Source organism: Drosophila melanogaster, chromosome 3R (assembly GCF_000001215.4).
Source record: "Drosophila melanogaster chromosome 3R".
NCBI lineage: Eukaryota > Metazoa > Arthropoda > Insecta > Diptera > Drosophilidae > Drosophila > Drosophila melanogaster.
In genome coordinates, this window is record NT_033777.3 from 10,496,503 (window position 1) to 10,780,123 (window position 283,621).

General features: G+C 42.0%; 25 protein-coding genes, 1 long non-coding RNA gene and 4 other non-coding genes across 52 annotated transcripts in view, besides 1 other annotated feature; 11 read left to right on the forward strand and 19 right to left on the reverse strand.

The window, feature by feature from the left end:
- Nucleotides 1–11,058: 11,058 nt before the first annotated feature.
- Nucleotides 11,059–143,066, reverse strand: hth (homothorax). Of its 5 annotated transcripts, none has more exons than NM_057228.5 (14): nt 116,483–117,774; nt 108,586–108,866; nt 106,290–106,431; nt 97,049–97,099; nt 94,907–94,957; nt 89,241–89,426; nt 65,407–65,530; nt 52,105–52,152; nt 37,409–37,504; nt 32,937–32,960; nt 24,570–24,718; nt 17,766–17,842; nt 15,257–15,315; nt 11,059–15,035 (listed from the first exon to the last, which is right to left on the reverse strand). In NM_057228.5, exons 1-14 carry the CDS (start codon nt 116,495–116,497, stop codon nt 14,875–14,877), a joined length of 1,464 nt encoding a protein of 487 aa, NP_476576.1. In that variant the 5' UTR covers nt 116,498–117,774; the 3' UTR covers nt 11,059–14,874. The 5 variants fall into 5 exon arrangements, with proteins under 5 accessions (NP_476576.1, NP_476578.3, NP_476577.3 ...); NM_057230.6 differs by having other exon boundaries at nt 13,345–15,035; nt 52,150–52,152; NM_001014613.3 differs by lacking the exons at nt 11,059–15,035; nt 15,257–15,315; nt 17,766–17,842; ... (3 more) ...; nt 52,105–52,152; nt 65,407–65,530 and adding exons at nt 85,976–87,371; nt 142,122–143,066 and having other exon boundaries at nt 116,483–117,298.
- On the reverse strand, nt 16,503–16,631 carry mir-4944 (mir-4944 stem loop). The gene has a single exon (NR_048368.1). It is a non-coding gene; the product is annotated as a mir-4944 precursor RNA (primary transcript).
- asRNA:CR44018 (antisense RNA:CR44018) lies at nt 142,777–149,271 on the forward strand. The gene is made up of 2 exons (NR_073995.1): nt 142,777–142,926; nt 143,010–149,271.
- Nucleotides 149,272–178,577: 29,306 nt separating this feature from the next.
- Nucleotides 178,578–178,615: a mobile genetic element.
- Nucleotides 178,616–179,057: 442 nt separating this feature from the next.
- CG6465 (uncharacterized protein) lies at nt 179,058–180,749 on the reverse strand. The gene is made up of 6 exons (NM_141747.3): nt 180,568–180,749; nt 180,148–180,492; nt 179,940–180,086; nt 179,592–179,875; nt 179,401–179,534; nt 179,058–179,342 (listed from the first exon to the last, which is right to left on the reverse strand). Exons 1-6 carry the CDS (start codon nt 180,656–180,658, stop codon nt 179,138–179,140), a joined length of 1,206 nt encoding a protein of 401 aa, NP_650004.1. The 5' UTR covers nt 180,659–180,749; the 3' UTR covers nt 179,058–179,137.
- Nucleotides 180,750–181,234: 485 nt separating this feature from the next.
- On the reverse strand, nt 181,235–184,423 carry Phyhd1 (Phytanoyl-CoA dioxygenase domain containing 1). Its single transcript, NM_001104270.2, has 3 exons — nt 184,252–184,423; nt 181,845–182,502; nt 181,235–181,569 (listed from the first exon to the last, which is right to left on the reverse strand). The coding sequence occupies exons 1-3, from the start codon at nt 184,273–184,275 to the stop codon at nt 181,385–181,387; spliced, it is 867 nt and encodes a 288-aa protein (NP_001097740.1). The 5' UTR covers nt 184,276–184,423; the 3' UTR covers nt 181,235–181,384.
- Nucleotides 184,424–186,129: 1,706 nt separating this feature from the next.
- On the forward strand, nt 186,130–187,922 carry lncRNA:CR44230 (long non-coding RNA:CR44230). The gene is made up of 2 exons (NR_073996.1): nt 186,130–186,370; nt 187,188–187,922. It is a non-coding gene; the product is annotated as a long non-coding RNA:CR44230 (long non-coding RNA).
- A 2,518-nt stretch (nt 187,923–190,440) lies between these two features.
- Skel (Skeletor) lies at nt 190,441–199,768 on the forward strand. Of its 4 annotated transcripts, NM_001032000.2 has the most exons (8): nt 190,441–190,800; nt 192,759–193,262; nt 193,741–194,000; nt 194,848–194,947; nt 195,844–196,620; nt 196,679–196,872; nt 196,929–197,345; nt 197,476–199,768. In NM_001032000.2, exons 1-8 carry the CDS (start codon nt 190,740–190,742, stop codon nt 197,515–197,517), a joined length of 2,355 nt encoding a protein of 784 aa, NP_001027171.1. In that variant the 5' UTR covers nt 190,441–190,739; the 3' UTR covers nt 197,518–199,768. The 4 variants fall into 3 exon arrangements, with proteins under 4 accessions (NP_001027171.1, NP_001027173.2, NP_001247027.1 ...); NM_001032002.2 differs by having other exon boundaries at nt 196,929–199,768; NM_001032001.2 differs by lacking the exons at nt 194,848–194,947; nt 195,844–196,620; nt 196,679–196,872; nt 196,929–197,345; nt 197,476–199,768 and having other exon boundaries at nt 193,741–194,335.
- A 263-nt stretch (nt 199,769–200,031) lies between these two features.
- Nucleotides 200,032–206,814, forward strand: pug (pugilist). Of its 5 annotated transcripts, none has more exons than NM_169350.3 (6): nt 200,032–200,300; nt 203,249–203,320; nt 203,383–203,593; nt 203,717–204,188; nt 204,500–206,337; nt 206,404–206,814. In NM_169350.3, exons 1-6 carry the CDS (start codon nt 200,230–200,232, stop codon nt 206,644–206,646), a joined length of 2,907 nt encoding a protein of 968 aa, NP_731489.2. In that variant the 5' UTR covers nt 200,032–200,229; the 3' UTR covers nt 206,647–206,814. The 5 variants fall into 5 exon arrangements, with proteins under 5 accessions (NP_731489.2, NP_001014614.1, NP_001247028.1 ...); NM_001014614.2 differs by having other exon boundaries at nt 200,145–200,300; NM_001260099.1 differs by lacking the exon at nt 200,032–200,300 and adding an exon at nt 200,653–200,766.
- CG14683 (uncharacterized protein) lies at nt 200,145–202,474 on the forward strand. Its single transcript, NM_176455.2, has 2 exons — nt 200,145–200,300; nt 201,124–202,474. The coding sequence occupies exon 2, from the start codon at nt 201,372–201,374 to the stop codon at nt 202,440–202,442; it is 1,071 nt and encodes a 356-aa protein (NP_788632.1). The 5' UTR covers nt 200,145–200,300; nt 201,124–201,371; the 3' UTR covers nt 202,443–202,474.
- On the forward strand, nt 200,145–202,474 carry CG46459 (uncharacterized protein). Its single transcript, NM_001382164.1, has 2 exons — nt 200,145–200,300; nt 201,124–202,474. Exons 1-2 carry the CDS (start codon nt 200,230–200,232, stop codon nt 201,365–201,367), a joined length of 315 nt encoding a protein of 104 aa, NP_001369010.1. The 5' UTR covers nt 200,145–200,229; the 3' UTR covers nt 201,368–202,474.
- Nucleotides 206,815–206,869: 55 nt separating the features above from the next.
- Nucleotides 206,870–208,573, reverse strand: CG31391 (uncharacterized protein). Its single transcript, NM_169352.3, has one exon. The coding sequence runs from the start codon at nt 208,485–208,487 to the stop codon at nt 207,045–207,047; it is 1,443 nt and encodes a 480-aa protein (NP_731491.2). The 5' UTR covers nt 208,488–208,573; the 3' UTR covers nt 206,870–207,044.
- A 94-nt stretch (nt 208,574–208,667) lies between these two features.
- On the reverse strand, nt 208,668–210,361 carry CG31467 (uncharacterized protein). Its single transcript, NM_169353.3, has one exon. It carries the CDS (start codon nt 210,230–210,232, stop codon nt 208,790–208,792), a length of 1,443 nt encoding a protein of 480 aa, NP_731492.1. The 5' UTR covers nt 210,233–210,361; the 3' UTR covers nt 208,668–208,789.
- Nucleotides 210,362–210,471: 110 nt separating this feature from the next.
- On the forward strand, nt 210,472–210,958 carry CG14684 (uncharacterized protein). Its single transcript, NM_141750.2, has one exon. The coding sequence runs from the start codon at nt 210,501–210,503 to the stop codon at nt 210,879–210,881; it is 381 nt and encodes a 126-aa protein (NP_650007.1). The 5' UTR covers nt 210,472–210,500; the 3' UTR covers nt 210,882–210,958.
- On the reverse strand, nt 210,896–211,838 carry CG31278 (uncharacterized protein). 2 transcript variants are annotated; one of them, NM_169354.3, is made up of 2 exons: nt 211,356–211,838; nt 210,896–211,284 (listed from the first exon to the last, which is right to left on the reverse strand). In NM_169354.3, exons 1-2 carry the CDS (start codon nt 211,758–211,760, stop codon nt 210,973–210,975), a joined length of 717 nt encoding a protein of 238 aa, NP_731494.1. In that variant the 5' UTR covers nt 211,761–211,838; the 3' UTR covers nt 210,896–210,972. The 2 variants fall into 2 exon arrangements, with proteins under 2 accessions (NP_731494.1, NP_001287273.1); NM_001300344.1 differs by having other exon boundaries at nt 211,345–211,838.
- Nucleotides 211,839–211,984: 146 nt separating this feature from the next.
- On the reverse strand, nt 211,985–212,862 carry CG31373 (uncharacterized protein). The gene is made up of 2 exons (NM_169355.3): nt 212,554–212,862; nt 211,985–212,396 (listed from the first exon to the last, which is right to left on the reverse strand). Exons 1-2 carry the CDS (start codon nt 212,830–212,832, stop codon nt 212,085–212,087), a joined length of 591 nt encoding a protein of 196 aa, NP_731495.1. The 5' UTR covers nt 212,833–212,862; the 3' UTR covers nt 211,985–212,084.
- Nucleotides 212,863–213,085: 223 nt separating this feature from the next.
- CG14689 (uncharacterized protein) lies at nt 213,086–214,746 on the reverse strand. The gene has a single exon (NM_141752.3). The coding sequence runs from the start codon at nt 214,635–214,637 to the stop codon at nt 213,174–213,176; it is 1,464 nt and encodes a 487-aa protein (NP_650009.1). The 5' UTR covers nt 214,638–214,746; the 3' UTR covers nt 213,086–213,173.
- A 3,549-nt stretch (nt 214,747–218,295) lies between these two features.
- CG4073 (uncharacterized protein) lies at nt 218,296–219,399 on the forward strand. Its single transcript, NM_141753.3, has one exon. The coding sequence runs from the start codon at nt 218,429–218,431 to the stop codon at nt 219,308–219,310; it is 882 nt and encodes a 293-aa protein (NP_650010.1). The 5' UTR covers nt 218,296–218,428; the 3' UTR covers nt 219,311–219,399.
- A 19,375-nt stretch (nt 219,400–238,774) lies between these two features.
- tomboy20 lies at nt 238,775–239,455 on the reverse strand. Its single transcript, NM_141754.3, has one exon. The coding sequence runs from the start codon at nt 239,348–239,350 to the stop codon at nt 238,907–238,909; it is 444 nt and encodes a 147-aa protein (NP_650011.1). The 5' UTR covers nt 239,351–239,455; the 3' UTR covers nt 238,775–238,906.
- A 1,634-nt stretch (nt 239,456–241,089) lies between these two features.
- Nucleotides 241,090–254,726, reverse strand: TkR86C (Tachykinin-like receptor at 86C). Of its 2 annotated transcripts, NM_079580.3 has the most exons (8): nt 253,596–254,315; nt 245,329–245,474; nt 244,914–245,127; nt 244,687–244,821; nt 242,926–243,006; nt 242,437–242,784; nt 242,139–242,257; nt 241,090–241,985 (listed from the first exon to the last, which is right to left on the reverse strand). In NM_079580.3, exons 1-8 carry the CDS (start codon nt 253,775–253,777, stop codon nt 241,696–241,698), a joined length of 1,515 nt encoding a protein of 504 aa, NP_524304.2. In that variant the 5' UTR covers nt 253,778–254,315; the 3' UTR covers nt 241,090–241,695. The 2 variants fall into 2 exon arrangements, with proteins under 2 accessions (NP_524304.2, NP_001097741.1); NM_001104271.1 differs by having other exon boundaries at nt 241,090–242,257; nt 253,596–254,726.
- A 2,102-nt stretch (nt 254,727–256,828) lies between these two features.
- On the reverse strand, nt 256,829–259,132 carry CG14691 (uncharacterized protein). Of its 3 annotated transcripts, none has more exons than NM_141755.3 (9): nt 258,669–259,132; nt 258,426–258,604; nt 258,186–258,367; nt 257,918–258,117; nt 257,708–257,864; nt 257,531–257,645; nt 257,197–257,356; nt 257,016–257,143; nt 256,829–256,951 (listed from the first exon to the last, which is right to left on the reverse strand). In NM_141755.3, exons 1-9 carry the CDS (start codon nt 259,058–259,060, stop codon nt 256,896–256,898), a joined length of 1,569 nt encoding a protein of 522 aa, NP_650012.2. In that variant the 5' UTR covers nt 259,061–259,132; the 3' UTR covers nt 256,829–256,895. The 3 variants fall into 3 exon arrangements, with proteins under 3 accessions (NP_650012.2, NP_001262466.1, NP_788633.1); NM_001275537.1 differs by having other exon boundaries at nt 257,197–257,319; nt 257,704–257,864; NM_176456.2 differs by having other exon boundaries at nt 257,197–257,319; nt 257,531–257,605; nt 257,667–257,864.
- A 661-nt stretch (nt 259,133–259,793) lies between these two features.
- Nucleotides 259,794–262,896, reverse strand: CG31272 (uncharacterized protein). The gene is made up of 9 exons (NM_141756.5): nt 262,642–262,896; nt 261,878–262,313; nt 261,643–261,821; nt 261,399–261,580; nt 260,948–261,334; nt 260,524–260,641; nt 260,301–260,460; nt 260,116–260,243; nt 259,794–260,050 (listed from the first exon to the last, which is right to left on the reverse strand). Exons 1-9 carry the CDS (start codon nt 262,685–262,687, stop codon nt 259,995–259,997), a joined length of 1,692 nt encoding a protein of 563 aa, NP_650013.3. The 5' UTR covers nt 262,688–262,896; the 3' UTR covers nt 259,794–259,994.
- On the forward strand, nt 260,171–261,778 carry asRNA:CR45015 (antisense RNA:CR45015). Its single transcript, NR_125132.1, has 3 exons — nt 260,171–260,620; nt 260,958–261,336; nt 261,406–261,778.
- A 672-nt stretch (nt 262,897–263,568) lies between the features above and the next one.
- MED7 (Mediator complex subunit 7) lies at nt 263,569–264,530 on the reverse strand. Its single transcript, NM_169357.2, has 2 exons — nt 264,102–264,530; nt 263,569–264,040 (listed from the first exon to the last, which is right to left on the reverse strand). Exons 1-2 carry the CDS (start codon nt 264,429–264,431, stop codon nt 263,708–263,710), a joined length of 663 nt encoding a protein of 220 aa, NP_731500.1. The 5' UTR covers nt 264,432–264,530; the 3' UTR covers nt 263,569–263,707.
- Nucleotides 264,531–264,645: 115 nt separating this feature from the next.
- On the reverse strand, nt 264,646–265,295 carry asRNA:CR45016 (antisense RNA:CR45016). 2 transcript variants are annotated; one of them, NR_125133.1, is made up of 2 exons: nt 264,948–265,295; nt 264,646–264,887 (listed from the first exon to the last, which is right to left on the reverse strand). The 2 variants fall into 2 exon arrangements; NR_125134.1 differs by having other exon boundaries at nt 264,646–265,295.
- On the forward strand, nt 264,808–270,254 carry Cap-H2 (Chromosome associated protein H2). 4 transcript variants are annotated; one of them, NM_206471.2, is made up of 10 exons: nt 265,270–265,523; nt 265,745–265,947; nt 266,527–267,449; nt 267,648–267,871; nt 267,941–268,076; nt 268,134–268,696; nt 268,748–268,942; nt 269,012–269,057; nt 269,526–269,626; nt 269,967–270,254. In NM_206471.2, the coding sequence occupies exons 3-10, from the start codon at nt 266,642–266,644 to the stop codon at nt 269,991–269,993; spliced, it is 2,100 nt and encodes a 699-aa protein (NP_996193.1). In that variant the 5' UTR covers nt 265,270–265,523; nt 265,745–265,947; nt 266,527–266,641; the 3' UTR covers nt 269,994–270,254. The 4 variants fall into 4 exon arrangements, with proteins under 4 accessions (NP_650014.2, NP_731503.2, NP_731502.2 ...); NM_141757.2 differs by adding an exon at nt 264,808–265,114 and having other exon boundaries at nt 265,342–265,523; nt 267,609–267,871; nt 269,012–270,254; NM_169359.2 differs by adding an exon at nt 264,808–265,114 and having other exon boundaries at nt 265,342–265,523; nt 267,612–267,871; nt 269,012–270,254.
- TfIIFbeta (Transcription factor TFIIFbeta) lies at nt 270,120–271,302 on the reverse strand. The gene is made up of 2 exons (NM_079581.4): nt 270,661–271,302; nt 270,120–270,595 (listed from the first exon to the last, which is right to left on the reverse strand). The coding sequence occupies exons 1-2, from the start codon at nt 271,195–271,197 to the stop codon at nt 270,299–270,301; spliced, it is 834 nt and encodes a 277-aa protein (NP_524305.2). The 5' UTR covers nt 271,198–271,302; the 3' UTR covers nt 270,120–270,298.
- Nucleotides 271,303–271,498: 196 nt separating this feature from the next.
- On the reverse strand, nt 271,499–280,872 carry CG45076 (uncharacterized protein). Of its 4 annotated transcripts, none has more exons than NM_001300346.1 (7): nt 280,675–280,872; nt 276,633–276,659; nt 275,611–276,102; nt 275,358–275,470; nt 274,835–274,965; nt 272,600–272,801; nt 271,499–272,534 (listed from the first exon to the last, which is right to left on the reverse strand). In NM_001300346.1, the coding sequence occupies exons 1-7, from the start codon at nt 280,747–280,749 to the stop codon at nt 271,715–271,717; spliced, it is 1,860 nt and encodes a 619-aa protein (NP_001287275.1). In that variant the 5' UTR covers nt 280,750–280,872; the 3' UTR covers nt 271,499–271,714. The 4 variants fall into 4 exon arrangements, with proteins under 4 accessions (NP_001287275.1, NP_650015.3, NP_001287276.1 ...); NM_141758.5 differs by having other exon boundaries at nt 271,664–272,534; NM_001300347.1 differs by lacking the exons at nt 271,499–272,534; nt 272,600–272,801 and adding exons at nt 272,951–273,930; nt 274,536–274,703.
- fau lies at nt 276,695–280,872 on the reverse strand. The gene is made up of 2 exons (NM_169361.3): nt 280,675–280,872; nt 276,695–277,516 (listed from the first exon to the last, which is right to left on the reverse strand). Exons 1-2 carry the CDS (start codon nt 280,747–280,749, stop codon nt 277,196–277,198), a joined length of 396 nt encoding a protein of 131 aa, NP_731505.1. The 5' UTR covers nt 280,750–280,872; the 3' UTR covers nt 276,695–277,195.
- CG45078 (uncharacterized protein) lies at nt 276,837–280,872 on the reverse strand. Its single transcript, NM_169362.4, has 2 exons — nt 280,675–280,872; nt 276,837–278,563 (listed from the first exon to the last, which is right to left on the reverse strand). The coding sequence occupies exons 1-2, from the start codon at nt 280,747–280,749 to the stop codon at nt 278,147–278,149; spliced, it is 492 nt and encodes a 163-aa protein (NP_731506.1). The 5' UTR covers nt 280,750–280,872; the 3' UTR covers nt 276,837–278,146.
- A 2,194-nt stretch (nt 280,873–283,066) lies between these two features.
- The window catches only part of Desi (Desiccate), a 1,257-nt gene continuing 702 nt past the window's right edge, over nt 283,067–283,621 (forward strand). The window contains exons 1-3 of the mRNA NM_141759.4: nt 283,067–283,284; nt 283,336–283,471; nt 283,547–283,621. The exon at nt 283,547–283,621 is cut by the window's right edge and continues 79 nt beyond it. Coding sequence (NP_650016.1) covers nt 283,190–283,284; nt 283,336–283,471; nt 283,547–283,621 — 306 coding nt within the window. The 5' untranslated portion in view covers nt 283,067–283,189. The remainder of the gene's footprint in view (nt 283,285–283,335; nt 283,472–283,546) is intronic.

Below are 283,621 nucleotides of genomic sequence, written 5' to 3' on the forward strand. Positions count from 1 at the left end.
ATTTTCCCTCTCCCCTCGCCTGTTAAAAGGAAAAGACGGAAAATTACGAAAAAAATGGGAAAATAGAAAAGCTGCTTTCCCCGCCTTCGTTAGCATCGCTTCGAAGATTCTTGGCTTTCGGCCTGGCCTTCTCCACCATAATAAGAAATTCAAATAAACCGCGCGCGCTGTCATCTTAAGCTATGCCACGCCTCCGACGAAAGCACGCCCCCAAGTGCCAACCCCTGGCCAAAACGCCCCCTCCCAGTCGGCCCCACCCCCGCGCCAACATAGTTGGTTTGGCTAAACTCGAGCTTAGCTGCTACGGCATGGCCACAGTGAGCGAAATACTCAATCTAATGATTTCATGTTGTGATTATTATTATTTGATAAGAGAATATGCCTTTTTTTCTTTTTATAGTTCATCCTTAGTTTAGAGTTTATATCCGTGAAACTTTAAATGATATTTTAAGTCTGAGTAATTAGTTTCTATTCAGTCTTTTATCCTATTTATCAGTTTGCTTATTACCACTTTTCTCTTAGTGCAGCCCGCATTGGTCCTGTCTCCTGGCTCCGTTCTCGTTTTCGTCCTGGTTGTGCTAGAGCTTCAGCTTTAGCCTCAGCTTCTGGTCCTGCTCTCGTCGTCCTTGCGCACTTTCCAGTCGACAGGATTTCTCAAAGATAAGGGAATTGCTCTGTCAAGTAAAGTGATATATGGTCCGAAAGGACTTCAATTTATACAATTTCTCTTATTTTTTCGCTACTTTTTGCGTTTGCTTTTTTTCCCAAGCCCCCCATCCCGTACCCCAACGGCCATACCCCTGTTTGTTGCCCTTTTCCCGCAGTGTTGATATTGGGTTCAGCTCGAGGATGGAATGGTAAGCATTGGTAAGCTGGATTCTGGGGCCGCAGCAGAACTTCCCCCCACAGCTCCTCAGTTTTTGGGGTTCGCTGCGTGCTCGACAAAAATGCGAATTTGCGAGTTTAGTTTATTTTTCTGCTTTTAAACAATTTTCATTTATTTGTTGTTGGTTTCGGGGATTGAGGGGCAAAAAGGAAAAGCAATACGTAAAATGGGAAAATAGGAATTCATGACCTTCGGTGTGTGCTATAATTTAATACACTGCGTCCAGCCCAGCCAAAGGATATTTTTTGCTATTTTCAGCCTCATAGGATGCATGAGAGTGGATAATGTCTCGATCTTAAAGATTAACTGTGGAAAGACCACGATAAAACAGAGGCTGAAAAAGTAATTTACTAAAGAGTTACTAGAGAGTTATTAGAGACAGAAGAAATTATCAATTGCTTTGCACAAGAATTTATGGTTGAAGGTAGAATTTTCATCATAGAACTTTATGTACCTGCTTTAAAATATAGCAATAATAGAGAATTTGTTTGCTAAATCATTTTATTTGCGCAATTTAACCTACATATGCTATCAGGCCAAATGGCCAAATAAAAAAAAAATACACCAGTTATCCATTAGCTTCTAGCTTCGAAATGGATGTTTACAAAATCTTCAAAATGATAAAGAAGCAAGGCAGCAGAAGAAACCGCTGCCATCAAAGCCAATAGAATAGAAAGTGCTCAAAATATATATATTTTAATTTTAATAAATAAGCAAAATGGCGACTAACAGATTTATGTGACTCAGCCGACGACGCCAATAAATGGAGTAGACGGCCATAAAGACTTTCAGCTTTCGAGGGTATGGGATATGGAACCAATTTATGAAACGGAGCGTTCACAACCAATGTTGGGGGAAAAAATAGCGGAAAAAGTCGCGTCTCGTCTGCGAATATGAACTTCAAATCGGGCGCAAAACTGAAAAGCTCGGTGGCTGAGTGAATGGAAGTGAATCCGGGTATCTGAGGCACCCTGGACTTTTGGCACATCCTCGCCGGTTGCGGTGGAAAGGAAAGGATCTGTCAGCTGCAGGACAACGAGATGCGAGCCTGCAATTGACGGACGCATTGTGCGGCGGACTGTTTTAGGACTCAGCCAACAAAGGCGCCAGTGCTTGCGCAACAGGGGACGCTCTGGCACCCCGGCCCTCACCCACCCACCACCCACTCACAAGCCTCCGCACCCATATCCCAAGAACCAGCTAGCATTTCGGGGTGGCTCTTGCAAAATTTCGGCCAAACCTCAAAAGCATTCGATTGCCTTAAACGCAAAAATAAACCAGTCAGCCATAAGGACGTGCACTGACAAAAAAGAAATGCGTTAAATATGCTTAAGGAGTGCATCTGCATTTATCCTTTACCTTCGAAATGACTAATATTATTATACATTTAAGTATATATTTCACAATCACTCTCAATTTCATCTTAAAGAACTTACAATTTTCTTGCAGTGCACAAGTGTTTCAGCATCTATATATATGATGCAAAGGATATTGTCGATGGCGCAGACAACGAATTTGCGTTAAATTATAATTAGAATTTCTTTTTTATAGGCAATCATCTCCTCTTTGAGCGAGTGTGTGTGCGTGTGTGTATGTGAGCCTGTTGTGTGCCTTTGTTGTTGCTGCTGCTGTAATGTGTCCTTGGGGCGTCGTTTAATTGCTTTTACCAATTTGATTTTCAAGTGCCATTAAGCCGGGCACGCCCCACATGCCACGCCCGCCGTTCCTGCCACAATTTCACCGCCTCCGCATGTGGCAGGAAAATGAAAGCGAATCCAGCGCGGTGCATGAGAAGTGAAAGTATCGCGCGTGCCTCAATTAATTGGAAAATGAATGAAGCTCGCCACTGGCGAACTCATTGTCTATTTTTCGGCTGGGGGGGAATCTCGAAAATCGGAAAAACTGCGAACTGAAAACCAAACAGAATGACAGTTGCACTGCCTGCCGCCGCCGCCGCTTGCCATTTGCCGTGGAAATTCCTCTAGCCGGCATAATTAATGGCGCATGTTGAGGGCCCAGGGCGGGAAAAATTATTAATTGCCACAACTGGCAACTGTCGCCATGTTTGCCGAACCGCCAACTTTGGCAACCTGACGCTGTCGTCGCGTTGTATTTTCAACTGAAATCCGACAGCCGTCTGGTTCCTATATTCCGAATTCGAGATTCCGATGCCCCAATCCGTAGTGCCCAATCTGCAATCCCCAATCCTCATGCCATGTCATAAGTCGTATGCAACACAGCGGCTAATTGTTAGCAGCTTCCTTTGCCGCTTATTAATAGAAAATTAAAGCAATTATCAGGAGCAGGGAAATAAGTATGGCAAAGGGATCGACTGGTATGAGTAATTCCGCAGCCACATGGGCAACGCACAGCGTGCAACACATACTCACAACATGCAACACACAAATGACAAAAACACAAGCAGCAGCAACATCGAGGGGCTGGCATCGCTCTGTTGCATTTCGCATGAAATTAATTACTTTTGGCACTTTTCATTGAGCAAACACATTCTTTTTTGCCTGCTCCTTCGAATGAGGCATTCGCTGCTCTTGTTTCATTCAGCGTCCCGAAATGAAAAATTGTTGTAAGAATTAATTACGCGCCAAACGCAGCAGCAGAAGCACAAAAAAAAAACAAAAGGACAACAAAAATTAAGTAAAAGAAAAGAAATGCAACCCGAAGTAAGAGCACTGCCATCAGAAGTCGGGGAACGAATCATCATTGGTCCGCTTCAAATGCTCGCCGAGCACTCAGGAATTCATTCATTTATCCAGTGGCACATCCATCGATATCCACGTTCACCCAGCTCTCTTTCTACACAGAAAAAAAAAAAAAAAACAAGGTTTACAACTACAACACATACATGTTTATCTTTAGCTTATATTAATTAATGAAAGAAATTGTTGTAGTTTATTGTGAGTTTATTCAACTTCGTCGCTTATATTTTCTTATTTCTGAGAAGCTCTACTTTCTTAGCATGGTATTATTTTTCCATGTGCATCTGGCCTCCGATTCTGACCATCTATCCTATCCATCTCAGTGCTCTGGTCGGCACTTTCAATGCCATCTCGAACGCAGGCTAATTAAAGTGGTGTCCACCCACCGAAAGCTCCATCTCCAACAACTTGGTCAAGAGTCCAGCTCGGCGAAGGTCTGTCCATCCGTCTGTCAGCGCCTGACACTAACTCTGGCCATCGCATATTGGCAATGGATCTGGCTGGATGCAACCGCTGATGGAAGTGGAGATGCAGATGGATGTGGCACTGGATGTGGATGTGGATGCGGATGAGCACTGGGAGACGGTACTGGGAGGGAAGCCTTTCGAGGCGGCACTTTTGTTGCGACTGCTTTCAATTTGCGATTTTTATGCGATTTTTGTTGCTCTTTCGGACATAACAATGCCGATAGGTTTCGAGGTGCCCTACACTTCCTGGAGTCTTTGAAGTTCAGTTCAGTGACTCATTCAGCTTGGGTTTCCGTCATTAGGTGCTGCGTATTGTTTTCTTAAATGTATTACGAAAAATATTCTTTAATAAATAAGTGAGCATACATGTGTGTGAAGGCGTTCGTACACCAATATAAATCAAATTCACATATGAAGAGATTACTAAATAGTTGATTGAATATCAATGATAGCGCTAACTTTAAAGTAGCGGATTTAAGGAGCCTGAACAACCCGATAAGAATAACCCAGTATCGTACTATCCCTCTTATGAGGGATATATAGCTATCCCATTTTACGACTCTGCGGCTGACGCTTCACATATATTTATTAAGACTTAAGGCCGCACTTGAAGACTTTCTACCCCTTCTTGGTCATCCTCCATTGGGCGAGTGCAAACCCTCGTCATAATTATATTTTTGTTTTACGGCCTGCAAAAGTGACCAGCCCACCGAAAAGTCTTGAGCCGTGTGCCATAAAACAGAAACTGTTGCATAAATGACACCTAGGCAGGATGATGACTGGTCTCCACCTGGCGGGGGAGAAGGGTACTTCGGTACTCCGGCATTTGGGCATTTGGGCACTAAAAGCGTTTTCCGTTTTGCCGACTTTGGACACTCGGGCGGTGGGTGTGTCCAGCGAAAAGGGTGGCATATTGGGGGCTTGGGTTCGGAAATAATTCAAATAAATTGACAGCCGCACATTACGCAATGGCCACGTTGCAGCAAGAGCAGCAGCCGAATTGCAACGTTGCACTTTTGCGAATGACCACAAAAACACGAAAAGCCAATGGCAGCAGCAGGACAACAAACATTTTTGGGGGAACGAGAGCAACAACATGCACTGAGAATGCAGAGACAAATCTAATTGCCGAATGCAGTCGATGCGAAAGTGCAAAATCATGTCAACAGCAATTTTCCATTGTTAACTGTGTTGGCGACACCGAGATGGCCAAGAGAAAGGGAGTCCCGGAACAGGGGGTGTGCATACATATATCGGATATGTACTCACACACACATACATTGGGAGAAAGAGAGTTGAGCGAGATCCCATCCCTGGCTAAGTGCAATGTACGCATACTTGATTATGGTTTTATTATCATCATCAGGCAGCGTGGAGTGCCAGCTCCTCTTAGCCATTTCTTTGGCTAATTTCGTTGCGAATCCCTGGCACTTAAATTTGAAAACTAAACCCAATCCCCAAGGCGCCCATCCCACGGATCCTTGCCATCCTGTCGCACTTTCTTCGTATCGCTGGCAACCAGAATGGAGCACAGATTGCCACGTACAACTTAATGCGGTCTAAGTGCAATAATATTACTTTACTTCATTTATTTTGCGCAAAAATATAACAAAGATGTGACAGCGCCGAAGAGGTAGAATGGATTCTATACCAACGAGAATGCCACGGAGGACCAAGAAAATAAGAAGACGTTGGCAAACAAGGAAGTTGCTGATGTTGTAGAAGATGTTGCCGCTTTTGCTGCCACTACTGCTACTGCTGCTGCTGGAAACTGGAAGCTGAGTACGCCATAATGATGATGTCATTGTCAATGGTATAGCAGCCAGAGCAACAACAACAATGTCACTCTGCCAACCAGAACCAGAGCAACAACAATGTCAAAGCAGAGCAGCTGTAACTGAATTAAGCATTAAGTGCGGATATATAAACAACCCCACCGAAAAATCCATCCATGTGTGTCCCTCTCATCTCATTGTGTGGGTTGAATCTTCAGACAACAAGCCAGTACATACATTTATAACTCGATGGTGGAAGGGGTTGTGCAACGGAAGGAAGCATAAAATAAAATGCATGCCACAACAGCAGCATGCAGCAGCAGCAGCAGCAGCAGCAACAGCCACATCATCATCATCGTCTTCGGATGCAGCCAAAAATATGCAAAGATTTTAAGAAATTATTATTGTGACTTTTATAATATGGCTCACACACATCCAAAAACGAAATTTTGGTGAATTTGTTGACATGCGCACAGTTTTGGCCACAGACATTTGCAATTGTTGTAAAATGTCTTGTTCTTCAACGACTGCAACATTTTCCTTAGTTTTCAATATAAATTCTATTGTTGCTACATCTGCAGTACGAAACTTTACCAAAGCCATCCTCATGTTTTAATTTTCAACGCTGTAAAACCATTCTCGGCCCCAAGGACACACTGTAAAAAATGAATATTGAATTGATATTAGCAAGAAATACTTCGAATAGAATTATTTGCATTCATATTCATCATTAATTTATTTATATATTTTAGATACTTCAACGAAAGTTATGATTGTATAAAAGTGCAATAATTATTTGAAAAATTTGCTTACTAGTGAATCAATCACCAACGAACTTTCCTCTCTGCACTTTCATTCAAATGTATTTTTCGCTTTGGCTGGCAAAACCGACAGTGGGCGTGGGAGTGGGCGTGGCAGGCCGTTATGCATTGACAGCATTTATATAAATTCTGTTGAAAGACTTTTGCCAGAGAGATGGTGAATGTGTATGCGAATTGGAAATGCTTAGAACAGTCATTTTTGATTGCAGTTAAATGCATTAAGCTTGATTGTATATTGCACATAGGAATACATATGTGGCACATACATATGTAAAGTTATGTATTGGCACATAAGTAGACTGTCTTAGCGACTAATTCAAAATTAAATTGCTTTTCGTTTGCGACAATTTAAAATCGACAGGATGAGGTAGTTTCTAAATAATTGAATTGCCCGTAAGCAACATGAAATGTGACTAAATTAACAATGACGATAATTGGCAAACGCATTTCGAAAGATTTCCCAAAGCGTCATCATTTAAAGTCATTGAAGGAATCAACCCGATCGGGTTGGACCAAAATCGCACCCGCAGGCACACTCCACTACAGAGATCTCTTGAGCAGAAGCTCGAGTGCCCCATAATCTGATCATTTAATCTGCATTGGAAATCATTATACGCATTAAAGTCAAGCATCCCGAAATCGGAATCGCAGACGCAGCCAGCAGATGGATGCCACCAGAAAACCGGGGGCAACCGCAGAAGCCACCGCATCGCACCACTGAGCAGCGGATCAGGGCAGCAGTACAGCAGTACAGCAGAACAGCACCACCAGCACCACCAGCACCACATATATGGACCATAATTTATGCCCGCCGATTGTTTCGAGCACATTCGCACACTTCACAATCTGTTCGTTCGAGTTACATTTTTATTGACAAATTGCGTTGATTTTTGCGCCGGCGGATGAGGGCCCTTTTCCCAGTTTCAGTGCCTATGTATATGCGAGGAGTATATCTCCCGAGTCCCCGTATCTGTATCTGCAGGCCGGCATCGATGGCACTTCAAACTGCAAACGACCGGAACTAGCAATTGTCAATTTGATGATGCCTCCCGCACCGCGGAAAACATCCAAACGAACGAAGCATCGACAGCTCGACAATCAAGCAAACAAATTCAATTATGTAAATGCAGACATCAGCACGGAGAGGTACAGATACAGCAACAGCAACAGCTACAGCTACAGAGATATAGATACTACCCAGAGATACGGGGAAATTATGCCACAGTAAGTGGGACAAGTACACGCGACATGCCGCGATGAAAGTGCAAAGGCAATCGAGACAAAAGTCAGCCCCATGACATATTGAAGCTGTCCGATTGTCCACATGTCCGTTTGTCCGTGGTTCGCGTGGGCGGACAGCGGACAACGGTCAACGGACATCCAGCATCCAACAGGCAGTATTCAGTATCCAGAGAATATCCAACTGGCAGTGCACTAAATTTTTCATTGAATCAATTGTCAAAACAAAGTTTTGGATTGTCGCCACATGGATCTCAGAACGGCCGGAATGCCCAGCCGCCGTTCGTGGTGTTACTTTCAATTGAGCTTAATTAAATTTGTAAGTGAATCTAGTGCGGGCCGCACGATACCGTCTGGCTTTCAGTTTTCAGGCATTCCCCATTCCCCATTCCCATTCCCCAATACTCCTCCAAGTGCATTGTCTGGGGCGACAATTTACATAATTCAAGTCATTTAAATTATCCGAAAACATTTCAATTCCAGCTCTTGCTCCACTTGACACCAACGCCCCCGCAAAAACACATCGCATCGCCCATTGTCTGCCGTCTGAATGATTTTGCGATTATGCAAAGTGCATTAATGAGCCTCGGACTTGGTAGTTCTCCAGATCCTAGCTCCAGGCAATATAGAGCTATCGAGTGAATGGAGCCATGAATGAATGAATGAATGAATGAAAGAGTGAGTGAGTCAGTGAGCCAGTGGGGAATAAATGGCTTGACAAACGCGTGTCTTGAATGGATGGCTCTCGCTGCGATATCAAATTACAGACCAAAGACAATGGCTAATGCTGCTAAATAGATTTGGCCCGAGGAACGAGAGAACGGAGTCCAATGAATGCCAAAATTAGTGGAGCCGGGCAGGCATAATGGGAATCTATATCCATTGTATTCCAATGGCCTGGGCTAACCCACTGCAATAAAACAAAACATAAAATACAAATAGCTCACAATACTCCTATTTCTAAAAGGAGATGTATCTAATCGGAATTCACTTAACAATAGAATGTCTTAGAATACTTTTTAATTTATTTTAAAATTTACTTTTAGAAATATATAGTAACTATTAAACCATTGTTATTTGCATATATAGAGGAATCTAGAACACACATTTCTAACTTTTTGACCGCTTAAACCAGGCATCTATGCAACCCCTTCTGGCGGAACTCCCCTCGACAAAAGCCAAATCGAAGTCGAAACGCACATTCACCCTGTAGACAGAAATTGCTCATAATATGCTCGCACCTGCTTTGATCTGGCCGGGCATTTAACCCAATGCCGGTGCTGATCCCACTTAAGACCCCGGCTGAGCTGGCTGAACCCGGTGAACCTGGTGAACCCCTGGGCTCGAAACGGGACGCACTTTCGTGGCGGAGATGCGACGACGATGATGCCATAAAGGAGATAAACCCGTCGCATAAAATGGTGTCACATATGCGCAACATTAATCTGTTTTGAAATTATAAGAGTGGCGAGAGATGGCAACAAAGTCGGGCGGGTGAAAGATACAAAAAAAAAAAAAAAGATTCGAAATTAAAATAGCAACCACTGGGGGAATGGGTCGACGATCTAAGGGCTGTGCGGTGGTGTAAGCGCAGTTTACAATGTTTCGCTCCCAAATCATATTCATATGCAAAGCGGGGCCAGCACAATGGCAGAAGTAATGATGCCAACACCGAGCGTGACATTATAACACTCGGTGGGAAAAAGGGGAGGAATCCGGGGAACCGGGCAACCGGGCAACAGGAGGCAACAATAACGAGGGAATTACGAGCATCAAAATGCGCAATGAAAATAAATTAAAGTTTCAAAAACAAGAGCCGCAGGGCGGGAATCCCGGGATGTCGTCCTCTGCAATTGTGCAGGCAATTTGAAGAACTTTCCGTGTAGGTGGACTGGACGGAAGTGAAACTTTTTACTTTCGGACGGAGAAATAAGAAATTTGCATAAATTGACAGCAGAAATTTTTATAAGCCACCACATAATGACCACTCGCAGCAGCTGTAAACAGCTCGTAAAAGTAATTACAGCCGCCGACGGACAATGCGGGGGGTGCCTCCTAGAAAAAGGGGGGGGGGGGCGTTCTGCCACCACTGCCCACTAATTATAGGCAACTTAAACGCAACTAATTTTCACACTTGGAAAATGATTAAAACTCCATTTATCTATGTGGCGTGCGAGTCCGTCCGGTTCTCGTTTGTGTTCGTTCGGTGCTCCGCTGTTTGGTGTTTTTGTGGCCGAAATAATGCGTGTGTGTTTTGGCCAAGGAGCAACAGCGTGAGATGCATGGATCCAGCGGGAGAGCCACCAGCTCGACACCTTGGCTAATTAATATTAATTGAATTTCTTTGGCCATTTCAGCCACTAGGGGCGAGTGCGTGGAAATCCACGCAGCTGTTGTCGGGTGCCACTCGATTGGCATTAGCAGTGCCTGCCAAAAAATAACAACCCAATGAAGTAGAGAATGCCATGGTATTTGGAGCAGCACTGTTAAAAACAAGGATTTTGTAATATTTAATTTATAAAAAATAGAGCTAATAAAATGGTGTAAAAGAAATGATTTTTTAAAGAACATAAAGCATGATCTAATGTGGCCGAATGTTATTCAAATGAACATTTTGGAACATTTTACTTACATGAGTTCGTTTTTCGCAGTGCACTGACCAGAAGAAGTGCATTCGGTTCACACCAACTCGGAACGCCGGCTAATGCCGGGTCTAAACGATCACGAAAGCCTGGGCGGATGTCGGAGCAGATGAAGCGTGCTCCGCACGAACATTTCGGGGCAATTATAGTTCAATTATATTGGTCGAGAAGCGCCGAAGAAATATGTATGTATGTAGCATATATAGTATATTGGCCAGAGCAAATTGAAGGGGCACGCAACGGTCAAGAGCGGGTCGAAAGCAGGGTCAGTTGGCGCTGGTCTAAGGGTTCCGCAGTGTGTTAAAGTTGGGCTTGAGTTCGAGGGCCAGCCAACTGACAGCTGGCAAATTGCGAACGGACCCACGTCAGTTGTCAGGACGCAGGACGGCCAGGATTTCCCATTCCCAGGCTGGTCAGAGGTCAAGCCGTGAACCCGTTTACTGGCACACACACACACACACACACACACACACGAACACATGCAAGACAATTCAAAAAGACTTTCACGATTGGTTTTCATAATCTTTTATTTCATAATTTATTACAGTTGAAAATTATGTTCAATATTTCCCCATATTCTGTTTCGGCCTTGTTGTTCCTACGCCATTTACCTGGCGATTTGTGGCGCCAACAGGTTCAGGAATTCGTTAATTGGTTTTTAGTTCTTTACATAGAAGCTTCAATTAGTTAATTAATTTAATGATACTGTTTCCTTTCAATATATTTATATTTAATTCATTCTGGCTTTTAAGTCTAGCAATTTAGTTAAAGTTAATTTTTACACGCACAAACATTTATTTAATTCAATTCTCCATATAAATATATTTATAGTTTTTACTTCTTAGAGTTTTCTTTTGTTTTATTGATTTAATTTCTGGATTTCGCACTACTAAGTTAGCTCTCCCTTTCTAACTCTAGTGCTCTGTGTCGCTCGCTCGCTCGCTCGCCAACTCTCTCTTTCTCGCAAGTGTGTTGATTTTATCTATTTCTAGCTCTTTCATTCTTTTGGATTTACGTGATGTTGTCGCGTGGGTAAGTTGTATAAATTGTTCTTCCATTTTAACAAGTCCTTTGTTAATTTTTTTCTGGTGCATTTTAGTCTATGCTCAGGGTTGCATTTCTGCTCCCTATCCGTCTCTTACCATTTATCGCTAGGATCTAGCTTTAGATTAGATTTAAACTTAACTCTACAATTAGTGTAATGTACTTAAGTGTGGGTGATGTATGCAAATGTTGCGATATATTTACAGTGTAGTCTACGGGGAAGTTATCAAAAATGTACAATATTTATTACATACATTACACTTGAATATGTAAATTTATAATCGATTTATCAATCGTAATAATCATAATGGTAATAATAATGTTGCTGCAGCACTTTATAATCATATTCATAATATTTACGGCGTATACATTAAAGTTTCGAGAAAAATCACATTTTAATTTAAATTCTGACACGAAAATGATTTCAAACAAAAAAGCCTTCGAGTTCGTCTTTTCCATATACAATGCGTATTATTTATCGTATAGCTCATTATCTGGATTATTGTGGGTGCTTATCCACATCGATCCGATACGCACAAATATTGCCATATACCCTCATAATCAATCGCACTGATTTAATTTACAAGCTTTTGTCGGTTCGGCGCAGCGAGCATATCCCCCAGATACAATAGTCTGGATCAGATACTGAACATCCCCACGATCGAAAGTTGAGGGGGCATATAAAAGAAGCTCATACAAAATACTAAGAAACTCTCGGGAATTCTCGGATCCAACAAATGTGGGATATCACTCACTGCCTTCCGACTCGACTGCATTTGGTTCCCGTTTCTTAAGCCATAAGTTGTGTATGATATATAGTAATATATATACTATTCGAGATTCATTAAAATTTAGTTAGGTATAACTAGGTATAGTTTATGTTCTGTATATAGACTCGTATACATCATTCATTCATTCAATGCTTCCACTTTGGTTTCTCATTTAAGGCGTTCTGTACAATTTGCGTTTAAACGTTTCTCAAGTCAATTGTTGGGTCGATTATTTAACTACTTTATATATATATAGTCTAATAAATTACTAGCGATGCGTACTCGTACTCGTATATCGTATAGATTTGATGTATAATTGTGAAAATGTTCGATTTACCTTCAATTCAATTACAATTTCTATTCGCAAATACAGCATTTGCAATTAGGCAAAATTTTGTAAATAAATTTATCGCTTCGCTTGTTAGGTGCAAAAAATTCGCATAAGGTTTTCATCCTTGGGGATTCTTAGAGAAGTTCGTATACATTTGAGTGATTGTTTCGAGTGTAGTCGGTAAGAAGTAAGATGAGTTTGCCTAAGTGTGTCTGCCAATATAATGTTGGGTTCCCATGCAAAAGAAGCTCAAGTTTCAAGTTTCAAAGAGCAGGCTAAGTAATCCATCTTATTTCGCGTTTGTATTTTCAAAATAGGTACTCGCTTTCCACACCTTCAATCTATTCATAGTTAATAAGTTTCAAACTAAATACTTAAATTTCGATTTCCTGCCCTCTGCATTTACGTATATCGTTTCCATTTAAGATTAATCAGATTCACAAGCAATGTAAATTCAATTCAGTTCCTTAGCATGTGACGTGTCTGCCAAAAGATCCAACACGAATTAAAATAAAGATATCCTGGGTGGAGAGGATATAAGGCTCTTGGAGTCTATATCCCCCAAAAATAATAGGGTTTGCCCGCGCTGAAAAGAAATCATAACCAATCAGAACCAAAATTGAAATAAAAACACTAAGAAAGATTATTTTTTCAAATATTTTCTCATATATGCATTTTGTTTTCATCAATAAATCATCTCTCGTACAATTCTATCCTCTTGAATTAGTTAAATTTAAATCATTAATTAAGTAAATGTAATAATAATAATAATAGTTAACTAAGGATTAACGCATACAAATTAGAATACATAAATAAAAGTACAGTTTAAACGTAAGCATAATTTATTATTAATATTACGTATACATATTCAGAGTTATGTATATGCCTATGCCATTATTTGTATCGTATTGTTTGTATCTCGCATAAAATCCATACATATACATATTAATATATATATTCAATCGGTCCATGTGCTTCAGTTGGAAAATAATACTACAAGATCCGCACACAATGAAAACTCTAAAACAAATTCAAATCATATGATGTTCCTCCTCTAGTTATCATCTTTCCCTTTTGTAAAAATTAAATTCCATTTCGTTTTTACTTAAGTGTTGCAAGGCATAAAATTAGAAAACAATTCAATTTATTTAAATTAATCGTCTAAACGTAGGATATAGTAGGGTGCTATCGCCTAAGCATAGATGTACGTATGTATCTATAGTTTGTTACCGATTTGTTTTGTATGTACATATACATATGCGTAAAGGTAAAGAAAACAAAGCGTTACTACAACTGACTTGTTACATAACTAAAATGAAACTAAGAACTAGCAAAGAATTCTCCTCTCGTCCTTCCATTGCGCAAATTATATTCAAACTTGATCGAATTTCGCTGCTGCTATTGGTTTGGTTTTCCCTTGATTTTCTGGTGGGGCGGGGCATTTCCTAAATTCAAACTAAAATCTATAACAAATCCGAACGAAATGTCGCTTAAATTTTGTATATCCTTTTCAATTTTGTATCCTTTCTGGACTACGCCTAAATTCATGCTTTAAAATGTTGTGTTTTGCACTCTGCAGCTTTGAACATAAAAATTTGCATTTCAAATTGTTGTGTTGCGTCTCGGTGTGTCTGTGTGTGTGTGAGTTCTGGTTTTGTTTTGTTTATTTAACTTATAGCTAAGCGTTTCATTTTTGTTTATGCATAAATATTTCTTTTTTCTTGCTTTTATTTTCCCTTTTTTTTCTGCTTTTGTTATTTACGTTTAGGGTATACACAAATAGTTTCTTTTAAAATTTCTGGGTTTCTTTTTGATGTGGTTTGTTGTTGCTGGTGCTTTTTGTTGTTCTGGATTCTGCTGTTTCTTTTGTTGTTATTGTTGTTTTTGTCGCTGTTGCTTAGCTAATATCATTTTGTATAGATTTTACTACGATTGTTGTTCTTTGCTTGTTGTTTTTTGTTTGCTATTACTTGACTGATATTGCCACGCGGTATGCTTTAGTTTTGGGATCGGATCCATGTGTATTCAGCTCCTTCGTACTTCTTCCTTCGTCGTTCGTCTCCAGTGTTGGGTGGTGGTAAAATTTAAGCTATGATTTTGGCTTGATCGCTTCCGGCGGAGAGCTCTCTGGTTCCAGTTCCAGTTTCATTTCCGGTTCCGGGTCGGGGCCGGATTACGAGGATTACAAGTGCTGGCCGTAGTACTCGGCGGGCGGGTAATGCGGATAGCCCTGGTGGAAGCCCGGATCTCCGGGCGGACGGTGCATCATATGCGCCTGGCTGTCCATCATGTAGCCCATGGCGTCGTGGCCATATCCGGAGGGACCTGGATGCGGTGTATAGACTGTTGGTGAGTCGCCAAGTGGAAAAAGGCGGATTCCGCGGATGAACGGAAAAAGAGAAAAAATGCACATAATTAGAAATTGCGTTCGAATGGATGGCAAAATTAAGGGAGGCGATCCTTACGGCTCACCGCACTTAGTTCTTAACTAGATAAGCGCTATTTCATAGTTATGGAGATTTTTTTTTTTTTTTGATTTAATTTTGAATAAGAGCGATAGTTACCTGCACGATTCGATTGATCGATCATTGGCTGGACAATTCTCCGCCGCGCATTGATGAACCTGTAAGCAGACAGAAGATATCGTTTTAGTGGCATTCCCTAATTAAACACACCGAACCGAACCGAAAAGGAACGATGAATTATGCATGAATTGGCCCGGATTTGCCGGGACCTCGGTGCTTTATGTGCCCAACTTAGCCATAAACCAAACCAAATCTCCGCCAGAGTCACACTTTTTGCTGCCCTGCCACGGCCAGATCAATGGGCCTCGCCGACTTTGGTTATGATTGTCGTTTAATAAATGCAATAAGAAATAATAAGCAGTTGCCCGTTGATCCGCAGGATCAGTGGCGACACAAAAAGCGCAAAAAGAGCGAAATGATTAAAGCAGAAAGCCGCCGGCGGGCCGAGTGACAGTCACTTGGCCAAGACGATGTTACCCGCAAGCTTTGACACGGCCTCAAAAAAAAAAAAATAAATAAATAAATAAACACAAAAAACCTATATATAATGCCAAACAACGAAACCACACAGCAAAAAGCCCAAATGGGGAAAAGGAAAAACATCAGAAGCATCAGTTACAGTTGCACCGGGAAAAACTAATGCCCCAAGTGGGAACGATGTCCCTAAAATATTGGTGAATATGAATGACAATCTACATTTGGATTTATATATATTTCGATTTTAGAATTGATTTAGCGAAAACATGATAATTTCGGCTCGGAGCAATACTTAAAGAAGTAAAAAGGCAAATTTCTTGCAGTGTATAGCTACAGCTACAAGGACGGCAATGGATACAGCTACTCGCATTAGCCAAAAACCAAGTTAGCCGAGGTTAATGCACTTGCCAACTGGGAACTCCTCCTTCAAACGGATTGAAAAAGGGAACATTTCACCGCTCGCCCCTTTGACTTTTCAATTTGCAGTTCAGTTCGTTTGCGATCTGCCCCTGATTTTTGCTCATTTTGGGGCGGAAATTGTTGCAACGCCCTGAAATCGTTTATCAAAACGACAAAATGGAATTGAGTTCCGTTCTGCCATATAGATATTCGCTGCCTCGCTTTTCTCGCATTTCAAGATGCAGCAAATGATTCGAGGCTTGTAAGCTGCAAATCGATTTGCCCGCTGGCCTCGCACTTGATTGGAATGATTGCAGAATGGTAGAGGAATACATATTTATGCGCATATTCTTATATAGGTCCAGATAAGTACAATAACTCAGAGCAGTAAGCAAACACTTGCCAAGATATTTATGTACGTAGTCCATAATTATAACTTTTCTTCCTGCAGCTGTAACTAAGCGGTAATATTTAAAACTTGCTCAGCGGCAGAAGCAGAAAAAAAAGCGAAACTTTTTCGATTACGAAAGTTACTTTTGCTGTCTGGGCATCTTATTGGGTGTTAATGGACTTCTCCAGAATCTCCTGGTCATTTGAATGGCTTCTTATGCTCAGTTCCTGCCGGCTCAAATTGCGCAAAATAAATACACATTTAGAGAGCTATAGTCCTGGGGGCGATGCGATATTCCCCCAGGATTAGTGTCCTGCTCGCTCGGACCGACTTGCTCGGCAAAAGGTGTCCTGCCCGCCTGCCCATAAATAACCAAAAGTGTCAACATTTTATTTTGCTATTTTCTGCCAAGGTTCCCCCGTCCATTCCATTCCCATCCACTCCACTCCTCCCCAGTTCGGCTTTCCTTTTTCCGCAGGACCTTTCTACGCAGTGTTGCGTGCCTAAGCGAATCGGATGGGCAGGGTCCTTCGGATACCATAGTATTTGTTAATTTGGAGTGTGCTTCGGTGAGCGCGAAATTCAATTTAATTGAGCTGAGTGCCTGCCAGGCGGCACAGCTCTCACACATTTCTCGCCGGATTTTATTGTGGCCTGTCTTAGCTTAAAAGCATTCCACGCCAAGCCAACCCAAGTGAACCCAGGCCACGTCGGAGCAAACTGCATAAAAGATTCAGCAGCGCTTTTAACTTGCTTGAAAAGCTTTTCCATCTCCATTCCTATTTGCGCATCTTGTAGTTTGGCTGCATTTTGCAGTTTTCAGCTTGCCGAGTGTCAAGTTCTGCCTGCTGTCGCATAATGTGCAAAATTTGATGAAGTTACAGTCTCCAGGAGACGTTTCTTTGCCACGTATCCCAAGCTTAATGCACTCCGGGATCTCTAGGATTTCCAGTTTTCAGTTTCCCCCACCTTATGAGCAGGGCCCATAATTTTGTTTGCCACATTCTTTTCACCTTTTTTGCCTGTCGACCTGTGGCAGGTTCTATTTCCTTGGCGTGGGCTGGCTTATAAATTTGTTTTCGGCCAGATAGTATTATTTTCTCATACGGTGTGCTTGGTGTGTGTGCTCTGGTTTTGGTTGCGAGTGGAATCTTACGGTCAAGTCAGGGAATAAAGCGTGTGAGTAATGGACAGCCCAGGGCGTCGTTTACCACATTATGATGTTGTGTGTTTGAAAGGATATCTGATCCGATACGATCGGATCTCTGACGGCATACTCACCAATTATTCACTTGCAGTATCGTTAGGCCGGTGTCCTGGGCCAATTGTTTCTTCTGGTCCTCGGATGGGTAGGGATGCTGAAAGGAAATGTCAAAATGATATGATTACAATATTATATTTGCGTGTTTGAAGTTTTCTCTTTAGTACTGTACATATATTAAATGGAAGTTGTTTACATGGAATAAATATGGAAAACCCTGTCCTGACAAATTTCGGAGCTGGGCAAACTGTTGCAGTGCCCAATTTATTTACAATCTATCTAGCCAACCGGCCAAACAATCGATCAATCATGGCCGCAATAAAACCGAATGGGAACCTGTCAGCCCGCGTGGATGGCTGCACTTGAAACGCAGCATTTTCGGGTGTTTTTGGTGTTATCAGGGGACCGGTTGCAGTGCGTCCTCCTTATCAGCAGTGCCACTCAAAGTGTCCTCAATTGCCGCTACCTTAGGGGGTTAAGCACGGGGAATCGGACCGCATGGTGTGGGTTAAGGGAGGTGGGGCGGTGCAATTGGAGCGCGTGTCTAGCGCCAAATGGGCAAACAAATGCCAACGAGTAGTCCACTTCCCATAAATCTTGCAGTCGAACCGCCGACACAGTGGCGTCAGTGGGTAAATAGTTTGGCTAAAGTGAAAGTGCCACTCCCCCTGGACAGGCGACCCGCCCCCTTAACCCCTATGGCTGCCCAGCAGCTAATCTAATCGGCTGGCTGCCCTGGCGCTTATTACAATTTCTTTTATTTGCCTAGTTGTTGTGCACTTATTGTTGATTCAATGATTCCGATCGCAGCACAATTTCACTCCATTAATGCTGCTTCGACTGTTACAGGGGAAAGAAAATATCCGAACATTTTTGAATGGCTCAAGAAGTTAATTTTGTGTATACGTCTACTCATAGAGCAGCTTTTTAGCATACTTCAATTTTTTCAGTGCATTAAAGGCAAGGGTTTAACCAGTCACCTGGCGGCTGTCAAAAAATTATTTCTAAGGATCTCCGCTCAGCGGAAGTTGCCGTCAAATGATTTTGGCTTTGTTTCGCCCTCGAAAAATCGGGATATGCTTGTGCGCGTGCTCGAAGGACGAAGGAGCCTTTGTGTTTTAACCCTCGACTGGCCGCAATCGTTTCCGGCAGCTGTGGGCGGTTCCTGCAGCTTTTGGGCCACTCGTCACCAGTCGATAATTGTGATTCAAGGGGATCCCATTCCGCAGTCTGCAAATGCAATTTTGTCGTTGCACTGGTCTAAGAAAATGTCTGGCAATTTACGGTCGGCCCCGAAAAATGTATGAACTGTCACCCATACACAGACACAGAGAGGTTATACATATAAGGCGGGGCCATTCCAATCGAAATGTGCAACGCTGCACATCCTTGTCTTCGTCTGTGTCCTTGTATTTGTGTGTCTATCTGTGTGCTGGCATGTCCTGGCCGGCTGTAATGCAATTTAGTTGCCGCTGTTGCTGCTGTTGTCCTGCAGCAGCGAGGGCTTGGCCTGTGTAGCTGTGTAGCTGTGGGCTCCTTAAATGCATTTGCCTTATTGTTTGTGTTTAATAAATTTTACGTGTTGTCTTGCTGCTGTCCAAAGTCCAAGTTGTAGTCCTGCCCGGCGGCAATAGTTGTTTGCTGTCCTGTCGAGGCCAGGACTTTCAGCCTGACACGCCCGCACTTTCGGCCAGCAACAACAAAACTGCCAGATACGAAATACTATATGAAATTTGCGTATTGACAAATAAACGTAGGAGCCATGTAAATACAATGGACATGCCATTGGCAATGTTGCCTCATTCCATCGCAACTGCTGCTGCACCTCGTTTTCTCATCCATATAAAATGTTCAAGAAGTCAGAAGGCATAAATTACATGCAGGTAAATTAAAATGGAATTTATAGCATACTTTGTGGCGCACATCTATTTGCAGAGATGGCTTTCTCACAAGAAAAGCAGGCAGTGGGTGGGTGGCTTTGGCTTTGGCTGATTCTAGATGCAGGTGGAGCCTGGTTATTGATTTGATGTTGTGGCCAACACGAGCCGAGACATCTGGCAGTAGCAGGAACAACTTTGTGGTTGTCAATGGGGAAAAGGAATGGTCTACGAACTCCGAATAATTGAGAGTCCAACTTCGGGAATAACATATATTTTGAAATTTAATGCCTGCAGAGGGAAGGTTATATAAGCCAAAATATAAATCAGCCGTATACGGCAACCTTACAAATAGTATTCTAATATCAAATAAATATTTTATTTCCAAAGCCCAAAAGTTTTCGTTTTCATTAATCACCAGTGCCAAGAATAAGATCATAACTAAATCCATTACCTTTGTTACCCAGAACATCACAGCACAAGACATAGATTTCTTTAGCAACTATAAATACGACAGACTTGTCCCAACTGAGTATAATCCTTTATACATATATCTGGCAGGTCAAGTTCGTTGACTTGCCCGACTCTTGGGGATCACAAGTGCATATATATCATTTGCAAAAGCTTTTCTTTCAACGCCTACTCTCCGTCATGAGTGTACTCCCAAGAGCTTAGCAGCCCGTCTCCCTCTGCCCCGGACGTGCTGTCTCTGTCTGCTTAAGCGTTTTTCTTTCAACTGCACTTTGTTGCACCAATTAGACTAATGAAAGCAATTATGCATTTCGCACTCACACACATGTGGGTAAATGCATGCATGTGGATATGCAGAGAGTGCATAACATGTCAAGTAGAAACAAAGTCCATTTGGTTTATTAATTTACCATACGACAAAATAATTAATTACTGTCACGCCTTTAAGTTGTCGCCCCATCCCCGGCCCCTAGTCACTCGCTCCGTCTCTTTCTATCGCTGGGCTGGCCGTCTCTTTCTTTTTTGTGATTCCTGCCTTCTGTCTGCTGTCTTCCGTCCCTGTGGCAACTTGACTCGCTCCACTTTTTTGCCAGCATATTTTCACTTTGTTGTGTGTTTATTTAAACTTGGCAAATGAATTTAAAACAATCATCGCACACTGATGTGTGTGGAGTGTGTTGGGCGGGGGGCTTGGGGTTTACTTACTCCTTTTCTCCCCCTGCTGACAAGTGGAAGGCCCACGGGCCCGGGCCCCAAAGAGAGAGGGAGAGAGAGAGAGAGACCCCCATTTAATTGGACCTGGGCCCAATGATGTCAACATGACTGCAACGCCGTGACACATGGCACAACAAGCCCAAGAAGTCAGGTCCCGCTTTGCACTCACCGTCTCTGTACCCCACATTCAACATACACATGAGGCACCAACAACGGGCAACCAAGCGATGCCAGCGATGCCGACGCCATTAACAACGCCAAATGCGACGCCATTTGTGAAACAAGCCAACGGCAACAGCAACAACAGCAACATCGCCAACTGCAGCAACACCAACTACACTTGCAACAGCGACGGCAGCAACAACAACCACGTTGGCAGCAAATTGCAGCGGTGAAAATTGCATTGCCACAGCGAAGAAAAGGCGACTGCTGGCCATTATACAGATTTTTTCCAGTCTAAGCAAAGCCAAATGAGTGTTTCTCCGTCTCTACCCTCTCTTGACAGCCCACACTGATAAGGTGAGCTAGAAGGCCCAGCAATAATCGCAATGCTGCCCCATCCGCCAAGTGTTGTGGCGGAAAATCATAATAATATGCAGCGTGGCCGGAAAGAAGATGCCCTACGTTTTAGTGGGACGGTAAATAAGTAGCACAAGATATTTAAGTCTTTTCAAAATACCTTGTTCAAAGATATAAATATTTTTAAAAATAGTTATCTAACGAGTACCACATGTACTGAGTGCATTCTTTAATCTGAATGCTTAAATCGTTGTGCAGCGCATTGCAGATTCGTCTTGAGCCGGCACCTTGAACCATGCCACACACTAAGCGCCGTTGCAACATGACTCGCTGACAACAATGCAACTCTTTCATCGCGACTGCACCTAATGCCCCTGCCCCACCCTTCCCGCCAGTCTTCTTCGACCGCCCTCTATGGCTTCCTTTTGGCCATTTTGCCACGGCTTAACATTTCGCGCTCTCCGCACTTTTTTTCGGGGGTTGCAAGTTGCCCGTTGCAACGGCAACGCCAAAATGTAGGCCCAAAAGCAGAACAGTACAGAACGGCAATAGCAGACAGCCGGAAGAAAATTGCTGGTGAGGGAGGGTTTTTCGCTGGTCAGAAGAGGGGGGGGGGGCAGCTTTAAATGGAGAATGGAAGCGGACCTGGGGCATATGGGCAAACTGAGAACAGCAAACTGCACACACATGTGGCTAACAGCTCGAGTAGGCGGAGCACGCGAAATGAGGCCTTTTTTCTTGTTTTTTTTTGTGTTTTTGCTGGTGTTGGTGTTGCTGCCGTTGCCTTGGCTGCTGTTGTTGCTGCCTGTCTGCAGTGCGCGCCAAATGTAAACAAAATATTCGCGCGCCCGCCATAATTATGGCAACCAGCAACAACAACATGCATTTCTGCAGCAACGGCAATCAGCCCCGAAAGCAACAACAAGCCAGCCATGCAATGCCCTCAATGTACGCTGTTGCCGTTGTTGTTGCAGCCGACGTCTGCGTCTGCCTTTTGTTTTTTGGTTGGCCAGTCAGTTAACCCGGCCCCAAGCACCCCGCCCCCTTTTTTTTCCAGAATGCACTTCATTAGCACCATCATTGCGGTCTTATTTGGGGCCTGTCTTACGAGTATTCGATGGTTATTATGCGACATCTCTGTTACTGATTTTATTTGGTTTTATGTATATTTTCGTATTATGATTGTTAACTTATTTCGGTCTTGAATTGCAGCTGGCTATGTCAAAGTGTATTTGATTGATCTACCGGAAAGGGTAGGGCTGCATTTTACATGTTAATCACTCGAAGCGTTGCATTTCGATTATTCAATTCGCTCTATTTTCCATTCGATACTTTCCGAATATAATCACTCATAGGTTCGCTGGTCCTTAAGTTAATTATTTGGCAGGCCTATAAATCAAATTGGCAATCATTGTATTATGCGAAAATCGAAGGGCTTTTGAATACGAAATTAAAGTTTCAAACGCATTTCGGCGTGGAAGAAAAACAATTTCCCTAATGCGCTGAAAAACTGTTAATGGCATTAAGCCGGGGCGACGGAGTCAGTCAAGGATGTGGATGTGGATGTCGATGTGAATGTGGATGAAGATCTGCGTGTTGAGGATGTGCAGGCTGTGAAAGTCGAGACGCTGCCGCTGGGCAAACATGAGTGATGCGCTGATTTAAACGGCAATTCATCAATGTCACCGAGGGTTTGGGGGAAATGGGGGTGGTTGGGCTAATGCTTCTTCCGTTTACTTTACTTTTCGACCAAGGGGGTGGTTGGGGTGGTATTTTAAAACGTTTGGATGTTTTTTTTCTTTTTTTTTTTTTTTTTTGGGCCAGAAACGCAGCCTCAACTTTAATTTCCGATTCGCTGGCTTATCGCACTGGTCAGCTTTTGGTCGTTAGCTTTGGTCGCACACACTCGCTTACCAAAATTCCATTAAGATTTCTATCATTTTACATACGCAGTTACGACGCCAGCAGACTCACAAAAAATCCCCAAAACTAATGGCCAAAAAACGTAGTTGGAACTTCCTTGACCCGTCCAGCATAAAATCTTATAGTTTTGTTTGCCGGCCACTTGGCTCAACCGCATATTCAACCCTTGGCCACCTTGGCTTTTCCCCTTTTTCCCTTGACGTAGCTTTTCTTGTTGCTTAACATAAAGTGGCGCATAACAAATCTGTTTATTTGTATTACACATCCGGCGGATTGGACTGGACTTCCGTTTGGCATCGCCGAAGTATCCGAAAAAGGAACTTTGAACTGCAGTTTCTGGCTTTGAATAGTTATTGCCATTGGCAATTTGTTTTTAGTGCCGCATTTGGAGGCCGTTTAGCCGAGCTCTTTGATGGCCCCAAAATGGAAATCTAATTGGACGCGATGACCGGGCAAAGAAGCTGCCGAGGTCCGAAAGGGTATATTTTCAAATGGATAAATGGCCAAACGGATGCTTAGGCCTTAGACTGAGTGCTCTGCGATTGGATTAGGCAGTTGAAAGCGATGGCAGGGGATATACCGACTCTTCAGTCTGATCGAGTACAGCACACAATCTTGTTTGCATTTCCCACCCTAATGGCCATATAATCAAGGTTCCGAATGGCGCCTTCCCTGGCTGCTATCGTTTACATCATCGTGCAGGCTTTTCCCCGGCCCCTCGACTGTGTTTTCCTTTTCCCCGCCCACTGTACCGCCCATTGACGCAGGCCATTCATTGGAGCCCATGCGGTAATCTTATCAACCTGCCACACGTTGGAAAAAACAATGAAAATAAAACAATAGCTGCACTGAGAGATTACACTGTTAGGTATACATAATTTATACTTTTGCAGTTTACAAATATTTTCTTTTGATGAATGAACACTACTTCCCTTTGTATTATTTATACTCCCATTTTAATTCTCTGCTTATACCTATAGTTTCTGACTACTTTAATAAATAATCTTCTTGGAGGTTCTTATTTTTCGGAACTGTTATCACAACATGAATAATAACTTTTTTAAACAATTCCGATTAGTACACATGATTTTCGCGCTATGCATCTAGACCGAATTCTTATCAGAGTTGGGGCTGGCTTAGCTGCTAGTTTGTAGTGGGTGGGGCCAGCCCCCAGCCAGTCAGGGATTCCCACCGAGATCGCGATAACATCTCTGACGTGCCGGAAAGCCATTGGCCAGAAGTCGGAGGTGGAAATGATGGTAGTGCGGTACTTTGGTACTTTAGCACTCTGGTACTTGGGCACTACTGTTTGCTACTCACCGTTAAATGCTGAAACAGCCACGCTCTCAATATGTTGGTTGCTACTTTTGGGAAAATGCCACGTTTCTTTTGGTTCTTTTTGCCGCTCGCATCGTCGTCCTCCTCGCCGGTGCCCTCTCCACTTCCTATGCTGGCATTGCTGGCATCACCTGGAAAATTGTGGAAAATGAGAGAAAAGTGAGTGGTGTGTTGTAGCTACATAGTTGGGGGAATCTTCCGAGGCCTATGTCAATATTGTCAGAGTTCTACATGCTACGAGACTATGCCATAACCCCCAAAAATGAGAAAATGAGCAGACTACTACTGCTCCAAGACAACTTCTGTGTTTGCTGTTCTGGTTTATGGCTGTTTGTCAAGTGGGCATAAAATTACTCCACTCGGTCGTAACGATAATCATATGGATGACATTGTTTGTGACTGCAGGTCAGTAGACTGGGCTCTGCTTTTCGGCTTCCAAGACTTGTTTATAAACAAAATTAATATTTGTCAGGCCTGCTGCTTGGGCTGTGGCTTTGGCTTTTGGTAATGTTCCTGCATAATTTTTGGTTAATTTAAACTCCCCGGGCTTTTATCTTTTGTTTGCCTCGTAGGCCCAAAAATCTCGTTGGCCAGGCGTTTCCTGTGTGCTTTCCTTTTCATCATCATCATCACTGGATCTCCCCAGACTATGTATATTTTTGTTTAATATTAAGTATATTATTTGTGTGTTTACTTAAAGTTTTAGTTACACTTAAGTAACTCAAATGCCAGCAAACAGGAAGCCCGAATCGCTGCGCACATGCAAACAAAATAAACCAGACCGAAACCAACTCCCCCTCGAACCACAGAAACCATCCATGGATTGCATAATTTCACGCTCCTTCCTCGACGATGATGATGATGATGATGATGATGATGATGACGATGAGGATGACGACGAAGACGACCATGATCATCAGATTTCGGGGGCCCAAAACAAATATTGCCCAACCGGCAAATGTCTAACTTGGTAGCCTTCGCTTAATTCCTTCATAAATTTTCCATACTTTATCTTTGGCACAACACCTTTGGCATTTGCTTTCGCTCCACCTTCACTCTGGCCGCTTTTTATTAATTTTTCAGTTAACTCATTCATTAATTTTCACACACAGTAGCCACACCTAGATACAAACAACACTCAGGCATTCAATGGTGGTGGCAGACTTCACGCCATTTTGCGTAAACCGGAAGTTCGTTTTGATTAATTTAGTCGCCGATGGAGACGTTCGCTTGGCGAGTGGTCAGAAAAGTCAGAAAGCGAAGGGGGAAGGGGATTTTCCAAATAGGCCATAAAACAAAACCTGATGGCAGCAGACCAAATAAAAAATACGAAAATCCAAACAGAACCAGAGGAATTTCGATTGAAGAAAGGCAGACCACTCTATGCTCTCGATTTTGATAAAGAAAATTAAGAAGATCTCAAGTCCACATTTCTGTAATGGGAATAGCTGGTAAAATATACATAGTTTCCTCTTAAATTCAAATAAATATATATTAGTATAATTTTATCACTTAATATTCAATGAGGAACCCAAGGGAAACTACGGGCTCTCAGGTAAAAATACAGTCACTAACCAAATCACTGGAACACCAAACCGGAAAAGTTATAAAATTAATTTACCAGAAAGAGGGAAGAAAAAACCGAAAAACGTAAACAAAAGAAGTTCCCAAAACAATCACTTGTTGGAACCTTTCTAGCGCCTTTCGCCCCCAACTTCCCGCCATTGTTTGCATAATTTAGCAATTATGGAAATGCGTTGGCCTATAGTGTATGTGTACATATAGTACATTCCGAGCTGGCCAACGGAATCTGGCCAAATGAAAGCCAAGAAGTTGGCGTCCATTACACACAAAGCTTATCATCGAGCACTGTGAGCTGCACTTTAGTTGCTAAGAGCGGAGAAGAAACTAGCTGCTGGCACTTAACAACTTCATTAAAAGTTGTTTATGATCCTCGAAATTGATTATTCCACTCAGGGGGGGGGGACGGGCAGGGGGATCTCAACCCGTTGCACCCCCGAACACCCCGACTGCCCCAAGAGGCACTCAAATCGCGACGGGCGCGCGCTTAAGAAAACATGAAATTGATTAATGCATTTGCCTGCAACATGGATGGTCAGGATGGTCGGAGCTGGAGATGCAGATGGGTCGTCTTCGTCTCGGGATCTGGAGGCATGGCCCGGGTATCTGGTATCTGCTGGTGATATGTAAATTCCTTCAAGTGGATTGCACTTTACGCCGACTCCAAGTTCGGTTTGCGGTGTTTTTGGTGTGTGTGCTCCCATTTCCATTTTCTTTACTTTATTTTTGTTCGTTTTCGAGACCCAACCACAATTAATCTTTGGCCAGAGCCGCATCTTCTGGCTCGCTTATTATTGTTATAATAACGATGTGCAAAAGCACTTGTGCCACTTGAAAGGGCACTCGTGTTGCACAAGGAAAGTGGGGCCAGAAAGGGGCAAAAGGGGGGAAAACCGATTAGGACGGTGCGTTTTCGTAGCTTTTTCCCAAAGTGCTTTTCGCTGTACGCGATAAAGGCGCTTGCATTTTTGCTTTTAATTGAATTGTTAAGCGCAGCGCAAAACTTAATTAATTTTCACTATAACTTTGTGCACTTTATGGTGCCCGCTCGATTCCCAATAAGTGTGCTTTTTGGGGCGTGGGGAGGTGGAAATAAATTTGATGCCAGGGCAATTTTCGTGGGTGGCTCACACAAACACAAATACTCATTCCAACTGGCATTTTTATTTATTATTGGCTTAAAGGACGAAGGATGCAGGAGCCAAAGACGCAAACGCAGACAGACATATAAATACATATACACTTATATATATATACTATATACGCTGTGTGTGTTGTTATTTTTGCAAGGAGCTCCAAAAAAAAAGAACTACAGTTGGTCTGCCTTGCTTGCCACATTTTCATGTTTGTTTTTGGAGCACTCTTTTTGCTCTCATTTTTTTCTGCCTTCTACAATTGCGCAAAATTCCAATTTGCAGTAAATTTTGCGATTTTTCCTTTATACGGACATACAAAACATTTTTAGTTTCCTGCTGGCTTTTCCTTTTCCTTCCGCCTGCCGACTTCTTCCCCCAGAATGCAATTATAGAGTAAAGCTGACAAAACCCCAAATGCTTCGAGATGCTTGTGGAAAGTTGCCCGATTGATTAAGATTTTTGCAGAGCCAGCAGCCCCAAAGAATCCGACTAAATTCAAGTTTAGTAACTTCAATTAGTCCGGTTTTTTGTGCTGCACACCGAAGGACAAGCTATTTTGAAAGATAGAAAACAGAAGCTTGAAGCCTATTTTTTACATCAATAAATATCTATCCTTATTTTCTGTGTACAATTTCTATTTATATAATGCCAAAACTAAAACCGTTTCTTGTACCGTCTGCATAAAATTCAATAACAAAATGCACTTTTCCACCCGTCAAGTTGCAGCAGCAAAAACAAACAAAATTGCTTTTCCAGCAGACGAGAAGCGAATGGAGATAGACAGTGAGGGCTATAGATATTTTCCCTCTCTGGCTGGCAAAATATTTCCAAACTACTTGACTGTGTGGGGTTGGAGGAGCAGAAGGAGCTTGGGGAGGGGGAAAATCGTAGCAGTTTTCAATTAGTTTTTAAATAAACTTTTGCCCGCACCAACTGAGAAACGCCAAATGCTACCCCGCACGGAGAAAACTTTCCATTTTCCACTAGGTGGGTGGAGATGGGCGGCAGCAGAGTTTTCCGTTTGTTTACACAAATCCATGCCAATCGTCTGTCAATCATTTTCCAATGGGAACGAGTAGTAGCATGGCGGAAGTCTGCTTAAGCTCATTGGCTCGACGAGTATTTTTCGCTTTTTCAGGCTGCCTAACTAATTGAGTTTTGGACCGATATGATAATAAACAGCGTCGGCGGTCTAGGCCGGTTAATTGAATTCAAAACATGTCAAAAGAAATCAGCCATCACCCTGGGTGGCCGAAAACGCCCTCAAGCAGCATTTGTCGTCAGCTGCAGCTTGGCACACACTCGAGAAAACCGTGGCTCAAGTGTTGGCCAAGAAGCTGCGCTTGAGCCAGCCACTTCAGAGAAGAAAACACACAAAAAAAAAAAAAAAAAAAAAAATACAGAGAAAACAGGAGGAATACATGGAAATACAAAACAGAAGCGCCTGACAAAAGCTCTGGAAAGGGCGTCATCGTCGTCATGATCATCATCACGTTCATCACACGCTTGTCAAGTGGGTGGCTGTACAGTAAACACTCGAGTTGTGGACCCCCAAGGTGTTAGCCCGCTTATTAGCCATCATGTGCGAGCGGCCTTAAGCCCGACTTGGCTGATTTATGGCCCGGCATTTATTGTTTATAAAACGCTTTATTGAATCTCCGCGGCGCAGTGATAAACACGAGCAATTCATTTCGGTTTAGATGGCGACCAGTTAAGTGATATGCATACGATCGGCAAATTAATAAGGCTTAAGTGCCACTCGCAAATGGCTTAATTAAACATGGAATAATCAGCGTAGTTTGACTTTGCTCGGTTTGACAATCGCCTGTGAGTTATAGATGCACAGCGGAAAAACGAAAACAGTCCAATAATTCACGAGCTTATAGAACGTATAATAGGTACTTCTAAACATAATTCATGTAAAGACAAGATATGTTAAAATATCAAACATATATTAAAAAATATTTCCAACGCGTATTTACAGCATTTTAAACGCCCAGGGTTTTCCAATCGGCCCATTCGAATTCCCTGGCAATTTTCATGTGCGAATCGAAAAGGGAAAAACATGAATAAACTGCAAATTATCGGAGGCCGCAAAATGATGATGGATCACCCAATCGCGCAACGCCATAAAACGGCAACAAGTCAATAAGAACAACTACAAGAGCTCAGGCATATGGCAAACCAGACTCCAAAGTCAATAGCAATTTTTGTGGCCATTTTTTGTGATTTTTTCGATTTCGTGTTTGTTGTTCCCAGGCAGGCACAAAAAACAGTTTGAACAGTTTGAAGTATTAACACAAAAGCCGCTTTAGCTTTCGGCTTTGCCATCCCCACACGAATATATATACACACATATAAATATATATACTTATATATATCTATAGAGAGGAGGCTTTTTATGGAGGATTTGTGTGATCCGCTGCAATATTTTGAGCCGGCCAGGAACAAGCAACAACCAACAGCCATCATCATTGTCGGCTCGTTGCATTGTTTTTGGCCGGCAACTTTTGTTGCTGGGAGGGGGAAGGGGAATAATAATAAAAATAATAATAATAATGTTGCAAAGGAAAAAAGTCTGGCGATGCTGCAACATGTTCATGCCTCATTATTTTCGTACAGATTCTTGCGGTTCGCCTTGGACTCTTTGGATTTGGGTTCTCAGGCTGATGCTGATGCTGGAGTTCATTCAATAGGCTTATAGAACAGAAAAAAAGAATCGGAAAAGAGGAGAAAACCCAAATACTGGCTGGCGAAAAAGTTTATTAAAATTCCACGCCAGGCCGAGCCAGTAAAAAAACAAAATGAGGAACAGACCAAAAGCCAACACATGTTTTCACGCCTACGAGGAAAAAGCGGTTGAAGAAAGATGGAAAAAAGCTGACGGAGCACCGCCTTAAATGCAGATTAGCCATATGGAGTTGCCGTCTCTGTTTTCGACTCGAACACTCCATCCCATATGCAAAATCAAATTATTCAAATTCAATTATTGTCAATTTTATTTATTATTAATGCGCATAATTGTCAAATTTGGCAAATTTATGAACCCCTCTGTGTTTCTTTTTTTTTTGTATTCTGTTTTTTTAAGCCGTATGCAAATGGCGGCAAGACAAGATTTCTGTGCACTCAATCCGCTCGAATTCATGAGACATGTTAAAATGCATCTCACCTTGCCTTTGGTGGATCGTATCCAGGTTTTCGAGTCCCAGAATAAACCGGGACAGGAACTGCCTGAAAACCGAGCTCTGGAGTCGATCTGCCACCAAGGGAGTTGGCCGGGAAGATTAATGGCAGCGGGTTTAATTTGTTTTTGGCTTTTCAGGTATTCATTACTCTTTATGCACTCGCATTGACACCTTTTCGAATGGAAAAAAAAAACACTCGGATATCAGATGTGGGACCCACAGGTGAGTGACTCGTATTTGATTGCTCCGTTTTTTTTTTTTTTTGGCTTATTACCCACACATTTTTTATTCTATGCCTGGTGCTACACGATATTAAGCAATTCATAAGCGTGTAATTTCGTTTAGCACACGAACCAAACCAAATAAAAATACAAGCCCGGCAAAAAGAAAAAGGCAAAAATTAAACGTCTGCAGTTCAGTTTTTCTGACATCAAAATTGCAGTTGTGGCGCAGACAACGCGCCAAATTCAAGGCGGTCCCAGACATTGGGGCTGTTGTGCTTCCTCTTCTTCAGCTTCCTCCCGCTGCTTTTTGCATACATTTTTTGTTAATAACACACAGAAAATGTTTTTTTAACAGCCTGAAAATTATAACGCATCAGTCACGAAAACATGAAGACAAGAAAACATTTGCTGCATTTTTTCCCCGATTTCGCTTCGTTTTTTTTTTATTTTGCTGGTAATTTCCTGTAGTTTTCCCTTACTCTCCGCCGCCTGTGTGTGAAAATCTTTTTTCTCTCTGTATGTTGGTGTTACCCCATTTTGTGCAGCTTTGTCGGCCATATTGGAGGGGAAAAGTCTGGCCAGAAAGAGAGGGACCGAGGGAAAGAGAGCGAGAGGGCGTGCAATAAAGAAAGAGAAAACGGGAAGCAAAGTGCAAAAACTCAAAGTGAGGGTGAGCAAAAAATTCGCATTTATTCAGCCGCTGTACTTAGCAACAAAATGGTTTATTAGATTGAAAAACGAGAAGCAAAAAAAAACAAAAAAAAAAACGACTATACAAGTCGATTTTATTCTACCCTCCAGCTTGAGAATATGCAAATCAAGTTAAGTAACAGACAGCATAAATTAAAATATAAGAAAAGACCTAAGAACCCAGATGCGATGGGAGATCAGATGAAATGAATCTCTGAGCCGCTCGGCAACTGTCCAATAATAATGAAATATTTCCAACTCGAAACCAACTCAAGAAATAGACAAAAAACACACTTTTCTAAGGCGGGGAGTGCGGTATTTGTTGTTCGCCGTTATTTATGTTCTCCCTACTAATTTCGAATTTGAATCTTTTTGGCTGTGACCTTTGGGGCCTACCCGGCCATATCGATTTGGTATTTGGTAGATGTGTGTATTTTTCTTAATTTTGAAAGCGTATTAAATTACGAACCAAGAGGCCCCCATCCGCCGGAGCCGAAATTGAAACAAGAATTTCAAGTATGTTTAACCCAAAACACAGAAAAAAAAACAAAACAAGCCGAAGCCGAAACAGAATCAGAATCGGAATCAGAATCAAAACCAGAGAACCAAAAACCGAAACCGAATGGAGTGGAGTTGGAGATGGAGGCTCTGGGCTTAAAGTATTTCACAGGAAATCTTCGGAAACGCAACCCAACAGCAACAATATGTTCTACACATTTCTTGCGACCCCGCTCCCTGTGTGAGAAATCGAAATCCCAAAAACTAAATCCTATAATGCCTGCGAGGGGCGCACACACATACCCATACCCATATCCATACCCATGCCCATCGAAAATCGAAAAATCCGACCCGCACTCACGCACGGCTACATTTTGAAATATCTCATCGTGTGTGAGTGTTTGGCTTGGTATTTCTTCTTCCCCACACACATATAAATCTATATACAGATATGTATATATATATATATATATATATAAATGTATACAGATGTACACTCTTTTTTTCAGCCTTTTTGTTTCACATCCCCACCCAGGTTCCCAGTGCCTTTTTGGCCCCATCTCAAGAGTCACAACCCGAACCGAGCGTGCGCTCACTCTATAATAATGATAAGATGGCTCTTAATCACAAAATTTATATGTGCCCTGGCATTTAGTTGTTCCTTCTCCCCAAAGCCAAAGCCAGAACCAAAGACCAGAAATCAAGGGATCTGGAAACTGAACACTGAACACTGAGCACTGAAAACTAAAGACTGAAGACTAAAGACTGAAAAGCCCGAACCGAACTGAACCGAACTGATGATGGGTTATGCGCGATTATAATTATGGGTCCTGTCATTCCGCATCTCAAAGTCTACAATTTTCAGTTTAGTGCGGAACAGAGATGGGCAGACATTCCTCAGTCATTCCTCTCGTTCAGTTTCTCCATTTTGCCAAAACTCTGGGCAAGAACTCTGATCTCGGGGCGTGGCATTTTTGGGGGCTTGCCCCACTTCATTGGTAATAATAATTATACAATTATAAAGAGAAAGCTTACCGCTTGCACTCGTTCCGAAATTGTCTGCAAGTAGAGATAAAATGCAAAAATTAGTTAATTATTTGTTTAACATTTTTTTTTTGTTTCGGGTGCAACATTAACCTGCCCGAGACCCAAATATCTCGGAAACTTGACTACAATAAATCTTCTCATAACCCAAACCCAAGATTTCAAGTCCAAAAACAGAAAAAAAAATTGAAAAATTTCGTGCAGACTTCTGACCGCAAATCGTTGTTTTTTTATGTCGGATTTCACTGGCTATAAAATATGAAATATATATTCACACGCAGAAGGGAACAGAAGGGGTGGCAATCAATCAAAACTATGTGAAGCCTGTGGAATCAGCACCAAGTGTGAGTCCAAAATATTTGGAGCACATCAAATGCAGCCCCAAAGAAAACAAAAGATGAAGCCCGTTTCGGTTTCAACATTTTATTTTATTACCTCTTTTTTTCGAGCTCGCCAATAATTTTGTTTCTCAGTTTTATTTTTGGCTTTTTCGCACGCAAATCATTTTATTTTTTGTTAGGCGAAGGGGGTTTTGTTTTCGAAGCGTTTTATGATTTCGCTGGGGGCATTATGCAAATCTCGTTTCGCGGGCTAAGGTATCCATAAACAAAATATTCAATCTGTGAGATAATTTTGCATGAGCCTGCTAAACTTAATACTTTTGGGATTGGGACCAGTTGAATATTATCTTTTATCCATCAAAATGTTGGTCTTAATATCGCTAACAAAAATAACTCAAAAGTAATCGCAATACGTAAGTATTTCTGATTTCTGTCTTCTTCCTCTCATCTCTCCGAAGTCATTTAGTCAGTTTGTAATGACATGGCTGAGAGTATTTTGTGAACTCGGCTTTTGAGGTTGGCCAGCTCAATTGCAGCCTTGGCATCTCGCAATGAACGCGTTCTTCTTGTCATTTAAGTCATCGAACACGCATTGGTACATTGTACAGAGTGTCGGTGTCGGGTTTGTTGTCGTTGCCCGTCTCTTTCCTTTGGGCCAGCTCCTTCTCTCTCTACTCGCTGGATGTCAGTGTCCTGGAACGGCCATCACCAGACCAACTTCCCAACTTCCCAGGTTCCAGTCTCGGTCTCGGTCTCAGCCTTAGTCTCAGTTCGATTCCAGAGTAGGATCCCCAACCCCCCGAGCAGTTCATAAATAATCGTCTTAAGTTGATGCGGTGACTGTCGACGATTGCTGGGTGGCACTCGCTGCAGTTGATGGCACACCGAAAGAAATAATAGCACCCAAGAATTAGCCATCAGTTTGACACTTCTTTGTACCTCGTTACTGTATTTTAAGCATTTAATAGTCACATGATTCTCACAAAGCAGAGCGTATAGCTTATAAAATTAGAGATCCATCGTTGGGCGCTATTTATTCGTAAGTAGCTTGTAATTTCTCTCAACTTTAAAGTTTACTTTTTTTTCTGTGCAGCTTTTCGGCTTGGCTTTTTGGGTTTAAGCCCGAGTGCTTAACATTGCAGTTCGAAAATGAAAAGGCTCGGGAATTTATCAGCACTGCAACAGAAAGAAAGCAAAGGCGGCTGGGAATCGTTCAGATATTCCGAAAACGTTTCAATGAATGTCAGCAACGCATTGCTTCAATTTTTTCAGTTCTGTTCTGTACTGTGTTTTTGCCCCCCTCTGTTAGCCAGCATACGAAGTTGTGTCGTGTCTGATCCCATTTTAATATTCTAGATACTTAAATAAAATACGTGTCTGGCCTGGCCAACAAACGTTTATTGTTTGTTAATTGATTTCGCAGCCAAAGTTCTGGTTAAAATGCAAAGTGCAGCTTTTCAGTTGCCGGAGAGGAAAACAAAACGAAAACAAAACTTTGCACACAGCTCTGCTTGGCATTTGGTATGCAAAATTTGTTTGCCTTTCGGCCGGGCCAAGATCGCTGCTCCCCTTCTTCTGGTCTCTGGTGTTTCATGAGTTTCTTTCGTCTTCTCGGCTTTTGGGCGCAATTAATTTGCAGACAGCGAATCAGCCTTGAGGCTTTAAGCAGTTGACAATTGTCAAGGACTGCGACAACTTGGCGGCTGAACGCAAAGTTGTTCGTCTCTACGCGGTCGGTTGTCCGTTGTTGCTTGTCTCTGGGATGGTTGTTGTTTTCCACTTGCCACCTGACAGCTGACAGTTGAGAGACTCTGTCTCTATGCCTCGGACTTGGGTCATTTAACGGTAATTACCAAAATGCTGGCCGCACAAAAAGCTTTCCGCGAACGATGGCTGGAAAATGCTTTGCCCCTTTTTGTTTTTGTTTTGGGTTTTTTTTCCTAGTTTTAGCCGACTTTCCGAAGAGCAGAAAGAGCTGGCTGAAAGAGCAGCTCAAGTGCCGACAAAGCCAAAGCGGCCAAGTGAAGCATAAAAATGAAGCACCCAAAACGAAGAAAACCTCAAAAATTGCAGAGCCACAAATAGAAGTAGAAGTCGGTGTACACTGGAATCTTTTTGGTTGAAAATAGGGGCTACACCCAAAAATACAACTTATTTGTGTACCAAAAATGCTTCCGACGTGAGCATAGGATTTAAAGACCCCACATTGGGCGCCACTTTTGTTTTATTGGTTTCTATCAATCTGATCAATCTAATCAAATTTCTTTATTTCCATTGCTTTAGGTAACATATTTTTAAAGTGTAGGAACCCAGGCACACGATTTTCCATTTGGCCAGAGCCGAGCTGCGCGAGACTCTCGAGCGCGACTCACAGTCTATTTATGTGACTATTGAAGTGGGCTTTCTGTTCACTTTCTGGGGCCTCCTCTTCAGCGGAGTCGGAGTCCATGCTCCGCACTCCACAATACTCCAGACCTGAAGAGACTGCGGCGGCTCGGGCTTTGATTTTTGCTTGATTTCTTTCAAAATCGGCTGCAGCTAAAATAGAGATGCAGAGCAGGGCTCCTCCGGACCAGAGAACCTTGGGCCTCCGAAGAAGAAATGTGGCTCGAGTGGAGTCTGCTTTTATTATTTTTTTTTTGAATTATTTTTTTTTGCTTTTTGTGTTGCATGTGCAGTGACTGTGACGCCATTTTCAGGCGAAGCGTATGCAAAAGAGAGAGAAGCCGAGAAGACCGAGGCTGGAGAACATGTCCAAAGGCAAACCGCCAAAAGGATAATCAGCAACAATTTAGTATTATTACACCACGTTTCGAAGCCATCGAAAAAGGGTTGGGGCTGGGGAAAGGGGAACAGGCGAGGAAGGGGGCGGAACGGGGCAAAAGGTGGAGCACACAAAGTTGTCTGTCAGAGGCTGTGGGCCCTCTTTTAAGCCTGGCTGAGCTCTCGAGTATGCATTTCAAAGAAAATCATTATTATCGATGCGGCAAGAGGATGAAAAAGAGGCTGTGGCGGCAGGAGGATGAAGGCCCCGGGTCTTGCCTTTCGGTATTTTCACGTAGTTCGTAGATTGAGTTTCAATGGAAAAATGATTTGCAAATTGACTTTAACGAATTGCCAGCCAGCAACGAGCAGGTTGGCTTTTGGGCATGTTATGGAATTTTGATTACAGCATTTGCTATTAGAAGAAAGCTACGGCCGCATGTAATTGGCACGCATTTTGGCCGGACTCTTTGGATCTATGGATCCATAAAGAGGCACCTCTGGGACCTGCACCTCTAACCACTCTGCAGACCATTCAGAAGACAATCGAAGGCGTTCGCCAGAGCCATGTCGATGCCATTTTGATGGCCGTTTCATTGGCATTGGCCCGGCCGAAAGTCTGAAAGTCTGGCTGGGACTGAGACTAAGAAACTCAAGATACTTGGGGCCGCAGGCGGGACGTCTGATCTGATCCATGGCCGCCGATCAGGCGCACTCTCAAAAAGGGATCACTGGGAGAAATGTCTTTAAATTAAGGCCTTTTTAGTTTATGTAAGGTGCTTAAAGGAATCCCATTGTAATGAGATCGGCATACAAATCCATTACATTTAATGGATCATTTTCAAAACTAGAATTTCATTTAATGATATCATCTAGATCCTTTTCTCTCCGTGTTGGATTGAAACTCCAACTGAAACTCCACTGCGGAGGAGCCTTTGCCCGTTGGGCGATGCCAGTTCGTATATCATTATAGAAATTACCTACTCTCGGCAGCAGCCATTGTTAGTATTTTGCCATTAACGTTAACTCTCTGGCACAATCTGTGCCGCTTGATCTCTCGCTGTTGCCTTTGCAGCATCAGAAGCAGCCTCATCGATGGCCCAGCAGAAATTAAAAGAAAACTAACCAACCAACTAGCCAGCAAAAAAAAAACCAGCACGAGGAAACGAGGGGCTGGGCAGAAAAAAAAGCACAAAAAATGGATGTTGTAAATTACTGAAATCTAATGGAAACGTTGACGTCAGTTGGTCTCGTGATGATAGCTCTAGTCCGCTGATAAGCCGCACTATCAACTGATAGTTCCCCAGACAGATAGCTGTGGCATGGAGTTGGGTAACTAGTGGAGAACTGATTACTTACCAGGACTACCGAGGAAGACTGAGGAATACAATCGCCGGGAAGCGTCTGCATTGCGAGCATCGGCAGGTGAGGACCATTCTCTTCGACACCATCGTCCTGCAAAAGATAGAAAAGCCGATCGTTAGAAATCTATCAATAACTATATATGTACCAAAATGCATAAGTGAAAATAGCGAGCAAGTGAATATACAAACAAATAAGTTAAGAATCTGTTACAAAGCCCAGTATTCATTTCTAGTTATAAGCTTTGCACAACAAGTCCATTAAACTAGCAACATTATTTTGTGTAAACCTAACTAAACTCTATTAAAATACAAATAATAAAATTGGCTGACCATAAGACCCTCTGTAAATTATCGCTTCACTACTTAGTTATCACAGCGGGAAAACCGCGTATAATTATTAATTCAATTTTCCGCGTTCCTAAGCCTTTCGGCAAACGAACTGAAACTCATTTCCAGTTAAGGCATCCGCAGCAGTATTAAGATCTTGAGCCACTCTAAGCCACCGACTGACTGACACAATTCGCAACACTTGTCAACTTAATGCTTTTCAACCGATATTGACAGCACACTGAATATGTTAAGCCAACGCATATATCTTATGATATCTGTTGAAGGCTCAGAGATAGTTGTCTCTGGGTTTTCGTCAAAAATTCGGAGAATGACAGGTGCCTTGGCCCCCACACCTGAAATTCCCCCAGTAATCTCTGAATGAAAAGAAACCCTCAAGGAAAACGGGCCACAAAATGTATAAACATAAGAACCTCAATGGACACTTTAAGCTGATAAAACTTTAAATGAAATACGTAGTGTAAGGAAATGAGCGGGGAAAATGGCGCTAATAATAATTTGGTTTATTGGCTTTAAAGCACAATGAAGGCGGTTGGAAAAAAAATGAAGTGTGGGGGCGTGCCGCGTCGTACAACAACAATAGCAACCCTCGACCAATCTCCCGGGCAATTTCTATTATTTTTTTAAGCACTTTCTTGAGCTCAACGACGCGGGCAGACAAGCAGCAACGCACCTTTATTTAAATTTTCCATTTTTTTCCTTTTACCTTCCTTCTATTCTGGTCAGAAAAGCGGGGGGAAAAGTCGGGGGCCAGACTACGCTTCGTTTTCTTCTTAATGGGCAATTTTCTTGGTAGTAAATGGGCACGTTTTATGAACGCTTTTGTGGGGTGTTTATGGGGTGGTCCTGATGCCCAGCCTTACATTCACCCGCCCTCGAAGAGCCACCCCCGAATGCCACGCCCCTTTTGGCAAGAGCGAATGCAAGTGTCTACTGTTTTTTTTTTTTTTTTTAACTTAAATGGAATATTAAATTGCCAGCGAAACTGCACCTGCCCAATTAAAATGTAACGTAATAGGGCCAAAAATAAAATCGGCAAAAATAACAAACAGTGGAAAAATATCTATTTAATTGGTTATCAATTCCAAATGTTTTTACGTGATAATAATAATAATAATATGTTAAACTATAATAATAAAACTATAAAACTAAAATAATAAAATGTTAAACTATTTTAGCTATTTTTCTGCTCGATTGCTGCATAAATATTCTTTATTTTGTGGCATTTTATATGGCTTAAATAATTTCGGATTTTTTAAATGTTATTATTTTTGTGTTATTAAATTGTTAGCCCAAATAGTTACCCAACATTTTTCAGCTAATAAAAATTGACCTGACAACGTGTTGTTTCTATGCACTCAACCGAAATCAATATCAAAATTAATAGAGATTTTTGGGGCCAACAAGACCAACAACATAGGTAAAATGAGTGGCCGAAAAAAATTGTTCGCACATAAATCTTTGCACTAAAAAATTTTATTGTCGTTTTTATTGTAAGGAAATAAAATAAAAAAGCCGCAGCAAAACAAAACAAAGTCACAACAATAACAACAACACAAAGAGACAGAGCCAAACAGTCTGCTGATTTTTGCTCTCCCAAACACAAACACACATGGAAAAAAAACACAAGCACAAACACTCGTGCATCCACAGATTCTCCCTCTCTCTTTCGCTCTTTGATGGCCGCGTATATTTTCCCCGCCTCGCAGCGGCTCTGCTCTCTCTTGGTGCGCCAGAGCGAGACGAAGCTAGTGAAGACATAAAACTGCGGCGAATTGAGCGTTTTTTTTTTTTTTTTTGGTTTCTGCCAAGTTAATGATTTTCAATTTTTGTGACTTGACTAATTCGATTTTTGAGTCCCTCAGCTCTTCTTCTTCACGTCTATTGCCTTATGCAATGCAAAATCAATAAGGCCAACAAAGCTAATTCGCTTCGCTTTAACTGGCCACAAGCAAAAAACAAAAACTTGAAAATGCCACAAGTTATATATTATTTTAAACCAAAATGCTTTTTCAGATTCCTTTGTTTATGGGGCTTTTAAATGTCACAACTCTCGATTCTGAGAATGTGCTAAAACATTTATGGTTAGCTTGTCTCAAAATGTATTTTAAATTATTCTAGCTTTTTGTGTTGTTCAATTTGCTTCAAAAATGTATTTTAAATTATCTTGATCGGCTTTTCGTTTCTTCTATTTTATTTTTGCATGTTTTGCCACTTTAATGTTTCGAAATGTTTTTGAAATTAATTTTGGTTTTGTTAATTATGTTTGCTCTTGTGCGAATTTTGTTGTATTTTTAGTAACCTATTTTTGGTTTGTTCTTTTTTGACCTTTGAATATATCGCTTTCTTTTAGTTGAATTTTAAATTGCCTTAAGTTAGACGCGACTTTTTTTATATTCCCGTTTTTATATATTTATTTTTAATTTCGTTTGTTGCTTTGCTTGATTTGCTTTTCGGCCTTTTGTCGGTGAAACGCATCGAACGATTTTCTATTTTTAGTGGCACTATTTCGGTGGCGACCCCATTTGCTTTTCAGCCTCTAGCTAAGTGTATTCCTTCTCCCCACTTTCAGCGCCCGAATTTTCCCCGCTTTTCCCCGAGTTTCCCCAAAACTTTGTGAAGTGCCCATGGGCTTGATAAATGGCGCTTAGGCATTGATTAGATGCCTCAGAGCTACGAAATGCATTTGCCTTATCACCCATGCACTTCTCACACACACTGGCACACATTATAACTAACACCCATTATACCCCCACCTTCAGCCAAAAGTGTTCCCCCCCCCCTCACAACCGAGAACAGCCGAAAAAAGAAAAACAACAGACGCAACGAAACGAATTTTCCATTTTCCATAGAGTTCACTTCACCCCAATGCCAAAGTCGCTTCAAATTCGTTGAAAGCAGTGAGAAAAAGGGAGCTAAATTATTTAATGTCTATATTTGATTAAATAAATCATTTGATATACTTAAAATTTAAACTATTTTTATTTTATATTTTCATTGCCATTTTAATACTTTGAATCATTTTCGTTCACTTCAATCATTTTAAGAATGTGAATCTGAATAAAGTAATTGATTTCAAGTAAACGCAGATGTTTTTGATACCATATAAAAATCGGATAGTTAACGCCTTTGAAAACACTATCAAGCATTTGTTTTCAGTGCACTTGTGTCTGTCGCTTTTCGTCTGTGTGCGGGTCGCTTTCTGTGTGTCTGTGTTTAGATAAAATTGTGTTTCGAAAGTGACAGTTGAAATGATTTATCACTTGCCAGCGACTGCAAGGCGCAAACGCCAACGCTGCCCCGCCCCTGCCACCGCCGCCCCCTTTTTAGCCCAACTTGGCTGTCGTCAAAGTTTTTAGCACAAGTTCCCTTCGGCCCCCTCGCCAACCCTGAGGCTCACTCTTTCGCTTTTCTCAGCCCCAGCATGTTTGGCATTTTTGTGTAGAAAAATTGAAAATTGCTTTTTTCGTCAGCAGCCCCCCTTTCGAAGCCCCCTTCACCCAGCCACCACCCCTCCCTTTGTCCTGCTATCTGAGGCAACTTCATCTTTCCAATTTTCTACTATTTGGCTTTGTTCCCCATCCCCAGCCCCTTGTTGTTATTGTTGTTATTTGTGAGTTTTTCATATGAAAATTTAATTCCGCTCAAACCCCACCACCCACTCAACTCGGCGTCCCTCCACCACCCCCTCCGCACTCAGGCATTTCCCATGCGAGCTAATTTAAAAATTGTTGTAATTTTTTCGCTTTGCTCTTTTGGAATTTTTGCAATGCGCGACAAAATGATTTATGTCGCTGCCTGGGCGAAATTAAAAATATTACAAAAAGCCACAGCAGCAACAACAATGTGAACACATTTAAATAACATAAAAAAAAATATATAGATATATATTTGTGTATCTGTACATTTGTGTATATGGTGTCACTTGAAGCTTTAAAATGAAATTGTTGCCGTGTGGAAATTTACGCTGGCTTTTCTCAATTTTTATGCCCAGCAATTTCGAGCAACTGCAGCGGTGGCTGGAAAAAATTTAAAATAAAATACATAAACCGCAACAATTTTTCAACATTTTGCACGTGTAAATTTTCCAATTGGTTGAACGCGCCAAATGAACGAAGGGGAAAAAGTTGCAAAAATGGGTAGGGAAAAACGAAGGGGCCAAAAAAAAGGGGGTGGTTCGAGGGGCGTGTCTCTCGTATTAAAGGTCTATCTGATGGATTCATTTAGGCGATTCTTGAGGCAGGTGAGCAAGTTTCTCCTTTTCGCCTGGCAAAATAATGGTTGAAAATTATGGCGGAATATGAAATTTGCATAGGCTGTGGGAAACCCTTTGGGGTGGCCCTAAGAACTGGAAAACAAGTTGGGAAAACAGGTATTCTATCTGTCTCAGTATTTCTCTTCCATCGCTCATCATATTTTTGCATTGCCGTCGGCAATTTATAATCCATTTTTTAAAACTTAGAGATAGAAACCATTTCTTTAAGAGCTTGTATTTGCTTTCCATTCATTTATTTCAATTGTATTTGTAAAATTAAAGCCAAACTGCTAGGAAAACAAAAAATAAAAAAAAGCGCAAAAAAATGTTGTTAACCCAAATTGCATTGGCATTTCATCTCTGCAATCTTTCATTTGGTTTTTCCCCTCACTCTTTTTTCTTGGCTTTTTGTGTAATTATTCACATGCACCGAATGAATTTTTCTGTTTTGTTTTTTTTGTTTGCAGCTTGCCACGATGGCCGGAAGGTGGCGCTGCTGCAGCTGCTTTACGAGCACAGAGCAAAAAACAACAGAGCAGTTATCTATTTTGTTGCACTGTTTTTGTAGTTTTGTTGGCATTTTCCGCTGCCGTTTTCAGAGCATTTTCCAGTTCTTTTTTTTCGCAGAGGAATTTTGTTGTTTGCTTTTGTTTTAATTTAAATGAAAAAGCTTTTCGCGCATAGTTATGAAAATAATGGCTGCCAAAAAAGGGGAATATTCCATATACATATATGTGTGTATAGAGCATGAAGCCAGTTCTAATGCATTAAAGCACACTAAGTGGTTTTAGTTGGGGCTTCGGAAAGCAAGGCCTTAAAGTGTTTCGCTCGTTTTTCAATAAAAATCCAGAGCCACACCTCGAACATGACTTGTAACTTAAGCTATGGAACTCGGTTCCTTCAGTCCTGTGTCATCAGTTTTGGCGACATCCTTTGGGATCCGCATATCGCTTTACACTTGAAGCGAATTTGAAAGTCTGGATCGGTCCGCTCGTAACTCTTCTGGCTCTCGCCTCTTTACCCCTTTAGCCAGCCCACACACACAAGCTCTTCTCATTGGACTTTATATTTTTTTTTCGTATTCTGTTCTTTTTTTTTATCCGGCCCGCGACTAATATAAACGTACAATGGACCAACTTAAGCTGAAATGACAGTTGCGACATGTTTGCGTAGGCGTGTGCGATCTCCCATACGGACAGACATACGGACACGCAGACGGACGGACAACGACCCAAGACATCCAGACATACTATACAGGCCAGCAAATGTTTTGGTATTAATTTTTCTTGTTGTTCCTTTGAGCATCTGGCCCCTCAATCTCTGGACTTCATGCTCCCCTTGGCCGCTCCTGCAAAAAAAAAAAAAAAAAAAAACACCAAGCCAACTGACAATAAACTTTATCGCATTCATGTGAATGCACTTTATGACACCTAACCAGGCAACAGAACAGGCAGTCGAAGGTGGAGAAACTTGTTTACCTGCCCGCAATTTCCACGGGCCGAACAAAGAATTTCGTTGCGGATTTCGAAGGCAATTTTTGCACGACTGATTTGAATTGAAAGACTTTGATGAGCTCTACATGTGGGTAAGAATATAATATGTAAGTGCAGAGAGAGAAAAGAAGAAATAGATTTTAACGGACAGTTATGTATATTTCTGATATTTCTGTTCGCCTACACTCCAATATTGATTTCTGGCATATTTATCGTTCTGTGCCTTGTTTGACCAGTCCTTTTAATACATTATGACTGCAAAAATATTAAAAGGTCTAACAAGCTAGTACAGAGATATCAAGTTTACTTTCCAAAGACAATAACGATATTGTTATGCATTTTTTCGCCGTGTGGCAATGGGCATTTTGTGGTCGTCTGGCTGACTCGTGACTCGTGCAATTTCAGTCGTCCGTTTGACGGTCACGTGACCCTAATAAATCACAGAATTAATGTTACGTAAAATGGAGTTGGCGTTAGCCTGAGTCCTGCGGAGTCCTGGATCGCAGAAGTACAGAGCTCAGGACGAGGTCCTTTCGCTGCGAAAGCCACCACCGTTGAGTGGTTAAACTATGCCGGCCGGAAATTGAAAAACGTTTGCGGCATTTCTGATAAGCCGAAGAAGAGGGAAAACTACATTTCCCGGAGAAATGTAACTTAAAGATCAACTGGTTAATTTTGGAAATTTAAAAATGTTCATACGCCATGTTAACCAGCACTTGCACACAGAGAAAGGAAGAGAGATAGCTGCGTCGACATTACGGCCATTAAAAATACCCAAAACGACAACGACAATTTCCTCATTATCGTAAAATTTATTCAAGCAAAATAAATTCATTGGTCGTTAACCTTGACACTGGTTTTCTTTTATTTTTCCCCGACTTTCTGGGTGTGTGTGTGTGCGCATAAAACTCATGCTATGACGCGTGTTAAATAGTCGCCTGTCAACTGGGGAAAACTTTGGCCCGCCAGCTGTAAAATGATTTTCCCAGACGGCACAGCTCCATATCGCCTCAAGTTCGACTACATTAAGTGTAGGCACAGACAAACAAATTGTGATTACGAGCAGAAAGGAGGAAAAGCCAAAGCTGTGCAGAAAAAAAAACAGAGGCTCAAGGAATCTGTAAACCAAGCATGACTTTCATTATTTTCTTTGTCTGGTTACTAAACTACCAAAAATAAATAAAATGGAATGACGCCAGTAAGTATGCTACAATAATCGATACGAGTGTGTGTGTGAGCTCTTGTTGTTTTAACTGCTCGACTGCGTTTTTCCGCACACAAACGCACAAGCGTACAACGCACACACACACAGACACAGGCTTAAAAGAGAGCGATTTGTCATGGGGCTGCCACGAGTTTTCGGGGGTTTTGCATTTTCCCCAGACATTTTGCCCGCGGCTGTTTTCGGTGGCTTAAAGTGTTAATGTATCAGTTTGGCATTGTTTTCCACAATTTATGCACTGAGAACTTGTTGAATACCTTCGCCGACTTATGGCCAAATACTTTAGGACAAATATGGCGCCCAACTTAATTTAATTTTATACCCAATTCACATGTAAAATAGTAACACCCAGAGTTAATATAACCCCCGTATATATCTAAGTTATGGCTGTGACAAAGGAAGGCCAGAAATAGCAGCTGAAGGAATAAATAAGCGGAAAAAACTAGAATAAAGAAAAGCTTTTTTCATCCCAAAAGCTAGCTGTATACGTTTGTGTGGCAGCTGTCTGTGTGCGTATTGGCGAAAACTCCGACCAACTCCGACTGCCTTTCCATTCATTTCCATTCCTCTCCCTACATTTTCCTCTCAAGCTGTCGTCGTCATTTCGTTCTTTATATAAAGCCCGAGTGGAGCCAAGGAAAATGCTCCGGCACACACACATAGATTTTATATTTTTTCTTTTTCCCTTTTTTTTTGCTCCTCGCTTTTTTCTAGTATTTTTCTACATTTCTTTTATTTCCACTCAGCAGAAAAAATTCTTATACACAAGCGTTGCGTTTTCTACAAGTGCACAAGTGTGTGTGTGTGTGTGCTGGGAAAAGCTTTGCTCTCATGTGTGTGTGTGTGAGTGTACGAGAGCTGGAGCAGTCAGCTCAGTTTTCTTTTGAATGATTCGATGATTTTAAGCGCCTGCGTTATATGAAAACCAATCGCATCAAAGCACCCCATTAAATTTCATCGTCAGGCATATATCCTTGCCGCACACACACACAATGGGGCCACAGGACACAGCTGCTGCTAGCTGATATCCTTGGCTCCTGGCTGGCTCCTGGCCACGTCTGCATCTATTCCATGGACGTATTCGTCTGTCTAAGCCCAAGGCAACCGTTGTATGCTGTGTGTTTTCTATGTGCCGGGGAAATCCGTCAGAAAAGCGCAGCCGCTGCAGCTGCTCCTTCAGACTTCCATCTAGATCCCCCACCGCCCACCGCATACACACACCCCCCCCCTCCCATCACGACGGCTTTTCCATTTCCCATCCATTTCCACCAGCCCCTCCCACTCCATCATTATGTGCTGACGGCGTAAATGGCTCTATCAGCACATTGTGCCTTTGGTGCCTCTGACATGTGAGCCTTCGAACTCTCAGCCTTTTGCGAATCGGGCTTAAAGCTTAGAGCGCAAATTTCGAGGCAATTTAAAGTGCTGCTAATGGCTTTATAGGAGCCACAAAAGGTTGAAGAAGAAAACGTATAAATTGCAAGTCATACTGGGGAGTGGAAGTTACAGGCGAAGCTGTCTAACTTGAATACTTTAAGCTGACATTAAAACTGTTTTGTTTAAATAATTCAAAACGAGCCAGAATTGACTAAACATTTGATAGGTTTTTGGGTGATAATATTGCTTTGGATATTATTGATAATCATATATTTTAATATCTGAAGTGCTCAACTGACACCTGTTAGGGTGTTTGCCAAATGATGCCTGACTGTAGTTCGTACGTAACGAGGGACGCCTGTAGTTTTTGGACATGTACAATATAGCAGCTATATGCACATAGTCGCACAGTCTATCACTGGCAAACGCCGCCATCTTCCAGCGCTCGTCGTTTGCTTTATTTGCAGTTGGTTCCACTCCATCTCTTATTTCGCCTGCTGGCCCCATCTTCTTCTGGCTTTTCTTTATTCCCCTCCGCCTCCACCACTCTTTATATATATATGTTTTTTTTTTTTCTTTGATGGCAAACATTTAATGGGTTTTTCAGAAAATTGCATTTTCTTCTTTGGCACTCTTTAGCCTTTTTGTTTAGCTGCTACTTTGCAGTGGAAAGTGGTAGGGGGTGGTGGGTGAATTGTGGGTGGTGGTGGAGCTTCGCTCCCAGTCGCTGCTGTTGTTGTTGCTGCTGCTCATGACCATGGCTGCCATATTAGATTTTGAATGCATTTCCGCTTTTTGCCGCAGCGAGCAAAACTTTTGTTCGCCATGTTGGCTCTGCCTTGCCAGCATTCAATGCTTCTCTTTCGCTCTCGAGCACCCGTCTCTCTTTCACCCGAGCTGGGAAATATTTTCCACTGACTGACAGCTGTGCAAATGGGCGGCAACAAGGACGAGGAGGCGTACTGCAAGTTTGTCTATCTTCGGCTTGTTTTTGCTGTTGTTTTCGTTTGTGTGTGGGCAGAGTGGGAGTTTTTGGGTGGGTTGCATTAAAAGTTTGTTTCATTTCCCTCTTATTTTTCCTTTTGCTTTTGTTTGATGGAAAAGTCCAAGTTGTTGCGCAAAAGTTTTTATGCAAGTTTTGCTATTTTGGCAAATGGATATCCTTCTGCTACTCCAACTTCTCAGCTCCGCATTTCCCCCTTCGATTATGCTGTGGGCGCGCTATCTATGTTACTTATATGAAAGTTGGTCAGACATATAGCACGCCATATATACGTATATATGTATGTATGAACGCTCTATATACATGCATATACATGCTGAGCTTGCTATTGGCAAGAAGTTTAATCAAAGTTTTCCCTTGCAATACGGAGGCAAAAATAAATTAAATAGGGAATTAATGCAGAGAAAGAAACGCACATGGCACAGTGCTGTTTATTTCTACGTAAATTATGTTTTATACAAATCTGCTTTAAAAGCGCAGTAAAATGGTACTCATACATTTTCGTAGTGTTAAAATTTAAAATTGGTAACCAACATTACACGGGTGAAAATTCCCAGTGTTTTTGTGTGCACGGAATTCCCAGCAGAACACACCTTCAAGCTATGCTGGTAAAACAAAAACCACTGCATATTTCAGGGCGCAGGCTGCATATGCAAATGAAACATTCCACACATTCCCCCAGAAGGCAAAAGGCCATTAAATGTCAAACCCGCAGACACAAAAAACAAACAACGCTTCGGCAAACATTTTCCAACCCGTTTTCGTTGACCAAATTAAAAAGCCATTTGGGCTCAGCGAAGCCAACCGACTTTTGTGCCAAGTTACCTTTTTGGCTGGCGGCAATTTATAATATGCTATTATGCTATTACTATTTGGAGAAAAACACAACCGGTTGATGGGTTTTATGGGTGCCAATCAAAGTTCATCGATTATGCGACATCAGTTCGTCTGCTTTTCAGTTTTCGATTCGGTTTTGGATTTCGTTGCGGATTCCGATCCGAAATGTGAGGCATATCTTTAACGATTCTCAACGGCACTAAATCTTCAAGGACAGGGAGCTGAAGTGAGTTAATCATGAATGATTTAACGAGTCGTAGACCATTTAATTGCCATTCAACTCGGACATGACAGCAATCGGTGATTAAAGCCAAACGAGACACAAAATACAAAAATAAAGAGCGACACCAAATTGTGTTCGCTTTTAACGACTTGACAAAGTCATTTAAGGAATTTCTTTTGACAATTTTGATCCGAGCTTCCGAGCCTCATAGTCGATGCGAAATGTATCCGGCACCTGTAAGTTTGTTGGTTTTTCGGGGGCAACAGCACGCGCCATTTGGCTGGAAATTGAAAACGTGTCCAACATCGAGCCATCAATTTTTAAACAGAAGTAATCACTTTGTAAACGCCGAGCGGAGAGGAACAAAAATAAATATTCGAGCATATCCTCTGGGGGTTGACTTGGGCTAAGCCGGAAAAACCAGCGACCAGGGACTAGAGTCCTGCAAGTCCTTTGGTCCTTTTCGGTCTTTGCCTCTGCTACGTATGGTATGTATTAACCCTCGACAAGTGCTCCTCAAATTTCTGGGGTTCGCTTCGCTTGATTTCCAAATTTCTGCACGTAACAACGTAAAGTTGCAGAAATTTTTATACAATTTGTTGCATGCATAATTCACGAGGACAACAAAGTTGGGAGGGACCTCTGGATTTATGTGGGTTGCGTCTGGCTAAAGAACTTTCGGTGACTGTCGAGGAATTATGATGAGCCAGAGCATCAAAGAAAGTGACTTAAACGGCTTGGGTATTCAATAGGGGGAAAGAAATGGTCCAAGTGAGTTGTACACAGAGAAAATAATGCTTATCCAAATTCAAATACTTTCAAATAAGCAAAACTCATTGCTTGACAGTCAATTTACCATAAATATTCATTATATTGATTTAAAGCTTAAGCCCTAAGTCGAAGCTACTATGGCTAATTGATGGCACAGCAAATAAGATCGGAAATAAAGAATTTCGAATCCCAGGCGATACAGAAAACTGAGACCCCATCAAACAACATTAAACCCCGTTAATCTATCGAAACGAGCGCCACCATTTGTCTGCCGGCTCACGTTTTAATTGCCGTCCGCGCTAAAATTGAAAGAAAAAAAATCATAAAAATTAAAAAATCCAAATAAGCTAAAAATTTATTAAATTCTCATTTATCAAATGCCATAAATCACGACGCGTCTGCGTCGTATTTTGTGTTTTATTCCAAATGATCTATCAACAGTTGCCATTTCGATGGCTATTCGCTCACTTCAGACGCTTTTATGACTAGCTAATTTGGTTTCTTTTTGATTTTGATTTGTCAGTTTATTGTGGCTGGCTGTCAATGATTCGCTCTCGCTTCTCTGCTGGCTCAATGAACTATAAAAAACTAATGTTTCAGAGCTTCGCTAACTGTTCTCCTGACAAGTGAATGAAAGGCCGAATGATGATGTCAATCTATCAAATACACACACACCCCTTTATTTTTTCTGACCACACCATCAACTCAAACACACACACACACACACACACACCTCTGGGCCTGTCAACTTTTACTTTCCGCATGACCTTTGCTAAACTGTCAAAATTTGTTGTCAAAACGTGCGATGTTGCTGCTGTTGCTGTTGTTGCTGCTGTTGCCGCCGTGATGCGATGTTGCTGCTGCGTTGTATTTGCATTTGACAGCTGCTGTCGGACGTCCGCTGCCCTCACATATATTTTCGCACTTTTGCAGCAGACGCAAAACGCGGCTTTGAACTACTAAATCATTTTTGACAGTTGGCAGCGAAGCCGGGGAAAGCCCCCAGTTGCTGTCTCTTTCGCCCATGACCTTGAGAACCGTTACACTCGCGCAGACTTACACACACACACACAGCCAGACATTTTTATTCCGATGGTGTAGCCTTTGTTTATGCAATAAATTAAAAGCAATAATTTTTCATCTTGAGCCAACAGCAGCAGCAGCAGCAGCAGCAACAGTTGAAAGTTCGCCCGCTGCGGCGCAACAACATTAATTTTACACACAAACACATGCCGAAAGAGAGGGCTATACCTATGTAGTGGGAGCGGGAAAGAGACGGGCCCACGGGAAAAAGGGAAAGAGACGGGGCATTTGATAAAGTACCGCCATGGCAATGGCATTGTTTTTAACTCGCTGCGACTGCGCTAAAAGCGAAAAAAAAGTGCAGAAACAATAATTCAACTTGTGCTCCACATACACAGCCATACACCGGGGGTACGAATATGCCCGGATTGCAGGTTCAACGGACGCTTTGCGCCTGCGCAGGGTTAAACAAATTGCAGCTGTCTCCCTCTACGGCGGACGGCCCCTCTCCCTCGCACTGCCTGTATGCCATTAATTCTAGCGCTTGCCGGCTTGTTTGACAGTTCTGACAGACGATTATTTAAAGTTGTGCTTAAACGCCCGCTCGTTGTCTCTGTCCCATGCTCTCGCTGTCTCTTTCTGCTCTTGGCCATGGCCCACGGCTGTCTGCCATCCGCCCGCCCTCGGCGGCACGCCCCCCGCCTGTGCCGCCCAAGGAAATAATACAAATTACACTTTTGGCATATTGCTCGGCTGCTCTCCTTTTGGCCAGCCTAAAATAAAAGCCCTGTTTTGTAGGTTAGTGGGTCTTTCGAACATTGGTTCACACAGGCGAAAAGGTGATGCATAAATCGGACATCGATGAGGTTTTCTTTCTAGTACGATATATGGAACATGGATATCATGGATATGGTCATGGAATAAGGATAACTCGTTTAAGGGAACTAAATAATGTATAAATCAAGTAATGAAAAAATTTAATAAGAATTCTAAAAATATATATTATATTTTGTTTTAGTGATTAAATTTTGATGGCACTAAAACCAAAAATACACCGCTTTTCTCAGAGTGCAGGAAAAACAATCGAATGTGAGTTACATTTGACCGGCCCTACACTTGCCTTTTAACGATTTAAATGCTCTGGCACGCCATTCCTCAATTTAACGCATCATAAAGAGGGGAAAACTGCATCCTGGGCTGGCATTTTACGACCCAGAGGAGGCTGCTTAGCCAGCAAAGAAAAAAAAAAAAACCAAGAGTGCAGAGCACAGAGTACAGAAAGAAAAGCCCCACATGGAGGGCCGCTCGCCGATCATAAATCAAATTTCAATTCACGTGCCGGTCGCTCGACCATTCGTTTTTGCCTCATGTTCATTAATGAAAGCGAAATGCGCTTATATAATGCCATAATGCCGCGACTATCGGCCCTCGGACATCAGACATCGGACATCGGACATCATCGAAACTGCCACTGATTTTCGCAGCGCAAAAATTGGGACAAGTTCATCATCATCATCTGTCGGTTGTTGTATTTTTTAAGCTTTAAGTTTTCAGTTTTCGTTTTTTTTTTTTCTTTCAGTGGGCGTGGCCCACATGCACGTTGAAAGCTGAGGAGACCGCCGATGTTCAATTTATGAGCCGCAGACAGTATTTCGTCCCCAACCGCAACCCTCGAGCTCGCCCTCGCCCCCTTAATCGATTGTAGTTTTTAATTAAAATTTAACTTTATAATGATTTTTTATCAGCTGTCCGGTGCGCAGTCTGTTTAAGTCTAAATTAAAAAGAAATTTCTCATTTTAAAAGATCGCAGAAACAGGAAGCCGCAGCCGTGAGCAAAGTGGGCGTGGACCGGGCAGGAACGTGATCGCGAACAGGATTAGTGACAGACATCAAAGAGCCCATCAAGCCCAAGAGACCCAGGAACTGAGGAACTGAAGCACTAAGGAACTAAGGAACCGATCTATATCGATGCCCTTGGCCATCGGCCAAATTTTGATTGATGTGCGAACCGAAGGGCAGCACGTGTTTCGCTTCAGATCTACAACTGACTATATACATATCTTAAGCTTACGACTAGCAATCTACTCTATACGTACTGATATACAAGTGTTAAATGACTTAATGTGGAATGCGACTTACCATCATATGTTAGTTCTGAAGGATTGAGTGATGATAAGAACTTACCATCTGCAACGAGAAGAGAGAGTGGGAAGGTAAATTAATTTCAATTATAGCTGTCCGCATGCATTACAATAATTATCAATAAATTGCAGTTTGTGATTAACCAGCTCAGCTAATTTATGGATGTTTTGAAAAAATGTATACTATTAGATCATTTTGTTTGTCTTTGAATGCAAGCCAAATCAGTACACACATTCAAAGCAGGTAAACCATTTTTATGTGGGGTATTAAAAACTCAGATATGTTTTCTTGTTTCATGTTTACCCCACCCCCCGCACCAACTTATCCATAAATGAAGCATTAAAACGCTTAATTACGTGTGTTCTATTGTTGCTGCCATTTAACAATATAGTTTTTGTGCAGGTTTTTGTTTGGCTTTTGCTTGCAATTTTTGGTTTTCCTGCCGCGTTTCATTCTACACGCATGTGTATATAGTATAATTTTTTTTTTTTTTGGTTTGGTGCTTGATTAATTTTATTATTGTGCAGCATTTAATTTAATACGCATTGCGGCGCATAATGTACAATGATTATTTTAAATTCACTTTGACAAGCGCACACAAGCGCAGTTACATACATATCTCACCCACGCTAACCGCTTTCATTTCCCTGTTAATGTTAATTTAATATTTTTACATTGTGCTCGTGTTTTAATTTTGCCTGCGGTTTGCCATGTTTGTTCCTGCTGAAATTGTTGAACTTTTTCGCTTATTTTTACGCTTTTGTTATCACAAAACAAAAATGCAAATTAACGCAGAATCCTCTTCTGCTGCTTCATCTCTTTTTGTATTGTTAATTATTTATGGCTGTCATGGTAAACTTTTTTCTTTATTTTTTTTTTGCCCTTAATTTAGCCGTGTTTTATCGTTTTTGCCGCATTTTATTTGAACGCATTTTATTTCAATAAATTATTAATTCTTTTTTAATTTCTTTAAAGTGATTTTTTTTTTGACATTTTATGGCAATTTTAAGGCCGTAAGCATTTGCAGTCAGTTCGATTTTATTTGTTTCCCATAACAAATTAATCCCTAAATGCTGAATATCCCATCGAATCTTTCCCTATTTCCGTTTTACTTTTTTTATTTGTGTGACCCAGCTGGAGTTTGTTTTTAGTTTTTTTTTTTTTTTAGTTTGTTGTAAATAAATCAACGATAATTAACCTTCTGCAGCGCGTAGAAATAATTTTACTGTCAATGTTGTCACCACTGACAGTCGAACATCTTAAATCATTTGTGTTGTTGTTGTGGCTCTGTTTTTCTCGTTTTTTGTACTTTTTCTTTAGGTTTTTTCCCGCTGATCAGAAAACGAAATTAAAAAGCGCAACAGCGACGGACACTAAACACGGCTAAATGATCAACGCGCCCCGAAAATGCCAAATGCGCCAAATGAAATGCCAATTCGCACTCAATTGGAGGTAGCATTGGCGGACTGGCGACAAAACACCTTTGCGAAAAAGTCTTCTTGGGTCTCCTCTGCCTCCGTCCCTGTCTCTTGCTCTGTTTCCGTCTCTTTTGTTGTCCGATCAGAGAGAGGGAAAGAAACTATACAACAAATATTTGGTGATGTTAAATTATAGTTATAGAAGACCCTTCGAAATATCAAACAGTTATTTAAAATAAACATGTTAGGAATATTGCACTCTGTTTTTTAGTAGTGCGTCTATTTTTTATCATTTTCATCAAGAGTTGCTACTGATTTTCTCTCTGTGCATCCCTTCTCCCTGATGCGTAGACGTCAAAATGCCGCGGTGGCAATTAAATGCCTTCGACGCTCATTGCCAACGCCTCAGTCTCGAATTGGACTTTGACTTGGAGTCGGCGGAGCTCCGGGAGGAGTCTTCTCTGTGGATTGAAGTAGAATGGAGTGGAATGGTGTGGAGTTCTGCCCCGTTTGGGCTGGTTTACTGCCCAGTCCGTCCTGGTGCCCACTGCACCACTCCACCCTTTTCCACCTGGAGATTCTGGAAAGTCGGAGCACCGCTCGGCCACAAATAACGCCCAAATATGGCGCAATTTCATTCGCAACGCAACGAATCGATTGCCGATGCCACCGCTGCTGCTGCTGCTGCTGCTTTCAATTCGATGCGTTTCGATTTATTTATCACCTGTCGTTGAAAATTGAAATTGCATTCGCCTCGAGACTCGAGGGTTTTTGCCTTAGTTTCATTTCAATGCGATTCGATTCGATTCGTTTCGTCTTCGTCTCTTTTTCAGCTTCTTCTGTGTTGGCCAGGTAATCATTGTCAACAATTAATGAACAGCCCCATTGGTGGGCGTGGCAGTCGTTTAATGAACAAACCACCGAAGAGGCAGTAGTGCTTTCCTTTTTTTCCGTATTTTTTTTCTTCTGTTTTTCATATTTTTTTTATTTCGCTGTCCAGATATTTATAAATTAGCCCAGGCCTTTTCCTATTAGAATGGCCAAAAAACTCATCAGCATAATGTAAGATGTTGTGTTGCTCGGGGCGATAATGAGCCATAATGGCGCTGGCCAAGGAGTTCGGGGAGTTGGCCAAGAAAAAAGGGCAATGGCAAGGGCAAGGGCAAGGGCAGGGGAAAGGGGCAGCGGTAGGATGAGGGTCCAAAACTGGTTCGAGCCCGCTGCTCTTAAGAGCTCTTAATGCCGCCGCATGTATATGCTGTTTCCACCTCTGCTTTTTGCATATTTAAAAGCTTGATGCCGTTCAAACCGAACATTGATCGACTAATCAGCAAAAGGCTAAGATCCGCTGGTGGGGGGTGGTGCGACGGCATCGGGGTGCACTTCTTATCAATGCACTTTGCCGTGCTACACGTAAACTTACTTTAAACGCGCCAAACTTTTCATTGGCGATAAGAAGGGTAACCTCAGACGAAACCCTGCCTCTAGAATGATTGTACTACATTGAGAGAAAACATAATAAAATATGGTATACTAGCCAATTTCATTAGCAATTTGCTTATGCTTTCGTATAAGTGCAGCAACTCTATTCAACATAATTTTAAAAATGTTTAAATACGAATTTTGTATAATACTCTTGTCTGAGTGCAGCCATTGATTTGCATCATTGTTTATGTACTTTGCATGCGCCTGGAAAGTTGCACTTGATTGGCAGGGAATCGAGCTCGACAGGCAGCACTTGGGCACTTGGGCACTCAGGAGCGGAGTCATTAGAGCGGCAATTGGCCAGGGCCAAAAGGCTGAGCGTGTTCGTGCCGGCGGCGTGCGCTTCAACGCTTTAGTCTTGGCCACATCGCTCCATGGTCGCCGATTTTCCTCTCGATTCGATGGCTGGGAGTCTTTGGCGTATAGACCACGGTCTGGTCTTGTGGCATGCGGACTTTTGTAGCAGACAAAATTGTCGACAAATAGTTTACACAGGCATGAAATTTTGCTGCCCCAGCGAGCAACAAAAGAATGTTGTTGCTCGTGGCGCAGTTGTTGTTGCAGTTGCCGCAGTTGTTGCAGGAATGTTGCAGCAGCAACATGCAACACAAAGCTATTGGCAAACGAAAGGCGAGTGGAATGGGTGCGGATCTTGCGGATAGAGACAAGTGCAACATGATAGCCCACCTATAGCACCCACACCCACAACCACCCACCAGCCACAAAATGTTTAATTAAATTATGTGAGCAGAGAGCGGAGTGCGCGATAGCTGCCCCAGGATTATGCATTGTATGCGGTCATTAATTCATATCAAAAGGGTAATTGAAAACCGCATAAATTAAACAACAACATGCAAAAAACAAAAAAATATGCCTATATAAAACAGAGCAATCAGTTTTTTATTCAAATTTCTTTCTCTGTTATCCGCTGGGGAATGTTCAGCGCGCTACTTTGACATTTGGCTGCATAGTTTAATCTTATTAAAATATTTATTTTATTAAAATATGCATGCAATTTGTTAATTTAACTGCTGCGTTTGCTGTTATCCACCGCCACTCCCACACGCCGCCTACTATTTTATTTATGCAGCACTTTTCTCTTTGATACCCTGCAATGCCATAAAGTATTTGAATGTTGAATGCTAAGAGAAAGTTATGTTTGAAACATATGTTACTTTTTCATTTAGATGACTTTTAAACTAATTTTCTAATCTAGCTTACTATTATATTATAAGGAAATTAGTTTACATAAAACCAATCTATCTAATGAGGGTATTCCCACTATCGACAGATCTTCGAATGGCGCTCTCCATTTTTTTAGTTGGCCATCACTGATTTCGTGCTTTTATTGTGGCAGCCACTGCGCTTAATTGCATTTTGTATATGAATTAATGAATTTTTTATCAGCAACAATGCACCTACACACACAGAGAGACAGATGTGCTATATAAGCCTCTGCTCATGCATGTTTTATTTATTTGCTGCCTTTTTTCGTGTATTTTTTCTTGTCACGGCGCCTGATAATGCAATGAAAACAACAAATGCGCCAACCGCAGAGCTCCACATTTTTTTCGCATTTGTTTTAATGCATTTTTTGCACCGCTGCGAATATTTTATTTCATTTGTGGTAGTCCGACCAATAAAAGCCAACCAACCAACCAACCAGGTATAGACATAGTGCCATTTCGGAGGTCGGTTAATCTTTTCAATACTACGCCAGGGCAGAAGTGAAATTCTCCAAGGAGTCCGGCATTTACCATATCATTAACAACTAGGCTCGTATCGGGCCGTTAGGATCGTATTATAGATCTAGATTCCCTAGAATAAAAAAAAGGGTTGTGCCCCGAGGCCGCAAAGTTTCCTTATTGTGTTTCATTAAAATGCAATTAATATAGGCTTTCAGCACATTCTGACGACTTTGGGGACTCGAAATGATACCCACACTAGCAGCAAATTAGGGTGCGCCTATAATTAATAACAGTTTCAATGAAGATAAGCGGGGAACGTGGCGGGGAATCGTGAAGCATTTCATTAACTTTACATTACATATTATACGAGACGAAGACCAGAGGCCGCTGCAATTGTCCCAAAAACTCGGCCAACGGACACGTGTAAGCCCTATGCACACAGAAGTGCACACAAGAAAGATTACACTGCGAAAAATGACATTAACAGCCCAATAGTTCATGAAATGCTGATAGAGTTAAGGCACAGTTTTCCCTATTGACCCTTGCCAGATCATTTTTTTTTTACCGTGCAGAAAGGGATAGATAGTGTTTTGTATGAGTCAATCCATTAACGTTTTGATAAAAGATCTTTATGACGACACTCGAAGCCACGCCGGCAATCATCATCATCAGCCGAAGAGCTGAGGCCACTGAAATGGCTTTGGTACGTGTTGTTGGCCTGGCCAGCAGAGAAAAGACAACAAACGCACACACGTTGGGTGAAAAGTAATTGCGTTTAAATGCGTTTACATTAGGGCCCGAAACAAAGATACAAACATATGTATGTACCATATGTGGATATAGAAGGCACATAATGCAATGGAAGTCAGAGCGACCTAATTGCTCTGAGGCCTGCCGTGATGACCAAGGACAATTATTACATTACACTTGTAATGGCATTATTAATGCCGTTCGGTGCGATTGTTTTTACGCCATTTCCCAGGCGATAAGCCAGAAATAAATCTCTATTGGCGACTTTACGAGCGCCAAAGGCCAACACTCACCCACCAAACGTAAGCCCCATCCCGTTCATAGTTTCTTTTTACGACTTTTTAATAGTTCTCACATAGATTTTATAGATCTCAGCCCCGAAGCTTTGATGGGCCCCCATCCCCCGGCTATTCCTCGGCTATTTGTTGTTCTTACTTCTGGCCAGAGCGCATAAAATTGATTTCCTTTTCCCGGTTTCCCGACTCGGGCGTTTACTACTTTCTGGGCTGTCATAAAATTTATGTTTATGTCGTAAAATTTAGTTCGATTTTTTTGCCCTTTGAGCAATCGATGTGCGTGTTTTCACTACCCCTCCTCGCTGTATTCTGTTTTCCTGTTTTTCTGGACCACACCAGGTGTTTGCAAAGGGTTTTCCCTCACAGACTCAGAGACAACGCCAAAATAAAAAGAGGAGTAATACGCAACTTTTCCGGCCAAGAAATTGCCGCCTGCTTGATATAAACAAACGACAGACATTTATTTTTATTACACACCTTTTTGGGGGTCTTTTTTTCCTTCGCCTCTGCGAAGGGTGACACTTTGGTAGTAGATTCTAGTTATTCTAATGCACATTTCATAGGCAATTCCAAATTAGGCAATGTTTGGCAATGTACTCGCACCCCAACCACCCACCCTCAACATCAAGGTGTGGCCTTGGGTGGCTGGCCAGTGGTTTGGGTGGGTGGTTACTTTCCCTTTTCTTGGTGGAAAACGGGGCTGTTCTGTGGGTTGCCTCCTTATAAAAAAGTAATTTTCTCATTCGAGGCTTTTTGTATATTAGAAGAAATGGCTTTATTTATTTCTTATTTCTGGGCGTACAAGTGCGAAATGAGGAAAACTTTTTGCCGCCAGCTTTCACTTCAGTTTGCTCTACTCTACTCGCTTTTCGTTTATTTCACTTGAGTATTTTCTTTTTCTGGTTGGGCGCCCGTTAAATTGGCAAGTTTGTTGTGCTAAGTTTTTGGGGTCTCTCGCTTCCACTCGAAGCCCATAAATTAGACGCACAAATTAGAAATTATGTGCGCATTTAAATGTGAAGAGGAGCTCCGGTTCGCTCCCCCATTCATTTCTCCGGCTCTGTCACTGCTCCATATGTTTTTGGGCCAACTTCGGCGAGCTAATGAAATGGCAGTGGGTTGCCCTGGCCTTTTAGTCAAACTCAATGAATATTTAAAGAGCCTGCAAACGAATGGTTTCGCCAAAAAAAAAAAAATAATAATAAACCAGGGAAAAGAAATGAAAGGAACAAAAGTATAAGTACGAAATGGAACTTTTGTGCCACGGCGCCATTTGGCGCTACAAAAGATATTTTTCCATTGAAAGCGTTATATGGCCGGGCGAAAAAGTTGTTTAAATTTAGCACAAGACACATGTGTGTATACATCTCCTCCGTTCAGTGGGTGTGTTTTTGCGGGTGAAGATGTGGCTTACAAGCCCCAGAAATTCCGCATTTCGCATTTCTTTGTGCTGATTCTTACTTTATTTCGCGGACCGGAGACAATTGCCTCTGAGATGACTCAAAATTGCAGACAGTTCAATGATCATCTCTGGTTCCTTGCCCTCGTGATCAACACTTTTATCAGACCATTTGCATCGCCCAGAAGTCCATTTCATCGACCCCCTTGAGTTTCCCTCTCATTTTCCACGCTCGCTAATGTCGTTTATCATTAGGGCAGGCTAACCTACAATTTCCATACTGCTGGGCCAGAAAACGTATTTATGTATAAACATACCTATATTTACCACAATTTTCTACACAATTTTCCCTAACCATTTTCTGGCACAATTTTCCTCCTGTTGACGCTAGATAATTTCCTTTTTTCGAGGGCAACGGAGGAACGCATTACAAAATGTCAAAATTTCCTCACAAAACGCCCTCGACACGCTCCAACCAAGGTGGGCGGTTTCTTCTTCTTGGCAGGGGAAGGGTGGGTGCTTCGTTAGTTAAGTTAAGTTAGTAGGTGGCATAACGAAACAAAACACAACAAAACCGAGAGGCAGAGTTGGTCAGGTGAGCACAGAACCGCCGACCGACCACGCCCATCATTCAGCCACAAGGCGCATAATTTGTCATTGAATGTTTGCCCAGGCAAACTGGGCAACTGGGTGATTTGGGGGAGGGGCTGCTGCCACGCCCATTGCGGTCAGTGGGCGCAGGGCGAAGACTACACTTAAAATATGCCGAGGTATTAACAGAGACAATATCCAGTTTAATATAATTCATATTCTGATAGACATCCAAAGATCCTAAAAATGTATTAAATAATCATTTTTTAAGTTATGAAATTCATTCACTATTCATTGTACTATTTGGTATTTTATTTATTCTCTCTCTGTAATCTTCGGTGTTTCGGTGGTTTTTGTTTTCCAAACGAACAAACCGAAAACAAGGCCTCTTCAAGGGGGCCGTGGATAATGCCGGTAGTGGGCGTGGCCGGTCGAGAGGTTGTTGGCTAGCCTGCCCAAAACATGAGCGGCTTAATTTGCCTGGCTGGGCATTTAAAAAGCATTTAGCATACAGTGGAGTCGTTACGAATAGGTCCACTGCACCACTATGCGAATATTTATGAAGTTTAAAAGATATTAAATATATGAACTGAAGTATTATTATATTATTATTATTGTTTTCGGAATATAGATGATCTGATTTCCCAGAGCGTTCCCTCCGGATTTCGTTGCCATCTCCGGCGTATCTCATTGATTCTGGTTTCAGCGAAAATGAGAGGTCGTCAGGGCTCACAGCACACTCGTACACACACTCGAGCTCCAAGAGAGAGAGCCGTATAATTATAATTGCTGATAAATGCCTCGTACTAATAAACACTTGGCACCACGATGGGGCATTTAGAGGATGGAGCGGAGGGGCATGTGTCAGATCGGGATTGGGATCGGGACGTGTGACGCTAATGACACTTGGCTTCGTCGGGCAAAAATGAAATGATTTGTGTGAGAGATTGCATGCCGCGCAGTGATTTGTGATTTGTGTGTTGAGAAATGCAGTTTTAAACTGCAAAACTGGCAGCTTGATAAGCTCCGCCACTGTCATCAGCAGCATACGGCACTTGATAGCTCTATTAATGGCACGCCACCATCGTGCCATCTCTTTCGCTTACCGTATGACCCTCTCTCTTTCTCGGATGCAGTTCAAAGAGACAGCGAGACACCGAAATGAATGCGAAAATAATGAATAATAAAAGTCGGGAGTACATGGTTTTTAATGTTTCCTTGAGAATGAATAGCATTGAGGTTAATGCGGGGGGACAGAAATTAAGAAGAAAAAAAATACTTATCTCTAGCTGACTGCCTCTCTGTCCGTTTGTCTGTCTGTCTGTCTGTCTGTCTCTGTCTCAAGCGGTATGGCCATCTCTCTCGCCGACTTATCACTTGATGGCTTGAGTGTTCGTCCGGTTGTTACTAATTTATGCAACCGCCAGTGTGGCAGATCCATAACTATATTACGACGATAAGTGTAAAGCTAGACAAATTTCAAGTCAAAAGCGACCACCCATGAAACGCGATTCCCAACGAAAGAGATGGGTATACGAGTGCTGCGTGCGAAAGAGACGGCACGGAAGTTTGCATTTTGTTCGGCAATCGGGAGTTCTTTGAGCAACCCTCAAAGTCTTTTTTGGTGTTGCTTGTTTGTCAACTCCCGGCGACCTTCCGCCTCATCCTGCCGAAATTTTCAGCAACTCCCAATGCTGGTGTTGATGATTCCGTTGATGTGAGGGTTACCCGGGAAGATTCCGGCCTGACTGCCGGGAAATTCGATGCGCATTCTATTCATTGGCGTGTCGGCCCAGAAATATGATAATGCGCTGCGCCGCACCACACCGCATCGGAGGAAAAAAAAGCAACAGTCAGTTCGTAAATTTTCATTGTAAAATAAGAACAAGTCCCGTCACTCGTTGAGTTTGCTTTTTTAGGGGATGAAGATGTATTGCCCTTTGTGCCGTTTGACGTAATGTTACATAAGCTCTCCTTGGTCCTGGTCCCCCGACCAGATTGCCATATTTCCCCCACCTCACCGGAGTCCTCATTATGAAACATCGCATTGCTGTTTCAATTTTTACGAGTGCGATTGCGAATCAACCCGAGCGGAATCCCAAACGTGCAGCAGCTGGTCCGGCACGTTTTGCCGGATTCTAGGGGTTAGGGATTCCTATTCCGATTCGGAAATATGAATATGCCTAGTCCTATGCCAAAAGGATAACCCCGAACAGATATGGGCAATTTCTGCCAGCACAGCACAAAAGGTTTTTTCTTCGTTTTCGTTAATGCGTAAAATTTTAATTTCAGTTTTTGTCGATCGCTGTCTGGGTTATGGTTTGGGAAATTCGTGTCAGCATTTTGACAAAAGAGTTAATAAGTTGTGGGAACGCTAGAAAGATGGATCAGCAGATAATATGGGGTGTGAATTATGATTGGATGTCATACGTCAGTTGTACAGCTGTGAGTTCTAGAGTCCATTTAAAATATTCAAATTATTTAATTAGAATTTTAGAACCTTTTACGATGTTAGAGCAAACTAACCAACGATTTGTACGAAATAAAATGATCTAAATTATTTAGAAGAGCCTCAAAGCGTGTTTACTTCCTTTCCCAAAACAAAACGGAGAATACAATTAAAAGTGGGTGGGGTGAGCGAACGAGTAGTGAGGAAAATGCTTTCACATCACAAAAGACAGAGAAAACTCCCAGAGCGAAATGCCTGAGAAAAACTGTCAACGCCGCCGAGGGAAAGACCCAAATGGAAATTGTCTAATTGTGCGTGGTAAGATAACAAAGCAGAGTTAGAGCTTCCTGTTATTGTTATGCCTCTTGTTGCTGTGCAAAACTCATGCCATCAATGTAAATAAGCTAGAACAACAGGGCATCGGCCAAAGATAATCGCCTTAGTTGGGGTACAAAAAACAAAAACTGGGAAAAAAGAAACTAAGTGCACTTCACACAAGGTCGGGTAGGATTTAAATGCCGCATTGACAAAAACAAGCTGCCATCCCTCCCCTCCTGATTTGGTTTTGTGAGAGAAGGATATGTTTTAAAATTGTAACAATTGGCAATTGTGTGGGTCTTGCGGCTTGACGAAACTTCCCGAGCGGAAAGGATAACACGCACTTTTCGACCCAACCCCCATGAAAGTTAATTTACGTCACGCAGCATTTTCAATCAATGTCAGTGTGGTGGAGGGAGAGGTGTTCCTTTTTTTTTTGTCGGTGCAAAACCAAGGGGTTGCTAAAGGACCACCCGTTGGTTTTGTTTATTTTCATTTCCAATTTTATTTCCCTGACCCCACGGCTGATCTCGTTTTGATTTGCATTTAAGCACGACACTTGACGACTCGTCAATTTCGCCGTGTAAATAAACAGATTGGGCTTTAAATTTGAGTATCGCTTGGCTCTTTAACGCCGCATTAGCTCGTCACTTTGAAATATATTTTTTAATTGAACTCAGACCGAAGTTGATGAGGGTGTTGTATGGTGTAATTACAGGCTCTGCGGCTGTCAGTTAAAATATTTTTGGTTTTATAGGGAAATCTATCTACCAGCTTGGAGATTCCAAGTACACCTATAATTAAAGACGAAAGGTATCTTAAAGTTCTGAAAGGGGCATGCCCCTTTTTCCCTGACCTCTGCTCCGCGCACAATTCATGGAAATTTTCAGGATGCGCATCCTTGTGCACTGAGCTCTCTTCTGGCTCTTTTTTTGCCCTGCCTTACTTTTCTTTGTGCTCTCGGCTGGGCATGAAATTCCTGTCAAAATTGATAAAAATCACATTTTCCATTTGAATAACATTTTACGAATTCGTGCATAAAATTACGACAGAAAAATATTCCCTTTCCCTTGCCGCAGCGCCTTTTCTTCTGCAGTGGAATTTCTGCAGCTCGGTGAATATATACTTATTCTTGGCAACCGCATTCCACCGCCCTCGGTTGCCTTGTCTACTTAAAATGTGGAAAATATCTATTTGCTACGCCCGAAATACGCGACGCAAATTTCCCACAGACACCGAGTGGCAGTAGGGAAATGGAAAAGCGGGGAGGGGCGTGCCATTTTCTTATCGCTCGGAAAACAAGATGGGGAGCGGAGCGGAGACTGCGCCCCGAAAATTAACATGGAAATTTTGCGCGCTGCTAGAAATTATTCAACTGTAGATAATTTCTATTGAGTGCTCGGGAGTGCACAACTCGAACTATGCCGAAATTTAATTTGTCTACAAAGTCAAGCGACGTGTAGATAAATCAATCAAAATGGCGCGCACACACGACCACACAAAAAAAAATATATATATATATATTCTCGATGTACGAGTATATACATATATACTCGCATATCGGTGGAACTCGCACACAATCGTTAAAGTTGCTGTTCGGCGCGCTTTAAAGTTTTTTTTCGAATTTGACGTCAACGTCAATGGATTGGCTGCGGAACGCCTCCAACTCTGTGGAGCACTCTTCAAACCCCTCCCTCGTAATGCACGTGAAAAAATAGTTTAAACTTGAGCTAATTTGGTTTTACTAAACTTATTCTAGCCAGCTGTCTTTAAAATACTTTCTTTTGTTAGGCAAACCATTTGGTAATTTGGCATCTACATTTTTTTCAGTGTCCCAATTCATTTAGCAGTGAAACTGCATTATCACCTTGGGGCCCCCCCACTCAATATTCGTTTTTTCCATATATATATTTATTTTTTTCATTTTCTTGAGAGCAAACGACGAGTGGCCTAGAGTGTCTTTTTCGAGAGCTGTTTTGGCCAGGTCTTTTGTTTTTTTCGTTGCCGCCATACAAACAAAGGGGAAAACAACGCACTTGCGCTCTCCGAGGAAATAAAAATACAGAAACAAAATATTATTTTTGCCTATCACCATAAATAATTCACCTGACTTCCCCCCCTGACCGACCCACGACGGCATACGAGATCTTCAAAAAGAAGCGCCAAGTGCAAAGTCAGTCGCACTCGAAAAAATATTGAAAAAGCAACAACCAGGTGAGGAGGGAGTGTGGGGAAAATACTAAAAAAATACACATAAAACTCTTTGCAGGCTGAAGTGGAGTTTGGAGTGGTGGGTCTACTGGGCTCCAGGTTCGGAACTCCAAGACAGGCAGTCTAGGGCCTCAAAGGCCGAAGATCCGAGGGCTGTCCCTAGGAAAAGTTGTTGTTTCTTCTCCACGCAGTTGGCAGTTGGTTGTTGGTAAGCGTAGTTGTTGTTACTCTTTTGTTAAGTTGTTGTACGATTACGCTGCGAACTTGTTCGAAAAGCTTTGGCGGCACTTGAAACAGAGGCAAACAACATAATCAAAAGTGGGAGACAGCCGCCTCAAGAGGTGTGAAGTGTGTAACACATTCAATAGGGATTAAGCAGATCGAAACTGGCTAGAATCAGCTTCAATTTTGCCGCATAAGCTTTAATGGAGCTTAATATAAAGTCTTTGGTGAGATTGTTTTAATTATGAGAAAGTTCTATTATAATGGAAAATCCACATATTTAATCGAAACTAAAAAAGGGCCCTATCCCAAGTTTCATATCAATCAGATTGGTTTTTATATCACTCAGCTGACTTTAACTATGGTACCATACCATGTACTAGCCTCAGTATTGCCGGGAGTTCCAATCTTGTTTCTAATCTTTTACTCTCCTAATAGAACTAACTTGTTTTAGATTTAAGTGTGCACTTACCAGGGTCTGATGTATCTAGGGCAGGTGGCTGCTGTGACAGTGGACCGGGAGTACTACCAGCGCCCGGCGATCGGGCGTCATCGTTCATTGCGCCGCCGTAGGACAGCGATGAGCTCGGCGGCCGCTGCAAGTAAAGAATAAATCACACAATATGAATAAGTAAATTCATTCCGGAATAGAAAAGGGTATGGCTGGGGTTGGTGGGGTGATGCGTTAGCTGATTGTTAGAATTGATTACAAATTGGTTATAAATGTCGCTTTAAATTGACACGCCTGGCCATTAAATGCGCCAGACGATACAGCCATGGCCAATGCCAAAGGCAGACATTGTCAGCCCCCGTCTTGTCCGGATTCTTCCGCCTCCTGGCCCGGCTATAACTCCCCCCTTCCACCGCGGACTGTCTGCACGACTGTCAAGTTGTCAAAAGTGCCACGGCCTGGCCATATTGTGAACAAACAAATGTTCAAGATTGTCGTGGCCTAGGCCTAGAGCAAAATACAAAACCAAACCAAACTGAACCAAAACGAAACGAAACGAAACGAAACGAAACGACAAGAGGGCAGACAACGTCGTGTGCAGAAATAAATATAGCTAGATATACACGTATATTGTATATATAAGTTATCAAATTAATATGCAGCGACTGGCTCTGGCGATCTGACCGTCTTCTAACTAGGAGTAGAATCAACTCGTCTCCATCTCCATCTCCATCATCATCAACATCGTCATCGGCAATGGACAACAGGCCAGCGACAACGATGGCATATTAAACGCGGCTAAAACAAAATAAGCAGGCAAGGAAAGGAAAGAAATAAAATAACAGCGGGGAAAAACTTATGCAGAAACCAAAAATGTCAACGTACCAGGTATTCAGCGATCGAAATCGATCGAAGAGCAATTTAAATTCTGCTAATAACGAAAATACACAAAGCGGTGTTCGCATTAATTTCATGCACGTGCAAGCTACAATTTTTAGCCATAAAATTATTATTTTCCCAAGCTCGTAAAAATTCTTGACTTTCGAATACAATGAAATATACGCATTTTGTCGCATTTGTGATTCATTTCGAATTCGGGGCGCATATTGCTTGTGTTTTCGCTAAATATTTGTTAAATCGCATATTAATAGCGCCCTGCTATAGACAATTTGTGGCTTGTTTGCTTTGTATAATTGTTATTGCCGAATATTTGATTTAATAGATAGAGCCCCGGAGAGCAATGAACTTTTGGGGTATTAGCTTTAACCATAGGTTTGAGGAAAATAATATATAGCCTACGTTAGATTAGGCGACTTGGCCAAGTTCCAGGGGACGGCTGGTTCCTGCTTTTTTGCCTACTTTCCATTTCAAACACACTCGCAGCCGCAAATCTATTAATAATTAGACAACGCCGTCTGCATTTTAAACACTCCTAGCCAATCCAATCCAATCCAATCCGATCCGATCCAAACCCATCCCTCCACTTTATGAGCCATAAGGTGTCTCTTGATAGTCGCATAAACAATTTCCACCATAAACGGACGCGATAATGCCGCTGGAACCGCCTGCAATTGTAGCAATTGTCGTTGCTTTTATGGCTTATAAACAAAGACAAAGCACAACAACTTTGGACTGACCGCCGGCCAAAATGGAACTATTTAATTAGCCAGCCGAAATCAAATGAAATGGCCATAAAAAACAGAGCCTCGGCTAAGAGAGCAAAACAACAACTTTCCCATGCAGAGAGGCGGTGAAATTTGATAGGCTTGATGGTCTGGGCCAAGTCTTCTGGACTGGCTCGCATCTTTCACACTTGCCGCACACTTTGCCAGGGTTCTGTTTCATTTTTTCAATATTATTTTTTTGGCGGCCTGGGTCCTGTGAAGGTGGCTCCAATTACTGGGAGCTGAGAGCTTCGGAACACCGCCGAGTGTTGGCCAAAATGCCTGGCGTGCTCCTTGAAGAGGATCCGGCCAATCGATGCGTGCTTTAATTACATTTTCAATTAGCCGAAGGCCCGCTCCACAAATTAAGCTATCGAATTCCTTTCGCATGTCCTGCGACAATTATTAACAAATATCGGTTTTTATTCAAATGATGAGCGTCCATGCTGGGGACTGCTTTTAATATTAATGAAAGCGAAACGAGGGGGTTCACCCATCTAACCCCAAACCCAATTCCATTTCCACGTCACGTAATGCTCCCTCATCGTGAAAAGTTTTTTTTTTCTTTCGGGGCGGAGCGGCCCTTTGGGTGCATTAAAATGATCAAGAAACAATTTTCGTTTACCTGCCGGAGCTAAATTATTTATTTAATGCCCTCTCCGACCGCTCTGCTTGCTAAATTTTTGATGATATCTGGAGTGGAGTAGCGACAATTGGGCGAGCGCAAGTGTAGATGGGCAACCGAGACAACAACCGCAAATTTCTAGGGCCAAGTGAGTCATAAAAAAAGTTACGACCAGAGCCATCAAAGTTTACACTGAGAATAGGGCGATGTTGAATTGGTTTTCTTTTGCTTGATATTCTATCATGGGCACACTGTTAAGTGCGAAAAAGCCCAGTGTGACCATGTAGTCTACCAAAAACTTAATTGCTGTTTTGAGAAATAGCTTAGTGTACGATTTGACACGAACCTTCTTCGATTGTTCACAGTGCACCACACAAATTGCTGAAGTATAGAATAACTTTGCTCAATTGTTTTGGGCTTCGCTCACTTCATTACGCTGGCGAGAAGTTTGACTTGCGGTCAGTCTGAGAACTTTCCAAGTGACTTGGCTAAGTCGGCTCAGCTGCGGCAGATAATTGCTGTCGGAATGGGAAATGGGGGAATGGGCAGGCGTCGAACAAATATCGACGCGTGTCGAGCTGCGTTCCACCCAAAAGTCAAAACATGCAATTTCCATAGAGCCCTGTAATTTGGTAAAAATCTCTGTCACAGCTCCTGGCCGGTTGGTTAATCACTACAATCAACAGTTTCGGGACGCTGCCCTCTCGAATTCGAGTCCCATCGAAAACTGAAGCAAAACAATCAAATTACGGTTCGTAACTCAGTTTTCGGTGCGTGGGAAGTTTTCCCTTTCGCAGTGGGCGTGGCACACGCAGAGATTTTCCTCCCTTCTTCATCACTGGCCGTAATTGCCCGACGGCGTATATACTGCAATTGACATACGGGAGTGGGTTCTCGGGGGTAAGTCTAAGCCTAACCCGCGGCTGAAATCCCAATCCCAGTCTGAGTTTGGGTCTGGGATTAGGCCATTGCCTCGGGCTCATTTCACAATTTAAAATACAAACTGCAGCTAAGCTGGGAAGGGAAGAGGTATGAGTTTAAAAAAAAAACTGCAATAATCATACACAGAGAACGAACTCCGATTTAAAGATGATAATTATTTTTGCACTGCACAATTTTGATTGCTTTTGGTAATAATTTTCCTCTGTGCAGATAGTCCTGTAATTGTGTTTGATTTTGTTTCCCGAACACCCAGCCAAGTGGACGTGAAACATATTTTTTCTATTTGTTGGCAAACACGCAGGAAAAAATTTTCTCCCCCATCGGATGAGCATATCCTTAGAGCAAATAATTAAATCCTTTTTACACGGCCGCTGCGAATGAAAGTTTTTCCGTGCGGTTTCTGGTTTCGCAGGATTTTCGGGGAGATGGGAAGTGCTCGATGTGGAAAAGTGAGTGGCAGCGAGTGGAAGTTGAGCCCAAACCCCAAGCCCAGTCGCAGTCCCAATCCTCGGAACAATCCCTCCTGGCTGTTTGTTTTGATGGATTTGCCGTTGTTGTTCTGGGGCAACAAAAGCTTTTGTTTGTCTGTTTGTGTCATGTTTGTTGTTTTGGTTTAGGTTTTGGTTTTAGCCACAAGGCCCTCCAGCCCGGAATTCTCTCGGTCTGAAGAGTCTTTGGCGTTGGGTTTCTGTTAGCAGGCTGCTTAATTAACGGTATATAACCACCCCAACCCTTTGCCTAAGTGTGTGTGAGCGAGTGTGTGCCACTTGAGCAGCAGCTGCTCCACCCTTTTCCACTTTTCCCCCCGTTATCACCGCCCCTTTTCGCCGGTTTTTCCCTGTTTTCAGGCCACCCACCCACTACTCCCCTTTTGCGCTGTTGCCACCTTTTGTGTATTTAATTGCGCGCATGGCATTTAATTGTTTTTCAAATTTGCTCAAGCTGTAAAATGTGTGTTCATGTGTGTGAGCCATTTTGTTTGGGGGGTTGAATTTTTAATTAAAGCCAGTGGAGGTGCAAAACTCCTTGGAACAGCCCGAACAATTCAATATGGCTGACTGAAATCGTTCGCCCCCTTTGGCAGCCATCACTTTTGGCAGGCAAATTGCTTTACTAAGAATTTTCCACAAATGAATGAATGGATGTGCGAGTGTGAGTGTGTGTGCGGGGTATAATTTCAATCAAATGGCAAGTTAATTACACACAATTATTGTGTACACTCAGACAGACAAAAGGCTTAAAGTTTGTTCAAGTTTGCTTTAAGTTTATTGAAATTAAAGGCGCTAAGCTCTCGGGAAAAGTGTTCACCTCACCATCACATTTATTTATTTCTTTATTCACACAATAATTCCATATTAATCAGCGTCTAAGTCATCGGCTATCAGTATTTTAATTAAACACCAATAATTACGCACATTTCAGGCCGACTGCTATCATATCTTCAGAATTCGAACATACATCCACAGGCAATGACAAATTAATTTTCCAGTTAAATTCCAGCTCGAGTGGCAACATTTTAATTTCATGTCGAAACACTTGACATAATTAAACTAAACCGGAGAACAGCAAGTCGACTATTTTAGATCCAAGCACGGCAAATTACTCATACGCCGTGTTGCAGCTCCCTTGTGACCATTATCTAACCAAGAATCTTGACTTCCCATGCTGTCCGCTATCAGCAGCCAACGAAAGCCAAACCCAAACCCGAACCCAAAATAACAATAAAACATGAGCGAGAATGGAGAATGGAGAATGAATGCCTAAAGTACAGGTCTGTGATTAAATATTTATAGGCTGATAACAGCCAAATTGAAGCACTGGCTGCCGTAGCTCAAAAAAAAAAAAAAAGAAATTTGGAAATCTTGTGCAAACAATGAAATTAGTATTTTGATAATAAAAATTCAGAAGCTACCTGAAAAAACTACTCGGCTTCCCGAAGAAGTCAGGAATATAAGTAAGGTAAAATAATAAATAGATAAGGCAGCGGTGGCGCGCAATTGTGACTCTATCAAACTTATCATTTGTTTGCCTTTGCTATTATGTTACACAAACAGTGGAAACGTTGAGACTGCAGGCCCGAAAAAAAGGTACAAAAACACTATAAATAAATAGGAAAATACATAGAGGTATCCATCCATCCCAAGGAGGAAAGGCTCGGCGGAAATGGAGCAAATGGAGCTGCACGCGATTTTACATTTCGCACAGATCGGATTTATCTGCTCCACAAATCTCGCAGCTATCAATTTGAACTTTTCGCTCACACAGCCCCAGATTAACCAGTCGGAGAAAAAGAAAAAAATGGGAAAAAATGTCGGAGAGATGGGGTCTCCAGAACTTTGGACTCTAGTTTTCCTTATTTTTTCCTCTTTTAATTTGCACCTGAGTGCATTTCTCGCTGCGGCTGCCATGCAAATAAGATAATTATTCAAATGGCATGTTTCACACAATTCCAACACAAATTCCTGGGGATGCAAACGGGAGGGAGGGAAATCACGAAAGCCAATGGAATCATTTTCTTGCCGGCAAAAGATATCAAGATAGCGACATGCAAATGCTGCAATGATCGCGAGAAATAGATTTGCATAAGAGGCTTGCAGACTGGCTTGCATGTGAGAACATTAATCGTGTAATTAATTTAATGCATGTGTATGCAAAGTAATTTCATGTAAACTGTCACGCCCCCTCTCCCCTTTGCCCATTCTGTTTTTCCCCATTTTTACCCGACTCCCCACCTTTTTTTTTTTTTTTTTTTTTTTGTAGCGTGCTAAAAAGTCTCCCGGGACAAACGAAAATCCAGCGGAAAGACAACGACATCGGTCCCCAAACCAATACCCAAAACCCAAAAGCCAAGACCCCAGACAGTGTCAAATAGATTCCGCTGGCCGATAGAGACGACAACCTGGCCCAGAGATTAGCCAAGACATCGGACCGGGCCAGCAGGATCCCGATTCCGATTCGCAGTACGATTCCGATCCCAAATCGGACACTTCGTGGACGTTTCCCTGTCAGCAGACTAACGCAAATCCCAGCTACAACGACGCTCGCATTCGAGAGACCCAAACATTTTCATTTCGCAAGCGGGGAGATTTCATAGATTGCATTTTGCAAGTGCCCCAAGGTGTTGGCCAACTTATCGCCTCGCCGGCTTGTTCCTTTTGGCCCGGCCGATAAGCTGACAGCTGAAATTAGCCCGACTAGAGGAAACATGCCCAGAGACGAGGCATTACAAGGATTTGTCGCTGTCTGGCGAGTCATGCCTCAAAAAAATGCCATTGCCAGTGGTTGTGGTGCTGGTGGAATGGGCGGGGTTGTATGGTACGGTATGTCATGCCCTCTGGAAGCCCAAAAGTGTCGAGTCACCTCGACGGGCAGCATAATACGAAATTCATACAGTATTATTGATATGAACACACTGATAAATGGCCCAGAGTGACTCAAATGTAGATCAAAGATTCGCGCGAGCTACGCATTCCAAATAAACTCCCCAGTTCCCTGTTAGCCCCTTTCAAATAGGAGAGTGTTACACTGAGAAAAGCGAAAATATTCTTTAAGTTGAGAGATAATACGCAAGGTAAAATTATGGTGCATATTCAATATATCTATGAATAAAACTGTTTAATCAAACAGAATGATAGGTTTGTTGACAATCAATAATCATATAACTTTTTTATTGATTTGGCTTATTGATCAATTTAATACACCAATTTCCCTCAGTGCCATGAAATTTCTCATCTGAATGCGATCTGAACACTCTTGTTTTGAATTTTAGCCCAGTCATCTTTGCCGCGAACTTCAGCACGGCGCTTTTGAGTTCTGTGTATTATTTCATTCTTCTTTTTTTCCCCTTTTTAGAGACAGTCTTTTGAATAGAGGGGCGGTCGAGTCTTTAAAAGCCTGGCCTGGCCAAAAGTGTCGCATCATGGCCAGTGCGAGCAGCAGACTGGAAGACGACGTCGCCATGGCCATGACGAGGCACAAGTTCCGCCCCTCGACTCCCAGAGCCAACATTACCATTCCCAGTCCCACTCCCATATTTCCCCCGAAAAGCCACTGCCTGTGCCTCTCCAGAAATAAGTAAGAGTACTTAAGGTTGAATCATGCCGGCCACTGCCAAATCAATTAGACCTGGTCGTGAGCCTCACTTTTTGGCCATTACTCGCCGCTTTGTCAGCCCCGCAGAGGGCCATAAAAATTAGAAAATTTGATTATTGCAACACGAAGCGTTGCCCGAGATTGAGTTTGGTTCAAGTCAGAGTAGCAGGAGTAGCATTTCGGAAGTGAATTGGAATGGCGACCTGGTAGGCAGGACGTCCCACTGGGCCGGGCCATTTGCATATTATCATTTGGGGGGGGCAAAAGATGCTCTGGTTAAAAATTTCATTACCCAAACCCTCGAATCCGGACAACCGAAAAAAGCACAGTCTAACGGTAGCGATGAGTTTAAATGAGTTTATTACATCTTTTGGCGCCTTTTACAGCATTTAGCCGGGCATGTTTGGTAAAAACTTTTCCCGACCGACCAAAAGGGGTGTGCGATAATGAAATTTCCATAGATTTGCATAAACCGAGAGCCCCCAAGCGACTCGAGTCAGTCAGCAGAGTCAGCAGTCAGCCAGTCAGCCAGTCAGGCAGTGAGGCAGTCAGGAGGAGATGCCCTAAATTAGATAATGTCTAAATTGGATTTAAAACACGCATTTTGCGGGTTTCCAACCAACACCCATTGAAGACCCATCGAGACAACATCAAAATATCATTAGAAGCCAGTGCTTTTTTCTGCTTTTCTGCTGTCTGGGCATTTGAAGGGTTGCTCTCTCTGATTTGTATGCAAATGTTTTGGCTGGCTGGAATGAAATTTGATTTTCCATTTGGTGGAAAAACAGGTGCCAGACACTCGCTCTCTCACTCTTTCTCTCACTGTGCCACTAAGCCGATTATAAAGCGTAATTAAATTACGCTGGAAAATCATATGGCGGTGATGAAGTAAAGTACAGAAATGTTTCAATTATAAAAAAGGGGTACATTTTTAGTAAGCTAAGCTAAAATGTGTTAAGAGTTTAAATAGTTATATCTCGACAAATTGCTACAAATTTTTTTTTTTTTGGTTTTAAAACCCCTTTCTAAACACTATATTAGTTGGGTGACATTTCTTGAGTTCTCTGGTTGAACGTGGTTTTTTTATCGCTGAACTTTGGCCAGGTTAATAAATCCTGGTGCTACCCACATTGTCATTACGTCATTTGCATGCACATATACGCAAAGTCATTGGGGCAGCCATTATACAAAAAAAAAAAACAAAACAAAACAAAAAAAAGGACACTAATATACACTTGGACAAGTTCATAAACTTTCGTTTCATTCTGCCCCAAAGGTCTGGCCGTATTATTGTTGTTTTTACCTTTGTTTTTAGTGTGGAGATTGCGTGGCATTTTTCGCATATTTCTGCTGCACATTTCGTGCAAAACTTAATTATATTAACTGAGTTATTTGCGGCATTTGGCGCGCTCTGCGACTCCAGCTCTTGGCCCTCTAGAGTACGGTGTATGTAGTATACATATGTATGTATATGGGTGTGTATATGTACGTGCTGCAGGTGTTGTTGAACGACAAAAATTATGACAACTTAACTTGACTAACTGGTGTGGCTGTGCAACCGAGAGGGAGCTAGTTGTTCGCACCTAAATGGCCAGAATGACGGGCCAAGAAGGACGGACGGACGGACGGACTGACAAACTGACGGACTGACCAACTGACGGGCAATCAACAACATAATTAAAGACAACAAATGCTCATGTCTCCGGATCTTTTCCTCTCCTTTCAGTTGTTTTTCTTTTCGTTTGCGATCCTCCAGACGCTGCTGGTATCTTTTGGTATGCAACGAGTTGCAATTAAAAATCAATAAAATGCGTGATTTTTGCAATTTCTGCGCTTGCCATTGCAATTTGTAATTGCCATAATTAAAATGTTGACCAGACCGAAGAGCCCCTTTCTCTGCCTCTTTCTCTTTCTCTTAATCAAATTTTCACCTACCAAAACGTGATCGTAACTGGCAGGAGTCAGATGGCAATGAGATGCAATTAAATGCGTTTTCAAACAATTTCACTTTGGACTCGGGCCGGGCACTGTTGTTGGACTGACTGCTTTTGGACGGAACGAGGGTTGTGTGTAAGGAAACCACCCCGAAAACCCTGACAAAATCAGGCAATCAATCACAGGACCGCCGCATAACTCACCCTCGTCTACGGACTTTTCGGTTAGGGGGCGCAACAAATCGGATTAACTCCGCCAGACTGTACCGAAATCCACGCAGGCGCATTCTCGAAGGATGTTCAGGATGAGTTTCGAGTTCTGATTCTGATTCCGAGTCCTCAGCTCTATATCTATTGCTGTCCCTCTCCCACCGACGACTCTACCTCGCAGGGGGTAGCTTATACATATATCTCTAACAATTAACTTCTTTGGTTGAGGTTTTTTCGCCGTTCTGCGGGGCGTGTCCGGCCATCCCTAAAAAACTAGATTTCTAAAGAATCGAAAAAACGAGCAATCAACTGTGAGATCGAAAAGATCTCGCATCCAGCTGCGTTTGTTGATCGTTAGCCAACACTGGGCACATCAAAGGGGAGAAAAGCGAGTGGCAAGGGGATCACGTGGTCGTGTCAGTTGCCTGTCAAAATAATCATTATCGATGGTCCACCGCCGATAAGGAAGAGATCACGATGCGAGGATCACTGTGGGCCGTAGATTGGCGAATGCAGCAGGGAGATTGAGGTGGTAAAGGTTGTCAGACAGCGATTTGACTTTGGACGGGCTCTAACTAACCCTGACCTTAATGAGGAAAGGTTTAGATTATTAATCTTTAAGTTTAATTGCTCGAAAGGAGAAAGTAAGTCGGCACTAACATATCTATCAATAATATGTAAAGTGAATATTTGTACGAGCTTTTTTTCTAATTCATTTCGAAATTTCAGCGAGATAAGACTTAAGTTTGAAGCTTAGTGTAAGTGGGTTCTTTCTATTGCCTACATCCCTCTCGCTCGCACTCGCTCGGCCCACAGTCAATTGAAATTCTACGCATTCCAACAAACAACAAACAAATGCAGGCACACAGATAGACACACAGACACATGCACAGACAGTTGCATATATAGAATTCTCAATTGCTTTCGCATCATTACGTCTGCGAACAATTTATTTTTATAAAAGCGAAGCGACCGCGCCGCCAGTCCGAAGTTGGCGTCATCATCACGATGATCACCATGCATTTTCCCCGTGCTGCATTTTCCCTGTACCGCATTTTCCCGCTTGCCGCTTGCCGCTTGCCGCTTACCAGCGCTCTCAGCGAAGCGTTCACGTTCGAAAGTGCAGAGGCGCTGGGGAAGGAAAAGCGGGAAAATTGAAGGAAAATACTGAGGCATGAAAGCGGCGTAAAGAAATCAAATAAATTTTATTGTATAAAAGCAGCAACAAACCCAAGCAAAACAATCATTGAGCCAGCTAGGCTGTAAATAGTTTACAGTTCTCTCTGCGGTTCCTCACACTTTTCCTTTTCCTTTGCCCGCGCTGCAATCGATCGCAAAATTTCCCCCACTTTTCCGCGCTCTTTCGGTTTGCATTCCCTTTTTTTCCTATGCTTTTCTTTTTTGTATTGTAAACAATTCTGTTGGCGGCTGGCGGCCACATCATCATCATCATCATCATCAGCCAGGCGGCCTAGCTAAATGGGTGTTGAGTGCAAAGTGTTTGTATTGCCACAGATTGCCCCCGCTAGAGCCCCTCTATATGCCCCGATATATATCGCCCCATCGATCCCCATTCTGTGGCAAATGCAATATGGTCGATCGCGATCCCGATTCTGCATCTGCATTTGCACCAGCATCTGTATCTGTATCTGAATCCGTATCGGAATCTTTGCCTCGACCGTGTTAAGTGCTCGATAATTTTCGAGTGCATACTTCTTCAACTCGGGCGATTTGTCTCCTCAATTTAACGCTATTTTCTTGAGGTTAGTAAAAATGATTTATTTTTGGGATATTACCGTTCTCTGGCAAATTGGCTTCCTAATTATCACTTTCCAACTTGATCATTAAAAACTGTGTTGGTTTGATAAATAATGTATTTTTTGCATACTTTTGTTTCTGTTTAATTAGCGCTTAATTTGTGTTTTTTTTTTCGTGTGGCTTGCTAGACTGTTTTTCTGTTTGAATTCCGTGAGTTTTGTTTGTTGCAAGCTTTGGATCGATCGCCTGGCGTTCGGTTCCTTATTTTATTATTATTATTTATCGATTCTTTTCGGGTCGCAGCGGGAGATGCATCTTTTGTGCCGATGTGGCTGCTGCTTCTTGATCGCTTTGTGTGTCTTTTTAATTTTATGTCTGGCCTTGTGCCTTTCGGGGGAGGGGCGGGGCAAGCGGAGTTTTTGGAGCTGACACTAAAAATACAATTTTAAAATACGAAATACGAAAATTCGAAATCGATGTGAAGCCAGAAAGAAATCATACAAAGGCCATGGCCAAAAGCCTGAAGTAAGAAAAAAAGCAGTCAGCTCTTTTTGAGATTTTTCATAATTTTTGCGCTGACCACAAAAAGGCTGCAACAACATATACCATACGGCAACGACCACCATGTTAACGACTTTGGGCTCAGACTCCGGCCTCATCATCATCATCATCATCATCATCTCGGTTGGGCTGGGCACCCTGCAGCCCCTCTGCGTCCACCTCCCACCCCTCTCTACATTGTTTGCCGGATCGTTTCCTTAACGTAATGTTAAAGTTTCATTTTCGTTGCCTGCGCAGTGATACCAAAACCAAAGGGCAGGAACCGAAATGAGACTTTGTCCAGGAAACCGGCGAACCTCGGCGAGCTGCAACAAATGAGTTTCTTTTTTTGGCCTGTTTTTTTTTTGTTTTTGCATTTGTATTTCACTTTTTGCTGCACCCCTCTGATGATTTTTGAATTGATTTGTGTTGTTAAATATTAAATTCTTATAAGTCATTTGCACTCGGCGCGGGTCTGAGAGCTTGGAGCCCCGGAGCCCACGGGCCTGGGATCTTTGTGTGGCTCCAAAATGACAGACAAGACGGTACGGTCCGCTCCCCTTTGTACCGCCCGATTCCCCCCGATGTGCCCACATATATCATTTACACTCGGCCAAGTTGGCGAGCGAGCTGGCAATTGGAAACGGAATCGAATTCGAATCCAAGACCCGACTCAGTCAGACATTCAGTCAGTTCACAGCGGTCGGTCGGCCAAAAATGGCAACGGGGCAGCCTCTCAGATATATAGTCGTACGTACGAACGTATATATATATATATATATGTGGGTTCGTATGATTCCCCAACCGATGCCCCCACTTCTTGCTGTTGTTTCTTTTGGGGAGGGGCCGCTAGGTGGGGAGCCTGCTGGCTCAAACAGAAATTATATTTTCAAGGTGTTCTCCTGCACATTGCTGGGTGCCTTAATTTTCTCGTATTTTTATAATTTTAATTAACATTGCTGGGGCGCCTAAAGATTGCAATTCGATTTTAACACAGTCGAAGCGTTGAGCACAGTCATGCTTCGTTATGAGGAACAATTTAGATGTGTATATGATGGAATATTGCTGATAATAGGTACAAGTTTTTTCTCTTTTCTTGTCTCAATATGTGTGAAATAAATAAATTGTTCAATTTTAAAACATTGCAAATCAAGGAATGAGTACTGTGGCAATTATACCCTTTGTGTCTCTAAATTCATATGTATGAAACTGGCGTTTTATTGCCATTTTATAGCATTTTATTAATTTTTCTCGCAAAACGGAGACAGACTTTCTTCGACTTTCTTGGCAAAGGGAAGGGGAAATGTTGGGGTCTGAGCCTCGAAAAAAAGAGACATTCAATAAACACTCACGCAGTGCACAAAATGGACTTTAAACAAGTGCCACATGAAGTCGGGAAATTTATATGGAGAGCTTTAAGTAAGTCTCTTCAGCTGCTGTTGTTGTTGTAGCCTGCTTCGTTCTTCCGCAGCCTGCGTCTTTCTTCTGGTTCCTCGGCAGCTCGTTTCGGTTGCATTCATTACAAGCGAGCCAAAGGTTAACATGCAACGAGCGAACGAACGGCAAGCTGCAACAACTGCAGCAGCAGCAACACTGCAACAACATCGGCAACAACACAACAGCAACAACTGCTAAAAAGCTTAAATTTCACAACACGCTTCGGGAGACAGACAAACAAACACACAGCATCAACGTTCATCGTCGTCGTCTCTCAACTTTTGCGTTTGAGCATTTAAGTGCCAATTAATAACAATTTTTATGAACCGAAGAAATAGTTGACAACACGGCATGGCTTCTCTTCTCATCCCCTCTCCGCTCGTCAGTAGTCTTCAGTCGTCTCTTCTCGTCTCGCGTCTGCGATGAGCGTTGCATGCAACAAGCAACATGCAACATGCAGCGTCTTCGTCTGCCCGACCAGCCAAACCTCATTTGAAAACACATAATATTGTACACTTTATGAACAATTATTATATAAGTTTTATTAGCTGTGCGAGAGACGAAGCAGCAGAACCGCGCGAGACTCTTTAATTAATTTGTGATTTTTCTGCATCAGAAGCTAAAGTTGCAGCAGCAACAACTAAGCTGACAGCAAGTTATGATACTTTATAAGTTGCAGCATTAGCAGCATCTTGAATACCAGCAGAACTAGAATTATTAAAGACAGACGATTGCAAGACAAGTTGCACTTAAAGCTGCTTTTACAGGAAATATGGCCTAAACTGTATCGGAAATTGATGTTGATGTAGACACAAGATAGAAAGAAAGTAGAAAGTATAAGTATATTGCCTTAAAATGAGACTAGATAGATACTTAGTAGGAAAGTTTGGCTTCAAAGCCATTTATTTAAATAGCAAAAACCTATAAATAACTCTCTACTAATGCTCTTACACTAAAGTATGCTCACGAATATAATTAAAATACAAAAACAGTAGCATTAAATCGGCCATTACCACCAGCTACTTCTGATGGTGCAACAGCAACATTGGGAGTGTAGGAAAACCCACCCGAATCGACCATTGCATTAGAGGGCATTTATGCCGGCTTATTGACAGGACCAAAAGTCCTTCGAAGGAAACCCAATAAGCATACGAAGGCAGAGCGGGACAGGCTGACTTTGAAACATTTGGCGACATTAATATGATTTAATGCGTTAATTAGCGCCCGGCAAACAGAAGGAACAACAACATCGCCGAGGGTGCGAAACCAGCAACTTGAGAGCATCTGACGCAAAGTGTTGCCCGCGCTTTTTTCCACCCAGAAAAGTATGCTATGCGCCCCGCTTCGAGAATTCCCCAAATCCCCGAAGCGGATTAGTGAGAGCGCAGGCATCCAAGCAGGAAAAGCAGGGGAAAGGCGGCAAAAGCGGGGAAAAGCTGGTGTCTGACTGGTAAAAACGGGGAGTGAATATTCAGCGCCCCGTGTGCATTGCGTAATTGACGTCAATTTTGTTTTCGCACCGCGCATACCAAAGAAAAGCAACAGCCCACATCCCAGTAGCCCACAGAAAAAAAAAACAACAACAAGAAGGAAGAACACCTAAGAGGGTTTTCGAGTGGGTGGTTTTCCCTGCTCGGCAGCCGTCCAAAGGGAAATCCAATACGCGACCGAGAAAATAATTTGCCAAAATATAGAAATTGTGTCGCCGTGCAGAAATATGCAGCGATATTGAAAACTTGAGGCCGGGCCAATAAACAGGAGCTACGACAATTTCCCATTTCCATTGAGGGTGGCGGTTGGCATCATATTTCATTTATTAGCAGCGAGCGTGGCAGGCATTTTTATTTATGCCCCCATAATGCCGGGCATATGTGGCCCAAATGGGAATTGCCTTGCCGGATAAGCAGCCTGAGCACTCAGAGAACGGAGAGCTGGAGACAAGGGCAGAGAATTCGAATTCTCAGTTCTGAGTACTTGGCAAGTAAAAGTAGCTTAGAGATTTACGCGGCATTGGTTCCATTGAAATTTCTGTTAAGCTCCACTTAGCAGCCCTCCAAATCTTTTGGCTAATTAAAAGTTTTAGTTAAATGTGAATACTACTATAGTACTTTAAAATAGTTGTAGTATGAATAAGGCAATTTATCATAGTACTGTCTAAGTATAAAAAATCGAGAAAATAGGCCAGGGCAAAAAAATAAACAAAGGAGTCGGGTTTCATGGCACGTGCGCTATTATATATGCAATAAATTATTTCTGGCTAGTTCTTTGCTGCCCCCCGGACCACTGAACCCACTGCGGAATTTGCTAAGCTGCCTGCAAATTATAGAAAATCCCCCCCAAAGTCGCCGAGATGTGGGGATAAAGAAAAATCCAATGTAAGCAATAAGCAGGAACACCATTATCTAATGCTCGGCGCGCCATTCAGGCATAAAGCCGAACCCCCACTCCCACACTCCTCGTGGATTTCCTGGTGGAAAACTTCTTAGGCCCGAAAATAGTGCGCAGGAAATAAAGCACAAAAAGGCAATAAAAATTTGCTGCCCCCACGAAAATAAGTTTGGGCTGACTATTTTGTAGATGTTGGCCGCACAGCTTCCGGGCCAATAGAAATGCCAGCAGAACAACAAAGGCCAAAGGACACCCTTCCGAAAATAAGCCAAAATCCAGGACTGGGCCTAATGGCCAAGGCAAACAGACAATCAGACAGACAGACAGATAGACGGGAAAATACAGATAGAAACGAAGACGTCGCCAGCAGCGGGTTTAAGTGCAAGTGATTTATGTCCTCGAAGATGTGGGCGAAAATCAGTGGACCAAGTCGGATTCAGAGCCAAAAATTAGCTAAGAGGAAAATCGGCCGAAAGCCAGAGCAAAATAGCAATTTTCAATCAAAAGTTCAATGACAAATAGAATGCATTCAATATGCAAGGAGAACACGTTTAGCAAATATCGATCCACATCAAATTGGAAGCCTTTCGAAACCACATTGATCAATCAGCAGCAAATGTTTAAGGACCTTGCGAAAAGGGTTAAGAGACTCGAGCTAAATTCAATTAGCAGCGGTCAAAGTGGCTGCTCTTTTTGATATTTGAATCATAGGAAATAGATGCCCTTCAAGCTGGATTCGATTACACATTACAAGTGGTCAATACGGGCTAAGCGGACTTAAGGTCCCCCGTTCTTATATTTTCTCTGTGGTCAGTTGCGTGTTGGTAATTGAAAAGCACTCAATGGGGTCAAAAGGGATCAACGGTGAGGGAAGGGAGTGCTGATCCGATGATAGGATCAACTGCTGACTAATCGAGTTTAAAACAAGCGTAAATTGTCCTGCTCTTTCCTTTTGATATTCGAGTGGACTTCAGTGGCGTTATTTGCGGTGCCAAGTGCAGCGAATACGCCGGGTAATTAATGGTAATTGTTCAGAGCTGAGCTGAGCTCCCACATAGGGCTTCCCTCAGGTGGGCATGGCAAAAAAAAAAATACAAAAAAAAAGAAGGTAAAAGCCTGGGAGAGGTGCTGCATTTGCCTAATGACACAAAAGTAAACCGTCCAACGGACTTTGTATAATTTCCCTCGCCTTTTCGCTAAGCTCTTAAACCGATTTGCAGCTTAGTTGAATGTCCAAGAGATAGAGGAGCTTCGGTGCAAAAATATTTCACAAAGCCAAAAACGCAAAAAATGAAACCGAAACTGTGTGTTCATTGGAAAAAATGTTTTGGTCCAAGACAAAGAGTGTGTGTTTTTTGTTGCTGGCTTGTCTTGTGGCATTTTTACGGCATAAATTTCCATTGAATTGATACTTTTTGGCCGGCACCACCACCACCACCACCACCATCGCCCCTCCCGCAATCATGGCAAAAACGTAAGCAGCAGGGCCAACAAAAAAAAAGGGTTGACACAATCAGGTAGAGTATTCCTCCTGTCGGCCGCCGTCCTTTGAAGGCAACAACACTTGAGCAGCGAAATTTCATTAAGATTTCAAAAATGTTTTTTGGCCAGTTTCTAAGATTTCCTGGAATTGAGTAAAACAGTTAAATGGACAAAAGATATATTCCATAAAATGTTTACGACTAGGAGTTAACATTGTGTGGCAAAAGTTTTCATTAGGATTAAGCCTTTTTTTCATTTCAGATATGTAGTTATAAAACAGGAGAGCCGTCAGTTTGGCATGTCTTTTCACGCCGCCCAAGGATTTTGGTGACCCAAAAGGTATCGCATTCAACGCTTTCAGTACGTGTAATTCCCCTGGCAAAACCAATCCAAATTCTGGTCAAAAAACTTGCCGTTGAAAGCTAACAAAAAACGAACATCAGATCAGCCGCAGACGAAATCTTGTGGCAACTGCATTGAAACATTAGCAGTGATGACATTTTTGCGGTCACCACCCCTCTGTCCACCACCCAAAAAACCGTCTGTGGATCGTCTGCCTTTGTTGCTTTTGTTGGTTGTGCGATGGAGAAATTCCTGCCAACGCGACACTTCATACATAATAACAAAAGATCGACGGATCACAAAATCGTGAAGCGCTCATGACTTTGGGTTTCGCTGAGTACCCTGTATTTGTGTGGAGTGTATTAGCACGGCAATCAGCTTGAAGTTGTGTCGAAGAACTGTTGTCCGCCAACGTAATTCATCATATATAATTTGATTTTAATTTAACCAATTTGTCTTAATAAACTCATTTGGGCACATGCATTTTAAATGTAACACAGGGGTATTTCTGAACCGTTTCCCCCTGCAAAAAGGCGATCAAACCTTGTGGATTTTTTTCGGGCATTTGTAGGGCTTTTGCGGCCTGTTGGTTTATTAATTGTAGCCTTGGACTTGGCGATGGTCCCTCTTTGTTTCACAAATGAATGCACAAATTTCGGGACAAGTCTGCTCTGCGGTTTCGTTTGTGCCACAAAACGCAGACAGTATGACGACGCCGAAAGCCGCAAGAGTGAAAAACAAACAGAAAAAAAAACCGCATAAAAGCAAATTATAAGAAAGAAATCCTTTTGGCTAACTCGTATTTCGGCTCAAAAGTCTTCAGGTGAGAGTGCCGCTAATGAGCCAAAGCCAAAAACCCCAAAATCTTCGATCCTTTGCTACGTATTTCTCGTACTTTTTTGTCCGAGTTTGGTTTTTATTTTAGCCTCGGACCAGGCCTGGTCTTCGATTTCAAAACCAGTTGGTCAGTTTTGGGAAAGGGAATGGATTGTCTTAATGCCTCTAAAATTATAGGTTACTTCGCGCGCTGCTTGGAAAATTGTTTGCTTTTGTTTTGGGGCGTTGCTCGAGAAATTAATACAAAACCCAAGCCACACGAAAGAGCATTTTCTTCGGTGGAAATTCCTTTTGAATTGGTTTGACTTTCAAGAGCCCAGAAACACGCCCAGGGCAATCACGCAAAATGCCAAATTACATGTAGCCACCATTAAGCGAACGAACTCATCTAACACGCACCCAAAAAAAAGCCGGGGAAAATAAGCCCAGCCGAAAAAAAACAGAGTCATTTAAGGTGTTTCACACACGTTCTTTCCCCGCGTGGCAGCTGTCTCATACGATTCGATACGATACGATCGGGTTGGGCTGGGTTCACTGCTCGAATTTCAGAGTTTCTGAGATCTGGCGCACTTATCCAGTGATCCCTGGCAGCACCCCCAATTTTCTGGATCGAAAACCTCCCTCTGCACTTTAAGCGGCTTACACGTGCCGCCTGGTTTCGTCCTTCGACTGGGTTTCAAGTAATACGAGCCGAGCTCCTCTCAATTTACACCCGCTGCTAATGGAACAGGAGCCAGGATTGTGTCCAGTTTCCAGTTCCTCAACAGGGTGAAACTATCTGAGGAGTTCAGTTGCAGTTTTAGAGAATGTAAGTAATATAGAGTGTCTCAAAAAGTCAATGCTAATAGAGTTGTAGAGTTCATTATAATGGAAGTTATGTAGTAAATTATACATATATATCAATATTAAGGAGATTTAGAAAATATGTTCTATAAGTATAAGTGCCCTAAGCTGCGTTGAAAGTCACAAAATCTTTAGTATGTTAGGTACCTATTTATAGAAGTTACAAGATCATTGAGAGCAATGTAGTAAAGCTCTCTTAAGGTAATTTCGAAAATCTATAATCGATAAATCCGATTTTACTGAACACCTAAAGAAAGATATTACTACACTACCATCCTAAGATCTGTTAAACGAATAAGACGTATCCAAACGCGGCTGAAAAGTAGAAGTCCCTAAGCAGTAGACATAAATCCATCTTGAGATCCATCCGCAATTAGGTGATCTGAAAATCCAGCTGAAAGAATGGAAAAATGTCGTATCCTTTAATTAATAGTCATCCTTCTTTGGTTTCGTCTGTGGTATATCCATTAATGGTGATCTTCAATTGCATCGTAATGCTCCCAGTTCGATGCTGGGAAGAGTCCTAAAATCCATGCTTGCTTATAAACTAGGGTAGCCAGAAAAAAATCGATTTCATTTTGTTTTATACTTTTCAAATATATTTTGGTTTTTTTTTTGTTGTTTTTGTTTCTTCGTTTGTTTCATATATTTATTGGCTAACTCTTTAAACTTTACTCTGTAGTTTTTTGTTTTTACTTAATTCTTCTGTGTTTTTGTTTTTCCTTGTTTTAATTATATTATTAGTATACATATAAATAATTAAAAATATTACATTAAAATGTATTCGTATATCGTATAGAAGTTGCTGTTTGTTTTGTGTTGGATTTTCATTTTACTTTTCTCTTTTCTCTCAATTTTTGATTGCGTTTTCTCTCCTCCATTTCCTTTAACATTTACGTTCATTTTACAATTTTGCTAAAAACTAAATAAAACATTTTATTTGTAAAAACAATAATAATAATTATTAAAAAATGTATGCTCAAATTATGGTTAATTTCTTTATTTTTTTTTATATTTTAAAAATAGTAAAAAGCAAAAAAGCGCCTTCTTTCGATTTTTAAAACATATTACGTATATATTTTGCATCATTTTTTAATTTTAGTTCTTTATTATTATTTTTACTTGTGTTATATTTTTATAAAATATCACCTAAAGCAATTACGTATTTCAGTTTCAGTATTTGTGTTTGTATTTTTAGTTTATTTTTACAATGCAACAATAAAAATTTTGCTTCTTTTTTTCATTTTTGTATTTTTTTGGTAGCAAAACATTTAATACAAAAATCATTAAAAATAATATATAACGAAATGCAAAAAGCTCACACTAAACTCATAGGAAACAAAGTGTTCATCTTCGTATTTTCTCTCCTTTTTTGCAACAGTGTTTTGTTTTTAACTAAAGCGGCGAATTATGCTAACAGAAAAATTATTACATAATTACAGCAATTTTTCAAGTTTAATTTTAGTTTCTTACATACAAGTTTTTGTTTTTTTTCTGGGTTTGAGACAAAGTACAACAACTATTTTAATTTTTTTGTTGCAAATTTTTTTTATAGTTTTGCAAGAAGTTTTCGTTTTGTAGTTTTGAAAAAATAGTACAAAAGCTTTTCACGTTGTTGTTGTTTTTTAGTTAGTTGGCTATAATAAACCGCTGGGAATCGGTTCGACTATAGTCTAAGTATACAAATGACTGCCCATATAGCTGAAGAACTGCGATCGACTGTTCGCAGTTCGATTTAAGTACATTTTTTTTGTAGTTTTGTTGGTTTAGTAGGTCTACAACTCAAAATAGTAGTAGAAATTAGCAGTAGAAAGTGTTCTGTTGGTTGGTTTTGGTAGCTAGAAGAGGGGTTTGCTGCTTACGATTTTCGTATCTTTGAGTTTCGCTTGCAAGCTTAGGGGTTCGCCTAGCATACAACTCCAAAGGGGGGGGGGGGGGTTGGTAAATTGGGGATTTTGGGGCCTGACTAAGAACTATATAACGTACGCTATAGTATACAATTGGGGGAGGAGAGCGTGGGATCTCTAAGTTTCTCCACGGCTCCCTAATTCAATTAAATTACATTAGCTTTCTCCTTTTATGTTTATTTTATAATAGTAGTATCGCGTAGTTTTCGATTTGCTTTAGTAAATGCTAAAAGTTTGTTTAGTTTTTAGTTGTTGCTGTTGATTTACGTATATCATTGTTCTTGAAGGGTATCGGCTCATTTAAAATGTCGTTCGTATAGGCGCATTGCAATCCTCAATTAATTAAATTAACTTTAAGTTTTTGTTTCGATTTCCATTTTCATTATTTAATAAACAATAAAGTTTTATTCGTATACTTTGCATTTGAACTCAGGTTGGGGTTTCTTTTCTGGTATCTCTTTTACGTATATGCGTTGCATGTTCAGAGTTAAACAAAAAAGATTAACGAAAATAGTTAATATTCTCATTTAGCGTTTTTTTTTGCGATTATTGATTATTAATTATTTGGCAAGTTCGCTCCAGTGTTGTAAAACACGAGGAGGGAAAAAGGACGTTTTGTTTTTGAAAAATCGTATACACGTTTGCTAAAGTGAAAAATTCCCGAAAACATATAGGAAAAAAAAAATTGAAAACTAAGCATAGAAAATATGTTTAGAAAGTTTCTAGGAATTAACTATACTTTTAGCGTTTGCTCCTCTCTCTTTTACTTGCGAGTGAATTCTTTTAAGCGCAGCCTAGACTTGACTTTAGTTACAAACTACATGGCTAAGCGTTATCTCTATATTAGATCGATTTTCAGTATATTCATAGAGAACTGCTGAGGGGGTCGAAGGGGAAAAGTCGGGCCGGACTAAAAGTCCGCCTCGTGTTTGATGCGATAGCTGGCATAGGTCTCCTCCAGCGGTGAAAAGTCTTGGGTGCTGGGCTGTGATCATTTTCCAAGTAATTGGCACAGATTTACGTAAGAATTTTCGTAATATAGATAGAGAGAGATTTTAGAAATGTTGGGGTATACTCGTATACTCTGTGTGTCTGGTATTTGTATTTTTCTGTTTTCTGTATTATGTAGTTAAGCTTTTGTTTTTGGCTATGTCAGTGTCTGCTTGTTGTTGCTGTTATTGTTCAGAGAGGAGGGACGGGGGATGTCACGTATTTACAAGTTTACAAACTCAAAAACCGATGAGCGAGCCCATCGATCCCACTGTCTAACTGACTGTACCCGATAAGGATCAGGGCAGAAAAGTCAGGCCAGCTCTCGTATATCATATCATATCAGTATACATATATAATATATGCGTATTTGTGGGTATTTATATATAGTTTCTATATAGAACTCTATATAGAGTTATGTGCATATGTAAAATTGTTAAAAATTGGTTAGTTTTGGGGTTAGTAAACTTTCTCATAATATAAGTTCATTACTTCAATTCTTGTTGGTTGGTAGTTTGTTTTTTTTTTTGTTTTTAGGGTGTTCAGTGTGGGTTAAGTAAAGAAAAATAATCAAAAATAGTTGGTTAATGGTGTGTGTGAGTGTTGGGTTTTTGTTAATAATAATTAATAATATATTGGCGAGCTATATGGGCCTCTTGCAAAAACGAAGTTCTGGAACATGGTTCATTGTAATTTAGTTCTCAATTACTTTATGCTTTTCTTATCTGGCTTTCTTGTTTCATTAGTTGTTGGTACTTTTTACAAATTAAGCGAAATTGTTTGTTGCTCTAATTATTGTTGCTCAGTTGCTTTTGTTTCGTATTGTTTATCTTTATCATTTACAATCTGCTTGAGATATATAAACTGATGTTTGTTGTGTTTACGTGTTTTCTGTTTTTTGAGAGGGCGTGAGATGAACTGGGAAGGCGCGTGGGGCAGGCAAAAGTGTACTCACTTCGGCCCTAGCCACGGCTGTCCTCAGTGCTTTTCGGAACTTATATTTATGGCATTTACTGTACACAGAGGAGAGCAAACAAATTCTGGCCGTGGCAGCTATAGCAACATTAATGGGTATCCGCATCCGCAAGATACACTCGTGATTCGTGGTTCGCAGTTCGGTTTGGTCGTTCGTGGAGTCGGTTCGTTGTGTTTTTCGGTTCGGATTGTGGCCGAAGCCTCTTGGAAGCTCGTTTGTCGCTGGTTAGTCACTCATGTCGGTTACTGTCCTCGGCTGCTGCTGCTGGCCGGCGATGTTGCTGCCGCATGTTGCATGTAGCTGCCGTTGATGTTGCTGCTGCTGCTCCGGCTAGGAAATTCCTCTGCTCTCCTTTTCGCTTGATTCTGTATATTTCTGAATTTATTAATATATTTTTGTGTTTTGTGTGGGTATTTTTTTTTTTGTTTTGGGCTTTCTTCGCTTTTTGTATGTTTTTTTTTTTTTTGTTTTCATTTACTGATTCTGACTAATTTACAATGTGTGTGTGGGTGTTTTGTGTGTGTTCATAATGACGTACAACTTCTTCTGCGTTCGGATTTGGATTTGAATTCATCAATATTAATATTATGTTTGTTTTCGCACAAAGTGAATTAATTTTACTTAATTTGCTTGAACAGTGTGCAGCAACATTCATTTCTTTACTTTCTTTTCTTTCTTTTTTTTGTGGTTATCGCTCGGTTATTCGCTCGATTGGCATTTCGTATTGATTGATCGCAATTATTATTATTGATTCATTTAATCCCAGGGCATTGTGAGCACCCGCTTCGTTTTTGCAAGAAGGTCGTTATCGTACTACGAACATGGGTGCACCACCGCATTGTAGCTCGCCAATATAGGACCATGTGCTCCCGCGAAGGGGGTACTCACAACGTCTGGTGTACTAGCTCCATCGGTGTGCGATGTGGAGTCGGCGTTGCTGCGCCCTTCTCCGTTCGCCGATCCCAACTCCGGTGGTTTGGTGGTGTCCCGTTCGTCGATCACTAAATCTATTGGCATTTTACCCTTTAAACACGATATATACCGATGACAGAAGTTATCGCATAACTCGTGTACCTGCAACGAGACAACCCCGCGAAAAAGGCAGAGAAGGTGGTAGAGAAGAGAGAGAGAGAAGAGATCATCAGTTTTGAGTCGTTTTCATCATGGCCGGGGGCGGGGTGCATTTAAAGGGGGGTTCTTTTGGTGCTACACTCTAGAAGGGGTGCTCTAAAAACATCAGACAGTGTGATATGTTTCAGGGGGCTTATATCTAAAGGGGATCCTTATGGTACGTACAAAAAAAAAACATTTAAAATATTAACGAAAGCACATTAGACGCTGAAAGTGTAGCCAATAGTATGTATAAATGTTTCGATTTATATACGTCTTTTGTACGATAGAAAGTATTTTAATGCATTTTAGAACGCAGTGACAAGTAAATATTGCATATGTAAGGTATCGCTGATATTTAGTTTTCACTCATAGCTTATATCTACACTTGGAGCCAGCTTAAACATTGCCATACACTAAGCGCCATCGCATTCTTGCCCCAACCAGAAACCTGCTCATCCCGGTTGGTCGATCTGCCCATCCCTCCCTCCCCAGCAAATGGCATGCAAATTGCTTTTGATGCGTTACCTGAAAACTCCGACTCCAACTTTGGACGGCGACTCCATCGCCCAGGCCCGTGAACATGATGATGGCACTCAAAAATGGCTGAGGCAGCGGCTTTAGCTGCTAACCAAGGCCCATAAATATGCATAGAGGTACGAAATAATACACTGGCCGAAAAGGAAGTTGCCAGCCATCCAGTCAGCCAACCGGCCAGCCGAACGAGACGAGGCAGGCAGCTTAGCCCCGGGGCACACTTTCAGCCAAATAACCAGCCGGGCCAAGAGCAAGCAGCAACATGAGACAGCAGCACGTGCAACACTCGCATTAGCAACATGGAGTGGAGGATCGCTGGCGTCATCGTCAGCGGGAAAAAGGCAAGGGGCAAAAGGCCCATGAAGACTTGGCCCAAACAGAATGCGTTTTTAAGGCCCTGTTGTTGCTGTGGCTGTGAGTGTTGTGTTTGTGTGTGTGTGATAAAACAAATGCGATAAGGCCAAAGTGAGTGTGAGTCAGGAATATATGCAAATATGCAGCAACAAAGAGAGGAATGCAGCCGCCGCCACGGCTAAAAAGAAATTAATTGCACTGGGCCATGGCTGGCAGACACAACAGCAACAACTGCAACACCGGCAACACCAGCAACAACAGGGTGCTCCATTTAACCGGGCCAGGCATTTAATTTACGAAAAAGTGCGCGTTGCTTATGCAAATTGTTTGTTGTCGCTGCGGCTGCTGCTGCTGCTGCTGCTTCTGCTTCTGTTTCTTTTCTGTACGTTTTTTGGCCTGCAAAAGCTGCAACAGTCAGGCTATTAACTTGTTGCCCATTGCCCAAACTGGCCAAACTCGTTTGCAGGCTGCTTTCAATGTTATTGTCACCGAAAAAATATACGCAAAAACCAAAAAAAAAAACAACAACAACGAATTGCAAAAATATGATAAAAAGAGCAACGGGCCTACAGCAACTGGTTTATGACAGGACAATGTCAAATTTGTCGCCGTCACTGATAAGCTGCCACGGCAGCAGCAACATGTTGCTGGCGAAGGAGTATCGTCTCGTGGCGGTCTTTTGATTGCATTGGTAGCTGTCAAAGTGACCATAACAATATCCATAAAGCGTGCAATTAGCGCACCAGCAACATGTTGCCGCACATGCACATGCAACATGAGGGCGCCCACCAAATTGATATGTTTATGCGATGCTGTTGCTGCTGCTATTGCTGCGCTGTTGTTGCTGCTGCAAGTTGGGGCCCTTCGGAGACTGGCGGAGTTTCGATGCCGGCTGGCTGATAAGTTTTGATTAATTTGTCAGCATTGTATGTGACATTTTCGAACGGCTCATTGCGATATTTATGACTGCCAGTGGCCCCATGTTGCTGTTGCACATTGCTGTTGCTGCTGCTGTTGCTGTTGCTGTTGCTGCTGCTGTTGCACATTGGGTGGCCCCACGAGCAACAAGGGCGACTGGCGGACATGGACAGTGGCAACGGCAGCAACCAGAGGGCGTTGCTTGTAAATGCCGGCGCTCATTTGTACATCCTGTTAAGCAAAACTTTTCGCAGCAGCAACATCGACTTTTCCCGCCCGTCCAACCTCACCCCTCCCTGGCAGCTTCCTCCGTTCTAATCTCGATGCAAATCGCTCCAATCTGCGCAGTGGTAATTCTCGATTTCCGTTCATAGATAGCTTGAACTATACGAGTACTAGTATGCCCCCATCCAAAAGTCCCCACACGCAACCTCCAACACACAGCTCACAGTCTGTCTAACAAGTTTACTGTGCTCTCTCTGACATTTAAATGCAGTGCTATTAATTGTAGTACGTATTGCATAAGTGGTCATAATAGTTTATCAACGTTGTTCTTTCAGATCAGACCTCCTTTTGCCTCACATAACGTGTGATGGCTACTATGTTAAACGAAGTATCTGAGTTAACTTTCTGATATATTTTTCTCAGCCCAAAAAAGTGCTCGAAAGTCATCATCAGTTGTCTTTTGGCATCCCCCAGCTTGCATCATCGCCAAAGCCAAAAGTACACAGCTGTCGATGGTGATGTTGCTGGTGTTTTTTAGCGAGAGATCCCGAAGCGATCTTGGCCAAGCCATCAAAACAAGGCCCCCAAATCGTTGCTGCTGGCGGTGTTGCTCTTACTGTTGTTGTTGTGGGTTCTGTTATGCCCCCATGCCGGCATTAACCCAAGCGATTCCAATTCCTATTCCGATTCCCCGATCCGATACCCATGCCCCCCGCTGGCGGAGAAGCGTGTGCAACTGACCCAACGTGTTGTGTCTCCGCCTGCGTCTCCGTTTGTCTGTTTGTCCCACTGTCCATCTGTCCATCAGTCGGTTTGTCCCACCGTCCCACTGTCTGTTTGTCAATTGCAATGCCTGCCTGCCTGCTTGATTTTTTCTCTGTATTTTATTTTGTATTTTTGTATTTTGTTTTTTTTTTTTCTCTTATTTTCTTTTTGCATGTGACTCTGTGACGAGAATTGTCCGTGTGCTGTGGGGAGCTAAAAAGCTGGAGACTGGGGCCCCAAAGCCTGGAGCTCCGAGACTGAGAAACTCAGAAACTGAGACTGCCAAACCAGTTTTTGACAGACACAAGTCTTGAAAACGTCTTTTTAACTGATTCTGTTCGCTGTTGTTGTTTTTAGCAGCGGCAACAAATATGCACAGATACAGATATACATTTACTCGCTCCCATATAGATGTTGTATGTTTTTTCTGTGTTTTTTTTTTTTTTTTTTTTTGCAAGTCAACCCGCACATTTTATTTAAGTATATTTTGTATTTCATTGTGGCTGTGTGTTTTTGTTTTTGTCGTTTTGTTCCTTGCATTTATATATTTATTTTATACACCAAAAATCGACCGCTGCATTTTGTTGGCTGCATATAAATGAGTGTGCTTTTTATGCTTTATTTTTTTTTCAGTTCGATTTTACGTTTTTTAGTACAAGTTGCTACAGTTCTTTGTTGGTTTCGTGTGTGTCGCAAGCTGTGTGAGTGACAAATGACAAAACAAAAACCTGTCGTGGTCTCGGCCGCTGCTGTGATGTTGATAAAGATCTTGGCTGTTTTAGTTTTTTTTTTTTTTTTGCTCGGTTCTGGCTTTTTATACAGGGTGCAACCAATTGCAGCTGGCCAACTGACTGACTAACTTGGCTTACTGCTCTAGTTTTGTGCTTTTGTTTGCTTTCGCGGGCTTAGAAAGCGTTTGGTGATTAGCCACTAATTGCACCTTGATTGACTCTTCTTCGTTCGATTCCTTTTCGCTGTCATTAGCCCATATATCCATGGTCTCTATGCTGCCGCCACAAAAAGAAGCCGACAGGCAGTCGCTGCATTCCACAGCAAACGACTTTGGGTCAAGTGCAGGGCCAAGATAGTTAGTGCATTATGGCCAGTAATCTGGCATCAGGCAAGAGTTAAATCTTAAATGTGTATTTAGATTACTATCGGACTTCTAAATCGATGGTATCCATGTTCTTCGTATTTTAAACAATCTCCATTAATGATCCACCAGCTCCACTCCACTATATATTCCCCGAGCGTTTCGCCTTGTTCTGCTTCGGTTTTTTCGGTTCGTGTAGAATGTTTTGCATAATTTCTTACTTAAGACTTAATTGAAAAAAGAGTGAAGAGCGGCTTTCGGACGGGTTTTCTGGCCGGCTTAGCTCTCAGTCTCACTGACTTAAACTCCGGCTCCGGCTCTGGGTTTCGGTTTCAGTTTCGGTTTCGGTTTAGGTTTAGGTTCGCTCCACGCTTCGTTGCGCATTTGCCTAATTAATTTTCTCAGCACAGCAGCAGCAACAAAATACAGCAAATACAACAAATGAAATACAACAAAATACAGAAAAGAGGGGGTTTGCCGGCATTAATTACGACCACGTTTGAGGAACAACTTCCATTAAGTCACAGGCTGGGAGACACGCACCCGAAGTTGCTGCTTGCATATTATTTGAAATTAAAACAAATTAGGCAACCTGTAATTTTTCCATTTAGACAATAAAGTGTCTAATAATCAAGTAGGTGTTGTGGCAGCGAGAACCCTCTCAGCTTAAAACCTCCCCCCACGCATTCAATTTACTAGGGAAAATAATTAATGTGACTGCGTTATCTAGAAATTATGTTAGAAAATCGTGGCGAGAGGGCATCACACCTCATGTATCAACAACAAAAGAGATGCCGAAACCTGAATGCATTCCATTGTTTTCGAAAAAATTTGCCTTTTTCCGTCTCTGTTTTATCTTACGCATGAAACTGTAACCAACTACAGAAAACACCTGCCGCTGGCCAAATATTTGTGGTCTAGGCCCACATCCTGTTTCCCCTTCTGCCCCGCAAACAAATATTTCACTTTGATTGGCAATTAATTCAATTTTCAGTTGCATTTTTTTTCTTCTTGCTGCATTGCTCCTTTAATTTAGACATTTTGCAAGTGTATTAGACCAACTGCATATATGTGCAGAAACATATATATATATATATATGTGGCCGCCTGCTGGGCAACTATACATGTGTCCCCTTGGCCCCGTTTCACCCCCTTTGCAACATGGCTCAATAAAATGTCAACACAAATGTTGGTAATTGAAATGCGCGCCCGTTGGCAACTATTTGCCTGCTTTTTTCGCCCCGGCGTTTTGGACCCGGTTTTATTTATGGGCCTGCCGGCTGGAGACTGTGTTTTTGGGTCCTGGGTTCCTGGTTAAACATTTTGGGTGGTCTTTTTGGGGCGTTGATAAATGATTGCCGACGACTGCGACTTGGCCCGGCTTGCCACTCTGGCTTTTTCAGTTAATTGCAATGACTAAACAAATGCTGCTTTTTCTCCCGCTTAGATGAGGTTGCATAAATAGACTTTGATATTGAAGCTATGGCAATGTTTAAGCTGACTTAAGTGGCATAGTTAAAGTAAGAAAAATTACTGGAAAATCGTTACTTACTTTTTCTAATTCTAAAAGGTGAAACCGAAGTACTTGTATTGCTTGCACCATCTGTAAGAAAAGAAGAAGAAATTCAAATTTAGTAAGGTAAAATACAAGCATGTAACATTGGAGTGACCACACTCATAAGATTCAGATTAATCGCGAAACAAACTTGTAATTAACATTTTAATTTTCTTTTACAAAACACTCTTGCACACTCGCAAACGCACAGGCATTGAAATGATTGCTGGTGTGACCAGACCGCTAATTAAAACATCACTTTGACATTTGACATTTTTACGATGCTGCTAACTGCTGCTGTGTGGCCTGTTTGGTTTTGGTTATTGTTGCGGCTACTGCTGCCAGGAATTCCATTTTAACCCAAGACATGCCATAAACATTTTTATAGCAAGGGGTTTCTTTTATTTCTGCCTCTTCCTTTAAGTGAGTGTTACTAAATGCACTTTTAAATGTTCAAACACGATAGCGGATAAAGGGGATGTGCGGCACGCGGGGGGAGTGGCAACCACAGAGTGGCATGCCAAAATGATTTATGGCCAAAGTACGCAGACGCGAGCGGGCCAAAAGATAGACACACGGCCATGGCCAAGACGATCTATGCACGAGGGACATATGCAAGTGGCGCGGGGGGGAAATGGCGGGAGGAACTCGGGGGTTTTTCAGTGATTTTGTACTACAACTAATAAACTAATCTGCAAGTGCATAAAATTAGGGCCACCAGAGGAAACTCCGCCGTGAGTGAGTGGGTAAGTGAGTGACACATTTACGACTGCCGGCAATTAAAATTAGTTTTGCCCATAATCTCTTTATACTCCGCCAGACTCTCGACTCTCTGCCATATGAATGTATGTACATATATACGTCTATATGTGCACCATCCGTCTGAATTTTTTTTTTTCATCCGACGTTAGCTTAGCTGCTAGCCAATTGCATGGCTCGTTTTGCACTTTTTGCACGCGGCATTTCCGTCTTGATTTACATTCAGCTGGATGCTGCTGCCTCCGAAATGATCTCTTTTTGGCCCCCCAACGTTTCCCGCACTTCCCAACTCATGGCCATAAAAATTGTTATGACTCCTCGGGCTGAGGAATGCCGGGAAAAAGATTTAACAAAATAAAGCGAGAAGGATCGGCTGAGGCGGTTGTGTTTGTGGCTCATTCCTAACCTGGCTGGTTAGAGGATGTTCACGGATGTTTTCAGTAAAATTGGTTAAATGAATTTGGATGTAAGCTCTACTTTTTATATACATATATACCCCCAAACTCAACAGCACTGACTCACTTCGCTTTCTTACTTCTGACTGTTCCTCATAAACGAGTTCCCCATTTGAGTGCTAAAAATCTGGATGCCCTTTTAACGATCATTTCCTCTGGCAGATTAGCATGAGTTCCGTTCGCCCCAAACTATAGTGATGATCCTCGAAGATTTCAGCTCATCATGAGCGGCGATCATGATCATCGTCAAGGTTGTGCTGCTGGCATTTGCCTTGGATTCAGCCCCCCCGTTTTCTGCCTAAGATCGCGAATGCATATTCCACTAAAGCCAAGCCGTTGGCTCCATTGTTGTTACTTTTTGCATCTTTTTTTTTTGCATTTTTACTTATTTTTTTCTTTGCACACCCAAGGCTGGCAGGCAGGCAGCCCATTTAGAGAGTGCAAAAATGTCATATGCATCATTAAATCGTTCTGCTTCATATTGTCGTTCGCATGGGTTCGCTCGTTGCTCGACTTCCCCCCGTCTATATGCCCCGATATCGCCATCGCCCATGGACTACTATATCCCCCGAGAGCAGGCAAATAGCAAGAGCGAAAAGTATGGCAACGCTGTCCAATAAAATGACTAAACAACTCAGTTCAGTCTGACGAACAAATGCTCATAAATTGCGTTCGCTTGCTGTGGCTTTTGCTAAATTCACTGTGATTTATTCTAAATAAAAGAAAATTATTCAATTGTCGTCGTTGTTTTGGGTCAAGGTGATGCACACACTCAAATAAACACACACACACACACACAAGGGCACTTGGGGAGAGAAATAAAAAAAAAAATAGCCATGATCTTTGGCTTTGGCAACTTGCTGCTAAGGAGACTGTGCAACTTTGTTGCCAGCTTTGCTTTTCGTTTTTTTTTCTTCGTACTTACCAGTGAGTCGACTTCGGGATCTGCGGTATAATAGGGTTTCTGTGATCTTATCTGCAAGGAGAAAGAATGAGAAGGACATGGTTAGTAAGTGTTAAGTTTACACAATGAAAAATATTTTTTGTAATATCAATATCCATAGTTTTTTCTATTCAGAGCTTTTTCCCCCTCTGTACAGCACACTGCGACCAGCTGTCCTAGTCAACCATGCGACTCCTATCCAACCGACCACACTTCTCTTTTATTTGGTTCTTTTTTTGCCATTTTATGATGGCCTGGTGGCCGATAAGCTCTTGCCAAACCAAAATATTGTACACATTATAAAACTACAACAGCAACCATAAGCAAATCGGTTCCACGGCGAGCATGGGAAACGCAACATTTGTGCTCATCAGCTCATCAACGGACCCAAAGCCAAAAACCCAGACCCCAGAGCCCAGAGCCCGAAGAGGTGACGATGCGACTCGCTGTGACCATAAAAGAGATTCTCGCTTTTATAGCAATCCCGAACACACAGAGATATAAAAATAAACCACACACTTAGATAAAGATCACAAAGGCAATATCTGGCTAGATAAAATGCCACACAGACCGAACGAGAAGGTCATCAAAATGCTGTGCGAATTATTTGAAATCCGTTGTCGAACTCCGACTCTTTGCTGGATTTGGCAGTTTGGTGTTGGTGTGTTGGCTCTCACGGAACTGAGCCACAATAAATGACCGAGACGAGCTCGGGTCTTCAGTTTTCGGTCTTCAGTCGTTAGATAAACAGATATCGCCGACAAACACCCGCTGCGATATCTTATATAACGGTCGACGGACCTGACCTTGTCCAAATGCGTATGTGTTACTTGTGTTTTTGTGCAAAGTTGTTGCTGGCTGACCACCCAGTAATGTGCAACAAGGTTGCCCGGCAGGCGGCAGGTTTTACATTGTTCCGGGGATAAAAGACATGACCCTGAAAGGAGCTACGGGCATAACTGATCTCCCGTTGTGGATTGCCAATGAGAGGATTAAGGCAACATTGTAAAATGTAGTCTAATCAAACAGGCTAGGTGCAAGGCCACACTGATTAAAGAACATAATTGCATGGTCACACTATGCACTTGGAATACTGCAAGACATCAGCTATAAAGCTAGCTGTTTTCAACAAAAGCTGTGTGTCTCCTGCAGCTCCTGCAACAATGATCTTACAGATATAAGAAACCCACACAGAATCGAGTCCGAGTTCGACTCCAGCGGTCCAAGGCAGTAACGGCAATTTGAAATCAACTGAGCCATGTGCAGCTAATAATTACACACTTTGCACACGGACGGCGAGGCGGGAAAGACTTGGAAGACTTGTATCTAGATATGTGGGCACTTCCACACCATTGTACGAAATGGTCGTATGAGAAAAACGCCCCATTGTGAGTACCATACCATGCCATGCCATACTACACATTACATACAATAATAACAAACACAAAGCACGGCCATTGAAGAGTCGCGATCGAAAAATTGAAGTGGTCGCAAGGGGCGAATGCGGGGAGCCAAGTTGCGTGTTGGGTATTTTGCAAAAGTTGTTGCCCGTTGGCTTTTATGTTGCATTTTCAAATGCTGGTTGGCTGATGTGGTGTTGCACACACACACACACACACACACACACACGCCGGAGATACAGATAAAATGGGAACTCGCCAAACTGGTTTCGCTATGCAGGCTCGCGCTTTTGGCTTTAACTGATATGAAAAGCAGAAAAGCAGTCGGCCAAAGATGTTGGCCGGGCCTATATTGCACGCACTTTACCACCGGAGGTTGGCCTTTTTATTTTTCAGAATGAAAAAAAAAAAGTAGAAAAATGGCTGCCCCAAAACCTTGAACACATCGCGGTCCATCCTAATTGAAGTTATTCTTCGCCGTAAATGAGAGACGAGAACGGGATGATTTTAAAAATATATAAATCATGCGGGCAACTACTAAAATGCACAGCATGAGACAAGTCTATAAATACGCGAAATACGTTCGGCAGTTGGGGCGTGAAAATGAAATGGGAAATGGGAATGGGAAATACGAACGAAATGATTTTCCCCAACTTTTCCCCAAAAACAGTTTTGTCAACATGCTGCCGCTGCATTGCGTGGGCGTCTGCAGCTGACAATTTTGTATTTATAGTTCAGTTTTATTTCGAATCAGTCTCAAATCGAGTCATTGCGGAAATCGTCACGCGCGTGAAAAAAAAAAAAAAAACAAATAGAAAAGTAGCAAAATCGGAACCTGAGAGCCCAAAGCGAACCCCATTCGTAATCAGTTTCGCATGAGCACCTCATAAATTTCTATTTCTGTTTTCCGTTGTTGATTTTTTATTTATTCACTTCATATTTTTTGCGACAACGGGCGAAAAGAAATCACTACTGTTTAGATACTGCTCTTCAAAGCTCCTTTTTTATGATGCCAATAAATGCAATTATACAACTGGCAAAAGGTTTACAATGTCGCGTCTCCAAATCGCTGGCCTCAAAGATACAACACACACACAAAAAAAAAATAAATCTTAAGTAAAATAAAATAAAAATCGAAACTCGGTTGGCGTAGGTGGTCATAAATTTCCCGCGCGCGCGATTATGGGGGGAATTTTGAAATCAGTACCATTTCATCAACCACGTGCTATCATACACCGTCATAAAAACTATATATATACAAGACAATTCTATAGAACTTGCTCAAATTATGATTCAATCAAGAAATTTCCTCAGGCAATTATCGGAAAGGCGAGACGCTTGGAAGAAAGCGAAAACTGAGCAACTAAATCTGGGTTCATAAAAGACACAAAATAAAAGCATTCATTCCAGCCGGACTATATTCGTTTTATAATGCCAATACACACGGTTGGGCATGATTTTATGGCCAGGTCGCTTGGCTATAAAATCATTCCGAGCCAGCGAGGAGATAGCCCCGGACTAGGGACAATAGTACGGCCGGTTGGTTATACACATACATACATCCATACATATGTATGTACATATGTATTTGCTAGTCTGCAGGCACTTGAGTAATGTGGTGGCTGTTGGCCATAAAGCCCCCACTCCCAGCCAGAGTTTTTAGTCCCGTACCACCGGACTGGGCCATAAAGCAATTTATGCACCACCGCACCACCGACTTTTGGAATCAGCGCACAGTAGCCAGCATTTTGAGTTGTCGCTGCCGTCAGAAGCCGCCTGCCGATCGCTATTGAGCCTCGGGCCCACTTGAGAAAAGAGTGCAGTGATAACAGTGATAACACGGCCCAATACCAAGGAAAAGGGCCGGACAAAAAGATTCGCAAGAGGTACAAAAAAGGCGGGAAGGGCCCAGTTTAAAAACAAGTCATCGGCTGTATTGAAAAGCATAAACTTTGGCCGACTGGCTATCTCTCTCAAATTAACGAGGCTTATCGATAATAATTTATTTTGTTAGATATGCTAATAAATATTTTTCCATTAATTAGGTGTAAGCTATGAACCCGAAAAGTTCAAAGTTCGACCTAGAACGAAGACTGCAACTACTATCCCTGGAGAATCCCGCCCTATTAATAGTTGATCTAATTGCGGAGCCAAAAGTCAGCGGGGTATACGAAAAGCGAGGCGCCTAAATTGCAGCACGTAGCCGCATTTTATTATTTTCATTTCCATGTTGCGTGCCACGGCGCCAGCCGCATGCGGGTTTCCCTGCCCCTTTTCAACATTACTATAAACAAACAGAGAGAACAACATATATGCGAGTGTCTGTTATCAAGATTTTTAACTTTGGCCCGAGGAAAACAAACCAAATTAAAGTAACAGCCCGAAGAGGATGCAGATATGGCCGAGAGACATTTTTCATAAACTCGGCTAAAAGATTATTTCTATTTCCATCGGGGAAATGAGTATCTTGTCTAGACCCGAACAAAAGTTGTGACCGCAAAAACATAGTTAGAACTATTGTATGTATCTTTGCTCAGTCAGTGCAAAACTGCACTTACCTCAAACAGTGAAAAAAAAAATCAAATGAAACTAGACCCAACTCGAAACGAGACAAAACCATATCGGGTTTCTCACACCTACACAATGGGAAAATGGAACCACGCTTAGGTGCCTAAAAGCTTGCTCAATAGCCAAAAATTCAGAGGCTTAATCGTGGGGGTAAGTCCCATTGGTAATATTTTATAAAAATATATAAAATGTAAGTACAATAACAATTGTCATAAATCACATACACAACATAAATGCGAACTAAAATTTTCAATCAAAACACTATTTTATAACCCCCTTTCAAAAGCTTTGCGCGCCGCCCTTGTGCCGCAGCCCACTCATAAAAATAACAATAATTTCGTTGTAATACAAAACCGAAATCCAGCAGGAAAAAAAGAGAACTTTATTTGCTTAGCCGATGACGATGATGTTGGACTTGTTTAATGTCGTTGATTACTTTTACCCGGCATCATCAACAAACACAAGTAGAGCAACAACATTGGTCGAGCGAGTGCGTTGTCATAGTTGTTGTTGTTGTTGTTGTTGTTCCATATCTATATCTTTATAATGGGCGCACAATATCGGTAGTAAAACGGCCGCAATTGAGGTGACACAAGCAGAGACTAGAAACAAAACCAGAGACACGGCGACCCCCACCGACTGCTTCTTTTTATAGCCCCACAACCTCGTACCCCTCCGGAATGAAGAAGAGCAAAGTGTGGGTCCCCGGGAGATACTCCACTTCAGATACTTCAGTTTACGACCCAAAGGTAAACTCACTGGGGCAGCTACCGCTCAGATACACTACTTCTAACGCGTTTTGCTGTAGGCAAACACATACGGTAGGAAAGAAAAAGGAAAGAGCTCTGCAGAGACAATGTCAATATTTGCATTGGCCAAGAGATTTCCCTGCTTACCTGAACCAAAAAGAAAATACACGAATATGGCTGAAAATAACAGAAAACTAGAGATAATTGTTACGTCTGCGCCCAAAACATCCGGTCTTTAGCTGATAATCGTGCAAATAACGAGAAATCTTTTATACACACATTATCGGAGAAAGATGGTTGTCGGTTGACAAGTTCGCCTGTCAATTGTATCACAATTTGTCATTTTACAGCCGCTCGTTGTGCTTTGCTTTTTAATTGAGAACGTTTAGCAGACATCTCGTCTCGAGAGCCGGCGCTCATAAATCATTTTGGGTTAGCTTCTGGGAGGAGGTTGGGGTGGTTGGGGTGGTTGGGGCGGTTGAATTTTCCCCATAAGTAACGCCACATAAATAAATGCGCAGCGAAAGAGTGAAATGCTTCTGAGCGAGCGAGCGCTGTGGAAAATTATTTCCATATTTGAGAAGACAAGATTCATATTGATCTTGGTATCATTTGTGGCTCTATTTCGTATACCCTTCGGATAAATTTCGGATAGCGCAAATTGATGGTTCGCCCTAATGGGTTAACTCGCATTATGTATCCAACAGATACACATTCCGTGCCCTGACGTATATAGAGCTGTTAAAAAGGGTCAAACTACTGAACAAATATTGAAAGTCATTTCGGTCAGAGCAGCAGCGGCAGCAGCTCGAAAATGTTGCCATAATCCAAATACAAACTCGGGAATCGGAGAGAGATGGGCATAGGAATGGTGATAGAGAGCGAGATATGCAGGCAGTTAACTAAATAATCACATTTAAAAGGCGCCAAGTGGTTCGATAAACAAATATTTGAGGGAATTGGGAACGCATCTTGTCTGCTGGCTGCTAATGGATTGTGGCTCGTATGCAACTGTTAAGTAAATAATCTTGGAAAATCCACCCTGCGTTCGATTTCCCCCTCCCCTCCTCTCCTTGTTTTAGGCGTCTGTGCCAAATCAATTCACGCTGTGCAATTGCGGCAATCACCATCAACATATCTACAGAATGAAAGCAACGCAATTCCGAAAAATTAAAACTCCCCTTGATTTTAGCTCCTTGGTTTTTTGTTTTGTTGGGTGAAACAGTTGCGCCTGCGCACTTTTGCTCATTTCGCAGTTTGGGCAAAAAATTAAATAAAAGCGAAATATAAATAAAAATAACAGAGGGAACCTTTTGTTCTGACCAAGAAATTCAAAACCCGCTAAGGGTTGCGATCGCACAGAACTAAAAGAACAATGCTCTGATAATATAGCTAGGAAGAGCGAAAGGGAGAGGGTCGGTGAGCGAGGGAGAGGGCGAGATTAAAAAGGTACCAAATTCCAAATAAAAAGGTAAAGGTTTCTGTATTTCTTTTTTTTTATCATTAAAAGAACAAAACAACGGAGAGTCGAAGCAGGGAATATTGCACAAAAGAGATTAAGTTCCTTTTCTTTTCTTTTCTTTGATTTTTTTCTTTAATTTTTGGACTCCGAGAAACGCAAATGCGTAGTGGAGAAAGGCGATGACGACGGACGGGACGAGCAGAGATATCTCTCCTACAGAGATCCCTCGGCAAAGTGAACATTCCAATGAGGCTGAGACTATGGCTGTGCGGCGCGATGCGGTGTGGTGCTCCTGCTGACAATACAAATACAACACAAATGCGAAGCGTAACCTTTCATACCTGATTATGAACCATCCTCCTCCGTTTCGGATGAAATCAGAAAATGCAATTTACGAAACAAAAAATAAAAACGGGAGGGGGAACGGTGCAGGGGAACTGGGAAAAGGTAAGCCGGTAAATTGCCTTTTGTAGGGAAAACCCAGCCGTTTGCATGTGGATAGTATACCCAGAAAAAACCGAAAAGTCCCGAATACATTGATTGGCATTAGGGCTTAACCTGTTCGGTTACGGTTAGAAGCCTGTTACCTGCTTTATTCGTTTGGTTGGTCAGCTTGAAATGTTGTGACAGTTGTTAGGCAGCCAGACAAATGTCAAGGACGGCCAACTAGAGGCACTTCATTAATCATCCCGGATCTTCCGATCTGCCCCGGCTGCAACGTGCAACAAATCAACTCATCGCATGTCCAAACTATTAGCAAAATGTCATGAAACGAGCGGATTTTCATTTTAAATTACATACTTAAAGTGAAATCATATAAAATTATCTGCACACTCAGACGGGCCATCCTTTGTCTCATTTCGGGAATCCTCAACAAAGAAATGATCAGACAACGAACTTTTCGCTGGGCATTTTATTTATATATATATATATATATATATATATGCAGAACGGCGCTTCTTATACTTGTTCTTGTTGTGGTCTTTATTTTTTTGTTCATCATTTGCATCACATGTTGCTGGTTTTAAAGAGAAATTATAAAGCGTTTCCTTAGCTGCATCATTAGCAGCGCCAACACCAAAAGTCGCCTAACTATGCCCGCCATCCAGAAGGGGATCTTAGGCGGAGGGATCAGTGGATATGGGGAATATATGTGGGCACTGGGATTTTGGGATGGTCTTCGAGATACTATAGGGAAAATATCACCCTGTTGCTGGCGTTGGCGTGGCGCATTTTACGCAGTTGCTTAGTCCAAATTAAAGTGAATGTATGTATAGCATAGCGGGAGAGTGCCAACGAAGAGATATATCTATGCAATCTATCTATATAAAATGCATCGGCATCATCATCATCATCATCATCATCATCAGGAGCTGAAGAAGCAGAAGCCGATGCAGGAGAAGCAACAACTGCGCCAACAGCAACTACGAGTAAAAAAGTGCCAATGTGCCGCCTTATTTTTAGCCCCTCTTCTGGGGCGACGACGCTCTTTTCTCCGCTGCTCGTTTGTTAAAATTCGATGGGCGAATGACATTTTTGAGTTATTTTTGTCAGTCCGACAACGACGAAAACAGCCAAGAGCTCGGCCAAAAACTATACTGAAAACTCAACGGAGACCGACCGACTGAACCGAGGAAACCAAGAAAAACCGAGTCGAAAACCGAAATAAAAACGAAATGCAAGCGACAACTTAGTTGTTGACGTTCGGTTCGGTGAATGATCAACAAATGTCAACCGCGAGATGGGATCATTGCAGATCGTTATGCAGAATCGAAAGATACTTTAACTTTTGGGTGCGACTTTGGGTTGGTATGCCAAATGTAGAATCTTTAATTGTAGGATCCCAAATGTTCTAATAGTATCAACACTTTTCTTATGTTTCATCGACTGTCAAATTTTCCACCTTGATTTGCTTATTGGCGTTGCCAGATTTTTTGAATACCTCAACTTTATGTGAGATTTAACTGACAATCTGACATAAGTCTATCAAAATCTCACCCAGCCAAAAAGCCAAAGGCAGGCGGACAGATCTTGATAAATGTGGCTCGACTTTAAGACGATGATTCGAGTGTTGTTTTATGTTGTTCTTGCGGTCGCTGTTGTTCTTGTTGCTGCCCGTTTTATTGCCCATAGCAGCGGCCTGTCAAAATTCCAAATGGACCATAAATAAGAACATCATTTTTATAATATTCAACTGGGGGCGTCGCTGGTTGCATTTGTTGTTTGCCAAAAATGTCACCGAGCGTAGAATGGAGCCATAAGTTCTTGTTCTTGCTCTTGTTTGTTTGTTTGTTTGTTTCGGTTTTACTCATTTTGGCATCACCATTTGGACTCTGCGCGTCTACTGTTTCTCAAATGCGATCTTCAATGAGTCATAAAAATAGCTGGCTAACGCAAATGGGGAGCAGGATGTGGAGCAGCAGCAGCGACAGCAGCGACAGCAGCGACAGCAGCATCAGCTACTTGCAACATTATAATTTGTATGTTAAAACATCGTAAATTATCCAAATGTCAGTGTGTGGCAGCGCATCTTCAGCGTGGTTTTATGAACTCTAAAAAGGGGGCGCTAAAGGGGGCGTGGACGAGGGCCGGAGGAGGAAGTGTCAAGTGTGGGCAGCGCCATTCTGAAGTCACATCGCATATTTGTGACATATGGCAGCAAGACATTGTTGATCTTGCTGCGGCATGGGAAGATGCTGCTGCGGCAACGTAGATGCTGCTCTTGTCAGCGGGGACTGTAATTAAGTGCAGACTGCCCCGCTCATTGAGAATGTAGAGAGAGAGAGGAATGGAAAGGAATCGATCCCCGACGATCCTCGGGGCAATGTAATCCGATCATTTAGCGGCTTGCTTCGTTAAGTTCGTGTGCCGCGATTTGGCTGTTGTTTTTATTTTCATTTATATTTATTTAGTGGCCACATGTGGGCCATGTGTTCCCATCCCAACGGAGGCCATGCCAGGCCATCCCGAGCCATGCCATCACCATCTCAAAGCATCGTCTCCAATTACCGAATGGAAACGAAAGCTGGGGCCATTATTCTTACCTGTTTACTGAACATTGCAATATCCTCGTTGAACGATTCCGACGAACAGACATCGCCACCTTGCACACCGGGCTCCCTCGGCGTACATGTGGCCAATTCGCACTTCTCAAAGATCAGCGCCAAAAGCGGGAATAGCGGATGTCTGCAATGGAAAATGGCACAATAAATACATAATACATCAGTTGGTCAAATTTCAGGACACTTCCTGCCCTACAAAATGCAAATGAGCAGCTGTCTCTCGATCTGTATCTATGTCTATATCGATTGCTCTGGGCAAGTACAAATCCTGAAAGTGGCAATAAATAAAGATTACCTGACCGATAAATGATTAGAGAATTTTCGCTTGAAGCATACATAATTGGATAATATGTTTTATTTGTTGGAAAATCGCCATAGTCTTTACTTCTAAGTACTAACTATTTTCAATGCCACTGCATCAAAGTATTTCCCTGGATTGCCTCAAAAACCCAGGACATTTCCTGTCCAGCTAAATGCAAATGAGCAGCTGCTTTTCCCATCTGCATCTGTATTTGTTTCTATATCTGCTTCTTAGCCTTTATACACACATAAATAATCCCCCTCTTCATGCTGACGGATTAGTTCAACAACTCAACATGATTTGACCATTTTTTGTTCCATTTCCACTCGGCGAGCAGTTTTCCCTTGACCAATTTCTCAATTTCTGTACAAATTGCACCTGAACAAAATTAGGCGGGACCCCTCTGACCAGAAAAGAACCCATTAGATGGCACAAAAAAGGAAAAAAGACCGCTCCGAAAAGTAGGGGGTGTCGACCTGCGCTTAACAAACTATTAATAAGAGTCCGAGTCCGGAGTTTCCAGCCATTTACAGTTGAGTGCGTTTTTGGTCTGGGATCAGGAGCAGAACAAAAAAAAAACAAACGAAAAGAAACGAAAAAGGCTAAAATAAAACCGCCTGACACTCATTTACGATGACCGGGCAAAAAGAGCAGCTGAAGTTTGGCTGCCAAGAAGGTGTTAAACAGAGAGCTCTTTTCCTTTGTCTTGCCTTTTCCACAATTTCAATTTGAATTCGGGAATAAGGTGCCAAAAAAAATAATAATAATCATAATGGCAGGTGCTCAATGAAGTCATAATCATCATCATCGTGTTCAAACAGTCACTCGAGACAGGGACAATCATCAAACAGTCGTCAAGCATAAGTCATTCATGAAATTCCCTTTCAAAGCAAATATTTGCACAAAAAAAAAAATATATATATATGTGAAATGAAAAACTGGGCAAATAAGCATTTCAGGCACTCAGACAGCTGGCAAAGCAGTTGCAACACATGAAAATTGCCAGGACACGCAATGACACAAAAACGTACGATCGGGTTAGAATAAAAAACCCTTTAAAACAATAAAAACTGCAGGGAGAGACACAAAAACCAAATGAAGAAGAAACCACAATTTTGGCAAATTAACACCCGAACCGCAGAGCGAGAAACTGCACCTCATTTTTGATGGACGGATGGTTGGTTGGTTGGTTGGTAGGGTTTTAGTTCTCGGACTCCCTAATGCCTAAGCACGTTCATGTTCCGTGTCCGTCACTAAACACCTGACACACCCCCAAGATACCGTAGAATTGGAAAACGGACATTTCTCTCTTCGAGTTTCGGCCGCAAAAGCAAACCCATAATTTTGTATTTTGCGCAAAACGCAAGAGGATCACGCCCATTTCTCCCTCTCTCTTGTTCAATCTCTTTATCTCTTTCTATCTGTTGAAAAAAGGATCCTTCTTTCGTGTTTATTTTTTCCTCTTTTGACTAAGTTACGCGTGCGCAGAGGTGAAAACAGGTGGCAAATTGGGTTGGCTCACTGCGAACATGCCAAAAATTATAAATCGATAAAGAGCAGGCGTTTGTATATTGATTGGTTGGGATACTTTGATCGATATGCAACTGATTATGAATGGGTAGGCTGGATTTCAGCCTAAGGAAATTGAATTAACATTTTATTATAGCTTTTAACAAATCCCACACGCAATAAAATAGATTCAGTTCTAGACTTTTTTATGGAATATATATAAATAATGGTGTTGAGTGCTCAGCAACTACTTATTTTGCGCTTAGTCAATAACAACTTGACAGCTATTTTTCTAGGTCGAAATTTCCCACATTCCTCATTCCCCCTACTTTAGTCCCAATCTGAATCTAAGCTAAATTCGACTAGCATCAAGATCATCTCGGGTCACTTGGGCAGAGTTGCCACCTCTGCCGAAGCCAAACCGAATTCCATTAGTTTACACACTATGCACACTATACTTATACTCACTCATAAATCGCATCCTTATCACGTTTGTGTACTTCGGGTATTGCGCCCATTAGGTGATTACCGACCGGCGATACATGACTAGGTGTTCCATGACCCCCGGCCCCCGAATGGTAGCCGTGCATGCCCACTGTGGCCGCCGCCGCCGCTGCGTGCGTCATGTGCGGAGAGTGGTGCGAGGGGAGGCCCTGCAGTCCGGGCGGCCGGTGACCGGCGTGTGGATCGTACATGGCCGCTGCTGCGGCTCCGGAGTCCATGCCGTAGCCGTGTAGGCCATCGTCATACTGTGCGAATGAGATGGGAACAGAATGTTGAATTAGTGGGTGTTGAGTAGGGAATATGCAACCAAAATTGCTGATTAAAATATTAATACTACTTCATATATGGGTAAAGTAATATAGCCCTGAGAGTGTTGTTACCATTTATATATAGGAAATATTATAGATATGATTGAACTGGGTATTCCGTGATAATGATACTACTTCTTGCCCTCTCGTTTCTCTGAGTGCAGCCAAATTAGCGGCGACATGAAATCGTTTATATTTAAATACATTTTCTAAATTAAAGACGCTCAAACCTCGAAAAAAGAGAAGAACAACCCGATGGCCAACAAAAAGCGACGACCTTGTGATTACTTTGCCGCTGCTTCGACATTATATGGACGTATACTCATCGCACATTTGGCAACCCATACAGATGTATCTATACATTTCGGTTACCTTACTTTTGTCTTTCAACGTTTTTTGCATATTAATTAAGCGCCAAAAGCAGCAGACAATTTTGAATATTATCAGTTAATCTGGCGAGGCATTTTCGAGTGTGTTTGTATGTTTGTTGTACTCTATCTATCTTAAAGTTGTACAACGTTTTGTGGAGCCGCGCAATTGCAAACAGGTTTTGTGCAACTACAAAATAATAATAACACCAAACAACTGAGAAATGATTTTTCTTATATCCATCCACACACACACACACATTCGTACTATACATGTGGGTACTTTTTCTCCTTCTTTTTAACAAAAGTTCAACGCGGTGTGTGAGATTTTTATCATTTGTACTCAAGTGGCGTCCGTCGGCTGAAGATACACTTCGCCTCTCCGTTTCACACTGCATAATTTGAGGGAACACGAAGAAGTTGACAAAAGATTTTTGTGCAGCGACAAGAGATGGCCCAACCCCCCGTTTTGAACAGCCCCTCATGGCGAACAAGTTGAGGTTGATTTTTTATCAGCCTGGAAAAATCTTTGACACTAAATGAGCAATTGACTTGCCGTTGAGAGAGGACTTTTGAAGTGCAAAAGCCGGGGGCGGTTGGGTTGTTTGCGGAAAATGTCAAGGATCTGCAGCTGGTAGGGAAGAAGTATCTTTGTATCTATACTTTGAACTAGTGCAGTGCGCGTCATAACAGCAGCTGGCTTTGCAGGTGGCTTCTTTGAATAGGCATAAGAATCGAGTAAGGAGAACAAAATAAGCTTCTGCAACGACGATTGTCAACCTCTGAGGTTGAGGCAATCCTTGAGATACAAACCAGAGATTAGTTTAGTAAGGCGGTCGTGCTGCCTCCGTTTTTCTTCATAGGGTTTTTGTTGCTCTTGCTGGCTGTGTGCACATGCACGAGATACAAACTCATAGATACTACTATAGCCACTACAGTATAAGAAACCCAGCAACTTGTCCGGGTTTAGTCAGTTCGTTTTGGCCTGGCTTTTTCGGTTTTTCGCGCTGAGGTTCAGTTCATGGCTGTTAAACTATAAAGTTGTTATGCTAATTTTAGTGTTGGTGGCAACCGAATGCTGCTATTTTTTCTTATTTTTTTTCCTTTTTTTAACCGTTTCGATTTCTTGGCGTTCGTTTCTTGGTTCGTTTAGAAATGATGAAATTGTGGAGCAACAAAGAGATCTTGAAAATTACCACAATTTGTACTTGTACATAAGTAATGTGGGAATTTGAGCCGCCGCCGCGAAGAAGAGGAGCTCAAAATAACAAAAATACAATGAAGAGTAAAAATCGAACAGGCAAATACACTTAGGTCCATGGCTTTTTTTTTGTTTTGTGGTACAACTCCCCGATCCATTTGGGCCAACTTTGATTGATGATCTTTGATGGTCGGGTCTCCCTATCTCACTCGCTGTCCCTGTATTTTTCACCATTTTTCTCTGTTGTTTAGTGACCAAGCCATTGACCTTGTTGAATGGAAAAGCTCTTGGCCAGCCGGATCAATATAAGCCAACCAACCACCGAGCGCAGTCGAGGCCCATGGTTCTGATTCTGACAAGTTCAGCGTCGAAAATCCTTCAAAAATTTATGACGCCCCCCATGGCAGCCACAGAAACAACAACAACAGCAAAAGTGGGCACAAATTTGGGTGGTGGTGCTCAAAACTGTCAGTGACAGGCGCTGAAGGAGCTACGATTTTGTTTTTATTTTTATTTTTTTTTGCTGTATTCCTATATATATATTTGGAGCAGCCTTTTTTGGGGGAGTTTTCCTGCGTTTTCCGACGCTTGTCCCACTTGCTGGCTGTCTGTCTGTTTGTTTGTTTGGTTGGCCGTGTGTGCCGGTTCTTGGTATGTTTTTGTCGTGTTTGGGCCACATTAAGTCATTGCTGAAAGCCAGCCTACGACCAACTTAACAGCAACAACTCAATTGGACTCTTTAGGCAGAGCTTTAATATGCAGATTTTTGCTTTCCTAACTTAAACCATGGCTCCACTTAACAGGCAAAAACTTTACTAAGTTGAAGAATGCCAGGAAATGTTATATTGTGGAAATCTAGTCCAAGCTTCTGTAAATCGAATTCCATAAATTATTATGGAATGAAACTGGAAATAAAACAGAATTGCTTAAAGCCGAAAGCCTAAAATAGAGTCACCAGAGCCTGCGTGAACTTGAAACTGTTGCTAACGTTGCACAAACAAAAAAGGCAGAGAGGAACCGGAAATAGCCGCGCAGCAAGGACATTTTGCGTGTGTGTGTGTGGGCGGGGGTATCCTAAAAACGGGCTAAAATGGGTGGTTGGGCTTTATCTAGCGGCGCCTAAAACTGACCAAAAACCAGACGCCAGCGGCAGAAGAGTTATGACTGCAAAAATGCGGCCAGACCGAAAATGCGCGACAGAGATGGAAAAATAGGTGGGCATGTGTGTGTGCGCTGGTGTTTTGGCCAAAATGGTGACAATGGCCGCCATTATACATAGTCATATAACCATATAGACCACCCACTTCCCCCGCATAGGACCCACAATATGTTTGTTGTACAACCGACTTCGTTTATCGATTTCTTGCGTACCCCCAACACTTTTGCTTTTCGTCTTTTCTATTTATTCGATTTTTCGTATTTTCATAGCCCAAATAAAAAACAGAAAAACCTTCTTAATTGCGCTGGCGCAGACGAAGGCCTAATCAAAATTAATTGTTTATCATGTTGTATTTGAATTTCTTTTCATTTCTTCCCCATATATCTCCTCTCTATATAGAATTCATTCCCCTTTTTTTCTGGGACTTTAGCTTTAGCTTTGCTTAATTAGCAAGCCAAGCCGCTGGTTGTAGGTGTGTCCCGCTGCCACGCCCCCCTCGCCAGATGAACAAAGTCACGCCCAGGCTTTTTTTCGGGCGGCCTTAAAAAGTTTTATTTGGTGTTAGACAATTAATTTTTGTTGCGTGCCTGGGTGTTATTTTAATTTACAGTTGCAGCATTGCCAAACACCAAAAACTTCGGAACACGCTTCATCCTAGGCGATATTATTAACTTTTATTGCTTATAATAACAATATTATCGAGCAGGGAAACATCAAACGTTGACGAGCATCGAAAACGTGTGCTAATTTTTTATTTTCGGCTTCCATTTAATTTATGTCGAAAAACAAATACTTAATAAACGCAAAAAAAAATAGCACTGAAATATATGCATAAAATTAAAGCAGAAAAATTAGAAGCTCGGTAGCCGAGAAACTGAAAGCGACCAACGGGTGAAAAAAAATAAATGAATACTTTGGCGTTTTAACATTTATCAAAAATCAACAACAAATGACGTCAGTCTGTGGCATTTATTAAATTAAAATGAGCCCCAAACTCGCAGACACAAAAACTGGCAGATGATTAACAAAAAGCCAACAAAGCGCGGCCAATAGCAACGAAAAATTTGTCCAAAAAGGTAAATTTAAAATTCGTGTGTTCGGAAAATACAAGCAAAATACATAAAAATATCGAATCAAAAATAAATCGAAAGAAAAGAAATTTTGAAAATATTTTTAGCTGCTTTCTGGGAATTTAAAGCCCAGCGAAAGCGAAGACAATTTAATGGCCGAAATTTAAGGAAAATGTTTGAAATTTAAATTGACGGAAAATGGCGGAAAAGGCAGTATGGCATGCAAATAAAATAAACTTGTGTTTAAATGGAATTAAACGAATATGTCTCGAGTTAATTGATTATATTATATTTATAATGACGAATGGAATATGCAAGTAGAAGAAAATATACTCTCAGTAATTGTTTTATTGGCCTAAATTAACTATCTGATTCCCAACTTCTCGGCTATTTAATTAAATTGCTGAAGACAAGGACTTGGCCAAGTTTGCTAACAAAATTTCTGGCCCAAAGAAACAAAAGTCTTTTGGAGTTTGGCATTTTTGCCGGGGCCAAAAGTTACTCAAAAATACGAAAATAAATTGCGTGCTGATGGCTCATTTAATTTAATGAGCGGCGTGCAACTTGTCTAAATGATTTTTCCTCTACTTTACAACACATTTTTTCTTCACATTTTTGTCTGTACACTTTTTCCGTTTCAGTCCCTCGTTTTTTTTTCTTTTCTTTTTATAAAGATGGAGAAAAGAGTTCACCACCAGCAAAAATAGTAATTCCACTTTATTCGATGAATATTAGCAAAACACTTTGACTTAATGTTTGGGGAAATTACGGCAAACGAAAAACGGGCAGCGATATTTAAAAAACTTTTAAGCGTAAATGCAAAAAGAAATGAAACTAATGAAAACACTTTCAACGGCAGCCAGCGACCTCGTCAAACTTGGCAACTATGTGTGTGCTGTAGTAAGCCAGAGAGGCCGGGAAAAAATAAGTAAAATAATAATACTACTCTATAGGCTATAACAACAAAGGCAACAACTATATAGCACCAGCAGGCACCGACCCAAGAATCAGGCACGCAATTTGATCATTAAACATGAAGCTCTTTAGCACACGAAAAACAACATCGGTGGAAAGTGGGAGAAGTGGAGGCCCCATATAGAGTCTTATGACCCCCTCCCCCTGCGCACCCCTTGCAGAAATATGCATATGTAATTTGTTTATAAATATTCCTCTCAGCCTGACGCTTCCTATTCGCTCAATTTTCGCTGGCATGTGAAGCGTCTGCCGAGCGGATTCTCAACCGAAAGCCAAGATATATCTGAAATCTCCTGATAAACGGGGGGTCGTGGCAAAGGGGGTAAGTGGGGAGCCCATGAGTCATGCGGTGAGGCTGGGAAGACTGGAGAATTGCTCACTTAATTAGAAAAGAATTCGCGACGAAGGTTGGTCGCTGGCAAAGATTAAACTATTGCAATATGATAAGGACTAGGCGGGAAAAAATATTACTATACTTTGCTGACGAATGTTATTTTGTAACATAGGGAATTTCAAATTCAATTTATTGTTATTAATGGAATGAGTTCAGCAGTTGGTATATTTGAAAGTACACATTTCAGCGGACCATTGTTATATACTGATAATATATACATATATAACTAGAATTTTTTTCCTGGCTCAACAAAAAAAATGTTTTAGTTTGCCACCTAAGTCGAATTCCGAATGTTTCCATCAACTTTTGCAAATGCTGCTGGCCACTAAAGTAAACCACAGAATCGACTGTGGCATTTTCCGCTGCTCCGCTCTCCTTGATCTTTTCTATTTTGATTTTGATTTTATTTCTAAAGCGAACGAGAAATACAAAAAATAGCTGAACAAACACAGTGGGAGAGGCGAGCACACGATAGACGAATTATATTTTATGCCACAAATTACGCTGCGGTTAACCTTTAAATTAAAATAACACCAAAACAATTTTTGTGCTGCATTTCGCAGGCGTTTGAAATGGCACACGAACTGAAAAATGGTGGGAAAAGTGAGGGGGCGCGGGGGAGAATGGCAGCAGCTGCAATGCACATTTTTATACAAATTGCAATTGCACATTTTTTTTTTTTGCACATTTTACACGGCCGCTCTTTCTCACTGTTTCTCTCGTTTGCTCTCCGTTTCGATGGCATAAAATAATCAAATTAAATATATATAAAAATGCATGTGCAGTTTGGTTTGAGAAGAACCCGCGAAAATTGCTTCCCGCCATTTTTCGCAAATTATAGCAGCGCAAAGTCATGGAAAATGGTAAAAATAAAATTGTAAATAATAAAACCACGAAGCGGCATAAACTGAATGGATCGCTTTTGGGCCGCTGGCAATGTGCAAAATGTGCAATAAAATTATATGCATCAAATGCACACAAACAGACAGAACACCCGTATATATTCACATACTCGTACATACATACATATATCTCTCGCCCCGAGTCGAAAAATTCATTTGATGGAATTGAAATGGCGCGATTCGGGTAAAGAGCCGCAGGAGAATTACGAAAAAGGGGATTCAAAGAGGTAAATTCGGCACAGAATCGGGTATTAAACCACAGGCGTAAATTTATTCGCCAGTAACGCAGACACACACAAAATTCCCGCGGGCATTTCTTTTTTCCCATCTCCATTTCCATTTCCATATCCATTTTTATTTTTTATATTTCTTTCTGATTTTTTTAATGCTCCCAAAGAGCATGGCCCACCTTTTGGTAACACACACACACACACACACGCTAATTGGTAGCACACACACAGGCAAACGGCCATGTTTGAGGTCTTTTTGCTCCGTTAAATAAAAATCAAGTTCACTTCGCATGTCCATGATAATCAATTGATAAAGTCTAACTGCGATTTGGTAATAATATTTTTTTGAAGAGCGGGCGAGCGGAGACTGCCGGTCACCTGATTAGCATATAATTTACGATCCAGATGGATTGTAAAAATTATTACTCCGTTTAAAAAGCGAGGCGAGAATTTATGCCTTATAAACGTGATGGAAAATGGTGGAATCATTGTGGCTATGCAACGGGGGGGCTTTTCGGAGGTGAAGGTCCCAGCCATGTTTAAACAAAAATCGAATCAACTATTGCGGTGTGAAAATGAAAAGTTAAGGGGAAAAGCTAACAATTTTCAATAAACATTATTTAATGATTTTCTAGAGTAAACCGTTGTTTAATGTAATACAATATCTATCACTATTTCGGCGATCTTTGATTTCCATCACTTCCCAAATAAAATGGTCTAGCTGCAGACTCAGTTAATTATATAAACTTGTACCAGAAAATGACCCGCATAAATCAAATGTGATTTCTGTCCTATTCCAATACACATAAGCACACACACACACACACACTCAGAAACGCTTAGTTAAAATTCATTTTGATAGGGCTCTAATAAACAAGAACTATTCCCCATTGAATTGATTGTAATGGGTTAAATTGGAGAAGCTTGGAGGCCATGTATAAGAAATATTTATATAGATCTACTTCATGAAGTTGGATTAACTAATATCTGAAGATTTTTAAAACTTTTTGCGTATTCTGGTTATAGATTGATTTGGTTACACTGGTAACATATCCATGATATGAAAACTGTTACAATATCATCATAAACTACAACCTGTAAGTGCCGTCGGCACCACTTGACTTGATTACAAATTGACTGAACCCCATTTGTTTTTTAGCCGTCGGAACTTGTTTAAGGATAACAACACTCTCGGGGGACCATTCTATATGGATTCTATATATTTAGAAAGTGAACTTTGGTGGATCTACTTACCCTGGGCTGAGCCATTAATGCTCTGGGAGCGACGTCTAACCCGATTTGTGCCACTTTTTACAGTAGGAACAACAAATGGGGGCGCAACACACTGACCGACGTCCCGCTCCGCCGCTGCAACTGCTTCGGTTTTAGGGAAGCTCTACTGTAGCTGCCCGTGTGGAGTCCTTAGATTTACTCTTGGCTTTTCCAGTTCTTCAGTTTTGGATGTTATTTTCTTGGATTTTTATATATGTTTTGCACTTTTTTCATGTATTGGGAAGCCTTTGCTTTTTGAACGCTTTGCTTCTTGATTTTGCTTTCTTTTTTTTTAACACAGGCACATTTGTTTAGATTTTATGTATTATTATTACGTTTGTATACTTGTTGTATTGTTGATGTTGTCGTTTTTGTTACGCGCGCGTTTGTTGTTTGTTTTCTAGAGCGGGAGATCTGGTTTTGAATGTTTTTTTTACTTGTGTGTTTGTTATAATAATTATTTACATAGCATTTGTTTGGTTTATAAAAATCGTATACAATTTGTTGTTGGTTGCCGTTGCAGTTGTTGTTGTTGATGTTCTTGGTATACTCGTGTATTGTAGTAGTTGCTGCAACATCATTTGTTACTGGGTTGCATTTGTTGTTGTCATAAATCCATGGCGTTTTTTCCCTTTTCCTCTCTCTCTCGTTTTGCGAGTTTCCTTGCCTTTTCCTTGGTTATTTTTATAGTAGTAGTTGTGGTTGCTTTTAATTTTTATTTGTTTGTCGTATACTCTTTTTGCTTTTTTCGTATAATATGCGCACTATTTATCACAGCTGCTTCTACATACTACGTTACTAGAGATGAACAAATTATATTGTTAATATATAATGCAATATATTCTGTTGTGTTTTTGCGACGGCAATTTGCGTGTTTCTTTGTTTTTGCGGGGGGATCGGCGGGATCCCCTCGTTGAAAGAAATTCCCTCCGCGGCCCTCAAATAACAGTATTTATTTTGGCCTTCAATTGTGAAAAGGAGAACTTTTCGATTGTGATTGAAAAACACACTAAAAAACGTGATTGTTTTGTTCGCGCGATGGAAAAACGCGCGCGATTTCCAAAGTGTTTCTTGTGTTGTTTATTTGTTGATTGATGGCAAAACGCGTGGTTAACGGGCAATAATAATAATCATAATAATAATAAACTTCACCGACGGCAACACTTTTTCGCTTTTCTTCTCTTTTTTATTCGAACGCAACGCAACACAGACACACGTCGTACGCGCTTCGCAGTCAAAAATACACTGTGCGGATGAAAGATATTTCATCGAAAAACCAACCCGCCAGATACGTTTGAATTTACGCTACAGTCGGACGTGTTTCCACTCCTAACATCGCTGTTAACTAACAGCGAAGAGAGCGCTGAGCGACAAACAACAGCAAAGTCAACGGGTGCAAGCGGTGCGGCATGATTGTCAATCATGCAGCTGCCCCGCTCTGTTCAGATGCAACAATTGTGCCATTAACTCGCTCTTGGCCATAACTCAGCGAGTGCAAGCGAGAGGAATATATGGTTTATGCGAACGCTCCGGCGAATTGCCTGCGCAGGCGCGCTCGCATCCTGGGCGACGATGACTGATTTGTTGGTACGCCTCTTCTGTCATACACACACTTGTCATTCACATGCATATACAGTACCGTACAGCGGTGTTCTATCTCTTTCTCTTTCTCAGTTTTCGCCTCTTTTTGCGCAATGTTCGCCGCGTTTGAAATTTATTTGGCTTTGGCCAAAAGGAGACGGCTTATGGGTTTTTCGCCCCTCTGCCGGCGTCGGCGTCGAAAATCAGCAAAAACCAATCCCATTTGTTATTTTCGCTTGAGTGAGTGGCAGTTGGCAGCTTGGCTCTTTTTCGCCGCACCTTTACAGGTTGAAAGGCAGCGAGAAAGCTTCAGTTGTCCATCAGCTTCAGCTTTCGCTCACTTTTCGCTCTCTTTTGGCGCCCCCACACACACTCGCACACACACACTTTTGCCCGAATAGGCAACGCCTTCGAAGAAAAGCGGCAAAAAAGAGAAGAAACTTGAAGGAGAAGAAGAAGAAACGTGGACGACAAAAACAAACTTTTCGCTGCAGTTCCTTTATTGCGTCCTTTTGGCTTGTAACGGTGATCTGGCCACTTTGGAAGGATATGCGATCCTGACAACAACAAACAGCTGTTCGAGTTTCTCCTCTCTCTCTCTTTCTTACTTCTTGGGGAACAACAACAAATGGAACGGCGATAAATTGTCAAAAACATTCGCTGAAAATTGCATATTTTGCAGGTCATTCTGCGCTCCTGTTTGGCGAATCTACTCTCATTTGGTTTTTTATATACCCTGTACAAATGGTGTTACATCTCAAACCAAAAATAAAAAATTGAGGAAACGGGCTTTTGCATTATTTGAACAAGTTTTTTGATGACAAGTATGTTTGGGCAATTTTCAGTCAATTGTGATATCTTCGGCGTGATTGTACAAATTTTTTTTTACATTTTAAACTAAAATAAATTAGTCCAATTTGTTTTACCAATAACTACAGGGTAACAAGGTATGCCAATCTTCGTATTCAGTCCGAAATCCTGTCTATTGTTGCTGTTATTGTTACTGTCGTGTCGTCGTCCTCGTGGCAGTTTAAAAAGCAGTTAACACATATTCCCAGGCCATTTTTCACCAGCGTATTTTTGGCTTGGCGCTGCAGTTGCCATTACGCCGAAAGAGACGGGGATACTGGCGAGCGAGAGAGACGGGGCGATTTGGCCGGCGTTTTTAGGAAAATGAAAAATAGCCTTGTTTGTTTTCCGACGCTCGCCAAAAGGATTTCCCGTGTCTGTTTTCGCTGGTCAAAAAGATGATGTTGCACTTAATCTGGTTGCCATTTCATCCCGAAATCCCAAACCCCCAAAATCTTGGGAACTATGTATGATATAGGTGCTCTGTTTCTGCGTCTTGTCAACACTTTGACAAATTTATGAGACTTTGATTGATTTGCGGTTGCTTTTTCCCTTTTTTCGTTTCGGGACTCGCTTTCTTTTGGCTTTTTCAGACGTCCAACTTTTGTGCGTCTGCTCGGGCCAAAAGCCAAGTAATTTATGTGAAACAAAAATCACATAAAATCGAATCAATTAAGTGCAATAAATTAGTGAAACGCTTAAGTGTGGGAACTTTTCAGACTTATCGGTGACCAAGTTAAATTCGAATAGATCGATCGACGCGGTAGCAAAGTTCAAGGATCCCAACGAAATGTTAGACAAATGAAGTTTATTTGTTTAAGAAAACTCGAGGTTTTCTGAGAAGCGCTAATTGAGGAATAGAATATACTTAGTTCGTAGAATAATACTGAGTGAAAAAATGTTTTCAGATGAAATTTAATAAGAACAGATAACTTAAATTTCGAAGAATGCAAATAAAGCGGACAGCTCCAGAAAAGCTCAAGAATTTTTGCAAATGAAGCAGGAATTTAATTTAATATTTAGAACTTTGCCAAATTGAAGGGACCATGAAATTTAAATCACCGAAAAAGGAAAATAATCAAGAAGCGAGAAGAGCGAACGGTGGGGGGGGGGGTGTACAAAAGGAGGGGCAGGAAGCGAATTTAGGGGGCTGGGCCTCCACCCAGTGAGCGAAAAAAAAATGAAAGAAGAAAGCCGAAAAGGAACCGACTCGGGAAAACCTCAAGGAAAATTGCATTTGGAAACTTCCAATCCCAGACGAGCGAAAGAGAGGGCAGAGAGGGAAAGCTTACCCATACACGTGCACTCACACCAATTGGGGGGCCAGCCAATATGATTTAAACACTCACGCACGCACACACACAGGCACACACTTGCGAACACCTACAGTGATGTTAACGCCGGCAGTGCAGTCGGCGTCGCCGTCGACGCCGGCAGAGAAGTGTGTGTTGTGTGCATGACAATTCATCTCTTTCTTATAAACGCAATTTATCAAACGCAAACGACGAGCGACAGCAAAAGATGAAGACGACGACACGATATCAACTTGATGTGGCGCCATCTCGCTTGCTCCCGCTCACTCACTCAAGCAAGAACCGAAACAGAAAGCCAAAAACAAAAAAATGGCACATGAAGAAAAATAGGAGTTGCCGTCGGCGCTCTTCTTCTTCTTCGCCGTCGCTGCGAAATACGAAAAAAAAACATCGAACACACAGAAACAGCAACAAAGTGACTGAAACCGCCATAATCTTGACAGACAAGTGCACGCGCTCTTTTCGCCGCGCTTTTAATGGTTTGTTTTTGTCTGAATTCGCCGAACAGCGCGGGAGAGAGCGCCGAGCGAGATGGCATGCGTTGCAGTTGCGTTGGAGCGAGAGGCCCTAAGTGTTTTATGGCAACGCGTTTTACAGCTGTTTCACAGTTGTGCAGCCATTGCAAGACTAGGCATGTAACATGATTTGAGAGTCATTGGAGTTTAAGGATCTTCAGTATTTAGAGTTGTATGTTCACTGTTTTTATTTATAAGGTATATAGTCGTTCAAATCGTGATTTATTCATATAATTTGTAGGATGTAATCGTTTTAATATTGTTTGACTGTTCCTTTAGTCTGTATACTTATGTTATTGCATATATTTATTTATTCAGGTTTTATTGTTATATTTTTAGTTTTTTGCACCGATATTTTTTAATTTAATACATAAAAAACTGATTTCTGTTAAGAAGCGCGCGAATTTTGATTCCGATTACCGCCTACAATTCATTTATCCTAAGCCAAAAATTATACAATTCATATAAAATCAGAGGTCCTGTCAAAAGGAGCTGTATTTTTAACACGGAATTTACCAGTTTACCTGCATAGTTACCTGTTTTGGCAGTTACTTGATCTTCCATGAATCTTCCTTTTGCCTACTAATTTTTTTGTGACTTTCAACGCTTGAGAAGGCCCATAAAAGGCTTAGGACACTTGTTCATAAATCTACCTGATCTATTGCGACTCACACCCTCTACACAGAAAGAAACAAGAATATTCCTAAAATTTTTATTACTGTAAGTTATTTGAATTTAGAAATATGCACAACAAAGATTAAAATCCGAGGCATTTAAAATGTGTTTGATTGATCTATAAAACGTATATCCTGTTTTGTTCTGTGCAGCAAAGGTCCTGCGAGCTTTATTTAATTTTTCTCCAGTCATTATTCAGCCTACTTTAACTGACCCGAAGAAAAATCGATGGCAAATTTGCTGGTTAAACAAATGTGCCGGGTCATCCAGGACGATGTCCTTTTGGCATTTTCGACTGTTTTGCTCTTCTTTTGACAGCCGCCGACAAAAGTGTCAATTCCATTTCGGCCAGCCGACGGGCCTGTCAACAAGCGTGGTCTACACACGCCTACCGCCCATCGCCCACTGCCACCCCGCTAATCTCAAGGACACCGCCGGCATCACAATATATTTCGTTTAACTTTAGGCTGTCTCCTTCGATGGCATAATTTTGTATACAGTGGATAGAGTGAAAGGGTAAATAAACCAATATTTAGTCGGTTTATTTTGACATTACACGACATCGTACTTGTTATTAGCCAATTTTTAAAAAATAAATAAATAATTTACTCTACTCCTTCTATCACCCACTGTATAAAAATAATTTAATATTTATCACGCTTGAAAACTTTTGTCCACAAAGTTAATTTCCGAAGGACTTTAGGTTCCTAACTCACTTACCTGCTGAGGGATTTTGATCATACTTTACCTGCAATGAAAATAAGAAAATTGAGTTAGAAAAAGGCAGATACACAGCTCTGGTGTTGAGGAAAAGTCAGGAAGAAAAACATTGGGATTGGGAAATGCAAATGAGCGGAAGGCAACGGGGATTAAGATGCACCGAGTCTTTCGTCCATCCGAATGTGATTGTGACCACATGTGTTGTGCACCCCTCCAGACAAATCCTCCAAAGTACAAACTACGAAATCCAAAACACAAAATTCAAAATCGAATATACGAAATCCTCATCCCGCTCCCAAGTGACTCATCCCTCTCAGGACCGGTGATCTTTTCCTAGCACATTTGTCGGGAAATGTTTTTCTTCTGGCTGCCTTTTGATTGATTGCCCTGGAAAACCACTTGAAACTGTCAAGGGCGCAATTGGGGGCGGGGGTGCCGTTTTCCAGGGGAGTGAGCCCATCGAAATGAAGTGAAAATCACTTTTACACAGATGGAGGAAATCGTTTTCCTATGAAAAACTACTTAGTCCAAATGGAGGCGGGCGAGTAAGAAGATGCATCATGTTAATAACTAAATTAAGGAATGAGATACCATTTCTAGGATTACAAAAGCGGTCGCTAAATGGACTTCTAATTCGTCAAGGGGAAATATTTCGATTGAAAATTCAAGTTATAAATTGTACAAAGCATAGCAAATAATACATATGAATAAACTCCGGTTAGAATTTAATCTATTATTTGAAATAAATTCAATAATTTGGCAATAACAACCGGCTAATGGCATTTGGGTTTTCTTATATATCGAGCATATTATCCTAAATTGATGTCAACAAAATTTGAAAAGAAAATTGCAGGAGAAATGCCATCAGAAAGAAACTTATTTTGGAAATGTCAAGAAAATCTAATTGAGAAGCCGGGGAATGAGAAACCAGTCGAAAAAGAATTCTGGAAAAAGAAATAACAAGAAACGCACAAAATAAATAAATTTATGTGCATTTCCGTTATTTTTTCGAGGTTTTCTTTGTAGTTGATTTTTTCTTGCTTTTCCTTCCGCCAAAGTAAATAACAAATATTATTATCGCATGACCAGCAGCAGCAGAACAGCAGCAAAGGAAAAGCAACCAAAAGCATGGGTCATTTTCCAGGGGAGTAGAGGGTTGAGGGTTTCGGGTGGCAAGGCAGTGGTCAGTGGGCTGGGGGGCTGGATTTTCTGAGGCGTGGCCATTTGGATGCAATCTGCAAGTGCCAAAAAATTCTCGATTGAAAATTGAAGGAAACAAAAGAGGAAAAAGCGATGCCAGAGCAATTGTAACTATTTTATAAAATCCTATACACAATACTCTTTAATGGATAAACACACACTTTATTAAAAGAAAGAAACTTCAGATTTATTTCCTTGGCACTTCATAGCGGAAAATGATGTCTTATATTGTTTCGATTCCTTGATTGTGTACTGTTGAAATATACAAAAATCAAAGCTAAAGTTCTGATAAAAAAAGCTGGAGCAGGAAGCTAAGTTTTCCCGGGGGGACTGCCAAACGGAAGCCGCCTTTGCGTCGATGTTGCTACTGTTGCAAGTTGCTGCTGTTGTGCAAGCAACAACAATAACAAGAACTGAGGAAAACAAACAGCAGCAAGCACATCGACTCAATAAAATTATTAATGGTCAGCACACAAAAATGCAGTCCAGCCAAGGAAAACAAGAGCCGCACCGAACTTACAGAAGCAACATGAGCTGCCCAGGAGCAACTGCGTTGTGGTCACCCGAAATGGAAGATGGCCGAGGAGGCTGCCGCTCCTGGCTGGCCGGCAAATAAATAAATAAATAAGGAGCAAACTCTAATTAAACGCTGTTACCACTCCCCCCAGTTTTCTGTGTGTATTTCGATAAGGCAACGTAACCAATTACTCTTAGTTTGGGCCCCATTCCTGTTTTTTTTGGGCTTCTGGGGGACCCCTCTTATCGTTTGGGTCACAGTTTGTGGACTTTCAGCCTCGGAGACCTTTGCAAAGTCCTCGGACTCTGTGGGGCTTGCTAAAAACTTTTTGCCAAAAATTCAATCTGTTCGGACCGCAACAAAAGCCAAAACGGAGTTGACTCTCGGAGGGGAAAAGCAAGAGCAGCAAACTGCAACAATTTGCGGAAATTCAAGGTCGGGCTAAGTAAACTGAGAGTTTTCGGAAAATCTGTGCACTTTAACAACTGCTTTTTAGGTTTGGAAAATGTGACTTATCTTAATACCGCTTAGGTAATCAAACTTTGTATATTTGTTTCTTAATATTTTACTACAATGAATTATTTAAAGTAAACAGAGCCTCAAAAACAAATGGAATTATACCACAACAAATTATATAAAATACTAAGAACTAGATTTATAATGTGTTCACTTTTTCTTAAATTGTTGAGTTGTATTACAGCTAACTGATTTCACGAGTATTTTAATAGCTTCAAGCTATCCATTAATTTCTTATCTGGAATATAGTCCAATTATTCAAAATATGCTCGACCTCGTTGACCTTTTTTATGGTTCACATTTGACTACGAACTGGACTGGAGAACTGTTATGCTCTTAAATCTTGCAAAATGCCATAAAATACCCAACCAAGGAAATGCTGCCAAACCGGCTGACTAAGCTGGCCAAAAATAATATAAAACATTTGTTGTTCTTGCTCGCCGGCCATTTGCATAACAAAAACAATAAAAACAGCAACCTCAAAGTTAAAAAACCGAATGAAACGAAATTTATAAATTGATTTCGAACGCGACTAAAAATAAAGCCAAAAGTTAAAAGCCATGAGCCGAGTGACGGGGAAAAGCTGCGGGGATCAGGAATCGGATTGAAATCAGGATTTTTGGAATGAGCAAATACGTACGTACGACTCTGCTGTTTCAGCAGAATTATTGCATTTTGAATATTGGCATTTACGTCAAATTAAATTTAATTGTCAGTGCAGTTTCGGTTCTGCAGCAAAAAAGGTAAGCGGCAAAAAGTTATTCACAACGTGGGGTGACAATGACTTTTTAAGCAAGTAAGCTGATTTGTATGCTCTTACAATGATTGAGTATAAATAAATTAACAAAAATTTGACCGAGACCTTTCGGTTTATCCTTTAAGATCTTATGAGAAGGTATATGATATAGACCAAATATTTCTTACATTATATCATTTATTTTTTACACTTTATTATACTTATTCCTATATATTTGATTTAAGTATTTATTTTTACAAATAACATCTGTATTGTCATATATTTCTTTAAAGAGTATATCAAATAAACGATAAATTCAGTTAAGATCGCCATTTCTGCAGATATGAAAACAACTCTCGAAATGAAAAAGGAGGATTTAAGCCACATCTCCGCCGTTAAGGCGACAGAAAAATAACATTAACTCTCGAGCAAAAAGCCACCTTTTCATTTTCGAATCAGCAGGCCAACGATGACGTTGTTTTTGGCTTGTTAATCGCGTTTCCTAATTATCAAAACTCATAAATTGCGCTTAATGCCCGGATTCCTGTCGATCGAAAGGCATCCATGAGTGGCCCTGCTTTCCCCTCCTTTCGGATGCACTCTTCGGTTTTGCCATAAAAAGCGAGGGGAAAAGCCGAAGCCGCCAAAAGGGAAAGAGCGAGAGAGAGAGAGAGCGAGAGGGCGAGCGCATTTCCCCTTCGCTCTTTACAGCTTGGAAAAGCCCCTGTTGTCTCGCTCTCGCCCGTGGGCTTCTGCGGCCGAAGGGGTGGTGTCCATTCGAACCCGCCACCATTATGCCATTATGGAAAGTGAAATGGATATATCGCTAATGCGCCTGCACATAACAAGGTCGGCAATAAATCAAAAGACTCGGATTCTGCGGACGATGGGTTGGCGGGGTGTTGAAGAGGGGAAAACTCTGCCGCAGCCCCAGTTGCTTGACAAAAATCAAATCAAAATGCCATAAAATATGCCCCAGTGCGTGGCCATCTCTTTCTGATCCGTGGCGAACAACAAATGAATTATTTGCAATTAATTGAGCGCAAATTTGCAAAATACTTTCGTGTGTCTGCACGCACGTCTGTGTTGGTGATGATGGATATGCCCACTGCGATTGTGTGCGTTTCGATCGGCCCGATTGCGTATACGCCCTGTGTGCGTTACCGAAAAATTTCACGAAAAATGTTTATTGAGCAAGTGGGCGAAAAACAATTTTCTCAAAGGTTAAAAGCTTGATTTATACCAGTGATTCGGAAATGCCGCTTGCCTTTACTTATTTTTTAATAAATACTAGTTCGTTGTAGGTTTTATTAACTTCAGAAATAGAAATAAATAAGCTATATTTCAGCCTAACTTCCTTAATAGAATCCACTTGTTTTTATTAACTTTATGCTTTATTCATAATATAAGCCTTATATTTTCTATAAAAAGATAATTAATTTACATATGAAATGACAATAAAGGCACTTTTCAAATTTAATGAAGGTTATTAAAAAGGATTACTAATTGGCTCGTCCACAACATTTTCACCTTACAGCGATTTCCCTTTGGAAAATCTCCCACAACAATTTTTACGACCGATGAATTGGACATTTTTGTGACTTCATGAGTGCGAGGATGTCTATAAATTCAATGAACTCGGCCAGAACCATTTATGATGTCAATTCCTGATGTTTACACGCACAGAACCCCGAATCCCGAATCCCGAGGCACAGAGACAACTTTCACATTTACGAGTTTTATATGGGCCCTCAGTGCGATGATGATGATTACTATGATGATTACGATGACGCTAAAGACGATGATGGTATTTTCACTTGAGAGTTTTACGAGCAACAAATTGCGCTACAAATTACACGATAAATAGAAAATTATGACTAGAGGCGAGTGTACATAACCCTCGAGCGACCCTTTCGACGTGGGCTCATCGTAAAAATGTCTCCCTCGTTCCCCGAATGCTCGGTCCTACCATTTCCACCAATCTTTTCCTGAGGAATAGACCCAGACCCCCTCCAGTCTGCCTTTACAAGCTGTCAAAAAGTTTTGTTTGGTGTAAATTCAATTGTTGCGCCGTTTATTGATATTTCATTTCACAGAGTTTTTCCCATTTCCCATTCGATGATGCACTCGGAAAGTCGTAAAGTTGCGAACCGCCCAAAAAAACAATGGCAAAGTTTTTACGACCGGAACAACGTGATTTTTACCTTTTCAAGAACTAGAACTGCAAGTCGAAGGTGGATTTCGGGTAAGGGTTAATTTATTGAGTGTTGGCCTTGTGGCCTTCAAGGACTTTCGGACCATAACAGGTTGTCTGCTTTGGGTTAAGCATATCCATATCCACGACGGGATCGTAAATTTCCGGTTAATAGGGCATTTCACACCTAGCAAAAAAGCTGCAACCTGAAGCAACGTGCAACATGCTGCATTAACGAACCTGTCAAAAGTGACAAGTATACCGCTTAAAGTTGAGCAACTTATCGACGGTTTCATTAAGCACGGGTTATCTATGGGCCTTACTGGGTGTACACACATACATATACACCCAACTGCATCCTTGGCCACGTGGTCAAAACTGACAGATCCCCAAAAGTGTTTTCCCTAATTGATGGGCTTCTTTTTTTTTTGGTGGGGCAGGAGGTAAAGGTAGAGCATAGACAGGTATTTCGTAATTAAGCCACTTGAGCCCTCTCCAGATTGAGTACAGTGGGCCAAAACGGTCGGCGGGACAGTGGGACAGACGGATAGACATGTCAAGTTGGCAATTGAAATATATTGCAGGTGGAGGAGTTGAGCGGCCAGAGGTAAACAAAACCATCGGACAAACATTCTATCGCAAAGGTAAATGCTTTTTTTGACACTGCCTAATGCGACTTAATGTTGCGGTTACGCATTTTGTTCTTGTACAGTGCGGTATGGCAATATATAACCACGAAAAATGTTTGGAAATAAACAGTGTGGTTCTAATGCAAAAAAGTATTACATTACAACATATGACTTTGCTCAAATAAATACCTTTAGACTTCTTTCAAGTACATACAGCATCGACTGTGTATACAAATTCATTTAACACTTAATATTTATTAGCCTTACATTTTCTCACCGCACTGTATCCCTTTATCTTTTTTTTTTGCTCTACCTCCAAAAATAATCATGGGAAATACCTTTGGTGGAGAATGGAATGGAACATGCAGGTCGGTCTATGAAAGCCACTCAATCATTCTGCTTCACTTCATGAAAAAAAATAAAATAAAAAGAAACGTTTTAACTGATCGCTCAATCACTGATATACAAGTGTCTGTATATGGCGATATATATATATTTGTATCAATATATATACTCGATCGCTGGGTGGCAGACGTTGCCTGAATTGAATTCATTGTTGAGGAGCGATTTGGTTAAGTCACCCGCGTGATTGTTTGCTTTTTGGCAAGATAAGTAGCTCCGCTCTACCCTCTGAACACCCTGGAAAATTGGCTCCTGATTCACCAGAGGCCAAAGGTCCATCAACAGGTGACGGGGCTTTTTTGTGGCTTCTGTGGGAAGATTCAAAAATTCCAAGACACAACGTTCAAGGGTGGGAATTTGTATTTTATATTGATAACCATTTACTCTAACTTTATGGGCGTGCAAAATTTTGATGACCGATTTTATTGCCTCGCGTATAATAAAATATTTTCTGCACATTATAAGATTCAGCACGCTGGATACGATTTCTTTCTAAAAAGATGACCCATTTTGATTTAAGTAATTTTGTAAACCATTTTCAAATAAAAACAAACATGTATGTCCTTTTCCCTAATCTCCTCAAGGACCAACATAAATTTTCTCTACTTCATTCATTGATTCAATTTACTTCTACTCAAAGTTGACTCGTAAATTTCATCCCAATTAATGGGATCAGGCGGAATTTGCCTCATCTTTGAGAATTAACTGACTCACCCAGTTCCTTTGCGGATTATCTGCGATCGGACTTCATTGCGGTCATAATATAAGCCATCAGGCAATTCGCAATCTAAATGTCCAGCTAAAACTACTGTTAAAACTAACCAGGCTGAAAAGAAATCGCATAAAAACAAAACTTGTCCGGCCATTATAAACCAAAGTCGTTGCTGCATTTTGGGGCACGCAACGCAAACGCGAAGGGGCTGGAAGAAATTTCATTTTTACGATCCGTGTGGGATCGTAAAATGTCTGGGCGACCGCGTGTGGAACGTTTAATTTGATGCTGAAATACTGATACTGATAGGCCCGAACCGCGGGCACTTAAATTGCATATAAAAGTGGCTTTTATGATTGGCCTTCTATTAGCGAAATCAACTATTACGTGTTAAATCGCACGATCCACCCAGCCGGACAACAAGGGCCACAAAATGATCGTAAAATTTAGACAGTTGTTAAATTTCGAGTTGATTTCCCTTTTCTTCCTGTGTTCCAGAGTGTGTAAAGCAAAGGATGTGCAGCCAGGTTGGTGGTGCACTAAGAAAAAATGCACCCTTCGATCAGAGTCTGGAATGTATTGCCTAAAATCTAAAATTATTAAATATACAATTGATTGAACACCACATTGAACTAAAAGTGTGTGTAAGACTCTTCTTTAATATTATATATAATTTATAGTTTGCTAAGAACATTGGTGTTTCAAAGTGCACTGAATCTGGTCAGAGTGCAACTCTTTCCATCCCTTCCTTAGCATAGCCTTTTTCTCACAGTGTATCCTGCTTTCCAGGTCATAGTTCGCCGGGCAAGGTGTCGACTTACATGTGCAGCGATGGATGACCGGCTAGCCCCTACCAAAATAAAACTGATGGAATGGAGTGCGGTGGAGTGGTTCGAACCTTTGGAATGGCAGCAGGCAGGATCCGAGATCCCTGGATGCCAAGATCTCTTGGCACAGAAAGCGAAAGTGAGTTTTCGGGGTAAATGAAATTAACAACGCATCCTTTGCGCATCGCTGATTGTTTTGTTTCAATTTCTGGTTGCGCCCCTCGATCTAGAAAAAAGAAAGAAAGGGACAAGACTTCTGAAGGGAGAGGTATAACCTTTAACCTCCGGATCGGCCGGTCGGTTGGTAGGTTGGTAAGTGTTGCTTGTGCATTATTTCCCCGAAGTCTCAGGCGGCACAATTCGGGGGAAACTATATATGGCATATAGCTGGGCTGGCTCTTCTACCTGAAGCCGAACGCTCGGTGGTGGTTTCTTTTGCCTACTTTGACGACAAGAAGTCAAATTCTCGATTTACGACCATTTTGTTTGAGTAATTTCGTCTTTCGTCCTTCGTCCTTTGCCACATGCTCGGCAGTTGTGTAAATTGTACAGTTTTACTTTCAGCTGTCGCTCCTTTTCGCCTGGGAGTGTATAACAAGATCAGATCCCAGATCGAGTGACTCAATCCCAGGCCATATTAATTGAGTAACCCACTTTTGGATTTTAATGCTCGCCCTTTACGAGTTGTCGATGTAAATACTTAATGCTTCTCAGCGATCGTAACCATATTTCATTGGCTCATTTGCCTGGTTACTCACATAATAAATTAAAAAAAAAAAAAACACAAAAAATGCACAATAAAAAAATCATAGAGGAAATCAAAGCGAAAGATATGTTCACGATTCAATTAAACGATCGTAAAAGTTCGTCTGAATGGCGGAAAATAAAAGTGGAAACAGAGTTGTTTGCCCCTAGAGTTATTCTGTCGTAAAATTTTCCCAAATTGTTGTTAGAACATAAAAACCACCTAAAAATCGGTAATAAAATCAATCGAAACCTAACTGGAATGGGACTAGCTGTCGAACTTCTTTAACTTCTCCCCCGCATTTATGGGGAATTCCCTTGGCGCTAATAAAATAAAAAACAAGCAACAATAATAATGAGGGGAGTGATAGCAGCTATATTTTTCAGGAATGTCTGAAAGGTGATATGTGTCAGAGTAAAGTGGAAAATTACTGGGGTACTGTAATTAAGTCAATTCATACTTATTTTGAGAATGTTTCATTTGTTGTTGAATTGAATTGCATTGCAAATCTGTAAACTGGAATGTGGACTTATTCTTCTTTACATAAAATCAAAAAAATATATCATTTAATTGCTAAGGCTTTAATTAAGAATGTTTGAATAATTTACTGAAATATTAATAATAGGTATGCAGAATTGTATCTCTTTAAAAAGTGATGTTTCCAGATGATTTTCATTAACTCGATCCCTGCATAGTGTAATCCCACTCTTCACCCAAACAGTCAACATTCAATTAGAGCAAAAAACCCAACGCGGATGTGAAATCCGATGAAAATTGAAAACTGCTCTGCATGCAACAGTTGGGCACATTTCGCAGACGGCCAAATCAACATCAAAATCAAATTCATTGCATTGGCCATGGTTCACGACCAGGCCCAGACCCACACACTCGCACGCATACTCGTACAGATAGAAACCGTCAACGCGGAGTGCCTCTAAATGCGGCGAGAACGCGAAAAACCGTTAAGCATCAATTTTGACGCATCATAAAACTGCAATGAAGTGATAAGTGCCGCTGCTGCAAACGCAAATATGCAACAGGAATGTGCAGTTCATAGATATTTCGGAGTGGCGGGGTGCACTATGTGCCACACTCATGCCATATATGCCATGAAGGATGGGGGTCGCGAAACCAGAATCTGCAAATGGATATTGACGAACTTGCCGCTGAAAATGGGACCCGTATCCGGAGCGATAACAATGCAAATGCAATGGCACCCACTTCACATGTACGTGTTTCCATGGGTTTGGGTGAACTACACTCAGAGAAGATGGAATGTGTTACACTAAATATATTCAATTTATAACTTCCATGGTTTTGTTATAAAATAGCATTTAAAAGAGTTAGAGAGAGAGAGACTACATTAGCACATAATTAGAATAACTAAATATGTGTTTTAATATATTTTCAACAAGCTGGTTTTTCTGCGTGCATCTATTAGTTTGGGTATCTGTGAGTTCGTTCGCCTGTATCTGCTGCCCCAAAACAAAACAAGACTTTTATGAACACCGCGGGAAGTTGACAGCTTGCATCATTGTCGTGATATGCGAAAAACTACAGCACTCCCATGTATTTTCCACTATTTTTGATAGTTGGCCACTTTTATTGCCTCGCGTGCGCAATTATGTTTATGGCCATTGGTAACGTATAAATGTCAGGATAAAAAACTTTTGGCCCGTATGGAAGTTGCACTATTTCGCAGACAGATTTTCCAGCCAGCGAACTGGTGTAATTTAATCAAAGTTATAAAAAGTTTTAATTTGATTTTATTCTTTGACACTGCTGTGCGAATTTTCCACTTTAATGTCTTAAGAGTATTTTGTTTACACTTCTGGCATATAATTCTTTACAACTTGTGTTTTATTGTCTAGTTTATAGTTTTTTCTGATTCATTTAGGATACATCTACTCCTCAATCAAGAAGTGAGCTTAATTAAATATATTGCATTGCATCTAGCTTATTAATGTTAATCAGATGAAGACATCTACCCAAGTTCCCTGCCCTTTTTGTCTAGAAATCAATGGCATATCATTTGCCAATCTTATCGCCTGAGATCGCCCAACTAATTGACTTATAGCCACAGATGGCAGAACGTGGTGCTAATCAGGCAGGCACCCAGCTATCCGGCAATCCTGCAATCCAACTAACCGGACACACACCATCACACTTTTGAAGGTACATAAATTATCTTTATTGGCAGGTGGAAGGAGCTGCGTCTTTTGCTCTGTGGCAGGTAACACCTAAAATGGGGCTCGTTAATTGTTGCTGCTCGATGTCTGGAGGCCCAAAAGCGACTGGTTAGCTGGTTAACTGGTTGTTGCCTCGTAAATCATGGGGAATCCATCAAAATGCGATCATTGTATTGAGATTGCAAGCTAAGCCCCCCGTAATTTCAATATTTTTGCACTCGCATCGAGGGGAAATCGTTGGTGCCGCATGGGTGGGGAAAAGGGGGGCACGAGGCACGGCACTATGAAACCAACTCCGAACCAATTGACAACTTAATCCTGCGACATGTCAGTGGAGGCTCAAATGAGATTTACGTGGCTCGCAGTCAGTTAGCCTGGCCCATTTGTGTTGACTCAATGAAATGTTGTACCGATTTTTCAACATGTTGTCTGCCTTTTGCCGTCTGGGTCGTGTTCACTTTGATTGACAAAGTACAAAGGTGTAATTATTTTTCATAAAAATTGTTGCATGTCGCTCCGAAAAAGTTCTCGTTCCCTCTCTACTCCTTTTTCGACTCTTTATTTATTTTTTTTTTCTTAGCAACTCCGTTGATTTTGTTGTAGGTTTTCAATCAATTTGCTTATGTGGCGTGGAAAACCCTCCCCCCAGCCAATTATGTCAACGATCTGAGCGCATAAATTACGAGAGCGAGCGCTCATGCCCGGAGCAAAAGCAAAAAAAAAAAAAGCGCTGAGCGGTCAAGATCTTTCGGACATCAGCAGTGTCGCCATCTGGAGAGCCAAATGCAAACGATGCACTGAAAAAAAATCGGTCTAAAACTTAAGAAATCAAAGGTGTTTTTAAGTTCTATTTAGTTTTAGTGACATAACCAAGAGCTCAAACGAAAGTGTTGTTATTCTTACATTATAATTGATTTTTAATGGTCTTCGTAGTGTTTTCCAGTGTGCTCCAGCTTTATCTACTGCCCTGGGCCAATTTGAGGCCCCTTTTCCAGTTGGAAACCCATTCCACAATCTCCCAGAGCGTCAGCCCATAAATCTTGAGTCGGCGGCGCGTTACTCATGCGCAGTGTCCTCCGCGAATGTGGGACTCCTCCAGACTCCAGTCTTTTGCTCCGGTCTGGGAAATGTTTTATAATCGCATTGCGACTAATTATCGTATCGGAGGAATTATTATGGTGCGATCATGATGGCGATTTGCAAATTGCGTGCCCGCGATTCATCCACTAAGTGATTAGATTTGTTACGGGGCGTGGCATGACTACTATATGGTAGAAGAATATGAAACACCCTTTTATTTGTACTCTCGCTCAAATTATTTATTTGATTAGAATGCTTAGTACATAATGTGTAATTTAATTTATGGAATTTACATGTCTTCAAAATATAAAATAATGAAGTAGATATACTTCTTCTAGTTATAAATTAACAGACAATTTCATATTATAGGTCAAGCCCCCTCATTTTTCGATGAGATCTTGATATCTTTCATATTTCTTTAGTTCGTAATATGCTACTTTCCCATGGTTTCGAGAAATGTAACCAAATCGCTACTAGATTGAGTCAAAGCCAATATGCCCGGCAGTTTATGGAGCTGTAATATGGCCGCATATCGTCAATGATCGTGTTTTACTGCACTCTTCTCGCATTTACTATTTGATTAAGCAGCTGGTCCGGCAGCCAAAAGGCCCCATTCCCACTCCCCCCCCCACACAAACACACACACACACAAACTCCTGTTTTCCCAGCCGAAAACCATCGAGAAAATAAAAAGCAAATAACCGAAGCGAACCGAGGTTGAGGCTGAGCCTGGTGATTTGGCTGGTTGTCTCGAGGCATTTTATTTGGCGCCATAAATCTATCAGCGCCGGCTAACTCGAACTCAAACCCGAACGCGTGCGCATGCGCAAACACTGGACCTGAACCCCTTGGAAATCGGCCTACCTCCGCGGATCTGTGGATACCTCGATCTCTGGATCGCTGGATCTGTGGGAGATGCTGATAGGAAGGAAGATTTACGGCTGGCACATAGCCAATGTTTCGAGGGTTCCGACGACTAGGAGAGATATACTTAAGTTTATGATACGAAAATCAGATTGCTTTATTGTATGCGAAATGCGATCGAATCGATTGCTCCTCCGCACGAAATTCATTTATATTTATGATTTGTGAATTGGTTTTTATGATGATGTTACTCGTATTCTCATCCCACACAATTACATTTTTACTGCCTTTCGTTTTGGGGGGGCGATGGCGAGTGGTTTTCCAAAAGTGTGAATTTGCCACTTCATTTGAGAGCTGGTAAAGACATAAATTATATTGTGAAGCGGGAGCTATTTAGGCGCAGTTTTTATGACCATGTGAATTGGAACAAACGAAAGTGTTCGGGACCCCAAAAGTCAAATGTCGGAATCGAGAAATACAAACACTCGTTGATGAGGAGGGTATGGCCAGAAGTTGAGGAGGCCAGGGGCAGGCACTCCTGGCTATAAGAACTAACAAAATATATTAATGACTTATCAAGGATAATTTGACAACGGGCCATAAATCAAATCGCGTAGCTCGCTCGTTGGCCCAAACCGGGGTGAGTGGTCGGATCACTCCTCGTATTCCCCCTTGTCCTGCCTTTTTCGCACAGAAAAAATAGTATTTTAAATCGGCATACTTATCTTTAAAATTGGGTTTTTAATAAACTTGTATATAGAACACAATTAATAGAAAAATTTAAATGAAGATCCTTGTAAGGCATAAAATACCTACTAATTAGATTTTTGCCTTAATTTTGTTCAGTGTATAGAGTGACAGCAGTGGAAACCACCCAGAGCCATTGGAATGTTCCAACACACACGCCAAATGGCAAATGCGAAATGCGATGCTGATGCTTAATTTCTGGCCAAGGAGTTGGAGGTGGCCACCAGTGGAGGAGGGGCTTGGGGAGTGGTTCGGGGAGCAGCGGCCTGTGGTGGGCCAAATTGGATGCCCAGCTGTGTGGAGCAGACTGTGCCATAACTTAACACCTTCGCTGTTGTCTTCGCCGGAGTGCCATGGTCATTGCATTTGCCAGGCAAATGCGTTCTCGAAAAGCGCCCCACATGACCAGGAATAGGGTGACTCAGGGCGAGAAAGTTTGGATTTAATTCAAATATTTTTAAACAGTACTTAATTGAGCTCTACTAGCCTTGATATTCAAGTATTCTATTTCAAACAGTTGCAACCTATATATATGTACTATACTATACTACTTAATATATATATAATTCAATACCTTATTGAAGTGTTTTATCCCACTCATATCCAAATAAAAACCATAGCTTTCAGAGAAGCATAAGTTTTTCTACTCATTTGGAGTTGAATTTCGCTGGTGTTCCTTTTTTCTCGATGTTACATTATGACATCAGCTGGTAATTGTGATTAATGTTGCTGGCCCCACACTCTCAACGAGACACCCTCTGCGAAATGGCCAAAACATCTGCGGCCAACAATCCAATCTTCAGGCACATGTGAGGCGACTCCAGTTTATTGTATTTCGCATGTTATTCGCGCTGATTTTCCTTTTGTTTGCTTTTCTCTTTTTGTCAGGCCAGGCTCATACATAAAATATGATTGCGTTTTCATTTGCATCTAGCAGATTGAGTTTCCTTTGAGGCGCGAGTCTGTGAGTTTATGAGCTTGTCAATTACCTTTTTATTTATTTATTTGCATATCATGGCCGGTGTGGAGTGACCAATGATGATAATAATAGTACGGCGACTAGGGACCGAGTACCTAGTGCCATTCAGATCAAAGCCAAAACCGAATGCTCACCTGGCCTCAACTGGCCTCACCTTCGCCATTTCGATGTAATTAAGAACATGTTAGTTGTAAAGAGGAGGTTGTGTCCCTGCTGCTGCTGCTGCTGCTGCTGCTGTTGGCCCCACCTTATATGGCTGTCGATGTTGTTGTCCCTAAGGCAACCAAATGCCCCCAAAAGCCCCCAATCTTAACTGAACTCCTCCTTAAAATCCGACTCGTGTCTCGTTGCGTTTGCAAATTTGTGGCGGCCGTGTGAAGTCAAGAGGGCGAGCCAAAGTCAATTGCATTCTTAACCCTTTTTGAAGCTGATCGGACTGGCGGACAATCGAGGCAACAACAAATAACAGTACAACTCTAATTAAAAATTAACACACTTCTTCGGTGGGAAGAGGAAATCGAGCCCGAAAACGAGGCGGCTGAAGGAGGGGCTGCCACAAACATTCGTTTAATCAGACGAAAATCAAGTCTATTATGTGGAAAGGCCTTTTGGCCAAATCCGCTCGATTGGCTGTATCTGCATGAAAAACGTATAAACAGCGTCTCATTTGAAGTCATCATTAAAAACGACGACGACGAGGACTGTGGTGTCTGCTCCCTGGATCCTCGACCCCTCAATACCCCGATCATTCGATCCGCAATCCCCAATCCTCCACTCGGAATCCGCAATCCTCTCTTGGAGGCGCACACTTGAGGCCATGTAATCAACGTTTGCTTACTTCATTTAGCGCGCGGCGAAAAGAAAAGCGAAACATGCATACAATCAGCGAGGCTTGCAACTCCGCAAGCTGAAAACTGAAAACTGGCACTGGACATCGGACGGTGGACGTCGGACATCGGGGAATGCAGATGGAGCTGCTTAAGCTGGACTTTAGCTCCAGGGCGATTGCACTGGGAGAAAAGAGGGACTTGGTTCTTTGCTTCACAACCTGACCTATCATCATTTCATTTATCAAAAGTATATCCTTGTCTAAGAGCCAAGTTGATATTCAACACAGCGTTTTCCACAGTGCACCGACTCTTTTGGAAACTGTGGCTGTAGCCTCTGCGGCCTTTACTTGTTGGCAATGATGTATTTTTGATTTCGTATCTTATATTACCAACAACAAGCGCTGCAGCAGCAGCAACAACAGAAACAACAGCAACATCACCGGCAAATGCCAAGTGTGAGGCTCCAAGTGGAGAATAAAGCCGAGACCACGACCAAATCCAACTCCAAATCCCATCCAGCTCCAGGTGGATCGCCAAGGGGTGGAGACAGTGAGCGAGGGGGGGGGAGTTGATTTCAGAATTTTTATTTTTTGATTGTGATGATTGTGCATTGAAATTTGATACATTTCAGCCTGTTCGGGGGGGGATGTTGTTGCTGTTCTTTTTCTTGTTGCTGTTGCATGCAAAAATGTTGGCTAGTCGACAAGGCATTGGCCATGCCAATGGCCAGGAACTACTAACAACATTAATAAGATTGGCATCTGCTGCTCGCAGCTCAAATGTAATTTCTCATCAACCAAAGTGGGCTGACTATGAAACTTAGCAACGGGGTGTGGTCGTGTCCCCATCTCCATCTCCATTTCCAACCGAAACTCCTCTCCATTTGCCATCTTGGCTCAACGATTGCATTCTGGCCATAAAGATAACTTTTGGGACGCACTGGTGGTGGTGTCGTGTTTTGCTGGTAGCTGGTTAGGCTTGTTAGTTGCCATTGATAAGCCAACTGATTGGGGAAAACTCGAAGAAGTCAAATGGGCAGTGGCTTTGATGCTGAAGTTGATCGGGGCAAAGGAGAATCATCTGGCTAAAACATCCGCTTGCCAAAAACAGCTCTAGTCATATAATAGTCATGGTAAATATTATAAGACATGTCTTTCAAAACAAATTGAGTTGCATTTAAATAAATGCATAAGAAAAGCCAATAACTGATAATAACTAACCTTAAAACAGCCATCAGCTGCCAACTGGTTTAGTTATATGTGAAAATTATTTACCTAATTAAAGATAACTAATCCGTAATTATCATAACATGCTGCTTACAAATGCTAACGGCTCAATTATATTGAAAATGATCAATGAAATAGTTGCAGTAAACAAGCAAGAATATAAAATGTTTATTTCCAAAGTCAGATTGATAATTTGCTTATTGAGCTTGAACAGTAAAGCTTTGGACTTCGAAATAAATAAAAACCGCTTCTTAACACGAATTTCTGAATATAGAGTATTTAGTTACATTTTTCTTGAACCCACGACCACTTTTGGTATCTCCAATTACTTTTTTTTCCATGTCACCACCAAAGAAGGTCAGGAAAACAATAAATCTTGGCTTGAAGAAATGCAGTCTCCTTTTGGGGTATAAGAGCCCAAAGTCTCTACCAAAAATGTCGTCTATCTTTTAAAGGTCTTGACTTAGAAAATGTTTAAGCCCTCAGCTGCTTATGTTAATGCCTCCCCCCAATTCCCTCGGGGAAGCCTCTTCCTCACATTTTCCACAAAAAAAAAAAAAATAAAAACGCGTGTAGAATGCCATGCGATATGGGTTTTTTGGAATATGGATGGTCGGATGGACACAATGCGTTTGAACAATATTTTCAACACAATATGAAAGAGGAGAATAAATCAAATTGATTAAATTTGAACAACGAACAATCTGAGGCTCCAGGGCGAACAAAAGACGAGCCAAGAAATAACCCCCAGGCTCATTTAAATAATAAACCACTAAAATCGTAGAGAAGACAACGAATACGAATTCGAATTTAAATAAAAAACCGTTCACAGCCTCCGCGAACAAAACCGAAAAGTAAACCATTAAAAATTACTACTAATGTGCACCTTACACAAAAAGCGAAAGAAAGATCCCATTGGGGATCGACGGCACCGACTCTTTCAGCGGAGACAAAAGGCCACAAAAGTCACGAATCTGGGCTCCCCAGATAATGCCCAATATCGGAGTAAGTCGACCCACTGCGGCGACACTGGATTCCAAACAAACGAGCACCGATTCATCTTCGGAGAACCTCTTTGGTGAGCCGCCTTGGGGTTCTGCACTGGGAATAAAGTTTCGCTGCACAATGTAACTTCCAATATTCAAGACACGAGATTTTGTTTCGCTATTTTTTCGGAATTAAGGAAGTTAAGATGATCAATATATGATCATTTCATAATAATAGAAATGGATTAAAACCCAGATATTTTTTAGAGTGCAACTGCTGCCCCAATCCTTGAGAAAAACTACGAAGCATAAATTGCCCAGGGAGATTGGTGGTAGTGGTGGGGAAAAACTAAAACCACTTAACTTAATGAGCATCAAATATCTGACTTGTCCGTATCTGCAAAACCATATCGTTTTGGCCGCAATTCTCGATACAAATCTATTATTTAAGACTGACTGGTGCTGCTGTTCCGGTCGCACTAACATTTCAATTAATAAACCGAAGCGAACCGAACTGCCCGCTCCCGGCACGCAGAAGTAACGCCCGGAGAACTCCCACTCCGAGGAACTACCGGGGAACTCAGAACTCCCAGCTCACCTTTTCCAGCAGTCGGAACAATAGCTAAGTATAATCACTTTGTTTGCACCTTTGGGAATAGCAAGTGACAGACGTTGGAAGTGGATGTGAATGTGGATGTGGGTTATGTGGCGCTGGGGAGTGGGTGGTTGTGAAATAGTTGCCAGATAATGGCAACGAATCGGGCAGATCGGGGGTCGCAGTTGCACACGCCACGTGCAGCAAGCTGGAACTCGACACTGGCGTTGCATTTATGAAAATGAGCTTGTGCCCCGGACGGCGGAGTAATTTGTAAACGAGACAATTGACCAAATGCACGTTGTGACTCTTTTTCCTCCTCCGATGTGTGCTCATTGCGACTTGATTGCCGGGCCAGAATGGACAAAGGACCAAGTGTAACAGGTGACACACTGTCATCATTGTGGTCGTAAAGGAAAAAGCTCTTATGCGGATCCTCAGATTTAATTGCTATTTGCCATCAATTGGGTAATTCTTTAAATTTGTATGCAGTTTTTATAAGTAATATGGGAAATCATTTTTGGTGTTATCGTTGGTCTATCATGAGTAATCGGAAAGTTAACGCCTGGCTGTGCAATACAAATAGTTTCTTGATTTTATGTTAAATTAATTGTATTAAATCTTATTACTGATTGTTTAGAAATCTATTTAATACGATTTCACTTGCAGCAACCTGCTCTCCCTTTCGCCATTTCTGTTGACTACGATCTCAACATTTCGGGCTGTAATCCACTTCGATTATCACCCCCTAGAATGGCCGCCTCGTTGAATGGCTGAAACAATGGCAAAAATGCCCGGCTAAGCCTGACAATCTGTGACCAAAAGGCTTCTCTGGGCACCAAATACTGCAACTGAAAGTCATCCAAACCGGCTAACAACCAGGCGAACTGTATGCCCATATAGAGCGACTTTCGGGACGACCTGCCACCGGAGGTCCTGCTCCTGCCACGCGGCTCAAAGACAAAAGCCGAAAGCCAAAAGCGACCGACAATTGGCCAATGGCAAACAAAATGTGGCGATCCACAGTGATGACGGTAAAAGGCAGAAACAACATCCACAGCGAGTGGTAATAAAAGTGAAATTAACAATCAACGGACGCTTTACGGTTGACATTTCACATGACAGGCTAGTAATGCGATTTAGCAGGATAAAGGACAGCGGAATGGAATGGTTTCTCTCTGCAAAAGGAGTGCAGCCCAATGGACTGCAGCAAAGCTGAACAAAAAATGCAATAGCAAAACAATTATTGGGTTTTTGTTGTCTGCACACGAAACGGTCTAATTTTGTTATTTGGTTTTCATTTTTTCAGCTGGTCAACAGTGAAGAGAAAGTTAATTAAAATAATGAAAAATTCCATTGACAAATGTCTCGCCTGTCGGATTGTCACATTGCATACTTAATAGATACTAATAATAGAGTTTTAATTAAATAGATTATGTGTGTGGGCTTCGTCTGTGTGTGTGTGTGTGTTTGCAGTTGTGCATTTGGCATTTCGCATTCTGCACTTTGGCTTTCTGCAACATTTGCATATTTGCGTGTTTCCGCTCGGCGCCTTGGGATCTCTCGATGGCATTTTGTAATAAGCAAATTGATTTAAAATTGTCAGTGTGGCTAAGTCGTGGTCCGGCCAAATTAGATTCCGCCCTGAGGTGGATGTGGCTCGGCCCGATAAATATTAGATAATGTGGGTGGCCCAGTCAGAGTTGGTATCTTAGGCTTTCGGGCCATTATGCAGGATGGTGGCCTACATTCGTAATGGCATTTGAATACTTAGTCAATAATGAAATGCCAATGATTTGTTGAGCTCGGTGCATGGGTTCATTTGGGTTTAAAGTAAATTTAAAATGCATTTAAGTAGGAGTTTTCTTTCATTAATCAAATTGATTCAATTTAAATATAAGCTGGATAATGTCAGTATGATATTATAATAGTAAGGCGGAGGGAGGGGTCTTAACTAAGGGTTCTGAAACTATACAATTATTGAACAGACTTACCAATCAATTTACCAATCCACCGCCAGTGTCTCAAAGATATCCGCCGTTATCCTTCGTCCTTTGTATCAGTTTAGTATCAACTAGGAACCATTAAGTGCGTTAAGTGAGTCTTGCTTTTGCCAATTTCACTCCACCATCACATGCTGTTTGTCAACAAGGATTTTGCGCGGAATTTCCTTGAATTGCGCCACTGTACACTGACAGTTCTGGCTGTCAAAATTGGCCACTGAGAGCGCCGTTTGGGGCCAAAACATAAACATGTCACGCCAGAGAGAGTAAGGGAGAGGATGTGCCGAAAGAGTCCTTGGGAGAGTGACAGCGCGAAGGAGTAAGTCACGCACACCAACACACAGAGAGATTCAGAGAGAGAGAGAGCGAGCGAGCGAGCGAGCGAGCGAGCAACTAAAACACTGTGGGAATTTCCAAGGGGGGATACGGGATTTTCCGGGGGGTCTACGGGATAACGTCTACGTCTAACGGTGCTTCCACTTTCCTCCGCTGGCGGGTTTTTCCTCTAGCACTTTCTAGTGGGGATTACGGAGCAACTGCCATTGTCCAATGCTCCGTGCCGAGCTATGGGCTATGGTTATCCCGATTCTAGTGGCATCCAGGAGCGAGATGCACCGACAACGTGGCGGCGACAACGACAACAAACACGTCTAACATGGCGTCGCGATGTCCTTTCTCCATATCCCTCACACACACACACAAAATTTCTAATCTCGCGACTATTTCGATTTTTCAGCTTCTAGTCGCTGCTTTCACCGCACTTTCTTATTCGAGCAACTTATGTTTTGAGCCGCAAGTGAGTTTGCATTTTTGTAATTTTTATATTTATCTGAATTTTGTATTATTATTTTTTTTTACGTTTATTGGGAACAACAAAAGCCTGGCCAAGAGCCCACTCGCGTCGCGTCGCGTTGCGTTGCGTTTGTCAAAGAGAGCGACAAAAGCCAAAATCTCACAGCGTCCCCACAGCGAAACCCAAACCAAAATCAAGGACCAAAAACGTTGCCGCCATCGAACCACGCACACACACACACTCGCACAGCGAAAGCATTTCTAAAAGTTCGGCCAAAGAAAATGGGTGAAAAAAGTACGTGGAACGTGGAAAAGTGAAGTGAGCATCAAAGCGCACGGGACAGAATAGTTTTCAACCCGACCGTCGTTGCACGGTGGGTTGTGTGCTATGCTGTGCTGTGCTGCGCCCCACCCGGCACCCTCCCCACCCCAAAGGACACCATACCCCATCCCAACCACCCAGCCCCCGAAACCCATTGAGCCACTGAACCACACGGCCAAAACATTCTCTCCTCTGGCAACGGCTGCTGCGTCTAAAACCGAAAACAATAAAAAGCTCCAAGTGGAGCTTGCCGATTTAAAAGACGACCTTGGAAATGCTCTTCCTAAACTTAAGTTATATATTGTAAAATATTGAAACAGGGACTCAAATTATTTTGAAACTTTAAAAACTCCGTTTAATGAATACAACTTTTTGTTATTAACATGTTTCACGCAGTAAATACTTTTTGAAAATTATGAAAATCGTTTTATAAATTAGGTGAAATAATAATATTTTAAAAATACTTGAAAATTCTTTTATTTTTATAAATAATTTCGATTTTATATGAGTTTTATATTTTCTATCAATAGAGGAAATTTTATTCATGCTTTCCATGATGCCCCACAAATATATAAAAACTGTAGAAATACAATTGCAAAACATTTCCGGTTCCCCTTCAAATATTAATAGAATTTTCCCCTTTACCTATACGACGCACAATAAAACGTAATGCCAAATTTGCAACCCCGAGAGCGATAAGAAAACCCACGCACAGCGAAAACCCTTCGATGTGATAAGAAACCCCTGGCTTAAGGTACGTGCACAACAGATGGGATTTTTGCATTAATAAAATATTTATACAACTGAGCGTTGCCAATGCGCCCATCGATTGCCATATGCCCGGCTCGACTAGACTCGACTCGGAATCCTCCGGTGAAACCGGGGGGAAAAAAAGAGCCGTAGAAGAATGCTGGCAAAGCACGCGTTGACACTTTGCGCTCAACACTCGCATACGAACACACGGAATCGGAATAGCATATATGCAGGACTCTCCTCTCCGGAGAATTTGCTTCGGGCCCGTCATCAACGAATGTCCTGCAGCCCCAAAAGCAGCATCAGCACCAGCACCAACATCGTCCCAAATTGGTGGAGTTGGTTATTGTAAACAAAGGATGTGCGAACTCTCTTTCGCTTTTTTTTATTGCTTTTGCCTGTGCATTTGGCTGAGATGCTGCTGAGCGGAAGCTCCCGATTCTCACTGCGCAGACTTGGGAAAATCGAGAGGAAAGCTCGCGGAAAATCCAGTGGCAACTGGTAGTCCGCCTATCGATTTGACTCACAGCGCCAGCGCCACAATTTTGACAGCTGTCAACGCGCCGAAGGACACTTTGGGCACACCGACCATCGAGCATCGAGCATGGAGCATCGAAAGCCGCCTCCTTTCAGGAAGAAGGTAAACAAATTGAAGCGCACACTGCAGGCACAATCATTTATCAAATGTCCATCGGGCGATAAGCAGGGGTTCCCCAGAGCTGGAACTGGAATAAGACGAGACCAGGAGCCAAACGGCCAGGGCAATTAAACAATGTCAGAAAGCATTTAGCCGGCAAATGAATGTCACCAGGCGGCCGAAGGATGAGCTAAACTACATGCGAATTAATGAGCTGGTCGTGTGGGTGCACTGAGAGAAATCAAGGGTGTAAAAGTTCAGGGCAGTCATAAATCAGTCATTTAATATGTTTAAAATTATAGTTTTCTATGATTTTATTACATTTGCATAACTTTGCATAGAAAACCAGTTTTTATATTATTCACTTCTTTAATTCTGTAATTTCATTACATTTCATATTTATTTGCTAACCTTTTTTCGCAGTGCACTGAGGTCAATATGGAGAATCCGCTGCTTGCGCGATCCCTTGCCCGCTGTCAGTATGAATTTTTGATAATTTAATTAGAGTGCCGCTGCTCAGGAGAAATGGACGGATGGGCAGATGGTTGACGGTTGATGGTTCGGACCACTGGCAATTGCTTGTAAAAATGCGGCTGACCACGGCCCAGCCCCTTTTTTTTCGGCCCTCACGCACACCAGGCGTTACAAAGGGAATTTTCATAATTAAGCAATTACCCATTTTTTCGGTAACAATGTCGGCATAAGTTTTCGTCCTTCGAGCCGCGTGGGCGTTGCGGTCACTTAGCTGACCGCTTCTCCATTTGTTCTCGACTTCTCCTCCGTTGGGCGAATGTCATAACTGCTTTTGGGTCCCTTTCGGATACCTTGGGCCAGCTAACGAAGACGAATTGGTTTTTTATTCAAATTTAATTTATGCCCTGCCCTATTCCTATTTTCGGGGCCCATTAAAATCGCCAAAAACAATTGAGACACGTGATTTTTGCGGCCTCCAATGTGTCTCCATGTGCTGTGCGTGCCTGCCTCTCATAACCAAGGCCAAAATGGGCGGGGCTAAAAAAGAGGCGTGGCAGAGTGGCAGGCTGATGTCAACTAAATATCATCACCTAAACAGATGGCCAAGAGCTGATAGCCATGCTGGCGACATGGACACGGCGTTGGGGATATTTGTTAGGTGCAAAAAATTATGTTTCACTTGGTTCGGGGACAGGGCCACTTCGTCATAACGACATTGGGCATTCATATCTGTTAACTGATAGCGATCTAGAATAGCACAAGTGGGTGGGAGGAGCTAGACAGGAAATTTGTGGGCTAAAAGGCTAAAAGGTTGGGGCAATATGTATTTTAGTTTATACATTTGTATCAAAACGATTTGGGGGAGAACTTTGCTTAAGTATAAGGTTGATAAATTATCACAATGTAATAATCTTGTTCATAAAGCTCTTAAATTAAATATCAAACTAAGGATGGTTTTAAGTCCTTAGCTTTATAAGTCATAAGGAAGAGCCCCTTACTTATCAATATTAGCCGACCGATCCATTTTATACTTTAATGTAATTACTTACCAACTGCTCATAATGATTTAAGAACCTTTATGACTTCACTCTTCGTTAGTTAACACAAGTTTGCTTTATTTAAATTTTAGTTTGATAAAGTATTTGAATAATGCTCCACATAAATGGATTCGATACAGGCTACCTGTTATAAAACCGGGCTAATCTGAGCTGCTTATCACGTTCCCACGCCACGAGATCCACCTTCCGCCAGGTAGACAGCCACTTGTCCCTGTGATTTCATCATTCGCGACAGAACTGGGGCCTCCAGAGTTGGGGTTACACATGTGCATGAGCACTGCGAAGAGTGGGTGGCTCCATTGTATAATTACCAAGCTAAACAATCAGTGCACATTCATGGCGCTGCTGTCGTCATTGACATAATGCGACAAGGCGACCCAACGTCATGGCTAGCTCGGTGATATCTCACAGATAGTGACTACCGATTCCAGAGCAGTCCAAAACCCCACCCCTCCCCGCCCCACCGGCGCAGATAGATATTGTACAAATAGGTGGACGTGTCGTACACTGGCCTGACAAGATAACAAAATTAGTGCCTTCTAAACATTCCCCGCTCAAATATTGTGATAAAAATTTATAGAGAGTGGTTGTGGGAGAGTGTATATACATACATATATAGTAAACCGACCGAGATTTATTGCCCCGCAAATCTGTCAACGCACAGAGCCGTGGGGCAAACACGAAAATATTTGAGTTTGCCTTTTCGCCACAGAGACTGTGTCCTCCTCTTGTCATTATATCTGGATATCATCTGGGTATCTGTTTTTAGGAGCACATATTTGCATAGTGCCAGAACAGTAGCGATAAAATGTTAACTCGCCGATTAGCGTTGCAGCCACGGGTAGCGGCAATGTATCTGTCTATGTATCTGAGAAGAAACCAAGTATCCGGCTATTCGAGTAACTGCGTCCCAGAGTATCTGTAAGTGGGCAAACAATTGCAGTCCGTCTGCTTCTGCTGCTGTTTTTTTTGTTTTTTTTTCTTTCTGCGCCGCTTCTGCTGCTGTTTTTGGTGATAAGATAGCCTTTCGCTGGAGCCGAAAATCATAAATTACAAATCATTACGCAGACGTCGGACTGACTACTGTCGGCATCTTCAGTAATAAGTGGACAACTGTGGACTCTCATAATGCAACGACGATTTTTGACATGTACATGAATTAGACGAGAGGACCCCAAATGAGTTCGGCCAGTCCGAGAACAAACAGGAACAGAAAATCCATGGGGAAGCCATAAAAAGGGTAGTATAACGATTAATTTTTTCCACGTTGACATTTTAGCTTAATTGCACTTCAATAATCCCGAAAAAATAAGAAAAAAAAAGAGAGGGCTTAAACAAGAACAGATACAAGGCTAAAGCGAAATGGCAAAAATGCGTAAAAGGGCATGAAAAGCGGCAGCCGACAGAGCAGATACAATTTTAATCCCACGGACTTTTGCTGCATAAGCACTGGCCGAGAAAAAATCAGCAAAAAAAAAACAAAAAAAAAATAAAATAAAAAAGTATCTTGAGGGCTTACCAAAGAGAGGGGAGTGCAGGGAATCCGAGTCCGAATCCGAGGCACGTTGTCAGCAGAAGCTGAAGCAGAATCAAGCCAAGTTGCAAGTGGGCTGCGACCCCAAAAGCGGCCAACAGCAGTACCGCTAACAAAGTTGACAAGAAGTAAAATGTCCGACGGACTAATTGGCTTAAACGCTGGCAAAATTTATTTAAGCACATTAGTGGGATTTGGTTTTTGCCATCGCCATCGCCAACGTTTGCTTGTATCCGTACATGTTGTTTGTTTCTGTGTATCTTTCGGTCTGTGCATGAGTGTTGACCCGCCATCGATTCACTTGATTCACTTGACCAGCTGGCTTTTGGTTCTTTCCACATGACAATAAGTAGATTGACTAAAACTGATTGAAGCACTTTCCGTTCTTTTGTGGCGTTCATTAGTAAGAAAAAAGGTGCATTAACTTGTGTAAATTATTTATAAAGTTAAAAACATCATAAAGAAATTCAATTTTTAAGTTATAAAATTTACAATTAATATAATTCCTGTAGTGTACTGTGCATTATAATAACCAAAATCCGTGATTTATAGGATTTTCCGAAAAAGAGGAAAACCCCATTGAATTCCCGGCCAATCCATTTTAATTAACCCCAAAGCAATTGTCACTTTTGCTGTGAATCTGGGCAAGGCATAAATCATTCAGCCCAAGAATCCCCAACCAAATTTTGAAGCCATTAAGGCCCACCCCTTAACCCTCAGCCCAGAAAATCCCGTCTCTATTTTCCCCTCTTACGCAACTTTTTGTCACATGCACAAAATATGCGGATCTTACCTTTTTTATTTAATTAGCTAATTTCGAGTGACCCCAGTAATTGGTGGGGATATAAATAATTAAAGCGGCTGATGGGTAGTGCAAAGTGCAAATGTATCTCACGGATACGCAGCTGAGCTCGATACATTTTTAATAAAGTCGAGAGGAGCGAGCGTTCTTAAATTATTCAAAATGCTTTGCTGGTACCTCCATCGTTCCCTGGTTTTTAGAAATGTCGTTTCCAATTTTACTCCAGCATCCCCACAAAATGGATCTCCCCTACGCCCAAAAGTAGTTTCATCTACGACCAGGATACCCCAAAAAAAAATACAAAAAACCAAATATACAAAAACAGCAACAAATTTCTCACGCTGCTCGGATGCGAAGATTTAAAGATTTGAGTTTCGATTCCGATTTCGACAACGAATCCATCTTTGAGTCTATCTATGTGGCTCGACCCCAAAGTCACTTTCTCCCGTTGTCTCTGTGTGTATACATTTCACACCCTCAAAAATAGAAATTATCTTTGTGCATTTACGCAAGTTTTTAATGCTATTAGTTCCATCTTAACATCTCGGGTCTTTTCAGATACCATCCTCCATCCACCATAACCATCCCATCCCATCCTGAATGCCATCCGAAGTGAACCAAATTGTCTGTTTCTGTTACCGTATCTATATCTCTGGATACATCTCCGCTCTGTGTGTCCTGTGTGCCTTTTATTTCAATTCTATTTTCTATACACTCGCTCGCTGCGTTGCACTCAACAAGAGCGCTGGTCTGGACGCAATTTTGTTGGCAATAAATCACCCAAAGTCGACATTAAATCTTTTTTCCCTTCTTTCATTATTTTCTTCTCGGTTTTCCTTCTTGGCATTTGCTTTCCCTACTTTGCGTTTGACTTTCACACAAACAGAGCTCATTGCACATGTCTCGGGGATTACGATTGGACCAAATCAGGGTAGCAGTGTCCTTTCGATTTGTTCCTTTTTTGTTTGGTTACACTGAGCGAGAAACCGCTGAAGTTAATTGGACATCCGTCTCACATATACATTCTGTGATATTAATTGCATTACTATATGCATCTCTTTTTAAAAATAGCATCTTTTATAAGTATTTTAAGTTATGTTTAAGACAGCTTCTGTGTCAAGTTGCTTTTAACTACACTCTTAATGCATATTACAAACATGTTTTATATTGTTAATATTTCAATAAAATCCATATATTTTTCATACATAATTCATAACCATTAATCGCGGGTAGTACCTCTGTGTTGGCAACAAAAAAAAATGGAAACAAAACTTAAATTGAATTTGGAAAATGTGAAAAATTTAAATTTGAATGGCTGCTGCTGGCATTCAGCTGGCTGATTAACAATTTCGAGTTGGCCGCTGAATCAGAATCCCAATCCGCATCCGCATCCGTATCCGAAAGCAAATCCGCTCGGCCTGGCCTGGCCTGGCCAGGCAGAAAATGAAACATTTCCGCAGCACATTAGCACTTGCCGAACAATGGACCAGTACCAAGTGCCCAAGTGGCATCCATCAGATATCCGGAGCAGTGAGCTCGGAGCAGGGGCTGTCACAGATCTGTCAGCCCGGCGAGACTGTGAACAATCGCAGGAAGTTCGAACAAAAACAGCCTCAGAAAACAGCTTTGCAGGCGACCCGCTCTTCCTGCATTTCAATTGACGAACAAACAACAAACAATTTCGCGCTTGGAAAAACAAATGGAAGGCAGCCAAAAGAGCAAACTCAACATGCGTTCAACTAATAATTGTCAAAAAGTCAAAGTTAATTTCGAATTCTACGGCTGCAGCGGCAGGAGCAACATAGTGTTGGCAAGTTGGCTAATTTCTAGCAGTTTGCTGGATGAATAGTGTACGAGATTTATTTTTTTTTCAGGGATTTCTTGTTCTCATTTATTTATGAATTATTGTGTTTCTTCAAATAGTGAATGATATGTTTAACATTTATTTCAATTATTTATTTTTAGCTCTTTCTCTAGGCTTTAAGTATATCCTTCTATGATTTATGTCACCTTGATATTGGCTGAATCCACCATCTCTGCATCATCACAATTCAGGATCCGAGTGGAAGGGTAAGCGCAGGATAAACCTGAATTTTGTGACGAGTTAGGCGGCTCAATGTCAACCACCAACTGCAGGGTATCCCTTTCAATATCCTTGTACTTTTTTGGTGTCGACCAGCGATCTCAATCAAATGTGTTTTGTTGTACATTGACATTCATGCGCTTTGCTGCTTGTCTGTCAACAATTAGCACGCTATTCATCACGTCACTTCTGCCGCTGCCTTTTGGCTTTTCGACTTTCCGGGGAGGCTTGGCTCGAGTAGGGTCAAAGATCCGCAGTAAATCCGCCATCGCATCCGCAACCGCATCCGCAGCTGCAGCAGCGGATAATGCGGCTTCACATTTGCCAATCACAAACGTGGTGGGGCACGGGTTGTATATATCTGTATCTATCTGGATGGGCGATTTACATAATTAATGCGAATACCACTCTCAGGATCTTGACTAATTTGTCTGTCAATGTCCCAAAGTGATCTTGTTGATTCGTATGCATACCTAATCATGGGGTTAAAGTCAATAAACCAAGTCGAAATCGACCCAATCCAGACTAAATTTAATACGTTAGCTCATTTGACCGCATCGGTCTGGAAACTCATTGGTATTTAAAAGTCAAATTCGGTGGTCGCTGTGATTTCGTCTATTTTACTGTCCTACAATGGCCAAGAATCCCATGAACTTCATTTGATTATTCATTCAGAGGGAATTCGTTACGGATGATGATAATGACCTTTGTTTAGCCAAAATTCAGAGGGTCACATACTTGCTGGCTATAAAATCAAAGATCACACTCAAGATGATATATATTGTATTATATATTTTTTTAAATAATATATTAGAAAACCGAAAAGTCACTAAATATGAACACACATCCTTTAGATTTCAGTTTAGTCCTAGATGGAATAAATATTGTGTTTGAGTTTTAAATTCATATCCGATATTATATTCCACTTTATAAGCCCGGAATACCCTGTTCAAATAATATGTTTTCGCGATATGCGTACCACATGTTTGCCTTTCTCTTGTTTCTTAATTTTAATTAAAATATTTAATTTTTGGCTATTTTGCAAATTTAGTTTTTGCACAAAAAACGGTTTGTAAACATATGCGTCAGCTCACCGAAATAGCTTAGATCGGCATTTTGTGTTTTTTGGTGCTTTTGGATTAATTTACCAGAATCGACAAAAAACATTTTAGCTTAGTTTTTGAACTTTGCAGCTTCATTTAAATTTTTGATTGGCTTCCCTGCTGCCAAAAAAAAAGTATATATATACATGTATGTATATACAGAAAGCAATATTATAAGGCGCCGAGAGCTCGTTTTGCCCAGAAGTTCCGAAAGATCCGTGTGGACCCGGCTAATGAGCAAATGGCGTTCATTGATCGCTTTAAATTAATCTTTTTTTAATTTTTTGGGGGTTACAGATTAGACGCTGTCGAAGCAAAAGTTCAGCGCAGTTCAGTCGACCGCAGCAACGTAATTAATATGCAAATTATAATCCAGTCGACTCAATTCCCAATCGGCTTCTCACACACAAAACAGCGGCCCAAGCCAAAAAGTTCAAGATGAAGATGGACATGGTCCATCCAAATGCGGTTAAGATCCGAATATGCCCCAAACCCCGCCAGCTCCACGACTTTGCACGTGTTATCGGCCGCGGTCCAAAAATGTTTGGAATAACTAATTGCCAACTCTCTCAGGTAGCCAAACAAAAAAATAACCGCGCGATGCTCGATATGTGCAATCAAATTTGATTTAGCCGCCTCGACCGATATTTATTTATGGCCACATACTTGGCTTTGAATTTCAGCTGGCGCAGCGTCGTGGCGCATAAATCTGTATGGTGGGTGCACTGAGAAAAAGTGGGTCAAAAAGAGGCGGGATTTCAGTAGGTCACCGCCAATTAACTCAATCCTAGTTTAAGGTATCCTAAGCCGGAATTAAAGAGGCATTTTACATATCTAAGCTATGCAACTGATTGATAATGACATATTATTATCTGTGAGATACTTTTCTCTCAGTTTATGGTATCTTAAGACCGAATTAAAATGCATATCAAAGCTAAGCAACTAAATCAAATGATGATGTCGTATTATTATCTTTGAGATACTTTTCTCGCAGTTTTGTTTGACTGCTTCGAAGGTGTATATCCGCCGCCATCGGTGCCGTAAATAAGTCTGATGGCTGCACTTTTTGGCATGTCGGCAGGCCCATTGCGGAACGCCCCCGCATTTGCGCTAATGAAAATGGATCTGCCTGCACGGGCCGCCGCTCAATTGAGTGTGCCTGAATTTATGCTGTGGCGACAGGTGCCCCCGATGCCCAATCCCCATAATATCCTGCAACTCAGGTCGTGTGCGTAAGCAGGCCGAAATATTTATGGGGATTCGTCGTTAGACGCGGGGCAGGCAGGCGAAGGGGTAGCAACGATGCGTGATAAATGTTGGGGTAGGCCTATAATGGGAGTCTCCTTTAAGCCAGAAATCAAAGCTTACTTGGATGGTCATGTTGCACGTCGAAACTAACCACTTTGTTGCATATTTTAAATATTTTCATGATAAAAAATCGGAAACTTCTAACATATAATGATTTGTTATACCTTGAAATACATATTAATATACATTTTGAATTTGGCATTTCGCTTTGTATTAAGCAAATTCCAGTCTTTGAATTAGCTTAAGCAACTAACTCTAAATAACGAACAGACAACGAATGTGCGACTACTATTTCGGCCTACTCAAATGTCCGACAAATTCCTCCACAAAAACTGAAAATCGAATAGCACACACTTTTGGACCGCCGATTGTTGGGGTCAGTGGGGATTGCGGATTTATAATCCCCTCGCCAGTTTGTTGATTTTTCTCTTACACCAAAAGCTGTCCGTTTTGTGAGCGCATACTTTTCATGAAAATTGTTTTTCAAATAAATTTCCGACCCACACATGCTCCGCATTCTAGCAACCATTCTGTTTTTGGGATGGATTTGAATGGGGAACCCGAACGGGATCGGATCGATATATGGATCGAAGTTTCGTTTGCTTTACTGTTTGTTTATTTAGACATGCGCGAATAGTTTCACTCACTCATTGGGATCGGGGATATCTTATAAGAAGATCTGAGCTGCGATGATCATCTCTTTGATCTCTCGACCAGAAAGTGTGTGAGGCATTTCATTTCATTGGCCCATGATTAATCAAATGCTTAGAGGCCAAGTGGCAGGAGGCTCTGTGCGATGAGGGAGGGAAATAAAAAGCGGATTGAATGCGAAAATGGCCACAGAAACGGCAACGAAAATATAATTAAATATTTATCAAAATGTGTATGGCAACGGCAATCCGAACACTTGTCGGCCTGGAACTCCTCCTTCCGTCCAGCTGTCAAAAAGTGACATTTCCCACATCAACGGCCCGGACGGCGAGTGCGATCCGAGCGGAATCCTCATTTTCGCTACAACAATTTAACATTAATTCGCAGTCAAATAATGTTGCATTTTTTATGCGCAAATGTCGTCGTTGTCAAGTGCCAGGCTAGCAAGGATGTGAGTTTTGTGTGTTCCTCGGTGTTCCTCTGTGTTTTTATTTACTTTTTAGGGGGACGAGACAGGAACTGAAAAGCGAAACTCCACTAACGGGCCAACAAAATGGAACTCTAACGGATGTATTAACGCATTGAGTGCCCTCCTGCCAACCCTGCTGGTGTGCTACATACACACAAAATACTTCCATGTGCCATCTACAATATATGGTATGGTATATTAAAAAAAACAAACAGGCCTGCACTCAAGCTGCTGGTGGTTGGTCGGATGGATGTTGCTCATCCAACCAAAAGAGCCTGGCAAAACGACGAGGCGTCGGCGGCCCGGCAAAATGTCAAATGTCAGAATTTGACATGCGTGTGACATATCAGTGGCAGCTTTTACATTAATCAAACTCCCTTTTTCTTCGAGCCCATGGAAAAGAGCAACTGGCTCTGAAACTGAAACAGAACCAGAACCCGAACTGCACTGAAAGAAGCGCTAATTAGATGTGGGAGTAATTGTTTAAGTAATATCACCTACTCCTAACTGAACTACTAATACTAGTGAAATCCTGCCATAAGTGAATTTAATATGATTTACTTAAAATCCGTGTTAAATTAATTAATAAAAGGGGGTTACTGACTGGCTGATATGAGGGCATATTACTCTTATATATATACTTTATTTATCTCAGTGTTGGACCAGACCAGTGGCAGAAACTACCGCCAACGATGATGATGACGGCACTGGAGATCCGTAGAGCCACCGCGAACGGGAACTCAGAAATGAGAACTCAGGCCCGCTGACGAAGATGCTACACAATTGACACATTGAATTAGGGACATGACGCCTTCTGTTGCTAAAACACACAAAACCCACCTCCTTCGACCCTCCGGAAAGCAACCACTCCACAACTCCCGCTTCCATATTCATTTACTTCGATCTGCGGCGTTTGAGTTCTTCATGCCTTTCACAGTCTTAATCGAATCATGTGAAACTTATTTTTGGAAATGCGGTTTTCGCTCGTTACGCTCTATTATGAATTTCGATTGGGCTATGTGGAAATTGAAAAGCGTGAAAATGCAGTGGGGCAATTCAAGTCGAAAGGATTACAATGCCAACGATGAATGGAAATTATGAAAGAAAGATCAGATTGATGAATTTTTACTGCTTACAAATTAGTTAGTTACACAATTTGCATCCCTCTATTGTGGGAAGCAGTATCTTGTGTATATTATGTATTATTGCAGAATAATGGTTATTATTGGCAGCTTCATAAGTGTTTTTAGATTTCAAGGCCTTGATATTTAATGATACATTTTATTTGGTTTAAATCAAGGGAACCAAACATTTATTTGCTTATTCCTCTGATGTCAACGACTGCGTGCGAAAAGAAATTAAAGAAACTATTTTACAGAATAAGATATCATTAAGTGCTTTGCCGGCTTAATCCGAATTCATGACCCCCGCACTTAATTTGACTTAGCTCTTAATTTGTGAGTTAGCTCTTCATTAGAGCTGCGCTTTGTCTTCATCACCGCCCGGTGGCAATTGATGTCCATCATGGTTCATCAAACGCCATTATAGCGACTACTTATCTCAAAATTTTGGAAATTTCCCGGGAAGATTGCCCGCATGCGCTGTCAGCAGGAGCGATCGGCTATGGGAACAAATCCTGAGTAGATCGTCGAAGTTCAAGTCAATGAAAGCGAAAACGTTTTGCCCATTTGCCCAAATGAGAATGTCAAATCATTTGTCAAACGTTTTATTAGCCCAGTGGCACTGGGCCTGCGTGTGTGTGTTCCCAAACTTTAATGAGGGGCTGCGCCTCCGCCCAGGGGGTTCCGAATTGGATCTCGTTGCCCCAACGCAAAGCGGAACGATCCATCTTGAACTCGTCAGTTTGCGAGACGCCATCTATCTCGATCCCCCATCATGCGTAACGAAATGGCGCGCACAGTGGAATGCGCAGCGAATTGCACGAAACGAATCTGTGCCATGCCATACACTTGGCCAAAAAATGGTATTACTGCACTTTAAATGAAAATACGTTTAGTAATACATTTTCAAAAGGAGAAAGATACATTTGGTAATATGACTGATTTGCAGGTTGGACATAGATAAATATGATAATATAATATATAAATACGGTGTAGAAATGTCTAGTATATACTTAGTTTGAAACCTATGATAGATGCTGAGCTAATAGTTTTTAAACAAAAATGTAAAAATTATATTTAATTGGCGACTTTTTCTGGTGTAACCCCAAAAAGGGGTAGTGATTTCAAAGGGAAAATTTGCGCACATGCGTGAAAAGCAACAGGGAGGCGCCACACAAAAAGACGAGACAATGGTCGGTCGGGCGCCCTGGCCCCGAATCAATAAGAAATAAGAAATAATAAATAATCACACGGACGAGCATATTACTGGTGCTCGTTGGCAGCTTCTTGGGCAGCAAACGGACAAATGAAACTCCCAATAGACATAAATCATGGCCCAGAGTCGGTTTCCTGATCATTTTTGGGCCGGCGGCAACCTTCAAATGACGATGCTCGCCAACATGTATGTAGAACATGACGTGGGACAACGTCAACCAAAATCATCCACATCAACCTGAGCAACTTCATCTCGAGACTCGCATCTTCGTCCACTACTCGAGTCTCGAGATGCGGATAGAGATTCGAGATGTGCGGTGCCGCACCGGCTTGCTGATCATCAGGTTGCGTTGCGAGTTACGGATTTACGATGAAATTGAAAACGCTCTTAATGCGCCTTGATTTATTATCATCTGAAGATGGAGTGTGGCCGTGCGTCTGCGGTTTCTTTGCCATCATCTACAAAAGCATCAACCATCTACCATTTACCATTTACCATCCATTTTGGCGCACAAGTGTTATGAATCAACATTTATGTGAAGGATCTTTCAGGGGAAAATTCTCATCTCGCATCCCATTTTGTGCCCGTCATCGTCGATCGCTGTGGCGCGTGTGATCATGAGAATTGTAGATTTTGACATATTCATTTTGAGACGACACCACCGAAAGGTGTTACATATCCATCCAGTCGAACAGGCCCCCTCGATTCGAATGCAATGACATGCATTAATGCAACATTCATACATCCATCCCCATCCATCCATTTCCATCTCGATCCATACATCGATCGCAAAGCGAGAATCCCCTGGCTAATTTGCTATGCCAACGGCCATCAAAATATTGTTAAACATTTGTCTGGTGGCGCGCTTGCTTGTCTTGGGCAAATATCGAAATGAAATGAAATAAAATAAATTTCATGGCGGAAATATTTAGTTTATTGCCAAAGTCCGGCTTGTGGATCAGGTGCAAGGCGAACCAGGCAGCCAGCTGCAATTGGAAATTATAAAACAATTCGCTTGATATGCGCATTGGCGGGTGCATTTAATTATAATAATTTTCGTCGGCCTCCTGTCTTTTTCGCTGCCGTTCGTTGGTGCATTTAATTATAACGAAAATTGCTCGAAACATTGCCATTTATTCAGCCATTCCCTGTTCCTCCCATCTGTAGCTGTATCTGTATACGGATCCTTTTGTTGCCGCCCCAGTGGCTCATCTCATCTGATGGCCACATCTGTGCCGCTTGCGAATCTCCATGGGGTGCTTTGCTCGGCTCTTCTTGGCCAAGATCCAATTGGCCTGCCTTATAATTTCCAGCCGATTTACATGGCAGAAACTATACAGTGAAGTGATCTCAAAAGGAATATCTTTAAAACGGGTTTGTTAAATTACTCCTAGTTATTGGGTTGGATTGGGTTGAGATTTAGAAAAAAAATTTTTAAATTAAGAACTAATCTGTCTCTTAGATTTTAAATAATACAAAGAATTTTAAGTTGTAAGCAGCATATTTTTTAAATTTGATATTAAAGATATATGTTGAAAGTGATTTTTAGATGATTGTAGTGAAGCCTTTGACCGATGGAAATCTTTTTGATAGTTGATTCGTAACATGACATACAAATCTTAATACTGTCATACTCTTTCGGAAGTTAAACTCTCATGCCTCCCGCTTCACCACCCACTTATGCACATCTACCATCCTCAGCAAACATAAACTTAATGCAAAAAGTTTTCCATTTAACAAACGCCGAGAATTCATGCTGAGCTGAACCCGAACTCCAAAGTTACCAAGTGGCCATGTTAGCCATGTGCAACTGGTTCACTGAGAGAAAATAAGCTCTTATTGGTTTTTGATTAATTTAATTTGCAAGTTTGAATTTAAATGTTATGCGTGTAAAACATGGATATGATATAAGCATGTATACTGTCATCTTAATCCTTAAAGTCAAGCTAGCTCTGTGTTTATTTAATTTATTAGTCGTACTGCAACAAATGTCAAATGCTTGTTAAGAGTCGTATTTCTTGGCACCAATTTTCTCCGTGTTCTGGGCAAAGCAACTACTGACTCAGTACCGAATCCCAGTAGCCATGCAGTTGTGGATGAGCTACTGGTTAGTTGGCCGCCGCCCGGCTGATAAATCACGAATGCATTTGAGCGCGTATCAATGTGCAATTGAGCGGGTTGCGAGTTTAGGGGTGTGCTGTGTGCTTAGTTAGTAATTATTTTTACGCTCTTTGCGCGAAATTTGAAATTCATTTCATAACTCAATGTAATGGCGACCGCAAAAGCTCAGCCAAACGCGGCTCAGCTCAGCTGGCCATGAGTGATGGGCCAATAAACTAAGCGATTTTATGTCCCCGACTCCGGCGACGCGACAGCCCGAGTAATGAAAAATAATTAGAAAAGCGTTTAGAGGGGCTCAGGGGCTCCTCCGCCGACCAGCGAAAGACCTCAGCCCGCCCAAAACCGAACTGGGAAACTGGGAACACTTTAGGTTGAGTTTTCAAATCAGCATTATCCGCTAATTGCTTGTTAAATGTTGCCGGTAATGTTCGAGTCGGAATGGGAATGGGAATTAGGTCCGCAAATTGAATGTAAATGTGTTGTGCAAAATGCCAATGCAAAAATGCAAATCAATGTGGGCAGTCATACGGCATCGATCTCGAGGTATGCTCAAATGACAAGTATCAATTGCACGCGATTTATTCCATGGAATCTATCGGAAGGTGAAGTCGCCAAAGTGGAAATATTAAATCGAGAACCGACTGAGCGAGTTTGCATCTTAGAAAACAAGAATAAATGGTATCTTGACCTTCAGCCTCACTGATAATAGCTGGAGATACATCAAAAAAATGTGTGTACTATTGGTTGTCGCTCTGAAATCGTAATCCGCAGTAATCCTAAATATCTAAAAATACCAAGAGTCGGCACTCGCGGCCAAAACGAAACTAAACATCTATTAGAGTTAATGCCAAACAAAAAGGTTCCGAAACAAAAGACGAATAAGAGATGCCAGCAATAAGGGGGCATGGCATGGGGCAAGGTACAAACAACAAAATCAATTACAAAGCGATTTCTCTTTTGATAACATCCAGCATATGCAAAAGGCCAAAATTGGTAATTGAATATTGGTGCACTGGCAGAAAAGTTTTGGTTGATGCTGTGCAACTCTTACGAAATGGAAATGAACGATGGCAAATTCTCAATTATAAGCTTGAAGTTAAGGAATCTATTAAAAAAAAGTTTTGGAAAGCAATATTTTCCACTAGTCGAATTTCAAGAAGATGTGAACCTCAGTGTACGATTTCATTTGAATAAGAAGTACTTCTCGTCAAGTCTTGGCCAAATGACGATGGATTCTGCACATTCATGCCGCAGACACGACCACAAAGCCACCAAAAGCACCGCCACTGACACGCTGTCTGCCCCTCGCGCCTGACAAAAGTTACATCGAACATTAAACATCAAACCAACTAATTGAGTGCCGATCACAATGAGCCATAGAGATCGAGATCGCCGTGGCACCTCGGAACCTGCTCTGCGATCGGCAAACGTGGATTGGGGATCCGAGTTCTTGGATCTCGGCCATCGAATCGGGGATCAATTGCCCATGGGCTGGGCCGCCTTTAATGTGAGAGCACCTATGACGGCGAGAGACCCCCAACTCCAAACCACACCAGAAAGTATCTCCAGCTCAAATCAATCTTATCAGGCGAACGTGTGCGTGTATGGTTCTAAACAATCCGAACCGCACATACAACACGGCCGTCTGTCACCTAAGCTATTAACCTGATTTTCTAGATTTTCAATCAAGTCCCAAAAAAAAAAAAAAATGAGAAAAAGACAAAACCCATCGAAACCGACAAATACAAAAAAAAAATAAAAAAAACACAGAAAAACGAAAAGAGACACGCACACAAAAGGGAGGAAGGAGAAAGAGTTCAGAGCTTCGGGCCGCCATATCTACATACCAAAAAGGCAGCAACAAAAGGCCATAATCCGGTATTGTATCTCGTGGATTGCCGCTCGCTGACTGGATCTGCTATGCTGGATATGCTGGCTTAGACACATCCCCTGGCCAGGCATTATTATAAAGTCAAATTTTGTTTCGTTTAAATGCGATCTTTACGCTGAAAGCGTGTGTCCCTGTCCCTTTTCCCCGAAAACTCAAAACTGAAAACCAAAAACTAAACACCGACAAATACGAAAAAACCTTTGAAGACCAGAAGAGCAAGTGCCGAGGAGAATGAGAGGGACAATAACCGAAACCGAAAATTGAAAACACCGAAATCCCCGAAAACAAAAAGACATTTTTTGATTGAAATCAATTTAAATTGTTTTCTAGAAAAGGCGGCTCTCCCGACAAAAAGGCAACGGGGTAACTGAAAGATAGTATCCATCGGATAAATGTGCGGGTCGCAGACGTACAACATCAGATGCACTCCAATGGTGGGAGATCAATCGGCTCAGAACGAATCCAGCAAATATAGTCGTGCATGTGTCCAAACTGTTGGCAGCTATTTAGATGGATTAACATAAATCCAAATGCACGAAAAGCCATGTGAGAATTATTGGAAAGGAGATATGGCATGGGGATAATGTGTGGGAGATATCACCAGCGGTCTGAGATGGGGGAACACTCTGTGTGACTTCATGACTTATGGACATGAAAGAAAGTGATTATGTTCGCCGTTAAGAACTAAAAATTTTCTCGGTTGGGGAAAGGTAGACAAACTTTTGGAGTCCGTGAATTCCCAGCAAGTTAGGCAAAGGTTAAGTCCACTTGGTGTTTAAGGAAAGAGAATGAGAATGGGTATACCACATATATTTGATATTATATTTCCTTGCTTTTATTCTTTTATATGCAATCTTTTATATTTATAATATTTACCATTCAACCCTCTTGTCCCTTTAAAAAATTGTAAAAGATATGCGTCATCAATGTTGTTTCTTATCTGCCTATACATTTGCTCAAAAGCCCACGCCATCAGGTTGCTATCTTTGAAATCTATCAAAGCTCACATCCATCTGTCTAATTATGAATGCCCGCTCCCACAGTAAATTCAATCAAATTCTTTTAAAATCTAATAAAAGCCAGTGAACAAGAAAAGACAAGCGAGACAATGGTTATGGCTTTTGGCCAAAAGCGACGCCCTCGTGTCTCCGGTTTGTTTTCCATTTTTTTCGGGTGACCAAGATGGCCATAACTCGGGCGATTAGTATCTTTGTTGAGAAGTACTGCCATTATGATGCCAATTCGAAAGAGCTTTCTGTGGAAGCAGTCCATAAAACGAGCATAAATGTCACCATGACTCAGATGGGCCACACACACACATACTCATCAAATCCGAATCCAAATCCATGGGCACAAACTTTCCGGTCGTCTTTGCCGGAAACGCAACTTAAATGGCAATTAAAACTATAACTATTAGATAATTCCCGCGGCGGAAACAAGGCGTAATGATGCTTGTAAACCAGAAAGGCCACCTGAACCCGAGCACATCCCATCTGAACTTCTAACCCAAGACGATCCAGTGACCACAGGTGCAGGGGGCCATAAACTGACAACTTTCTGGACAAGTGTCAGGGCGTGTGATTTATGCGCGCGCTTCCCCAGAATTCGAGTGACTTCGGTAGGAGGCAATGGCAGTGTCTCAGGTGAAACCTCAGGAAGACCGAGCGAAAAGGCGCATACGCAACGACCTGCAGGTCGCACAGTGGACAGACACATGGACACATGGACACCATGGACACCGGATAGTGGACATGGTGGAGTGGGAACTGCGGACAGGGAACAAATGTTAATCGTTTTAATCTCCCAAGTGCGCCGAAAACATGCTGCCAAATGTCCCATCGCAGAGACACGGCCACATTTCCGTCACATTGACGCTCTTGTCCACGGAAAAAAAATCTTATTGCATAAACAAACTTTTAAATTAAAGGTAAGCCATTACTAATGTAACATATATGTGCTAGACTGACATAGCTATCAGTTTTCAGTTTAAAAGATGAGAAGATATTGAGCAGAAGTAAATAAAACTGTCGTAAGATATGAATAGCAATTTGGCAACAAATATTTGTTAGTAGTAATATATTCAATTATATTCCCTTTCCTTTTTCTTTCAGTGTCCAAATGCCCGTTGTGCAATTCTTGTGCTGGCCAATGGCCATGTGTATGTCACCCAAAGACAGCGGGTAATGTGCAAGAACTGCCGAAAAACGGCAAAGAAACAGCAGCAGGTTGTCCGATTGCCCCGGAATGCCGACATTCCCGGCCCGATAAGCCCGTTGTCCAATCGAGAAATGCATTATCCAAAATTTCAGGGCCAACAGATGTTCTTTGTCGGGTGGGTGGCGTTCTAGACACCGGGGGAACTCATAACTTATCCTTGGGTATGTTTGAAATATTAATGACCTCCTGGCCAGCGGCAATCAAAAGTCATCGACAGTCAACACTTAAATCGAAAACAGAAACTGAAACAGAAACAGAAAACGAACGAATGAGCCAGGGAAATTCGTATTAACATTCTGGGCGAGGAAAAGCCGAACTCAGCGCGATCGAAAAGAGTTATGGTGGGGCTGAAAAGCAGATTGGGCCATTGCACGGCAGTATCTGATTTAGATGCAAATCAAATCAAGAGCTACCCAAAGGCCCGCCAGCGAGAACAAACTATGAATGTGGTATTGAATGGCTTATGGATTTCAGATTTCAGTTTTCAGTTTTCCGTTTTAAATTTAAGACCTTACACATTGAGTATTTTAATGTGGCGGCCCCCAAACGAAATTCAAAAAGCCAGCAGCAGCAAAGTCTGATCGCATTTGGCTTGACCCCATCGCCGACCCGTTTATTTTCTGTGGACTCTTCAGATACGCATCTGAGTCGTGTATAAGACTATCAACGGACACATTTATTTCATGTTTATGTTGATATTTTCAAATTTGATAAATACAAAAACACAATACCCAACGCAAGACTTCTCGTTTCGTTTTTTTTTTTTTTTTCTTTCTTTTATTTATGTTAATGCCGCGGCAGCGCAAAGATTGTGGCTCATATTATCATCATTCTTCTGGTAGTTTTGGTCTACTAGAAAGGCAAGACTTTGAGTCATTCCGAGTCACTTTGTGCACTTTATTGGCAGGAGTGGCGCTTTGCTCGGCGATAACTTGCGATTGATGGATGCCCCATTGATAAGGAGCTTCCTACTTGTATCTTTAATGGTAACTCTGGAAATAGAGCGAAGAAATGGGCATGAAAGCAGAAAGTGAAATTGCTGAAAGCGCTTTGGATTTATGGACGGATAAATGAAACGGAAAGTAAGTTGAGTGATTGAAGATATGCCATTTGACCAAAAGTTAAAACGGACTTGCTTTTGGCAAAATATTCAATAATATTAGAGCTATGTAGATCATATTGTGTAGACTTTTTCATTGGTCGTATGCTAATTGAATACCTATAAGCTTGAAAGATCTTTAAGCTACTTAGTCTACATTTCTCTAAGGTTCTTAGAAATTACGCAAAACCCATCCATCCAACATTAGCTCAAGCGAAACCCTCACCAACTGATACGATCTCATCAGATCCATTCGACTGGTTCGGCCAATCAACTCTATAAAGGTGGGGCGCAGAATAAGCGAAACTTATTTAAATCGAAAAGCGCATATGCATAAATATTATTTAAGTTGATTTTTTGCGCACAATTAAAAGAGGAAAAAGGCCTGGCTTTGCAGGGGAAATCCCAGGGATCGGGGGACGACGCTCTATTCAAATTAAAAATCGAACGTAAATGCGGTTCACAGCAGGATGCGCGATTTTGAGAGAGCCTCCAAAGCCTCGGAGCCTCGAAATGAAATTGGGGATTTCATGGAGGAATGGAGGGAGTCGGGGAATGGCGACTGATTGTTGTTGGACGGACACACCAACGGACAGACGGACGAACGAACGGACGGGCGGACGGGCGGACTGCGACTGCTGCTGGGGCATATGATAATTTAAGGCTGCACAACGTCATGCTGTTGCTCCATTGCCATTTATACAAAATATGGACTGCGGGGAGGTGACGGGTTGGAGCTAAACCGAGCCGAACTGAACGATTGGAGCCGCGGGATTGCGTGTTTGTATCTTACGGGTATGACTGACTGCTGCCCGCGCCGCATGGGATGGATGCGATCCGAGTGGCCGGCCTCCATTTGGGGGCCGCCAACTGTGCCGAGCATCCTTTGATGTGGCCAGACCGAGATGCTTCCAAAAGGTGCAGGTACACTCGGAGAAATACATACATAACGGGGGTGAGCACTTGAATTGCAGAGGTCCTGGATAAATGTTACTATTACTATCAGATATGTCTCAGTTTTTTTTAATTCATGCAACACTTTATCGATTGAATTCAATTGCTTAAATAAATAATTATCCATAAATAAATATTATTTGTATTGCATATTTTCTCTCAGTGCATTGCAGACACTGCTTCTCTGCTCATCCCTCCCTGCGCCCTTGATGCGATAAAAAATTAAGGCGATAATGGAATTGAAGCAAATGAGCTGGCCAACATTTGTAAGATTGCCCTTGTCCCGCCGCCTGTTCCAGCCCACCCCGACCCTTGATCAACCCCTCTGGCGACCCCCTTACCCCCTCCCTGTTCGTCGTATAGGTACATACGTACATATATCCCATTTTATCCCCCTCGATGGGGCAGAAAACTATGCAGCTGTGCGACAAGCAAAAATTGGACAAGCGACACGCAATTTATGTCAATGTGCGCACCCAGCGCCGGCCCACACGGAAAATTCGTTGTAATTAATAAAGAAAACGGATCGGATCGCGGCGACTAAACCATAAATGTGGCAAAAAATTATGGCAAGAGAGAGAAAAAAAGAAGAAAAGAAAAGAAAATAATAAACGGTGGGGGAAAAACTTTCGACATGTCGCTGTGTGTTCAATTTACAAGCCACCTACGTTGCGCTTGACAAACGGTGGGCCATAAAAATTAAAGAAAAATAAAATCGTATATTACGAACGTTCCCCCCCCCCCCCCTCCCGTCTTATAAAAACGTTATCCACTGAACGACGGCGATGGAATGATGTTGGCCCGGCTAACAACTTCATTTCGAGCGACGCAAGGCGACACTCATAAGGCATAAATTTGCTAGACTTAAGCCTAATTTATGCCGCGTTTCTGGCCAGAAAGGGTCGCCAAGTGCATATATCTACATGCACGAATGTATATATATATATGCAACAAGTATCCCTCGGATAGGAACCCCATACCCCTCCACCCAACAAACCAACACCAGCGACTGCATCTGCATTCACAATTAAACAATTTCCACTAAATCTCGTTACTTCCTTGGCAATTTGTTACGCGCGGCAGCAAAGTTATGTGACGCTGTGCCATAAATTCATGCGCCAACCGAGGCTACCCCTTTTTGTTTTCCCCGCCCCTGTGCTCCCCTCTCCCCCCCCCCCCCACCAACAATGCCCCCCTCTCAACAGACCCTCCAGTGGCTGCAAAATCTCCTGCAAGCGGCACTTAAATCGATGGATTTATGTAGCCCGGCACGCCTGCGCAGAAGGAACCGCATCCGAAAGTGCAGGAATCTGAAGGAATCTGTGTGTAAGTCGACTGGCCAGCGAGCTCCAGGCGGGCATAAACTCCGATTAGGCGACACTCGGCAACGGGTCATCACCTGGAATGAAATATTCAGCCACCTCCTCCTCGATCCTCGATCTCGATCCTCGATCTCCATCCCGCTGATAACTGACCCATTGCCCAAGGCACTCGGATGTGGAAAGCAGACTAAAATGGGAAATGTGTAAATATCGAGTGGGTGGAGCATGGCTGGCAGTCATTCGAGCTGATGTAGTGGCAGCTAATTCAAGTTCAATTGCCAGATCAAGGCTTATTAAAGGCAAGTCTTGTAGACTAAGAGGTATGCGATAAATCATGTAATAAAGATATATTTATTTATGATAACATAGGACAAAAGCTACTAAAGAAACGTTCATATATTGTTACGCGAACATGGGAATTTCTTGTAAAATTTCGAACTACTTTCTGTCATTCTTAATCTAATTTCTATACTTCCTTTTCAATCCAGTAAAAGTTCCATTTAATTAATTCAAATTAAAAACAATTTCGCCATCGCAATTTCCTGCCAAGTGTTTTCCAGCTGATATCTTCGGACTTGAAATTGTTTTGCAAAATTTGCGTACTCTGTTTCCAGCACAACAGTTTCCAAATTCCGTAGTTTCAGGGCAAAGTTGCTGCACTACATCAAAATCAAACAAACAGAAAACGAAAAACAACGGAAAGCGGGGAAATCGGGTGGAAAAACGAAAAGGAAAACAATGTTCCATTGGTCAAGCCGGCATGTCTGTGCGACAGTGCATAAAAGTATTTCAGAAATGTTGCATGCCACACACGCAAGAAACCGCTGGAGGAAAAACGAGGAAAACGAAGTCGAAGGAAACCCAGAAATCCACCACTGGCATTTCATTCTGTTATCAAATCAAAGCGTCTTAAATACTTTTTGCAGCCATCGAAATGAAGGCAAAAAGCGTTCGCTTTTTGATTGGGGCGAAAATCTTGCGAAAAATAATTTTAATTTATCACTTCCGCCGGCCATTGTGTCGTTCCATTCTCCGTTCATTCATTGCATTTCCCCCGATTTTTCCCCCAATCCCCACACCCTCTTCGGCCAGATTGCAATCTTGCATTTCCTATATGCATGCATGCATGCTACCATTGCCTCCGCCATTGAGGAGACTCCTCCATTACCATCACCATTACCATTATGGCACTACCAAACTGCCGATTGCCGTAAACTGGGTGCAGTGTCATTACCACTACCATCGAGTACACCAGGTCGAGTACCAGGTCCCTCCCCAGTCGACTTCTCTGCTTCTCTATTTTTTTGTACCACATTTGCTATTCGTCTGTCTATGCTTTGTTTGCACCCATATGCAAATGCAATTTTCGCAGCTAACGGTGTGCGCGCTCTTTTGAGTTATGCCACTGGGGTGATGGAGCCCCACCCCCCAGATCCCGCCCTGAAAGTGGCCCCCACCAGTGCACATATAGTGCTCTATAGCTGGGCTTGGTCTCGGTTTCGGTTTTGGGCCTGGGCTTCGACTTGGGCCAATGAGCCTTCGCCACGCAACAATGGCCACAAGACTTGGCCACAGGAGCGGAGTGGCTCGGGAAGAAGTCTAAAACATTATTCTTAAAAAAAATTAAAAAAAAAAAAGCAGCTTATATAAAAGGATCCTAAATGAAGCAAACAAATGCTCTATATAATTTACCAATATGTGAATTACATATATCAGCTCTTAACGTTTAAGTGCTATCAGAGGAGTATACAAATAACATGGTCTGCTTATAAATTCCTAAAATACTCAATAGTATCTATTAAATATATTTCATACTATTATTGTTTGGCTTGCTGGCCCAACTTACATTCCGGACCTGTCAGCTTACCGCCTTGAATGGCAAGTGTTGACCCTATTTTTTCGGGGTAGTTACAGCTGAAAGGCCCTTCGCTAAATGGCGTAACATTTTTTGCATGTTTTCTTGGCCCTGCCAACCCCCCAGCCCCCGTGAGTTTTCAGACGCTCATTCGGGGGCCCTTAACGTTGTCGTCATGTTGCCACAGACATTTGCTGCATTGCACTGCACTCGCCGTTCTTTCGCCCATTTCAGTTGGCTGTTTTGGCTAGCAAGTTAATTTAGACGGGGCTCGATGGGGAAAACAAAGGCAAAAAGCCAGCTGCCTGCCATATTCTTTTGCCCCGCAGTGCTGTTCGTTTTTTTTTTTCTGCTGCCACTGCAGGTTTGGTAATTAATCATCGGGCTGGTAAGCATTCGTGTAAGCGCTCTTATCGCTCAAAACACATCTCAAGTAGTTAATTTTAAAATGCCCCACGTAACAGGCTGCAATTTCAGTGGTTCGGTGGTTAGAAGCTGGCGGGGGAGTAGGCTACTTGTCAACGCTTTTGATTGACAGCACTTAAATATTTTCGCCAGACATTTCTTTTTTGAACTGGTCACTCCCCCGTAATCTACACCCACGTGCAATACATTTTTTACCACATATTTCCCAGGGTTAATGAGAGAGTGGCGCCCCCAAGCGGTCGGCGGCCGTACCTCACTGATTACCACTAGAGAAAAATCGAAAAGGAATGAAAAAAGCAGCATTCACCCACTGCATTTGGTGGTGGTTATGCTCCCTCTCGCTCTAACCGGCCTATAGCCGTCCCTTTTCAAATATGGCGATGCCTGCCATTGGCTGTTGCTCCACCAAAGGGGCGTGGCTGTGTGTCCACTTTGCTTTTCGCCCACCAATGAATGGGGGGGCAATTGGGAACTTAAGGTAAGCGAAAAGCACAAGCAACAAGTGCAGATCAATAGTCGCCACAAATCGAATTAAATCAAATCAAATACACCGACTTTTGAGTCGATTTGAAGCGACTTTGACAGTTGTGGGCCAAGTGGGAAAAGGGGCATTACCTTACTTAACTTGGCCGAAAGCACCCCGGAGCCAAATGCAATGCGATATGGCAATTTAGCTGTCAGTTAGTCGCTCTCTGGGCCAATTAACCGGCCTGGTCTCATTGTTATTGCAATTTCGTGGCCCCAAGTAACCAAACTCAACTGATGATTTTGCGGTTTTCTCCTCGAAATGTCTGTGTGTGCAAACAGCAATTATCTGATAAATGCCCTGGCGCTGAAAAATTGATAAATTGTTCATATAAACGTTACGCTATGATTATGGCATTTTCATCCAGCGGATCCAAGTGGAATTTTGTACATGTTCTGTGGTATCAAGTACACAGCTGACAGTTAATTGCTGTCGAAAAAGAGTTGGCTGAACTTCAAGTGCCGATGAGTAGGAATGAAGAGCTCTGTAATCGCTATCTGAAATTATAGACTCTTAAAGCGAGCTAAAATCTTTTAGAGTAATAAATCAAGTGCATTATTATGATTATGATGTCCGAGTCGGTTTCATTTTCTACATTCCTGTATAAACGTTTTGTACTTATTGCACTATTGAATTAATTGAATATTAATTGGAATTTTGTATTTGCATAACAAATACTCAATGTGATAAATTGCAATGTCACATTAATTCATCTTGTAAATAATATATGCTTAATTTATTTTCCATTTATCAGATTGTGATATACTTAAGTCACGGTGAAATGGGCAATTTTAATTTACATATATGAATATTTGTTAGAGCTAAAGTTATAGTGATGGCCTGACTTTTAGCTTTTTGCTTTAGCTTCATTCCCTGTTGGTTTCATATATATTTTACACAACTTATATAAATTATAATAAATATTATATTAACATCTCATGATGCAATAATGAATGAATTGATACTTAAGCCCTTCTTTATTGGCACCTTTTTTAGATCTTTATCATTATACCCTTGTTTTCTAATCATCTGCCAAGCAATTTATTGTTGCTCCCATGACAAATCGCCCATTGACAACCATAAACTAAACACCCTGCGAAACCCAACTCTTTCGAAGATATATGTCTTGGCTTTAAACATTTTTGGACTGGCAGACGAGAAGTAGTCATCTCATCAGTTGATCAGCAAATCCATCATGTCCAAAGGGCTGTGGATTGTTTTTCTCCTCGGCTGTTTGGTTGTTGGCTGAAGTTCTTTCCTCTGGCTAATTTGTAGCAGTTGGTTGTTTATGTTTGCCACAAGACCAGAAACCAAGAAGATGATGGCCACCAAACGAGGAGCGATGATGACGAGCATCGATATTGTATGCGGCAATGGAATGGAATCATTGCGGCTTTGTTTATTTATTTAATTCCAGTCAAGCTCAATTAGAAACCCAAATACACATCGCAGTCGCAGTCGGTTGGTGTGAGTTTGGTATAAATATATTGCACCCGGGTCTCGTGGCGTTGTTTGGCTTTGGCTCTGGCGCTTTCAGCTTTATTGATTTAAAAAAATGAAAAATTTATGTTTAAACAAAGAGCGCATGCAACGCACTGCACAGCGTATGAATTTGAATCTGATTCTGAATCTGAATCCGAATCCGAATACCCATTCCGTTCGATTTCAGCCATTGGCGCCACCACTTAAAAACAACATGAGCAAGAAGCTTGGCGGACTTTTAAATGTAAATAAATAAACAAACAACGGCAACCGCCAAATCGAACCAAATCGAACAAAATCGAAATACTCGAACCACAGTTTCCTCCTCTATGGGATATGGGATATGGGATCCAGATATTGAAATACAACGATCGATTCGGGGTGCCCAAGTGGGAAGTGTGTGTGTTTTGCATTGTCGGCAAAACGCCTTTTGATGCCATTGGGTCGGCGGAAATAAGTTCACATAATCAAAAATGCAATTGGCGATGAATGCCAGCAATGCAACAATACAAATAAATTGCAATCATTCATCAAAAACAAAAGACTTGCCGGCAGGGCAGTCGCTGCTCCAGCTTCAGTTGCAACTTGCAACTTGCAACGGTGGCAAAAGCGGCCACTGCTGCAATTGTTGCACCTTATTTGGGCAACTGGATGACGAAGATGGAGAGGGGAAATAGTAGCATATAGTAGGGTCTCAGCAGATACAGTGGTTTAAATTATTAACATTAAAGTTATTGGAAAGAAATAATCCTGAGATACCTGCTTTTACTTCTTAACACTTTGTAACTATTGTATAATCGACTTTTGTAGCTGTTTTGTAGTATTTTTAGAATATTTATTCTGGCTTTCTTTTGTAAATAATTGCTGAGGGTCTTCAAGAATATATTCAGATGAATATAATTAGAATTCCAGCCACAAGGAATCTTATACAAATGTAATCTTAGACCACAATGCAAATTCGAAATCTCAGCTGCAAGAACCTGAATCTCTTTTGTTGCCGATGGCACCTTTCGTAATCGGCTAATAACACCCACCCAGGTGAGCTGATCTCGTTTTAGATTTTGGCAACCACTGTGCGGCGATACAATGTGTGTCTTGTGGCGTTTTCTACGAATTTCAGGAGCCGTTCCTCGCCAGAGATCAGCTCATAAAAGGAGGCACTCAACAATCAAGCATGACGAAATGGCCAAGCGGCTTTTCGCCTTTTTGCCTTTTGGTTTTCGATTTCTTTTTTTGTTTTTCTTCGGTTTTAGCCAGAGTTTGCCACAAAGCCGTATGCAAATGCAGAACGCCGGAACGGAGAGTGAAATAATGCGCTAAAGGCCCGCAAGACGTCTGTCATTGTCGATGTCGCAGTTGTCGCAGCGGATTTGCCTTTGTGCCCCTGCCGCAAAGTCAATTGTGAGGATATATATCTTTTGAGGATCGGAGGATCAGTGTTCGTTGAGTGTCTGAGTATCTCGAGCAGCGACCTCGGATTAGTTAGCTCCTGCTGGGCAACTACATAAAAATTTGACTACCGCTTTCACTTTGGCCTGCGACCCTGACAATCTGCCTCTTTTCCACTCCTGCCTTTCTCTAAATATTTTGATAGCCAGTGTTTATCTAAAAGTGTGTGTGTGTGTGTGCCTGTGTATGTGCGACACATAACACGAGTGCCAGTGTGTGTGGTCCAAATCCGTATCCGATTCGTAGTCCAAATCCGTGGCACAATCCAAAAGTGAAAGCATTTTCCCGGCCACTTGAGCTGGTTATTAACATTCACCTACCGCAGTTTGTATATAGAACAAAAAACTAAAAAAAAAAAAAAACGAGAATACAGCGAAACAGACACAAATTAATACTAATAAAACGGCTGAAAGTGGGGGGCAAACTGTTAGGCGATTTACGACTTCCTCAACATCCTGATACATCACATATCCCAAATACGAAATCCCAGTTCCAGATACCAAATCCCAGATCCCCAAGGAAACTCCCTAGACAGATAGACATCTTGAGTAGGGTTCGATGGCTTTTGAAGGCTTTCAGTCAAATGCTTTTAATTGATGTTGGCCACTGGCCATCAACAAATTAGTTTCAGTTCCAGGCCAAAAGTCGCCAAATAATTTAGCCGCGATTTCAGATGAACCAGCAAACAGACAAAAAAAAAAAATGCCTACAAAGAATCAACGAAGAGGATCGCCGGGCGGAGAAACAAAGGCCTCGCCAGTCGAGGGCTGATCAGATTAAGTGCTTATAACATGGACATGACTCCATTGACCAGCCAAGCATCCATTCCATCGCATCCTGGTAGCCACCACCACGCTCGGCGATCGCAAGACACATATAGATGGCTGCCGATGATGCCCAAAGCTCCCTACTTTTGTCGGCAATTGCTGGATGCACCCTACAATTGCGTGAATGGGTGTAACTAAAATATGATATTAATCTAAATAACTGAAGATTCAAGTGCTCTAATGAATCAACAAAATCTAATTTACTACAATATTATTACCGATGGTAACAGAATATCGGTTAAAGGTTATAGTTCTAGGAGATATGTAACTCCTTTAATTAAAATCGTATAGTTTTACCATACAGATGTGTCCTTTAGAAATGTAGCGCATTCGAATGGTCTTGCGAACCGGGACTTCTTTGCAGGCTAAAACACAAACCCACACACCTGATGGGGACACTTTCAGAAGCAGGAGGAACACAGATCTTGCCAGTTCCATCTCTGTTGCTCCCCCAATTGCGGCTTAAAAAAAAAAAACTTCCCTCAATTGGCGGCATTAAACGAGGCCGAAAGCGGAACCAAGAGCCAAGTGCCCCGATCCCGATCCCTATGCAATAATGCTAACCGATCGCGGGCCTGGAGATGGGATTTTGGAGCTCCGAGCTGAAAGACCTGCGAATGGTGGAATGGATGCGCTGATGCGATTGTCGTCGCCACATGATGCCTGCCCACTCTGGCACATCTTGGCCATTGTTCTCGCTCTTCTGGCCAAGAAGCGATCCGAACACTGGGAGCCAGCGAAATGTAGCAAATGTTCGGTCCGCTGTTGCTGTCGCCGTTGAAAAAATGTCAATACTCTCTGATTCCACGAATAAAAAAAAAAAAAGGCCCAACGAGCAGCTCCCCAATCCGCAGTTCCCAACCCAACCCAACCCAATCCAATCCAATCCCAGGCTCTTGTCGCTGTGCTCCTGACGTTCAGTCCATCTTGCTGAGCAGCTTAGTTGCATCCACCTTCTCAAGAGCACTGAGAAATAATTATAATTCCAAAGTATGTTAGCCAAAAGCAAATGTAAAAGCTATGATAAGCCTTAAACCTTAGCATCATATGTTATTAAATAGCTTTTTAAGCGAATTACGAGCAACAATCATAATGTTTACCTTACACTTTTCCCACAGTGCACTGATGCCCCAGCTCCTGCTCAAATCCATTCTGCGTAATTCAGTTGCAGTTGAGATTGAGCCGAGCGGCAAGTTGCCAAAATGGTGGACATCAGGACACAAAGGCGGCCGCCTGAAGCCGAAAGCTGCCTAAAGGCTAAATGTGCTGGCGGCACATCAAAGGCCAAAATGGCCCACAGTTCAATAGGCTTTGTGCTGAAGACGGAATTGAAATTGAGGCTGAGACTGAAGCGGAGGATTTTGCGCACTGGGAAGTAAGTTGGCAAGCGGCTATAATGCGCTTGGATATGCAAAATTGCATTGAAATTTGAATTCAATTCAAAAAGGGGCCATTGGCCGAAGAGGGGCCATCCTGGCCGGGCCTTTTCGGCTTTTGGCCAGCACAAGCCTGATTGTGCGACGCTTGCCAATTTGAAGGAAATCAAAAACTGCGCCGCCATCGAGCAAATTACGCAACCTTTTCCTTCGGGTTACAGTCTTACAACAGCTGCTCCAGCTGTATCTGCATCTCGTACTGCATCCGAGTACGAATCTAAATCTGAATCTGAATCCCAATCGGTAGCCAGTGGGGCATGGCATTTGCATGCCCACATAGTGCAGCACCGCGAAAAATGAGTCGCTTAATAGCCGCCGACAGTTACAAAGTGCCAGGCAATTGTGGCAAATACCAAGCTCCCTCCCTGTTCACTACATATGGAAAAAAAAAGATTGTTTAAATCAATTACATTTTTCATTAAAACGATACTTATTGTAAAGTAAATAAAGATGAATTTATTATGAAAGTTGATAACTGATGTCTGTTATTTTACTTTTGACACGATGCTCTTGATATGTTATATGTTCTAATAGTATCAAATAACTTCTTATTATATCCATAAAAAAGTCTAGAGATCAATGTTAATGAAATCAACTTATTCTGATAATTGTATTATAAAATTCAATTGTAGTCTTCAAATGGTTCCTTTTTTCGTGTGCATCTTACAACTCGCAGTCATCGCATGGGCGTGTTGCTCGGGGGCGTCTTTGCCAGTTGCATTTGGCTTTCAATTTGCCATCGAGCTGGGTACACCTCTGGGCGTTCCAAGATCCGTGACTCCGAGAGGCAGCTGGCCACCAAAACTTCTGGCGCAATCATAATTGCAACAAGTTGTCGGGCGTTAGCGTTTTGCATTATCTAAATCAAGGCTGCAACTTGAAACGCGGATGGGTTCGGCCGATCTTGATATGTTAATTCATTCGCGCTGAGATTCATGTGGGCCAAGGAACAAAAGAATTTGGCAGGAAATACAAGATTATTGCACTTAGCTTTCTTAGGCAATTGAATCAGTGAGTAGTTAAACATTATGCATATATTAAAAAGTAGTTACTTTCATTCTAAACTCGTGGCAAGACTTACCAAAAAATATCGGATTTTTCTTCTTGAACCAACTGCGAATGATTCAGCAGGACAATGGGATCTTGGCCAGCGGCTACAATTGCCGCAATTTGGTTAATAATTGCACTTGGCCGGCGGGCAAATGCGGCAAGGACTTTGAACACCTTGGGTATTGCTTCTGTGGCGAACCATTATTAATGGCCATGTTAACAGGAGGAGCAGGAGGCACTGTGTTAGTGGATTCAATGGAATCGGATGCAAAAACAAGCAATCTGAGGATCTAAGGAGGAGGGAGGGGGGAATAAAAGTTTACGGCTGTCAGGCGGATTGAAGGACATGCCAATGGAGGCCCACTTCAATCAGACGTGCGGTATTATCTGAATGCGGAACCCTTTTGGGTTAGGACGACTAGACGGGCTGGACGTGGGCAAACAAACAAATCTTGGCTGTCACGGGCACTCAGATTCAGCGGCATTCAGTTTCAGAGCGGAGAGTGAATGGACATGGTAATGGTAATCCGAGTGCGAATGTGGAATTCTCGCACGTTAGTTGGCCATCGTGTTGCGGATATGAAACATATCTCCGGTTAGCAGGCAGGACATTTCCGTTGGCCCATTCCTATATGTATGTATACCACCCGATTACACACCACCCCCACCATTCAGCTGTCATAAATCCCATGTTCGAGAGTTGGGCAGGATTTGCGGCAGGATATTGCCCAAAAGGATACGCGCTGCCCGCTCGACTGTGTAACAACTTGATGGGCATTTGAATGCAGACTCGTGTCATTTAGTTGCCACAAAGAACTGGGCCCTCGTCCACGAATTACCCGCCAGAACATTTCAATTGAGCGGCCCAAAGTGAGACACCTGACACTTAAGCGCCAGGATCGGAGGAGGGATGATGATGAGCATCGAGGCATCCAGCATCCAGTCATCCGGGCATCCCAACCAGGCGGCCTGGTCGAAGGCGTTCGTCTGACAAATGAGACAAAGTGACACAAGTCAATCAAAGGCCACGAAAATGCGCCGCATATAAATTCCAGTCGATTGGCTCTGACGCGGCCCAATTTACTTCCCACCGCACTCAAAAAAAAATGAAATCCTTTTTCAATTTTATATAAATATGCTCTGAGAAAATGAATGACACACTGCACTATCTACAAATTAGCTGCCCTTCTAGCAAAATTTGTTTAGCATAGAAAACATAACTAGCACTAAGTCTGATTTCCTAGAAATCATTGCCATTCTTCTGTATTTGAACTGATATTTTTCTCAGTGTCCTAAAACTCGGGGGCAACAATGCGAATGGTCCTGTCTGGCCCCTTGGGGCCGAAATGTATTTAAATGAATTCCGTCAGCGTCAGCCGCGGACCGAGTTCAGGCCAAGTGATGGACGCATTTAAACTGTCAATACGCATCCAGCTCAGTTTCTCAGGACGGTTCTCCAGAAGGCCAAGACGAGGAACGCGCGTAAGCTTGAAGTCACTGAAGTGGCGGAGACAATGAATCCTGTCAAATCAAGGCAACACAACGGAGTCAAAGTGGCGTGGCGAAAACGCGCCAACCGGCCACCAGATATCCAGATATCCACAATCCAGTATCCGACAAAACTTCGATAAGATGAACCGACCAGCGTCCCTTTTCGTGGGGCGGGGCAACCACTCAGGTTGCCAAATCCATTAGAGTTAAATAAATTTTGATTTTGAATTCAATTTGCGAGTTAACTAGGTGGAGATGAGCTTCGGTGTGTCTGGGGAAAGAGCAGTCCAGTGGGTGGCTTGAAAAGTTCTAGGAAATCATCTATTTAAAACAATTAAAGCATAATGGCACCTTAAATATAAAAGTATATATTATTTTATAAAAACTGGTTTCTTGGTATTGAATAATAAGCAAAAATCTTAATAGGTAAAATAGTTTTAGTAAGCATAATTTTTAACATGAAATGTATGTCTTTTCTCTCAAGCAACCCTCGTCAGGTATTCCGTGTTTCATTATTTTGCAGACCAGTGACTTAAAAGTTCAAAGCATTCATCTTTTTCCAAAGGCGTAGTGAACATATAGATTCAAAAGGGGATACGCATTCAAAAATCTATGGTTACTTTCATAAAAAAAACTGTCTTTCAGACTGCATTTTCCAGTTCCTAAAACATAAGGAGAACTAACTTTTCTAGGACCATTTGATTGTTGATTAGGTGGACTTTGAGCCCCCCAAAAAGTACCCCTTCCTTCAGGGGGACACCCCTGACAAGCGTCTCATGAGCGGCGAGGACAGGCGGCGGCTCGCCGGCGACAAGTGATGAGTGAATGCAAAGAATTTGAATATTGTGCCGCGGCGGCAGTTGACATAAATCGTCAATGACAGCAACATCGCCTCTCCGTTTGGCCTTAAACACGCAATCCGGCCGGAGGAAGGGGCAGGATGCCAGGGACTGCCGATGGGAGCTGGTCGTGGAGCGGTTTGTACGGTTGGGAGTGGCAAGTCCATAGGACACGACAGACAACTGTAATCCGCGCCATTGTATCGAGGATGATTGCTCGCGGGTCCGTTTTGGCCTGTCAGCGGTCCCTTCAAAATCAAGTCTAATCGATTTAGGACACTTTGACAGCGCTTATTGGCAGCATGCGCGTGGCCGCGATACCAACAACACCTTGCCAAATTTCCAAATCTGATTCGGATTCGGATTCGGATTCTGGCCAGGCCGTCGCAGCCAGCGAAATGTCAACAGCATTTTGGCTTAAACGGACACAAAGTAGTGCCGAAAAGAAGCAGCAAAAAAATGCAAACAGCTAAGTAAAAACTGGGGGCCGAGAAAGATGCGAAATCCGAACAAGAACAAGGCTGCGGCAGCATTATCATTATCTCAATGGAAGCTGATTGAAAACAGATAATTAAAATCTTCTAATTAGGCGGCATGTTCACGCACACACACACACACACACACACACACGCGAGCGCACAGATTGCCGTGTGTGTTACCTTAACCACTGTCGACTGTCAGTGGGAACAAGTTCATAAATCTTGGCTCCAACAAATCGTTTTGCAACATGAGAGAACATTACACGTAAGAGCCAGCAACCCAAGGCGGCCAACAAAAGACCCGCAGCATAAAAGTCGCAAAAAGTTGGCCAACTACAAAATTATGGCTGGGGACATCTGCGATGTGGGTATCCTGTGAGTGAGGGGAGGGGGGGGGGGGGTGTCCAACTCTGACTGTAGGTGGAGTACAGCATATGTATGTTTTAAGTGCTCGACTTTGGCTAAGGCAGAGTAATTGTGTGGCTTAAAGCTAAAATCTTATTCTTATGATGAGCGTATTAACTTATCTTAGAAAACTCAAAATCAATCCAATTAACTAAGTTTATAATATATTATTTTTGGCACTAATCACTTATGCTTGAAAACATTGACCACAATTTTGGAGTTTAATTGACTAAGATTTTAAACAAGTTTTTTTATTTATTTATTATGATAGATAGAATAGTTTACAAAACTAGTAGTAGTGTCATAAGTAGTGTCTCAAAAAAATATATCGCGTAAATAAGGATAAGTAAGTATTTTTTATATTGATATTCCATTTGAGTGTTCAATTAACGTTAATCCATTTTCAATTTCAACCGCCGACATTGAAGCGAACAAGTACTAAATAAATGGTTACTGTCCTCGCTTTAGCTTAGCCCAGTTCTGCTCCGTGTTCGGGTACGCGCTAAACATAGTAGTGACGCGCACCAAATATCTATTACATTCGACACGTGTTTTAAACGTGTATATTCGTGTATGTAAAATTGTTGATACTATCGTGTAGAATATTTGCATGTACGTTTAGAATCTAAAGTTATATCTTATCTATAAGTTCTTATTTGTCTTTTATTAGTTTTATCTTCTCGTGTGCAAATGGAATATGAAGCAAATCCATAATAAACGAATGCTTTGCCAAATCCATTATTTTCAGGAGTTTATTTATCTTATAACTTTTATCATATACAACAAACAAAAATACAGCGTATACAAGGTATTAACTAGACATTCGCAATGTTGCTAATTATTTTCTGAAATATCTGCACACCGCGCAAATAGATATCCGCCTGAATGAACTCATCGTGATCGTGGAGCAATACAGGTGTATTATTCATGGGTGAGAAGCCCAAAGCTGGGATGCCAACGGCACGAATGTATCTGCTATCAGTTCCTCCGGTAAATATTTGCGGTTTGATGGATATGTGCCTGAAAGATTAATGATATGTTAAGATAATCAGAGGTCTTTTAAGTTAGAAGCGCTTACATCTCATCGGTAGCTTTCTTGAAAGCAAGCCAGAAGGGATTACTCCCATCGATGGCGGTGGGCGGGACTTTAGGTTGCTTCTGTTCGTAAGTGATCTCGATGCCACCACCCACGTCGGCACACCATTTGTGGAGCTATAAATATGCCAGTATCTTAGTTTACGCAACATTTAGGATGAATACAGCACCTACGTTAGCCTCAAACTCCTCAAAGTCCACATCTAGAGCCAAACGACAATCGAAGCAGACCATTAGCAAGGGAGGCACCACATTGCTCTGAACTCCGCCACCGAGTTTGGTCAAATTAATGGTCGTTACATCGCCAATGACCAACTCTGGATTATTCTGCAATCTTTGAACCTGACTCCTACGAAACTCCATCATCTTTCCGACTATATAGTTCAGTTTTTCACCAGCAGTATTGGGCAGCAAAAGCGATCCATGACCAGCAGTCCCACTGATGTTGAAATATACACCTGTTTGAAATGGTAAGTATATATATAGCAAGGGACTTAAATTTAAAATTTAATTTAAATTTACGCCAAACTGCTCGTTCTGCATAGAAAAGAGGCAGCTGCTCATCGGGTGAAGCCAATCCCTCGTCCATTGCAAATCCCACATTAAGAGCACGGAAATCTTCAGTTGGCACAAAAGGTCTCATGCCATAACGACCGCCCATTTCCTCATCTAAGTGAATGAAATATTTTAAATGTTGTATGATAGAATAGTAACTTAGAAAGTAACTGACCCGCCACAAAGGAAATGTGGATAGTTCGTTTGAATTTCGCTCCACTTCTCTTGAGCGCTCTAACTGCGGCTAGATGCTGCATTCCCACGGACTTCATATCTTGTGTTCCCCTGGCAAAAATGCGACCCTCCTCATCGATGTCGGCTCCAAATGGCGGGTGAGTCCAGTTTTCTGGAAATACGGGAACCACGTCCATGTGGGAGTTCAGCAGAATGCTGGGCAACTCGGGATTGAGTCCCTTCCATGTCAAAACCACTACGGGATTCTGTTCATTTGCCGGGTAATACACCTTCATTGGCAGATCCATCAGATTTGCCTGTCGTCTGAGAAATTCGACGCATGGTGCTGTAGAGGTAAGTGTAAGTATCTTTAAAATTGTCACTTCATTTTTCTAAAATATACTATCGTTCAGATACTAACCATAGTCCGGATCGGGATGGACACTTGGGATGCGCAGATACTCGCGAAAGTACTGTATCTCCTCATCGGATTCCCACTTGCTGGTGGCCATTTCACTTCTATATACGATCTTTTGCGGCTGACAGCTGGCAGCATACTGAGTTGTGTTAGCTAGTGTCCGAGTCGAGTTCCAGTGCCCTACTACTAATAGACTTATCTCTCACGATCGTAACGCCAACGCGCGACCCGCGAGGTGGCGGACACAGATAATTTTATCAAATTGTAAACGAGAACTTCGGATGGTGAAAAAACTCGTTTACGTCACAGTAGCGGAGGGGATCACTTGTTTTAATCAACAACAGCAATCAGTGATTGGACATCACTGTGGAAAACTAATTCTTATATTTCATACAAAAAACATTTCCAGCAATATAAGGCTTAGCTTTTATATGTAATATTTGACACAATAATCCAGGGGACTTTTTTCAACTTTATTGTGTTTTTACTGTATCAATTTGACCGTGGTCTCCCCTTCTACTCTCTATTATAGTTTAAATTTGATTCGTAGATTTGTTATAAGGTCGGTCGTTCGCCCCTTGCTATCTGTTCCCATCAACTGCTTGCTTACTGGCTCGAGCCCGAAGTACTGCTTTAAATTCAAATTTCCAGCACTGCTTGACTACTGCTTGGGACCAGTTTAAATTCAGATTTTAATACAGTAGGAAGTTTATTCTTTACATTTACAATTACATCATACATCTTGGCGTGTACAACAAAACTTAAAGAGTCACTAGAGTCTTATATGCGAAAATACCGAATAACGATCTCCACCAGACCCTTAGGCCTTGCGTTCGAAGAGGACAGGGAATGGCTTATCCTTCGGCGCCTGCAGCCAATTGTCCTCCGAATACTTGACGTTGTTCTCAGTCTCGATGACGTGGAAAGTGTAGGCGTGGCGACTCTTTTGCGAGCGATTCGGCTCACTCTTGTGCACCACATTTCCGTGGATTAGAATGCAGGTGCCTGGAAAAATTAAGTAGAACATATGTTATAATGATTTTAGAGTATTTAAACGTTTTATGGAAAAACCACGAATATAACTCTTTAGGGAACCAGACCAAAAATACAACTAAATTACACTTGGACTGATAAAAGCAGCTAACAAAATATTTACTTTGCATCTTAACCACCATAAAGATAAATTTTAAATGGGTCTACCGAAGCTGTAGTGCTCTGCAGTACTTAGAAAGTGCTTCACCTACTTTGAATTCATGATAAATTATCTTCTATCAACTTACCCTTGCTGACTTGCATTGGCGTGAAGCTGGACTGCGGATAAATGGGAGCTGCCCGATCGTAGACCATCAGTTCGCTGGCATCCTTGTCGGGATTGCGAAGGTAGCGCCTGTGGACTCCACTCTTGTGTGATCCCTTGATGAACTGCAGGCAACCATTCTGCAGGGTGCAGTCCTCGAGGGCCAGCCAAAAGCCCACTGCCGAGTTGGGATCCGTGTGCAGGAACCACGAGTCCTGATGGGGCGTCACCTCGCCACCCACTCCCGGATTCTTGTAGATGTACATACTTTGACAGACGGCCGGCTTATTGTAGTTCAACTGCCAGCAGATCTCCCGAACTCGGTTGCTAAAGGTGATGGCATTGAAGGCAGGATGCTCCACGTGCAGAGCATGCCCCACTTTGTTGAGGGCGATCATGGGATCCACCAGCAGCTGGCCCTCATCTCCCACCGCCCCCTTTTCGAAGAAGTAACGCACTTTGTCTCCCGACTCCATGAAGTACAGCTCCTTTCCCTGTGCATCCTCCTGCTTTATGGTGCTGAAGATCTTCCTGTTGTTCTGCGGAGCATCCAGGCACAGAGCTCTTCCCGCCTGGTACAGTGAGTCCACTTCCTCGGCAGTGAGGAAGTCCTCGATGACAATGTAGCCGTTTTCATTCAGCTGAAAATAGGAAAGCGGATGAAGGTTTCAGTCAATTCAAGGAATAATCTTTTTAAGCTACATATATTGCTTATCGGCTGCGCCGTCTGGTCTGGCGGGTCCGGCAATCTCTAACCGGACTCTACGGGGTCTGGAGGCATTATCGCACCAACTGACCGATTGACCGACTGCATAATGGGCACGCGCTTACTATTTCGAACTTACGGGTATTATACCATAATCGCAGCAAACTACATCGCAAAAAATTAGCAACATAAATGGGCCAATATAGAAAACTACTATTTGAAAGTATGAAAACAAATATAAGTTTTAAATAGATCGTTAACCATTTCATTGAAAATACAATAAGTATTTTTTTAAAGACTGTCCTTTTCGCTCAGTGCACTAGTTCACTTTGTTCACCTTTCTAACGTTCGCTAATTAACAAATTCCGGTGCACGTCAAAATGTTAATTCTGCCTGACATAAACCCACGAACCGAAATCCGTGCTCATTCATTGAAATCAGTCAACGTAAAATTGAAAATTCACACATTCTCTGCTCCTAGCGCATATTTTAGAAAGGGTATAGTGGATTGGCGATCGAGAACGATACTCATAGTGGCATCTAAACAAAGATAAATGATTGCTTTGTTGAACAATTAATATCTCTTAGATTTATGCCTGACTTTTCAGGAAGAGCAATAGAATTTCGACTCGCAACAAACAAATCACTTTTGTTGTGGGTGCTCTTCCATTCTTTCTCCCGGTTCCTAGTGGCATGAGTTTGGTTAAATTAAATAAATTTAAATTGCTCGAGCGAGAATTTTGAAAATGAAAAACGAGAGTAAAAATAGTCGTCGTGACTCAAAGGCAGCCGACAAAATCACCTGAAGTGATCGAAAAGACGAAAGAGATCGGGTCAGCTGTCGATCTGACGCTAACAGAACCGCGAAGATAAATCATCGGAAAAGAAAAAGAGGGGCGGGAAAGTGGGCCCATTTTCCGGATGGTGCTCTATGCACAATTTACCCGTAGATATATGTTTGTGTTTCCATTACAAAGGCGTGTGCATGGAAAATTACACCAGAGGGTCAGCAATCAGCCAGCAGTTGCATTCATCACGTATGCTCACCGTTTGTCATATAACATGCTTAGCCAGCTGATTTTGTAATCGCTTTGAATTTGATAATGGCAAGTGCTTGCAGTGAAGCTTTGTTTGCACGGGGAACTTTGCAATAGTTTGTAATCCACATGCTTAGTAATAGCTTGGTGAACTAGAACTTGGGCGTAGAATCTATTTTATGCTGAATTAAATATTCAATTCAATCAAGAAGTTGTCCAAGTGCAAACCAGTTTGTCAACAAACAATTCTAAACCATAATTAACCACCGTGTCAATTTTATGAGCCCCACACGTTGTTTGGAAACTAGTCTGGTATTAAGAGTTGTTGTTCTGTGTATTTGGTTTAACCAAATAGGTGAAATTTCCAGAATCTGAAAACATTTCCTCAATCTGCAAAAATTTCCTTGACTTTTCATTATTCTGCAGAGCAACAAAAGAATGCTTTTCCGACATTGAATTTTCCGAGCCAACGAAATGTTTATGATGCAGATGGTTGTAAATAACACGATGACTCTTTGGGAACAAGTCATCCCAGGATGAAGATGACTAACTAAGAGTGCTTCCAATAAATAATACGTTGGTTTCCAAAATATGTAGTTATATGCACACGGAAAATTTCGATCGATTGATTGAATATAAATACCCACCTCGTCCAACAATTTGCTGTGCATTTTGTGTCGATTTCTGTTTGTTTATTTTGAAATGAATTAAATTTTACTTTTGTTTTCAACTCAAACAATGCGAACTGCCGAACTTTTGTATTGGTTCTGTACTTCGAATTCTTTTCCGTAGCGTTCGAGAACGTTTCGCACTGTTTGGCGTGTCTTTTAAAACTGATCGGTAGAGAAATTTTCGAAAACGCTCGAAAATGAAAATATCTGACTAGCGGCTGCTCCCACGCGGCGTTTAACCGTTACACTTCTCTACCTCTGTTAGATAACAGAGAGCGGCGCTGTTGACTTTCAGCGCGTGTTGCCGCTGCTGTTGCTATACCCTTCTTTATAGTACGGGTATATGTACGACGATTTTAAGCATAAGCTTAGGAATTTTGTCGCTTACATATGCAAGTCGTATGTATATATGAATGTTATCATTCAAAACTATTTAAGTGCGCTTTATAAACAAAAATCATCGGGCGGAATAAAGCAATACACTTATAAACTTTTTATAAGTGCAAGGGCATTTAAACGTCGCCTCGCAAAACATTTTTTTCGTCCATAGTATTCATAATTCTCTTGCCAGTTTCTTTATCAGTCGTTATGTATGTCAGGCTAGCCATTGACTTTGATATATAAGAATTACTTTAGTTTGGGTTTGTTTGTCCCCTTTAGTTTTGCGTTATTGTTGTGTGTGGCGCAATCTCCAAACTAATTTTGCTACCCATCAAGTATACATACAATAAATAATTCTCATTTTTCCCATAGAAAACCCATATTCCTCTATTTACACACGTGTGCCGGTTGTGATCATCAGTCGGCGGTCTGGGTCTTCCACATGACTTCATTGTCTTTATGTTCATGCATATGATCATTAGGCATCCTCGAGTCAAATGCACATGTAACTACACTGAAAAAAATTAATTTTACAAGTATTTGAAATTAAGAAAATATTATATACCTAGAGTGTACCATCAAGAAAGAACATATCGATGATGCATACTACATTTTTCTCTCAGTGGTCTTTTGTGTGGCTGTGTGCCAGTTAATTGCCGTCTGTGCGTGGGCCGTTATTCGTTTGTTTCCCCGCCAGACTTTTGTAACTGCGATTGCCTCACTGGCTTTTCACGGCGCGCAAGAGATGTATGCAAAACTATTGTTGCTCCCGCGGCTAATTGCAGATACTTTAACAGTGGCTAACAAAGCTGAGAGTATTGGATTATTCATTAGTTAAGCTAGTTAACAAATTTTTGGAAACTGGCAACTTAATTATGTTTATGTGCTCAGTTAAGAGGGCAACTTTAATTATCCCTGAAGATACAAGACAATAAATTATCCATGTAATGAAAATATCTACTATTCATATATTTTAATTACACAAATTGAGTTATTGGCTTACATTATCCGCAGATTAAAGTTCCCTGCCCACAGTTGGCATATCCCACACTGAAAATAATATTTGCCAATACTTGAGGAGTGCAAACAGCTTCCATGTTAGTTCACCATAGTTCGCTCAAACTATCCGCCCATTTAATATTTGTTATATATTTCCTTGACAACTTAATTTCGGTCTTGTCTGCCGCACTTGTGTGCAAATACACAAATATTTGCAGATCTTCAATGCTGTTTTGGCCAGTTCGAGCCGTACGAGGCACAAACAAAGGCCGTAAGTGCCACTTTTTGACTGCACCTCGACCCATCTGTCGTCCAACACTCGGCGCACACACCCACTGACTAGGCAGCCAACTAACTAAATCCGGCGACTAACTTCCACTGAAAATGCCATAAAGAGTCGCCAAATCAAAATGGCCAGATGATAAATAAGCAGGCAGGAAATTTATGCCATGTTGCCTGTGACTTAGTACTCGTACATTTCAGATGCTGCATTCGCATTTCGCATCTATTGCGGCTCCACAGAAGATTAATTACACTAGCTGCGGCCATAAATAAGGCAGGCAAATACAAACAGCATTATTCGCATTGCGAGGCATCCGCAGTAAGTGCATGTTGTAAAATTCAAATTAGAAGCCATCGTGCAGATTTGCTGCTGTGTGGCCTTGACTTAAAGAAGAAGAAGAAGAAGCAGCAGAAGCGGCAGACGGAAAAGGGGGTGAGTGATGCCCCAAAGGGGCAAGGTGTCTGTTCGTTCGCTCGCTCGCTCGCTCACAGCTGAACAATCGAGTCATAAACAATGAGCGGCCAAGTAGATCCCACTCCATCCAACTCCATCCAAGCCATCTCGCCCATCCATTAGCCCATCAGCCATCAGCCATCACCCACCAGCGATCCAAGGTCATCTTGGTTGGTTCTTCTTGGCCTGGCCGTGTGTGTGCGAGACTAATTAAATTAATTCACATCGGAGGCACGCGATTGGCCTGGCTGGGCAAACAAACAACAAACTGATAACAAATTCAACTTTGCTTTATTCACATTGCTTTAATTCAACTAATTTTTTTGTCGTTTTTTTGTTTTTTGTTTTTTTTTTTTTGTTTTGTTTTTGTTTTTTGGCCATAGAAGGTGAATGTTATTTTCGCTTCTACAGATGATTAGAATGTGCCTTGTCAGCGGGCCATAAATAAAGCTCAGCTGCCTTTCCAATTTGAATACCCTGTAATTAAGTGATCAGCAGTGTGTCTGCTGATTATCATAAGCTAGTCGAAGCCGAAATGGTTTTGGAGAAGAACCCATATGATTAAGCATCTCAAAAATCATTGACTGAAGTGCTAGCTTGCCAAATTAAACACTACGAAAAATGGTTTCAAATATAAAGCATAAGTTTTATTATTTTTAATTCTTCGGGTAATTCCACTTTCGATCTTTCCAGACTAACCTTCTGTTTGCGATTATTTTTCCCAAATAGGATGCTCGCTTCAGTGCTCCATAGATTAGCCATACTTAAATGATTTCGTTTTATTTATTTGGGACAGGCCCCCCATGTCGATCTAAGCGATTTGAGCCTGACCTTAGCCCGAGTTGCTGGGCAGCGCGATATGTAAAGCATGCACCTTGATACTCGGTGATATATTGACAATGCATGATGCAAGTGAGAGGAAATGCTGATGCGAGGCGAGTTGTCAGGAAAGGGAAACGATCGCAGACGCATAGATAGTGCACTAGATGCGGATCCCAGAAGTGGGCAACTTTCTCCGCACCGGCACAATGATGAACTGTTCAATTTACTTGAATCAGCGATACACTAGATGAGATACTCCACCTCCAACAACCGGCGGCTATAAATCAGCAACCAGAGCCACCCTATGAAATTCGCATAACAAAGGCTAATTACGCGACACGTTTGGACTTCATCATCATGGATGGACGGATTTGTTTGGGATCTGCTGGCTATATCGTGGTCGTGCATAATTTTCGGATCAATCAGCTGGCCGAAAGAGCGAGACAACGTCGACTTATAGCCATAAATCTAATGGTCGCCAGCCGCGTTGGCCATGCCATGCAAATGCGAAAGTGGCCAGAAGAAGACCAGCTGGGCACCCAAAAGTGGTAGCCAAGTTAATAATGTTGCTTCGTGCTTTAGTGTGGTGGCCTAACTCTATTCCCAATGTCAGTTGAGAAATTAAAAACTAATTTGATGGCAATCCAAATTACGCACATTGAGGCAGGCACACACTTGGCGAAAAATAACCTATACACTTTTTATACCGAAAAATCGAATCCACAAATAAACTTCATATATGTACTTCTTCCCAAAATTATTATTAATGGAGCTGCGTGCATAGAATTACGTTCACTGTAAGATTTGCATACCTCATACTATTGTAGTATGGATTTTTTCCAAGTGTACTCCCGGCTAAACCTCGACATGTTTTTCGACAAAGAGAAGGGTATTGGCGGAGTGGGAAAGTCAGCTGGAAAAAGAGGTTCCCCGGTGGCTCCACCTTCGCAGCCAGTTGATTATGAAAGCGCTTTACAACAGCAATATGAGTTTTTGTTCGTCTGCCTGTCTTCAAAGTGAAAGAAGCATTAAAAGCGACCTGAAACATGATGACTGTCGGTAATTTATACGAAATGTGCGTTTTTGCCTCATTTCAGTGTTTCCAGCATTTCCCTTATAATTACACGCTCCCCATGCAAAATCGTCGATCACGTCGCCAGCTGTGATACCAAACACTAGGTTGCAAAAAATATACATATAGGAAAAACGGCTTTTTGGCACCACTTAAGCAAATCTGTTGAAACCTAATTTGAATTTGCAAAAATCATAACGCCGCTTTGGCATATTAAAAACCATCATCTGCGCCCAGAGGTTATTGATTCGCCGTTGGCTTTTGTTGTTACCACAAAAGAGGGATTATAAGCCGCGCGATATATGGCGAACAAAGCTCGAATGCAGTCACAAAGCCACAAAAGATTCAGGGCCTTGGCCAAGAACAAAAGGATGCCCATACTTAGATTAAGATTTCGCCTTGGCTACGGCCAATGTCGTCGCTTTGGCCGCTATCGCTTTTATTGGGCACCCAGAAATTATCTCCATTATAGCCGAGGCCCTAATTGAATTATGTAAGCGGGAAGCAAACGGTTAACAAGCGCTGGTAACCGCACACTTACCATCTGACCTTTTGTGATTTCTCACTCGTTTTTTTTTTCTTTTTTTTTTTGGTATCTTCGAGGGCCTCCGGCCACCACGAGCTGGCCCAAAAGCTCTGAACTTGGCAACGGATCACGAATTGCCAATCTGCTTTCTTTCACCTCCGAAACGCAGACTAAATCCATCATGATGGATTAGCAGACCCATTGCTGATTATCTAATCCGGTAATCCAGTAATCGCGTTAGCAATCGAAAGTGCAAAGGGAGTACATTAAAAAAGCAAATTACTTTTTCCTATTATTCAATCGAAAAGGCGAGTTAATGTCAATAGAGTAATCTGCAAGCACAGCACATGGCTATAAGGAAACGAAAAGTAAATGTTTAGTTACCATGTGAATGGTGAAAGAAACCGAAAGTAAAATCAGAAAAAAATATGTTAAGGAAATTTATTAAATGGAAAACGACACGGTATGTTATAATTTGACACTTACTGGCCCCAAAAACTATTTAAACAACAGTTTCCTAAGGAAATCCTATGGCATTCGATTGCTGTAAACGTGAATAACAATCATCGCGGAAATAGTTTTAAAAGGGAATACACAAATAAAGCGTGCAATAAGTGAAACCTGCAAGTAATGTCCAACAAAAGTGGGTATCGAGCATTCGAGATTTGCGAAGCACACTCATCCATAATTTGACAACAATAAATTGCATTAGCAGCGAAACAAGTTCAACACGCAGAATAACATTTAAATTCAGCAGCAACAAACAACGAAGTGGGTATCGAAAAATAGAAGAAACACAAGAGAAGACATGAAAAATGACAGAAGGTGTGCAAAAAAGTGTATTTAACTTGGTCGAAAAGGCGTCGCGGCAGAAAGACGTTTGAAGTTTGTCTATGTTTTTTTTTTTCATTTTTTTGAGGGTACTGTGCGACAGCAGACATCGCAATAATTATTGCTGACAGGCAGCAACAACAACATAAAGGCAACAACAGCAGTGGGTCACAACAAATGGCTAAGAGAGCGTAGGCCCAAAAAGCAACATTGGTAGCAAAGGCAACACTAACAGTACAGACAGCAACAACATCAACTGCTAGCAATAGCAACATGATGTGCATATCCTGCAACAATGTATTGCAACAATAAAAAAATTTTAGCAGTGGGGCAACATAAGCTTAGCAGAGGCACTAACTTTGGTATTATAGCGTTAGCAACATCAACGACAACAGCGGCAACGTCAGCTGCAGCGATAACAGTTAAAGCAACAGCAGCAACATGAGCAGTCCCATTAGCAACACACTTGCTGGTAAGCAGTATTAAAGCGCAATCACATATCGTTGGATTGACACTGTCAGTTGCAAATGCAACAATATCAATGAAACAATAAAAGCACCTTATGTTAGGGAAACAGCTTTGTTCAGGCTTAAAGCAACAGCAGTAACATCAACTGCAAGTGCACGATAGCAACATTCGGGCTAAGAGCAACAGCAACAGCAACATTGGCAGCAAAACCAGACCCAAGCAGTGCTGCCGGCGTCGGCTGAGAGAGCGGGAGGGGAGCGGAAGCAGATGCGGCAGCGGTGGGTCCGAAAGTTTTTCAACTCTTTGCTGACAGCCAAGATCGCTGGCGATCAGTGCGGTTTTGGAGTTCGTTGCGTTCGGTCGCGAGATACCTGGCTAAGTGGAACCCCAAAAAAAGATCCCTGGATCGGTACAAACTCGAATTTTATTCGCGAGTGTAGTTCTCTCTCTCTCTCTTTTTCTCTAAGCCATAGTCAAGCCCGAGTGTGTGTGTGTAATTGCTAGTGCCAGGATAAGTACATCCTGCCGGGAAAAATCCGAATTAAATCGGGGGCCTGTGCCCAAACACCCACGCTGCCATACAAAATAAACCCCAGACATACGCAGGCACACTTTTGCAACCGTTAGCCATGTTGGCAATGAAGGATAAGCCTTGGCTGCTGCTATTTGGCCTATTGGCCGCATTAAGCTGTAAGTACCCCGGGCAATGATTTATAAGTGCCATTGTGATGCAAATTGAGCGGATAGCGATGCAGACACAGCTGCAGATACAGATACAGCTGTAGATACAGATGCTGATATTCAAAAACTAGATTAGTGGCCTGTTTATATGAGCCGCACAGCTCAATGACATGCCGAATACGAATCCGATGTATATATCATCTTTTGTGAGTGCGGTGCCAGCCAGTTGAATATTCATCAGCTTTTATGATCGCGCTGACCGTTGAACCGCTGACCAACTCCACAATTGTCCCACTGGCGGACTGCATTAGCATTTCCACCGGAGATTTGCATAAATTGCTAACATGTTTCCTTGATACCATTTTGAAGACCTCCTAGTGAGTGGAAAAGCCACTGGGAAAGTAGGTCTCTAGGTTGGCTAGTCCATGCGAAAAAATAAGAGTTTATTAAATCAATTTATTAAAATATTCATTTAACTAAAACTCTTAAATTCCAATTGATACTGACCTGAAAACAATTAAATTAATTAAAGATCGAATATCGATAATGTTTATTTAATTGCAAATCGAACATTTAGAAATACTTCGCTGAAAATATCCTCAAGTGAATTATGTCGCTTTGTGTGCGATTTCATGCTTTTGATGCGTTGATTTTGCAATTCGCGTGGCTTCAGATGATTGCCAATTGCCCCCAACCAGTTCGATGGGTTAGCTTGGCCAATAGTTGAGTGCTCGTTGTGAGCCTGCCTAATGGCTCCGTCTAACTTCGGCCCGATCATCATTAATAAGACTACGATTGCTTTTAATTACACCTTTGGCATTTTGCATACGAGCTCGCAACTGCCCCGTGAGCTTTAAATCATTGATGGATTCTGGGCCAGCCGGGCGGAAATCGGCTGGGCAGATCGGATCGGATTCGTGGCCGACAAACTGGCCAGATTCAGAATCTGGCAAACGAGAAAGACTCGTCTGCGTCTGCGCAAAATTTGGAGCAGCCGAAGCCATGGCCACGGAAAAGTGAACCGGCCAGCGGGTAAAAACAAATAATAAAAAAAAAAACCAATCGGGTTGTGTCAAAAATAAAAAATAACTGCAGGCCATGGCGACCATGTCGCCCCGACAAACCATTTGATGGCAGTTTAAAAAAACAGAAACGTGTTTATGGCCCATGCAAAAAACAAAGCACAAACAATAGCAACAAAAAGATTGTAATAAAACACAGATAAATTGAATTTGAACAACAACACCAACCGCAGCAACAAGAGTTGAAGCCAAGTTTGTGAAGGTGAAGTGGGAATTTTTCAAAGCAAAATTCGCCAGCCCACAGAGCAAACAATATTGGCCCAATAAAGTCGGCTTAGAACCATTCATCTCCTAATGAGAATTAGTTCCCATTAAGACCTGTTTTTTTTTTTTGCATTTTTCATTTTTCCATTTTTGTTTTGGTGTTACACGCCTCACGAATTTTCGGATTGTATTCAAAATTTATTTGCCGTAAATCCGTAAATCCGAAACTTCCTGTGCTCCAAGAACAAAGACTGCGATCGAGTTTTGGCTTTGACACACACAGCATTCGTAGATTTCTGTTTGAATAGCTTGTTTTGGTTTATCTGTTTGCCTGGAACCCGTCGGCATGGAAATTAAAAACACTGATAATATAAAAGATAATAAGCAATATAACATTGTAACAAATAAACAAGTCCAGTTATCAATCGGCCAATAATTCGTTGAACATTGTATATGGAGTAACAAATTATTTTATTATTTTGAAAAAATCTATTTTAACCAATCAATTTGTCCAATTTATTTCCGCCAGTGTACGACTAATTAAGTGGTCACTAAGTGGCTGCAAAGATCTCGCCTGTGTATTCATTGCCCACTGACTCAGCTAGCGCCAAGTTTGTTGCCTAAGTCTTTTGTTTTTCCCGCTTGCCTCACCGATTCTTTTGATTGTTTTTTTGTTTGCAGGCCTAGCCAGCTTTGGAGATGCCGCCTACCCCTATTATGGCACCAAGATCGGAGCCCTGACCCGCCTGCACCACGGTGTCTCCGGCGATGTGTACGCCGTCGATTCCCGCACCATCTTCATCAAGAAGTTCAATTACGACGGCGAGGCGCCAGCTGCCTACTTCTATGTGGGGAATACTGCACGGCCAAGTAATGAAGGTGCCGCCCGGCTGAGGGACGAAAGGGGCGGGACCGCCTCCCTGACCCGCCGTTACAGGAACAAGGACGTCACACTGTCGCTGCCCGAGGGCAAAACACTGCGCGACATCAAATGGTTCTCGGTGTGGTGCGATGAGTTCGCGGTGAATTTCGGTGACGTTTCCATTCCGCCCAACTTGGACTTCCCGCGGCCACAGAAGATCAGCGCTCTGAGGGGCGTCCATGGTGTCTCCTCCGACAACATTGTCATCGTGGACGCCCAAACGCTGCTGGTGCCCAACTTTAGCTACGACGGAGAGGCGCCAGGTGGGTACCACTCCAACATTTAGATTTTCAATACTTGAAGAACTTAGCATGTCATTAAAATACTTCCGAAAGCTCTGGTTTTTTCTTGTCTAAGAATTTTTATTCACCTTCAGATGAAAAGTTTGGTTTTGAACACGATCAATTAGATTAACTAGAAATGATATGTATCTTTATATTAAGGTTCGCATAATTACCAGAATCATTTCCAGAGCTCATAGAATACCGAGAATTATGGTGATAATAATGAAATGTATTTCATTATTTAATTAAGCATTCTTTCAATTAGGGGAATTCACACAGATTATAATAGAAACCAAATATACTGGATCAATAAAGTGCTTTCGTCATAAGTGAGGGTAAACAAATTAACTTTAACAAATCTGAAATGAGTATACTTATTATAATGGTTTTATAGAAATTTGTATTTTTTTTTTGATAATCAGCTGATATAAAAACTCCCCCAAATATGAAATTGCAGATGCCAAATTCTGGGTGGGTCGTGGCCAGCGGCCCACTTCCGACGGCCTGAGGATTCCGGACGAGAATGGCAAGGAGAACCCGCTGCGTCGCTACGAGCGCAAGACAATCGTGCTGACCCTGCCCGAGGACCTGACCATCTTCGACATTGGTCACTTTGGCGTTTGGTGCGAGGCCTTCACCGTGGATTTTGGCCACGTTCGCCTGCCGGAGGGCCTGAATGTGCCGCCCTCCCTGAAGATGCTCGGAATCAGTCCTCAGGTAAAGAAGAACGCCAGCCAGATCTTAAGCGAGCTGCAGCGCTGATTACTACTACTGATCGCTGATCGCAGATAGCTGATCGCGGTAGATGGGTGTAATTGTGTGTAACTCTATTTATGCAAGCGTATTTATTGTTGTGTATATGCAAAATATTTATCAATCGGTTCGAATCGGATCCGGCATCACGAGTCGTGACCGGAAATTCCTAGACTGTAAGCTAGACGGACGGCGGAGGAGGAGAGATCCAAAATATATATCTATATATAACTTATATACATACATATGTGCAACACATTCTATAATATATGTGTCTATGTAATACTCACCTGCTTGTTATTTGTGTTTTGTTGTCTTGATCAGCTTTTGCTTGAGCTCCGGGAGCGTCTTATACAAAATGAAATCTGTGTGGGACTGAATCCTAATTGTTCCTCCCCCTCGAAACTCACAACACACAAAACAACACAAAACGCACACCACATACACACAGACACAGAAAGCCCCCACAAACACACACACACATATCATTCTGATCTGATATACTAATACCCCCAAGCGAAATTAAAAACATTTTTCATTTTGTATAATAAAACAATTCGAAAAGCAGAAATATTTCGAATACAGCAAAACAAAAATGCAAACATTTCGGGTATGCTCAAAATTTTGACTTTGGCAAAGCTTTCTCCTCCCCCTCCAAAAAAAAAAAAAAAAAGAAACCCCAATCCACATTCACACCTACACGCACACACACACCCGCACCGCACATTCCCCCAGCCGATTCCAACTCCATATCCATCTCCGTTTCCGCTTCCGATCCAATCGAACCTTCCCTTAAACCAATCTCTTCCAGTCGAAGCTCAACTGCGAGGTGCTCTACGACGATCTGGCATTCGAGGTTCGCTGGGCGGTGGCCGGCGAGAGCATCGTGGTCCAATTGGTGGCCAAATTGGGTAAGTTCTGGGTTCTAACCGCTCCTAATTTGCGGAAGTTTCCCCTTCTATAAGATACGCACATATTAGTATTGTGTTAATTGAAGATGTCTAAATACATTTATTCGCCAATTGATTTCTATTAGAAACTCATCTTATGCAATCATAGTTCCCAATAAGTTAGGAATGCCATGAAAAAGACACCTTTTGGAATTTAAGACTCTCTGTGGAGCTTAGCCCTTTACCTGACCTATCCCATTTGGTGACAAGCCTTTAGCAAGCTGCATGATGCATGCTGCATCTGCTGGCGATGATTTATGATGCTTTGACATTTTATCGAGTACAGTTAGCGGAAAAGGGGGCCGAGATGGCAACAATAAAATCCAGTTAGCATCCAAATTGACCGATCAGCAGTTTCCATGGCAGCAGCATCGGTTGGCAGAATAACAAGTTGCGAATTATGACGACTGGTTTTATTGCGCAACTCGACTGCTCGGCTGGGATGGGGTGGCCAAATGGATAGCAATTTGTTGGTTGCATCTGCAATCACGATCACCGTGGGCATACCTTGTCCATATCGAATCGCCACTGGTCTTACTCCAATCTGGGCAATTTGCAACCGCTAAGAATGCCGCCAGGAATTTCACCGGGAAAATGCCTGCCGACCGGTTGACCAAGGCAGAATTGGGGCGATCAACTTTCGTTGATTGTGGGGCTCCTAGCACTCACCGTAGAATTTAACTGCACTCCAAGTAGGATTGGCAAATGGATTTGTCTTGAGTTCATTCATAAGATGAACCGATTAATAATATACTTAATGATTTCAAAGTCGAATATCTAATAATTTTCCATAAGCATTGCTTTCAGTGATCATCCGAAATCTATGAAAACATCTCATCACATTTATATCCCCGCAGAACCGAACCACTACATGTCCTTCGGAATTTCGCCAAATAAGAACATTAGCCAGATGATTGGTGCGGATGCAGTGGTGGCCTGGGTGGATCCCCAGACCGGAAACGGATTTGCAACGGACTACTTCCTGGAGGGGAAGGCTCAGTGCTCTGGTGGGCGTGGCGCTTGTCCGGACACCAAGATCTCTGAGAAGACCAACTCCATAAGGCTACTTAACGCTGCCATGGTAAATGGCTATTCAATTGTGACCTACCAAAGATCCCTAGCTGCCACGGATCGCCTGGATCTGCCAATCTCGATTACGGGAGCGGAATCAGTGGTGTGGGCAATTGGACCACTTAACGATTACCAGGAGGTCTCCTTCCATACATTCTACAACAAGCATCTGCACCAGATTGAGTTCGGTCGCCAGCCCAAGTGGAATTGTCCCTTGCCAGAGGGTGCTCGTGGCAATAGCAACTCATCGGAACAGGAGGACTCTGCTCCCGCGGCCCAGAGCTCTACTGGCGGAGCTGGTTATCCGCCAGCAGGCCGACCCAACGTGGAACCCGATGAGGAGTTCTACGAGAATCGTGCGGAGGCTCTGCATCGTCAGCCACCGCAGAGGCGCCAGGAAACAGCGATCATCACCCAAAGGCGTCCAGTGCCCACTCCAAAGCCAGTGAACAGCAATGGCGCCTGGGACATCCCTGCCATTCAGTGTCACGAACCAGAGGACGGAGTGTTCTATGCCCAGATGGGTCCCACGGGAGGAAAACACGGCTATCCAGCAATCACAGGTGAAATTCTTGATTATATTGTTACAAAGATACCATGTAAGTATGTTATTTATTTTAGGACACGTCGGATGGGGAATTTCCTGGTACATCAACGGACTTCTGATCCCCGAGATTCATGTAGTGCGAGGCAAGACCTATACATTTGTAGTGGAGGGTGGAAACAATCCGGATATTCCGGCCAAGTACCATCCGTTCTACATCAGTGACGATCCTGTGGGAGGATACGAGCACAAACGCGAGGAAGAGAAAAAGGTGAAATCAATTTGGTTAAAAAATCCCCAACTGCAATATCGATTTCTCCGCTGTAGGCCGTGCGCATCTACGCCGGAGTACATCGCTCCCGGTCCGGCCAAGTCACGCCCACCGGCGTTGGCCGTCTCTGCAACTGGACACCAGATGTGGAAGGTCCACCGGCGGACGACTACCAGTCCTTCGGCGCCTACCAGCGCACCCTGACCCTCAAGTGCGACGCCGGCGAGCCGGGAGTGATTACCTGGAAGCCGGACCGGAATACGCCGGACACGGTGTACTACCATTGCTTCACACACCGCTATCTGGGATGGAAGATCCACGTGCACGACTCATGTGACTCGGAAGCGGGTGGACTCAAAGGAGCCGCCTCCGAACGCCACGAAATCCGGCTGCCGGCGAAAGCCACCGTCGCGGAACCGGCGCCAGTGCACGAGGACTACGCCGGAGAGGCGTCCGTACGGCACGAAACCAAGGTCAGCGCCAACGATAATTTTTTATTGAAGCACCAAACCGATTTGATTAAGAACCACAATATGAACGGAACACCGCCCAAACTGAGTTTTGAAATAACGAAATCTTCGGAAATAACCAAACTGATTTCAGATGGCATCCGCGCTGCTGAGGCTCTCGAGGAGAGCCTACTGAGGAACCCGAATCTGAACCCCAACCATCCCAACCAGAACCCGATTCCGAATCCACACCAGAAACCGAACGTGACCCCGACCGAGATCAGCTCGCGACCCGAGATTCTGCTGGGCGAGACCCATGCCCACACGCTGAACGCATCTCCATCCGCATCCGCATACCCATCCCCATCAGCCACTTTACCCTCTGCCAACCTAAAGCTACCCATACTCGCGGCTGGTCCCCATCTCATCCATCATCCCCCGCACTTGCATCGCCTGCACCACCAACCGCAGCATGCCCCCCACCCGCATGTCCATTTGCATCACCACAATCTAACCGCTAATCTTCCAGCGCTCGCACAGAAAACCATTGGACTCTCTGAGTTTCTACGTCCGCCGCAGAACGCTCCGCTCTTTCATCCGGTTAAACTGCCCGGCCGCCGACCTTTCCCTGCTCCGATCAAGAAGGTTCCGGCCTCAAGGCCCATACTTCCGCAGCAGCATCCGCATTTGCATCCGCATCCGCAGCAGCATCCCGTTCTTCTGCAGCAACAACCCTCCCTGATTGTAAGTCACTACAGGAAGCCGATACCGGGATTGCTGAAACCCTTCGTCAAGGAGAAACCTTTTCCACTGCAACCGCTGGCGGCATCTGTTTTACTCCTGGGTCAGCCCACTGAGCTAGGCGGCCTCAATAACAAGGGAGAACGACTCAAGATAAAGGGTAAACCAAAAATTCCAGTACCATATGTGGACCTAGAACCACAGGGGTCTCTGCAAAATACAGCTATCTTTAATCAACCAGGCGGAAAGGGAAAGGGGGACCAGAAACCCAAAGCCTCATCTGTGTCCATCTCAACCACGCCCATTCCGCTGGTGAAACGTCCTACAGTAAAGGAACCTTCCCAGGAGGAAATCGCCAGTATGCGTCCTGCCGTTAATCAGGGCTTCAAGCCCGACACCGTGATTGTTGAGAGCGGATTTAAACCCATCGTTAGGACCGATGGCACTGGTGTTCAATTGCCCAAGGAGATCATCGATCAGGTGGCCCATCGACGAGAGGATCCTGGGACAGAAATCGATGAGGTGATGGAAACAGATACCCTGTTCCTGGCAGCCCAGCAGGGAGGCAGTGAAACGCAGAGCTTTGAGCCCATGTTTATACCATCGCCCTTGGACAGTACTAATGCCACAAAAGTGTTGAGGGTTAACGTGAAGGAGGTTAGTCCCACGGCATCAGCTTTAAGATTGCCGTCGGCAGCCCTGGAGCACGCCCTGCCCTCCGCTTCGGAGTTAATAAAGCCCACCCTGGACGAACTCTTTGCAGAGGATCTAAACGAAGAGGAGCTAGAAATGGAGCCTATGCCGGTGGCAGATGATGTGGAGTCACTGGAAGAGACAACCAAAAAAGATGCTGTAACCACAACAATAAACATTCCAAGAAACACGACCAAGAAACCGGATCCCGATCTGCTGGAGGATCTCTTTGGGCCCGATGAAGAAGAGTTATATGCGGATGAGCTGGAACTAGACATGGATGACCGAGTGGCCGCTGCTGCGGAACGGATAGACACCTACTACCTGCCGCCGGATAACCGAAAGATTCCCGATACCAGGGTGCCGAGTGGAGCCCTCTACACCTTTGATGGCAAGTCTGTGGTGGACAGTAGCCTAGTGCTGCCGCCCAAATTGGATGCCCCGGACAATGCCAACGTCCACCAGCGACATGCCCAGTACGGATTGACCCCCTTGGAGCAGCTGGTCCGTACCACACCTCAGTTTGGAGTCTACAGAGGAGAGCTGCCACAGGAATTCCGAGGCACAGAGCCCCAACCCGTCTCCGAGTATTCCCATCCAGCGCCCTTCAGTCGTACCACTCCTGTGTTCTCCAGCAGCAGTGGCAGCACCATCTATCCGTATTCCTCGTCGACAGGAGCATCTACATCCACCGTATCATCATCGGCCTCATCGCCATTGTCCTCATCATCGCTGAGACCCATTTCCACTAAGCTACAGCTTCTGAAGCCGGAGGGCCGAAGAGCGTAGGATCTGCAATAGCGAAATTATAAGCAAGAACTAGCATTTAACCGTTTTGGGGTGTACGACTCTCATAACCACGTTACATTTACTCGTAAACCTGTATTAGCCCGTAGTTTTTTTTTAACACTTATGATGCTCTTAATTTTAAACGAACGCATGAATTTTATTAGCTAAGCTAACCGATTCTGATTAAGCCGCATTTTAGTCGTTGTGAAATAAAACCAAGAAGTAATCTGATTTGTGTTTGATTTCCGGTTCAACCGGAAATAAAGATATGTTTGATTTAAATACAAGTAAGGTCAGAGGAAATTGGTTATTCTTTTTAAGTAACTGTCATTTTAAACGTAGTACTCTTAGTACTTAGTTTTTACTTTCTTAACACTGACAATCATAAGTCGTTCGATATAATACCACACAACGCACTTGTATCGATAGCTATCACAATGTCAAAAATTCAAGCTTATCGATAAATAAAATATTAAGTTCTGAAACATAGATTTAAAAAGTAGAGTTTGGAAAGAAAAGCTGGCAAATAGCTGACCAATATTTCGCTACAGCGTTTCATACCAAATGGGAACACACCCTTGTTAATAGTATCGAATAACTATCGACTGCTGTTCCACCTCCAGCAAAAACGTGTGTTTTTGTTGCGCTGCTATTTGTTTAATTTAATTTTTAAGTTGAAACAATTATGTCGGCGCAATATCAAAGATTCCTGAAAGTACTAGAAAAGTGGCCAGCGGAGAAATCAAAAGTCGGCAGGTAAGAATAAGCATCAAAACACCCTGGTATCAAGAATGTTCGTTCTGGCGGCGCAACAACTTTGGATTATCTAACAAATAATTATTGAACGGATTTAATATTATTTGTATTAAATAGTTAGTTTTGCACACATTGATTTGTGAATTGCTTATTAGATCACTTTGGCAAGTGGAATATATTATGGGAATTTACTTAAGAACTATTTCACCTGCCGGCCCGCCAAGATTTTTAGGTTCCACGCCAACTGACCGTGTGGATTGTGGGTTTCATTTAGCCGATTCTGAGCGGCTGTGGATCGCCAATCTTAGTTACTTGTTTTACTTGGCTTAAAAGGCTTACATTGCCTTACCAGTTTTCAGAACATACAGACATCAAATTATCTTAAATTGTGTAGTGGCAAAAAAATGGCCTCTAAATTCGCATATCAGTTGGAGCCGGAGAAATTTATTTTGAGCCATGGACTTAAGTAAGTTTGGAAATATCTTCTTAAGCTTCGTTATAAAAACTTTGACTATTATAAATTTCACTGTACAAAGGTTAAATAAAGCGTGCTGATAATAATATTTGGATAATAATTGAGGAAGAAGAAAACATGTTCTATTAATTTCTTTAACGTCTGTTACTTTTATGGCCACATTTGTTAGCCTTTTGTCGGTTTCCAATTACACAAAGTGGTTTTCCACCTCAAACGCCCACTTCCGCGGAAAGTGATTAAATCTTCTTCTCAGCTGCCCCGCATGGAACGAACATCCGCCACAGAAAATACACACATGTACACTCATTTAGTGGGAACTAAACTTTTTCGCCTTTTCTCAAACAAAAGGGATCTCGGCGAGCAGATTCGCAAACAGGTGACCAAGCTTACAAGTCTAGAGGGCGGAGCGACGGATAAGGAGCTGGACCGTCAGATCAATTCTCTGGAGAGGCTATCCAATAACGTCTACGCAAAGAAGTATCCGCGCACTTTCGAGTCCACGGCCACTGGACTAACCGCCGCCCAGTGCAGCCAAGTGTTGAGCTCCGAGTTCCTGCAATATTTGAACGAGGACTCAAAAAAAAAGAAGTAGCACGATGAAGCGACTCCTAAACCCTACTAGACTGAGACTGGATTGGTTGAGACGAAGCTCTATAGATGTGACGACTGCTCCCCATGTTCCTGTGCTCTGCGACACCGCCATTGAATACCTGCAGCCCGTTCCAGGAGGCACCTACTTCGACATGACTTTCGGAGCTGGTGGCCACACGCGGCGTCTTCTGGAGAAGTGTCCCGAGGCAAAGGTATACGCCCTAGATCGAGATCCATTGGCCCACCAACTGGCCCGCGATATGAGCGAATCCGAAGAGTTCAAGGGTAGGCTGATTCCCCTGCTTGGAAAATTCTCCGATTTACCAAAGCTTTTCAAAGAACATGGCCTGGCCAAGAACTCGGTGGACGGGATGCTTTTTGATTTTGGTTGCAGTTCCATGCAATTCGATGAGGCGGTCAGAGGCTTCTCCATCTCGAGGGACGGTCCACTGGACATGCGAATGGATGGTGGCCACAGCGGAGGGGTTACAGCTGCCGATGTGTTGGCTAATGTTGAAGAGGGCGACCTTGTGAAGATTTTAAGGATGTATGGTGAAGAGAAAGCAGCCAAGAAGATAGCCAGAGGACTGGTAGACGCGCGCAACGCCCTCTTTAAAATCGAGACCACCAAGCAGCTGGCAGATATAATTGAAAACATCATGGATGGCGGGACCAGGAAGGATAAGCTTCGACGACCGGCACACTCAGCCACCAAGACCTTCCAAGCCATCCGCATATTTGTGAACAACGAACTAAACGAGATCAACTACGGTATGGTTTTGGCCAACGAAATCCTCCGTGTGGATGGACGCTTGGTGACCATTACCTTCCACTCGCTGGAGGACACTATCGTGAAGCGTCACATCAACGGAAACGTCCTGGCAGGCGCCGCCAATGCTCTTCCCCTCAAGTACTCCAGCCATTATGCAATAGACGAGCCAGATATACTAGAATCACTGACCAAGAAGAGCTGGAAACAACTACATCGCCATGTCATTGTGCCAGACGCCGACGAGGTGGCGAGGAACACACGCAGTCGATCCGCCAAGCTGAGAGCAGCCGTCAAAACAAACTAAACGCATGTCAATAAATTCCCTCGGTCTAGTTCAAAATTCTCTTTCTCAGTCTTTAATTCTCCCAAACTCTCGTCATGGTATGCATGTTTGGACTGTTTTGGTTATCTGCCAAACCAATTGGCACCTGCTGATAACGACTGGTTTATCTATTTACCACAGTTATTTGCGGTTCTCGTGCAGAGTTTTTGTTTAGTTGGATTAGGAAATTGTTGTTAATTGCCCAGGTAGAATAGTAGTTTAGTACAGTGGTACCGATTCTCCTTTTCTTTTGATTGAATATTTTTCAGAACATAATATAAATAGGGATAGAAAATCATTGGTTAGTGATGCTTTCCACAGTGCACGTATTTGATGAACTCGTTGAACTTTCGAGTACCTCTTCAAGTGGTTGATAACGGAGGCGGGCGAATTTGATATGGAAATTGCGTATGCCAGCAATTTCTCGGTTAAAGCCATCGTATAAGCTTACCATTCGCACTTCTGCGGTTGTTTTGCTCCCAGAGATTGGAGCATGTTGTGGTACTTAGGTGCCTTGGCATACGTCAGCCGGTGTTGTTCCCGGCTACCAATCGCAAGATGTGACCCGCGAGAAACCCGAAACCGATAATCTCGAAGGCGTCTGATAAGGGAGCGGGATTACAAAAAATAGAGAGAGGCACCGGGCGGAGCACCTATGTGGGCTATAGATAGGGGTGTCCGTTGAGTGCTCAGCTCAGTTGCATAGCGCGAGCCGAGTTGGCGTGGCTAGTGAGGCGGTACTTTCGGTCATCTGGACTAAAAAACTTTACGGGCTTGCGTTTTTTCAGCGGAGAGTGGACAGCAGAGCCGGCTATCAAGATGAGTGGGGCCAAGATCATATCGGGCACGGCGGTGGCCAAGTAAGTGGGCAAAACTCTTGCATCGTAGGATTCCTATTTATCATATCCCCGCCTCCCGTTAGATCCATTCGCGAAGAGCTGCGTAACGAGGTGACGGCTATGAGCAAGCAATTGGCGGATTTTGTGCCCGGCTTAAGGATTGTCCAGGTTGGTGGACGTGAGGACTCCAACGTTTACATCCGCATGAAGATCAAGGCGGCTACGGAGATCGGTATCGATGCCGCCCACGTCCAGCTGCCCCGATCCATCACCGAGGTGGAATTGCTCGATAAGGTGAGTTTGCGACGGAAGCGGATTATGCAATATGGGCAATACAATGTTATATCAACTGAAAAACGAAATATTCTCTACTTGAATAAAGTTATAAATAATAACTAATCGACTTTACCATTTCAGATAAACGATCTGAACGAGGACCCCCGGGTGCACGGCATCATAGTGCAAATGCCCCTGGATTGTGACACACCCATCGATTCGCACCGAATTACGGACGCCGTTTCCCCGGAGAAGGATGTTGACGGCTTGCACACGGTTAACGAAGGTCGCCTGGCCATCGGTGACCTTGGTGGTTTCCTGCCCTGCACTCCTTGGGGTTGCCTGGAGTTAATTCGCCGTTCTGGAGTAGAGATCGCCGGAGCCAGGGCTGTGGTTCTGGGACGCAGCAAGATCGTGGGCACTCCCGCCGCCGAACTGCTCAAGTGGGCCAATGCCACGGTCACAGTGTGCCACTCAAAGACCCGCAACCTGGAGGAGATCACCCGAAGTGCAGACATTCTGGTGGTCGGAATTGGAGTGGCCGAGATGGTTAAGGGATCGTGGATAAAGCCCGGAGCAGTGGTCATCGATTGCGGCATCAATGTGAAGCCAGGTGAGTGATGGTAATCCCTTATCAGTTCAGTTGACTGGCAACCCCAGTGGAAATCCAATAGATAATTTAAAGACTTGCTTTAACAAATTCCCTAATCTGTGGAAACATACGTTTCCACTTGTTTACTGATTACGCCGTCAATCGCTTATCAACGCATTCGACCCCCTAGTGGAACTCCTAACCCCGACGATAAGAAATGATTTTGTTTTCAAACATCATGCTCTCGAGAATTAGTTAGGGAACAGCTCCCGATCGGGGCGAACCGATCCCAATCACGATTCCACCAAATTCCAATTTTTGATCCTTTCCAGACGCCAGCAAGGCCAGTGGCAGCAAGCTGGTCGGGGACGTGGACTACGCGGAAGCTCTCCAAGTGGCAGGACATTTGACGCCAGTGCCCGGCGGCGTGGGACCCATGACGGTGGCCATGCTTATGAAAAACACCGTGCGATCTGCGGCCCGATTCCTTGAGCGTCTTGCTAAGAGCCAGTGGGCCCTTCAAACGCTGCCCCTCAAGCCCCAGCGTCCCGTGCCCAGCGATATTGTGATTGCCCGTGCCCAAAAACCGAAGGACATTGCCGTGCTGGCCAAGGAGATTGGTCTGGAAGCTCGTGAGGTTTCCTTGTACGGAAATAAGAAGGCCAAGATTTCACTGTCAGTGTTGGAGCGTCTGAAGGACAAGGAGGTGGGTCACTATGTGGTTGTAGCCGGTATGACACCAACGCCTTTGGGTGAGGGTAAGACCACCACACTAATGGGCTTGGTCCAGGCTCTCGGCGCGCACAAGCTGAGAAACACCATGGCTGCTCTGCGACAGCCCTCCCAAGGTCCAACCTTTGGCATCAAAGGAGGAGCTGCTGGCGGCGGATACGCCCAGGTGATTCCCATGGAGGAGTTCAATCTCCATCTGACAGGAGACATTCATGCGGTATCGGCAGCCAATAACTTGCTGGCCGCCCAGCTGGACACCCGCATCTTCCACGAGAATACCCAAAAGGACAAGGCCTTGTATGACAGATTGGTGCCCGCGATCAAGGGTCAGCGGAAATTCAGCCCCATTCAGCTACGCCGGCTCCAGAAATTGGGAATCACCAAAACCGATCCCGATACCCTTACCGCTGACGAATACGGACCTTTTGCCCGGCTGGACATCGATCCGGACACGATTATGTGGGAGCGTGTGGTGGACATCAACGATCGGTACCTACGCACCATTACCGTTGGGCAATCGCCCACTGAAAAGGGTATTTCGAGGGAGACCCGGTTCTCCATCTCGGTGGCCAGCGAGATCATGGCTGTGCTAGCACTATCCCGAAGTCTGGAGGACATGAAGCAGCGGCTGGCTGACATGGTGGTGGCATTCGACAAACGAGGCAAGCCCGTAACCGCTGACGATTTGGGTGTCACCGGTGCCCTGGCAGTTCTTTTGAAGGACGCTCTCGAGCCGAACCTGATGCAGTCGCTCGAGGGAACTCCAGTGCTGGTGCACGCTGGTCCCTTTGCCAACATCGCCCACGGTTGCAACTCGATCATCGCTGATGAAGTCGGCCTAAAGCTGGTTGGTAAAAATGGATTTGTCTGCACGGAGGCCGGGTTCGGATCAGATATTGGCATGGAAAAGTTTTGCAACATTAAGTGTCGGACATCCGGTCGCAAGCCGAACGCCATGGTGCTGGTAGCCACTGTGAGGGCCATCAAGATGCACGGCGGCGGAGCTCCCGTCACTCCCGGAGCCCCCTTGAACAAGCAGTACACCGAGGAGAACTTGGAGCTCGTCCAGAAGGGTCTGCCCAATCTGCTGCAGCACATCGAGAACGGAAAGGCCTTCGGCATGCCAGTGGTGGTGAGCCTTAATGCTCATTCAGCAGACACCCCGGCGGAGCATGAGTTGGTCAAAAAGGCTGCTCTGGAGGCAGGTGCATTCGCCGCCGTAGTCTCCACTCACTGGGCGGACGGAGGAGCCGGAGCCGTTCAGCTGGCCGATGCCGTGATCAAGGCCTGCGAACAGGGCAATCAATTCCGATTGCTCTACGATCTGGAGCTGCCGCTGGTGGATAAGATGAACAAGATCGCTACGACGATGTACGGCGCTGGAAAGGTGGTGCTCTCGCCGGCGGCTGAGGAGAAGGTCAAACGCCTGACGGATGCGGTAAGTCGAGAACATTTTCTTCGAGAAACTGAAAGTATTTATAGAAATGCATTGTTCAATTCGCAGGGTTTTGGCAATCTACCTATCTGCATGTCCAAAGTCTCCGGCTCCTTCACCGGCGATGCCAAAATCAAAGGCGCCCCCAAGGGCTTCACCCTGGACGTTGAGGACGTATATGTTTCAGCCGGAGCCGGCTTTGTGGTCGCCATGTGCGGTGAGGTCACCAAAATGCCGGGTCTTCCCACCCGCCCGGCGATCTACGATATCGATCTGAATACGGAAACCGGAGAAATTGAGGGCCTATTTTAGACGGCAACCTGGACAAGGGAGAAGATTCCTAATAACTTTCAACGCCTTTTCACATCTAATTCCAGAGTAGTAACAAATTTATCGTTTTAACTTGTATATAAATGATATAGAGATAAGATTTAAAAGTCGGTAAACTAATATACATTTCTGACGATTTGAGTTTTCTTTAAAACTATCGAGTTTTTACTTTTCAGAAGCTAAAGAATGGAAACGAAATATTTTTAGTTTTTATATATTTTCATGATATTATAAATGAATTTTTTTTTATATGTAGACAGGTTGGAAATATATAAATTACACGAATACCTATTTTTGGCCCTCAAAAGTAAGGTAGTATTCTTGCACAAAATCGCAACCAACAATGCATGATTTTTGCTGACTACTTTCAAGCCGACTTTTTAGGTACTTTGTCTTTTTCCAAAGTTCCCCTTCTTCACTGTGCTAACGTCACTCACACGAGGCGACTCAAAGTAGTCCACCTTTCGTATGTTAGACACTATCTTGAAGTAATTGGCAATGATCTTGTCCACTTCTTGTCCCTCATATGCGGTGGCCAATTCCTTTTCACATCGTGAGACTACGTTCGTGAGCAGACCTCCGGACCGAAAGAACGCTATGTTGATCTCCCGTTTGACCCACTTGCAGATATGTGAATGGGTGACTGGCTCGAAAAAGTGAAAGATCTCGTAAAAGTGCTCGTAACTCTCGCCAAATTTTCGCATTTCAAGTTCACCCAACTTGGGAATGTCCAGGTGGTTTCGTCTGATGATATGATATGGGTCGTATTGCTCCGAAAAGTTTGAGAACCGAACTGCTGGCCAGTCGAGGTTCAGAAGGGTGTTGTAGAGATTCTTCGGGTGGCCAAGGATTCCATGGGACAGATCAATCAAGCGGAGCTGCGATCCGGGCACAACGTACTCCAACTCGATCTGAGCGATGTGAGGATCAGTGCCCCTATACTTACGCTTTCCTATCCACAGAATGGGCAAATCCTCCGTCACAACATGCTCCAACTCTTGGACCAGCGGAGAGATCTGGACGCGATAATTGAGGTTCTTGTTGTTTCGGCCGTAAAGAAGACTTCGCTCCGCCTCCGTGAACTCAAGGTACTCAGGGCGGACGGAAACAAAGTGCTCCGACCGGAAAAGCCGATTCATCTCCATTTCGATGACGAAATACGCTCGGCGATGCATGCATATCCAGACTATTTGGATGGATACTGCCAGAAAATGCTCATGGAAGTACTTATCGTGGATAGTTGCTGAAATGTTGGAAATCGGCTTCATGTGGTAGTACTTGGCCATAGATCCCTCGCCCTTGATAATCTCACAGTAGTTTCGGGCTAATAGCATGCGGAAGTGGCTCAGGTAAACGGAATAGGTTTTCTTCATCTCAGTGGTCTGCTCGCTCTGAATTTGGGCCATCTGGCCAGAGAGTTCATCTCTGCGAATCAGGACGAACTCCACCAGGCGTAGGTAGTACTCAAAGTACAATGTTAAGGCGTGGAGCACGGACTGCACCTGTGGCTCATGCATGAATTCAATGAACTTGTAGGTTAGAAAGTCTTTAGGCATCAAGTAGAGCACCAGATCTCGAATATCTCTTAGCACCACTGTGTCACTGGTGTTGGACTTGGCGCGTACATACTCCTGCCGGAAGATAAGCTCCTCCTCTTGGTCGATGGTACGCAGGAACTTGTACCCATTGGTGATTATATAGCGCTCTCTTGCGTTTTCCAGATCGTTGTGCGCCTGAAAGTTGAGGCAGTCCTTCTCCGAGTCCCATGACCACTTGCCGCTGTAGTACTTTGGAGCGTAGTTATCGACATGGACTCTTTTCATCGTAGTCGCGCAGATAAACCAAGATCGGGTTGTGTTTAGTGTTTTTAAAGTGTATTTAAATTGATGTGTACGTGACGAAGTTTAGTGGAATTATGCTCATGTTTAAAGGCCTAAAGTGAAGTTTTATTCCCAAGCTCCCACCTACGAAACCCATACCCTTGATCGGATGCCAATGTCTTTCGTCTTCGTGCATTTATTATAAAATAGCAATCCATAAGTGTCAGTGCTTTAAAGCTCCGATTTTCTGTATATATAATAATATGCAAAAATTGCAATTAACGTATAAAATTAGGTAGTTTTTTTTACCGCTTTGCCTTGCCTACACTAAATCGCGATGCAATACTACTACGCGTAGATGATGCATGCTCCGGATCTCTATCCTCCTTGCGTATTTTGGACATGATCTTAAAATAGTTGGAGATGATCTGATCGACCCTTTGTCCTGAAGATGTGCTTGCCAACTCCTTTTCACAACGCGAGACTACGTTCGTGAGTAGACCTCCGGACCGAAAGAAGGCTATGTTGATGTCTCGTTTGACCCACTTGCAGATCTGATGGTGTGTGACCCGCTCATGAACCTTACAGAGCTTGTAGAAATGTTCATATTTCTCTTTCATTGTACGCATCTGAAGCTCACCTATCTTGGGTATTTGCAGGTGAGGTCTCCTGATTATATGGTACGGATCGAACTTTTCCGAGAAGTTTGAGAAGCGGACAGCCGGCCAGTCGAGACTAAGAAGCGTGTTGTAGAGGCTCTTGGGATGGCCCATGATGCCGTGCGATACATCTATAAAGCTGAGCTGCGAACCGGGCACAATGTACTCCAGCTCAATCTCGGCAATGCGGATATCGTTTCCTCTGTACTTGCGTTCGCCTATCCACAAAATGGGCAAATCCTCTTCAGGAACCAGCTTTAGCTCCTGGACTAGAGGCGATTCCTGAATTCGATAATTGTAGTTCTTTTTGTTTCTGCCGTAGAGAAGACTGCGCTCCGCCTCCGTGAACTCGAGGTATTCTGGGTGGGCGGAAACAAAGTGCTCGGAGCGGAAAAGGCGATTGATCTCCATTTCGATTACGTAATACGCCCGGCGATGCATACAGATCCAGACTATTTGGATGGCCACTGCCAGAAAATGCTCATGGAAAAACTTATCGTGGATTGTTGCTGAAATGTTGGAAATCGGCTTCATGTGGTAGTACTTGGACATATTATCCTCGCCCCCGATGATGCGGCAGTAGTTTCGTGCAACAAGCATACGATACTGGCTTAAGTATACCGAAAAGGTTCGTTTCATATCGTTGGTCTGCTCGCTCTGCACCTGACCCAGGGGACCGGAAAGCTCATCCCGACGTATAAGTATAAACTCGACCAGTCGCAAATAGTGCTCAAAGTATATAATCAGGGAGTGAAGCAACAAGTGCGTATCCCGCTCGTACATGAACTCAACGAACTTGTAGGTTAGAAATTCTGAAGGCATAAGGTAGAGAACCAAGTTTCTAATATCTCCGACCACCACAACGTCACTATAGTTGCTTTTCGGTAGCACATACTCCTGTCGGAAGATGAGCTCCTCCTCCTGGTCTATTGTGCGCAGGAACCTGTAGCCATTGGTCATAATATAGCGCTCTCTTGCGTTTTCCAGATCGTTGTGCGCCTGAAAGTGGAGGCAGTCTTTCTCCGAGTCCCATGACCACTTGCCGCTATAGTACTTTGGGGCGTAGTTATCCACATGAATGCGCTTCATTGCGTTTGGCAGTAAATAATGGTATAAATTTATAAAATCGTATTTTAGTCAAAAGCAGTGAAAAATCAGTGTCGTTACATTGAGAGTTAAATATTTATGTTCCTCAAAAAGACTGAAATTTAGATGCTGCAGCGACTCCGATTATTTAAAAGACCAAATACAATAATTTCCAAGGGCGTGATTTTTCTGTCAATCTGTATTCTCAGAATTTGTATTTTCCGGTACCACGCTGATTTAGGTGACCGGTGTTTCCCGGACTGTGCTAAGCATGTTCCGCCGCACTAATGCCGATCCGGTCATACGGCAATTTATTCTGCGCACTGCAGTCCTCAATTATCTTGGCAAGAGTCTGCGAGAGCAGTATAATGAATATTGCCTTTTGAGAACCCAGCACGAAAATATTAGGCTGAAGACTGCGAGTGATCAAGAGCTTGAGGACCTGCCGACTCTTTCCGAGCTATTTGAGATGCAACAGTTGAAGACGGCTGCCACCCATCGTCTGCTGATGCGGGAGTACCAAGAATTGCTTGCCTACATGATGGACAAGAGTGATTTGTGGGACAGTCAGGAGTACTTCAAGGCCAAGTCTGCGCTTGGGGCGGCCATCCACAATCTACGGGTTTGTGCACCCACCAAACCAATGGACTAAAACCAGTCGAGAGGAACATTTGCCAGATAGAATTCCATTCAATCAGTATATATACATACATAAATAGTGAAACGATCCACGAGCGACTTAACTACTTGTAGAAGGGTATCTCCACGCGTCCGGATTTCGTGTTAACCGCCTCCCAGCAGGTGCACGCAAAGGTTGAGCGGTCCATGTGATCGGTGTATAGTTTTCCCTCCAGGTGATCCATTTCGTGCTGCGCTATCCGGGCATTCCAACCACTCAGAGCCAGTTCGCTTTGGTTTCCTAGTTGGTCAAGGCCTGTTAGCTTTACACCTTCGAAACGCTCCACTTCGGCAGAGTAACCTCGCACACTCATGCATCCTTCTGGATGCTTCAGCTTCGCGTAGTTGGTCACCGTCAGGACGGGATTGATGAAAATCTGTAAGAAGCAAACCATTGTATTATAGGGTTTGGGCTTCCGAACACAGCTAGTTAGGACCCCAGTCTCACAGTCAGTGGCAACTCGGACATTTGTCGGGCTTGGTAAACGGCCTCGGGCAGCTCCTTTCGGATCCGTCCCTTGAACTCCATTGCTATGATCCTGAGCGATACTCCAATCTGAGGAGCCGCAATGCCGACGCAGTCGAACTTCCTTAGCACCTTGACCATCCGCTCGACGATGGCCTTAATCTCGGGGCTAGCCATGTGCTCCTTGGGCACCAAAGCCGCTTGTTGCCTAAGAACAGGGTCACCAATCTGGGTGAAATGGTTGTATGGCGGCAAGTTTGTGCGCTCCGTGGTCCACAGGTGCTGGTACCACTTCCTGAACGACTGATTAGCGGGAGGACTCGTTCCAAAGGATCGACAATGTCCCAGAATCGCTTGGCATACTTTTATCCGTGGTTTCAGGTGCATTTTGTGAAATGTTTAGCCTCCTTTAATATTCCGATCAAAATCGTAGGGAATATAGTTACACAACACGGTCATACTGGCCAGCTGACCGGCTAGGGATGTGAAAGTATGTACCTATCGATATATCGGTGGAAATAGATTTGATATTTGGCGCGCTTTTAAATATATGCTAGGTGCATAAAATACTTTTTCCCCGCACACAAAGTTTATTTCGTAAACAGCGCATTCATTTCAGAAGTGTATTTTATTTTCAAACAATATACAAATATGTTGTATAAAGCGCCATAAAAAAGTGAAAAGCTCCTTGAATTAAATGCAACCAAGTTATTACTTGTGAAACCAAATGGCGGATCGACCTTCAGCTGCGTTGATTTGCTCCCAGAGGATGCAGTTGAAGGTGGAGAGATCCATCCTATCCATGTAGATAGTTCCATTAAGGTGATCCACCTCGTGCTGGGCGATCCGTGCGTTCCAGCCCTCCAGTTCCATTTCCGACGGAGTGCCCAGCTTGCCGATCCCCCGGATCCGGACCTTATCGTACCGTTCCACCTCAGCGGAATAGCCTCGCACACTCATGCAACCTTCGGGATGCTTGTTTACTTGGCTGCTGATTATCTCCAGCTCCGGATTAATGAAGACCTGCAAGCAAATGATTTATGATGAGAAATCACGGGATTGTTGCTGCACATAAGCAATATTTTTGTATGCAGAAATTTAGTTTCTCAAATTCATACGTTTATAAAACTGCATAGATTTACATATATTTTTCGAACGCGAAAAGAAAAGCTTTACTTACGGCCAAGGGCAGTATGGACATCTTACGCTCCTCGTAGATTTCCGGCTTGAATTGCTCTTGCTTTCCCTCTCGGAATTCCATAACGATAATACGCAGCGGTATTCCAACTTGGGGCGCAGCCACGCCCACGCAATCGTAGTGACGTAACACCTTTACCATGCCGTCAATAATCTGGTTGATCTCCCTACTATCGATGTCCTCGGGCGGCACCTCTTCTGCCCTTTGGCGCAGAACAGGATCCCCAATTTGGGTAAAATGACGATATGGCGGAGCGGACATGATTCTGGTCGGAAGAAGATCTCTACTGAACCGTGTCTATCGAGCAACTACTGCACAGAGCTGTCGAGGTGGACAGATTTTGATACGATAGCCTTATCTGGGGATCAGCTGATCTGCCATTTGAAACACTGGGAACGATAAGTCTACGGTTCGCATTTTAAAGCGGAAATATATACCTTAAAAATCCAATACAATTTTTTAAAAATACTAGTAATATCCTACAATATTAGTAACAACAATATTGCCAAGCTTTCAAGATTTATAAGTATTTTATTCACGAATAAATAATTTTGAAGTATTTGAAGTCTCTTGAAAACCTAATGGATGTGTACGACCTCAAATCAATCGAAATAGTATTCCTGTGGCGTTTTCTTTTGGCGCGGCGAATTGAAGCCCCCGATCCGCGAGGAGGTGATGCTAACGTTGTCCGGTTCATATGGAGATCCCTTGCGCAGCCTGGACTTCACCTTAAAGTAATTGGATATGACCTGGTCGACCTTGGTTACCGGTACCTTTTCGGCCAGTTCCTTCTCGCACCGGGATACCACGTTGGTGAGCAGCAGTCCCCCGGAGCGATAGAACTGGACGAGCTTGTCCCGCTTGAGCCACTTCTGCAGGATCTGCACGCTGTGCGGCTCGTAGATGCGATACACCTTGTAGAAATGCTCGTAGTTTTCATTCATCTTGCGCGCTTTCAAGGCGTCGATCTTGGGAATGTCCAAGTGCGGCTGGCGAATGATGTGGTACGGATCGTAGCCAAGCGAAAAGTTTGAGTAGCGAACTGTGGGCCAGTCCAGGTCTAGGATGGTGTTGTACAGATCCTTCGGATGTCCCAGTATGCCGTGTGCCACATCGATCATACGCAGCTGTGGTCCCGGCACAATGTACTCCAGCTCCATCTCGGCAATGCGCTTGTCGTTGCCTCGGTACTTTCGCTCGCCAATCCACAGGATGGGCATGTCCTCCTCCGCCACGTGCTCCAACTCCTGGACGAGCGGCGATATCTGGGTGCGATAGTTAACGATTTTATGGTTCCGACCGTACAGTAAACTGCGCTCCGCCGGCGTAAAGCTCAGATACTCCGGACGTGCCATAACAAAGTGATCGGAACGAAACAGACGGTTCATTTCCATCTCAATGACATTGTACGCACGGCGATGCATGCAGATCCAAACAATCTGGGTCATCACGGCCAGAAACTGCTCGTGGAAGACGCGGTCGCGACTGGTATCCGAAATATTGATAATCTCCTTCATATGGTAGTATTTGGCCATATCGCCCTCTCCCTTCAGAATCACACTGTAGTTGCGGGCCACCAGGAGGCGATACTGACTGAGATAGATCGAGAATGTCTTCTTCATATCGATGGTCTGATCGCTCTGGATCTGATCGGCCAATTCGTCGCGCCGCACCAGCACAAACTCCACCATACGCAGAAAGTATTCGAAATAAATGATGAGCGCATGGATCAGACGGTGAACCGCCGGGCGGTGCATGAACTCCACGAACCGGTAGGTCAGAAAATCGCTGGGCATCAGGAAGAGGACCAGGTCACGGATGTCGTTGATCACCAAGGTGTCAAAGTCATAGGTGCCCGTATCCCGCACGTAAGCCTGCCGGAAGATAAGCTCCTCCTCCTGGTCGATGATGCGCAGGAACTTATAGCCATTGGTGGTGATGTAGCGCTCCCTGGCATTCTCCAGATCGTTGTGCGGCTCGAATTCCAGGCAATCCTTTTCGGCGCTCCAGGACCACTTGCCACTATAGTACTTCGGTGTGTAGTTGTCCACATGGACTCTCTTCATGACTCAGTCTTTTTTTGAATATTTTTAATTATAATTGTGTTTTTAAAGGTTTTTTCTGTTATGTATTTCTGTATCTGTTTCTATAATTAGTGGTAAAGTGTGTACAAAGTTAACTGACAGAATTTAAAATGAATTTTGATTACAGCATTCGCAAATATGAAAATAAGCTTTCATAAAGCATGGCAAATAACTTTTAAAATGATTATAATGTATTACATACTCGAAAATATATTTGAATTTGTTTGAATTGATCGACAAGTAAATGAATTTGCTTCTTTAACGTCTTTGGTAAAATAAATACCATTTGTTAAAGGAAGCTAAGAGTGTGGTGCTTGAAGCCATAAGCTTTAATTTATAGTCAACATTTGTATAGAAACACAGAAAAAGCTTTCATGTTTTTTATTGTGGCACTTGGGGCTCCGGATTAACTTTAGCTTTAAGTTTAAATAAATTACTTGCTGTTTTCGAGCATTACAAATTAAACAATTCACTAAATTTACAACATATTTTCGACTCTTATTTTATTGCTTCTTAAAATTTTTAAATGCATTTTTTCTATTCTTAGTAACAGTGTAGTCTAGTTATATTCAAAGTAAAAATATTTTTGAAGTGTTATCATAAATGATATTTCATTTCAAAATTTAAGCTCAGATGACAGATAACTTTTTTTCATTCACACTTTTTAAAATGGCCCCTTATTATCACAGATAATTATTTAGTGAATGCCTGTTTACGCTTTTCAAGTGACACATTAAGTGGTGCTTTCAAACTAAATGAAAAACAACTTGGTCTTCTAGATAGAAATTAATGTTTAGTTCTTTCATCTTAATGAACTTAACTCGTTGCAAACGGATGATAGAAGGGGCTCAACAAAGGAGAAAAGAAAAGGAACCATAGTTATTTGCACCATTGTTTTCTTTGACATGTTGTCAACAATTCCAGGACTTGTTAAAACGCCGCTGAGCACTTAACGCTTGAAAGGCTCACATAAAAATAGGTGGACCATCTGCCTTTTAGCTTGAATATTTTCTATGTCCGGAAATTTTTTTATTTTCTGTACATTGGAAATAATAGTTCTAGAAGTTCCTGGTACAATTCACACAGTCCTTATGAATGTAGAACTGGTTTGAAATTACTTGGAAAAGGACAAGGACAATTCCCAGCTGCTTCTTGTTCTTCGGAAAGGGCTTAATATGGACAAAAAAAAAATATGTTGGACGTAGTTAAAGAAAACCTTAAGAGGGAAACGAAAACTGAAAAAATCATAATGAAGAAGTGAAAATACAATGAGTTTCGCTATTCCTTTGAGAAAAAATTCATTACATAGGAAATTTATATATTAATTATAGCTATGATGTCATTCATATTGCATCATCATTTGTTTAAAAGTAATTTATTGTCTATTAATTATGTAAAAATTTAAAGGGGCGGATTCCTATGCACCTTACTCCCGTTCTTATACAGTAATTTCGAAGGATAACTGCTTAAACAAACGTTTGCGATTAACATGCGTTAAGTACACAATTTCAGTTACATATGCATAAATAAGCATTTAAATGCGCCATGCCCCCCATGCGTAAATAATTTAATTGCATGCGAGTCGTCTCGAGTGTTGGCATACAAAATAAATTGCAATTAATACTCGATACGAAATCAACAGCCAGAACAGGTGCTAAAAGTTGCCTTTAATCATATTGTTAAATGTGGAAGCCCGTGTCGTGGCACATCACGTATACGCAATGTGGTGCAGAAGGCAACAGCATTTAAGCCAGAAAGTCACGAAAAGGGAAGGGAAGAACAGGAGAGGCGTGAAAATCTGAAAGAGCTGGAAAACCGGCAATAGCAACAGCTACAGAAACTCATCCAGATGTAACTCCCTGCTTTGTCGCCTGAAATCGTGCTTTGTCCTTCGCTCCGTTCATCTGGCTTCTTGAATGGCTCAGTCGGCGGCATTTATGGAAGTCTTGGTTTTTGCCTCGGCCTTAGGCAGCTCCTACCATCGTTGCTAAATATTTATTAGCCCTCTGATTTATTTGTTCAATTGCATGTCGCACGGTTGGAGGGCCACGGTATGATTTTGATGTAGGTACGTGCCACATAAGGCATATTTAATGTCTTCCCCCACCGAATGGTGTTTTAAATTTAAAATTTTTGCCGTAGGTAAGTGCTTTACAGGGCTTAAACATTCGTTTCTATATTTACCGCAAATGTCCTGCTTTATTTAGAAATACGATTTTAAATAATTAACCCTCTTTGAGCACACTTGCCCGGCTCACATGTCTCTAATAATTTCCTTCCCATGAATACTTAATACGTAGCCCTATTATTAACTTTCAAGGCTAAAGATTTGACAAATGTAAGCTGACACCCCTGATTAGATAGGGGGAATGCTTAGTGCTTATTAATAGAATGCAAGTATCTATTAAGTATTATTGTTGCTCAAATGCACAAGGATCTGCCAGTTCAATCAATCAAACAGACATTATTGATGGCACTTCATATTTCGAGCCATTGTCATGACAACCTCAGATGGACGTTTTAATTGGTTGGATAAGTAAATTACATTTACATTTTACATCAATTTTCTGCGGCATTAACAAGGTTGGTTTTTCAATGAAAGCATAAATAAAACATAAATTAATAGATCGAAATGGGAAATGTACGTATTGATACTAATTTATATAGCTGTCACATATGTATTCTTAAATGTATTTGCCTAAGGATAAATTCAATTCTTCCGCTTCAATAAATCTGTTGTACAGTTCACAGCTAAATTCAACTCATTCGAGCGTCAATAAAATCCGATTGTCCTTCTAATTGGATTTACTATGACTTCCTTACGGCACTTTGCCGTAATTTGCCATTTGTTCGTGTTGTGGTTTTCCTGGCTATTGGCACTGTCAGTTTAAATCTCTTAAAAGTTATTGTTGCTCTGAGTGGCAGGCCGATTGATAGGCATTTGTAGGATTTTTAATGCCAAAGCTTATTATGACAGCAAACTGGGGTAATAATATCGAGAATGCCCAAATTTCCTGATGCTGACATTTGTGTAAGCACGGTTTTAGATAAATACGCATATTGTCATCGATTATTGAGGATTAGAGAGCAGGCGAACAAAGCGCGATAATCTCTGACTCAATAACATATTCTAAAGAAAGCTAGGTAATAAGACACCACTTGGTTTCCTCTCCTCCAGGCAAGTTTTTTGCCCGACTCATGTTTATTTAATTCCTGACTTTGTTGTTTGGCTTTAGGCTGTGTTTGCCAATGTTTCTGCACGTGCTGGCTTTTCAGCGGCAGAGTCTAATTAAAATTCAGTAAAAGCCTCAGCCACAAAATGGCCCAAAAAGTTGGCCCTCAGCGCACACAGTTCGCCAGAGCTGAATACATATGTAAACACATCATCAGGTGCAAGGTGGGCCATCTTAATGAGTCTAGTGACAACGCAGCACGTGTCATTGATTAGCACTTCAGTTCTGGCCAGCATAATTCCCATTTAATATGCATGAGTATGCATATACTGCGCAGTGGTTTCATTAACAGAATTATACATCCAATCGATTCGTTATTCCATCACATATCAACACTAAAAAGTATCAATCATTTAACTGTATTAGTTTCAGTAGAAAAATTCCAATCGTTTATTTCAGTAGATCTAAATTGTAACATAACACTTTTTGCCCACAGTACACCCACCGCCTTGTTAATCAAATATATTCATATTTAATATACATGTTCATAGCACCCAGCAGGTTCCCACAACGGGGGTGGTGGTATCAACGCGCAGAAAGATGAGCAGGCCAAATCCCACGCCACGTTCATCGACGGGTCTACGCAAACCGACTGGTCAAAGATCAACACCTCCACCCAGGCCACCACCTCATGTTCCCGCTCCTGCTCCACCACCGCATGAGCCTGCGAAACCATATGGAGAATCCCCGGGCCTGCTGAGCCCGGTCGCATCGTCGGGTCCTTTGCGCCAACGCTCTTCTGTGCACCTGAGGAAGAAACACCTCGGTTGGGTCTACTTGATCCACGCGGTTCTATCGGCAAGTGCAGTAATTCAGCTTGTGGTCCTGCGGCTCTGCAATAAGGACTTCGGGGAGCTAATTAGCCCATCGGTGCCCAGCTTCGTGTGGCTGCTCCTGGCCGTGGGATGTGTGCTGATCATGGCCTACGTGTACCTGGCCAACCAGTGTCCGTGCAATGGTCTGCTGGCCATTGTCATCGTGGAGGTGATAGTGATATTTGTGAATTGCCACCGGTGGGCTCGTCTATCGATGCTCTGGATGACTGGTGTCCTGTCACTCGTGCTGGCCCTGAACGTCATGCTCTACTTGATGGGCGTCTATCTGCCGCTGAAAATACTGCCCGGTAGCATCTTCATGATCGTCCTCACATTCTGTTGCATAGCGATTGTCGTTTCGATCTACTTGATTGTGTATCTAAACGGCAATCGCTATATAATGCGATACGTCTCGATGGTCAGTCTGATCTACGTGGCTAGTCTCATCCTCTTCACCATCACCGTTATCCACCAGCGAAGATTCGAGCATACGGATCGCACCGAATATGTCCTGCAGGCCACCGTTCTGGCCATGCTGTTCGTCTATATGATTCACCCACTCTCAACTATGGTGCGATTTGGGCAGTTTTTGGTGGACCATGTATAATATAAAATTGTTGGAAGTGTATCATCATCTCTAATATAGTCTTAAGAAATGTAATATTGCCCAAATTCCTATATATACATATATATTGTAGCTTATTAGGTGGCTTTATTATTGTTAGTTTTAACTGGTTAACTAATAGCAGCAGGCTTATACAGTTCCGTCATGCTTTTATAGTTCCGTAATTTTTTACAAATTTATTCTTATTTGCTGACGTGTGCAGTTGTTTTGACCAACATTGGCAAGCCTTTAGGCCGCCGGGTTCAGTTCGGAATCCGGTTATCGAACTCTCATCCAGAAGGATGTTTGCATGTGTATTCATGAAGTGTGTATGGGTGTAGTTGCTCTTAGCGACAAGATCCTTTTTGTGGCCATTTCGTGTTTTATCTAAGTCCTTCTAGCCGATTACACAGACAGCCGGACAAAGGGAAACGGAAAGGACCCGCGGCAGAAATGAAAATAAATAATACCCGGGCCCAGCCATATTTTTATGAATTTTTCCATCTTAGCCCTTTGCAGTGCAAGGATATTTTTGGATTTGCCTTCGTTTGTTCACTTCAATAATTCTGAAATCATCCATATCCTCTCCTAGGGCCACTCAAAGTTGTATTTTCAGTTTGGGTTCAACTTATGTTAATTTTATAAATTCCATTTCCGTTGAATCGCTTTTAACTCTTTAAAAATAGTTTTCCACCAGCAGTGGCAGCAGCAGCAGGATAATGGCCTCCAGAGGGGCTATTTTCACAGACGAGAGTTTTAGTTGTTTACTGAACCACAAGTTGGACATTAAAATGCAGTCCAAGGGCAATGTTTTTTTTTGCCGGTTGTGGATGTAAAACAGTGCGGGCTTCTGTGAGTCCAAAACATGCATAGTATTTGTATAAAAGGTCTCGAAATTGTTTTGAAATAAAATGCTGTTTGTCTGCGACTGGTTTTTCATTGCCAGTGTTTAAATTTAATGCATAAAGTTAGTTAAATTTAAAATGTGGTTTAAGTGTATAATACTCTTAAGGGTTAAAATTCCTTGGTTTATATTCACCAATTAATTAAACAAAAACATCGTCCTTTTATGGTAAGCTTATTATTCATTATAAGTCATGAAAATAGATTGCCCAAGGTGGACATAAAAAGTTAGGTCAATGATTAACTTGACATCAACATGGTCGTTATAATCATCAAAGCAATGTGCTCCATGAGCTCAAATTAATCATTCAGCTGCAATGAATTCTTTGTCTCGAACCTTTGTTCTGCACATGTGACATCTGTGAAATTCCGTACATTTCGGTTCAAAAACCCATTTTCTCCGCTCCATTATGCAAAAAGTTTTTTTTTGCGGCTGTTCCTTGTGTCTCCGAATAACGAGAAGCGAATCAGCCGAGACATCAAATTAATTCATAAAATTGTCCATTTGTCCAACATATTGTGGCCAAGATGCCGGACGGATTTGGTCGGAATCTACGGCAATTAGTTTCACAAGTGCCGGACTCAACCATAGGGACCGTGTCAACCAGTGATGCGAACAGGTAATTTATAAAACATGCTAAAAGAACATGGTTATTGAGGACAGCCTCACTTTTATCCCACACATCGAAGCCAAAAGTCAAAAAATTATTTAAAAATCTTTAATATAACTTCATCCTGAAAAAAAAAATTTCCACACTAGTAGTGTTATGTTATGTTGCCAGATCCTCTGCTGCAGGATTTTTTTTCCCTATGACAACGCTTAGGATTCACCGCTAGAATGCCATGAAATCAACATTGCGATATAATAAGCCAACGGCAGGAAGATGAAGTATGGGTGCACAACTTGGATCCCAAGAGGCGGATGCCATAAAACGTGGAACACGTCAATAGTTTCCAGATGTCTGGCGAGGGCAGGACTTCGAGGAGGGGTGTTGTGCTCATGTCAAGTTATGGGTCTGGATGAATTGAAGAAAGTTGCCAACTATTCGACAAACGTCGGAACAGAATTCCTTGAGAAAGACGCAGTAGCTGATAGATGAAAGTTGAAAGCCACTTTCTCCCTGGGGGGCTTTAACTCCGCAGAGAAACTACTTTGACTTCAAAAAGTGTATCTTTAAATCATTTACATAAGTTATGGCAAGCTCCATAGTAAAATGTTTGCTTAATATTTTTAAAGAAAGTAGGCACACACCATATGAATCGCTTGGGGCTTGCTGTACCCACAAGTTCTTGGTGATAATTTCATTAAATTTGCGGAATGTTATCAATACGAACTAAATTCCGCCCTCTTGAGCAACGCAAACTCTGTTAATATATATCAAAACTTTGTTCAATCTAAATTTAGATGGCAGCGAACATCATTTGAGCAGTACAATTAAAACTTTAACGATTATATGTTTGTCTTGCCAAATTGATGCGCGCCAAACTTTTCAAATACCAAAATGCCTTGGCCTTTACGCCCTCCTTGTGGCATCCTCGTTCCTTGGGAATTTGTAGGCTTGTAGACGGATTCCCAACATGAATATCAATATTGACTTCAACTTTCTTTACTGTGCGAATGCCGTAGGCGACTTCTGGGTCTCCAGTTTAGGCCATTTAATTGCCAGACTCTTGAGCCGAGTGAGGCACTTCGAGGAACCTCCATTTGGGCTGGCTTCACTTCTGATAAATGAGCTTAATCAGCTAAAGGCAGGCACTTCCACTTGGCAGGTGAGATTTGCTGAGGCTTGGCGACAAGTCCCGATACAGGGTTTGATAAATTAAAACACTCCTGGCAGTCGAGAGGCTTAAATAAGGCCAGGCCAGAGACATATTGCCATTTTATTTGTTTAACTTCGGGAGGTATTGTTAAATAAAAACTGAGTTGCTGCCAGGGGCAAATATGTTCATCATTGACGTCAGAGTCGGTGGGTTGAGGTTAATCAGATTTAATCCTGTTGTGAATGCCGCTCAGCTTAATGCTGCCAAAGCTACGCTTATTTATTTCATAGTGAAATGTGATATGACTAAACTGTGTGCCATATGGCAAAAATTTGATTGAACTTTATAACTTTAAGTACACATTTTAAAGCATGGTTTTTAGTTAAAAATGTAATAAGTGTTGTAATAGCTCAACATTATGTTTCTATAAAATGTGCAATATGCACTTATAGTCCAATTAGCAAACTTTATGTTCAAGAGCACTTGGAATTTTCCACGCCTTTTCCCCCTTACCAGCTATCATGTCAATGGGTTCCCCATGAAGTATGCAACAAGTTCTGCGAATGGGCTCAGTGAACTTTGCCCCTTGACTTGACTTTGACCCTTGGTTTTTCACGACCGCTGTCATGGACAGCTTAACTCAACTATTTGTGTAGTGGTCGCCAGTTCGCCCAGCTGACCAAATATAACTTAATGGCTTGACATCATCTAGCGGAAATTAGTTTTAGCCAGAGCGAAACCACAATTTGTGCAACAGCCGCTGCCGTTTTGGGGAGTTGGCCAAATGAAGCCCTAATTTGACAGCCAGCCAGAATGGAGAAAGTGAAATAAACTTGCCCGATGAGATTTAATTAAGCACCGACGGACGGGGATTCCTTGTTTGTGTATGGGATTGCGGTGCGCCGACATGTGGGTCCGATCCGGATCTCGGCACCCTGATCCATTTCGCTCGTTTCGAAACGACCTTGTTGACATTTGGGAGATGACAGCTTTATTTAGCCTTCTCCGGATACCTCGAATATGCTATGCTGTTGTGGCTTAATTGATGGCCGGATAGATGGCACGCGTGCACGTAGTGCCATTTCAGGGATGTCGATCCGGTCTCTTGTAGGCCAACTTAAAATTTGGTATAGTTTCACTGCCGGCAAAGGTAAAAATTTAATGCAATTTGTGGTCCTTTTGATGTTAGGTTGATAAAATATTAAAAATTTTAAATATATGTGTTTTTTATATACTCTTTGTTGAGTAAACAATAACATTCTTAATAGGGACGAAATATTTAATTCAGACTTTTCATTATGCACACCACTGATGCACACATCGTTCTGAAAGTCATTAAAAGGACATGACGGGCAGGCTCCCATTTCTGAATTGTTCGTTTGCTAATTTACAAACACATGCATATCAATTGAGTGAGTGCGCATTGCGGGTGTTGGTGTCCATTGGACTCTATTCAAGCCTCAATTGCAGAATAATAAGTGGGAAATACATGCACAAGTAACATTGTCACCCACATAAATGTTATATTCACACGAATTAAGGACCTGTTCGAGATTCGCCCACTAACGGTCCTCGGCGGGCGGTCCATTGAGTTTATATTTACGTGCCTTATGCGTTCTCGATGGGTGGCAGCATATTAATTTTGTTTATTTTATCTTAACTTCGGAACGTTGGTAACCGCCCCTATTTATGGTCATAACGGACGAACCTGTCCCGCCGACTGCACCGCCTAATGTTCCGCAGTCTGTCCCGCCGACTGTGCGGAAAACCGAAGTTAAAATATGTATCTACCTTTTGTGCTTAATAATCAAGGCCTTATTTTACTATTCACTATTTTCCTATTTATTGCCACAGGAATTTTGATCATGAACAAAAGTTCATGACCTGGGTGAAGCTGTCGTCTGGAACATGAACAAAAAAGCGCGATGCTCGACATTGTGAGATGAAATATTTATTTTTGGAAATTCCGCCATGTCTCGTGAATCTCAAAGCATTCTTCTCATCAAGGCACTGACAAGGTGTATTGACTGCAGTTCTGGGAATTTTTAGGGCTTGAAATCAGTTTTTGGCTCTGAAGTTCCATTGTCAATCAAATTTCACATCAGTCGAGGATAAGCTGATTAATTGTTAAGCATTTGAATGCCTCTAAGATGACAGCTGATTCGCCGGTGACAAATCGCATAAGAGGCTGCTTTATAAGCATCTACGAAATATATCAAAAGTCGTTACATACTTTTCTTCTGGCCCACGTGACGTATGCGCAATGTGCAACTGTCTGTTTAATGATGCGCCAGCTTAATCCTGACTCACACAAACACACACGCACGCTTGAAACACATACAGAGGCACTGGGGAGGGGACATCGCAATGTCAGCAGCTGTCAGACTCGTTTTGAAGTTTTATATTTCATCAAATTCAGCCACATGGCGCTTCTGTATGAGGGTTTTCCAACTCCTCAGCCATGCAAAGATTATCAAGTTGTCAGACCCAGGAACATACATTCTCATTGTCTGACTGCGAGTTAATCAAAAGATTTGGCAACTAGGAACAAAATTTAATTAAATACTCTCTACTTAATAAAAAGACCATCACGGTTGGCCAATTGAAAAGTGTTGACACTCACTAACATAAATCTAATTTCAGAAGAATACAACAATTTAAGGCTTTCAAAAATACACGAAGAGTTAGTTAATACAACTCTAAAATAATCCCTCTTAATTCCCCCTTTAATATTAGAAATAAAACTTTTTATAGCTCATAAAATGCAAGTTTTTCTAGATCCTTTGGAGATGGGCTTAATATAAATTACAGGGTAACTAAATAGAAAATCAGCCTAAAATATATCTCTAAGGACGAAAAAAGGAGCAAAGAATGAGAAGGGAAAGCAGCAACTGCTGAACATTTTATCTCTTCGTCTTTGTCGTCTTCAGTTCGCTTTGCTTTGCGCGAATTTCGCGCTTGTTAAACATTTTACTCGCTTGGCTGCAACTGTCGGCAACAATGCAATGTCCGTCTGACAGCCACGCCCACGCAGCCGCCTACAAAAAGAACTAAGACCCTCAAGCAAACCCGATTTGATAAGGACCGGGAATAGTCCATAAATTTCCATTGGCCATGACTGGGGGAAAAACGAAGTCGGAAATCATAAATGAAATTGTTTGCTGCAATTAGCAAATTCTTAGAAAAGTATCCAAAGTTATGATTAAATCAGATAGCTCATTCAATTGTGTTAACTAACCATATTTATATGTATAATTTAAGCCTTAAATTTTGACTGGAAAATGTATCACAACATTTGGTAGCCGAAACCATAACTATTTTTTTTTTCAGTGCTAACAGCGCCAAAGACAAAGTTTCCTTACTATTACTATTGTGGTTGGAGGTCCATTTAGTTCTGAGGTGGTGTTTGGCTTATTTGTTGCCAACCTCAACCACTTTATGATTAATTGCTGATACCAGGTTCGCTCAAAACACAACTGTCAGAGTTTCAAAAAGCAAGCGACCTTAAAAACACATAGAATACCTGGTTCCGAAAGTAAGTCCAGCCATGGATGTCAACCCATACGGAATAATCAAGTGTAAACAAAACGTGCAGAATTTCGGAAAAGGCGAGAACGGGATTTTATGCTGCATCTGCAACTTTCCCCTCGAGACTCTAGCGTCGCACGCAATCCCAGCGAGCATCCTCATCGCCATCGAGATGGAATAGGATGGGACTTGGGTTGGGATGCGATGAGATGCGTCAGGCATGTGTGTCCGTGTTGATGACGTGCCAACTTGTGTCAGGAAAAACTGAAAATGAATAACTGCTAACAGCGCTCGGTGTTTGTTTACCCTTTTGCTTTTGACTGCACCGGACGCAGGACAGGATCTCCGATGGGAGCTCTGCTCCGGAGTGGAAAGTCGTGTGTAAATATTAATGAAATAATTTAGATTCTACTTGTTTTCTTGTTTGTATCAAACCACGTTCTAACAGAATTACTCGTAAAACGTAAAACAGACGCAAGGTTTTTAACGAATATTAAATGTCATCTTATTTAAATAAAACAGTGCAATACGAAAAGAAATACAACATTTTCCAGATTCACCAAGAGGAGTAATCTTTTTTCTAGGTTACAAAAAATAGCAAAACTGTTTGAGTGGGGCAAAGTGACAGTCCTTTAAAGAATCAATAAATGTTCTTTTGTACATTTTAGATATCTGAAACTAAAAATGAACATTCAAGTGAGCACGTGTCGCTGATTAGACGCAAAGGCCAAGAAAATTGGCTGTCGACCTGCGGACATGGAAAATATTACACAAATCAGGGGAAGCAAACAAGCCAATTCAGCAGACGGACCGAGTCGGAGGCCACCTGACCGATGTCCAAACATTTGCACAATCACTTGACTTGGGACATCGGACCTGACCACCTTTTTCCAGTCAATTGCCTTTTGAACAGCGGTTTCCCTTCTCATTATTTATTTATATGCGAACATGGGTGCCGACTTGCTTAAATGTCAAGGCGATATTCGCGTGGACATATTCTTTTTTATTTTTATTTTTGCAAGGAGTGTTCTGAAAACATATGCTTAGAGCGTGAACTAAATTATTTAATAAGCCATACAACCAAACTATTGTGGGTAATAATGTTTGAGTCGGGTATACCATACTATAAGGTAGGGGGAAAACAAATATGCATGGAAATGATTTATTTCTTTAATTCAATTAATCTGTGCTTTCGGCGAGTGTCTGAAAAGAAAACTGATAAGACCTCGTCGGGGCCAGATTTTTCTGTCACGGTAAAGGACGAGAGTTTTTCCGCTGCCACAGGATATGCATGCATCATGCTACGTTTGATTTACGGCCTGCAGATGATGAAGTATACGCACCGTTGTTCGAAACACGCAATGATGCGAATTCGGACTGAATTTAATTGTTGATCCGAACGACTTTAAGGCGTCGTGCCAAGTGAAAATAATTATCTCTAAGACTCTAGTTTGCATAATTCCGTTTATTTATTCTATTTTTCCATTACCCAAAGACGAGGTCAGAGGTCAAGGCAAAGTACGCTTTGATTTGCGCAAAATGCGTTTAAATGCTGAATCGCCGAGCAATTACAAACATGCGCCACATCACCCAGATTGAAAGGACGGCGTGGAAATTCCTTTTCTATTTGCCATTCCGACGTGATCTACGGCGGAGGAAAGTCGTGACTGGGAAACGATAACGGGTGGACAGAAGCCATGCTCTAATTTTCGCAGAATTTACGGAGGAAACACCCCAGAGCTGCTGTCAAATCGACGCAGGACATTAAACAAATAGGAAAATTTGCTCACCCCTTGTTTAACTAACTGTGCAAATGATGGCAACCGTTATGGAATCTCAATTAGGAAGTGTCACTGCAACACGCTTTTCCATGAAGCTTTTCCTGGAACTTCAGAAAATGTCGCCTTTAATTACACTTCAAGTGCATAGCACATAAGAAGTTGAAATGTTATATTTTTCCATAACTATACCATCAGTTTTGTTTTCGCTTTGTCGACTCGTTGCTCGTCAACTTATGCAAATTTCACAGTAAGATCTCTATCTATTTATGCAAATATTAAACTCAACGGCAAACAAGTGATACGGAATTTATGCAAAAGCGAATTAACCAGAATATGAATTCGAGTAAAAAGAAAAAATGAAATTGAATTGGAATCCTTTACGCAGGAAATGGCACAGAGGCAATAATTTTTGTCTTGAAGTTCAGTAATGTGGAAATAATTAAATTTATATTGTTGTGCCGCCGTAAATAGACATTATAATCTTTATTTATATTAATCAGGGGTAAAATTACTCACACAATTGAAGAAATGAAAAACGATTCCTTCTCTGTCAATTGCTCTCGTCTAAGCCACAAGCTGGTTTGAATATATGAAATCAAATCAATTTCCCTTTAGCTCACGCACGTATCAAGTTCTTTTTTCGACCTAACTAGGCACATTTTTAACCTTCTACCACTCAGTCTCACTTTTTGTGGGCTGAAATTTCTCAATTTCATAAGCAAATATACATTTACAATTTATTCTTCATTAACAAGCTCCAAAAATAAGTACATCAAAGAAATCACAGAATCCCGGAACTTTGATTTTTTTTTTTGGGCTATCTTCTCGTTTTGGTTGCCATCTCGTATTTTGCATTTAAATGCCGACATCGTTGGCGTCAACAGCAGTTTATATTTTTGGTTCACTCTTGTTATTATTTGATACGAAGTGTACTCCTCAACGCCTTTATTTGCAAGTATAAACTTTACGGTCGTGAAGCCTGAAATGTTTGCTATTATTCTGCTGAGCCAAATATAAAACCCTCCGTCGGTATATCCTGTTGAAATCCAGAAAAAGCTCTGACTTTATTTTTGGTATAGCTGTGGATTAAATTCCCCTTTTAGCCACAATCTGATTTAGGTCCTGTTTTGTTAGACGATTCCTAGAAATACCATAGTTCAAGTGTCGTCGACAACTGTCGGGTCTAATTAAAATGCAAACTTTTTGGTCGAAAGTTCGGCCATGTGAGAAGTGCTTTTGGGACAACTGAAGGCTTAATTAACTGACGATTTGTGTTTTATGGCCTGTGACTTTGACCAAGTTTTGTTATCCGCCACTAAAAGTTGGCCACAGTGCCTCTGGTTGTTGCTCGGTGGTCATTTATCTTCGGTATACATTTTGGCTTCTCTGACAGACAGCCGCATTAAAGGCAGGAACTTGGCCAAAAGAAAAAGGGCTCATTTGGGCCCATTCAGCTAGACATTGACCAGTCCATTTGGCCATGTCAGTTTATCTGTGTTTGCCCCATCGATCTGGTCATTACATTTGAAGTGTTATGGCTTGGACATCAGCACGTAACATGGGTTCTTTTTGGCCAACTTCGACTTCGGATATGGTTATCTGCCTATCTGGCTTCAATGGAGTGGAAGCAAACTGGAAAAAATGGCTCAGCAAATTCAATTAAAGAGTGCGTCTAGGAAAGTTTAATTACCATGTTTAAAGAGAGAAATTTTTTCTCTCTTTTTCTTCAAAGTTACTCTTGCTACTTCAGAACTCAATATCTCGTCTTTTTTTGGCTAATTAAATTTGCAAAAGCTCCTGCTCGGACAACAGTATCCTTTTAGTTTTGAGAGTCCTGGCTCACACTCAATGACCTCTTGGCCGTTCTACTAATTAGTCTAGAAAATGTTTGTTATTTTAAGCTCCTCAGCCAGCTGACCCCTGTTTATATATTTAGGAGGGTCTTAGGAGTGGAATTTATTTGCCTTTCGTGTTTTGAAGTGCAACAAGTGCTGTTTCGACCTGAAAAATTTAGCCTGAGGCGATGAGAAAACCCCACATTTTGTTGGCATTAGTGGGTGACTGCGAAAGGTCCCTCAGGTCACTTAATACTTTCACGCTTCTCTTTTGCAACTATTTTCCATGGCTTTTTCCTTAAGTCCCAGTGAAAAGCAGGAAAAGGAGAGCACGTTAATGAAAAATGCCTTAAATAGTAATTATGCTGGGCGAATAGCCGCTTGCGTCTTTTAAAGTTCAGTATTTCCTCTTTCCTTGGAAGCCAGGACTGCATAAATTTGCAATTTTAGTTCATAATCAATTTGCGTTATCACCAGGAGAAAACATTTACGGAACGTGACTCTTTTTATTTTCAAAAGAACTTCACTCCTTTATTAACCGCTTTGATACGCATTTTGAGGCGAATTGCTCGGTTAGCAATTTGAGTTGTCATGTGCGAGAATTATATCATTTATTTAATGCTTTTTATGAAATATCACAAGCTGGCGATATATTTCCGCAGCCGAAAACTGCACCCACATTTGGAGTCACATACAATTCCGATTCGGATCGTTTGCCCTTTTTATGATCCCATCAAAAGGCGCGCAATTAAAGCGCTTATGTGACAGGCTCGAAAAAGCGTTGGAAAAGCAAGTAGAGTAAAAAAAAAAACGGGCTGACATATGAGTGGGAGGTTTTTTCCTGCCCGCTAAGCTCGCAATTTGTCAAATTAAGTTTACGACTCTGTCGCGGCACAAAGCATTCCATTTCAATCACACAAAAACGCAAATTGCGTGTCGAACAAAACGAGTCTGGGACCAACACTTAACCCTTTCCCGCCCATCGGCTTTCACCCCTAACTTAGAAACAGGGAAAAGCAGTTAAAACGCTTAATTTATGCTTTCGGGGGCTCAAAGTGCTCCCCTTTTCGAGGGGCCTCGTAAAATATCAGCCCGCTTTCAGCAGGGCGAACAAATTGAATTATGTCGACTTTGCCGGCGATTTGACGGTGTGTCGTCTGGCTGAGAAATTTTGAAAGCGAACTGCCACAGGATGGAAGTGTTGGTAGGGATGCTGCACTGAACAAAATTAGGTATTGAAATTTAAAATTAAAACCAGCATAAGCATAGCAATGTTTAGGGTAAAATTATAGCGGAAAAGACCAGAGAATAGTTAATGTATTATGTCAGCTAGTTTTTCTCCTTCTGGAAATTTTGATGCCGTTTCTATTATTATTTTTCTGTATGTAAATAAAAAAAATTGGTGTCTTTGCCGGGTTTGGTCCCACAGCTCAATGGCTTCCTGTTCAAATTTTTACGGCAGGACTTTCAAGGCTGCTCCTGTCGCCAGGATCCTTTGTGGGCCAAGTTTGCTTTGTTGAGGTCGCAGCCGGGTTGGGAATGAAAAAATAAATATATGCTCTGAATAAAAAAGTTAGAAAAGTTTCTAAAGATTATTAAAATTTGGAAACGGAGGAAATGCCAAAGTTGTATGACAGCTAGAAGGACTTTCAACAAAGGCAATTGTCCATAACCTTGATCAAAATTGATGCAACACTTGTTGAAAGCGACCACAACATCGCCCCATTAAACTTGGGAAAACACACCTCGAACGTGAGACAATCTCAGGTGCTTTGTCAATTATTTTCCTGTCCAAGCATACATACTAGTATGTACGTAAGTGCGGTGTGGTTTGTTTTCGATTTGTCACGTTTGCAGCGTAAATTTGCATACTCATGTAAACGAATCTGGGACGTCCCATCTGGCCCAAATGCTACATGCTAATCCCGCAGCAATGTCGCTTCACACACTCAGTTTCTCAGTTCAGGTTCACCTAATTGCCTTTTTGGCCAAATAGCTTAGGCGCAAGTTGTTGATGACGCAGGTGGATGTCCTGTCTGAGGAAAGAGCATCGTTAATGGGAAGGACGGCGAGTTTACACAACGAAAGCATGTATATATTCCCTCACAATCTCCCTCAACCAGCAACTCAAATGGGAACCGAGCATTAACGACAAAGTTACGCAAAAGTTACAAAACTCTCTGCCGCAAAGAGCTGTAAAATACGATGGGTCTCGTCCCCAGCGAAAATTGCTCGCCCCTGCGGCTTTCTATTTAAATAAAATGTAAAACATGATGACCTGACTACAGAATTTCTCCTGGCTGGGCAAATATTCCAGTTCAATCCCAGCTTACCGCACTCGTAGCTGAAATGTTCAAAGTTTTATGCCAGCCATCATCAATCAACCGTCAAACGAATCAGGAATGTTGCATATTAGATTTCTAGTTTCGATTTTGTTCAAATTATTTTTCACATTTAACTGAATTCGCTGACCAGACGAACAGGACGACCGTCAGAGTATCAAAGCCATGTTCTGTTGAAAATCAAACGAAGTATTTAAACCCAACGATTTCGATCGAACTGGAAACCAAGGATTTAGATTGGAATAAGTGGCAGCCACAAAATTGTATGCAATTCATAAAGTGGTTTGCACACATTTCGAACGAATCTCTATTTAAAAATTAAAATTATTTAATGCATGTCTTTTTGGCAAAATCATTTCTTTAGAAAATTTAACGGCAATTTAACAAGTTCGTATAATTAGAAGCTAATAAATTTTAACGTCAACTGCATTTTTCTTGAAGGACATTTGCTTTGTGTAATCACAACCCACTTACCATTTCCTTTCAATTGTTGGGTTGCGTCGAAAAAGTTTGCCCACTCAGTTTATCTCAACTACCACGCATGTATAAGAATGTGTGAAAGTGGTGTTCCATTCAAAAAGTTTTTCAAACTTGGTCCACCATCCTCATCTTAGCCCAGTCGCATTGTGATGGCTAATAGCTGGCATTATAAACAACCTCAAATTTGTCCAACGCCATGACAGAGGAAAAACAAACGGCCAAAACTTCCGCACTCACTTAAGCCATGTCATTTCAATTATTTTAGCAACTTTATGATCAACAAGAGCCATAAAAGCGCGTAAGCCGAAAATAAAAATTTCAGTTGTGGTCCCAGTAAATCCCAAGGAAAGGCATTAAACTGTGATGTGAGGATGAAGGAATTCACTAAATAAGTAAACTTAATTTGCCAAATTCCTGCGTTCAAGCGTAGAGGCATTAAAAAAAGAAATTGTTGTTATAAATATTAAATCAACGTTATGCTCGGCTCATAAATTCTCCAAACAGGATGGAGTAATACAAAAGTAAAACCGAAATAAAACCAACCGCAGGTCCGTCTCGCGCAGATTTATTTGGCAGCCAACATGACGCATACGCCACGTGAACCGCCAGCTTGCCTGCCCACAGCTCACTGCCTATGCCCCATTCAGAGTTCACAATTTGCACTGTGTCAGTATTATTTTTCCCTTCTACTGGCATATTAAAACAATATTCACACCATGCCATGTTAATAATTGATATATATGCCACCTGCCGGGGCGCCACAAAAATACCCGCATTGTGTGCTGGAATGCGCTTAATTGACACATTTTAAAGCTCTGAAAATAGAGAATCCAGGGAACGATATTGGCACTTACGCAAGTCAACAGCCTTTGTCTTTGTCTTCGGCATGTGGCTCACGTTTACCCCTTGAAAAAGGACATTGAACATTGAACGTGACCTCTGCAAGCAACTGGTCACCTGCCCGTAAGAGGATTGTGCTGAAAGGCCACTGAATATTTAAGAGCGTCCAACTAGCTTAGCATACTTCTGGTTTTCTGTTCTAGTAAAAATTCATATTTATATTCAACAGTTCAACCCTTGATTACGGCGTTTCGCATTTCTTAAATTCCAATTATTCAATCTAAGCTTCTTAGTTTTAAAATAAAGTACTGCATAAGCACATTCATTTGCCTACCAAATAAACAGGTAAATATTTAATCCGAAAACAAACCTCACGAATGAGCTCCTTTTGCAGCAGTTGTGTAATTAAATGAATGCTCATTTATAGTGCTTGTTTAGCTAATGAATGTATCGTATTACGTTGATGTGATTTCAAGTTTAACAAATCACGAGCTGCGCACACGTTCTTATTAGCACAATTACCTAAACTGCAACAAATCCTTTTCAAAGTTTAGTGGTTAAAAAACTTATTACGAATGCAAATTAAATAGGTCCCATTTAAAATCCGCCATAACAACCGGTTAAATAATTAACGGGTTACCTAACCTAATCCCATGGAACATTAATTTTGGTTGTTGTTGGCTGCAATGTAAAACATTGAATAAAATGAGTCGAAATGGCTCTTTAATAGCCTCGCCAATATAAAACCGATTTTGGTTGATTAAGTCGTAAAATGGAATAATACTTTTTAATACTTTCTAATGGGACAAGGACTTGTTGGCGCCTGGAAAAGCTCAAAAGTTTTCCATACATTTGTTTACGCCGTCTATGCCCGAGAATCATAAATATTTATAGGTCGCTATTCGAAATACAGACCTGCGAAGTGATAACATTTGACAGAGCTTATCATGTGACATTATTGTTATTGTTATCTTGTTTATTATGAATAAATATTCGGAATCATTCCCATCTGCCTCTTCATTTGCATTTGAAATTTTCCAGGCCCGCTCTGCGACGAGAAATCTAATATGCCGTGCCGCCTTCATTTCCTATGAAATTCCTTCCATTCAAATGAACTGTAACAGTAGGCGACTTATATTGTTTAGACATCTGCAGAGGTGTAGGTATCCTTGTATCCTGGTATCCTTGGTGTTTGAGCTTGTGATTCGGTGGGTGTTCCACAGACGCAGATAATGAACTAAGGCACAAAAGCAACCAGCCCTGCCAGCCTCGTCCTTGAAACTTTTTCTTTTGCATGGAAAATTAGAAAGCAAACTGAGTTTATTATTTTGATTAAACTTCTCACACAGCGCCAGACTTTGTGTGGTCGTGAATGATGATAAGGCAGGATCTTTGCTGTGATTTAATATTAGGACAAATATTTCTGTAGCTTGAAAATATATTGTGGGAAAGGAACAGAATGAAATCTTTTAAAAAAGCACAAAAGCAAAATTATAAATGGCGAAAACATTAAAGGGAAATATTTATTTGTACTATCTATTATAATCAATTACCAGAATATTGCTTTAAATTGTTATCATTGTCAGTCAGAACCAAAGTGCTGTTGAATTTTTTTTTTAATTTACAGCTCGAGGCAATTCTGGCACTCAAGTTTAAATAAATGTCGCACTGTCATACACACCAAATGTTTGCGGAGAATGCCACCCGTTGTCTTGGAATACACGAGCCCTGCAAGTTGAATATCCTGTTCGTCATTCCACATCTGACTTTTCGGATCCCTGGAGCCGCTGTTAGCCACTGCAAACATGCGGGCACATTTTTCAGGACCCACAGGGATCCAGCCCCCCGTTTTCAGTCCAGACTACCACATTGTCAGAGGCAGGGCTACACTTGGAAAAATGGAAATTCTATTAAAATACACTTTAATTAGTTCTATTAAATCACATTACTAATTTGGCGGTAAATTATTTTGATGATACATATATCTCTAATTATATTTAGTCAGTGAAAATCCACGTCAAGGTTTTTCGATTACTTTATCATCATTTTTTTCTTTTCATGCATTGAGACCTGAGGGAGACCGCCATTAATCTTCGTGCCACTCCAATTGTCATTGTGGTGTCCGGCCTCAGGTGCACCATCATTTCCCAGCACATGGACTACAAATTGGAGAGTGGTATGTGGAAGTGGTAGTGGCCCGGAAACCCGGTCAGTCAAAGGATCTATTTAGATTGGCCGGCCTCAATTAAGAAGTTCCGCTGGATTCCAGCTAACTCTGCCATTCGGCAGCTGAATGAAGCCTTTGAAATAAATTGTGACTTCGCCGAATCGAAGGATTCGTACTGGACTGGGTAAAAATTGCTTTCCCAGCTGTTGCCCTGTGTGTGGTTAAAGTCTTGTGACGCAAATCCTTTGACGACATTCCCAGCATGGCTCTGGATCCAGGACTTGGGGCTTGTGGCACGCTAATTGTGGGGTACACAATGAGAGAGTCCTCATGGCAAGTGGTTCCTGGGCGGCTGTGCAAACAGAATGCAATGTGTTGGCAGGACTAGCGTGTAGGACAACTATTGCTTCGCCATCTGGCTTGGGCTCCCTCTGAAAACACCGCACCCGCCCATACCTTAAACATACTTATAAAAGTAACAAAGTGGGGGTAGTGAAGGCAGCCAGTGCATTTCCTTTTTACGAAACTTGCAAACTCTGTCCCAAACAATATATCTGCTGCGTTGCCGCCTGATGTCGGCAGGATTTATATATGTGTATATACATGTGTACGCATTCCTGTTTTTGGCTTTGGCTTAGTGGAAATTGCAGCAATAAAATAGTCCTTCCTCTAATCCCACTTAACAATGATGTGAGCCTGTGATAGTCGAGTTTTGACTGCACAAGGACCGTCGTTGAATGCTCGAAAGCCATACATATCCAGTTTATTATTTAGGTAAAAAACCAATATAGGAGATATCCTCGTAGCTTTTGTGTTATGCTCAAGAAAAGTTCTCAAATAAAAATGCAATAAGTTGAATACTTAATTAAAGTGGCAGCAAATTGAATTCATAAAAAGTTCTCATTCAACGAAATCAGTGCCAGATATTCTTCTATAGTTATTTATCTCTCTGTGTGCTTAAAAGGATCCTGTAAGCAATCGTGTTCTGAGTTTTAAAATTGTCTGAATGCGATAGAATAATTTTTCTTGGCCAACTCGTGCAAGAAAAGTGCTTTCCTTTAAATCTGTTTTCTTGTAGTAAGTCCTTCCATACTCTGTTTTCAAGAAAGCTTACAATAATCTCTTTTCTTCAAGTGTTAGTGTTGAATAATCGTATTGTTGAGAAGCTCGTGTTTCAATTGTTTGCCGAAAACCTTCTAGCTGCGGGCTTATTTTTTTCCTGGCAAACATGGCGTACTGAACCTACTCTTTACTATATGCATATGGTCGCATTTTTCTTTTCCAATGCTCGAAAAGCAAACATTCAAATGAAATTCGAAACAGCTGAGGGTAAAAATTGTGAAACGTGCGAAAAAATGCCAGCATATGATATAGAACTTAACACACACTCACGTAGGCAGACGCAACAACCACTTCCGCTGACAGGAAATGAAAGTCTCCGTGCGTGTGAGCAAGCATTCTATATGGCAGCGGTATTTGTGTGAGTGCCAATGTGACATTGTGTTGCCAAATGGTTTATGAAGTGGGCAACGAGGGGCTTGAATCCTTTTTTGTACCTCTGCCTGCTGTCGTCCTTTTAGCCTGATACGGCTTATGGGAAATTTCTGTTTAGTCAAGCGTAAGGTATGAAAAAATTCCGAAAACAAAAAAACATGAGTAAACACGATATGTTTTCCCCCGTGCCAGAGGAAACTATGCTAAAGCCATTTTTGGAATTGGATTTCTGAGGTTTCACGGTTTACAGGGCGTATACGTAATATATCAGTCACAATGGAAACAGTTGAACCATAAGATTTCATAACATTTTCGTCTTCCCCTATCTGGAGAGATGTTTAATGACATTGGCGCGCCATGGCATAATTAGACATCGGCGATAATGACACTTCCCGCTTAGTGCCACAATTCCTGGTCACTGTGGCTGCCCCAACCAATTAGTCTGTTTGATGTGGCTCCACATCGCAGACTGCCAACACTACACGCACGTTTAAGATATTCATGGCTGTCTCGATTTCCATTTAGAGCGAACTACTTTTCCTTAGCAACCCAGTTAGATAAAGTGCAAAAAAATTCTGTATTAAAGAAAGCATCTAAAAATAAAATAATATAAAGCTTGTAGTAAAATAATTAATTTATGTCAGTCTCAACGCTTGTGAGCCTAATTAATATACTTTTACTAATGGTCTTCTCATCGGATTTGAGAAGAAATTAGCTGTTAATAACATACAGGCATGTAACTAAAAGGTACACCATTTAAAAAAAAATTAATTAATCAATTACAAATTACAATCAATTACATTTGCCAAAAAGATTTACATTGATTTCATACTGCGGAACTAAAAAGGAGAAATACCAAAAGGTCAATTACCTTCTTTTAATTTGCCAATATTCCAAATGAGATGGAATAATTGAGCACTGTTCTCAGTCCAGACATTCTTCTTCAGTATTCTGCCAGGAGATTTTATTAAATTAGCCGTTGCTCTTGGGCAAAATCTTTGGTGCCGGAGTGCTTCAAAGCAAAAATCATTATAGCCCGATGTTTAGCCTGAAAATTAGTGCCAGGCAACAAAGCTGCCATTCCCCCGTCCGTCTGTCTGTCTATTTTATCTGGTAATTACTGAACAATGGTTGGTAGCAAGGCAAAAGCTCCGCAAAAGGTCATTATGTAATTACAGTCAATGGGAACCTGAATCGGATGGGAATCAGTTGAACTTTCCACTCATTAAATGCTGACAAAGGGGCGCTAAAAGATTGTTTGCTTTCAGATGGTCTGCCTGGTTTATCTCAGCCTTAAGCACACTATAAAACGGTTGGGGGAGGGTTTTAGAAAACTAGAATCTATATATATAGTAAATATTTTATATGTATGTGAATATAATATTTAATTTTTTAAACCAAGTTCATGTTCCTTAAATTGATGACCTAGGGAAGTGTTGGACAGAGTTTAAGTGTGTATGCAGATGAATGACCCCATTGTTCTTCCCTTGTTTAACTTTAACTTCGTAATTTCTCCAGGATTTCAAAGCAGAAACAAGGTGTCACTAATGGTTAAAACGACAGTTTAAATGGGGAAGACGTTTCGGCCAGTTTGACCAATTGGCGGGACCACAAGACCATCAATCAAATGCGCTCGGGTGACAAATTCACGGCTATGCGTTCCCGGCAAATTATGCACACAGACCGCAGAACCACGGCGGTCCCGAAGTTCCCCGAAGCCCAGTTTATTTGCCTGTCATTGTTGGCCAGAACATACATACATGCCTACACAGATAACTACGAATATGCTGCATAGCCGGAAATGGGATGTCGGATACTATGTTCGTGCTCACTGAGCATTCAACCCTTGCCAATCGACATACATCTCAATTGTCATGCTAATCTTGACTGCCGCATGAAATCCGTTCTGAGAATTGAATTGATAAGCCCGATGATCTTTCAAGCCAGAATGGGTGAGTTAATTGAGACGTGATGACTAGTTAGATGGCTCAAACTGCGGCCAATATGAAAACAATAAACAAAGACAAATATTTGTGTTCTAATTTGTAGTGTTCATTATTCAGATATAAATTTTGTTAAATTTGCTGAGATGCTTAAAATTCCGTTGACATGGTTACAAGTCCTATAAGACGGAGACCTTGACGCCAGCTTTGAAGCAGCTCGTTCGGACTAAGAAATTCCTCTTGCTAAAAATGAAAACGGAGATAAAATGTCAAAACGTTACGCTCGACATTATAATCGAGGTCATTAATTTGCCAACTTGGCTAATGGCTGCAAAGTTCCCTCATCCCACAAATTCTTTGCCAAGTTGGCCCTGGCAACGAATAAAACGAGATACGAGTATACATTGTATGTATTTGCCCGAGATACGTGAACCAAAGAAATGTATTTAGCTACTTGAGACGCAGCTCTCAAAAAAGTTATCGTTTTGTTCGAGAAAAAACAGAGACCATCAATTTTGGAGTATTTCAAAGGCTACTGGTAGCCTCATCATCCACTAAAACAGGCAAACAGCGCTGCGAGGCCTCGTAGGCGTGCATCTTGATCAGCATTGTGGTGAAAATATCCATGGGCAAGGTGCTCTGGAGCAACTGCAACAGTTTTGACGGCTGGCCGCAGACGAGTATCGCGTTGATTAGATGCTCCACGCCGGCCTCAACATCGCCGTTTGTGATCAGGGTCTCGCCCTTGTGTATCTGGGTCATGAAGTACACTTCGACGTCCCGCTCGCTCATGGAAACCGATGCCGTGGACTTCACGGATGCCAATGAGCGTTGAATCCTGCGCTCGTGCAACTTCCTCTTGAAATCTGGATCACTCCGACGCTGTTTGTCGAAATATACGCAATAGCCCATGAAGAGTATACCCGATATGGCCGCCAGCACCTTGAAAGTTCCCGAGACTCCAATCATTTTCGAATTTAATTCTTTACGTATTTCTGTTTCTCCTTGTTGAAAAGTCAAACCCTGTGTATTGAAGAATGTGTTCAGTAGAAACTGAAACGATAGGAAATGGCTTGATAGATATTTCGAAACTAACACGATCTATCAAGCCAACTTAAGCTACAGCTACTATTTCAAAACCAGCATAATCGTCTATTCGAATCAGCTATGATTTGGGTGCATAATTTTGTATAGTTTTCATATATATATATAATATTCTTCTCATAAAGCTTGTAATGGGTATCGGATAGTTGAGTTGTTCAACTACATCGTCTTCTTTTTGGTACTTATCCCTCTTTATTAGGGCAATAACAGGGTGCTCTTAAACCCACGTGTATATGCAAATTGATGACCATTTAATTCGATACGATACTTATCAAATGAGCGACCCAATTCGATGTCAGACCACTCTAACTTGCTGTGGCTGTTGCGGTGTGACCGCAGGACTTAGCCTCAGTCTGTTGCCAAGGCAACGATGAACCATATGAACATGGATGGTAATAGAATCTTTTCAACTTTTGGTTTGCCTTTTCAATCGTTAAAGGCTTTTTTGCGGCTGCCATGACAATGAAAAAGGAGTCTGACAAGTGGGGCAACTGCGCAACAAACATCAACTTATTATGCAAATTGTTATTCAGCGAATGGGGCTCACAGTTCCCGTAGCTCCGAAACCATCAAATCCTATTACGTCGAATAAAAAACTCTGGCCACCGATTTCACTGGGAGTTCGCTGTGCAACAAGCAATTTAACGCATTAGCGCGACTTTCTCCTTTCTCTGCCAACTGCCAAATCGTGGCAATAAAAATGTAGCTCTTTGTTTGCTGGTGTCTGGTTTTCGGGTTTGATTTTGAATTCGGTTTGGGTTTTGGGCTTGAGTTTCGTCTCTATATATCGAATGTCCTGCGATGAAACTGTTTGTGATTCAATTAGATAGTTGAATCTTTCCCAAGAGGGTTTTGATGGGGTTAGGTTCTGTTACTGGTTAGAATTTCAATTACACTCTCTAATCGCTTACCATTATGCTAGTATGTGTTCCCCCTTTAAGCTCGGCTTCAGTTTGCTTCTGGGTGAATAAAAGCGAAATCCTTTAAAATTGAACTACTGAAAAGAAGGTGAATGGGATGACGCGGGAAAAAGACTGAAGATGATATGATTTGAGAATATTTGAAAGGATTCGCTTTTTGTGAATTTGCATTGAAGGAACCTTCGTCCATCGCCACCCAGTTTTTGGCCATATTTGAGTAATAACTACACCCACATTAGTATGAATTCGTGCATGGCCAACTGTGTTGAATGGAATTGGACTCTCTCAGCTTTGCATAAATAATGCGACTGGCAGCATAACGTAATGCAAATTCCCTTTTGCGATTGGTCTAATGATATTAGCAGCACAGTTTTGCAGCCAAATTAGTATTTATTCAAGCAAATTAATCTCAGCTCTGTGCTCATGGCCAATTTCCATCTAAAATATTTACCTAACCCTTGAGATGAATGGCAAGCCCTGAGGTCATCTTTATACGAGCTGTTAACAATTGAGGACAGCCCTGTGTACTGACCATGCCTCAATTGTCTCTAATTGACAAACGATAACTAAATATGGTCTTGACTAGCAACTTTATAACAATTTAATATATGTATGTCAACAGCTGACCACAATTTGTTCTTCAATTAATTGGGTGCGATTAAAACAACTTAAAGTGAGAAATTTCATGACTCGTATAATTCTTTTACTCAAATAGCACAACATATACGCAGATACATTTGCATCAGTTATACACAGAATGTATTTACAAACTTGGCTTAGCCTAGATGTTTACAACAGTTAAAACTTACAGCTCTTCGATGGTTAAAGTGTCGATAGATTCTTCTATACAAATACATACAAATTCAATTTATTGGTAAGTTTTTCCTTCTTGCTGAAGTATTTTCTTTTGACAACCGGAAATTCGACTTCGACTTCACATTCGGGTGGCTCGATTTACAGAAGTGCAAAAGAACTTTAAGTGAAATATGAAATGTATATAGCGGACAGATAAAGTTCGAAGGGGGGAATAATAATAATTCATTGGAAACGAAACTACTTTGCATAACTAAGCACAGAGGCTAACGATTTAATAGTTAATATTAAGTACTTAAAGTTCCCACTTTAAATCGACCCACCCTGCAATGCAAACATGTTTCATCTCTTTGTGAATGTGAGTATATGTACAGAGTAGAGCAAGCAGTGGCAAATTGCATTTCCCCCGCAGCGAAACGAGGCGAAGGCCAGGAGGATTCACAATCTGTTCCAGTGGCAGGACAGATCGGGATAACATCACATCTGCTTGGGACTGAGCTCCACGGGATTATTGTCCTCGTCACAGGAGATGTATTTGATTTTCACGCGCTGCCGCTCACCGATGCTGTTGTTGATCGAAAGGCACAGCGGCGAACTGGATCCATCCGCCGGCCGTTCCATAATACACTCGACGGCTGCCCGATTGGTTCCACTTCCGGGTGGCTGCTGCTGCTGTGCACTCCGCTGCTCCCGGCAAGAGCTGGTGACCGGCGCCTGCTGGATCTGCGTCTCCATCGTGCTGCGCTTCCACTGACTCTTGGTCTCCGCTGCGGAAGGTTGCGTGGGATGTGGTGAGTGGTGGGACAAGAGCAACTGGGTCTGAGGCTTAGGCTGAGTCAGAGTCTGGGCCAGGACGGCCAAAAGAGTTTGGGTGGTCGGGGGGGAGGAGTTGGGGAGCGAGTGGGCGACGGTGTACCCACCTCTTGTGTGCCGGTTCGAGCTGTTCTTGTTCGTCAACCGGCTCTTCGGCGAGTCGAATCGATGGCGGGTGAGGCCCACGCAACAGCAGCAGATGATCCGCTGGAAGTACATCCGGAACCTAAAAATATAAATATAAGTTAGGAAAATATATTAACACCTTTAGTTACATTTTATGCTTCTAGCACTTGCGAAGGTTTTTTACAACAAATTTCTTTAGTGCCGGCCAGAAATCTTATATTTCACTTGTATAGTCATATCTCTTTCTCTAATTTGATTTGCTTATTCATTGCCAATTACCTCTTATTCATCCAGTAGTAAATGAGCGGATTGACCATAGCATTGGACATGGCCAGCCAGTAGAAACCGAGATACATATGTTGCACGTACTTCGTGGATGCCACCTGGTTGTTGTGGTAGGCGTAGATGAAGAACAGGTGATACGGCAGCCAGCAAATGGCAAAGATGGACACGATGGCAATAAACATGCGCACCACCTTCCGCTTCGACTTCATCGACTCCATCTGGCGATCCGTGTTCTCGCCGATTGATCTACTGCCCCACAGGACACGACCCATGAGAGAGTAGCATATGAGCATCACAATCATGGGAATGCCGTAGGTCAGTACCAGGATGATCAGGTTGTATCTGCAATTTAATATTATTAGATTTTGATCAGCTTATCCGTTCAGTATTATAGTTAATGGATCATCAAGTTTGATTATAAGCATAATGATTAATTTATGGTTATAAATATTCAGAATTCACTTAGCATAATGTTAAACTTACGCATAATCCGCCATAGAAGTGGGATATCGTCCATCTGGCCACATCATGAAGCAGACTGTCCTCGATTTTCCATTGTAATAGCTGCAAAAGGCCCATTTCAATAGGTTAACATGGCCCCAATAAAGTAGTCATTTAAATATGCAAATTTCGAAACCTGATAAATCAAAATTTAATAATTTAATTACTCCCCAGATTTCCCTCGAACATAAAAAGCTGTCAGGTTTCACACTTCGCCAGTTTTAAGCACCGAGAAAATGGCAGAAGGGAATTCTGCCTGTTACAAGCATGACAAATTTCACTTTTGGCCCGTCATCAAATTGAAAACTTAATTTGCCAAATTATGAGGTCTTTTATGGCGCAGTATTGTCGAGCACTTAAAAGGGACGTTGTCTCGAGTCCACACAAAAATCCCCTGTACCTGTCTGTTTACCTGTACTTTTCCGACCATTAATAACACGGCTATGGCAACTGGTTGTGGCAGACAGGTCATAATTTGACCAACAATTATGGCCAAAGTGCCCGAGAGCGTTGGTTGACAATCAGATTCAAATGGAAAATTGTGGTATATTATTTCGGGAATTGATTTAAGCTCTGAGTGATTTGATTTGTCACGCCCGAATATTAACTCTATTAAGATTGTTGTGAAGATCTAGATAATTGTATTATTATTAATATTACTTTCTCTTCCAATTACTACGTTGGCTCTCAGGAATTTCAACTTGCTTATACATTTATTAACAAAATTAATCCATTTACTTTCTGACATTTATTTCCAGACTAATTCCTGGGCTCGACTGGTTTACGTTACATCACTCATATGCCTGGAAGCCTTTTAACTGTCTATATCCCCGGGGGTTTCTTCGAAAACGTTCATCCAATTTGGCGTTTTTTCACTCTCCCTAAAATCGGCACACATATCCATACAGCCGTATATCCTTCATTTTCACTCCCCTTTATATGCTCCTGTCGGAATTTGCCATCGTTCGACTCTCTTGAGCTTCACCTTGGCTATACTTTATCACATTTTGATATATGAACTTGCCATCTTTATTATACCTAAAGTCTGTTACCCCGGGAGACCTTTTATTCCGCCAGTTGAGAGCCTAAAATAAAAAATGCTTCAATTCTATTAAACGGGACACCCAGACGCTCCAGTTCGGCAGAAATTCACCGACCGAATGTTGCGAATTTGCGTAAAATTCAAATGAAGCCGTCGGAGCTGAGGCGACATGGTGATTTAGATGGATGCGAATGCTTATATCAACATCGAAAATGGCCGACCCAAAATAGGGAGAAATGAAAAAAATATGGAAGTAATTCTGGAAGGTGCGCGGAAATTCGTTTAATATTTGCTTGGCCTCTCAAATCGATACCTGGAGCTGCGGGAGATGCTCCACTACCACTCCACAGGGAGCCTGGCCAACTCGTAAGCCAAGGCTTACAAACTTGTTTATGCATTGCGTTTTGTGTTTCACGCGGAGGTTAAACAGAAACAAAGGGGAGGCAGTGTTTTTGAAACGAACTTTCAGTACCCTAGAACCATCATTGAATAGTAGGTTTGAATTGATTCAATAAGTTATATAAACAAAATTGCAGAATTTAATGCGTTTTTTCGCCCTTGCCCTCTCTTTGATGCTGACTGCTCGTTAAAAAAGGAATCTAGTAAATTCTAAGAAGATTCTAGCTGTGCAACCTGCTAGTCAGAGCACTAATACCCTATATTGAGAGAAACCCTCGATTCGGGTCCAATCGGCCACTTACTGCTTGGTCATGATGCTGGAGTAGAGCAGACATGGCGCCGACAGCACACAGCTGAGTGCCCAGATCAGGACCAGGATGATGCGCACCTTCCGACGCGACGTGCGGCGTTTCAGCGGATGCACAATGGCGATGTATCTACAGGATGGCAGAAAGCGGATGTGCCGACGCACCGATTAGAAGTCGATGGAGGAGAATTGAGGGTAGGAGTTGGGGAAATCGGAACTCACCTATCGAAACTTATGGCCACGAGCGTGAAGACCGACGTAGAGACCGTGACGTTGGCCACGAAATTGTTGATTGTGCAATAAATCGAACCGAATGGCCAATCTGAGTTCAGCATGAATATAAAGTTGAAGACGCAGTTCAGCGACGACATCAGCAGGTCGGCGATGCTCAAGTTCAGCAGGAAGTAATTTGTGACCGTCCTCATGCTGCGATGTCCTGCAGAGACATTTGGCGAAAGAAAAGCAGGGGATTAGAGGAAAAAAAAACTCGGGGAAACGAGAAAATGGGAGATGGCAAGGCAGACACGTGATGGCCAAGACAAAGAATGCTAGAAATTAGAGGTAAGGCTATCGCCAATGCAGCGTATACGTGCTTTTGCAAAGTGCTTTAAATCACCTTTCTTTTTTGCAAGCTTACCTGTAACGATCCAGAGAACAATACCATTGCCAGCAATGGCCACAAACATCATCAGACCGAAAATTATAGCCCAAATCGTTTTCTGCTCCCATGGCAACTCGTACGGTCTTGTCGGCGATGGAAACAGGCACTCGGTCAGAAAGTCTCTGTGGAAAATACAAAAATATCATCAATGTTGTATTGCAAAATTTCGGAAAATATCAAGCCAGAGGCAGCTATTGTTATTTGGTTTAGTGGGAAGCAATTATGATGGTGTACACATATTTTCTAAGAAATAAAGTTTTTATTTTTCGGACATTCTGTTCACAGAATTTCTAGTATACGGGACCTAGCTCAAAATCTCCATTCAAATTTAATAAGTCTCACGGATTTGTAAATTATTCCTTAACTTAATGGCATATTTTGCAGAGAGTATGCCTTTGAAGCAAATCCGTCTTAAATTTAGCTTTTCGCCACCCTTCGGGCAAACAATATTTGGAAATTCAATCACAGACTGCCTGAAACTTTGTGATTTGGCAAAACTCTTCAGAACTGCGTGCTCGTCTTCGCCTTAACAATAACAATAAGAAATCAATGAAGCAAAAGCTTGGCGAAAAATTCTTAAGGGAAACTTGCCACAAAGGAATCTTCCTTATCGATATTGAAACAGCAGTAGAACTATGTAGCAGAAAATATGCTGTAATTTCCTTGGACCGACAACCGTCGTTGGAGGAAGATCCATGGGGTCTGAATCCATGGAAATGGAACAGGGGATCCGATTATCATATCAGGCATTATGCTAATCATGGCAGCAGGACTTGGGATGCGAAGAACATGTCGCTAATTATTTCGAGGGCTGTCTTTGTCATTGGTTCGTTGGTTGTGGAGCTTCCTTTTGATTCGACCGTAGTTGAATGAATGGTAAATCCCATTAATTAGGGGAACCTTGTTCGATTATAGCCATGACCATTCATATCCACAGACCATGTTCTCTTTACTTCCGTAGCCAGTCGGTGGCTTTTGTTTGCGCGTCACAGGGCGTATGAGCAATATCAATGAGCCGTGCCTCGCCCTTTTTTCCATTCCTATTTTTACCACCCTGCTCAAAATGCAGCAGACACAATTCCAACGAAAATTCAATAAGCGAATTGTTCACATTCATCCATTTTCACTCCTATTGCCAGTTGTCTCTCGGACATCAAATTTGCCCACTTTATCTAACCATGATTGATGCCCTGATTGATTGTTATTGTTCGACCCACAAAATACTTTTGACTAACCCACATTAGATTTAAATAATTGGGGTTTCGTGGTCCCAATTAAATGCCCGCAAGACGGCTGGAATTGAATTGTGAAATATTTAGCTCTAAAACTTTCAAATTACCAAAAATTGTTGCATTGTTTTTTATAGTTCTTTACATTTTAGTTGCGAATGTTGTCAAAATCTCCGCTCAGTTAGCTGCAGTTTACCATGTAGAAGTATTTGTTCAATCAATCCAATCAATAAGAATGATATTCTGGTCAAAAAGCCGTTGAATTGTGAAGTGGCGAAACCAAATTGAGGGAAATATTGTGTGTTTGCAGCTTTGTATTCCGAAAAGATAAATTTTTGCCAATTGATTCACTTACACACGTTATTTGTACTTAAAGTCTGGATTCACTTGCTAAACATATTATCAATTAATTACGTATTTAATTCCGCACACATCCTTTACAAACTAAACTAAATTTGATTTCATTCCGACTTATGTTATGAGCTCTTCACATAATTATCGAGCGTTCATATTACAAGTTTGGTTGGCCATTAATCTGCTTACAGATGGCTAACTGAGTTTTTGTTATTTCGGACTGGGCTGTGATACACGCATCGCATTACATTCGAAGTATTTACTTGCTATTCGACTATCGATTTCACATTTAATTAGATATTTTGCGATGTACAGAAGCAAACAAGAACTCAATTAATTACATACACACAAAGCCCATGTAACAATGGCCCATAATCAACATTAAATGGACATGATCTACAATAATTCCCGAAAATATAAAACTACGTTATTGACATTTTGGCTAAATTTGTTTACATGAGCTGCCATTACCAAATTTGAGATATAATTAGTATGACTATTTACTAATTCAAATGTGCTATAATTAGCATTTCATTTCATTAAAGAGAAATTATGCACGCATTATAATGGAGGCACTGAGCATGTGAAATTCAAACAGAATTCGCCAATAATTTCAATTTTCATTTGCATTATGTTTAAATTCCGTTAAATATGACAAACAAAAGCGCCCACCTTTCAATTTAAACAATTTTCGCTGCATACTTTTTGGAACTTCCCTACTTTTGCTTGTTTCTTCCAATTATGATAATTGCTGTTGTCTGAGAGACTTTTTACTTATTACAAATACGGGCGAAAAGTTCCCAGCAGATTTATGGCCTCCTGCCATTGCAGCTGGCTTTTAAAGCACCAGGATAACGAAGGACAAAGGAGTCAGTTTCCACCCCGCCTCGGATGGTGTACATTTTCAGCCTAATTTAAGCAAATTTAACTTGATTAACGTAATTTGTGTTTTTTTCCTTTTTGCCTGGCTTCCCTTACGGCCGCCAAATTAGATTTAATGCTATTGTAAATCCGTGCTAAACTTCAGTTTGTTCCTGTTATTAAAATAATCATTATTCATGGACGGAAGTGTTTGGCCATCAGAAGTGAACTAATTACATCCGTTGGTAAGTTTTTTACTTTGTACTTCCGTGCACACTTATAATTTTTGTTACTGTTTACTAGAAATTCGCCTAATGACAGCACAATTTTCCCCGTCGATTTTGGCAGTATAAGTGCTGGAAGTTTTATTTTGGCCCTGAGTATGCAAATTTTCGTTGGAACAAATTCCGCAAATTCCTTAAAAATTGTGCCGAACATTTGGCAGGCAAGGGAAATCGATTTTTTTTTTATTATTTGATTGCTTCCGCAAAAGTCCCAAAAGTGTCAGCTGCTTTGATTCGTTAAAGAGAAAGAATTTCGAGTGTCTTTTTTACGAATCGCCCAGAATCAATACGTGTGCCAAACTTATTTTTTTTTAGCATTTTCAATCTGATGGAATTTGCAGTTGTTTACTCTGTCTCTATGTGAGTGCATTCATCCATTTTTACCATCACACAGACTTCCGCTCAACTGAATTGGTCTCATGTTTAAATGATGACCTTTGCTGGGTGATAAATTGTGGTAATTATTTCAAATCAATGAGCTATTTTTGTATTCAATGGAGAAGAAATTTCAAATATAATTCATCAGCAAGTTATCATAACTTTTAAAGAATAATTATTACTCTTCACTAATAATCGTATTATTGAAATCTAGTTGTTTTATAGGTTCCTGCTAAATCACAGTGTTATGAATTGAGTTTTTCCGAGTTAATTAGACACATTAAAGAAATTATCATCGATTATAGTTTACCCTTTCGTAATTTCCTGTTCATGGGGGGGGGCACCAATAAATTGCCCGTCATTATGTGGCACTCAAGAAGGTGAGTTACCCACATTAACTCGGCTAATAGTCGTCGACCCCCTTTTAGAGCCTCCTTGGGGGTCTCAGCCCCCATATAACCTCCGTTTGACGTCCTGGCAATTTGCGCACTATGTATTTCCTTGGAGCCGTTTCAGCTAACAGGTTTCGCATTCGCATTTCGCTTTTTAATATATTTCACTGAATATTTTATGCATGACGAACCGGGCAATGCAACCCAAATTGGCGGTCATGCGGCTACTTTATTTCCCTAGCTATATATTTTGTGCCTGGTTCTCTGGTTGCCTTTTCTCCGGTTCCCCGGTTCTCTGGTTCCTTTGAGTGTCTTTTTCAGTTACTGCACTGTTGTGATGGCGGAAAACTGGGTAGATCAAGGTCCCAAGTTCTCGACAAGGACCTCATTGGGCATGCCGCACGCAGGTTGCAAGTTGGCCCACCGTGTGTTTATACTTTTGGGTGATAACTTCTGCTGCCAACGGCAGTTGCCAAAGTGGGAAAAGTCTGTTAAGTTACGGAACTGCAAGTGTCACGTAGTTTAAAGGCTTTCCGCATAAAGTTGGTGAAATACTAATTAGCCGGCGCGACGAAGCGACTTTGAGGGGGGCTTATAAGTGCTCGGTAATTGGTTTTCTTCGAAGTAAATACTTTGAAATTCATATTTCGAAAATGTTTCAACGCAAGGCAAGAAAATAGCACGTATCTCACTAAATATAAAACGTTTGCCTCAGTGTCATCCTTGATCATGTGTGTTGTGTCGGAGACAGTAGATAAGTTGGATCTAATGCTCATCGATGCCTGACAAATGGAGACTGTCACAGGCACCTATCCAATCCGCCCCCAAAGTAATCATCGTTGAACGAACAAAAACAATGCGAGCTTAAAGTGGGGCCAGCAGTCACTTGAATTTTCGACACGCTTCGCAAATGAGGCCATTTTCAATTTCAGAATTTATGAACGGAGGTGTGCTTCACATGTCCCTCAATTTCCCGCCAGCCCTTCGAACGAGAGCCCCAGTTTCTGCCACCACACTCTGTGTACGGCACAAATGCACTTGACGGAGCAATCGAGAGTGTTGATGACAATGGTGGCAGGACAATGCGTAAATGAAACTGTTCATGTTGTTTGCCATCGAGTGGCCATTAAATTTTCATGCCCCTGTCCGAATATCTGTTTCATCGGCCTCGCTTGCCATATTAATGTTGCCATCTCCTCTCACCCACTGACGGATAATCCGCATCCGCACTGGGAACTTGTTTTATGTTTGGCGAGAAAAAAGTAATTGAAAAATTTGTCATATGCAAATTACTCAGCTTGTACAGATTGTACCCTTCTCGTCCAGTCCCCTCGAAATGGCCAACATTATTTTTTCGAAATCCATTCCTAGGCCCCGTAGCCATTTCTACTGAGCTGCGGCTTAGCCATCGATGAATAGACATAAAAAAAGTGTTCCCGGCTGCGAGACAAGGAATCATCCTTGCTGGCTCCCTATTCCTCCGTTCCGGACCTAATCCAAACCATTTCTTTCGAATTTCCTACGAAATGTCACAGTTCGTGGCGTCTCGAAGGGGTTCCTCAGCTAAACAAGTTGGCTACATGAGCCACTTTTGTCTCGGCCAGATAAATGACACAGTTTAGAGGGATTTTGTAACTGGCTTGGTTTTTATCCCAGTAGAATAATAGTAAGCAAAGAGAAAAAGTTGCAAAAACCTTAGACAAATCATACATTACAATATTTCTTTTACTGTGTATGATTCCTTACCCTGTATTAAGTACTCTACTATTTATATAGCTTTATTACTGAAAAATCTATAAAATTACGGAAAAGTTAAAAACATTTCCCCGCTATTTGATCTCTTTTTTTATGCACCATCTGCTCTAATTTTGGAAAAGCATTCGAAATTCGATGCTCGCCAATATCGATGAACACTTCTTGTTTTTATGTAGCCCATTCATTCTGATTGGATTTGAGTCTGGCCATAAAAATGCCAGGGCCCCGATGGACACCAACAGCAGCTACAGCCGTCAGGATGTGGACTAATGTCATGTGTCCTTTGTTGTGCTGTGCTGTTATCGTTGGGCAAGTATCAAAATCAATAAGCGAACGAAACGCCATAAACATCAAATTCGAAAGGATGCGATCTCTTTAAATCGACTCAAGCAAGCCATTCCATCGGTTTGTAATATACTATGGCATTGTGTATACGCAGCGTGGGCCGCCAACGCGCACTGAAGTGTGTGGACAATGTGGGCAAATCCCATACGCGTGTATGACGAAGGCGAAGCTGTCAAGTTCCTTCCATCAATAATCCATGGGAAATGTCCGAAACATTTGCTCTGATTGAAGCAAACATAATGAGCTTAACCCGAGACAAGCGGCAGGCAATTCACCTGCTCAAATGCCCGCACATAAACAAAGGATATGCACAGTAAAAAATTTGGTTGTACCACACAATAAGTGGACAACATATTCTTGATAGCAGTGATCGCCAAAAGGAATTAATATTCGTTGCTAAAATATTTTACTTTGAATTTTTCAATTTGCACGCCTTGCAACCAGCTACCCCTTTTTCTAGCTGTGCATATTTCCACTTTCACTTACTTTCTCTTTCACAAAGAGCATTAAACCTCGAGGCTTAGGGACCAAATATAGAACATCGAACAACAATTCGAAGGACGTTTTGTTTGTGTCAAAGTTTTTCTAGGCTTTAGTTTGGGTGGCCAGCAGAGAGCTTTGCATTTGTCGGAATTTAATTATTTTTTCTCTATTTTCCCCTTTTCTAGTAGTTTGTCACCTAAAACAGGATGTTGGGGTGGAAAGCAATTAGTAAACTTGTGTGTGAATGAGTCCTTTCAGCTTATTGTGGCACTGGGCTATTCTAGACTAAAAGGAAGCAATTACAATGAAGTTTGCAGGGGGGGGGGGGTTAAATTACTTTAAATTGCAAATTATGGGTAGGAAACCGCGACCACTTCATGCTTAAATATAAAATATTTCTGCTAGACTGCATTTTCCCAGGTATAACATTAAGTTTAAGGCAGCCTCTGAGTAACTTTGTTCTCTAAAACATAACCGGTTATTAAAATCATTACTCTCGAAGCCACACCTACTATGTTATATATGTATTAGTTGTATTAGTTATTTCGCAGAAATCGTTTTAATTAAAGCTTAAAGCGCCCGTTTAAAGTGCAATGTGAGAGGAGGAATTCTAAGGCAAAACGATACATATTTTCCTGTAATTTAAATAATAAGCAATAACATATTCTTTATCAAACATGTCATATATAATATATCTTATATATTTTATATTTATATATATTTTATATATAAACCAGTTTGTACGGACTGTTGTGGGCCAATAAAGCGAAATAAAAGCATAAATAACTTAATCTCCTCTTGAATTTTCCGCTACAAAACAATTAAAGGATATCCAGCAAAAACAAAAGCCCCTGTAATGAGGCTGAAAAACAGTTTAAGCGCCTAATTAACCAGTTCCAAAAGAGACCGAAATCCATCACTGGTATAATTAAGGCAAAGTCGAGGGAATATTTATCCGCCGGTTGGAACTTTCAACGATTGCCCTTGTTTTTTTTATTTTGTTATGGCGCAAACTTTTGAGTTATTACGCAATAGTCGCAATTGCGGCAAGTCATTAATTTAACTTTGCGGTTAGCTTTCGATACAAATGAAAGCGCTGGTATTTATAGTACACTCGGTTTCCTTGGTAAACTTAAAATAATTGCTCTGATTAAAACATACCAACGCATTAAATTTGTCTTTGCCAACTCCTTCAGAGGCTAATCATCAATTCAATTACCACGGATCCCAATTTCTCGTTCATTTGAACTGAGTATATGCTGAAGGTATTTATCCAAAGTGTGATATTTCAACAATGTAAGTGTTTGTCTAACTAATCCTATTATCATAATTTTATTGAAATTGCGCTTATTTGTGGAATCTGTTTTTAATTAAACTGTCATACCCTAATCACCACATCGCTTTAAAAACTATATGCAAAATTAAAAAAACAAAAACACTCAGAATAAATTGTTATTATTTGAAGCATTCATTTGTTCTCGCTTTTTAATAAAGGATATGCAATTTACAGGATACAATTTAATTACACAATGAAACCCTTTTTTAAATTGCATTAATTTACGAAACATGCAGCGCATGTAAATTATAGTTGAAAGACAACTAAAGAACATTGAGTGTGAATACCACGATTTGTTTTCGGTATTTAAGAAATCCGCGTACGTAAAACATTTATGATTTAAGCGTGACCAAGAGCTGTGGATCTACTTTCAAAAGCAATCAGATTAGGCCTAAACAAATGTACACAATTTTCTTACTGCTACCAAAGGGCTTTCAAGATTTTAGACTAAGAATGTTTGCTCTTGCAAAACAACACTCAAAAAAATGCTGATCAACAATTAAAGTTTGCAGGAAAATCCAATAGCTGCGTATCCTAATTTGTATAAGTAACTCTACTTTTTAGTCCAAGTGCATCGACTTAACCGGACGAACGCCAAATGTGCTTATCAGCTGCCAGACCCACGAAACTTTATTCAATTTAAGCCTTCATCAGGGAAAACTGGCCGCTTCCGCGAATCGCTGATAACTCTACCGTTTAATTTGCATAACTTTGTGCGGGGGCTGCTAGAAGATCTCGGTGGAAATAAATAAAGGACGCACGCGAGCGTGGAGTCGAAGTACCTGGAAGGCTAAATAAAAGGACGCAGTACTTCCTGCCCACTCACTTGGCCTCATTGATGCTCTCGAGATTATCCCGATTGTCGATAATGCTCGACAAGAGGCTGACCACCTCGGTTCTGTTGAGACTGCCCAGGAGCGTGGTGTTCACAATGCTATTCAGCTCGAATCGACGGACGGCGAGGATGGTGCAGTTGACCAGCAGCTCGGTGTCGACAATCTCCGACATTTTGCAGTCTGTAATCAGGATAGAGGGTGGTTTCCGTAATGATCCCGCTGCACTTATGCCACATTTAATAACGCGGTGCCATAGAAACCATTGAGCTCGACGGATTTCTTCCGGAAGGTGACTCTTAATTTCTTCGTAAATGCTGTGCTTTCAGTTGATCCTCTTTTGTGGCGCGTTTTCCAAGGAGCTTTCCTTTTTATGTTCTTTGAACTGTCAGCCACATGCACACACACTTTTAATTTTGGCCTGTGGTCAAGGACGAGTTGCGTTTAACACTGCATGTGGCCCTTTGGTCACAAAACTGTCAACCTTGCAATCGTTAAATATAAGTTTAAGTGTCGAAGTAAATTATCTGAGGTTTAAACGCACATGGATTTTATATAGTTAAATATTTAAACTTGCTTCGAAAATCAAATAGGAATAATTTGATTCCATAAATGGGTTGCATTTAAGTATATTGTTTCACTTCAATACTTCGTTTAATTGTATCCAATTATTATTCACACTTATCCAGAAGATTACGAACTAATAAAACCTTAATCTGCATTTTGTTTTTATATGAAGCCCCTTTTTTTTAGAAAACATTTCTATTTATACTCCGTTAGAACAAAAAATATGCTTTTAATCACATGTTACAAAAGTTATCGCACAATTTGATGCTATAAATAGCGTTTAAATTGAATTTCTTAAATCACAACACTGCACATATTTTGCAACCCACTTGTATTTACATTACAAACTTTTTGCACACCTTGTAACCACTTTTTTTGGCCACTATTTTTCATTGCGCTTTTCGCTGGCTTTAAGCCAGCACAACACTCATACAGTGGCAACAAGCCCACACGCACACACTACGAAAACACCGTTAGTTGGCAACAATCTTATTTTCTTAAAATGCCTCCCGAGTTTCCGTTCGCTGTGCTACGCGTGTCCTTAGCGCTGCAAGTGCCGCCGCCGACTGAATGCTTTGCATGAAAATACCAATTCTGCAGTGTTCCTCTGCTGGAAACATACCTGTTGAGAGAATCTAGCAACATTACTTCGCTGGCAACATGTTGCAGGATATGTTTTTATAGCAAGTAATAAATAGGTTCAATGAATGTTTTGTACAATAAAAATTGGTAATTTCGTTTTAAAAAGTAAATTTAATAATTTTCAAGTTATTAACTATTCGTCTAGTAAAATAAACTCTCCCTTATAATGGCAACTTTACGAGAACGCTTAAAACTCTTGTAAGCAAATATGATGTTTTCTAAGGCTTCCTAAACTTTCTTGAGTGCTGGCCAAAAGTAAATTATCGAAGGTTTACCAAGTTGTTATTTTCATTGTAGAAACTCCAAAATCCGCTTAAAACCCCTTGTTCAGCACACCTGATACCCCAACTACATAAACTTGGTGAGAGGGTGTAAGTGTGGTTTCACTTCGTGGTGCTGTGATGAATGACCTGTAAATGATGGCAGAGGACGCGGTTCACACCCCACTTACACATTACCCTACTGCGGAACACCCACACACTTGCCCGAACAATGAACAATTCAAGGACCGTTCCAATGACCCATTGTGATTGTGTACGTTTGTTTGTCGTATTTTGTGTTTTGCTAATGTCTGCCAATGTTTGTGTCTGCCGCTCCATCTGCCCAGCAAGTTTACTTTTTTCGGCCCTATGTGATTATGACTGCCCATTCAGGCGGATCTACTCACATCCCGTCTGTTCGTCCCTTTAGATTCCCCCCAAAAACTCAGCACTATGTACCTCATTTCTGCCCGGGGCACGCACACACTTACAAGCGTATGCATTTCCTTGTTTAGCTTTTTTTTACGATCTTGTTTCGTTTAGTTTATAGCTTACATTTGGCCCCGCCCACCAAAAGAACACATCCCACCATTAGGCCGCCCTAAGCATATTTTAGCCCTGTTTATATTCACGGCGATTTATACATGTTTATTATGATAAATTTATGCGCATTTGTTGTTTGGCCGTTTTTATAGAGCGCACGAGTAGCCAGAGGTATTTTTTTTTTACATTTTCAAAATAGAGAGCTCCATAAAAATACGGAGCAGTCTGCACAATTTTTGGGGAATACATTTATGCATTAAGCTTTTAGTCAAATTTTTCCGCCAGCAGATAGTGTGAAAAAGATACCCGCTGCATAAATCGAAATCGAAATCGAATCGAAAGTGAAACAAATGTTGTGTGCCGTTAGTTCCAAATTGGAACTTCCAATGTGTAATTAAGTGCATAGTTTCGTAGCATACTTAGATGTGCCAATTTGAATAGTTTCATTTGACTGATATTCATTGGTTTCGTGAATATTAAAAACATACTACACATTTTTAATTAATTAACCAAACTGATGCTGAATTGGCTATGAATTTAGAATACCCTTGCTGAGTAGGAAAAACATACTATAGATGACTCAAGGCAGCAAATTGCTTTCATAGTCTTCTGTGGGTTGGTTTGACACCATCTATAAATTGAACCGAAATAAGTGCAGCCCGAACTAAGGACATGTCTCAATATGCAGAGGAACCATATGTGCGATCTGGGAGCCATAGCACCAACAACTGGCAAGGGAGACGCCCCAAGTCAACATGTGTCAATTACCGCTTGACACATGAAATAGGTTAGTTTCCCCGAGTCGAGGAGGAAAGTGCCCGGAAATAGGATATTCTCGTTGCCGGTTCTTGGTGCGAAATCAAGTATACGCCGTGTGTGCATCATGGGGAGATTCCCATTGATTCTGTCGCCAGTCGATGGCAACAAACTTTAGTGCTGATTTATGGTTGCGGTGCGGTTAGAAAAATATGCAGGGGAAAAGTTTTCGCCAGAGGGCATGTGCTGGTGGAAATCCCTTTGGCAGCCAGCGAAGCGCGAACTGCGAGTCAGCATTGCATATGCAAATTAATTGGTAACCGCAAAAACATAATTACCGGCAGATATATATGTTTTCCCCACCAATCAAAAGGCTTCAAGAAATTAATCAGAACCGTCTGGCATGTGTTTGTCTGTGATTCAAAGGTAATTAAGTAAAATTAACCACACAGTCGACTGTTTGTTATTAATTTTATTAATTCTCCCAGAATTAATGGAAAGGGATACAATTAATCACAGCCAAGATTAGTTAAGTGATTGCTCATCGTCGACTTTAAGGAACAGCGAAAACAGAAAGGCAACTGCGGTAAGGGAATAGGGATTATCTGATAATTACTTCACCTATTTAAATGTAATACTACGCACTTGACATCAGTGAGCAAAGCCAGAGAAACGGAGCCAAGCAGCTGAGTTGCATGAAAACCGGCAGTAACATATTGCCACTTACAGATCCAAGTCTCCCAAAGGTCATGATCAGCAGTAAAACCATCGTCCTGGCAAATAAAGAAAGATGTTAATCTTGTTTTTGTTATTATGAATATCAAACCTCATTAGGGTGGGAAATATCACCACAGACATTCCAATGATTGTAGTGGCACAAATGCCCATCATGGTCAGGTAAACGGCGGAAACCATCATCGTTACCAGCGAAGTCTTCACAAAGTACAGGCTGCCCACCAGGAAAATGCAGATGAATAGGAACACCTCTGTCAGGAGCTCACATAAATAAATAATTCAAATGGAGATGCAAATTCGAATTGGAAATGTTTCCAATTGACATTATGAAACGAACAATAAATCAATGTTATTAGCATAGTCATTGAGGTATTTTATAATATTTAAGACTCGCGTTGCATCCCAAGTATAAGTACAGTACTCACTCAGTATGTGATTCGAGACCACTTGGAATCGCATTAAGGGAAAAATGATCAGAAAACCGACCAGACCAATTCCAGCTACCGTGATGTTATTCAAGTAGCTATCCGGATCATGATGCTGAACGATAGAATTTATTACCTTAGATTCTGGAAGCCCATAACAAGCGATCTCCTACCCACTAGAGCGCACTCCACCCTCTTCTCCTCCTCATCCATGGATTTCGCATTTGCATTGTGTTCCAAAACGGCGCACATGCTCGTGTCATTCGCACCCAAAGTGTCCATGGCGTTCATCGTGGCAAAGATCTGTGGCAGCCACAGACGCACGGAGTTGACACTAGGATAATGTATATACAAAATGCAATCACATAAGATACCAAAGATACCTACCACATAATCTGGCAGAAATGCAGGCAATAAACCTGCAGTGAAATGGCCAAGTAGGGACTGGAGAACATAGGCTTCAGCTGCTTGAATCCATCGATGAACTTGCTCTGGGCCCGACTAAATCTTTCCTGGAGTGTTGATGGCCGACCAGTACCATCAAGATCATCAGACCGATCGGGCGTGGGATCGGTGAGATGTTTTATCTGTTAAATTAATAATAAATTATTTTGAAAAAAAAAAATAGGAAAACGTATAGAAAAATTGTTAGTACCGGATAGCTCTCTCTGCTCTTCCGCTTGTTCAGCTTGTAGATGCGCTGCAAGGAGTCCAAAGCCTTTTTATAATTTCCCTGAGACATAAGGAACTTGGGGCTCTCGGGCAGGAAGATGTGCAGAAAACCGCTGAGCAGACTGGGCGCCGAGCTGACCGCCAGGAAGACCTGCCAGGTGCGAACTGCTGTCAGAAAGTAAAGTTCATAATTGAGGGCAGATGGTGAAGGACTCTCACCCACACTTCATCGAGGAGACCGTGAAAAGGATGGGCACCGGTAGCAGCAAATAGGAGAGCAGGGGCAAAATCATCGATCCAATGGAAACACACAGACCCACGAACAGCATGATGTAAGGCCGATGCTTTTTGCCATGGAACTCGGCCAGGTAGCTGACCACGACCGCAAATGGACCGCAGATGCTAGAATGGGGAAGTTCATAGCATAAATGATAACATTTTAATTTTAATTTGGAAAACCGCTTACATTAAACCATCGAAGAACTTGAAGGCCATCAGTTGGGCAGTGTTCTGGCTGAGCGAAGCGCACAGGACGAAGAAGCCATCAAGCCAGCCGCCCGAAATGAGGACGGGTCGGCGTCCAATGGTGTCTGCTATAAATCCCCAGGGCACCGCCGAGATGATCATGCCCGCATAGGTCACCGCATGCAGCATTCCCTTGTCCACGATGCTCAGGTCAAGGTCACACTCGGCGGAGGGCATCACATAGGACAGCGCCGAGGCCGAGAAGACCATCGCCGTGAGGCAGGGTACCGCGCTGCACAGGATGAACACGTTGAAGAGCCCAAAGCCACACTCTGCGATTGCCGTCTCGAAGTCAGCAGGCTCATCGGTATTATCCTTTGCTCGATCCGCCATCTCTTACAATTAATAAGAATATTTTGTTTTGGGGGTGGGCAGTGAAAATTTTGAAAATGACTAGAAAGACTCCTGGATAGTTACGAAATGGAAAGGGACTTCAAAATATTGTGGCATATGGGATTTTAAAATTTATAAATTCGTGTACTTGATACTCAATATGCTTTCTATAACTAAGAAAAATTGAATCAAATATTATAGGTAATAATTATCGCTAGATCATTGTTTTCAGTACATTATCTCGTTATGTTCCTATTTCTATGCAATTTGAGAGATACTTATGCATTTCCAGAAATAAAAGGCATGCCAGCACTCATAATTAGCAATTTTATTCAATATTTTAAGATTAAGAGGCTAACATTGAGTGCACATTTGGTGAAAGTTCGTGTTGTTTGGGTTTCACTAATGCACTCAATCTGATAAATAGCATCCACTTAAAGGATGCTACGATAAGTCAATTCAGGCAGCACTAATTTCCACTTTGTTTAATGTTATCTGTAGTTGATCACTCACCTGCCAATTTACCTGCCAACACAGCCACCCACCAAAACGCCAAACCAACTGAATACCGCCTGATACACTTAATTAGTGCTAATGAGATTTGCATGTCTCCAACTTCCGCCGTCTTTTGTCCTTGCCCACCAGTGGAGTCCTTTGAGGGATCCGCAGATATGTATTTGCCCCCATCTGGCTTAAGCACGTAGGAACTTGAATGGAGCTCTCATAACATCGTAATTTGTACAACAGTAAAGATATATTTGGTTTAATTACTTAGGGTATGTATAAATAGTTGTTCAGCGCCTATCTTATCCAGTTGAGTCGTTATCTCTAATTTGTAAAACTAAACAAAAGCTAATGTCGCAAGATCCGATTCTAAATGGGCACTCCTAGGTCTAGTTTTTATTATCTTATTATTTGTATTTCTTATTTTGTTCTAAGAAAACGTTGCCTTTGCCGGATCAGGCAGAGATATTGACAGGATGCCAGATACTGCAATAAAATGAGATAAAAATGTTGTAAAAAAATGATTAGAGAGTAAACTAACTTCAACTTACATATCAGCACTGAGGACACCATTATAAATGGTGGCAAACATCCGGTTTGAACGAATACGGGGAAGAGTAAATTTCCGGACAGAGCACCAAAGCGTCCACACATCATGGCAATGGCAACAACAACGGTTCTGCAAATGTTAACCTTTCATTTAATACGATTTCGATGTCATTAATGGAAAACCTACCTCAATTGTGTGGGAAACAGGGCCACCACAGCACCCAAAAGTGAAGAGACAGCAATTCCCGTAATCGTAAGAAAAGTCGCAGACACAATGAGTGTCATTAGACTGCTCACGGAAAAGTAGAGCATCAGGCCAAAGGTTCCCGACAGAAACAATCCGTAAGCTGGAAAGTACGTTATATGAAGTTATATCACCAAAGAGATATACAATTTCGGGAGCAACTTACTCATCATGCGTTTTGGACCCAGAGCCCGCAAGATTCCACCGGCAAAGAAGTAGCCCACAAAGCCCGTGGCCGAAACAATAATGTTATTCAGATACATGTCCATCGAAATTACCTTGGGCTATAAAAATAAATTAAGGGGCTAATTTTAGAAGCTTTATCAAGAAAGATCACTTCCAGTTTGCATGTAACTATCAAATAAACTATTGTAGTATACAACTTCCACATTTATAAACGATTATGGTTATCTTTCGTTTTGTGTTCAGAGATAGCCACGTCACGATCACGATGACGAGGCGTTAAGTGAGATTGCAGATAAGCCCAATCTACAGATCCAGACCATAACTAGATCTGCTATCTCCAAGCATTATCTGCAGATCAAAACCAGATCTAGATCTGCTATCTCCAAGCACTATCTGTCACCTACCTCGGAACAGGCGTCGGCGTAATTCAGAGCTGTCTCAGCCGTCTGATTGACGCTGAACTCGAGGATGGTGCACATGCTGACATCCAATCCGTCCCCGGCGTGCAGGGCCTCGTACTCCGCCATGGAGGCGAAGAGCTGCGGCAGCCACAGACGGATGGTGTTCATGCCCAGGAAGATGCCGAACTGCATCACGTAGCAGCAAATGGCCAAACCCAGCAGGGGCTTCCTGACCAGCGGCTTCATCTGCTGCAGCCCGGCTCGGAGGCTCTCAGCCAGGGTACGAGACTGTCGCTTGGTTGGCACCTCTCCGGATTTCTCCTCGATTGTGTAGATAACCTCGTTCTGGGCGGCCTTACGATTGGGCACTTCCTGAATGAGAGCTTTTATCTGTAAGGATTTGATTTCGTATTAAATTTTTAAACACTGTCTATAGTTTTGAATATTCTCATACGGGATAGCTATCCTTGGGCTTGCGAGTGTTGACATGGTAGATCTGCTTAAAGGCTTGGAGCGCCTCCTCGTTCCGTCCTTGGGCCATTAAAAATCGCGGACTTTCCGGCATGCTGCAGAAAATCAAACCGCTGATCAAACTTGGAATGCCCAGCACGAACAGGAAAATTTGCCAACTGTGGACTGAGTTAAAATACATTAAATTAGAATAATCTAACATTTCAATAAGTATGACGGCAACGTACCTTGCAAGCCCCAGAACTCAAAGTCCCAATCTCTGGGAAAAATTCCCCAGGCCAAAAGAGGTAGCGAAACCGTCGCCGTAGAGGTGACCATGCCCACGATCATCAGAACAGAGGATCGGTGCTTGGGTCCGTGCATTTCAGTCAGATAGGTGAAGAGCACAGCAGCCGGACCATTCACCCTTTAATAAAATATAAATTAACGATTAAATTATAAAACTGATTACTCAATACTTACACCAAGCCCCCCAGAAACTTGAACATCACCAGCATACTGAAGTTTTGACTCAAGGCACTGCCAAAAACGCACACAGCATCGATCAGATAGCCCCAGTAGAGGATCTTTTTGCGACCCTTCGTATCTGCCAGATAGCCCCAGGCAATGGCCGAGATGGTCATGCCCGCGTAGGCCACCGCATTCAGCACACCTTTGTCCTCCAGAGTCAGACGAAGATCGCACTCGGCAATTGGCAGGATGTAGGACATTGAGCTGGACTCGAATATTGCGGCACTCTGGGCGGGAATGGAGACGATCAGCAGCATCAGATTGAAAATTCCAAAGCCAGCTCCTTCGATCGCCTTGTCGAAGGTGGCAGAACCTTCTTCCGTGGGCGTGGCTTCTGCCTCCGCGGTACTATCTGAATTACCATCAGCATCCTTGTCATTTTCTAGTCCTAAATCGATAAGAGGGCTACTTATTCCATGGGGCTATAATTTCATACCACTAACACTAAACTTTTCCACACTTGTTTAAGGCACTTATGATAAATTTCTAGAAACTCAGATTACGACTAATCACATAATTTTACGTCTATTTTTCAGTGTCATAAAAGATTACGCTTAAATTTGTCACAATAAACACATTTCAGTTAATTTGCGACTGGTTATTACATGATACTTCTTAAAAACAATGCACTTTTTAAGGAAGCTCTGTTTTATTGGGTTTATAAGGTTTTTTCTACTCCATCGTAGTTAGTTGCCAATTATTTTTTAACCCTTTACCTTTGCTTTTCTCTGGAATCGCTGTTTTAATATTCTTTTCCGACATCTTAGCTATTACTGTTTGTCACCATGGGTTTTCACAATCGGCTTGCTCTTGAAATTGATTGTTCAATTAATACGATGCAGTTCTTAATTAAAAAGCGCAACCACAAGTTCTTTAAAAAATTAAGTTCAAAGTCAATGAGTTAAGGGTTTTCAAAATATTCCTATTCAACCGACTTGCACACTTGCAATGCTGCACGAGAAATGATCATCTAGAGCGCATGGCACCTCCTTTTATCGGAGATTACTTCAATAAAAGTGAAGATTCACTTAACTACATCTCTCTTATCGCGGGCTTTACAATCTAAGAAAGCTAATAAACGTATTAAACCATGTTTATTTAGAAAAACACGTTGGATTTTGTAAAGGGCACAGTGAGTTAAAAAAATTTTAGGGAAAACATTATACTCCAGTTGTGAATGAATATCTCTATTGACTTTTTAATCATGTTTATCAAACAAAATTAGTAATTTTGATGAAACTCCATACAAATTCATTAAAACCACATATGTATATGTACATTATGAAACGCACTGTACGAGCATATTTCGGCTAGCCACGATGATGCCATGCGGTAGCACCCATTAAAAGTAGGAAAACGTGTGAGGTGTTCATGTCTCATGTCATGTCACATGTCTTTACAATTTTTACAATTAAATATATACATTTATATTGTTATTCCTATCCTGAATAAATTGTTCTAGATAGATTATTAATTTATGACATTTGACTATATTATTACTCCACGCTGACTACGTCATTTTAATGGTGAAATTTGTGGGATGCTTAATCATGAGCCTTTATCTCGGATCTTATCTGTGTAAAGCTTATCTCAAAGATGACTTAACACATTAATTCCCATTGAATGAATTACTCATTAGACGTGCAAGATTCTCATCCCACAATTGGGGTTTTATTTCTTATACTAAAAGGAGTTATAAATATGAGGAGCTCTTTTTTCCAAGCCATTCACAATGATTGACACTATTTCCAGCGTCGATGTCCAGTCTTTTGCCAACTCAGCTTACTCGATAGCGTCCACAAGCTTGCACAACATGCGATCGTGCTGGTAACTGGGATCATTCTTGGCCGCCGCATTCGCCTCCAACGGATCCACCTCCGTCTTAATCTTTGCTCCGCCGCTATCGTCGTCATCATCTAGAACCGGCAGAGCTGAGAAGGCGGTATTAACGATCTCGCGCACACGTTCCAAGTGCTTTTGGAAACGGGCGGCGGTCTCAACGCGCTGCCGCTTCTGCATTTCCATCATGACGCGCAGCGTTTCCCTCGCCTGATGTGGGCGAAATTCATTGAGGAGGTGATGCATGTTGACGAACAGCAGACTGATATCGTCAATCTAAGATATCAAATGAGTGTAATACAATAGATGCTACATTTTAATGGGTCAATTGACTCACCTTTTCCGTGCGCCGCGGGCTGTCAGGATTCAGGATAAGAAAGTCAATGAGATCTAGGAAGTTGACCAAGAGGGAGTGGTTAAGCTTCTTGAGCTCCTTGCGCCGATCGAAATGGATGGGGATCAGTCGCTTAATATTCTGGGACTCCAAGCTGCGGATCATCTCGTCGTTGTTGTACTGGATGCCAAACATGCTATAGACTTCGTGCTGCGCCGGCGGCGGCGGTGGGCGTGGCGCTCGGTTGCGGCGGATATTCTCGTCCGTGTAATTGGCGATGTACCGCTCCGGCGGCATCGGCAGGCTGGAAACCTGGGTCTCCTGGTTGGACATTATGAGATTAACAAGTGCGGAAATACAAAAATAATAAATGATTTTTGTTTTGAAGAAGTGATGGCACCTGAGACAGGCGAATCACTCACGATAGTGATGACACTATCACTCAAATTGTTTTCTTAAAAATGAGCACACTAGAGGTTTGAAGCTAGACAATGCAATAATAAGCAGAATTTATTATAATATGTTTTGAGACACTGACAAATAATTTACAATTACAAAAATTAAATTAGATATTAATCGAGCTCGAAATAATAAATGATTCACCGTGCCTAGCTATCGATAACTTAAAGGTGACCATGCTTGCATGCACCCCCTACAGCATTGCCATAGCAATTTTTCTCCGTCTCTTCCCTCATTCGTCGGTAGAGCACAACAAAATAAGAAACACATATATATCTTGATGTGAATAGCTAATTGTTCCAGCACCGATTCGCGCCAATATTCCTGTTCCTGCCAAAGAAATGAAAACAAAACGTAAAACCATAACATAACTGGACCCAACTAAGAGACAAGCCGTGCTGCCTCCACCATTTTGATTTCCCCACTCAGCGTGTGTGCGTGCTTGCAGTGCTTGTGCACGATGCCAGTAAAATGTGCAAAACCGGACATAAAACAAACTTTTCCTAGTGTCATCTAGTGAGCCATGGAGCGGATTTTGCCTGAAGAAGCGGAAGCGGGTAAGCATCCAGAACTTAGGTAACCAACGCAGGACAGCCCCAGGCGTGATCTTCGTTTCCCATTGATTAAGTCAGCGCTATTTCCAGTATACCGCGTGTGTTGGTGCTTCTATGCGAGTGTGTGTGTGTGTGTATGGGGAGGGCCGAAATAAACAATAAAGCGGATCTGCGATTGGGTGTGTGGTTTTTGCTTAAGTAAATCCAATCGGTTTCTATTTAATTCACAGCCTACTTGAGCGAAGCGCGGGAGCAGATATTGGAAATAGCCAAGAATCGGCCGGGAACCCAAGTGGCCAAGTGCATCCGCGCCTACGATGAGCAACAGGACCTGGCCTCGCTAGTCGTCCTCCTCGAAGAGCTCTCCAAAAACACGGACTACTCCACGGACCTACGGATATCACTGGGATATGTGAGTGTTGAAGACCACTATTATCAAGATAAGCAAAACCGCCGAAGAGCAGAAAGATCAAAATAAAAGTGTGACGCAACGTGCGTGGGTTTTACAGTCATGCCTCGATAACTGGTATTTTAACTAAAATTATATAAATGGGTTTTCAAGAAAATCTATTATTTTATTTACAGTGAACACAAAAGCCTGCAGATCCTCAAATACATTGCTTATATTTTCAGTATATTGAAGAGCTACTGCGCCACTGCTTAGGACGAAATGATGTCTCTCGAAGATCGGCCATCGTGGCCGCAGGAAGTGCCCTCCAGTACTGCGGCAAGATCTATGGAGACCGAGTGGAGTACCTGTGCCAGGTGGTGGAGCACCAGATCGAAGCCCTGCTCACATCGGAGTTGCAGAAGGAGACCCCTAGCGGAAGTGCTGCGTAAGTTTAACTCAGAACTGAAGAGTTAAGAAGATGGAGAAAGACAAGGCCACGTGCTCCCCACTTGTCGCCATTGCTGGCTCTTTTCGGTCCAGAATTCCGCTTATCGAGCTTCACTTTACGCCCCCTTCGGCTTTGTTTGCATTAATATCACAGAAGCCGGCTTGCCGTTAATGGACGATAGGGCACGTTCTCGTGCTTCCAAAAACAAATAACAAACAGAGTATATAAAGAAATGAGAAATTAACCAGACAAGTGAAGCTAAAAACGTAGACAGTTCATTCATAAAAATAACAAGTTATTCAGAGATAGATCACATCCTAAATAAATATTTTTACATTATAATTCACTTAAATTCTTTCTTATCAGCCGGCATTAAAGAATTTGGGGAGATTATTTGACCTAAATGTTGAAAGTCTAATTAATTTTAAAGATAGCACCAGTATTTTGATTAAACATAAGATGATTTCATTATAATATTTAAGTTACATAATAATCAGTCCTTTAAAAAAAAGAAATCTTATCCTCTTTTAATCTGCATTTAGCGATATAATAATTGTTTTCCTTTCATATTTACAGACCGGAGAAAAACGAGCGCAGGCCTGAGGAAACGCGCAAACGTCACCCTAAAAAGCTAACTAACAAGGAAGTTGATCCCTATTTGCTCACGTTGGAACCGAAAAGGTTTAAAACCATGTCGGACGACAAGCGCTTCAACGCGGCGGGCTTTGTAAAGTGCACGAGAAATCGGACGATAGAATACCTTTATCAGGATCACACGCCGCCCAACCTGTGGAAACACGCGCCAATTGTGGATCCTCACAATCCCTACGACCAGGATGAGAAAAAGCAATACAAAATGTTTACGTATCACGTAGAGCATAGATACAATACGCTTCTGCCAGATATTCCCTTCGAAAGGCTGAATCTCATTAAAGAATATGTTCACACAAATCAGGTGAACACCACTGAGATTCTTAATGAGCACATGACCACAAAGGAATATCTGGACGAGTATATTGCGCTGGAGAATCAAATGCTAGCAGCCCGCTATGGAGCCATTGTCACAAGGAGAAGAAGATTGGTTGATTCCGCGAGATTTATGGAGGACAATTTGGATGAGGGACTGGCGAAAAAAATGTGCATGGACAAGAATCTGCCAATGGACACGAACGAAACTGTTCTTATTGACCAATCTTTGGTGGATGAAAACAGCAGGTCGTTAACCACAGCCGAGTCTACGATGGGCATCAGTCAGGCGGAGAACTCTACTTTAAAGAGTAGCGAAGTCGAGGCGACTTTAAGCGTCAGCCATATAGAAAACTCCTTAAGCGATAGCCAAGAAGAGAATCCTCCGCTGAGCAGCACATTAGCCATTAACGAGTCTAGTGTTCTCGACAGCACGAGAGTGGATCCCATAAAAGATCTCACTCTAGATGAACTGTTGCTAATCGATTCAGGGATCAGTATGGAAGAGCTTTCCGATATTCAAATGCATACAGGTAAAGCAATGGCAATCCAACGCTCGCCAAGCGTACTAAGGATAAGGGTTTTTTTAATCCTTTATTTTTTGATTTCAAATACTTACATATTTGTTTTTCTTTACTCTTTTATTTTGGCACTTGTCAAACACTTGCATCCCTGCATTGCATTTGTCACAGCAGGCCAGTCTTTTGATGATGAGGGTGTTGTTCTTTCAGATTTAGAAGATCAACGCCAGTTGTCGCCCATGTTGCAGATGGTTAGCCCATCGATGGAGGCAAAAACGCTCAATATCATTGAGATGGATGCTGATCTTATCATGAATGTTCCAAGGGAGGTGAGCTATCCTATTCTGCTGAATGTTATGGGTCTCCCCATAAAACGCCTGCGTCGGAAATGCATCTTTAAACTTCCACCTGAGTTCGACTTATTCAGGCAAGCAGTAAGTGTTTTCAGTAGTTACATCACTGTTGGAAAAAAATCTTGAACTGCATATGTGTTTTATTTTTAGCGCCTTCCTATTAAGCGAGAGGGACAACAAAAATCCCCAACCACTCCCAGAACTGTACTGCAAATTGGAAGAGAGGCTCCCCAAAATGAAAGAGAACCCGGCTCCCCCTGTAGTTTAGAATTTGATGAGGACTTGAGTAAGTTACTTTGCCACACTATGTCACGTCGCGAAACTATCTTACATATCTTACCAGATTTTCTGGGTTTCCGCCAACGTCGACCCACATTTGACTCGGGCTTCGATATCGAAGAGCCGCGTGTATCAAGTTGTGTCTCCACTATCGGAGAAGTTAAAACTGAGCTTGAAGATGAGATTGAAGCCAACACCAATAATTTAACTGACGCGAGCGCCAGCGACGCCTTGAATGAGAATGTGAACGATACAAAGGAAAGTGGGCTGGGAGATTCACTAGCGCAGGAATTAAACGCTTCCACCGAACCCAATGCGGAAAACAATACCGCAAATTCATCGCAACTTGAAGTGACTGCTACAGAATCCTCCGGAACGCTAAGCGGACTGGAAACCACAGTGGATTTAGGAATGGAGAGCGCGTTAGTTAGTTCTGTATTGGATTTAAGTACCGAACCGAGTGCAATGGATAGTAACATTATAAATGTCACCCAACCTGACAATTCAGACCTAGAGATTTCAACCGTGCAGGACCAAGATACCTTACATGACGAAGCAGATGCAAATGATTTGTCTGCTGAAACACCCAATCCAATTGCCGACTCAGCAGTCGACGACTGCTCATTGGTAAATATTGGATATAAAATTATAAAAAAAATACTAACGTTGTCCATTTAGATCCGGGACTGGCATAGACGATTGGCTCCTGCTTTGGAAGCAGCCCATGAACGGCAGAATTTCAATATTAAGGACTTGGGCACCGAGATCCTGGACATTTGCAAGGCGGGCAACAGAACAGCCACGTTAGCCGACGTCATGGCTGACAAGGATCCTAGTATCATGTGTCGCTACATGCTGGCTTCCCTGGTACTGGTAAGTTAATGCGTTCAATCAAAATGCTGTCCTTCGATAAGCAATCATTTTTACACTCCTCATTTGCAGACGAACCACGGAAACGTGTCTCTGGATTTTGAAAATCGCGATAAAAGTAAGCCCATCGACATGTCTCAGTTTCGAATGCATTTAAAGAGTATGAAGCGAATGGAAATTAATCCCGAGGACGACGTGGGCAACATAAATGCTGCCCAGAGCAAATCGACGCCGAGAAGTAAACAGCTAAATGATTCAGCTCACAAGCCACGAACAAGCACGACGGCATCTGCACCAACAAAACGAAAGTCTGCGGAAAATTCTTTATCCGAGGTGTTTGCTAAAACTGTGCGATTGATACAGCCCATCCCAAAGATGTGGCCTACTCCTTCTGATGCCGACTCGGGGATATCTTCGATGGGCTCATCATTGGCATCGACAGCCCGCCTGAAGTAGTAGCCGTGTTTCGTCTTAAATGTGCTTAGTAGTTCTTTGTAGATAAGATTCCTTGCGTCCTGACCCAGTAGTAGAGTCTAGTTTGTGTGCCCCCTTATTCGAATTCAATTTTTATGTATATTATTTTCAGGCCGAGAGATCAATGCGCTTTCCCATGCGGTACAACAAGATCAAGAGGCTGCATTAGATATATGTTCTTGCCAGATTATTTACCCGCAATCGTGTACAAATGTAAGTTTTAGTTACGTATTATTAGGAAGCTTGCAATAGAAAGAATGCTTTAGCTTAAGCTTATCGATGTATGAATCAATATTTCTTTAGAGTAGTAAACCAGTATTATCTAAGCTCGATTTTCCTAAGCATGAAGCCGTTTTTTAGTTTTTCTTTCACTTCACTTTTTTAACTTTTTACGACGCTTTTAGTTGCTTATGAAATTTTCACATTTTTATTAATTTCTATTTCTTTTGAACATTTTTGATTTATTTTACTTTACCTACGAATAGATTTATTTCGTATTCTTATTATTTCTATGATTTCCTAAAAATTTAACACTATACCTCCTTTGATTTAGAACAAAAATAGACAAATGACTTTTTGATTGACGAAGCGCGTGTTTTGGAAATCCTCATGAGCTGATAGTACTAAATTCAAGTACCTGATCTCGTCTGTACAAAAGTATAAACATAAGAACTCTTCGGACATAAGACAAAGTTCAAGATAAATTAAGGATAAAGTGTATATATACGTATGTATTTACCAGAGTGCAAGCTAGTGTCTATTTACAATCATTTTAAGATATAATGTTTTTTTCGTAAGTATAACGTGTAGTTCTTAAGGAATAAAACGGAACCATGCAATTACTTAATGTGTTTTAATGAAAGTAAGTCGGCGATTCTCCCAATGCTACTCCGAGTCGCTGCTGCCTGACTTGTGCTCCTCCTCTTTCTTCTCTTCAGTCTTGTAGTGGCGATATTCTTTCTTGAGCTCCCACATGTTCTTGTGCGGGTTCTTCATATTGTAATCGCAGACATCCTTGAGAATCTCCTTCAGGTAGCTAATCGGCTGGTTGGTGATCTTGACCAGATCCTTGATGTTATAGTATTGATGCTTCTCGAATGCGTGGAAGAGCATATCCATCACGGCATTCTTGTCGTCGCGCGCCTTCTTGCCCTCGGCCTTCTTTCGCTCCCGATATTCAATCTGCAGGAATGGAGGAGTTATATATACATATATATTACCAAAACAGAGTGTATTATTGTTCTCACGTTGTGTGCGTGGTCTTTTACAGGCTTAAAGTTCTGCACGATTTTGTCGATAGGCTGCACACGTCGCTGTGGTTCCGATGCCTTGCGTATGGACTCCAGCTTTAGTTTCATGTAGCAGTTGTCGGCGATGGGTCGGCACTCTAGCTTTTGCACAATCCTGCCCTCCATATACAACTTTTCGTTATCCGGCTGTGCCGCCGAGGTAGTCGAGTTCTCCTTGCCATCGGACGGTGCCATGTGCGAGAATACGCCGAGCGTCTGCTTGGTGACCTGCGACACGTCCAGGATGTGCTCGGTGGGTATTTTCTCCTCGGGATCTAGAGCCAAAACGGCGGGCGTGAGGGAAAGCGAGACCTGGGCCTTTTGGCCAGGTGTCTTGTTTATCCGGAGCTTGCCCACGTCCATGTTCGTCGGCGCCTTCTCCCATTTCTGGGCAATGTACTTGGGCACCTTCACCAGCCATACGCCTCGCCCAGCATTGGACAGGTCCAGGTCCTTGTCGATGATCTGTGTCTTTTCCTTATCCTCCTTCGACATTCTGTTTGCTTTAAATTATTAAAAACGAATTTGCAAAGCCACTTGTACCGTTTTCGGCTTTGCTTGTTGTTGTTGTTTTGCCGTAAATTTAGTGCGGTCGAATAAACAGTTTCGAAAAAATGCTAGTTTAGTATATCACGGTATTTTTCTTTCGGTATTTATTCGTTATGTTATTATTAGGCGCCAAGTTTGAAAAAGTCCGAAGTGCAGATAACGAAATAGAACTATTTACATATCTGAATTTTATATAGTTAGCAAGAACTTTAGAACATAAGAAATAACTTTTATAATGAAATGTCTTAGAAAGAATATGATATCTTAATTTTGATTTATTCAGCAAATTTTATGACTAAATTTAGAACACAACATTGTATTGATTTAAGATGAATTTATGAATTGATGTGACACCTTATCCAGCATTATCCACCCCATTGCCCTATTAAATTGTTTTTCTAATATTTTTATTGTTTTTTCATTCTTTTTAAATTAGGTTGACAGCATGGTGATTGTGTAGAATCTATTCCTCCTCCTCTTCCTCGTCCTCCTCCTCCTCCGCATCGAGATCCTCCTCGTAGCTATTACCACCAGTGGGGGTAACATTAGAGCCGAGCTCGATGATCGGTTCCTGTTCCTCAACGGGCGTGACGGGCTCTTCGACCACAGGCTCGCTGGTCTCGTTCTCGTTCTTCTGGATGGCCTGCAGTTCCTGGGCGGCAAGCTCGGATTCCTGGCGGGCGATCTCGGCCAGCTCGGCGGCCTGGCGAGCAAGTTCTCCCTCACTCTCCTTCTCGATCTCCGCCAGGCGCTCCAGCTCCTGCTCACGGACACGCTGCTCCTCCTCCAGGCGAGCCTCTTCAGCGACACGAGCCTCTTCGGCGGCCTTTTGGGCAGCTTCTTCGGCGGCACGAGCCTCCTCTACAGCCTTCAGTGCGGCTTCTTCGGCGGCCTTTTGGGCAGCTTCTTCAGCCAGACGAGCCTCTTCGGCTGCCTTTAAAGCGGCTTCTTCGGCAGCCTTTTGGGCAGCTTCCTCGGCGGCCTTTTGGGCGGCTGCCTCCTCTGCTAGGCGAGCTTCCTCAGCAGCTTTTTGGGCAGCTTCCTCGGCGACCTTTTGGGCGGCAGCCTCCTCCGCTAGACGCGCTTCTTCGGCAGCTTTCTGGGCAGCATCTTCAGCGGCTTTTAGGGCTTTAGCTTCTTCGGCTGCTTTTTGGGCGGCAGCTTCAGCCAGGAGAGCCTCTTCGGCAGCGATTTTGGCGGCCTCCTCGGCAGCCTTTTTGGCCTTAGCAGCAGCCTGCTTTTCGGCCTCAGCCGTCAGGCGATCCCTCTCCTCCTTGAGAGCCCTTCGGAAACATCAAAAATTTAATAGGAAATGAGCTATGAGCTGGTGTAGGTAGTGAGCACCCACCTCTCTTCCCTACGCTTGGCTTCATCGGCTTTCTGGGCACGCTTCTTTTCCAAGTCCACCTCGTCGAGAGCCTCTTCGTTAACGGTTAGAAGACGCTCCTGGCGCAGACGCTGTTTCTCCTTGGCCTCCACATCGAGGGGATCCTCCAGGGGCCTAGGGGCAGAAAATTTTCTAGATGGACGGTTAGGATCCAACTCGGCATCTGAAATGTAATGCTTGTCAGAAGAGCCTTCACCACAGTGCCTATGCATTTGTATCTTATTTTTCATTTTACATTAAATATCCTTCACTTTGTTGTTCACTCGGCTAATGTCATTATACATTATACTTATACTTACAATACTTACTCTTAGGATCGGCGATTGTTGGTTTTCTTATAGACGAGGCAAGGAAAATTGCAGATACAGTAGACGCCAATGTTTTAGAGTATTGTGTGGCATTAATGGGAGTTTTTAAAAAGTTCTGGGTATGAAGAATTGAACCAAAATGTGGTTAATGGGTTAAGCATACATACATATATACATCTCAAAATGCAAAAAAATAGTATATGAAGTAAGCTACAATCTTGAAGTGTTGTACTGTGTAAATTTGCGTCAATTTCGATGTATTTTATTATAATTCTGCATCAATCCATTAGTCATCTTTATGTGCAAAAATGTGGGCCGATGTAATATCACCTATCAAAATAGCAAAATCGCCACTTTCTAATCCTTTGAAATCCCATCTGAAATAGACCCGATATGCAGACCTTTTACAAAATACGACCCCACAAGGAAAGAATTGCGTTTAGATCAGTATTTACAAATTAATATATTGATACATATTTGTAAGTAACTATCCCTAAAATGTGTTTACATATGCATGAACAAAACATTGGTTAACAAAATTCGCGATGAAGTCCATATCTTACAAATGCCAAAAAGTATGCACATGAAGTATTTAATAGTTCGTAATCAGTGATCATGAAAATATATAATTTAATAGTCAGCTTCTTACTTAAGTTACAACAAATTGAAAGAGAATGAATAAGTATCTACATTTTGGTGAGTCACATGAAAAATGTTAGTATCACAAGTGATGCGTTGAATTTGTTTAATATTTTTATTATTTCGATCTTCAAAGCTGTTCTGATCTGATTTGTGTGTAAGTATTAGTCTGAGTAGTGAAAGCGCCATATTGTGTCGATATCAAGTGTTCATCTTGTAGATATCGGCTAATTGTCTACCACGCAAAAGAAAGTCTTTTAGATTGGTTTATTTAAGAAAGAGAAGTGTATGTCCATACAAAAATCAGGCATGTTATCATTTAGGCCTCAACTTCAACAGCTTCAACTGGAAAGAATCAATCAATCATAAAACGTATAACGTTAGTGAAATACAATGAACTGAACAATTCAGGATGCAGCAACCAAATATGTAAGTTAGTTACAAATGAATTATTTAATTTATATTCTAAAGCACCGTATTAAAAAACATCTTATCTTGAACTAACAAACGTTGTACGTTAACAATAAATTTAATTGGAGAATACACTGAAAGAAAATTATTGGACAAGGGGATTACGAAGAATTGTATGAATTGATATTGGTCCAAGCCAATCTATAAATTTAATTTGAAGCTCCTGGTGCTCGTAAACATGTTTTTTTTTTCAATTGTTTTTTTTTAGGCAATGCTGATTAATTATTTTATATTTTGATTGATTTTTGATTGTGAAGAGGGATTCGCAGATTTATTCTATTTGAATTGGGATACTAACAAAAATTGAGCAATTTAAATTTTGTAAAGGAAAAAATGTAGTGCATATCCTTGTCCTTACAAATTCATCTCGTAATGAATGGTAATCTTTTGGCGCCAACATCTATTACATTTATGCTTGAGTGATACATATATACAGGTGTCATATTCAAGCGCAATATAAGAACACAAACAGTACTTACCTTCCTTCACAGGATCTTGGGATTTCTTATCATTCTTCCAAGTCGGGTGTCTAAGGTACCAGGACAAGAGGTTAATATCAGTTCGAACTTTGTCCGTATCGTACAACGGACTTCTAACATTATAGGCCTTGTCACCGCAAATCCTTACTGATGCAAGATGACTTTTACCTTTTGTTATTTAATTGTTTAAAGAATGCAATTTAATAACCATTTGCTATACATTTAAGATATCTAACCACATTTGTGAACAGAATACATAGTGCAGTAGTCTAACATTTACGTTTCGAAACAAAACTTACCAACATATTTCACTGCTGGCCTGGGGTAGTGCGAAATATTGTGAACTTCCTTGGCAATATGACGGACAGGATTTGTGACACGGGCCACATAGGCATCTAGGGCCAGTTGCGAGGCCGGCTCATAGGTGTAACTAAAAAACATATATACATATATATGCATATATTATATATAGCAGAAATATGCTTTATCTAACAATATCTACAGAACATAATTAAGGGAACATAATTTTTATTTTTAGCAAATCATATTTATCCGTCATATCATTGCACCGAAATTATGCAGGCCCACATGTCGTATGCACAATCTCGGCACAAAAATGAAGAGTGAAACGAATGCGATTATTTTCTATGCCAAGGGCCTTCTAGTTTCAAGAATGTGCGCCAAATTGTTGCAATGTACATATATAAACATAAATAATTGGTACCATGTAGGTGTTATTGTATCTATTTTTGGCTTCGAAAGTGTCCTCATTGGAATGGAATGTGCTCAGATGCCCATTAGGTGGTAATTACCCCTACTTACCCAGTGACGGGAAAGGGAGTGCAGCTACGTGCACGGCGCACCACGGGAGTGTGCAAGTCACGAATCAGAGATTGCGCGCGGTTGCGAATCCGGCTTGTTTCCTCGGAGAAGGTCTGTAATATCAATTCAATGTTAAAGGGGGTGGGGGCCAAATCGAAGGAAAAGAAGTCTAGAAGCGAGGGCCCAGAACAACACTACTCCTGGTTCTGTGTGTCTACGAAAGCAACGTGCTAAGTACGCTGGACCAACTTACGGTAAAGGGTTCGGTATTGAGGTAATTGGTCAGGGCGCGGGCACCGTAACCAGGCGGCAGCCTCTTCAGATAGGAGGGCACAGAGCGAACCGGGCTGGTGATGACCCTCACCGGCGAGGGGGTGATCCTCAGCGGCGACAGCGAACTGCGTGGGGCATACACCCGGGTGACCGTGGTCGGGCTGTAGGCGTAGGACGGCGTGTACGTGGTGTACGATGTCGGGATGTAGGTCGAAGTGTAGGTCGATGGCAAGTAGGAGGGGCTGTAGTAGGTCGATGGCGTGGTGTAGGAGTAGGTGGTGCGCTCCGGCGATGAAATCACTCGGGTCGTCGTGCGGACAACGCGAACAGGCGATGGTGAGTGTATGACGCGGGACACCACGCGGGCAGGCGAGGTTACCACGCGGATGGGCGAGGTCACCACCCGGGTTGCGCCGTAGACGCGGCGTGGCACCGAGTAGCTCGAGTAGATGGGGTAACTCGACTTGTACACCTATATGGCAATGGTTTCAACATTAAGACAACATCGAATATGCAAGGTTCGGTGATTATGATTTGATTAGCGGAATGAGAAAGCAGAGAAAATAAAAAAGAACATATAAGAACTAGAAACAGAAACGTAAACCATATGTTCGTGATCTCTCCATTTAGGCAGTTTTGTCTGCCTTATGATTATGGAAGTAGTCGATTTTACATCACAAAAATGATGATATATGAAATGATAATAAGTAAAGAATGCATCTTGAAAATGCTTACTACTTTCAGATTATTTAACGTGGGATCGTGGGATTTACCCAGAATAATTTCTATTTTGATTAAATGGATTCTCTAGTGCTTTAATCTAAATAAGACTATGATGTGAGGGCTTATTACTAACCGAATCTGTTTTTCCAGTGACGATGATGTGATGGATGTGATTGAACAGTGTGTGATATAAGTCAATAGAAAAGAATAGTAATAATCCATAGAAAGATGGATGATGACAAGCGATGTAGGCGATAAGGATGAAAACCAAATACTTACACGAGTTACTTTCTCGACCGAGGGGTACTGAAAGTAATACAAAATAGAGCAAGTCATGTTTTGGTTCAAAAGAGTTGACAACTCTCATATATTTCTTGACAGAAACGGTTTAGATTTCCTTATCCTAATTTGTGTCTTCAGTATGAATATCGTATCGACCTCTATATATGTTCATTTCAAGAAAATATAATGCTACGTTCATTTGAGATAAGACCGTGTTTATTTTATTGTATCACAAATATGTTTTAACATGACTTCTTGAAGGTTGCAAATACACACAGAAATTGTTGATCTTGTTCGGTTAATCTAGTCTATATGCGAAACTATTTGGGCATTAGTGGTGATTAGTCCAAGTCAAAACGAAAATACATCATCATTGAAAACTTCGTATACAAATATATATATATATATATGGGCACTCAAGGTTAGCGGGTTAAGTGGATTATTTGCAAAATGTATATATTTATATATATATATAAATTCAGAACAATGACGTATTAGTGGGCACCATAACATTCAAAGCCGTGGACAGCCAACGCCGATCCTTTGACGCTGTGCGTCTCCTACACGTGGTAGGAGAAGTGGCGGTACTTGGTGCCGCCGGGCAGGTTGCCGCTGGTGGTCGAAGAATAGCTGTAGCCACCGGGTCCGGCGCCAGTGGTGCTGGTCCGCTCTGTGCTGTAGTTGTACGAGCCGCCGGGACCGCTGCGCGACGTCTTCTCCACAGTCGACGTGTACGTGGAGCGCTCCGGGCGGTACGAGTGCGGGTTGCTCGAGTCGTAGCTGCTCTTCTCCACGGACGACTTCGAGGTGTACGAGTAGTCCGAGGAGGCCCGGCTGCGGTGCGAGCCCGGTCTGTCCGTGCACAGGTCTAAGCGTGGAGTCTATAAATTCCGATTTGATAGTGATATAGAGATAAGGTTTGGTTTGGTTTTGGTTTTGGTTTCTATTTCGGCATTGGCAGCACAAGCATCATAAAAGGATTAAACTTGCTCCTGCTGCTCCACGAACTGCTGTATGCAAATGGCCAAAGAACGCAAGGCGACTCAATTGGGGAAATTGAAACATGTTCGAACTGTTTTACTTTAGAGTTAAGAGCTTAATGCAACCATCTATGCACACAAATGCTATGAGTCTATGAATGAAACGTTAGATACATGGGTACACAGAGAAAAAAGCACTGACCGTTTGTAGTTGGAATCTCATTGAACAATTTCTATAGAGCGTACTGCTAAAATGGAAATATTTCGATTACAACGTATTCTGGATAGAATGTCTAAAAGTTCTACTTTTTCTCTGTGTAGAGTAAAAACTTGTTCAGTGTTTAGTGGGTTAACACAAGATTATATGGACTATGGCTAGACTATATGTAGGCCTATCATTATTTTGAATGCATTTTCAGTTTTTTTTTTGTCTGTTTTAGTTGGTTATGTGTCCTTAGATACGACTAGGTTCGTTCGACTAGGCTTCGATTGGGTTCGGGTTATCGGTTGGGTGAATAGGATGATGCTCCCCTAGTAGGAGTACTTGGTGACCATCGCGCCCGACCTCTCGTTGCGGTAGGTCTCCCGGCGAACTGGCAAGGACTCGGAGACGGCGCGATGGAGTCGCGGCAGCTGGGCGTCCAGACTGTCGCGGAAGGTGCGGCCGGCGGTATTGCCACCCGCCTCCACGGTGTCGATGTGCTGGCGCACCATGCCCAGGATCCGCGTCCGGTTCTTGTCCCGGGTGGAGACATACGGCTCAATGGGCTCGTAGGCCAGCTTGTAGTCGGGCTTGATGGAGGCCCGATTGATCGGATCGAGGATCGACCGCTGGCGCCGCTCGAGATCGGGACGCCGCACTCCGAAGGCGGTCACCGGATCCGAGATGAGCGACGGCCGCGGCACGAACGGAACTTTCTCCCAGTCAATTGGTGTTCTCTTCGTTCTCTGTAATGCCCAAAAGTCCACAATTTTGTTTTTAATTTCTGGGTCAGCCGGGGATTAAGCTGTGGCTCAGTGGTTAGGTGGTGCAGCGAACGGGGATCTCAACTGGGCGGTGCGGTGGGTCAAAGTCATATGTACGAGTATATACAGTACGCGGGCGGGGCATTTATATACAGCTTCGTTGGGGCAGTAGTTGAGTTTGGTATCAGATCGCAGTGCTGGGTGGGTCAAGCTGTATCCAATAACATCGAACATCCTTACATTATGACACAAGATGCATAGCTACACATGTGTCTGAACCCTAGGGTGGACCTGCATCTCTTTTGGTTTGCACAAGCCTTAAACAGATATTACGTATACGCAACGTTGCTTGCACAGTTGGGCTGCAGAAAGCTAGCCTACTTAACAGGTTTCTATTGAAGTGCAGTAATGAAAATTTAGATTTTGTTTTTCCAAACGGTCCACCCTAGTCTAAATACACATATGTATATATGCATATTGATACGACGTAGTGTGGTTGTGAGTAATGTGCAATGGGAGCATTAAGATGGAACACAAACAGCAAACGTATATATATTTACAGCAATTTAGCCAAGTTTATTTATCAATTAAGCCAGTTACCCTACATTCTAACCCTAAATACCAAAAATTAAATCTCAATAAAACGTATTTCATAGATACACATCAAAGTAGATTGCCGTTTTCATTCATCGAATCATCAAGTTATCACTATAAATTATAAACAGCGAGTGCTTTTCAAAATGTATATGCATGGCACACAGAAAGTGTCCAGACAAGATGGATCTCTTGGGGATTCGATGTACCTACATATATATCCTTGCTTTGGATTATCATCACATTGGACAGTCGAAAAAATGGGCATTTTCTTATGTTGTTCCCTCTAATTTTCGAATATTTTGCGTTATTTTGTTGTAGTTGCTTGCCATGGCATCGGTTTATTTGAATATATTATGGAAATCGGAAAGATATTTTTAGGACCAGCAAAGAGCGAAATGCGCGCGCATATAGTATTACACATACAAAAAGCAAATCCACGGCCCGTACAAAAACAAATTATCGAGAGAGCTGTGGCTCCGTATGAGTTTCATCGCGAATTCGCATGTGTTTGGAATTCCACTCGCCCATACATATGTATATATTCTAAACATTTTTGGGCACCAGACCATTAGACCACCAGACCAGACGGACCTCAGCATTTTGTAAATAATAATAAAATATAGAGATAGAGAAGAAAATGTTCGGCCTCCGCTAAATTCTTAGTTCCCAAAATGTATTTAGCGTGTTATATTTGGGAGGTGAGTAAACACGTATATCCGAAAGAGATATGAAGATCATTGCACAGCAATAAATTTGCTGAAGATTCAATTCCCACGATCGCGCGAAAATTGCAATCTTTTCACACTCGCATCGTTTTGTCAGAATATTTTGTCACATATTTATTATTTCGGTCTGGTTTAATTATGGTTAGACGACTGTGCAGGCACATAACTCAGATATACATATGTAGTATTCAGTGTAGTACGAGTACACCACAACCATTGTGTGAGAGTTATTAAATTGTTAGAAATAGGCTTATGTATGAATTACTACACAAATGTTTACACTGAACCTGAAAATGCTATATATGTACAACATGGGCAGAACGTCTAGGTGATCATTAAATATAATATCTCTGAGCACAAGGACATTCCGTTGCGAAAGACCAGCTAGTTAGGTACTGTAAGTTCGATACGATATTCATAATTGGTAGACACTTTACATTCAAACGTGTTTCAATTTCTCAAGTAATCTGCTCGCTTCTCAGAATGATACCATTGAGTACAGCAAGTGGGACACAAGCGCTTAAAACTGAATTCTTGTGACTACAGATTCGATTAGCCATTAGCTAAGTGCTAACAGCAAATAGTTAACTGCTTTCAAATTTGTCAAATTTATCCTCAGCGTTTTTTGCAATCACAGGTTAGTTTATTCTTGAACTGCTTAAGTTTCGAGTTTGGCAACTGTACGCACAGATATATTTCACAGATTTAAATCGAGGAAAACCACACTACCGTATGTCAAGTAAAGTTCAGATTCTATTTCGAAGGGCTTACCGTAACTGCGTAGGAAGTTGTCACCGGCCTCGAGGAGTAGGTTCTGCGGGTCGTAAATCCACTTTCGTAAACCATGTTGAGATTTTTAGATTTGGATGCTTTGAGAGTTTTCAAATAGAATTGTTCGTTGGATTTTGGTTCGGATATATCGTCGTTGCGTGTTGTTCACTTGACGCCCGTTCGAGTTGATCTGCCTGAGAATCGCACGGAGCACTTGCTTATAATTTTTTGATTTTCAAAATTTTCACAGCCTTCGATCCCGCTCTCTCTCGCACGTTCGGTCCATACCTCTTTCTCTATCCATCTCCCAAATGAACTTATTTTTGGAATTAAGAAACATTGACATCTCTCCTCGCAAAAGAGCGAGCGAATTCTGTTTACATAAAGCCAGCACTTTTCATACAGTTGCGTTCGGAAAAGCCTATATACACATGAAATGTACCGAGTCTAGTGCTCCCAGGATATAGAGCCCTTATCTGCGAAAACAGACGTCACGGATTTCTTCCAGAACTTTATAGATAAGATTAGAATCTGTATTTAGCATGGGATATGACTCGAATTGATGATGATGGCATCTGAAGATGGAGGAAAGGCTAATATTTGGCATAGGCTAAATATGGGTCGATAAACATCAAAACATTCGGCGGATTATTTATTTATAAATCTGCCACAAGAATTTCTCAATATAATGAGCAATTATTGATTATGGTAATTTCAATATTTTTACATTTAATTGGCATTTAGCAGTATGATTACATGTAGACATTAATAATGTTTATAGCTTAATTCGTATTCCCATCATTCAAAATATCAGCATTCAAAGCATCACCGTTGTTTAAAGATTGATTAGCCAAAACTGATATGAATGAGCTTGGCATTTTTTGAAACAAATAAGGCGTGAAATTAAAATCCTGAGAGCAATTTATGGTCAGTGGGTATCACCTGTGGACCGGACACAGAGCTTTCCACACAAATAGCTGGATATAAATTATTAAGAAAATACAAAAATGAAAATAAGATAAAAATAAATGTTGTTTTCCAACAGTTTGAGGCCAGATTACTCATACCATCTTACAATAAGATCGGAAACATGTATTCGTGAACATATAAATAAACTGCACATCATCCTATACCCACATTTTAAATCGGGTGTGTAGGTGTTTGCTTGTATATAAACAAAACCATGGCAGAAATTCAAAAAAACCAAATTCTTTATGACATTAACCTTAACGAGAGGCAATGAATGATTCGTAATTTCAAGGCTGCCGAAGTCAGCCTAATCGGCGAACAAAAATGTCATTGAGCACTGACTTGGAATTTAGTGTTTGCTTTGTATTAATTAGGTGTTAATAGACATTGAAAAATTAGCAGAAAATAAATTGGCGAAAAGGATTCAATATAGCGAACAAATCTTCTTTGATTAAATGAAAAAGGTGGCACAACATTTCTGCAACATGTTGATTTTCATAAATCTATAAAGAGGTATTACTTTAGGTCTGCAACTTGAAAAGGTTTACTAATTGTCCATAAAAGTATTCGTGTCTGACATAATTCATTCATTATTTTAATATGAGGTGATATATGGAGGTCATTGTCTGGCGACCCTGACGATGTTGAATCTTTAGATCTGTAAGATCTTTAAGAGATTATTTTTGAAACTATGCATCTAAAAAATATGAATGTAAAAGACCTTATTCAAACGAATTTAGTATTAATATTTCTTGATATGCTTATTTAATGTTTAATATTACGATAACTTACAAAAATTTATTCAGCAATATACGTTTAGCTTATAAATATCAATGTAAGAGCCCATATATTTAGGCCCGTTTGAATATATATACGATATAAAACGAGCGGCAAGATGTCAGTGACTTAATACCAGAAATCTCTTGGTCGGATGCCCCTCATAATGATGCAAGTGGCGCAGGTGCAAACACTTCCATGTGTCTCCGTTCCCAAGTCGCGATTTTGATCCATTGGAGTACATAGATATACGACTTTTGGTTTCAGATGCATGGCTGCTCAATTTATCCGCCCAGCCAGCGTGGTTGTTTGTTGGCGTCTTCGCCACTTTTTTTTTTGTGTCTGCGATAATTTTGTTAAATAATTGAGTATGCAATGAAAATTGCGCATTACAGCGACATAAGTACGATGAATGGTCTTTCATTGGGGGGGGGTTGTTTACTGTGCTTGTATGGGGACATAAGTGCCTATATGGTTACAAACACCTGTTCATTCGTTTTGCTAGAATGCGTTTCTTTCCTCACTTTTTCCCAAATACTCGCATAAACGGCATTCAAATCCGCACGCTGCTTGACATTTTGTAATTTGAACAAATTGCTTGCATTTTTAGGCAACTCCTATAAATAGTGGAGTTGCTGCTGCTGGAAATATTAGTTTGGAGCAGAGCGAACGACACGTTGGAGCCACGAGCCAAAAACCCCAAAGGACTATTACTAATTTACAAAAAAAAAAAAAGAAACCCAAAAGGATACCCTCTTAAAAGAGCACAATGAACCGAAATTACATTGTCATACTGCAGCTGCTGGGAGTGTTGGTTGTGCTGACCTACGCCAGTGCAATCCCCAAATACGAAGATAGCCATAAGTAAGTCAATTCTAGTACCCCATATACGATACTCATTTGGAATGGCTTCAGGTTCTATGCGGATAAGGCGCAGCGGGATAGGTCGTACTTTAATGAAAACAAGACCCAGCCTAGTGAACCGCAGACAGCTTCCACGAAGGATAGACTGGAACGACTGGGCTATACCACTGGCTACGGATCCCTAAATGTGCGTAAACTACATCAGAACCTCCAAACCGTGGGCTAAACTACTAACATTGATCTGTGAACTTAAATTGTCTAGGGTTATCCTGGCGGTACTGGACTATCCGCCTACAATCCCATAAAACTGGACCTGGGTGGCGTTGTCTTAGGAACT

Coding starts and splice junctions, on each gene's coding strand:
- CG14691 (NM_141755.3), bottom strand. CDS start 259,060: ATGGCGGATCGAGCAAAGGATAATACCGATGAGCCTGCTGACTTCGAG. Junction 258,605..258,668: donor AAGTTCTTCGATGGTTTAAT/GTAAGCGGTTTT, acceptor TCCCCATTCTAG/CATCTGCGGTCCATTTGCGG. Junction 256,952..257,015: donor GCTTTGCTCACTGATGTCAA/GTGCGTAGTATT, acceptor CCCTTACCGCAG/TTGCCTTTCTGTTTTCGCTG.
- TfIIFbeta (NM_079581.4), bottom strand. CDS start 271,197: ATGTCGAAGGAGGATAAGGAAAAGACACAGATCATCGACAAGGACCTG. Junction 270,596..270,660: donor TAAAAGACCACGCACACAAC/GTGAGAACAATA, acceptor CCATTCCTGCAG/ATTGAATATCGGGAGCGAAA.
- hth (NM_057228.5), bottom strand. Junction 37,505..52,104: donor TTCAGAACTAACATATGATG/GTAAGTCGCATT, acceptor TATCTTTTGCAG/GACGATGGTGTCGAAGAGAA. Junction 15,036..15,256: donor CGATCAATCGAATCGTGCAG/GTAACTATCGCT, acceptor ACTCACCAACAG/TCTATACACCGCATCCAGGT.
- CG31278 (NM_169354.3), bottom strand. CDS start 211,760: ATGCACCTGAAACCACGGATAAAAGTATGCCAAGCGATTCTGGGACAT. Junction 211,285..211,355: donor TGTCCGAGTTGCCACTGACT/GTGAGACTGGGG, acceptor TGCTTCTTACAG/ATTTTCATCAATCCCGTCCT.
- MED7 (NM_169357.2), bottom strand. CDS start 264,431: ATGTCCAACCAGGAGACCCAGGTTTCCAGCCTGCCGATGCCGCCGGAG. Junction 264,041..264,101: donor GCCCGCGGCGCACGGAAAAG/GTGAGTCAATTG, acceptor TTGATATCTTAG/ATTGACGATATCAGTCTGCT.
- pug (NM_169350.3), top strand. CDS start 200,230: ATGTCGGCGCAATATCAAAGATTCCTGAAAGTACTAGAAAAGTGGCCA. Junction 200,301..203,248: donor GAGAAATCAAAAGTCGGCAG/GTAAGAATAAGC, acceptor GCGTTTTTTCAG/CGGAGAGTGGACAGCAGAGC. Junction 206,338..206,403: donor TCAAACGCCTGACGGATGCG/GTAAGTCGAGAA, acceptor TTCAATTCGCAG/GGTTTTGGCAATCTACCTAT.
- CG31373 (NM_169355.3), bottom strand. CDS start 212,832: ATGTCCGCTCCGCCATATCGTCATTTTACCCAAATTGGGGATCCTGTT. Junction 212,397..212,553: donor TGTCCATACTGCCCTTGGCC/GTAAGTAAAGCT, acceptor ATTTGCTTGCAG/GTCTTCATTAATCCGGAGCT.
- TkR86C (NM_001104271.1), bottom strand. CDS start 253,777: ATGTCGGAGATTGTCGACACCGAGCTGCTGGTCAACTGCACCATCCTC. Junction 245,128..245,328: donor TGTTCTCTGGATCGTTACAG/GTAAGCTTGCAA, acceptor ATGTCTCTGCAG/GACATCGCAGCATGAGGACG. Junction 242,258..242,436: donor TACTACTGGATGAATAAGAG/GTAATTGGCAAT, acceptor TTATATTTTTAG/GTTCCGGATGTACTTCCAGC.
- CG45078 (NM_169362.4), bottom strand. CDS start 280,749: ATGGTTTACGAAAGTGGATTTACGACCCGCAGAACCTACTCCTCGAGG. Junction 278,564..280,674: donor CAACTTCCTACGCAGTTACG/GTAAGCCCTTCG, acceptor TGGGCATTACAG/AGAACGAAGAGAACACCAAT.
- CG45076 (NM_001300346.1), bottom strand. CDS start 280,749: ATGGTTTACGAAAGTGGATTTACGACCCGCAGAACCTACTCCTCGAGG. Junction 274,966..275,357: donor ACTCCCTTTCCCGTCACTGG/GTAAGTAGGGGT, acceptor TATGTTTTTTAG/TTACACCTATGAGCCGGCCT. Junction 272,535..272,599: donor GCCAAGCGTAGGGAAGAGAG/GTGGGTGCTCAC, acceptor ATGTTTCCGAAG/GGCTCTCAAGGAGGAGAGGG.
- CG14684 (NM_141750.2), top strand. CDS start 210,501: ATGTTCCGCCGCACTAATGCCGATCCGGTCATACGGCAATTTATTCTG.
- Cap-H2 (NM_141757.2), top strand. CDS start 265,081: ATGGAGCGGATTTTGCCTGAAGAAGCGGAAGCGG. Junction 265,524..265,744: donor TACGGATATCACTGGGATAT/GTGAGTGTTGAA, acceptor TTATATTTTCAG/TATATTGAAGAGCTACTGCG. Junction 268,697..268,747: donor CAGTCGACGACTGCTCATTG/GTAAATATTGGA, acceptor TTGTCCATTTAG/ATCCGGGACTGGCATAGACG.
- fau (NM_169361.3), bottom strand. CDS start 280,749: ATGGTTTACGAAAGTGGATTTACGACCCGCAGAACCTACTCCTCGAGG. Junction 277,517..280,674: donor CAACTTCCTACGCAGTTACG/GTAAGCCCTTCG, acceptor CGGAATTTATAG/ACTCCACGCTTAGACCTGTG.
- CG14689 (NM_141752.3), bottom strand. CDS start 214,637: ATGAAGAGAGTCCATGTGGACAACTACACACCGAAGTACTATAGTGGC.
- Skel (NM_001260098.1), top strand. CDS start 190,740: ATGTTGGCAATGAAGGATAAGCCTTGGCTGCTGCTATTTGGCCTATTG. Junction 190,801..192,758: donor CCTATTGGCCGCATTAAGCT/GTAAGTACCCCG, acceptor TTTTGTTTGCAG/GCCTAGCCAGCTTTGGAGAT. Junction 193,263..193,740: donor CTACGACGGAGAGGCGCCAG/GTGGGTACCACT, acceptor ATGAAATTGCAG/ATGCCAAATTCTGGGTGGGT.
- Phyhd1 (NM_001104270.2), bottom strand. CDS start 184,275: ATGCACAGCAAATTGTTGGACGAG. Junction 182,503..184,251: donor ACAGCAAATTGTTGGACGAG/GTGGGTATTTAT, acceptor TCCTATTTTCAG/CTGAATGAAAACGGCTACAT. Junction 181,570..181,844: donor GCCAATGCAAGTCAGCAAGG/GTAAGTTGATAG, acceptor TAATTTTTCCAG/GCACCTGCATTCTAATCCAC.
- CG6465 (NM_141747.3), bottom strand. CDS start 180,658: ATGGCCACCAGCAAGTGGGAATCCGATGAGGAGATACAGTACTTTCGC. Junction 179,876..179,939: donor TGCAGAACGAGCAGTTTGGC/GTAAATTTAAAT, acceptor CATTTCAAACAG/GTGTATATTTCAACATCAGT. Junction 179,343..179,400: donor AAGAAAGCTACCGATGAGAT/GTAAGCGCTTCT, acceptor TTAATCTTTCAG/GCACATATCCATCAAACCGC.
- tomboy20 (NM_141754.3), bottom strand. CDS start 239,350: ATGATTGGAGTCTCGGGAACTTTCAAGGTGCTGGCGGCCATATCGGGT.
- CG4073 (NM_141753.3), top strand. CDS start 218,429: ATGAGCAGGCCAAATCCCACGCCACGTTCATCGACGGGTCTACGCAAA.
- CG31467 (NM_169353.3), bottom strand. CDS start 210,232: ATGAAGCGCATTCATGTGGATAACTACGCCCCAAAGTACTATAGCGGC.
- CG31272 (NM_141756.5), bottom strand. CDS start 262,687: ATGTCGGAAAAGAATATTAAAACAGCGATTCCAGAGAAAAGCAAAG. Junction 261,335..261,398: donor AGCCCAAGGATAGCTATCCC/GTATGAGAATAT, acceptor AAATCCTTACAG/ATAAAAGCTCTCATTCAGGA. Junction 260,642..260,947: donor ACGCCGACGCCTGTTCCGAG/GTAGGTGACAGA, acceptor TTATTTTTATAG/CCCAAGGTAATTTCGATGGA.
- CG31391 (NM_169352.3), bottom strand. CDS start 208,487: ATGAAAAGAGTCCATGTCGATAACTACGCTCCAAAGTACTACAGCGGC.